Genomic DNA, 262,372 nt, shown 5'->3' with positions numbered 1-262,372 from the left:
CAAAAAAAAATAAAAAGATTAGGGAAAAATTTAACATAAAATATTCAAGACTCAGCAAATTTTAGAAGACCTGAATTTTAATATAAGCTGTACCACAATCATGGTCGGGAAAATTCAATCTTATTAAGATGTAGTTCTCACTAAATTCATTCATATATTCCACACAATCTCAATCATCACAGCAGCAGGCCTTTAAATTGTCATTGACAAGGTGATTCTAAAATGTATATGAAAATGCAAAACTTAGAGCAGAAAAAATAAGTCTGAAAAAGAACAAGATTGGAGAACTTACACAACCTAATATCAAGATTCAGTATATATAAAGCTAGAGTAGTCAAGACAGTATGGCCTTAGCGTAAAGATAGACAAATTGATCAACAGAATAGAATAGTGAGCAGAGAAATAGGCAGACCCACACTTAACACAGTCAACTGATTTTCAGTTAAAACACCAAAACGATTCAATGAAGAAGGAACAATCTTTATAACAAGTGATGCTGAAACTACTAGACATGAACTGAGGGAAAAGCAAGCCTTGACCTTGCCTTTATGCCACACACAAACATTTCTCCAAGATGGATAATAGAACTAAACCTAAAAACAAACTAAGAATAAAAGCTTCCAGAAGAAGCTCTGACCCAGCATAGGCAAACTTTCATAGACAAGACCTAGAAGTTGTTAGTCATAAAAGAGAAAAAAAGTGATGTTAGATTGTATTTAAATTCAGCCTTCTGTTTATCAAAATATCACAATAAAAAACGAATAAGCAACCTACATATTAGCAAAAAATATAACAGGAATACCTCAGAGATATTGCAGGTTCACTTGCAGACCCCCATAATATAGTGAATATTGCAACAAAGTGAGTTGTGAATTTGTTGGTTTCTCACATCACATAAAGGTAATGTTTACACTATACTGTAGGTTTTTAAGTGTGTAATAACATTGTGTCTAAAATAGCAGTACATATTGTAATTAAATATATTTTATTGCTAAAAATTTCTAATGATCATCTGAACCTTAAGTGAATCACAATCTTTTTGCTGGTAGAAGTGGTCTTGCCTCAATGTTAATGGCCACCGACTAATCAGGGTGATGGTTGTTGAAGGTTTAGGTAGCTGTGTCAATTTTTTAAAATAAAACGAAAATGAAGTTTTCCTCAATGTTTGACTCTTCCTATCATTAAAGAGTTCTCTGAAGCATGCAATGCTGTTTGATGGCATTTTACTCATAGTGGAACTTCTTTCAACATTATACAGAGGAGGAGGCTGGAGGACACGGTGTCAGTTTTGCATAGGGCAAGGGGATTGGTTTGACTAGGCATGAAATTCACGTAGCTTGCGAAAAAGCTGGCCCTCCCACCCTAGCCTTTTAATATGCAAATACAGGGCACCATGATGTTCCACACACGTAGGGATAAGTGGGGGCTGCCATGTTGCCAGGAACATGTGGGGCAAGGGCAAGAAGGCTGCGGGAATCGCCATGCTGGGTGGAACTACTTTCTAATGGCTGGCATTTGTATATTTATTATTGTATATTTAAGGTTGCCAGCCTGGCTCTAAGAGCTGGGGCTTTACAGGAAACTTTTCCAGAGACGTTTAAAAAAATGAAAACTTTCCCAGGATCCCTTTTCCTCTCTATCTGCCTAAAATAATTTCTTAATAACTCTTATCACATTCCCATCTGTGGAGATATCACACTAACTGCTGTTATGGGGGCTTGGACAATGACTCTTTCTAGCTACTTCCTGCTGAAAAGGGACGTTGAATGGGGAACACCAGCTAGAGCTCCTCAATCTAAGGGTCCTCAGAAGAATGGTATGTCCATTTGTGGTTCAGTTGGCAGCACCATTTGGAGTTTGATTGCTTCTAGGCAAGAAGAAACGATTTGAGTTAATAGTGTTGAGTATACAGGGTCCAAATATTAATACAAGACATATAAACAATAGAGGGCTTAATAAAGGGGTTAACCAATTCCATAAAGACTGGAATTCATCAAAGAGGGGCGGAAGCCGGCATTTTCCCTGAGCCTGTGAATAATTTTGATTTCATTGTTAAGATTTTTTAGCTTTTCCTTTGTAGATTTTCCTTTACTAGAGGTGTTAATCCAAAAGCACCATGTTTCACTTAAAAGTGCATTACTAAACCCAATAAAAAGTCCTAGCAGACTTAGTGATAGTAATGCTTTTATGCTTCCTTTTTGTCAGTAACTATTATCCCAGTTATAAGGATAATAACTAAGCAAAATACGAGAGCAATGGAAACTCTTTGTACAGTATTTTAGTTAGAAGGTGCTACCCTATTGCAAATAGTACCCTATTGCAAATAGTACAGTGAGTATAGTAATTTTCACAAGTGTGGTGTAGTAGATAATTTCCATTTAAAATTTTACTTGCTAAGATACAGAATTTTCCTTTGGGGATGTCTATGAACTTTCTTGGTTTTATTTTCCCAAACAAAGAAATCTTTGGGTTATGGGCACCCTATTCACTTTCATTACCTGGCAGAATTTGCAAGATAATTGCCCAGAACTAGCATATTTATTCACATTTTTATGTTACCCATCCCTTTTTCTTTTTTCCAAGCTGCAGAAGATTACTGCTTGATTCACAGGAATAAGCAGGGTTAGTCTAAAATGTAGGCAAAAAGCTTAAAAACAATTTGACTAGTATTTAATGACAAATGTATGATAAGCTTTGGAGCATGATTTTTCTCTCCAGTTCTCATTTTTGGTAAAAACAATTTATGAATAAACCTTAGTCCTGTACTTGGCTTGATTATTTGCATAAAGTTGAGCAAGCATGGTTATTTCTACATAGGCCTTTTGGATTGGGTTTGATGAAAGTCTGTTCCACAAGAAATTTCAGGTAAGAGTTTTAAAGCCAAGCCCAGCCATGGGTTTGTATCCTCAGATACTGTGAGTTGGGTGATCCTCTCCTCTTGAGGTCCCAAGATAAACTCGGAGCTTCCAGACCTGTTAGAAAGTGATTTTTTTTACTAATCACAGGTTAGGAACCCTGTGTGGGGACTGTGTAGACAAGGTATGAGGCCAGTTTTCCCCAAAGGGCTTTTATTGGCTCTGCCATGTCAAGCTTGATTCCTTAAAGGGAAACACACCATTTCAGTTAAAGCCTTGGTAAAATAACCAGTTTTTTAAATTGTATCCTGTTGACAAAGAAAAATGGATTCTTATTGCACTGATGCAAACAACTATATTACCATAAGTTAAGAGTACTTACAAGTAGTCTTCAAATTTTAGAGGAATCAGGCAGAGAAAAATAAACATGCACTGAATTTTGTCCACAGGACTATATCTTATCAATTATTAAAGACTGTAAATAGTTTAAAATAAGTTTCCTTGACTCTGAAGAATAAAACAAGGATCAGCAATATTCCAAGCAAAAATTAAAAAGATTGCTCAAAATTTCTGAGTGCAGTTCACTTAGTTAACTCTTGTTTTGCTTGATATTTGTGAACATTTCAGTTCATTATGAGTCCCATACATTCTTTTTCTATTCCAATGTCACAAATTTTAAAGCTATTAGAAACCTGCATTTGAGAACACCTGTTAAAGTCCTTAACATAACTTGATTATAAACTGTTTTTTGAGAAGGAAAAAAGCAAGATAACAACTGTCTGTGAATGACAAAATTTCCAGGATAGCTACAGTTAAAAATACAACTGACAAGTTTATTTATCTTCAGGGTTTACAATAACTTTACCCTTAATTAGGATTGATAGCTTATACTTAGACATTAGAATTTTAGAAATCCCATACAATTTTTGAACATGTATTAGTATTATTCACCAAAATGTAACTTAAAGAAGATCGGACATCATTTTGGCAATCTCACGTAACTAAAATTGTCAAATAATCCTGTATACCTCTTTTCTGAATGTTTCAGGGGGCCCTCTGAACCATTCAAAAAGCCAGGCCTTAGGAAGGACAATTTCCAGACTGTCATAAATTATTTTGCCAAAATGATGACTCAAAAGGCAAAAACCTTTTATTAACCTTGACTATGACATAAAAATCCTGTTCAAAGCCAAATTTTACCCTTGCATTAGTTTATTAATGTTAATCCCAATGTTTAAATGAAACCTTATAGATCATTTCATTTTAGCCAATTTGACCATAAGGTGAAATTTTTACTAACCTTTTATAACCCTTTTACTAAAGGGAAAATTAATGTCTTAAGACCTCCTTGCTACGCTTTCAATTTATGAAAAGACCATCTAGATGCTATGGGAGAAGAAGGTGGAGTGTTTCTGTGATGCAAATTATTACAAGGCAACCCAAAGTCAATTGGCTCATTTTGTAATTAGCCCATCCCTGATGGGCGTCTCATCTCCCACTGGGAGGTGGGGATGTTTGTTTATCTTCCAGGTGGCCAAGAACACGCTTCTCTGATTTATAACTACTATTAGCCATTCCTTAAAGTATATTTCCTACCTAGTTGTTACACACCAAAACTCTCTTATAACGTGAAGTAATTTCTGATACCCCCAAAACTTAAAACCGTTACATAACACAATGCAAAACAGAGCAGAGGTTTTGATTTTGAGAGGGATCTATCTGCTTTCAATTCTTGGAGTTTCATGAGGAAAAGAGAGTTTTTTCCCCAAAACAGGGTCTGTGGCACCTCCTCTGTTTTTTTCCCCAGGCATTACATGCTACCCGAAGTTATCTTAGGGCCTTTAAGGCATGCATCAAGAGTGGTAAGACAAAAAATGGAGAAAAATAATTCAGTTGACTGAGAAGAAAAGAGCCTTTATCCAGAAAAACAAGATTCGAGAAGAGAAAAGCATAAAGGTCTTTTAAATACACCTGTAACTTGAATATCCATTTTTAATTAAACTAAGCGCTGTTTAAGAAAATCTTTTTAAATCCCTTGTTACTTTAGCCACATCAAGCAGTTAAGACTTTCGGCTTTTGAACCTTACAACAAATAACCTCACAGGTGAAACCAAAGAGGCTTAATTAGGTTATGACTTAACCACTAGTGTGCAAAGTATTTTTAAAGGAGTGACAGGCAGCTTTTGAAATGGTAGCTGCAAAATTGTGACATTGCAAGAAGCACCCAATATTATCTACAGCTTAAGACCAACAAGTTCTTTTTCATTAATTATACATTTACAGAGAACATAAACGCTGATCCTTATTATCCCTTTTACCAGTTCGCGCAGGGAGAGAGAAGCCAGAGATTTAACCGGAAGAACTACATTGTTTCCAGCCCCCAAGCTGTCCTTGCGCATCCCTGGGCGGAGGCTGAACCAACTTTGGGAGGAGCCTGGTTTACAGTCTACAGTCTAAAACAAAGATGAAAACAGCTGCTTCCCAAGATAACTTCCCTCTTGCCTGGGGACCAGACCAAGAAACTAGCCACAGGATTAGAAACCATGGCCCAGGAGCCATGCAGCTGGAGGTTACAAGATTTTGACCCTCCCTAAACTGCTCTCAAGATTGGTGCTTAAGATATTTTGTAAACCATGCCCTTGATGATCAGTTGGCACCACCCAGATTGACAAACTGGCTTATCTGATTTAGCACCAGAAGACAGCCACTATTGTAAAATAGCAGAGACTAAAACAAAGTATTGCCATGCAGTTACAGATTATGTTCCCAAGGACATGAAACGAGATGGAGGCCTGTAGCCAATTTTGTTACTAACCGTTTTGTTGGGCTGGCTTGAACAGCAGGCTTTTGGGGTCCTGGGCCTGCATCCTAACCTAAGATACCCTTTCTTTGACAGAACCATAGAGAAAGATGTGCAAAGCACCCAAGATTGTCTACAGCTTAAGACCAACAAGTTCTTTTTCATTAATTATACATTTACAGAGAACATAAACGGTGATCCTTATTATCCCTTTTACCGGTTTGCACAGGGAGAGAGAAGCCAAAAGCCCAAATGGTAAGAAATATTTACCCTTTTGCCGGCCTATTAGGCTTCTGGGTTCCCTTCCCCCTAGCTCAACTCTATACCAAGCATTTCAAGATTTGGAAAATTAACTTTTCCCAGGTTGGAAGTACATTACAAAAGAGATAGAAGCCATTTTAAACCACAAAAGAAGGAAAACACCATTGAAAGGAGTTCCAATTAGGGTTGTTAAGAGGTAATACCTCTCTTCCTTTTAGGAATGTGGTTTCCCCTGTTTCTTTGCCTTCCCTATTTTCTCTTTTCCCTTCTGGCCTACACTATAGGAGACATATTGCTCATCTCCAAAATTTTCTTCTGCTTGCAGAGCTGCCTGTTTTAGCTGCAGTGAAGGTTTGTTTGACTCAGCAGCAACATAACATCCCTCCATGTGAGGTCACATACCTGAGCTAAATGTTGGAAAGGTTCTATATGCCTATCAGCGTTGTTAGAAAATCAGCCTCAGTTTCCCTTTACTTGCCTAAGGTCCCGCAACGAGAAGGAAACTTGAAAAGGGGCCCCAAATAAGAGGACCCTCAGATGACTTCCCTGGAAGTTACTTTTTTTAATTTTGGGGAACTATTTTCCCTAGGCCTGCCTGATATGGCTGCAAAAGAAAATAAGCCACTTTTTATTCCAAGTTTCAAGGTTGAAGGAGTCCCAGTGCTTCAAAATACACTCCAGGGGAGTGCATGTTGAAGATGATCTGTTACCCATCTAGAAAGGGAAGTGAGAATAAAAGCGTCCTTTTAGTCTCTTTCCTTTCGGTATGTGATCCAGGATGGAGATGAAAACAGTAGACGGTGTCCCCACAACTATTTTCTCTCCATCGTTCCTGGATTCCCCCTGCACCCATTTAAATGTGCCAGCCATGACTGCAGGCATGACCCTCCAAGCCATGGCACCAGAGGAACTGACTTTTGGGCCATAGTCACGCTGTCCCCAATCAATCAGTCCTCTACTTTTTATTTCCCTTTACCTCCTAGACTTGTGTGGCCTGTGTGCCCTCTGAAAAATGGATTTCAAGAAAAACCCTGTAATTGGGCAAGGCTGTTAAAGGGGGCAGGTGTGCTAGATTGAACTCCATATCCTGCGATTATAGCCCATGCTAAAGCATTTACCCATAAAAAAAATGGTTCTGGTTAACTTCTGGACTTAAAAAGCCCCTTATTAATTAAGTACTGTCTTAATAGAAGACAAAATCAACGCCTTAAAGGAACGTAGGAACCCGAACGGCCGTTTTTCTGCCAGTGGGGCAATATCGAGACTAAAATTTGGCTATGGAAGACATCTTATTCATGACTGTTAAAAGCAGAAACTTCCTGTTCCTAGAAGAGGTCTAGAGCCTGATTTCTACTAGGTGGCTTAGCAATACCATGTGCTTGCCAGAGAAACCTTAGAGAGAGCGAGCTATTGAGTTACTGCCTACGGCAATTTGAGATCTTTTCTAACATAACTGATCCCTGAACTGTAAAGATTCCTGCATATGGGTGGATCACGAGGTCAGCAGATCGAGACCACCCTGGCCAACTGGTGAAACCCCATCTCGACCAAAAATACAAAAAAATTAGCCAGGCATGGTGGCAAACGCCTGTAGTCCCAGCTACTTGGGAGGCTGAGGCAGGAGAATTGCTTGAACCTGGGAGGTGGAGGTTGCAGTGAGCCAAGATTGTGCCACTGCACTCCAGCCTGGGCAACAGAGCAAGACTCTGTCTCAAAAAAAAAAAAAAAAAGATCCTGCATATTAGACACACAGAGAGAGGGTAAAAGACAGCAAATAGAAAGGGAAAGAAAATTTGGTGACAGGATAGCTGGAAGAGAGCCTTGAGATTTAAGAGCAGATTTAAAGTTGAAATCTACTCCAAACTCACCAGTCTGATGATTGAATTTCCATTCCTGGCCAGTGCACCAAAATGATATGGCTCTAATGAGTGGAGGAACACCAGGGTTCTTGGTCCTCATGCCAATTTAGATAAAAGGACATGGACACAGGTGGAGTGGTTTTAAGGAGCGGAGAGTTTAACAGGCAAGAAGGAAGGGAGAACACCTGGTGTTCACGGTCTCTCTGGCTTCAGAGTGAAGCTGCAGACCTTGCGGTGAGTGTTACAGCCCATAAAAGCTGCACAGACCCAAAGAGCAAGCCACAGCAAGATTTACTGCGAAGAGCTGAAGAGCGAAATGACAAAGCTTCCACAGTGGAAGAGGACCTGAGTGGCTTGCCGCTGCTGGTGCCAGCGGCCAGCTTTTATTCCCTTATTTGGCCCCACCCACATCCTGCTGATTGGTTCATTTTACAGAGTGCTGATTGGTCCGTTTTACAGAGTGCTGATTGGTCCCTTTTGACAGAGAGCTGATTGGTGCATTTACAAACCTTTAGCTAGATGCAGAGTGCTGATTGGTGCATTTATAATCCTTTAGCAAGACAGAAATGTTCTCCAAGTTCCCACCCGACCCAGGAGCCCAGCTGGCTTCACTTCTCAATGACACTGGGATGTGTACATAATTAACTGAAAAGGGGGTTGAGGGAGCTTCCTGGAATGATGGAAATATTCTATATCTTGATTAAGTTGGTGGTTACATGGGTATACATAATGATAAAGTGTCATTAATATATACACATAGCATGTGTGAATTTTAATTTATGTAAATTTACCAAAATAAATTTATATTTTTAATTCATCCAAAGAGAAAAAAACATATTACGTAGAGGTACCAGCAGTACAAATGATTGCTGACTTCTTACTAGAAATCTTTAAAGTGCTAAAATTAAACAAAAGAAAGCATAATTGTCAACCTTGAATTCTATACCTCATAAAAATATCATTCAAAATTAGATAAAATATTTTCAGAAAGAAAAAATCTGACATAATTGATTTTCAGTTTACCCACACTATAAAAACTTTTTAAATGTTTAAACAAAATTATTCAGGCTGAAAATAAATTATATGGAATAAAACCCTTGATAAACAGGAAGGAATGAAGAACATGAGTATAGGTAAATATCCAGGTAAATATAAAATGAATTATATATAAAGTCGAAACCCTTTCCCCCCATTACTATTGGTTCTGATTCTCTGGAGAACATGACGAATACAGTAATCATTTAGTCATTGAAGACAAGATTTTAGACAGCAAAGTAAAGAGATGGCGGGAATTTTTCCATCTGCACTCTTGCTTACACTGTTAAACCATTAGTCATATTTCAATGGGTCCTGTTTTACCTCTAAATTTCTATTTATATGTAAATGAATAATTTTTTATTGTTTAATTCCATTTTTAGCAAATTTCTACTATGTGTACCCAAAGATATTATATTTGAAACAGTGAAAAATAAACATACAATTGTTAAATTAAGTAAATAATATAAGCATAATCTTGCAAATGAACTAAAAAATCAATTCTGAGGAATCTGAATGTCTCTGAGTTGTCTGGTGAGGCAATTCATTCAGCCAAAAGAAGCTTTCAGCTTTTTCTAGGACCCTCAGAGTCATGTAGATATATTTGTAAGAATATGTTTTTTCTGATAATTAAAAATGACTTTTTTTATTCTTCCTGGATTTATGTTTTAACGGTGACTAAAATAGCCTCAGATGCATCTTGAGTCAAACGGATGGAATTAAATTCCCATTTATTCTTCAAATCACCACTCTGATGTCATTGCCTCTGAGTAAACCTCTCTCACTACATCAATTCTGGATCTTTTCCATACACGCTGGCTTCTTTTCTTATATTTGTTACTATGTATTGTAAGTCTTTCTTTTTCCCCATTTGTCTATCACTCCACCAATGGATAGGCTACTTGAAAGATACATTCATGTTTTATACATCTTCATATTCACCACATCTGGCTTAGTGCCTGCTTGAGTAAATGTTTGTTGAATTACATTGAATCAAGTCAAATCCGATAAAATAAAATCAAATAAAGTTTATATATTAGTGATGATATTGATCTTTTTTCAAATCTACTATTAGAGTTTCTTGGACCTACATGTTTATGTGCATAGTAAATTATTTTTAATGAAAAGCAATAGAGAGTTTTCTCAAGCTACTTCAAATGAAGTGAATTTATTTTAAAAACATACATGTCAGTAAACAATTAACAAGTCTTAGAGGAACCCAAGAATATGTCCTGGAAGCCCCAAGAATGGAGTTATCTACTGCCATCTAGCAGAAGCGGGAGTTCAGGACCTTTACTTCGGTAATTTACTATTCATATGAGCTTACCACTTTTAATTAAAAATAGAGACTTAAAAAAAAATAAAGCACAGGACCAGGTGTGGTGGCTCACCCCTGTAGTTCCAGCTACTCCAGAGGCTGAGGAGGGAGGATTGCTTGAGCCCAGGAGGTCAAATTTGCAGTGAGGTATGATCTTACCATTGCACTATAGCTTGGGTGACAGAGTGAGACCCTGTCTCAAAAAAAAAAAAAAGAAGAAGAAAGAAGAAAGAAAGAAAGAGAGAGGGGGAGGAAGGAAGGAAGGAGAGAGAGAAAGAAAGAGGGAAAGAGAGAGGACGAAAGAAAGAAAAAGAAAGGAAGTAAAAAAGGAAGGAAGGAAGGAGAGAGAGAGAGAGAAAGAAAAGAAGGAAAGAGAAATCAAAGGACAAACAGGCTGTTTAAAAATACCCATGTACTCACCACCCAGAATTTACAACCGATAATCTTGTCATATTTGGTTAAAGACTTTTTTTCTAAGGGAAACAAAATGCTACAGATAAAGTTGAAACCCTTTGCCCCAATTCCCAGTTTAATTGCTCTTCCTCTTTTTGAGAAGCAATCATTGATACAAATTGGGAGTGTTTTGTTTTCTATATTTTTTACTTACAAACACACATACACAACATATATCCATAATTCACAAATGTTTCCTCTATTTTAAAATTGTTCAGAGGTATTATATTTTATATATTACTAACACAGTTGAACTTATTTTTACAAGAAAAATTTGTGTTTTCTCATTTTTTTTCTTCCAGCCTTTCCTGCCCTCTGTTGGATTGATAGAATTGTCTTTTTTGTCTGTACTGTCTATATTTTACCTCTTTTTTTTTTTTTTTTTTTTTAAGACGGAGTCTCGCTCTGTCGCCCAGGCTGGAGTGCAGTGGCATGATCTCGGCTCACTGGAACCTCCGCATCCCAGGTTCAAGCAATTCTCTGCCTCAGCCTCCCGAGTAGCTAGGATTACAGGTGCCCGCCACCACATCTGGGTAATTTTTGTATTTTTAGTACAGACAGGGTTTCACCATCTTGGCCAGGCTGATCTTGAACTCCTGACCTCATGATCCGCGCCCCCTTGGTCTCCCAAAGTGCTGGGACTACAGTTGTGAGCCACCACACCTGGCCTATTTTCTCTCTTTTCCTATTGCTTTTTAAGTTAAATATTTATGTTATTTTAGTGGTTTCTACTGTATTTTAATATACCTATTTGGTTGATATTTGTCTGATAAACTAAATAATGTTTCTATCATTCTCCCAAACAACAAAAAAACCTGAGTTTCACAACCATCTTAATTTCTCCCCTCTGGCCTTCCATATAATTATCTAGTATTTTCATTCCACAAATGCTAAATAATTATCATTTTTAAAATTTACATTGAATACTTAAGTTTGTTTTCAATACTTTTTATTTCTTTACTTATGTTTGCTTCTTACATATGATTCCTTCCTTCTAGCTTCACTTTCTTCCTTGATTAAGTATATTTCCTTTTTGTAAATTTCATGGATAGTGCTTTCACTCAGCGTTTGCTTTTTAGAAATGTCTTTATTTTATCGACTGATGTGAATTATAGTTTACCTGGGTATCTAATTTGGGGACAGGTTTTTTTCCCTCAACACCTCAACACTGGAATAATATTATTCCAGAAGCAGACTTGCTTCAATTTATGCTGGTAAGAAGTTCACTGATGGTCAAAGCTACTTACCTTTATATTATGATCCATTCTTTTTCTTTTTTATTGGTTTGGTTTCACTTTTGATTATTTTGAGCATTATAAACACATAAAAATACTTATCTCTCTCTTTCCTGCGGTTCCATGCATATGAATTTTCCCATTTGGAAAGTCTGTTGTTTGTCTGCTTTTGATATTTGTTAAGAACATCTTCAGGGGTCAGCTTCTTAGGGAGTCTTATGCAAATGCTGAATACCGTAAGTTTCTCCAAGGGAGCAGTTTTATAGTTGCCTCTGCCTAGGTCCTAAGGTGTTTGCTAGTTCTAATTTTTATGTCAGCTTTTTTTCCTTAGGATTTTTCCAAATATTTCAGATAGCGTAAACTTGAGCTCCACATAGGTAAAGGACGAGTATCTCATTATCGCTCTCTTTTTTTTGTAATTTTTAATTTTATTTATTTATTTTTAACTTTTATTTTAACTTCAGTGGTAGATGTACAGGTTTGTTATGTAGGTAACTCATGTCATGGAGGTTTGTTGTACATATTATTTTTTCACCCAGGTATTAAGCCTACTACTCATTAGTTATTTTTCCTGTAAGATCTCAGTCTATTACTGGTGACTTTGTTCATGCCTGTGACCTCAGGTTTTGTTGGTAAGCGGGCAGGGATTTTCAGAGATTTTAGGACCCCGTATATATACAAAGCAGCACTAAGTTTGGCTTCTCATTTGTACTTAAGAGCCCAGCTACAATCCTCTCTATATGTGGGAACTGAAGTTTTGGCTAGTTTTTGCATGTAGCATTAAATGTTTAAGCTACTAATGCATATACCCCTACTCTCCCAGAGGCAGTGTGGCCTCTTGCTCATTGCTGTTGCTCTGGGCTTATTTTTCATTTCTGGCCTCTGAATATTTCTCTTTCTTGCTTTATCTTTTTTTTTAATAGTTTTAATTTATGTTAAATATATTAGCCAGCAATGCTATGTGTCCAGCATAAGAACAAGGACTTCTGTTCTATTAAGTCTGGCATTTAACTCAGAGGTCTGGAATTCCTATTTGCTCAGTTTCTGATTCTTTTTAAGTGTCTTCTTTTTTATGCTTCTCCTGCCAAAAGCTATTTTTTTGTTCTATGTTTTCCTATTCAAATTCCAAAGGAAGATGATCTAATTGGCCTTTTCAACAGCCATTGCCCCTGTGAGCAGATATTTCATACTAGACTACTTTGTATGGTAGCAGCCAGTGAATGAATTTGCTGCTCTCGGACCAGTCCAAATTAGTGAACTCACTCAAAGAACAAACGACGTCAGCTTTTCTTAGTAGAGGTGGTAGGTTGGGATTTGAAAAGGTGTTAGGGGTGGTAGGCACTGTCATTAACATATCTAATATATCTTGTAATATAAGGTTTCAACTAATGGAATGAGTAATAGCTTAGATATCACTTAAGAAATAAGAGTATGTGTCACATAATAGATATGTAAAATTATTTGTTAAAAGAGTACATACATCGATGAATGAATTACCTGTGTTTTCATATGGGCTCTTCATTAATTTGATTTGAGCAAAGTTCTCTGTCCCTCAATTTCCCAAATATAAAATAGTGGGAATAATATCAGTTCTGCCTACCTCACAAGTTGTTATGAGAACAGAATCACAAGGAGGTAGACTATGTGGAAATATTTTGAAACTATAAAGTGTTATATAAATGTGATTTATTGCTATTGCTATTGCCATAACATAACATTTTAATTCAAAAGAGTTAAACAGACATTTTAACTCACAAGGCCATCTTGATAGTCTTATAATCTGTAATGACAAAATAATACAGCTTATTAATCATCAAACAGTTCTTGATCACATTTCATCATCACAGTATGTCAATGATATAAAATATAAACAACCACTTAAGAATCATGTTTATTTGAAATGTTATGAGGGAGTCTTATTTGTGTGGAAAATTTATTATTTTATTTTATTTGTGACGGAGTTTCCCTCTGTCGCCCGGGCTGGAGTGAAGTGGTGCGATCTTGGCTCACTACAACCTCCACCCTCCTGATTCAAGCGATTCTCCTGCCTCAGCTTCCCAAGTAGCTGGGATTACAGGCGTGCGCCACCGTGCCCGGTGAATTTTTGTATTTTTAGTAGAGATGGGGTTTTGCCATATTGGTCAGGCTGGTCTCGAACTCCTGACCTCATGTGATCCACCTGTCTTGGCCTCCCAAATTGCTAGGATTATAGGCGTGAGCCACCGCACCCAGCCTGTGTGGAAAATTTAGATGTTGAAGCCGGATTTATCTGGTTTTCAAATCCTGGTTCTGCCACTTGTTATCTGTTTTATCTTGAACAAGTTAGTTTTTCCGAATTTTGGTTTTCTCATCTATGAAATGGGGATAATTATCCTGCCTCTTGTTGTCTAAATGGTATAATGTATGTGAGTGAGAGTAGGTGGATCCTACTACTTTTCATTACCCTTTCTTTCTCCAGCCAGTCCCCTGCGGCCTCCCACACACAACACTTCATAGCAATTTCAAGGTCAGATAGATTGAAAAGGACTACCTAGTAGGAAGAAATATTTATTTTTAAAGGAAATCAATGTCCATAAACACAACTATTTATAAAGTACATAGTTGTGGCTTTTTTCATAGTTTTTATCAATTAAGCCATGTGAAATGTGCTCCAAGAGATGAGTCACTGTCTGCAGTTATTTAAACTTGATGGCCCGTCGCTACAGCCTGTCTCACGCAATTAATGTAATTCCCTGAATAGATCAATGTAATTTTTTGAATCAAATATCTAACCTAGAGTTTTCCAGATTAAGGTTTGCATAATAAAACAATATAGTCTGCTATGGACATGCTATTGAGTATGATTTTGTTATAATTCCAGAGGAAACGGTTGTGTTATCTTCATGACTTCTCTTTTAATTCTTCAAAAGACTGTATGTTTCACAAACATAGCTAATGGGATATGTTTTCAATTTGTTTTTCAAAATTTGAAAATAATTATGGGCCAGGAGCAGTGTCTCACGCCTGTAATCCAGAACTTTGAGAGGCCCAGGCAGGTGGATCACTTGAGGTCAGGAGTTTTGAGACCAGCCTGGCCAACATGGCAAAACCCCGTCTCTACTAAAAATACAAAAATTAGCTGGGCATGGTGGCTCATGCCTGTAATTCCAGCTACTCAGGAGGCTGAGGCACGAGAATCGCTTGAACCTGGGAGGCAGAGTTTGCAGTAAGCCAAGATTGTGCCACTGCACTCCAGCCTGGGCCACAGAGTGAGACTGTGTCTCAAAGAAAAAAAAAAAGGAAGTAATTATGCACTGTACTTGCAAAAGTTTTCTCTGTGCCTTTTGTGTGTAACATTTTACTATTCTGTTTTGGATTGTTGCTGAATTAATGATAATTGATTAATTAATTGATTTATAGCTCTGAATAAAAAAATTCAAATTCCTGAATAAAATATATTGAAAGCTCTTCCTAACGGTAATTGATTTGATAAAATATAATTGGAAGCAGACTTTCTTTGAAATATTTTGACTTTAAACTTTTCTTTGTTTCTCTCAAGGGCAGGTTTTGTCTTCAGGCTGTGTGACTTGTGTTGAATATAGGCACTGTCATAATTGAATGAACCTTTAATTGTAGACTTTGGGTGGCTTTCAAAAGGAAGAAAAATTTCTCCCTAATTATCTTGGACTAATTATCTCTGCATTAATGGTTTGACTGCTGTTATTCATTATATGGGAAGCATAAATAGAAGGTTAGAGCTAAGGAGAACAGTTGTAGGCAAGGTCTTTTCTCACTCTCTGAGACTTACTTTTCTGTGATGGATCCAAGAGGAGCTTGGGTTTTGATTATTGGACACTGAAATTCTGATTCCATGATCATATAAAGTGATTTTATTAGTTGTTATATATTTATATGATTCTATACTTTTCTTTTTCTGACCTTGCCTTCTCCCCTCCTAAGCACTACAACACTTTGACCCAGCCCTCTAGGACTTATGATCAGTCAAATAAAACTTTTGACATCCCCTATCTCTCCTCTGTAACTTTCCTTCTTTTCTTATTCTAATATAAACTGGTTTGCCCTTGAAGATACTGTTTCTCCTCTAGCTCTCTCAGGTAGCTACTGTTTTCTTCCCACACCCCTTCACAATTGATGTGGCAGTAAAATAAACATCGTGCTTTCCCATTCTCTTGCTAGACCATTGTCATTCCCTCCTCTACAAATTTTTCCAACTTTAAATTTGATATAAATCATCCATATTGCCACCTGAATGCAATCAGGAATTGCATCTCTGAATGCAAAAAAATCAGTCATCTGCTATCCCTGATCCCTTCTCCTTATTTCATGATTTGAAAACCTTGTTTACTGACATTATCTCATTAATGTTGCCTTAGTTGTTGGTGATTGAAATATTCACATAGGTTATACTTCTGATACTTTGGCATCTCAATTTCTTGATCTCCTCCCTTATAATGGTCCTGTTTTCAGTCTACCTCACTCCCTCACTGCCACTATCTTACACTTAATGTTACGATGCTAGAATTTCAACTTCTTCATGAGCTCAGTTTCCAGCATCACATTCACTCCATCAACTCACCTTCCTAGCACACTTGACCTAGTACTGTAACTCCAATAATCCTTTGACATGACCGGGCCTCCAATCTATTGTTATTACCATGTTTCACAATTTCTAAACTCTCTTACGTCCTCACTTTACTCTTATATGGCTTAAAGTCCGCAGCCAATCAACATAATCATGCCTTGGCATGCATTTTCAGTTCCCACCCTGGTTAAACCCACTTCTCCACCTACTTACCACCTGCATATGTGCAGACAAATGTGATGGAGAAAAACACAAAACCATTCAGACTGGTCTCATATCAATTATACGGCCACTGTTCTCATTTAGACTCTCATTATTCTTCAGAAATTGTAACACATTGCCCTAGAATACTCACTCTCTGAATTTTCTAGATGACTATTTCATACTTGTCTCATATCTGATATCCACCACATCATCTTTCATACCCACTCTAGTCTGATTATCTTGATGATTTTTTTAAATTTGGAAATCAACAGAAGAGACTGCATTCTATCATCTTTCAGTTTACTTCAGTAGCCTTTCAACTTTGTTTTGGTTTTTCTCTAGTTATTCTCCACAAAATAGACGCAGTTATCTTGCTAAACTATAAGGTAGGCCATGTTACAACTCTGCTCAGATCTCACCAAGAGATCCCAAAGCTGGATATCTTCTGTGTCCCCTAGATCCTTTTTATTCTTCTCTACCCTGTTTTATGTCATAGGACACTGCACTTTTTAGGTAGCATCTGTCAGACTTTTTGATCTCTGGATTATGGTTGGATTCAACAGTGAGGACACTAGCCAGAGATTGGTGGGCAGGAGAGTAAGACCTAGGTATTCCCCTTGCTTCTATCTGGCCAAATGTCGGCTGTATCCCTCTGTGGAAGACCACAGCTGATGCCCCATTGCCCACTCCATGAAGATATCCCTGTTTTCTTATAACTACTCCATCCTCTTGCCACTTTAGGCCTAGGGAATTGATGTTTCCAACTATACTATTACTGGGTACTATACTGTCTCATATTGGGTTTCCTAAACTTTGTCCACACATCTGAAAAGAAAATTATTAAACTATTCTTACATACATGGTATATGTATGCCATATGTTTACTTCTGGGGCTACAGAGATAGATTTGCCACTTCATGTGGAGCTAAATGAAAGGTCCTTACCGTGGCCTACAAGGACATACATTAGTGCCACCTCACTCTAATACCTCTGACTTCATTGCCTACTCTCCCACATGATCCATGTATACTAATCACAGGATTCCTTGCATTGGATTTTTGACATCTTACAGCTTTTACACTTGCTGTTAAGTCTGTTTCTTCTCCCCCATCCTTAAGATCTTCACTCAAAAGCCGCCTTTGGAGTGGGGCCTCCTAGGAATACGATTTGAAATTGACAGCCCTTTGCCAGCACTCTTCACTCCATGTCTCTTTTTTATCTATCATATAACAAGCTCTATATTTTACTTATTTAGTTTCTTTATTATCTGTCTCTTGCCACTAAAATGTAAGCTTGAATAGAGGAAGGAATTTGTCAGTTTTATTCACTGATGTGTTTTCCTGGTTTCTGTAATAGTTCTTGGCCTTGAGTAGGTACTCAATATTGTTGAATGAGTGAATGAATAAAAATACAGGAAAGGCCAGGTGCGGTGCCTCACACCTGTAATCCCAGAACTTTGGGAGACCGAGGCGGGTGGATCACCTGAGGTAAGGAGTCAAGACAAGCCTGACCAACGTGGAGAAACCCCGTCTCTACTAAAAATACAAAATTAGCCGGGTGTGGTGGCACATGCCTGTAATCCCAGCTACTTGGGAGGCTGAGGCAGGAGAATCACTGGAACCCAGGAGGCGGAGGTTGCAGTGAGCCGAGATCACACCATTGCACTCCAGCCTGGGCAACAAGAGCAAAACTCCATCTCAAAAAAGTAAAATAATAAAAATAATAATTAAAAAAACCAGGAAAAATGCTATAGGGGATTTAATAGGAAAGAAAATATTTTCTGCTGGAAGTATCAGAAAAATTGTGTTTGAACTGTACCTTGAGAGTGAACGTGTGAGATGAGTAGGAGGGTTTTCCCAGCAGTAACAGCTTGACCATGGCCACAGTGATGGAAATGTACTCAAGAAATGCCAAGTCATTTATTTGAATTGGGATGTTGAGCGCATATCTGGAAGCGCAAAGAACTAAGTTTTTGAAGATCGGCTAAGGCTAGAGAATGGAATGTCCTAAATTTGGACTAAAACAAACCAAAACAAATGTATCTTTTAGGAAGTAAGGGGACACAGTCTTTGAGAGTTAAAGTGTCACGGTCAGTGTGACCGTGACACCAAATCAAGAAAGATTGATTTGGTGATGGATGTACAGAGTTTGAAGGGGAAAGAATGGAGTGATTAAGGGAAACTGAAAGCTGTTTTGAGAGATTATGAGCCCTGAACTGCAGCAGTGGTGATGAGCCTGGGAAGAAGGGCTGCAGGTTGTGTCATTCTGCAGGAGTTTACTGACCCATAGAGGACAATATACACTATTCAAGGCATTTGGAAGAGCCGATCTCTTAATTACCGACTGTACCTAAATCAACACAGTACATTATTTTATTTTTGCCATATCATTTGTATTTTAAATAAAAAAAAGATTGCTTTTTTCTCTCGGAATTCATTAGCCAGAGACACTCTGTGGTACACTGTAGGTAGAGAGTATTTATCAGAGCTTAGTGTCCTGTCCTTTTGGGCCTATTTAATAGCAAGATCACAAACAGAACATCTGCCAATGAGCATGGTGCTGATTCTAGCATCAGCTGTTATGCAGATAGAGAAGAGCAGGGATGGAAGTCCTTAATGTGAGGGTAGCAGCCAGGCCAGGGACGGCACAGCTGGGGCTCTTTTCACCCCTACTCCGTCACAGACCATCTGTCCTGAAGTAATGCCAAGGGCCAAATTTAGTGGTGCTGGATGTGGTGTTGGAAGCCTCTGGATTCCAATATTGAAATTCATTTCATACAGTAATGAGCAAAAGACTAAAATGGTGCCTTTAATAAAACATTACATCTGTGATAGAGGGGAGATGAAACAAAGAAAGATGCAAGGTTTTATTACTTAGATCCTGATGAGAGTCGCCATGATAATTAATTTATTTAAGAAAACATTAATAGAAAAATTGCCACGTACTAATCACTATGCTAAGTGCTCAGATTAGAGATTCAATAAATAATATTTCTTCATGGGAGCTTACAGAACAGCAGGTAAAACAGATATGTAGCAATTTATAACTTAACACCAGAAGTCTTAGGAATAATACAAGGGTAAGAAACATCTAATTCTGCCTGGGAAACATTGGAAGGGTTTAAAAACATTTGGGCTGAACTTGAATCATTGTAAAAGTTCTATGTGGAGGGGAAAAGGAGCAGGCATTCCAAACAGAAGTAACTTTGACAAAGCATGTGGGCCATAAAAGTACTTGGCATTTTCTACGAACAGCGTGGTCGTGTACGTGTAGCTTATATTCTTGGGATTCTTGAGGAGAAGTAGGGGGAGAAAACTGTGACCTTTTGAGGAAGCAATTGACTCAGGAAGAGTAGAAAAGTGGGGGCATCTGAGATTTGGTTTGATTTTGTGCAACTCAACTAGCATTTTATGCACTTATAGGGAATTCCAGCCTCTTTAGATATCTGATTCTGCACTACCTGAAAGGGGTCATGGATTGTGCCTTGATACCCACAGAAACTTCACTATTTTTACACAGACTCCTAGAATACCAGAGACGGAAAGCCACATAGAGATCCTTGAATTATATTGATGGATAACTATGTCATATGCCTTGCTTGAGGTCCCATAAGAAAGGAATTATAAGTTGGATTAGAACTCAGGTCTCTTAACTCCTGAGATGTCACTGTTTATACACTAATTTCAAAACCAGCCCCTATTTATTTATTTATGTATTTATTTTTGGTATAATGAAATATATGGACATATATTACAATAGGAAGCTTGCTACAGTTTGTGTGAGTAAGAGATAAGGGCATAAAGCTGTTCAGAAGACAAAAGGTAACATTTCTTTTCATTCTAATTTACAAACTAGTTACCTTGGACCTTGAGATTCAAATTGGTTTAGAAAAATTGGAAGCACCAGAGTTAAACTATGAATAGATCTCCTGTAAACTTAATATATTTCCTCAGAGTTACTTGTTTCAGAGAGTGACAGAAAACAGATAAGGAAAAACAGAAGTTAGCTATTTAGCTTTACAAGTAAGAAATGCATGTAACAAGAGCTAGGTCTAACAGACAGGGGTATTTATGATTCCTTTCAGAAGCCTCTCACCTTTTAAATATTCTTCCCAGTATTACTCGATGCTGGTGCTGGTGTGTGTGTGTATATGGTGAGGGGAGGAGGTTATTTAAGCATTACTCAGTAAGTAAAAACTATATAGAATTATAACATCCTACAGAATTCCCAGTGCAACCCCATCCATTTGGGAGACTCAAAAGCCTGATGTACAGAGAGGAGAAATCACTCAATTATTAATAGATAACCATTTCAGTTCAGAGGTAAGACAAGAAACTGTATTTTTTTTTCAGATAAAGCAATTACCTTTCTTTGAAAGCTCATGCTTACTTTTGCAGTGGCTGCTTTTTAGAGTAAAACCGTTTTCAATCTCTCTAGAGATGAACCCATGATAAAAGTTCTATTTCGGTACACAGACCCCAGACCAGAACATGGCTAACAAGCCCCATCCGCCCTATCCTTCTCCAGCTTCAAGAGACCGCCTTTTATCTACAGCAGAGCAAAGGAGAGAGGAATTGAGAGAAACAGAGGAATGCCAGAAGTTTAGAGTATATAACTTCCCCCATTCTGTAGTCTTTCAACAGGCAAAAGAAATGACCTAATCAGAACGAAACAGCTCTCATTTCAGTTGTGGTACCACTGCAGGCAGTTGATTATCATGTTAAGAATGAAGTGAGGAACGGTAAGGGCCAGGTCCACTTTTCTGGACCTCAATTTATTCAACTGGAAAATAAATGTTTGTGTATGCTACTGAAGTGACTTTCAAACGTGTTAACACGTTCTTTGATGTTCCTCCATCCAAGAGGTGGAGCTGAATTCCCCAGCTCTTGAGAATGGCTTGGACTTAGAGAACCATTTCTAACAAATAGAATACTGCAGAAGTAATGATATATCACTTTTGAGGCTGGGTCATAAAAAGCATTTTGGCCTTGCCCTCTTGGCTCACTTGCTCTGGGGTAAGCCAGCTGATGTGTTATGTGGATACTAAAGCATCCCAATAAGGGAGGTTCATATGGCAAGCAACTGAGACTTCCTACCAGCTTCCATGTACCTGCCCTTGGAAGTGGAGCTGTCAGATGACCACAGCCCTGACCAACAATTTGACAGCCTCTTCAATTAGTAACTGAGGAAGAGCCATCCAGCTAAGCGTCTCCCAAATTTCTGATCCATATATACTGTGGGGTAATAAATATCTGCTGTTTTAAGCTTCTAAAGGGCAATTTATCAATAGCAATATGGAATAAATACAGCCCTTTTCATACTTCTTATTTTTCAGAGACTGTTTTTTTTGTAGTCTCCAACCCTTAGAGTAATATGAAACTATACTAAATCTTTCACACCTAAATTTTTAGTTGTGAAAGATTGGACCATGTGCTCTGAAAAGTAGTCCAGCATTTAATGGGTTAAGGAATTTCTCTAAGACCTCTTCATTTCCTCCACATTTCTCTTATAATAACTAACAACAATATAATACCACTACCAAGCATGTGCTTTACACGTTTTTGAGATTAACATTTATTACATAAGTTTACCCTTACAACAATCCAATGAGGTAGATATTATATTATTCCCATTTTATATATGAGGAAACTAAGAACTTGAGAGCAAAAGTATGCTATTGAAAGTCACACAGTCAGTACAACTAGTATTCCAATTCATACCTTCTGACTCCAATTTAATATATCAAGAGCATAATAGAAATGACCAATCAACTTTATTCCCTGACACTCACTGCACATTATAGCTATAATGGCCTGATATTAGAAAGTTTTTACACATCTCGCTGCCCCGTTACATTACTGATATTTGTAAATGAGTGAAAAACATTTTTCTATTCTCCCTTTTTTTTTTTTTTTGAAATGGAGTTTCGCTCTTGTCGCCCAGGTGTGCAGTGGCGCGATCTTGGCTCAGTGCAACCTCTGCCCCCCAGGTTCAAGCGATTCTCCTGCCTCAGCCTCCCGAGTAGCTGGGATTACAGGCACCCACCACCACGCCCAGCTAATTTTTGTATTTTTGGTAGGGATAGGGTTTCACCATGTTGGCCAGGCTGGTCTCGAACTCCTGACCTCAGTTGATCCACCTGCCTTGACCTCCCAAAGTGCTGGGATTACAGGTGTGAGCCACCGAGCCCGACCCCTTTTCTCTTTTGGTTGTTCTTATAAGTCATTTGTCTTTGCCCAAAACCATTTCATCATAAACACTTTGTCTTGTTTAAGATAACTGATGATATGGATGTCATACATACTGGAGTTATGGCCTCCTTTGGCTACCCAATTCAGTCACTACACTGATTATTTCTCTCATTTTATTATCTTTATTTTGTGTTCTCATATTTTATGTAATTTCATAGTAAGATATGAAAATAAATGATTCAATTCCAATATCTGGCAATGAGTTTTAAGTTTTGAATATTAAGAAGGATTATTTACAATATTAGGAGTTCTTTTGCCTTTTAAATATATATTTATAATATAACATCATTTATTTCTCATTGAAACATATGCAAACTTAAGACAGTTATCCTATATCAGAGCACATATCTAGATCAATATGGGAGATTTAGTAGACTGAGATGGACCCGAGGTATGTGTAATTTTTTAAAAGATGAAATTAAATTCTAGGTAAGAACCACTTGCCCAAGTTACTTCAAAACACAATGCCAAATGCTAAATTAATTGCAAGCATATGACACAGTTTTTGACAATAGAAAATTAATAAGTTATATATGTCTTTGAGTCTTAAATATACATTAGATTTTTTTCTTTTTAAAAAAATAAAGCAATGAAGTATTAAAATTCCAATTACCTGGGTGAGTTAAGTTAAAAACAGCTCATGATCTGATTTCAAAGTTTAGTTTGAATCTTTCTTCTTTCTTCCAATAAGCTCATTTCAAAGAGTCATTTTTTTCATTTAAATATTTTGAAATGATTAAACTGTTCAAGAGAGAAACTTTGTGAATTATTTTCTAAGGGATTTTGAATGTGTCAGTAATCTCCTTGCTACACTAAGAAATAATAGTTTTTTTTGTTCAACATTATAACTTAGTAACATAGACCAAGACTTATTAAGCACAAATCTTTGCCAAACCAAAGAGAGCCCTTCTTCATGATCGAATGATTCCATACACATTGGAGAAGTCATATAAAAATTCAAATCTTTAATACAAGCAGAGAATCCAAATGTAGAGAGAGCAGATGCACACACTTCATAATACACCAGTTTTTGTCTCTTCCTTCACTTGAGCTTTAGCATGTTCATTTTGAATCCCCTGTTTAGCTCTTCAGATAGATGGATCAAGGGATGCTTTCTAATGACTGTGTTACATGCTCTGCTGTGTTCTAGATGTCTTCACTTCTTCTGAGGCTCCTTTGATATCCAAAATGAAATGGCTCATTTACAGATAGTTTGAGCATCACATTCTTAGGGAACTAGCTAAAGCTACTGAATGGAAGGTAACCAAATACAGTAACTTTCAAATTTTTAAGCATGCTTTCTCTTAGCCAGAAGCTATGGTTATTATTATGCATTCCTTCAACAACTTTTCTTTGGGGAACACTTACAAACAAGGTGTACTTTTCTGCATGCTGTTTTATCTTGATACTTTGGCAAACTGAGGTGGAGTACTGGTAGCAAAGTCCCTTTTTTTTTTTTTCATTAGCAAAGTATGTGACATATCTCAGTTTGAAGATTTCTTACCTCTTCAGGCTTCCGTAATATGTTATTCTCATCATATTTGTAGACAAAGATGGTGGTATGTGTTCACCAAGTTCATTTCATTTTTCTCTTTCGAGACATAGGAAGACTATATTTTCTAGCCTTTTTTATGATTACAGCAGGACCTCAGAGCTAGTTCTGGCTAATGAATTGTAAGTGAAAGTAATGAGTGTCACATTTCAGCTAAAGCATAGCACAACAGGAAGCCACACATTTCAGATGGCAAAGCATAAAAAAAGTAAGCTCTGGGCCGGGTGCGGTGGCTCACGCCTGTAATCCCAGCACTTTGGGAGGCCGAGGCAGGCAGATCATGAGGTTAAGAGATCGAGACCATCCTGGCCAACATGGTGAAACCCCGTCTCTACTAAAAATACAAAAAATTATCTGGGTGTGGTGACGCGCACCTGTAGTCCCAGCTACTCGGGAGGCTGAGGCAGGAGGATCACTTGAACCCGAGAGGTGGAGGTTGCAGTGAGGTAAGATCACGCCACTGCACTCCAGCCTGGCAACAGAGTGAGACTCCGTCTCAAAAAAAAAAAAAAAATGTAAGCTCCTATGCTGGACGTGTAGCATAAACAAGAAATAGGTCTTGTTATATGAAGCTACTGAAATATTGGGGTTCTTTGTTAGCATGGCATAGCATATCTTATTCTGGTTAATACATATGATGACTACAGCGATCCCACCAGGTTCCAAATATCACTGATTGATATTTCATATATTATAAATACATTCTACTAATCATCTATTCAACTGTTTCCTTGTGCTGAGGCAACTTCGAGGGCTAAACATGCCCTACGTTTTCATCTATTGCCTGCAAACACCTTGTTAAGAGGATGATTTGTAGTCCTTGGCTGGAGAAAATCAGAGCCTACAAGGGTAAAAGAGGAGTTAAAGAGAGATAAAAATTAATGGTTCTTGTTTTTTTGTGTGCATTAGAATCACCTGGGAAAGTTATTCCACGTGCAGATCCGCCCTACATCAGGGATCCTCATTTAGTTAATCTTGGATGGAGTCAAATAACATGCATCTTAATATGAGCCCCAAATGGTTCCAATGTGGATACATTAAGGAATACATATCAAGAAGGCTTGGGCAAGCTCCTAATTGCGGCTCTTTTCCCTTACAACCTGAGCAATAATACAAAAAATATGGAAAGAGTTTGAAAGAGTTCTCATAGGTAGCAGTTTTTCAACATTGACCTATGAAATGCTCTATTTAATTATCAAGGACACAATATAAAAATACAGACTTCTAGACAATGTCCAGCACCTAATGAATTGGTCTCTCTGGGGAAGGGCCTGCCCTGGGACCTTCACTGTAACATGTCCCTCAAGTTACGTGCACGGAAGTTAGATGCACGAAAGTTTTAAACCAATGCCATATAAATTGCTTATCCTTCTGTGCATATCTTTATGATTAGTTCAATTTATTATTCATGACTTTTTCTGAACCAAAACATTAGTTTTCCCAGCCCCTTCAAATCTTCAATCTGGGAGTGAATACATTGTTACTAGAGTTCTTAATAGTTACAGGAGAAGGTAACTCTGAAATTCAGTTTTTATCGAGCTGCCAAAGAAAATTTGTTTTTCAAGGTAAATGGTGAATATATTTTTATTTTCCACCAAGAAAAATTCAAATAATTTATTTTGAAGGCAAAAAATATAGCATTATCATAGAGTCTAGAGGACATTAAAAAAATTCTATCTTTTAAATGCTTTAAGAAAGTTTATAATATTTTAAAATTAAGCCATGTAAAATAATAATATGACAAGGTCAGATGACATATCAGACCCTTAATATAACATTTAATTAGCTGTGTGTGGGTTTACATTAACTGCTTTTTTTACTTGAATGTTTTATGGCCCAGATTAAATAATTCCACTGAGGTAGCTTTGTAATAGAATTACTTCCCCTTCAATCTTACATGGATGGTTCTAGAATTGGCAGTGGATCAAGTGTCAGAGTCTGGATTGGAGACTCAACCCTATTGATAATTGGCTGAGTGTCACTAGGAAAGTCACTTAAGCTGGATAATATGGTCCTGTTCTATACTGCTTTTGGACATTTTACAAGAGTTTAAAAAAGGTGAGGCATATGAAATAAATGTATAATATATCATTTAATGCCATCAACATCCAATGAGGTTGATAATAGTATCTTTATTTTAGCTAGTAGGAAATTGAGGCTCAGAGAGACCATGTTCAAACAGATAGGAGAGAAGTAGGACTCACATCCATCTCTATTTGATTTAAAACTCATGCAACTAAGTAGACAATATTTCTTATGCAATGATATATCCATTTACCCTACAATCCTGTTATTTCTATTATGGATATGCATGGCCCATGAAAAAAATTTCTTTCTTATTATAATTTGCTTCATTGAAATGTATGGTACTGAACATCACATTCAATTTGGCATGTCAGGTCAAGAAATAATAATATAACCTCTGATCCTTTCTCCATACAGTAGAAGTATAGTCTATTATCTTTCTGACCGCTGTATAACTAATACTGAAAACTAAGACTTTTACTGCTTCCACTACACTTATATTGTCCAAGGAAATTGATACTTGCCAAAATGTAGTTTTGAGAGCACCAAAATTTTCTAGCTACTCATATAATATGAGCTCATATTTAATTTTCCATGACTCTGCCAATAGTTCTTTCATTTCTTTGTCTTCACTAAAACAGAAAATAATGTATAAATGAAAAATTTAATTTCTCATTTTCTTCCAAAGATATTTTACACTTTGAGATGCTGTGTTAATAAGGCATAACACTGATAGTGGGTCAGAGAATCTTCTCCCTCCTTGAGCTTCGGAGCCGCTTACATTACCCATTATTAATAGATTTGGAGAGAAACTGCTATCTGTCTTCCAACTGAAGGTTCTTGAATATACATCAAGGATGGATTATTCTTTACAAGAAGGGATTTAATAGAGGACAAGGCCTTTGGGTTGTGCTAAGTCATTTTCTACTGGATATTTAGTTAGGGTGGCCTGTCGTTTTCTGATTACAAGTTTCAGGGTGAGTTCACATTTACTCTAGGGGGCCCTTGTTCCCCCATCTTTGGAGTAGGAATCTTCTAGTTTTTTGTTTGTTTGTTTGTTTCGACAAAGAAAGGATCTTCTGAGAACATTTTCAAGAGGGGTAGTGAGATGAAACTGCTTTCTTTCTTTCCCCACTGCCCATTCACTGTTACTGACCGGGAGCCACTGACACTCATTGGGCCACAACTCACTAACAGCCACAGCTAATGTATTAAAGGTGACTTCTCATGTAAGGTGTGGTCTCTTGCTTTTTTGGTTCTGCTCATGTTCAGGAGTAGCAGACTTCGTTCTTCTTATTTTCTGACAGTAAGCAGGCAAGAAACCTCTAAAGAGTAAATGGAAGGCACCGAATTTTCCAGATTTTTCTTTTCTAATGGAGGGTTAGGTCAGATCAGCTCAATTGTAACAGCCCAGATGTCTTCAATTTGAGGAGAGGATAAACATGCTCCACTATGTCCTTAGAGCCAACCTGTGTCTTCCAGTTCTGGTATTATCAGGGACACTAAAATTCCATTTGGAGATATGTTCTTTGGCTGAATACTTTAGTTATGAAATTACAAACTAGTTGCCCTCAGGCTAACTATGTCCCACAGATATAATTTGTTTGGCTCTTTGTTTTTTCCTTCTTAACTTTAAGCCATCCCATAATTGACATTATACATAAAAATCTGAATTTTTTAGATTCTTTAGAAAAAAATGGACAATATGGCAACATTGGGGCTCAATTAGTGACAAAAATCAAATGGAACTGAGTAGAAGCTACCCATTTTTTTTTTTTTTTTTAAGATGGAGTCTTGCTCTGTCACCAAGTCTGGAGTGCAGTGGCACGATCTCGGCTCACTGCAACCTCCACCTCCTAGGTTCAAGAGTTTCTCCTGCCTCAGCCTCCTGAGTAGCTGGGATTACAGGTGCCCACCACCATACCTGGCTAATTTTGTATTTTTGTAGAGATGGGGTTTCACAATGTTGGCCAGGCTGCTCTTGAACAACTGACCTCAGTTGATCCACAAGTCTTGACTTCCCAAAGTGCTGGGATTATAGGCATGAGCCACCACACCCGGCCTGAAGCTGACCCTTTTTAAGAAATATGTGTTCTTCAGTTGCTTAGAGGGCCAATGATCTACCTGACTTGGAAATCAAATGCCATGTGCCTTATATGAGTTTATGAAAATGTTTACAGAGAAGAAATAACTATCTGTGCCTATGTCCCTATTCACATCAGTTCTAGATGGAGAGCATGTAAAATAAGCTGGTATCTGGCCATATTTTCTCTTTTCTCTTACCTTCTGATCCTTGTAGGCACTTGAATTTATTATCCCTTCTCAGAAGCCTGAATGGGACGAAGGCACCTATTTCTACGCTACATCACTTACAATACGGAATTTTTCATCTGTCAGTTCTAAAAATATGAGATTGTTGTAAACTTCCATTTCATTTAAGTCACATTCTCCCTCTCTTTTGGTTATTTTCCACATCTCTCCCATTACATATCAGAGAGAAACAAAAAAGGCATCTTAGTTTTTCTGGTACCTAAACCAAATCTCCATTTTCTGAAATGGAATACTCTCCAGATAAGAATACAACAATCATAGGAAGTAGAAGGGTGAGAGAGATGTAAAAATTTGTTAGTACAAATAAAATGACGTAAAAATAGAATTTTATTGATGCTAACAATGTTAGGCAGTTTAGAGAACACTAGTTTACAGTGAGACAGAGAACGCCATGTATCCCTGGGTGGGTATGTTTGGTTCTTTGAGGAAAAATGTGCTGTAGGTTTTCTGTTGAGCTTCGTCCTACAGCTTCCACCAGAACCAGCTCCTTTCCATGCTGCTCCCTGGGAATGCATACACCCTGTAAGCATCATAGCCCAAGTACACCTGACTGACTTATAATGTGAGGTTGATCAACTCACTGAAAAGAAACACATTTAAATTCTTAGCTCAGTTTTAAACCATTGGACAAGATAGAGGATCAGACTTTAGGCAACTTTCACATACTGACCTTCTAGGGCCCAAGAAGAGTGTGCTCTTCTGAGGCCTTTAGAGGCAATAATTCTGGATTCAGGTCCTTCAGGTCTTTTGTCTCCTAGAAATAAATAGTTTTTAAAAATCAATAAAGGGGACAGAAATCTGATAGTCCATTAGATGATAAAAATGTCAGATTTTCCCACAGGTTCATGACATACAGAGGGTTGGTAGAGATAGTAGCCACCACCCACCACACACAGTAATTATAGGATATAAAAGTCGTTGTTATTGGATAAGTCCGTGAAATGATGAAGAGCAAGGGCTGAGATCTGGGGAGCAGGGGGTTCCAATCTGGTGCCATTTTGTATCCATTGAGTTTCTGACTCTTGGGGAACAGGCTTACAGAGGTGTGTCTCCCACTGGGGCTGGTTATGAATCTCTGCCCGGCTCTTGTTCCTAAGGTGATTCTCTCCTTCACAGTAGGTGACACAACAGCGGCAGGTGGCGGAGGACTTCCCTCGGTGCTTGGACATTGTGCCTGGGGCTGGAGGGCTACCTGCAGCCCTCTCTGAGCTCTGAAGTTCTGGGGGCTCTTTCAAACGACTTCTCCTCCTTTGAACGTGATCCAGACTGATGTCAGACTGGGAAGAGCAGCTCTCATTCCAGCCAGAACTGGCACTCAGACTTCTCAGGGGAAGAGCCAACCGCAAAGCTTTCCAGAATTTAGAGCCAGAATGTTTGGACTTTTCTCCCTTCCAGCTCACAAAAGACACAGACTCTTTGAGCTGAAGAATGCCTGGGTGCGGGTGCTCAAGGGGACGGTACTCAACCACAATGAGCTTGGTGGCAATGGAGTTCTGGCACATGACACCCAGTTTAAACTCCAGCATGCTGATGCTCTTTTCTGTCACATAGTCAGGGCTCAGAACAACAATCATCCTTCTGCTTCTCTGAATGAAATCAAAAACTGCTTCCACTGTATCTATAGGAAAATGGAAATATAGGACAATGTATAGTGAAAACTTACATATATTCCAGTTCGTTATTGTCCATCCTCCAGAGGACAGGGAATGAACAAACACTTGAGATGACAGAATCTCAGTGCTGAATAATTTACCCAGTCAAAAAAATCTACACCACTCTTGTCAATGGTTGCTAAGAATTTACTGCCTTCAAGGATGGTATGGTAGTTGAGCTCAGTCTCTCTCTCCTACTGCAAAACCCTCATTGCAGTAGTCTCCTTCTTCAATAAGTCTTTCTTAAAACACACACACACACACACACACACACACACACACACACACACACACACGGTGGGCAATTGAGTAACTACCCTCAAAATATTAGCCACCATCAAAAGCAAGTCATTTCAGCTCTGTTTACAAATTATTTCTTGTTTTGAAATCTTCTTCCTCGCAAATGTTATCTGGTGGTCAGATCTTGAGTCTTTAAATGTTTAGAATATTTGAAAACCATTTTTATATCTTTGTAGTATTTTCTTCTTATGTCTGGATTAAATATTTTCAGGATATTTCTCTTATTCCATAAATGACATGGCCTCATGTCTCCTCTGCATGTTTACCATTTTCCTCTGGATAATGTTCAGTTTATAGATGTGTCTTCTAAGAGTAGTATTATGAACAGGAGTGAACATAATGCTCCTGACATAGTCTGATCAGCAAAGAGCAACAGGAATTATCACCTCCTAAGATTCTCAGTTATATCCTTTGATACTTAACATTTTTGGACACAACATCGGACAGTTCATAGTAGTTCATAGTATTTATCTTGTTATCAATTAAATTCTTTTTTCTGTGTGTGTGGTGCGTGTGTGTGTGCGTCTGTGTGTGAAGAATTGGAATTAAAGGGGCAAAAACAATGAAAATGGGTAAGAATTAGTCAAGTAGCTAAGACTTCTGGCAAACCATTCGATTCTAATGGTATCAAAGTGGATTTGGACAGATCCCAAGGGAAAGTTCTTCAAATAAATGTAATGCTTAACTCACTGTGAGATTTAGGAGCTTAGAACATGCCATATCCTGAAGGAAAAAGGTTCAAAATTGTAAATCCTAGCCATTTATAACTTTGAAAACATGTGCCAGAGTCACCGTGTGAGGGTGAACACCTCTGCTTTTGGTCCAGGGACGAAACAGTAACGGAGAGAGTTTTCAGCCTTGGAAGACAGACTGAAAGTTTGCATTGGTCATTGTGAACTTGACAGGGAATAAGGGAGCTGTGCTTCTTACAGATTATAGTTTTGTTTTTTTCAATCAGTGGATTTAACATGAATTTGAAGGGAAATTGGAGAGACACGTGCTCAAGTTTTGAGAACTTTTGATTGGTTTAAGCAGGAGTGCAAAAATGTTTTTAGAGACATTTTGTTTCATTCATTCTTAAGAGATAAATTTAAATTCTCGTTTATCATTAAAACCCTTCTGTGTGTACGAGTGTGTGCACATGTGCATGTGTTTTAGCAACTCCTCAGTCCCCTCTAGTCCTACTCAGAATCTTAAGAGGCTGCCTCTCATAAATCAGAGAATATGAAAGTGGGAAGTCTACTGCTTCTCCTGGCTCCTGAGAAATGTGAAATAACCTTAAGGCAACATGGCTAGCTTGTCAACAAAGAGAACTCATGCAAATTGTGTGTGTGTGTGTGTGTGTGTGTGTGTGTGTGTGTGTGATATGATGTTTCACTTCAAAACAGTCACCTTAGGAAAATGTATGTTTTTGCCAATAGGAATATTGTTGTTTAAAATACAACAAACACTGTTCCAGATCTTCTTAAAAAATGACTTTTGAGTCTGTTGCTCTTTAATTTTTTTATTGGTACTCCATCCAGAAAGTGAGGAAGTTTAGATTTGAAAGAGGACAATGCTAAATGCAGGTAAGAGTGGCGGAATTTTAGACGTTGAGAAACACATGTAGGAGATGCTTCTCAGAAAGGTCCTGGGCTATACCGAAGGATCTTCACTTAATACTGTAAAGGGAGTTGCATGCTTTATTGCATATTTTTAAAATACCTTCTATATTGCCAAAACTTCATATTTGAGGACAGGAGCTATTATTTTTAATGCTAAAGTTTACTTGGAGGAGTAGTAATTTAGCTCATTTATTCTGTTTGGCTCAAAAAATGAGGTATGGCCATATAATAATGAGATTTGTTTTCTTGTGTGGTACTAAATTGGCTTTGAAGTCATGTTGTATGACTGAGAACTCTTCAATACTCAAGAATACTCTTGCCTGTAAAAGTCATAACTTCCATGGAGTTCACTTAGAAGAAAACTAGGATGGTCATTTTTTTTTTTCTCCTCTGGATGAGTTATTAGTAGATAAAAGAACAGCAAACCTCTGTCTCTTTCATTTTCTCTATTAAAACTTGAAGTATAGAAAAAAGGAAATATTTAACTTGGAAGACGAATGTGGTTTCAAATATTGCTTTCTCCATTTATCCCTATTTGTATCTTAATATCTTTTGAGTCCTAGTTCATCCATCTATAAAATGCATATGATAAAGTAAACTCGTAGGGCTGATAAACAAATTAGATGCCTACATGTGAATTTCTAGCACACAGTACACATTGCATAAATCACTTTGATTAAATTACTGTTGCTCAACGTCTAGTGAACACAATAGTAAAATCATATATGGACTAATGTTTATTGAATCTGTATCAATTATTAATGCTAACTTTAAAATATCATCTTACTATGTGGATTTATAAGAGTAATAGTGTGTAAAAGTTCTGTCTATTCAGTTTTAAATAGATGTAGATTAAAATTACTACTAAAACACTCCATCTCCTAACTCATTACTAAGGTTACTTTATATTCCTTGAGTAGAAACAGAGAAATAAGATAGACTAGTTGCTAAACCCGTCTCTCATACCATACTGTGTATTTACTTGCGTTAAAGAGCTAGTGACATCAGTATATACTGGAAAAAAAAATCTTGAGAGTTTAAGGAAGGTTAATCACAGCCAGGTAGATCATATGCAAAATGCTGAAGTTGAATCTTCCAAAGAGTCACCAGTATGTTCTAGTAGGTCACTTAACACGTTCAGGGTTGGAAACAACTTCAGACTCAAAACCACTTATCCAGTGCAAAAAACTCATATACAAAATCTCAATGAAAATCTATCAAATAAATGCTTATATACCTCTGGTAATGGCAGGCCTAGTATTTCCAAAGATAGTGAATTCCATTAGTGTCGAACTCTGCTTTACAGCTATTTTCTAACTGAGCAGAAATCTGTTGCCTTGTAACTTCGATCCGTTGATCCTAAGCCTACACTTTTGGGGCTGGTTTGCAAAAGGAAAATTAATTCTTCAGTAGAAGAACCTTTACTAAGCTAACCAATTCTGAGCATGTTACAGGGCTCAGTAAAATGAACAAATAGGATTTTTTTTTTTTTTCTGAAGTCTCGCTCTGTCGCCAGGCTGGAGTCCAGTGGTGCAATCTCAGCTCACTGCAATCTCCGCCTCCCGGGTTCAAGCGATTCCCCTGCCTTAGCCTCCCGAGTAGCTGGGACTACAGGCGTGCACCACTATGCCCAGCTAATTTTTTGTATTTTAATAGAGACAGGGTTTCACCATGTTGGCCAGGATGGTCTCGATCTCCTGACCTCTTGATCCATCCGCTTCAGCCTCCCAAAGTGCTGGGATTACAGCGTGAGCCACCGCGCCTGGCCAGGGATTTTTTTTTTTAAAGCAAAAAGGCATCCCTGTCACTATGGACTTGTATTATTAACCGAAAATAAAATATGTTTCCAAATATTAATCACTGATTTATTCAAAATTTGTAACAGAAATGCATCTTTGATTCAAATGATCATCAATTAACTAAAGTCATGGCATTAGTTTTATCTATTTCCAAAGCAACTACCGTGTGGTTGCGTTAAAGCCTATTAGATGAAAAATATTCCTGTAAACGACCTAAGTTCCAAGTTGAGTAAAAAGGAATAAGCTTGTTTTCCTTTGTATTAAAATAATCTTTCTCTCCTTTTTCTCTGTCTCTCTGTATCTTTCCATCTTTTTGACAGTCTTTCTGTCTCTCTGCATACACACATACACATACACATACACATACACATACACACATAAACACATATACACCCATAAAATATGTCCTAGTATTCTGGAACAATTCATTTTACTTAAGTAACTTTTACTTCCATGTAAAGAAAATGTTCTTGATAAGAAGTTCCCATTTTACTCAGATTTATCTCAGAAAGACACTTAACTAATGTAACTTATTATATTTCTTTGTGAATATAATAAATTCTTTCTGTTTTCACTTATGACCAAATGTGAAATGACCAAATGACCAAATGACATAAAACACATGCACAAAATAAAATTCAAAGCTGAAAATAAATGGTTTATTTTTAACATAAGTAAATTTACAAATCAAATGAAAAATGAAAAATACAAAAGTTCATGAATGAAATAAAAAAGACACTCTCAAAATATTAAAACCTATGGAAAGAAAATAAGTAATTAATGAATGATGTTTTTGTTTCCAAATACAATGAAGTGATTTTTTATTAGAGTCCTTGGGAATCATCTAAGTTACAATACAGAAGAGAATTAAATAAATCGTATATGATTTTGTAATTAGACACTCTATATATCACAGTTCTTTGTTAACCTGGGCATGGAACGTCCCTATAGCATATATTTAAAACCATTAATTTTTTTTAAAAAAATTTGAGACATGGTTTGTTCTTGTTCTCTAAATTATGTTTCCCCATTTCCCTTGAATGTTCTCTATTGGCCATCTTCTGGAACATTAAAAAAAAATCTTGAAACAAATTCTCTTGCAATGATACGTATCACATAAACTTGATATGCTTTATATTACAGCATTTGTAAAATTAAGTACCAAAGGCAGGCATATAAATAGAAAAAACATCAAGGTATTTCTAGGGGTGCCCAACAGCATTTGGGATAAATATGGAATCCAAAAGTGCAAAAGGAATGCAGCATTGGCAAGAGAATGGTCCTTTGGTGACTAGACTATTCCCTGTTTGCCTAAAGTTTATGTAAGAATTGATATTCAAAGCTTATCTGGAATAAGTTCTTTTCTGGTCTAGTAAGTGAAGGGTTAATAGAGGGAGTAATTGTGGTTTCTAATAGGGAAAAATATTAATAAGGCTAAAAAAAAGTAGATCCAAGAATGACCTACTTTTCTACTTTTTTCATCCAAGTGAAACTTTTTTCAATTTAAAATAATCAATAACACTTATAGAGGGAAATGATTTATTATGGGTACTTAAATATAGGATATAATTTTACATTTGTTCATCAACATTCATGTTACCGGGATAAGGGCTTTCTTAAATTACGAATTATTCTGTTTCACAGGATACCAAGATTCATTTACAGTTATATTTGTTTCCTTTATCACTCAACAGTTCAAATAGTTGAGCACTGAGGTTAACATAGCTTAGTTTCTAAATGTGTCTGCTGGGAATATAGTAGGAAATCAATTAATGCCCGATGGCTGGCTACTGCTTAGCAGTGACCATGGAAGCTCTGTGCACAGCAGATGCCACTGCAACCTAGATAAACTGTAGCAATACTTAAGTTATTTATATAAACTTAGGGAAGGCAAGAACTATGACAACTATCACTCTGTGAGCTGTGAATTAACAAATAATATGTACAGAAAACACTGACACAAAAACATTCCAGTAAAAACATAATTTAAAAACTGGACAAGAGTTCCAGTGGTTTTTAATATTGTACCCATAGCTATTTAAAGTCATATACATACACATACACACACACAAATTATATATATATATATATTTCATGTGCATGTGGATTTATATACACAGATATATGTAATGTATGTGTGTGGATATGTATATATATAATTTGTGTTTGTGGAGATATAAGATATATATCTCATATACACGTGTGTATATATATGTATAATCTACATGTAACATAGATATTTACCACTCTGTAAACTCTGCACTTAGTTTTCCAAGTCTTAAAAACAGCAAAATATTACTGAAAACAAACAAAACAACTTTCATTGACAGTGACTTCTCATACTGACTTATTTGGAGCAAGTATATTTCCTGCACTAGTGAATAGGTGACAGGAAATACAGTTAATTCTCTTAGAATATTAATGCCAAAAGCAACTCTCAAGGCCACTAAGACTGACCTCCGCCCTTTACAATGGAGCAACAAAAACGAGTGAGAAAAAATCACTTTCCCAGTATTCACATTAGCAAGGTTAAGACTTAAAAGACAAATTGCCAAACATCCTTTTCTGTGCTCTTTTCATGAGTCAGAAAAATGCCCTAAAAGAGTCTTTCTGTTACCTCCCTCTCTATAGCACCATTAGGAGATTTCTTTCAGACTGAACCTAGTATGGAGCCTCCTGCAAACTCTAAATGAGCAATGCGATATAAGCAGATAGGGAGAAGGAATGAAAAAATGTGGGTTGACCTGTGGATAATCAGGAATTGACTGGAGCAAAAACAAAAATTAAGAAATATTTTTCAAGTTTACATAGATTTCATAAATTACCTGAGATGAGGACAAGGGTGGTATAGAAGACAAGTCCTTTAAATCAATTAAAAGAAACATTTTCAGTTACACTGCTTTGTATCATCCTAAGTGGATGTCAGTCTTGCTGTGGTTATGTATTATACAGCCGAATGAGGAAAAAAGTTCATTATCCTCAGCTAAAATGTAGGCCTTGATTATCTTTTCAACGGACGAGTAAAAATAAGATAAAAAGAAAACTATACTCGGAAACTCATGACCCTGTCAACAGTGACTTATTTTAAAGGCATATTTAAATTCATAGGAAAGGCTGCTCCATATGTTAAGATTTTAAAAAGAATGGAGACATATAAAAACAGGGATAGACAATGTAGAAGGGGAAATTCGCATTGAACAAGTCTTTGCCTGCAAAGAACATAGTGGCATCAGAGACTGGTGACAGAACGTTGATGATATCTTTCTAAACTTTAGTGTTGCCTGAGGAAGCAGAATAGTCAGCCACACAGTCACCCTAAATTTATCCCTATTGGGAGGCTTAGACCATTATTTTTGCCTATGAAACCATAAACTGCGAATGAAGACTGGGGGGACTCTTTCTTCCTGGAGCACCCCTTGTTCTTTTTACCCTTTTCATTATTCCTTTCATACATTTTTCAAAGATGAATACGAGAGGCCCTGCTCATCACTGCTAGACCGCCTGGGACTTTTCTTCACTGGCATGGCCACCTGCAGCTGCTTCCAGAACCTGCCCTGTGGATACTTGGATTTTTCCCCTTTCCATTTAATGACCGTGAGCACCGTCTTAGCCCTCTTCAGCTCTTTCACCTTCGTTTCCTTCACAGCTTTGTACTGTACTAAAATGACGTTGATGTTGCCCCGAGAGGCCATATTTTCTAGGCCAGCCTTGAGCTCCAGGAGGGCTTGGGTTCCCTGGAGCACGTAGTTGGGGCTTAGAACAACCAGGAGGCGTCTGCTTTTCTGAATGAAGCTCAAAGTCTCATCTGTGACAACTGGGAAAGAAAACAACCATGGGGATTAGTGTTGGCCAAAAACTCCCCAAAAGCATTGAGGCTTGAGGAGCAAATGTAGGGAACTTAGGGTACCAGCCTAAGAATTGAGGTGAAACATTTTACCAGCAAAAATGTGAACAACTTAATCCTTATACCTGCAAACTCTCTTTGTTAAATACCACTGTCTTCAGGGAAAACAGAAACTATATACACATATTTCTAAAAAGAATTCCAAACAGGCATGAAGCCAAAAGGTAGTATAGTGTTGTGACCTTGATCTTCAAAAACAACACTTGAGACACAAGGAGTAGACACATTATACTGAAAGCAGTTTCTTTAAAGTGTGTGGCATCTTATGGTCTAGCCACGTCAGCTCATGAGCCCTTTCTTCACCAAAGAAACCCATGCACCATGCATAAACTCTCTAGTACCAATGGACACTCAAAAAGGTATATGTTATATAATCAAAAAAATAGAATTTTATCTTTTGCTAGGACAGGACAACAAAGTTAGAGACCTTCATCTTCTGAAAGTCCCTCTCTATTGTTGGATACCTCTCTGACTCTAACATCACTATGTCCTTAGACTAGAAGCTTAACAAAATCTAGCCAACTGAATGGCATTTTGGCTGGTAACACATCCTCGGTGGGCTTTCTACTTCTTTCTCCCCTGGAGCCTAAATTAATCGCTGGATCTTTCTCCTCAAACTCCGACCATTACTATAAAGCTATGTGTTTCGGCAGCTGCTAGATGATGTGTCTACTTGCACTAACAGGCAAATGCTTTCTTCAACGAAAAAAGAAGAAAAAGCAGGAAAACTGGAAATGCCATGTAATTTTATTCTGCTGTCAAGGGCCCTGATTAGTTTCTGTCACTAAATTCTTGGAACCAATCCATCTCCTCACAGTTGCTTATCGAGGATTGCATAGTCCTTTACCTGTGTTTCAGATGGTTGCCAACTCTAGGTAACTTACTAGAATTGTGGAAACTTATATCATGTCTTGATATATTCCTTTATGAAGTCATTTTGCCCCTTAATCTTCACAGGTTCAGAAACAGTAGGGAAAGCCTTGTGATTAAAATCTAGCATGCACAGCCTGGGGGAGAATCCAGGAATGATTGTGTGTTCCAAGCAGTGGCACTGGAGGCTGAGCATGTGCAAGCATGGCAAGAGACCCAGAGTCAAAGAAGATTGGGTAAGAGCGGCAGGGAGAATAAAAAAGGAAGCAAAAGCTAACTAACAAATGCAAGATGCAAGAGTAATTATGCAGAATGTGAATTCTTCAAAGAATTATCAACCCCTATTGGAGGGTCTTACCCAGTTCCGTGGTAGATAAGTATTTATTGAATGGCTGTACGAACAAATAAATGGGTGAATAAATGACTGGGGAAATTAAGTATTAAAATGAGTGGAATTTATCCTTTAACTGTATAATTAAGTCATAACTTCCTGGAAAAATTATACTGAAAGAAACATCTTATGATGGACTTTTGGTTGATGATTGGGAAGATAAAATAACTGATCCAACTAAATCAAAATGAGAATAAAATTTCAAGTCTATCTCAATTATCCATGCAATATTTAAAAAAAAACTGTTAAATGATGAATGTAGACAGGATTTTAGAGGAGTAAAATTGGTTTGTCTTGCTTATGATTAGATATATTACAAGCATTTCAACAGGATAAAGTTTAACAGTGGGTTTGGGAATGTAACTTATATATTTATTAAAAAGACACCAATGAAAAATTACTTTGTGTGTTACTGTGCGGATCTAAAAAGGAGTTGTACTTTTATTTTAACACATTCAAGAATTTAGGCATTTCCTTTCTTTTTAAACCTTCTAGTTACACTGGCTATTATAAAATTTTAAAGTAACCCTCAAATGTATAAGCTGACAGGAAGAAGAAATAGACCCAAGGAAAAGGGGAATTTGAGTAGCACTATTTTGCTTGAAAAGAAAAGTGAGGGGGAAAAAAAAGAGCAAATGCCACAGGAAAATACTGTAATTATTATCAGTGAATCACATAAGGAAAAATTCTACCCACACTCTTCCGCCACTCACTTTTAGTAAAACCAAGTAAACCTCTGTCTTTCTAAAACCAAAATAAAACTGCTTTAAAAAAAAATTCTCAGTCTTGTAAAACAGTTCTAGACCAACCAGTGTAGATTAGCCTAAACCGAAAAATCTAAATGTGAATAAACAGGATGTTTACAGCTATGGCCCTTTAACAGAGCTCTAATCCACTGTGCCTCCATGCTTTTCTGACATGCATCTCTGAAAGATTGCAAGGGAAAATATTTTAATACCATAAACTGAGTTGAATAGTATACATTTCCAACGTAGTTTTATTTCTAGAGGAGTCTGTTACATCAAAGAGCATCGGACATTAAATATCCAAAGATGCTGTGCCATGACTCTCTCCCATAATGCAAAACTAATGATTCTGTCTGCCTTTCAAGGTAGCATCATTTGTACTCCTCTGAAATACCTACTTCCCCCAGGCAGACTGTCTCGGTCAAAGATGCACAGCTTGTATCCAAATTCATTCTCCAAAACTCCACGGAGGGTCAGTAATACAAATTCTTCTTCTTCCGCATTCCTTGCATAGGATACATAAATATCATACTCTTTTCCATCTAGCAAAAGGAACACAGATACAATGTAAATTAGGAAAGTTTCTCAATACCATTACATTTTTCTTAAATCTAACTTCTGCATATTAGACATTTTCATTATGTGACAGATTCCAGTGCGATTTTCTACTTGCAACAAGTCTCCACGCAAAACGACTATTTGAAGATGTAATTTTGAATGTTATCTGATATATCCTCAACTCTCATCTTACAGGTTGCTTTACAGTGGAAAAAGAGTGAGGTTTGTCCCATTCAACTGTAAATTAACAAAGCCAGAAGGTAAATCATAGGTACTGGCAATTAACACTGTAGAGAAAATTTCAACTTCCTGTCCAAGCCTATCACTCATTAATATCTTAAAATTACAAATTGAGTAAAACCTTGTGAAACTGCCTGAATTATTTATATCTGAAAAGAACTAAAATTAAAAATATAATTAGATTTAATGGACCAATCTTTCACGAAGTTGCTTAATTAGAAAAATCACATCTCATTAAAAACTATCGATTCCGTGTTTCTTCCATAAGCCTACTGAATTAAAATCTTTATGGGGTGGACCTATGAATTTGTATGTTTAAATGCTCTATTCTTTTCACTAAGCAAATTTGCACTAGAGCTGTGCTTTTCAGATGTTAACGTACACATGAATCACTTGGGAATATGGTTTAAATGTAGATTCTGAGTCAGTAGGGGCTAGGTCTAAGATTCTTCTTCTAATAAGCTACACGTGATATGTTGCTGCTGGTTCACAGATCTCTATCTGAGTACAAGGAGTGTGGATCAGCACTGTCCAATACAGCAGCCACGAGTCACGAGTCTATTGCTCACTCGAAATGTGGCTGGTTTGAATTGAGATGTGCTATAAGGATAAAGTAGAATACATTTTACATTTTGAACATTTTTAGTACCAAAGAAAACACTAAAATATCTCATTAGCTTTTTAATATTAATTGCATGCTAAAAAATAGTATTATAAATATATTTAGTCAATTCGTTATTTTTACTTGTTTCTTTTTACTTTTACTAATGTGGTCACTGGGAAATTTTAAGTAGGTAAGTGGCTCGCATTATATTTCTATTTGGAGGGTGTTAATTTAGACCGACTCACTAATTAATCCAAGAAAATAGAATAATAATCTTCGGAAAGATTTCTAATAGCAACGGTTGAAATTAAAGTTAATCTGCTTAAATCTTCCAGTTAATCTAGGTTTTTCAAATCAACATGTTTTCTTTTTTCTTTTTTTTACAACATATGTTCTAAAGATGACAGTAGAAGAGGTTTATGTCAAATTTCTGTTACTTACCTAAAATGGTTTCATCTGTTCCAAAATGAGCCCGGTAAAATAGGACCATCTCTAGCCAGTAAACATGGTAAACAACAATGAGAATCACCACTAGCAGGACTGTGGCTCCAAAACCACAAGCCAGTTCCACTGTGTATCTTGGAGCTGGCACTGGAATGAACAACAAAGAAACAGAATTGATTTCTGTGTGGTGACCACAGTGACCCACCATCCCGGCAAATAGCTGGATAAGCCAAGCAGCTTAGCTATGCACCTGCCTATGTATGAACAATCAGAGATAACATTGTAGAGTTTAGCACTATTTTAAAATACTAGACTGTGTTATGTTTATCTTTTTGTTTCCAGCACCTGGCATAGAAGGTGTTTTTTATTTGAATAGTCTTTGACAATATATAAATTAAAACAGAATCATAACATCAGGAAGGGCTTAGAAGGTCATCAAATTCAAGTCACAATTTGACACCTAAACCTCCTTACAAATATTTTTGAAAATTATCATTCCATCCTCGGTCCATATCTTGGGATGGAGTTCTCATTGCTACCTGAAGAAGTCCACGGTATTGGTAGAATTTTAATTGTTGATGCAGCTGATTTGAGTAAAAATCTCAATATTTTTCCACTATAGTTTCATTCTCTTGTCTAGTGTAGTATGAAAGGAATTTAATTGTCTTTCCTTTCTACTTGGAAATCGGCCTCAAAAACATTATTTTCACTGTGCAAAAGCAAAGGACATCCACCAGATGCTGAATATGCTTGGTTCTGGAAGTTATTTCCCATGTTCACAGTTCTTCAGTACATATTCTAGAGGTGAACTTGCAATATCTGATTGTGAACAGATTTCTGCATTATCTACTTATTTTTTATATTTTAGGCACCTTTGCAGTTTCTTTGGAAGTATCAGAAATAGAGTGAGGTAATTCTCCAGTACTTAAAAACCAGATCTTAACTCATTAGCCCTATAATCAAGGTCTGTCACAACCAAATTACTAACCACCTTCCTTCCTTTCTCATTTACCATTGCTTTTTCATCAAAAACATCAGGAAGATTTAATATGATGCCCGTTTCTCATGCTGTGACTTCTGGCTGGAAGTCCTTTCTCTTTTTAGTTTCCAAGTCTATGCTCGAATATCATTATTTTATATAAGCTTTTATAGAATAAAATTTTTATTGAAACCTGGCTCTCCCGTGTAGAAATTTTTACTCTTCCCTTTGTTTATCATTTGATTACAGCATTACTTATTATATTGTAATTTGTCTACAGGTCAGCTTCTTCACTCCCTCTCATTAACTATACCTTTACAGTCTTTCAGGTAGAGATTATGTCTTTTTCTTCCATGATATCCCTAGAATGCCTAGTATCTCAATGAACATTTCCACATATAAGATTTTACACTTCTGGGATATTTAGAAGTCTATTACTAAATTATGTTTCACAATTTTATTTAGTTGCTTTATTAGCTTGTGATAATGAAGTTTAAGTGTTTGAAGGAGGAACAGTATATTTACTGGGTCTGAAGCAGGAGTGGCTTAAATTGTGTATTAGTCAATTTGATTATTATCTATTGACATCTACCATTTGCCAGAAGCTTCTGGGGATACAATGGTGAATAAGACGGAAAGGGTCTCTGCCCTTTTGTGGCTAATATTCTAATTCAGGGCAGTAAATATGTAAAGAAATAAATCAGCTGGTTAATTTTAAATAGTGATTAGTGCTATAAGAGAAATAAACCATGGTAATGTGATAGAGGTGATTGAAGGGTGGGACTGGGGCAAGGGCGGTGTACTGCATAAGGTGGTGAGGGAAGGCTTCTGTAAGCACCTAGAACATTGTAGATGTTAAATGTTTGCTGAGACACAGCTTAGAAGAATCTCATTCCAAGCTGGAATTGCTGTAGAGGCTCCCTGACTCCAAAGTGCGGGGATCTTTGAACACCATCACGATGAAGCTCAATTATTGATCATACAACAGTTGAAATAGAATCACGTTTATGAACCTTGAGAGCTTGTTTGGAGGTTCTAGCAGGGGAGCACAGCTACTCCTATACCCTTGACAAAAGACCAGTCCCCCTCTATTGCAGATGGTCGTCCTCTTCCACTGAGTGCGCAGCTTCGGGAAGGAGTCACGTGAAACAGTGAGGGAGGAAGGGGACACCCGCTTAGCCAGCCAGATAAGCTGAATCTACCCTGGTGATCAATGGGGTGACAGATGTTGCAGGCAGATCAGCTTCACATCCAGGAAATCACTTTTTAAAAAGGCATCTATTCAAAGCAGAAAATGGTAAGCAGCCTGGAGCTGAACCTGAAGTTCTCTTATTAAAGGGTGAATCATAGAGTTTTGATTTTATTATCCTAAACTGGGGATATTAATCCTGCCACAGGTATAGCCTGGGACTTAGCAGTGCAAAATTATTACCAGGTACTCTTCTACTCCTTCCATGAATAATGGCACCTTAAAACAAGAAAACTCCATCATAAATTCCAGAAGCTGTGTTAGTGCAGTTGCTGAAAGTTTACTAAGATCTATTTGGATAGCTGGCATGAAAATCACTGTGTCCTTGGTATTTCTGAGTACGTTATGTTAACAGTACAACAGGGTAATTTCCACTGTTATTTTCATTATTTGCTCAGTTATTTTGGCTCTCTCTGGATGAACATTTTGTAATGGGGGTGGAGGTTGTTGCTGGCTGCACGTACCTGAAATGGATTTTTGTTAAATGCCAATAGAGAGCCTGCTTAATGACCGAGAGATCAATTACCCTCATAAATTTCCCCTGCCTCATTCATTTTACTACTGCCCATTTTATTTCTAATGGGGCATTTTAATTCTGTTTTGTGTCATACAGTCATTTGTCATATTTACAGACTGTATTTTGTAGAGCAATCTTGATAAAAAGGAGTCATTAATGCTACTTAACGTATCGAACTCTTAAATAATCTACTAGCTGGATTTTCTAAATAGCTTAAGTCACATGCAAGAGGTTCTCTACAGGGCTTTCAGGTAAAGCAGTGCTGGCTTACAGGGAAAGAGTGACCCTCAGACTACATTTGCTGACTGCCTAGCTGGACCCTCAGGTGTTTTGACAAAAAGATTTCACTCTGATGCAATGCCAGACTAAAGAATTTCCTATCAGAGGCCGGGCGCAGTGGCTCACGCCTGTAACCCCAACACTTTGGGAGGCCAAGACCGGTGGATCACCTGAGGTCGGGAGTTTGAGACCAGCCTGACCAACATGGAGAAACCCTGTCTCAACTAAAAATACAAAATTAGCCGGGTGTGGTGGCGCATGCCTGTAATCCCAGCTACTCGGGAGGCTGAGGCAGGAGAATCGCTTGAACCTGGGAGGCGGAGGTTGCAGTGAGCCAAGATTGCACCATTGCACTCCAGCCTTGGCAACAAGAGCAAAACTCTGTCTCAAAAAAATAAAAATAAAAATAAAAAAAGAATTTCCTATCAGAAAGACATGATGTAGTACGACCAAACTGGACTCCTAAACTTCTCTCATTGATTTTACTAATATTCTGATTCAGGATGTAGCCAGATTTAGCTCCTTGATGGTTGTTAGTCCTTAAATCAGTATTTTTTCCATCCCTTTTGTAGTTCAATGTAAATAACTGGCTTCAAAGCCCAAATTTCCAGGTAACCACCTTGGTTAGCTCTTGGCATTTTCCCTGTTTTGAGTTCTTGCTCTACAATCACGTTTCTCTAGGAAATCTGAGTGATTTCCGTCATCTTTATTATTGCAGTTGGAGCCTTGCCATCCACTGCATGTCCCAACTAAATGCCAGCTGCTTGCACCTCCAAGTGTTCCCTGCCACAGAACCCATGGCTACTCCGTTCTAAATTATTGGGACTGATGGATAATTTTTGGAACTGTGGTAATGACCATTCTCCTGAGTTGTAAACAAAGGGAATGCTTTATTAAAATTATGATAAATCAGAGACCTATGACTAAATTAACTCGCAGATGTTACTGATTTGGCTATTATAGTGTGTTAAAACATGTGCACTTTGGACTTCAGCTTCTGTTCTTAAAGGAGTAACTAGTCCTGGACTAGCCTTCCTTCCATATCTAAAATACAGTTTGTAAAAAGTTGGACAACTGGTAACACAGGAATGTGATCTGTGAGAGAAAAGACAAAAAAGAGGTAAATGCTACGATCACTCTGGCTTTTCGATTAAAGGCACCTTTTAAACTGTGGCACAGAGAAGGGAAAGCCAAAATGAGAAAGTGGTCACACTGAGCTAAAGAGATAGAAATGAGAGTTCAAGGCTGCTGTTGAGTCAGATTGCATTTATAGAGAAGAGAACTATTTAGAGATGGAACTCTAGAAATCTGCACAGGATTATCTCGAGTCTTCGGCCAAATACAAAGCTACACATATTTGGGGGAATACTTTAAAAGGTTAGGCAAAGAATAGCTGGGAACAGATCAACTCTAGGAGCACATGAAGGGCTGTGAGACAGTTGGGTACAGGCCACTCAGAGTGAAGAGACTGTGTTTAGCTCCCCAGTATTAATTAGAGACTTCAGGTATGACATGCTTTAGAAGTAGGTCCAATCTAACCTTACAGAAAAGGCTATTTTAGACCTGCTTTAACAAAGATAAGATGCTTTTTTAAAAGCAAGCAGTTATGCAAGTAATTTAATTACCCTCTAGAACAAAATTTAACACTGTCTTACGAAATTCAGAACTCAAAATTGTAACATCCATAATATCCAGCATATAATTTTTAAAAAGCTATATAAAAAAGCAAAAAAGTCTATATTAGCTAATAAAAAGATAGCTAATCAAAACAGAACAAAAATTGACAAAAGTGGTGGAATTATCAGATAAACACCTAAAAATGAGTATTCTATGTGTATTTGTTCAATTTTTTTAAAACCATGAACATTGTGAACAGCAAATAGAAAATATCAATAGGGACCTTTCAATGAAGATATGGAAATTCAAAAGCTAAAAGATACAATTCTGAAATAAAGAAAATGCTATCGATTAGACATCACAAAGAAAATGGCCAGCATACATTGGAAACTACACAAACACAGAGCAGGGAAAAGGATGAAAAAGGAAGAAATAAAAATAACGAGATCAGTGATCTGTGGGGCACTACTAATTGGATAGCAGTGGTCTATCCTAATTTCAGCTGGAGTACTAAAAGAAGAGAAAGAGTGAGGGGGAAAGCTAGACATATTTGAAAAGAAAATGGCTGAAAATTGTTCACAGTAAAGGAAAAATATAAACACATAGAACTGAGAAGTTTAATAAACTCTAAGTAAGAAACACACACACACAAAGGACACCACAGGCCATCATAATTTGATTTTCAAAATCAATAAAGAAAAGGTGATCTTAAAATCTGCCAAAGAAAAACATAACAAATACATAAAGGGCACAAAAATAAACAAGAACAACAGCAGCAACAAAAACTGCCCCGTTTGCATTTTAAATAATATTAGCCAGGAGACAATGGAATACCTTAAAGGGCTGAAAGAAAAGAAATAGATACACTTTCAACATATCCTGTGAAAATATTGACAAAGGCACCAGAGAAACATAATGAGAAAGTAAAAATCTTTCCAATTAATTGTGCTGGAACAACTGGATATCGGTATGAAAGGAAAACTGAACTTCAATTTCTACTACACACCATTCATGAAAAAAAAGAAAAGAGATGGACTATAGGCCTAAACAAAGGTGAACCTTCCTGACTATGGGTAAGCAAAGCTTTCTTAGAACACAGAAATTAATAATCATTAAAGAAGAAGTTAATAAATTACATCTCATAAAAAATGAGAACCTCTGCTCATTAAAACACTTCACGAAAAAACAAATTGTCATGCAACAGACTGGGGAAAAGTATTTGCAAAACATGTGTCTGACAAAGGACTGGTATCCAGGACAGATGAAGAACAGCTAAGATTCAATAATAAAATACAAACTATTTATAAAATGAACAAAATGTTTGAACAGTCACATCAAAAAATACATACAGATGGCCAATAAGCACATGAGGTGTAAGTGCTCAGTATTTTGAGACATCAGGGAAATGAAGAATTAAACTACAGTAAGATACCACCATACACTCACCTATAATTGCTAAAACAAAGAAGGCTGACAACACCAAATCCTTAAGATGTAAATATGTTGATGGTGGAATATGGAATGATACAGCCACTTGGGGAAAAAAAAAGGTCTAACAGTTTCTGATAAAACTAAGTCAGTAATTCCACTCATAGGTATTCATCTCAGAGAAGTAAAAGCGGTAGTCCATTAAGAAACTTGGATAAGAAAGTTCACAGAAGCTTTATTCAAAAGACCCCAAAACTGATAACAACCCAAATGTTCACCACCCAGAGAATGAATAAACAAATCATTCTGCATTCTTAAACAAAACAAAAACAAAACAAAACCACTCCATGGCAAACAAAAGGAGAAAATGCCTGATACACACAACAGCATGGGTGAATATCAAGAACATTTGCTGAGTGAAGGTACAGTTATACAGTAGCGCATTCTGTATGGGTCCACATACACAGAGTTCTAGAATATATAAAAAAAAAACTATTCTAAAAAAGGAAATAAAAACAGTTGTATTGTTTGGGGAGGTGGGGAAGGTGGGGGTAGAAAGGATTGACTGATAAGGGGAAGAATGTTACTTTCTGGTGATGGTAATATTCTATATCTTAATAGGATATTAGGTAATGCATATATATATGCATTTCTCAAAAATTATCAAATGGTACACTTGAATTATGCAATTTGTTACTTTATGCAAATTTTACCTAGAAAAGAAACCTACAAATAAATATTAAAACACTGATAATGATAAGGAGCTTAAATGTTTACTGATGTCTGCATCTACTTTGAAATGTATCAGAAAATAAGATGGATTGATATACTGGCAGAAGAATGAATAGACATGTGATAAAGCAAAGATAACCAATGTTAATGGTAGGATCTAGGTAGGCTGTATTACTGCTCACTGTGTAATTCCTTAAAATCTTCCATATATTTGAAAACTTTCTTAGTAAAGTTTTGAAATATAAAAATTAAAATGAAATAGGACATTTTCAGATTAAAACAAAGCTGAGAGAATTTGTCACCAGCAGATGTACCAGAAACATTAAATAGTTCTTCAGATTAAAATGTTACCAAGAATGGATAGTGTCAGAAATAAAAAATAAGCAAATAAATTTAAAAAAAGATCAGTTCTTAACTTAATAGAAGACAGTTATTTAAAGCCAAACTTTCACAATACATGTTGGTACACTGTAATTCATGCAAAACCAAAATGTATTATAGCACAACACAAAGGATGGGAGGGAAGAAATGGAAATACGCCATAGTAAGTTTCTCATAAAATATGTAAAGTGATTAATTCAAGATCAACTGATAAGTTTAGGAAAAATATTATAAACTCTAGAGGAAACAAAACAAAACAAGCCCCAAACAAAAAGGAAGAGCCAAAAGCTCAAAAAAGTGATAAAATAAAATACAATGAAAATACCAATTAGTCTAGAGGAGATAAAAATAAAGACAGGTGGACAACAAATAGCAAGATGGTAAACTTAAAGGCAGTCATATTAATAATTAAAGAAAAATGGATTAAACATTCAAGTTAAAAGCCAGAAATGATCAGATTGGATCCAATACCCAATAATATGCTGTAAATAAGATACATACATTAAGTATAAAGTATAAGTATAAAAGCATAAAGATGCTGATAGGTAAAATAAAATAATGGAAAAAACATATACTAATTATAAGAAAGCTGGCAGTGAGCTGAGATCGCACCACTGCACTCCAGCCTGGGCGACAGAGCAAGACTCCGTCCCTCTACCAAAAAAAAATTAATTAATTAAAAAAGTAAAAAAAAAGAAAGCTGGAATGGCTACATTCATATTAGACACAGAGTATTAACAGAGAAAAAACGGACATTTCACAATTTAAGAGTCAATTCATGAAAAAGACTTGTCAATCCTAAATAAGCATGTATTAAATATCACAGTTCCAAAATACATGAGACAAATACTGGCAGAACTGAAGAGAGAATTGGAAAAATCCATATTATATGTAAAGATTTCAACACCATTCTCTCTTTTAATAACTGAATAACAAAGTATATTGGAAAAATCAGAAGGATATTGAAGACATGAACAACACTGACACCAATTTTCTTAGTTGACATTTACTGGACACCACTCGAAACTACAAAATATATGTCTTTTTCAAATGCATATCAAACATTTACCAAGATAGGCAGTCTGCAAATACTTTTTTTTTAAGTACCAATAAGCTTAAAAAGAATAAAATCATGCAAAGTATGTTCTTTGGACACATCAGAATTAAATAAAAGATTAGAAATTAGAATCAAGTGTGCAGCACTGTGGCAAAGCTCTCATTCCCCATTCCCTCGGTTTTCACAGATACCCTGGAAATTGAACCTGAAGGATAAGAAAAGGAAGGCTTGTACTAGTTCATATACACAGCCAGCACTGAGTCCGGAACTTGAACCCAGGTCTATCTAGAACAAAAACCTATGTTTCTCCACTCCGTAATGTAGTTCTCTCAGGTAGTTCTAAGTTGGAGATACCTGCTCCCAGACTTTTTTTCTAATTTTTTACATTAGCTAAACTTAAATGACAATATGAAATGTTACAAATAACTATCAAGAGTGAACATAAAGCCAACTCTAAAATTCAAATGAATTTTCATATATAATGTAGTAAAACGATCTGGAAAATTCCAAGCATGTTTAAATTAAAAAACACACACTGAAATAACCCTTAGGTCAAAAAGAAATGAAAACAGAAATTAGAAAGTATTTTGAACTTAATAATAACAAAAACTCGACATTTCAACATTTGTTGGATTTAGTTAAACTAATCCTATGAGGAAAACACATAGCTCAGAATACTTATATTGGAAAAGAAGAATTACTTAAAAATCAGTGATACAGCTTACATTTTAGGATGACTGACAAAAAGAAAATGAAGTGCAAAGTATGCAAAAAGAGGAAAATAAGTATATGAATAAAGTAAATAAATATATAAACAACAGAGAAAAATCAATAAAAATATGTTCATTGAAAAAATTAGCAAAATTGAGAAACCCTTATCTTGACTGATGAAGGACAAAAAAAGGCAAAACACCAATTACTAATATCAGGAGTGACAGTGGAACATCACTAAAAATCCTGCAGACATTAAAAGGATAATAGGAAATAATCTAAAGAAAAGTATGCCAATAATGTGACAACTTAGATGAAATGGAAAAAAATGCCTTGAAAGCCAAAACTGCCACAAGAAGAAACAGAAAATCTCAATAACTAAAAAGGACACTGAATTCATAATTAAAAGCTTTCCCAAAAAGAAAACAACGGCCGGGCACGGTGGCTCACGCCTGTAATCCCAGCACTTTGGGAGGCCTAGGCGGGCGGATCACAAGGTCAGGAGATCGAGACCATCCTGGTTAACACAGTGAAACCCCGTCTCTACTGAAAATACAAAAAATTAGCCGGCCGTGGAGGCGGACGCCTGTAGTCCCAGCTACTCGGGAGGCTGAGGCAGGAGAATGGCGTGAACCCGGGAGGCCGAGCTTGCAGTGAGCCGAGATCGCGCCACTGCACTCCAGCCTGGGCGAAAGAGCGAGACTCCTTCTCAAAAAAAACAACAACAAAAAAAAAAACACAACAGGCCCAGATAGTTATATGAGTAATTCTTTTGAGCAAGAAATAATACCAGTTTTACCCATAGGCTTTCACATAATCACAAAAGAGGGAACATTACCCAGCTCATGTAATGAGACCAGCATAACCCTCACATTAGTCACAGCATTACAAGAAAAGAATACTACAAACCAAACAAACCAATATCCTTCATGAACAAAGATATGAACAAAATTTGGTGAAACCCAATCTCTACTGAAAAGAAAAAAAAAATTCGCTGGTATGGTGGCGGGTGCCTCTAATCCCAGCTACTCAGGAGGCTGAGGCAGGAGAATCATTTGAACCCAGGAGGTGGAGGTTGCACTGAGCCGAGATCGCGCCACTGTACTCCAGCCTGGGCAACAAGAGGGAAACTCTGTCTCAAAAAAAAAAAAAAAAAAATTCTTAACATGAACAAAAATCTGTGACAAAATATTAGTAAATCAAATCCAGTAATATATAAAAAGGACAATAAATCATGACAATATGAGGGTTTATTCTGGACATGCAAAATTGGATGAACATTTCAAAATCAGTAAGTATAAATCATCACACTGACAGATTAAAAATAAAAACATATAATTCTCTCAATAGATCCAGTTAAGTATTCAACAAAACTCAACATACTCACACAAAAAAATTCTCGGCAAACTGAAAATGAAAAAATTGCTCATGAAAATAAAGGTCATCTACAAAAAAATCCTGTATATAAAAACCTGAAGGCTTGCCCTCTAAATTTGGAAACAATGCAAAGATGGCTGCTCTCAAAACTTCTACAGAACATTGTACTGGAGGTCCAAAAGAGTGAAACGGACAGTAAAAAGTTATTAAAGTTATGAAATTTAGAAAGGAAGAAGTAAAAATCTGTTTGATGATGGGTGACACAATCAAGCATATGGAAAATCCTAACAAACTAAACAAACAAACCCCACCCTAAAGTTCAAAAGGTCAAGATCAATATATACAAATCAATTAATTGCATTTTCAATGAACAACTGGAAAATGAAAATTTAAAAAGTACTATTACAGGCCGGGCATGGTGGCTCACGACTATAATCCCAGCACTTTGGGAGGGAGGCTGAGGAGGGTGGATCATCTGAGGTCAGGAGTTTGAGACAAGCCTGGCCAACATGGAGAAACCCCGTCTCTACTAAAACTATAAAAATTAGCCGGGTATGGTAGTGGGGACCTGTAATCGCAGCTACTCTGGAGGCTGAGGCAGGAGAATTGCTTGAACTCAGGAGGTGGAGATTGCAGTGAGCCGAGATCACGCCACTGCACTGCAGCCTAAGTGACAGTGAGACTCTGTCTCAAAAATAAATTTAAATAAAAGTACTATTACAATAGCATCAAAAACAAAATATTTAGGCATACATTTAACAATATATATGCAAGGCCTGTACACTCAAATCTAAAAGAAAAAATGCTGAAAAAAGTTAAGATCTAAATAAATGGAGAGATATATTATATCCATGGACTGGAAAATACAGTATTGTTAAGATTTCAATTTTCTCCAGACTGATTTATAAATTAAATACAATCAAAATATCATCAGGCCTTTATGTAGAAATGGACAAACTGATACTATGATCTATACGAAAAAAAATATATGGTTCCTAAAATAGTTGAATCAATCTTCAAAAAGAAAAAAGGGGGAAGACATATAGTATGTGATTTCATGACTTACTTTAAATTTTAAAACTATGTTAACCAGGATAAAGTGGCATTGGACTAAAGATAGATAAACAGATGAACAGAGCAGGGAATGCAGAAATAGATCTATATTCATAGAATTAATTTTTTGGGCTCTTTTCTGAACAATTCAACAAACAAAGGAAAGATTTTTCAATATGATATGAGAACAACTGGTTATCTATGTGGAAAAACAAAACACTAAACATTAACCCAGTACCTCAGAGTATTAAAAAAATGGATCATAGGCCTAACTCTAAAAGAAAAATCTACCAGTCTTCCAGAAGAAAACACAGAAGGATACCTTTCTAACCTGAATACCTTTCTAACTTTAGGCAAAGATTGCTAATACTGAATTTAGAAACCACTAAGCATAGAATAAATTGATACAATAAATGCCATCAAAGTTTTAAAGATTCTGTTTAAAAGAAAATGAATTCACAAACTGGGTGATAATATTAACAATTCATATATCTGACACAGGACTTTTATTTGAGATATATATGCGTCTGTGTCTATATCCTAACATACATTAAATTTAAAAACAAATGACCAGTAACAAAAATGAGCTAAACATTTTAACAGATACTTCACAAAAAGATATATTAGCTAATGACAAATAAGGCTATGAAAAATTGTCCAACATCATTAGTATCCAATAAATGCAAATTTAAAGCACAATGTAATAAAACTATGCATCCATCAGTATGGCTAAAATTTGAAAGTTTGACAGCTCCAAAAATTGGTGAGGAAATAGAGCGCCTGGAATTTGTGAACATTGCTAGAGGACAGGTAAAATGGTACAATCTCTTTGGAAACAGGTTTGGCAGTTTCTCACAAAGTTAAACAGATACCTTGCCTTAGTCCTTTTCATGCTGTTATTATAAAACAATGAGCTGGGCGTGGTGGCTCACACCTGTAATCCCAGCACTTTGGGAGGCTGAGGCAGGAGGATCACCTGAGGTCAGGAGTTTGAGACCAGCCTGGCCAACATGGTGAAATCCTGTCTCTAGCAAAAATACAAAAATTAGCCAGGCGTGGTGGCACATGCCTGTGTAGTCCCAGCTACTTGGGAGGCTGAGGCAGGAGAATCACTTGAACCCAGGAGGCAGTGGTTGCAGTGAGCCGAGATCATGCCACTGCACTTCAGCCTAGGTGACAAGAGTAAAACTGTGTCTCAAAAATAAAAAATAAATAAAAATAAATACATAAAATATAAATAAAACAACTGCCTCCTCTTTAATACTTAGCTTTAACTGACTATAATGAAATTTTGCTGTCAATAAGACCTACACCAGTGTCTTTCTCTCATTCCAGGCCTTAGTCTTTTCTTGATGTCCTTTTGAGGAAGTTCATATAATGCTTTGCTAATAAATTTAGAGTAGTCCCATACATGTAATGTATGAATGTGAACTCAGATATAACCTCTGAATTTCAGCATTAGCTGGCCCAGAATAGAAGCCAAGTGAAGAAAACCACAACTCCTCTGGTACCACCGGAAATACACAGGTGTGACCAAACAGTGATTTTATATCAGCTTTCAGCACAGATCATCTAGTCTAGAGGATCCACCTGTCACTTCACATTCCTGACACTGTCCTTATTACACCATTTAGAGCAGGGGCTTCTGTAAAAGGGGAGCTACTCTGGTCGCTCTGGGAGGCAAACTTGTGCTTCACTCCTACATTACACCTTGCTTTGATTGTTCTGATCCTATTCATTTGACAATAAGTTATTAATTTATGTCACCTTCCATAATTATTCCCCAGGATACATCCCTCAGAAGATGATCCCCACAAAAAGCTCCATACTTAAGAAATCTGGAGTCAAATACATATGAAAACATCCTGCCACTATAATCCAACTTCCCGCAGATATTCCCATCAAATGTTCACATATTAAATACTTGAATGGGTCCTAACTAAAGTAACTTGATTGATTTTTTAAAATCCAGACATAAATGATACTTATTTGATGATAAAAGCCTTTGTCAAATAACACCTATGAAAATCTTAAGGAAATAATGAGTTCATATTTATTGAGCATTTCATATATAGGTATATATGCCAATAACTGTGCTGAGCACTTTAAAACAACCTTATAAGGTAGTGGTATTATTGTGTCTACTTTAAATATAAGGAAATTAAGGCTCAGAGAGATTTACTTTTCACAGAGTTAGGATGTGCAGAAACCAGAATTTCAACACAGGTGCTCTGATTCTAGAGTACAATAATGCATTGCAGGACAATACTGATTCTTAGTAGTGTTCCCGAGAACTCAATTTGGGAAACTGCCTTACATCATGTACTTCAGTCTTTCCTTTTCACACTGGCTTCTGAGGAGCAGAAGCAATGAATTACCCTGAACTGATTCACTAGTACTTCATACGCAGCATATACATTTCAGGCCTTTGCTATTTAGTTTTAAAGTTGTAATGAAAGTTTGAGGTGAATCCTGTTTTTCATCAGCTTTAAAAAAGCATTAAGTCTCTGTAAAATGTAACAATTATGTGCTATGTTATTCACTTTTGAAGAAATATTACACACTCTATAGACTAGGAGCCAGGAGGATTCTGAATGACCTGATTTCATGATTTCATGTGTGATAACTCATCATTACTTTTCTCAAGACCATTGAAAACATCCTTGAAGGGATTTTCTGGGATTCTGTGTTAGGTGAGAGACACAAAGAAAGTTTTAGACACAGTCTGATTTAGGAGCAGCACTTCTGACAAGAAGGCTTTATAATTTCCATTTATTGTAGAATAATATAGTACTATCAACATAGAAATCATGTTTATACCATTTAAAATCATAATTTAAATGATTTTCATTTTAGCAATTGTGGCTGCTGGTATATTATAAACCTGCTTAAATATTGATACATAGTGTTTAAAATAATATTATAATTATGCATTTTTGGAAAATAAACATTCAATACCTTAATTAGTTGCATACAATTGGATGGCTGCTATTAATAATGTTTTACAACTACAGATAATGCTTCTAATAATATTAAAAGGTATATAATTCCCTTTCTGTTATTTGTTCAGGAAAAATTCCGAAAGTCTTAGGTCAGATGATGCAATCTTTTTTATGACTCTTGAAGTCTACCATGAATGATTTTTAAAAGGGTCTTAATAATTCACCAACAATATGTGGCTCTACCAGTTTTTTCTATCTTTGGTAGCTTTGAATATTTTCTTTGTTTTTAATTTTTCATAATTGTACAGACACAAAATTGTGTCTCACTGTACTCACGTCGATTTTTTTAGCTACATTTGGGCATTACGGTACTAACAATATCAGAAACAATATTTTGAGTATCTTACATAGATGAAAACTTTCATATTTTTCATTTAAGTTTGATTCATTACTATGGGTTAGATGCCGTCGGGCTAGGTGCTGGAGCTCTCTTGTTCTCAATCTCTCCTTTTGTCCTTATTCACCACAATGTTAATTTGGAGCTGAGAGATTCATCACTGACCGCATCTATTACCTTTCTGCTTCACCTTGGCTGCTTTGGCAACTTCGCCTTTGGCACTTCTAGCATGACAGACATAGCTGCGCTTGAGATCCTCAGAGGTAACTTTCTTGATGCTCAAAATCTGAGTTCTTGTTTCATCTTCTGTTCTACTATGACTTATACTAGAAATAGAGAGAAGAAAATCAAAGCATTTGAGAGTGACTCAAGAGCTATGGACTGTGTAGGAATCAGACAAGTAAGCAACCACAGACCCCCACTACAGGTGAGGGCGAGGAAGGTTGATAAGCTGAGCCACCTATAATGCAGTGATTACAAAGTATTAATGGTAAGATTCTAACACTATACTATACCATCTACGCTACACACTATCCCATTGTCTAGACCAAATCCCAATACTGGCTTCTTTTTATAGATCTCTCTTCAAAACAAAATGTCTCTTTTGCTTAAACTTCTGAGCCAGGATGCTGTATCAGTTTAGAGAGAAGCTTCTGGGGCCAGGTCCTTTTGGGTTTTTATCCAGGATTTGTCAATTCCTGGCTATATACTTTGGGTGAGATAACTAATCTTTCCAGGTCTCAGGTTCCTCTTTTGGAAAAGAGGGAAGTCATAATGCCCACACAGTGCATTACATGCATTAATTTATTCAGGAATTCTGAGGACTGAATATGCTAAGGCATGAATATTAGAATAATGCTTAATAAATATTCATGTAGGTATTACTGTTATCCCATAGGAATAGCTGATGCATTTCAGTGATTCCCAAAGCATGGATTCTGAACACAGCTAGAATACTGTGGTCAGAAATCTGAAATCTCATGGTTAAATCCTAACATATAAAAAGAGAAAGCTGTTATGAACACGTAAACTTTGTAAAAATAAATATATCCAACTCTCAGTGAATCAGAGATCAAGTGTTTTGGGTCCAAGATCAGAATTTAAAATCCCTTTGAACTCCTTTACTTATCGCAGAGAAAAATCTCTCTGCTACAGCTGACTGCCATCTAGGTTCTCTTTTTAACTAGGCTTACTGTCAGGTATGAGAATTTGGTTAAGGGCTCTGATTGGTTTTGCTTAAGCTTAACGCCACTGCTATCCTATGAACACTGAGTACGTTTCAACAGCAGCAAGGTGGAACAACATGACTTTCCTTGTTATTTATTCATTATTATTATAAGGATGGGCTACAAAGTGTTAAAAATTCCTAAAAAAGATCAATAATTCTCCCTGTGAGCCTCCAGCTACATTACTTTGTCATATAGCTGACCAGCTGCAAATTTTTAATTGGTGCAGTGAGCCAACTGCTGTTCGGTAATGGTATGCTTCATTTGCAGTGGAACCTTCTGTCTTCAAGGACGCACACTTTCCACTTTGCCAACGCTTTAAAAAATCAGGTTTATTTAGGAATAAAATGTTATTTTATTTTAAAAGTGAGTTATATTACTACCCATCTACCTTTAAAATAAAATTTAAATTACACAAACGTATTTAGTTAATATTAAAAATTACTAATTATAAATGTAACTATAGGTTATATGAGATAAGAAAGAGGAGGAGAGAGAAAATGCATGCTCACTGCAATGCAAAAAAAAACAAAACACAATTACCTAAGGCACAAATACATAGGGCCAGACACTAGGATTGAGAAAAGGAAAAAACACAACTACACTGTAGGTTTCCACGTACCCACAACCCTTGATTGTGACCTTTTTATTCATGTAAGATATGTATTCTCTCTACTTCCATGTGGGTATCATAAATGTGTGAATCTTGCTGGGCTTAAGACAATAGGGTGCATGTCCTCTGGACAATCTGATGAAGATGCTCAGCCTCAGAACATTCTAATTCAGCTCTCCACTGGTCATCAGGCAGCATCTATTCCTTGCATTGCTAGCCCAGTAACCCTGGTTTGGGATGCAATCACCAAAGATTTGAAAATCTTGCCGATTTTTGTTAGTGATAGGGAAAAATGAGAATTTTTATTTTCATTGACTAGAACACACATCAGAGATCATTAAGTTGAGAAACAAAGGTTAATCACTCCCTTGCTGGCCCCCATGATACCTTTCGTTAATGGTGACATCAATAGTGATGTCATCAGGTTTTTTTCCATCAATGGTCCACCAAACCTCATTGCGAGAATCCATCAGAAAACTAAAATAGACCGTACAGGGAATGAGTAGCTCCTCTCCTGAAAAAAAAAACCAAAAAAACAAAAAAAACAAAAAACAAAACAAAACAAAACAAAACAAAACAAAAAACAAAGACAAAGTTAGCCCATTAGTGTTTATCCTTCACATGGCTATATTGGTTCTACTCTCTGGCTAATCAGAAGCTACGAGTTATGTGTACCTGAAACCCTGCTTATGAGTAATTCTCTAGTCGACTCCCATAAGGTAATGCACCATACTTCATTCCAAAACAAACAAGCGAAACCAAATAAAGAAGGCCATCAACTTTGTATAAAATTACCAGAGTGACCATTTTTAATGTAATCTAAATAAATTCTAAAATGATGATATTTGTTTAAAAAGTCTCTGACAAGGCTAGGCATAGTGGCTCACACCTGTAATCCCAGCACTTTGGGAGGCCGAGGCAGGTGGATCACTTGAGGTGAGGAGTTCAAGACCAGCCTGGCCAACATGGTGAAACCCCGTCTCTACTAAAAATACAAAAATTAGCCGGGCATGGTGGCACCGCCTGTAATCCCAGCTACTTGGGGGGCTGAGGTAGGAGAATTGCTTGAACTCAGGAGGTGGAGGTTGCAGTGAGCCAAGACTGTGCCACTGCACTCCAGCCTGGGCAACAGAGTGAGACTCCATCTCCAAAAAAAAAAAAAAAAAAAAAAAGGTCTCTGACAATATTCTTTTTAGCCCTAGACCTCCAGAGACTGCTCTTCTCCTTTGTTATTTTCCTCAAGAAGGGTGACTGAGGACAGGTTCTCCATATCTTCAGTCCTTGGCCAGGAAAGATGGGGAAATACCATCACAGAGAGATCTGGCTGAGGAGGCCCACCTTGAAATGCTCCACCTATCAGGGTGCATTCAATAAATTTTAAGATAACTTAAAAATAGAAAACTCTATGCTATCCCTCTGAGATGGAACATGAGGTTAGGGAGATCCCTAGGCAGAAAACAGTAGTAACAGCAGCAGTAGCAACATACTTACTAAGAACTTTGTACAAGTTATTATGCTAAATATTTATATTTATTAATGGTCTTATTTAATCTTACAAAAGCACCATAAGGTATTTTTTAAAATCTATGTTTCCCAAATGTAAAAGGTGAAGCTTAAGGATGCTAAATGATATTCCTAAGTTAAATCAGTAATAAGTGAAGGGCCAGGATTTGACCTAGACTGACCTTCCATCCCAGTTTGCCCAGAACAGTTCTGTTTTATGCCTGCTTTCCTGGTTACCTATATTAATAGGTAGTGGCTATGTTTACTCACAGAAAGTGTCCTGGTTTAGATGATAAATTATATCGTCACCCTAATTTGAACTTAGGCTTACCTGACTGCGTGGCCATACTCTATCTACCCTCCCATTGCAACGTCCTTAAGTCTTTTCCCTCCAGTTTTCCCTATCTGTATGTCACTAAGAAAGATAAAGGGAACACGGATTCAACAATCCTTCTGTCAGCATAGTTTGACAGGTAGACAAATATATTTATGTTATTAATAAGGGTTTACCCTGACAGCAGGAAGAGTATTCATATGACTATATAAAGCCATACCTAATTCTAGGAAATTCAGCCTCTTACCATGTTCTCTGTGTTTCACAAAGCAAGTCATATTTTCAAACTTATCTTGATTTTTTTTGGCATTGTTCTCCATCTATGTTGATCACTATTATCTTTTTTAGAGCAAAATCAAATTTCTCTGTCAACATACATAACATACAAGATCAATTGTATCTTTATTATTGTTTGTTGCTATAAATTTATTCATACCAGGAAAAATGTCATATTTAAAATTCTCAAAATAGTTTTGGCACAGGTCAAATCTCATTTTGTTAAGTCCCTGAACTCTTTTAATTGATTTATTTTTTTCATCAGCCTCTTCCCCAGTCACCCTAGCCCCCTCGCTCCAGAATGCTTTGCTGCCCGCCCTGATGCCACAGCCACTTTTACTCCTACTCATGTTAATTCTAGATAAACATTTAATGTTACAGCCTTTCTAGCCAATTGTGCTCTGCAGAAACCATGCAGCTTTTCTGCATGAAGACTTAGCATCCCTACCCCAAAGAGGACTCCATACAATTTTTCTGATGCTTATTGGCAAGAGGAACTAAATAGAAATAATAAGAAGGATGCACAAAATGCACCCTAAGATTGCCTATAATGGTCAGTGTTTTAAGGTCTATAAAGCTTTATGCCTCCGGTGCTCACCCAAACACTGGATGGCGAAGAGGTCCACATCTATGTTCCACATCCAGGTTAAACTTATTGGCAAACCAATGGTGCTTGTGCACAACCCAGTTCAAGTCGCCAGCTGCAAAAATGCACCGCGAGCACACGAGGACCCCGCTGCAGTGTGGGTAGGGAGCACCCTCGGAAACATCACCCTCAAGTTACTGCCACTTGACCCGCCTGGCAACTGCGTGCATGTCCGACAAGTTGTACTTATGGCTTAAGGAAAGTGAGCTGAAGACTTCAGGGACCCTTTAGATAGGGCCCAGAGATACGCATCAGGGCTGTATGTGTCTTGCACCCACTCCATAAACTTTTTAATTTTTTTCATTCTCTGATACATATCCTACATACTCCCCACTGACCACAAAACAGGCACTGCCTGAAACAAGAGGTGTGTCAAGTGGAGGATGCATTTTGACAGTTCCTGTGTTTGTCAGCTTTCCATGAACAACTACATACCTCTTTTTCCACCTTTTTTTTTTATTGAATGGCATCCTCTCCGTTGCTTTCACCCATTAACAACTGACTATTATCTTTAGCACATTTTAAACAGATGCTCTTTTATACCTCTGTGAAAGCTGTCAGAGTCAAAATGGAGTCACTCGTGTCACACTCCAAAGAAAAACAGTTGGGAGGTCATATAAAAAGGGCCCTCACACACACATGCCTATTATAAAAACTAGTACAAAGACTCTGAGCACCACTATCTTGCACAAAGGCCAGCGCGATTCTTAAACAAATAATATTTCTGTGAGGAGGTCTGACCACCAAATGCCAGTCAAGCCTGGACGGATGTTACCCTGTTATTGGTTCTTATAACCAAGGATAATTATTTCAGAACAACTTTATGTAATCTTCCTCACTTTGCCTTTCAAAACTGTTATGTTCCTATGCTTTCTGGGTATGGCTATGGTTCCCGCATGGGATGCCATAGCACTCATATTCCTGGATTGCTATCTGCAATTCATTCCTGAATAAATCCTTTTCTTTTTGGAGAGCTATTGTCTTTGTTGTTATTTAGGTTAACACCTCTCACTGGGTTTGGACTGGATGTATTGTAAGTGATACAACATAGAAAATGTTAAAATTTTCTATAGTTTCCTGTTCACTTAACTGTGGGAGGCTTTGAGTCAAAAGAGTAACATGTTATCCCGTATTTGGTCAGTTATCAATGATTTTTGGCTATAATGAAAAATTATGGAAACTAAAAGAAGAACCGAAGAGCCACAGTAAGCATTCAATAGTGTTCTGCGTCAATGTCTACTAGTTTTATCAGTTGTTAGCTATTATATTCACAGTCTTGCCTTCAAGATCCACCACTGACCTTTCATAATGGAGCAGGAGCTTGAAGGATGTCTAAATCTTGTGCCCATGTTGCAGCCTTGGCAAACCAAAGCCCTGTGCAAGCTAAAGTTTGCATCAAACAGAAATCACTCATCAGCAGAGGAAGACGGCTAGCAGAGGGAGAAGGGAGCAGATACCGAGAGTGAAGCAAAAAATTCTAGAGTTGCCCATGGGATCAGGGAAGTAACTGATCTCCACAGCTGCTTTGGTTTCTGACATTTCAGTTTCAATTCATGTGTTTCTCTACAACAGTCGTCTATTTTCTTGCATTAACTTAAATGACATTTTATTCCTTGTAATTAAGAGAATCTAAGTGAAATTCAGAGACATAGCTGTAATTACCTGGTTCTTTCTCATAGACCACATGATCATTAGGTGAATGGATCACAGGGGGCACTGCATTTTTTGGAGAGCCTGTGTTAGAGGAAATAAAAAAGGGAGATGATGTTAAATCAGGCAGCCTTATTAAAAATTCTGCTCTTCTCTGAATCTTGCCTAACTTCCTGGCATAGTTTGTCAGTTGTTTTAGAGAAGGCCTATAGTCCAAGATATACTCAATTACTGCACTTCAGTCATTTAAAACAAGCAAAGCATAAAATAAAGGAAATACAGGTTTGATGACTGCTCCCAGTTCCTGACATGGGCTCCTAAATCCCCTGTGATTTCCTGTGTGACAGGGGTAATAGGAGCATCTATTGTTTTAATATTGTTCTAGTCCCAAATTCCTAACACAACAGCTTCTAAGACCTTTGGAATCTCTGGAGTAACGAGTGGATTTTATATGCTAATGAAATGATTGGTGGCTAGGGTTCCTATATAGCTTCTGGATGAGCGCTAGTAGCCAGAAAGACCATAGATGATTAACACAATCTCCAGCCTCTCACCCATCCCTGGAAGTTTGGGAGTGTGGCTGAAATTTCCAGTCCTTTTACTCAATAATGCCTGTGTGACGGAACCTCCATAAAAACCCTAAACAATGAGGTTCGGAGAGCTTCTAGGTTGGTAAGGACATCCACAAGCTGAGAGGGTGGAGCTCTGAACTCAGGACCCTTCCAGAACTCCCCCTATGTATCTCTTCAGCTGGATGTTCATTTGAATCCTTTATAATATTTTCTATAATAACAAAGTAAGGGTAAGTAAAAGGTTTTCCTGAGTTTTGTGAGCAGTTATACCAAATCACAGAACCTGAGGAAGAAGTAGTAGGAATCTTAAGTTTGTAGCCAACTCAGGCAGAGTTGTGGGTAACGCGGGAACCTATTGCTTGTGACTGGAATCTAAAGTAGGGGGTGGGGCAGTCTTTTAGGAAGGAGTCCTTCACCTGTGGGGTCAGTGCTAACTCTGGATAACTGGTGTCAAATTGAATTAAACTTTAGGACATGCAGTTAATGTCCTCAGAAAAGGTGAGAATTACTTTGTATAGAAGAGCCACACATTTAGTGACAAAAGTGTTTTGAGCATAGAAAAAAATAGTTTTTGCTTTACAAAGAAAAAAATAAAACATACTAAATACCCTCCATGCTTAAGGTCGGATTGCTTAGCAAAGCTTTCCAAAGCTTACATGAGATAGATGTCTTATGTTGCATAATACCTAATTGCTTTCATGCCTTAGTCAGTTGTTTCTTCTCTCTGTATTTCTTCACAACATTACCGAAAGTGTCTAGTATGGAAGCTGGTTAAATAAGTATTACATTAATGAGTAAATCAATGGAAAATTCACAATCATGATGTTAAGGCCGGCACATTAGTCTACTTGATGACTAGTTACCAGTTGAATGTTTGTTTATGAGATTGCTGCTCTTTATAATATTCAGTACTCCTAATTTTTTAAAAATAATACATTGAGTAGAGTTTTTAGTATTGTCTTCAAAAGTATGAGCTCCAAAGATTTAATAACCAAGTTCTAATCCTGATTTGGCCATATATTAACCATATAAAAATGCAAAAGCAAAGTTACTTGGTTTTTCCTAATTTTTGAAAAGCTAATTTTTCATAACTCTAAAATGAGGATAATTAAAACTCATATCGCAGTTTCACTATGAGAAATAAACTAAGGAATATATATTAAGGATATGCTACTGGCATATAATAAATACTCAACACTTTGCAGCTTTAAAACAACAAACTTGTGTTGCTTGAAATTTGAGAAAGAAGCCCCCAGTGCCCAGATCTGTCTGTGAATTTTTAAATCTGTTAATCAGAGTGACAAAGTATGCTTATTCCCAACTTCCCCAAAATGCATACTTTTAAGCACATATATTAGAAACAACTGCTAAGATGAATATAAGGTTACATTATTCATTTGACTTTTAAAATTTAGTCTGTTTTTTTCTTATGAATTAATCCCCAACTCAGCATTATTTAGAAAGTAAGCAGAAAAAGAACAGAAGTGATTACGACATTGTTTGAATACTATTTGCACTATATGAAAGGCTGTTTGTAGCTAACTTATACTAAATCATGTCAGACCAGTAGAAAAAGCCCTGAGCAGAGACCTGGGATCTAGAATTACTTCTTCAAGTAACTCACTGAGTGTCTCTAAACAGGTTACTTCTTGTCAGTGAGCCTAATGTTTCCATCTATTAAAAGATGGGGTATGACAAAACAATACCCAGAGATGCTATCTTTTTTAATACACTGGACACAGTGGTATTTAGGGGTAATCCCCAAAAGCCATATATCCTGACACTACTTCTCTATTTCTGGGTTTGCTAGGAGTTTGTCAACTCTGTCTAAGAATTGCCTTTCCCACTTTCCTAGTTTCTCACCCCCTATTCTCTTAGTGCAAAATAATGGTTGAACATTATTGCCAGCAAATACCTTCAGCAATAGGTACAGCAGTTTCAGTATGTAGAAAAATAGAGTTTACTTAATCCAAGTAAAACATTCTTTTGACAAAAGTGTTGCACTGAGTCTCTATTGCTTGCCTGAAACTGCATTAATACAATATGAATATTTTTTTAAATATTCTCAATCAATTGCAGTTCCAGAGTACAGATAAAGACAGGGACCTTGTTCAACGTCATGTTTCTAATAAGTGGCAGTGACAGAATTTGAACACAGATCTGTCTGGTGCTCCTTTCCCTCCCCAAACTACCTTTACTTCATTCATTTATTCACATATTCATTCAGTTGACCAACAGTTACTGAATGCTTACGATGTGCATGGAATTGTTGAAGGCTCTAGAGACAGTACTGTAAACAAAAAACATGAATCACTTTTCTTATACAATTTACATACTAGTGTGTAATAAACTATTAAAAACCATAACAAGATGATCACATGCTTGTTGTGTGTACTGGACACTAATCATGCTTACCTACTACCTTTACAGTCAGAGTCCTGGTGAGATGAAACGTACGTCCATTTTCTGGATATGTAACAACACATGTGTAATTTCCATTATTTGAAATTAAGGCAATGAGGAAACTCAAGTTCATACCTTCGGGTATTACATTATTAAAATTCTGTATTTTATAACAGCCCTAGAAAAAGTAAAAAAAAAAAAAGTTTACTTTTTAGATACATGCATAGAAAACATACAAACACACGCACACTCACATCTAATTTTGCACAGAACACCGAAATATTCATGCTGCAGTTTTTATAAAACTATTTTGGTCAAGTATTTGACAAGATTTCTGCGAAGAATAAATGAAACACCTGTCATTATCTTTTCTGATCATGAGAAATTAAAATTCTAAACTAAAGTGTGACTTCAAAAACACAGGCTTCCTGTCTCAGGATCAAATTCTGGGCATCCTATGTTGATAGTAAAGCAAAGTTACAGTTTTGAAATAATGACTAAGGAAACTTGAGCAACTGCAAGACCTGCTATTTAGAAAGCAATTCTTTTTCTTTTTATAATATTTCTTCACTGATTATATTAATTTGGGACTCCAGTCACTCCGTCTGATAATCTAGGCCCCAATTTAGATGTCTGATTGGCATTTTTAATCACCCTGTTGTTTCCCTGTATCAGATATTTCCAAACTGTTTTGCATTTTTCTTTTATTACTTTTTTTTTTTTTTGAGATAGGGTCTCATCAGTCTGTGACCCAGGCTGGAGTGCAGTGGCGTGATCTCAGCTCATTGCAACCTCAGTCTTCTGGGTTCAAGCACTTCTCCTGCCTCAGTCTCCTGAGAAGCTGGGAGTACAGGTGCGCGCCACCATGCCTGGCTAATTTTTGTAATTTTGGTACAGATGGGGTTACACCATCCTGTCCAGGCTGGTCTTGAACTCCTGACCTCGTGATCCGCCTGCCTGGGCCTCCCAAAGTGTTAGCATTACAGGCATGAGCCACCAACTTTATCCCATTTTTATAACTGAGTATCACAGATTTCAGAAACTAAAAATAAAATATCTTCATGGGCCTGATCAAGATCTAGGAATGTATTTCTGCTCCTAATTCACATTTGCATATAACTGTTGACATTTAAAATTGAGAAATTGAACTATCTCAGTCCACAACTATCTCATTCAACATATCTAGAATCCTGTTTCAAATTCTCAGTCTCACTATTTGGCTAAATTATTACTTTTTGCTGTTTTTGAGAAAAAAAATCAATACACTATCTGTGACAAAAATATATGTTGAACATTTACTTTTAGAAAAGCTTTTGTTTTTCTTTTAAATATCAATAAGTCACCTATGACAAAAAGATTAGGTTATCTCTAAGGCTTTTTACATCTTTAAATTTCTGGGAGTCTACTACTAGCTTGTAACTTCAATTTTTTTTATTCACATATTTCATCTTTAATGTTTGTATGATTAAGGTTTTCTTCAATTCCTGGAGCATGTACTTTGAAATATGACAGTTACATTGAGGCACATTTTGTAATGCTTTGTCACAGGAAATGTGTATTTTAAGAACAGCATTGAACTTCCATTTCATGGAAAAGATCATCAAGAGGAAGCTACTATAAGCTTGGGTAACGTATTTTTTTCAACGCAGCTTCTCCTGTAAGATAAGCAATACTTGTAGACACTTGTCAGGTCAGCAAACGATTTCAATATCCTTAGGATATCACAAAGGATAAGGTCTCAAAGGCCTGTATTCTTATAAGTTTATGTCAGATTTGGTTTGAATTGAGTTTACAGTATCAATAGAACTATTTTATTTTTGTGGTACTTTTCATTTAAACAGTTCAAAGGTATTTCCCCCTCATTTGTTAGCTTAGCTATTCTGAAACTCCTGTGAAGTAGACAGATCAGACTAAATACGCTGTAATTTTATAGACGGAAAAAATGAGACAGAGATATTCTAGATAACACAGTAGAGAGCTGAAATTCAGTTTTCCAGAAAGCCGAATAACGGTCTTTCATCAGCTTCTTAACTAAGAATGAATACCTCTCCTCAGCAGTGAGTTGAGGCTATAAAAAATTATACTGAGACATGCACTTAACATATACTCTGTCTCGTCTGATCCTTATTCCAAACATGTAAAGTTTGTAATGCTTTTACCTCCGTTTTATAGATGAATGAACAAGGCCTAGAAACGTTAAGTAACTGTCAATGTCATACCACCAGACAGTGTTAAAGCTGGAATTTGAATTCAGATCTACTTGTTTCAAAGTCCTTGCTTTTAATTTCACCTGATAGTGTCTCTTCATTCCATATAGCAGCCCTGAACCTGTGCCATCCCTGGAGCCAGCCTGAGTGAAAAGCGTGATGTGGCTCTATCACTTAAAACAGGCTAATTCCTGCAATCAGTGGTAAACTGAGGAAGCACACTTTTGAGGATGAGAAGTCAATTATTTTTACTGAACTTGTCAACAGTATTTCCTTAAGAATGTGATGAAAGAAACTTTTTATAGCTGTTTCAAAGCTATTAGGCCTAAAACATTTTAGAAATAAAGGGAATATTTTACATTCTAATACGTGTGTGAGGGTAATTCAGGGCATTGTTACACTACAAATGTCTATGAACATTAACCTGCTGTGTGTCTGGTTAGCTCTCTCTTTCTTATCAGCAACTCTGTCTCTAGACCCTTCACAACACATGTACCTGAGACACATAGGATAATTTTAAACATAATAAACTGTTGATAAAAATAAAACCTGAAAATGTTATAATGATTTCAAAACCATTTATTTGGAATCCAGAAGAAAACAAACATAAAAAAAGATTTAGATTCTCCAAGAATAGGAAACTTGCTTTAAAATATAAGAAATGAGTGAACAGTAAGTGAATTTCCACAATAAAGCAAACACTTGTCTGACTAGAAGACAAACAATCCTAGTTGACCCATTAGTTCCTCATTCTGAATTCAAAAGAGAGAAGTTAAATAGAAGAGCGATTTTTCAACCATGCTATGGTTGCTGTGGCAACCGACCACAACATATAGGTAAAGAACAACACAAGAAATGACTTTGGGATCTTTCAACTGAAACGAATCATGTGGGGAGGGGAAGGGTGCAGTGGAGGAATGTCATGATGAAGTAAGAACAAGTGTTTCCATTCAAGAAACCAACAATGTGTAAAGAACTGTGTGAAGGCACCAAAATGGAAATGATACAATTCTAACTTATAGTTATTCATGGTCTAATGAAGGATTGCAACAAACACAATAAAAGGCATTTAGGGTCAAGGGAGTATGAAATAAAAACAAAACAACTTAGAAAAACTTAATGAAGAAAGATTTGGGCTGGTTCTTAAATGATAAGAATATTAACATCTGTTGAGGAAGAAGGTAGACATGGGAAGTAGACACTTCAGGCACAGGAAAAAGCGTGAAGAACTCACCTGTATTGTCTTAATTTTTTTCCCTGACTGTTAGTACTTAAACTACATTATTATAATGCTCTGTTTTCATGCAGAGTTCCTCCTTTGGAAAATTAACTTGTATGAGGGACAGTGGGGTTTTTAAGTTCCATATCTGCGTGGTCGGAAACTTGCTCAATACTTGGTGCTTGGTAAATGCTCGACACGTTAGTGTTGCCTGATCAAAGGTATGAATGAGAGAAGCCAAGACCCAAAAGGCATGGAGCTGAGGGCTCATCGAGTGTATAAGTGCTGATGAGTATTTGGAATATAAGACATTGGATGGTGGGTTGTAGGATGGAAAGGGAAAGTAGATGTAAAGATACAAAGAGTTTAATTGAGATACAAGGTTTGAACTGTTAGTAGTATCTACTGAAGTTTTTGCATTCAAGATAAAGTTGGTATAAAACACATACTTTGCTATGAAGTCTTAGAAGAGTTAGATAAACTAGTCACTTCCAATTAACAGAATTAAGTCATGCAATGATTACACAACAAATATTTACAAAGTCCCTCCTATGGGCCAGGCACTGGGTTAGGAGCTGGCTATACAATTGCCAGAAAAAAAAAAACCACAAATGGTGCTTATTCTCTGGAATTTTACAGGGCAGGCTAATTCATTCAATTATTTAATCAATTTCTAAGTACAATATAGTTAGCTCAGTTTTATGCTGTGTGCTTGGTATTGAAGGGAAAGAGAAAGAGACAGGAAAAGAGTGGTCACTACTTACTACAGAAAAAAGAGAAAATCTCTAGAATAATAAAGACAAGATATGAATGAAGTGCTATCGAAGTACAGAGTAGGTGATTTATATGGCCTGAAGTGGCTTCAAGACTTCATAGCTATTTGAATTTGGCTTTGTGTTTAAGTCATGAATCTTGAGTCCTCAGAGGCCCTAAACCTTACGTCAAATGTTATCTGTATATGCATATATGTACACATATAGAATTATATGTGTATAGCTCTGAAAGAAAATATGGTACATACTCTCTCACACTAAAGGTTGAAAATCCAATCACTATATAGGAAGTGTAGGTAAAGAAAAGAGTTAAAGAACCAATCTATGTTGTCAAATCAAATAGAAGCAGGCATTTAAAAAATAAGGCTTACTACACAGACCTTGAACTAACTTCTCAACAATATCTCTATGCCAACAAGAAGGCCAAGCCAGGCACGTTTTCAGAAATGTTCTTTCCTAATAGCACTTAGTCTGGAAGAGCAAATATTTTCCTATTTTCTAAGAGATAGTTATAAAAAATGCTTGACCACAATAAAAATGAAAAGTGGAGGTAATATATCAATTTTAGTAATCACTGTGGCTACAAGGAAAACTAGCTTTGTGGAAAGTTACAACCACAAAGATAATAGAAAAGTCATTATCTATTCTGATAAATAGCAGGTGAGAGTAGTTCAGCAGCTGTCATAAATGTAATCTACAAAACACCCAATAAAATGGTTCTTTTGATCCTCGGTGAGAAAATTGTCTATGCTTTTATAAGCATCTCTAAAAGATAAAGTTTTAAATATCAAACTATAAGGAAGAGAATTAATACAGTAATATGAAAGTTAGGATGGCCTGCCAAAGACTCTAAATTAATCTCATCAGTAACAAAAGCAACAACAAAAGGACTGCATTACCTGTGTCTTTACTTCTATATGTTTGGAGGTTCCTATGTGAATAAACAAGGCAGTCTCCCATTTATACACATGGTATATTTCAGAATTTGTTTTATAAGCCAGCTGTTTGAAATTCTGTAAATCACTTACAAACTATGGTTTGCTTTCCAGACTAGTTACAAAACCTGGCTTATTCAACAAATATTTGCTGAACATCAGTTTAACTCACAGGAGTTAAACTAGAATACCTAATGTTGAATTAGAGAATTGTGAATTCATGGCAGAATTTTTTTCCGCCATGCAGAAAAAAAAAAGAGGAGAAAGAGAAGGCATGTGGAGGAGGACAATCCAATCCTATCCCATTTCTTCAGCAATTCTGAAATGTAAACATTTGGTTTTCTGTTTCCTGTAATCTCAGTTTGTCTGAGATGCCTCCGATTTCTCAGGGCCCTCTATCCACAGGTTCACCTACGTCCCACGGTCCAGTCCACACCCCAGTATGTGTTCAAAGATCACCCTGCCCTTCCAAAATGTCCTAAGCTCCAAAAGTAAAGGCTGGACCACCCTCCTTACATCAGTTCTAGAGAGTAGAGTTTTTGTAATCACACAGAACTGGCCTGAAATCCCAGACTCTCCCATCAGTAGCTGCATTGTTTTGAGTAAATTATATATGAAAGTGTAAAAGTGTGGTTTCCTGACACATTACATTACATAGGTTAGAATCTTAGCTCCTAGTTCTGTGGCCTTGGAAATATTTCTCAACCACGCTATACCTTGGTTCCTCAACGATAACATGGGGAAAACATGACAGCCTATTTCATAAGGATGTTGACAGAATTAAGTAAAATCAAGCGTTTGGAACAATACGTGTGTTCAGTAAATGTTAGCTGTTATTGTTTATCTCTCTGAATCGCCATTTCCTAATCTGTCAAAATATGGTATCTCCCTTGCAGAGCTGGTGTTACATATGAACATAAAGCACACAGCACGCTGCCGTGTGATTACTGAAATGTAAGAAATATTAGTTTCCTCTTTCTTTCTTAAGATTAGCAGCTTTCATCTTTCAGATAACGGGAAAGCAAATTTCCTGAAACTTATTATTATGGATCTATCTTTTAATCCTCATAGACTTAGTTGCATTACTAAAAGAGAACATCTTTACCATGTCTCTTTTAGTAATGCAAATAAGTCTATGAGGATTAAAAGATAGATCCATAGAGGTAGGAACCAACAGATGTAGGAACCTCTGTTGGTAACAACTAAAAAAGAATTGCTGAAGAAGGACCAAGACATCCGGGTAGATGCTTGGGGATGATTGTAAAAGGCAGAAAATAGAAGGCAAAGTTAGCACTGCTGTACAGAGACAGGAGGATGCAGTGACCAAGAACCTTTGTTTTGTTTCCAAGATGGCAGAAGTCTTAGGATTAAAGGTGTCAGTTGATTACCCAAAGGTAGAGGAACAGGAAGCAATATATCAGAAATTATTAGCAATCTTCTTAATCAAATAAGAGAAAACATGACTGGTTGTTGTCTTTTTTTTTTTGAAATGGAGTCTCCCTCCATTGCCCAGGCTGGAGTGCAGTGGCACGATCTCAGCTCACTGCAACCTCCACCTTGTAGGTTCAAGCTATTCTCCTGCCTCAGCCTCCGGAGTAGCTGGGACTACAGGTGTGCGCCACCATGCCCGGCTAGTTTTTGTATTTTTAGTAGAGATGGGGGTTTCACCATATTGGCCATGTTGTTTGCCTTTTTTAGTCACCTGTGCATGGTTGGATATTGGCCATGGTAATTGTTTTACAGCTGTGACTTTTTCTGTCTCCTTCTCAGAATTTATGTCTCCATTTACCCATGAATAGTATCTCCAGAGTATGGCATTAGCTCAGTTCTCTTCTCACTTTATTTAGTCTTCTTAAGTGCTTCAACTATCACATGAATGCACCCAATTTTCTGTCTTTAGCTCTGATTTTTCTCCTAAGCTCCAGACTCATAATCACGTAACCACTACCTGCTAGTCACTGCCACCCGCCAGCTAGATGTCTCACAGACATCAGCAACTAACTTAATATGGCATTACCTAACCCATTACTTACTCCCTAAACCTGCTTCTCCTCTGTTACTTCATACCTTGGTTAATAGCACCATGTCATCCTTTCGTGAAAACCAGAAATCTGGAGATGCAGAGTAAGACATTACATAGCTTTGCCCTCAAGAAATATGCTGTCTTCTAGGATACATATCTCTCTCTCCTTAAAACCAACAGTATTTTCTCCTTGTCACTCTTATGAAACTTAGAAGTTTACATTTTGATAAGAGTAGAAATTCTTTGTATTTACAAAGTTATTTGTATTAAATTATGAGGTCATTTGGGACTACACAGCTCTGGGCATATATTTTATTCATTATGGTGTTCCCTCAACCCCCTGGCATATTGCACTGATCACAGTTAATCTTCAGCTAGTATACAGATATTCCTTAACTTATGATGAAAGTTACATACCAACAAACCTATCATAAGTCAAAAATATGGTTAAGTCAAAAATGCATTTAATTCTCACAACACAGCAGACGGTCCCCAACTTATGACGGTTTTATTTATGATTTTTCCACTTTATGATAATGTGAAAGTGATAAAAATTCAGTAGAAACCATAGCCCCATCATAAATCATAAGAAGCTACTTGACATACCATGAGGTTTTATCCCAATAAACCCATGATCAAGTTGAAAAATCTTAAGTCAAACCATAGTAAATCGAGGACTATCTGTAGTCATGAATGAATGACTAAAAAAATAAAGAAGTGAAAAATAATATTGAAACAGGTATAAATAAACAGGAATACATGAGAGAAATATGATTTCCAGCTGGAGGGAACAAGGAACAATTAATAAAGGTGGTACAATTTGGTCTGTTCTAAAGGGAGGACATTCTAGGCAGAGGAAATGCATGAGGAAAAAAGGAGATGAGAAAACGGCAGGATGTGTATGGGAACAAAACTAAAAAATCAAATAAGGTTCGAGATTAAAACCTAGATTGCACGGTAAATAAACTTTTTTTTTTAACTGGAAGGTATATTACACTTATTGATGTAAAACTGTTAATATTATTTTTTAACCATCTTTTAGGTTTTTTACCATGAAAAATTATAATCAGAGAGAGGACAACGAGCTCCTGTATCTTTACTAGCCTCAACAAGTATTAATTGAGACTATGTCTTATTTCATGCACAGCTACTCACTGCACCCCAAGATTATTTTGAGGCAAATCACAGACATCATATAATTTTATTTTAAACAATATTTGAGTATCTCCAAAAAAGAAAACTCCTTCTGCAAGCATAACTACAGTACCATTATCAAGTTTAAAAAGTAATAATTTATTAGTAACATTAGTATTGTATGTTCCAAATTCCCTGATCTTTTCATAATTTGCTTTATAGTTTTTTTCAAATGAAAAAGATCCAACTAAAGTTGATTCATTGCAATTGGTGGTTAAATCTCTTAAATCAGTCTCTGCATCTCTTTCTCTTCCTCACTCCTTTTCTACCTTTCTTCTCTCTCTCCCTCCATCCCTCTTAGTCATTTTATTGTAAAATAAAGCACATACAAAAAAACCATGCAAAACACATCTAAGAGTTAATGAGTTATTATAAAGCAAAGGCCTTTGTAACCATCAGTCAGGTCCAGGAACTTTGCCAGTCCCTCCTGAAGGCCTTCGTCACGGCCCATGTCAATCACACCTCCTTTACTACCCTCCAAAGTAGGCACTATCTATACTTTTATAGTAAAATCACTTCCTTGTTTTTATTTATATACTTTTCACCTATATATGCATGCTTAGATGCTACAGTGCTATCTACTTTTTAAATGTCTTATATGTTTCTTTTAATCTATACAGTCCCTCTTCATGACATTCCTTTTCTTACAATTTATCTTTTGAAAAACCCAGCACATCTGGCCCATAGAGTTTCACATAGTCTGGATTTTATGGATGACATATTCATGCTGCAGTTCAATGTATTTCTATGTTATTTATATATCTCCTGCAAAATGACAGTGGGATCCAAAGGCTTAATCCGACTCAGGTTTAATTAATTTGGTAATATGAATCAATATGTAATATTTTCTTCTTTTATCAGAAGAAACATGTCTGATGGTTTTTCCTCTTGTGATGTTAGCAGTCATTGATGCTTAGATGCCTAGATTTATTAATCTATTGAGAGTTGCAAGGTGATGATAATTCTAATTGGATCATTAAATTTTCATTTACTATTAGAAACACTTTACAAAACACACTTCTCTACAACACTTCATTACCCAATGTTACATGTCTTCTAGGAAAACCAGAATGAATACTTGATTATTCTCCTTTACCAGTTTTCAAGATAATAAACTGATTTCCTATCATCATCCAAATGTAACCCATTAAATTTTGTGAAATGTCATTATAAACTTATAAATTTAAACTGACTTCATAGGATTTAAACCATTGCAATTAGGTTCAAATTATTTCGGTTCAAATTGTTCATCTTTGGCCAACAGAAGACTCTTCAAGTTGACTCCCAAATTGTATCATTAACAACTTAAGCAGAGACAGAATTTAAAATGTTCAGCTTTTGAAATTTACAACAAATTGTGTTTGTGGAATTTTTTATTTCTCTCGGGAGTTCTGCCAAATTTTGCTGCATGTTTTTGAAGCATTGTTATTAAGCACACAAGCTTTTGTTATTTTTATGTTTCGCTGATAAAGTGATCCTTTTATTATTATGAAAGGTCATCTTTATCTCTGGTAATCCTCACTGTCTACTTTATCTGATATTCTTACAGCCATTCTAATTTTCTTATTGTATTTGTCATTTTTTTAATTTTAATTTTTTCTCCCTTTCACCTTCTACTAATCTTAAGGTATTATCTATTGTGTTTTTTATTCTGTGATCTTCCTCTTAGATTATCTTCATTTCTAAAATGATTTATTTTCTTCTAAGTTTGTATGGAGTTATATAATATATATAATTTTTGGATATTTCTAATTCTTATTATTCTTTCACAGCTTGTATCATTTTAAAATGTCATTTAGCTCACTTAGGAAATAGTAGTTTTTTCTGAATTTTAAAATAGAAAAGGATTTTCTAACTTCACCAAGATATCTTTTGAAAACAATGGTGTCTTGGTCTTAAGACGTCCTGGCTTTGTTCTCCTGATCCATTTTTCACCAGTCCTTCTCTTTCCTTCCTATATATTGTCCTCATCCAGTTTACTTTTGATTCTACTCACAGTAGCTTCTCCTCAACGTGGCTGGTCATATTTCAGAGTTGTGAGGAACTACAACTTTTCCCACCCCTTCAGAGCTTCTTCTTATAGGTCTCTTGCACTACCCCTTATTAGAGAGCAAAACCTCTCCCAATTTCAGCTCCTGGTCTCACGTTGGCTCATCACACTTTCCAGTGAGTACCTGTTGGCTCTTTTGGCGTTCTCCTGTTGTCAAGTCTGACAGACACCACGTTACTTCCATCTGCTTCCTTCCCCACAAACACTGATCCCATATGGGCTTAGGCTGTTGGTGGCTTGTCTCAGTTAACTTTATCAAAGGTGGTTCCTATGGATAACTAGTCACTGAGTTATGTTGCAAATTCTGGCCGTGGGGTTTCGGCTTTGGTGTATGTGGAGACTTGAAGTGATACAAAAGCTATGCTGCTGCTACAAGCGCTACCTTCCAACACTTTTATATTTTGATGAAACATTTTCCAAATCCCTTGGATGTGGAAAAGACCATAGATGGACAGTGCTCACAAATGAGGGCAAAGAAAAAAACACACATAAATAATAAAATGCAGTACTGATTAATCAAGGAATTGAAATTCACCACAAGAATTAACAGCTTATGACTTCACTAAGCAGGAACTAGAAGTGGGCAGCATTTCTTAAAATGTATTTCACATGAAGTTAACAGAAATAAGGTAGTTTTGGTATTCTAGTTAGAATAATTTCAGAAATAGTGGCCTGAGACAAAGTACTGTGCACCACTTCCTTTAAAATGGTACAAAATGAGGACGTGCTGAAATACTTCCATAAAGCTATTACGGAATAGATCAGATAATCTGAAGAGAAACACCTTTGCTTATAAATATAACTCAGCAAATAAGCATTATCATTTTATAAGCCATTAGAGAGAATAAAATGTAGTCTAATTTTCCTTACCATATACCAAGTGATAGTCGGTTTGACACTGGAAGGAAAATATCCATCTACATTTGGACAAGTGATCCTCTGAATGCCATATTCTATATACAGTTTATGCACTGGGAGTTTCATGGGGGAATTGAAACAGCTGTCTTTTTGAACAACTTCCAAGGGAAATGCAACTTTGCTGCAATATGTAGTGTTCCTGAAAAAAGAAATATACAATGAATGGGTAGTATTTGCATTTGATTTCATAGAGCAACCACATTCAAATGAACTAAGTGAAGCCAGGCTACATACGGAGACATCATTTATACATGTAAGTTCATGTAAGAGATAAAATGGTAGTGGAGGCATTTCCTACACGAATTGACATCACAGAATAAAAAAACAGGCACAATTAATTAACTACTATTAATGTACTAAAGTATATTTTCAGATGTGATCCTGTGTGTGTTTGTCAGTGTATATAAATAGTCATGTGTCACACGATGACATTTCAGTTAATGATGGATTACATATGTGATGGTGGTTTCATAAAATTTTAATAGAGCTCAAGAATTTCTATTGTTTATTGATGTAATCGTCATTGTAATGTCATAGGGCAACATATTATTCACGTTTTTGGTGATGCTGGTATAAACAAACCTATGCACCGTCAGACAAATAAAAGTGTATAGTAATGTCCTGGGCTTTCACATTCATTCACTGCTCACTCACCTACTCTCCCAGAACAACTTCCAGTCCTACAAGCTCTATCCATGATAAGTGCCCTACATAGGTGTACCGTTTTTATCATCTTTTATATTGTATGTTAACTGTGTCTTTTCTATATTTAGACAGATTAGGTACACAAATCCTTACCACTGTGTGATAATTGCCTACAGTATTCAGTACCACAACCTGCTATACAGGTTGGTAGCCTAGGAGTAACAGACTATACCATATAGCCTAGGTGTGTAGTAGGCTCTACCATCCAAGTTCATGTAACTATACTCTATGATGGTCATACAATGACAAAAATCAGCTAACAAATATTTCTCAGAACATATCCCCTGTTCTGCTGTTCAACACAGCAAAATATAACTGTGTATATATGTAACACCTAAAACATTCTCAATAATGCTCAGTGCTGGTAAGGCAGAGGCATGAATGGCATATTTATGCAGAGTCAATAATGGTATAAGCAACCTTTGGGAAAAACTATGTTTTCAGGATCATAAAACGCCTTTGTTTTTGCCCTAGCAATCCTATGTCTGGATATTTTGTCACATGATAGAACGATAGAAAAGGAGGAATAGAGACAGCAAATAGTCAAAATGGCCCATCCAGAGCCATATCGGCAAGGAAAACATTAAAATCAATAGAAGAAAATGTGACAAATGGAATATTATCAAGAAACCTGTGGTACAATCATTCCAAGTTGTTGTGAGAATGTATACAAACAATCAGGCATGAAGGAAAAAAACAAACACATAACAATTCCTTAGGATGACTGGGGAATTACATTGGTGCTATAATGTTCACACACGTTGTTCCGTCTGCCTGGAGGGCTTACTTCCCCCACCCCCTCCATTTCACATGCAGGCCTTCTCTGTTATCTTTTCCCACCTCATATCTAAATTTGATCTGTCATTTATTGAGCACCTTGGACATTTCCTTTATTAAATTTGTTATAGCTCAAAATTAGATTGTTATGTTATAGATACGTACGCTTATCCTCTGTAAAATATAAGTCCCACAACGCTATTTATGTTTTTTATTACATAAATTGCATCTAGTACAGTGTCTTAACTTTCAGTAACTGCTAAATAAATATTTGTTATTAAATAAATGGAATGGATGTAAAACTTGTGTCTAAATATAGGAAAACATGAAAAAGAACATACAATAATAAAAACAACTAATTTTTTACAGTGATGGGATAAGGAGTCTATGTGTAGCCATTTCTGTGATTTTTGTCTAAATAACATTTGGGAGGCATCACATAACACCTATTTGGCTTATCTGGTACCAAAATGACTTATGAATAAAGACTAAATATAGTGGAAGGGGTGGGGTATGCACTCTCAAAGAGGGAGGGAGGGGTGTTAAAGATGACTTGTGACAACGCTCAGAAGGTGGCAAGGGGGAGTGGTAGGCATGACCCCTACCTACAAATAACAAAACATCTGCCACGTGGAAGACAGATTCTATAGGTGGAAGTTATAGAAAGTAAATTTAAGTTTAAGGATATATTTTCTGATTTTAAAAAATATGAAGAACAGTGGTTCAACCGACTTTTTTTTAGCTCCCAAAGTTGAACAGTATTGGGGCAAGAATATAAATAAAATACTGAAAGACGAAACTAACTTTATGGCCTTAAAGACATTCAGGCCTATGGTTCTACATGTTTCAGTTTAAGGTCATTCTCAGATTCGACATTTCCTCAGTAAAACAGGAAACCTAGTAGTGCTCCTACCAGACAATTTCAATTCTAGATTTGCTTTAGGAACATGGAAGATAGAGAAGTAAACTGAAGAGGTGACAATCTGAAAGTTGATAAATAACATTAAAGGTATATGCAGGTCTTAATAGTCATGCAGCTCTACTCCTATAATGTAAAAGAAGATTAGAAAAGTTTGTGGAAGATCTACAGGCAAGTAGTAAGTAATTAAGGAAAAAGTAAAACTGATATTGAAGCACTAAGATACACAGTGGAGACCATAGTTAAACAGAAAGCTCCTGATGACTTCTTCCCGTTGGGAAATGTTAACAGATGAACAGTTATCAAAGAAAAAAAGGAGCTCATCAAGCATGTATGCCAACTCTCTTCCTATGTGGACGTAGATACCACAGCTCTCAGACATGGACAGGACTTGCCTAAGGTCACCAGCTAAGTAGTGGCAGAGTGGAAGTGATGGCCTGGTTTCTCTGTCTTCTCCTAATGCTCTTTCCACTATAATCTGCTTTAACTTCTACCAAGTTGTATTAGAACATAAATAATGACAACATGAGTATTTCAGGATCCTCAGAAACCCATATACCAGTCTAAAGTCCACTCCATTAAAATTCAAGTGTCCAATGAAAGCCTCAGAAGGACCTTCAGAGGCTACAGGGATCCCCCTTACCTGCAACCCCCAAGAACACAGTGATCCAAAGGCTTTTCTGTGATAGAAAAGAGATCTTTTTTCACATAATCATAACATAGCTTACATTTACCAAAGCATAGTCATAGTTTTCCATCAGGGAGTAGTTACTCTCCATGAGAGAAAAAACATTTGTGATTATTTATTGTTATGGACTGAGTTGTGTCACCCAACCCCAATTTATATGCTAAGGTCCTAATTCACAGTACATTAGAATGTGACTTTATTTGAAAACAGAACATTTAAAGACATAACTGAGCTCAAATGAGGTCATAAAGGGGGTCTTTAATCCCATATGACTAGCATCCTTATCAGAAGACGAGATTAAGACACAAACACACAGAGGAAGACCATGTAAAGACAAGGAGAGAAGATGGCCATATACAAGCCAAGGAGAGAGGCATCAAGAATGAAATCAACCCTGCCAACACCCTGATCTTGGACTTCCAGCCTCCAGAACTGTGAGAAGGTAATTTTGTTTGTTAAAGTCACCCACACTGTGGTATTTTGTCATTGCAGCCCTAGCAAAGCCACACACCGGTTAAATAGCAGGAAGTCGTTAAAAGAAAAAAAAATAACCCGGATGGGAGTTTAGAAAACAAAGGCAAGCCTGGCAGCTAAAAAGTGACTGTGAGTAAAAAGTAACCAAATAATTAACCCTGAAAAGGGCTATTCTGTGGAGAGGCCTCAGTTTTTAGAAGTTGTTTGTTTTGTTTTGTTTTGTTTTTTTGTTTTTTTCCCCAAAAACAACATTAATGCAGAAAAAAAAAAGAGGAATACTGAAGAGTAAAATATAAAATCTACAAAACTTTCAAGGGAAAAAAAAGTGGATTGAAAAGAAATTTTACAGTCATGGTAAATTGTTTGGATTATATCCTTAGATTGCCAGAGATATGGTATTCTCTTGCTTCTTAGGGGAAAGTTGGTAGAAGTTTAAAAAGCATTGTCATACATATATGTCATGCCTCCCAAAATAATATTTGGGAGAATATTATGACAGACAAAATTCTAAGGAGGAAATTGTAACTGAAAAGGCAAACCTTGGACAAATGGGAGAGAGGACTCCCAGTTCGTTCTAGGTCTTCTGATTTGGGGGCTAGATGTGCAGTGTCTGACAGAAATGATAATGCGAACCACATATGTAATTTTCGACATTTCAGTTGCCACACTCAAAAAGTAAAATAATATTTGGGAGGCATCACATCACACATATTTGGGAGGCATTGTGCATCACACAATGCACCTGAGTTTCTCTTCTGTGCCAAGTACTTTGAAAGATGCCAAGAAAAACAGATACAAATGGGCTCTATTCTCTGCCCTGTTCAATGTCTGGAGAAATGGATGTCTCCAGGTGGGGCATAAAGGCAGGCAGGAACCGGTGTGGTGAGAGGGGATTAATAACAAGGCTCCACTTTCGGACAACTTTGATATGTCTCAGGGTCTGGGAAGGAACTACCTCTGGAGAACATTCTAAGGGCCACAACCAATTTCTCTGCATACCTCCTTCAGACCCCTTCAGCTAAGCTGCAGACAATTACCTCACTAAACTCTATCTAAATGCTTCCGACTTCTCCCCAGCTTCCTAGCACACGGATCATCCGGAAAAGAGCCCAGAAACTAAAGGGAAAAGAGAAAGCCACTGCCAAGAATCAGGCTACCTTAACATGCAGGTATAGTTGCCAGTGTCATTGAGGAGAGTGGGCCGGAACCACAGCACATCTTTCTCCTTACTAATGCGGTTCTCGGGGAGGCGGAAGTTAATTGGCTCCTCAAGGTCCCGGTCCTGCCTAGTCCAATACCAGATCAGAGTAAGGCCAGCTGAATGGGCTGTGCTGTAGTTGAATTTCAAGAAGTGTTCAAAGAGTGGGCACTTGATGCGAGCTGGCTCATCTTCAAACACTTGGATTTGCCTCATGGTGTCTAGTCCCCAGTCATCGCAGCGTTCTGGAATAATCAAAAAAGAAAGAAAGGGGCAGATGAGTCATTTTACAACAAAGGCCTCAAAAGAACACACCTTCTCCTCAGTTCACCCGGTCTTTTCCAGAACCTCTTTCTCTGGTCATCTTCCAGCCTCCCTCTAATAATTGCATACAGTAGGCACCTTTGGTGTGAAGAAACTGCTGTTCCCCATTATTTATTATTTTCTGAGTATCTCTTGAATAATGATTTGATCTGATAGCTTGACCCTGTTAAGCCCTGCAAGGTATGGGAGAAAGTTTCACCTAAGAAAGACATCAAGTGTTTTTTCACTTTGTGGAACAGAGAATGGTTTAAGGAGGAAATTGTAACTGAAAAAGACAATCCTTGGGCAAATGGGAGAAAGGACTCCCAGTTTGCTCTAGATCTTCTGATTCATGGGCTAGATCTGCAATGTCCAATAGAAATTATAATGCAACACACATACGTGATTTTAGACATTTCAGTTACCACACTAAAAAAGTAAAACAAAGCAGACGAAATTAATTTTAATATTTTGTTAAACCCAATATATCCAAAATATAAAAAAATGAGCTATTTTACATTTACATTCTTTTTCTGTGGTACATCTTCAAAATTCAATGTATTTTTCACTTACATCTCAATCTGGACTAGCCACATATGTCTACTGTCTACTTTATTGGACAGCAGGACAGTAGACCTCAAGAAATCAAGAGATCTCAGTAATACTCCTTGGTGGAATACTCATTCAGAACTAAAGGTGCTACAGTTTCAATGACAGAGTCAAATAAAAAAGGAGCTTAGTTCTACAAGGTCACTCAATTCTTTAAATTCCTTCTGAGCTGCATACCCATTTTATATTTTTATCATCAAACATTATTTTTAACGATCACTTGAAAAGTCTGGAATACAGTCTGCAAAAACAGCCCTAGTTTTCTCTTTCCCCTGTATCCACATCCTCTGCAATTTGAAACTGTGAGTTTTCCAATCAAGAGTCTATCTTACCACCCCTCCAATCTGCACTGTCCTTGTGCGTAATGGCTTCTATAATTTATTCTTTATAATGAAAAGTAATCACTCATCTACTCAGAAAAAAAAACAAACTTCTTTTAAAGAATTTTTTCTTTATTTTAAGAAAACAAGAAAATATTTATTTTCTTTAGAGTGATATCTGAATGGAGGGCTCTAGAAGTCACCAGATGAAGAGTGAACAGAGGTCAGGGTGATGGAGTCCTGCGGACCACAAAACCATCACCTTAAAGTAGTTTTTTCCTCATGTCCCTAACATATGCACATACACATGCTTATGTATGTATTTTTTTAACTCTGTAATCTTCCCTACGTTTCCATTGACATCTAAAACTTCTCATGCCAAGTATAATTGGAAAGGATATATTTAGTGTCATAAGTAATGCCATTTTGAAAGAAAAGAGTTACATCATTCTTTTAATTACATCCAATGGAATAGTGATTTGCCATACACCAATATCCAACCTAAAAACATGTAAAAAAGCTTTCTTTAACCATTATAAATTCCATAGTTTCTTTTTTTCCTTGAACTTACATTAATTCCACTATCTCCACATGCAAATTTACTTTAATGGAATATATTCTTATGTTTGATAGTTTATGCTTTATTTTTCATCATTTTATTCTTTTGTGTAATATGTAAAGTGCTAAGTGTTAAAAGATTTTTGAAATGTCTTATAAATTTAAATAATATGTTTTCATTTTATAAGTAATTAATGATTATAAAATGTAAAGCTTGCATTGGAAATCATTTCTTAGTAATATAGAAGGGCTATTTTTGAATGAGAGTTTTTAGGTACTAGTTGAAAATTGTTTGCTTACACGTGAGAACTGGGAAAATTTGTTTACAGTAAGGAACTAAAGGAGCTTAGTTCCACAAGGTCACTCAATTCTTTAAATTCTTTCTGAGCTGTATACCCATTTTATATTTTTATCATCAAACATTATTTTTAACGATCATTTGAAAACTCTGGAATACAGAGTCAGCAAAAACAGCCCTAGTTTTCCCTTTCCCCTATCTCCACATCCTCTGCAATTTGAAACTGTAAGTTTTCCAATCAAGAGTCTATCTCACCAGCCATCAAATCTGGGCTGTCCTTGTGAGTTCTACTGGCAAACAAAATGCAGCAAAAGTGATTGTGTGGTGTGTGACGATCTAAACTTAAGAGTTAAAAGATTTTGCTTTTTCTCTTGGAACTCTGTTGTCACTATGAGAACAAGTCCACAAAAGCATATTAATAAATAAGAGACCACAGAGAGGACAGCTGAGACACCCCAGCTGGCAGCTGGCCCACCTCCAGAAGTATGGCTATCTGGCTTTCCACAACTGACCAAAGGTACAAGAGCAAGTCCGGCCTGGACGAGCTGAGCCGCACAAGATACAGACTCAGAAGCAAAAATACAAGTGAAATAAATAAAATGAAGTTTGGTCATTTAAATTTGTGCTTCTTTGCAAGGCACCGTTTTTGCAGCAGTGGATAACTGGCAAAACAACTCACTTGTCATTATTCTAATTTTGATAAAAGTGAAGAATCTGAAGCTTTCTGACTTGCAAAAGGATTTGTCAGGTAAGTAATAAAGCTCGGGGAAATTTAACAACTAGTTTTTCCAAGACTCAACAAATGACTATTTGTTGCTATGTTTTTAGTTAGAAGCAACTTTTAAAAAACATACAGAGAAATAATTGGAAAAATCAGTGTTGTTCACATCAATGCACACTTGTAACACAATGTATTTTATAAAGTATCACATTCTTTGAAAATATTTGCAAAGTTGCAGAGTTCGCTTATTCAGTTTATATAAAAGTATAACCAAAGTTTTGGCTGGGCATGGTGGCTCACGCCTGTAATTCCAACACTTTAGGAGGCCGAGGGGGCGGATCACCTGAGGTCAGGAGTTCGAGACCAGCCTGGCCAACATGGCGAAACTCCATCTCTACTAAAAATACAAAAATTAGCCAGGCATGGTGGCAGAGGCCTGTAATTCCAGCTGCTCGGAAAGCTGAGGCAGGAGACTTGCTTGAACCCGGGAGGCAGAGGTTGCAGTGAGCTGAGATCGTGCCACTGCACTCCAGCCTGGGTGAGAGAGCAAGACTCTGTTTCAAAAAAAGAAAAGAAAAGAAAATTAAAATAATGTTTAATACATAATCCCAAGTAACTGCAAGAGTAGGAGAAAAGACAATAGTGATACCAACATGGACAAGTGGTAACAGACTTAACACACCTAAAAAGACAAATCCTAAACCAGCAGCAGAGAACTGGAGAACAAACCAATCTGTAGTTCAGGGTGCTGAAAAGACCCAGGAATTATCAGCATCAAGATAAAGAGTCATTAGTGCTGTTCACCCACTATTTATGGGTTCTCCTCCGAGTATAAGATTGTACATTTCCACACCTCTGAAGTAAGGAGCGGCCATGTGACTTACTTTGACCAAGAAGATGTAGTCAGTCCTACTTGTGGATGTTTTGGATGGGGTATATTTTACAAAATTCCCTTTTCTTCTGCCTTGGCAAATATGAAAGCACAGAGACAGAGGCTCCCTTAGGTTGGGTACTTTGATGGATGGCATACCACACAACTTTGTTCTTTGAAGGCAGAGATGATTTGGATTTGCTTATTACCAATATCAATAATCTATCCTGGCACATGCAGTCAGGTATCTCAAAACCGAAGATATGGGAAGAATGGTAAAAGAAAGAAGACAGAATGACAGCTATATAAAAAAGTTACATGCTTTGTTCCAAGCCCACTCTTCTAGCACTGAACAGTTTTCTTCACTCAGCTCCAAGGATGAGGGCAGTCAGACATTTACTCTCCACAGAAGAGAAGGAAAGAATCTTCCGTGGAAAATCTGGCCAGTTTAAGAAGAAATATATGACAATCTTACTATCAGAAGCTCTTTAGAAAATTGTGCAGCCACATCATCCAACAGAAAAGCTCAAGTTTAACGAGCATCACGGCTTCACACTCACATTTAGAATTTCCAATCAGCTTCTTAATCACTTCTTCTTAAATCTGAGCAGATCATCTGAGAAAAACCTCTACCACAAAATGTAATGTCAGAAAAAAAAAAGTAAAAGGAACTTGGAGAAAATCAAATTATTCAAGGAAAAGTAAACATGTAAAAAATACTATCAACATTCTCAGAGCGATAAGGAACCTGTTTCATCCATGAAGCAGGAACAAATGCTATAACCAAGCAATATTCAGAGAACAAAAGCCCACTAAAACAAAAAACTTTAATAGATTTTTTTTTAGATGTTAAATTTAAAGATTTCCTAAAAAGCAGAGTAGAAAGAAAAAGAAATAGAAAATAGATAAGAAAGTTAGAAGCCCACTTCAGGAATCTCAATCACTCAATAAGAGAACTCTCTGCACCACACCTTTCAAAAAAAAAAAAAAACCCAAAATACCAAGAAAGTTCTCAATTAAATAATTCACAGAAAAAAAACAAAATCTGAGAACTGAAGTATACAACCTTCTAAGGACCTATCAATTGCCCCAGAATAATGGATAGAAATAGACTCACACCACATAAATATTTCAAAACAATTGCAGAGAAAGAGAGGATTCTGCAAACTGCCAAGGAGTAAGAAAGGAAAGGAAAAAAAAAAAGTCACTTTACGAAATATTAGGAATGAGAATGGTTTGGGAACTCCCAAACACAAGACTGGAAACTAGAAGATAATGAAGCGATGCATCTGAAGGAAAAGTATTTCCAACCTAGAACCTAAACATAATAAAACAATCAAGTGTGAAGGTGACAAATGCAGACACGTAAAGACTCCACAATTTATTTACCATGTCCTCCTTATCAGGGAGCTTCGGGGGATGTGTGCCACAAAAATGAGAGAATAAAACAATAATAGAGAAAACCTAGGATTGGGAATAGGGATTCTAATTCAAGAGAGGAAAGGGATCCTCAGAATGACAGTGAACGAGACCCAAGGATAAAATTTATGCACCAGGGCTTGGTAACGAACCAGTATAGGTAGTAGGGATTGGAAACCTCCAATAAGGGAAAAAATAATCACAACTGACAGATTATCTGATGTCATTAACAGTGTGAAAAATGTGAAAAATTATGCTGAAAGGCAATTGAAAGCTATAAAAATGGTTACAAAAACATACAAATTAAAATAAGCATATGAAAAGCAATGCAGTTAATAACTTCAAAAACTAAGAGACGTAATAGAATTATAGTTCATAAATATGTGAAAACATATTAATGAAATGATTATTGACTCGACCAAATATGAAATATAGAGAAGAATGGGTAGAAGGGATAGCAGTTTCAGTGAGATTATCCTCATTTACTATAATGAAAAAAGTGAAAAGATAATGCCTTGGGTTGACTACACAAAAGATAACAATGTATACAAATAGGTTAGCAAAATATAGATGGGAAATATTAGAAGAGATAAATAAGACATCCAAGTTGTTGTCTCTGAGAAGGGTAATTAGTAAAAGTGAGGATAGTTAAGGCAGAAAGTATATAATTATTTTGATTTTTTTTAATATATTGACCTTAAAAATCTGTGCATAATTTGCTTTCAAATTAATTAAAATAATAATTAGAATAAAAGGAAGAAAGGAAAGAAGGAAGAAAATATCCACTAGGTAATACAGTTGGCAAACCCATTCTATGTCAAACCATCCTTATCATAACTACTTTCTGTTAGAAAAATTTTTGATTTTATATTTTATTTCCAAAAATTGTGTTGTTATGTATTGGCTTGACAGTCATTTCACTTTGAATGATAAAGTATATAGAAAAAAAAAGAGGAAGAAAACAGTTGGATAGCAAATGGAGTCTGCAATTTCATTATACTGTTTGTTGTCTAGATAAAATAAGATGTCACTGCCATTGGTATTTCCTACAGATATTCTTCACGTGTTTTGCAAAAGCATCTCCCTGAAGACTGCACTTTTTGGACTGCAATTAGATGATGGTAGACGAAAGACTATTAAATGGAAATTAGTATCTTTCCTATAACCCACTCTACAATGTGTATCAATTCAGATCACTCCAACTTGGGCCACAGATCATATTCTGATGTCATGATTCACTCTTAATAGAAACATTGGTAAATTGGAGAGAAAAAGGAAGGCCTGCTGGGGTTTAACAGTGCCCTTATTAAGGAGACATTCTGACACCAATAAAATAAGTGTCATGTTAGACCCTGAAAATCTTTATAGCCCTGGGCAATAATTAATAGTAAGATAGATGATGAGCGACATGTAGATTTTTCTTTTGTAAAGTAGGAGAATGCCGATTGGGAAAGAGGAAATAAAAAAGGAGAGCTAACATAACATTTTAACGGCAAGCATATACTCAGACCAATTTAGGAGGAATTATAAAATGGATTTTTAGTGATCACGAGAACAGACTATGGTAGAGACTGTCTATATGCTCATTAATTCTGTTCTCCTTGACTCATGTGAAAACTACTTCTCTTTGGTAATTGGGTTGGGGCCATGTGAATTTCCTCTGGCCAGTGAAATGTGGGCAGAAATGCTGTAGAGCCTGAAATCCCCAGCATAATCTCTGATGCTCTCTTTCCCTGAAATGGAGGCCCTGAAGTCCAGAAACTGTTGAAAAGGTAGCATCACAGGATGGGAGGAATCTGGATTCCTGCCACTGCTCAGAGCAGAGCTGTTCAGGAATGCCACTTGACTTTCAAGCGGCTGTGACATGAGTGAAAAATAAATCTCTATTGTCTTAAGTCACTGAGATTTGTGATAGCAACTAGTACTGCCTATCTTGATTAACAAAAAAAGGAAGGTAGAATTTTCCTTTCATAACATAAGTTAATAAATCAAGACCAGACACTTTTTAAAAAAGCATTTGTTCCTTACATACTAAAATTTGAATACAAGTCAATCACCAAGATTTCTGGCCCAATCCATCGGCTTAATATGTCTTCAATTAAATTCAATACATTTTTAAAGGGAAAGGAAATAATTATACCTGCCATGTATCTCCCTTACATGATGTTTCATGGACCAAATGAATATGTGTGTAAAGTGAGTCAGCCTCCTGTACCACAGAGCCTGAAAATATATGTATTAGCATTCATAAACATTATTATTATTGAGCTTTTTCTTTGGGATATTTGCCCATTTGAAATTAGTTCTGTGAGTTTTTAAGTTCTCTAGACAGCCACCTGAGCGCATTTTGTCAGAGCTTTTTATATTATTCAATGAACAAATAAAAATAAAATCTATGGCAACAGGCTGGAGTGTCATGTAATACCAAATTAATTATATGATTCACTGCAGGCACCAGCCTCAGAAAAGACAGGAAAAGGCTGTTATGCAAATACATTTGTCTCTAATAACAGCAAAGGGAATTTAGCAAATTACTAGCACAAGAATTCCTTTTTTGTTTATAATGTCCCTTCTTATTCAGTTTACTCCACAGTGGAAGTCCTCTCTAAATTGGCCTCTCAACATGGGAGAACCACAAAGTCATCATTCCTCTCAGCCAAAAGGGTTTCTTAAGGCTGAGACTTGGTGGCACAGAGGACTAATGGAAATGTGCAAAGCTTTGCAAAGCCAAGTCACTGGAAGATCCAACCCACGCTCCTGACAGCAATTAGCATTTATATAGCAGGGTATACGTTTTAACTAATTAATCTCACAACACACTCTAGGGCTTTCATGCCCATTCCCACATTACATGCCAGGAAACGGAGACAGAGAGATTAATTGACTTACTTTTGCCTGAGTGGTAGCACAAAAAAAAAAAGCTGCCTGACTATAGAGCTAGGATGTTTGTCCCAAATGTATCCTCACACATTCAAAGCAGAATATTTTCCACAGAAAAGCTCTTCATATATTTGTATTCATTAAATATTTATTGAGAACCTGCTATGCGCAAAGCACTATGCTAGGTGCTGGGGTAGACAGACATATAAGTATAAAAAATCAGGAAACTCAGGTATAGAAAAGAAAGAGCAAAGATTTGAATTTTAGGAGACCTAAAGTGGAATTACTTTCCATAGTTAATTATTTTCCATGTGCCACTTAGTTGCCATATGGCCTTGGACAAAATGCTTCTCTTAAACTAGTCTCTGCATGTACACCCTGCCTATCTTACAGTGCTGTGTGAGAGTTAAAAGTCCTAGCATGCAAAACGAGCTCAGTACGTATTAGCTGAACCTGTATCAGAAAATTCCCATCAGAAAATTAACAATCTTCACAAAAGAAAGACATAGAAATAGAGTTAACTGAATGAAATCAACCAATTGTCATAACAGGTTTCTAAACAGAAGCATAATAATATTAAATGCTATTATATTATATTGTGCTACATTTTATATTAATTCTATTACTGTAAACAGGGCGGAGGGTGGAGGTGAGAGTCTTGAGATTTGGCTGAGACCAGAACCAGTCCCCTTTTACATTCCAAACTAGAAACCAATGCGGATCAGGCCACTTAGAAACTGTCCCATCTGCGTGTGCTAGTAGTCCTATCTAAGCCTGAGGCTAGAGACTAAGTCAAACAGGAACGCTGGTTTGACGTTAATTTTGGTAGTTTTGCTAAAGTTTGTTTTTCTAGTGGTATGCTTGGGTCCTCAGGAAATATTAACCTGGGACTGAGATAAAGAGAGAACTGAAGGTAAGAGCAAACTGGTTAAGTTGGCTAGCAACATTAAATGAATGTCACGAAGACAAGGAGGAAATCAATATGTTTAAGTGTGAGCACATTTCTGAGGCAAACACAGGAGTTCCAGAGTCTAAAACATTAGCAGAAGCCCTGATGGAGAAGGCGTATAGCATTAGGGTTGAAGATAACAGACATAATTCCAAGGCGGACTTTGATACCTAGTGGCATTATTCCTTCATTTAAAAAACTATGTACTGAGCATTCCGTCATGTGCCAAATACTAAATGGGTGCTTGGGATGCACTGGCAAACAAAACAAAGGTCTCACGGAGCTCACCTTCTAACACAAGGAGACTGACAATAAGCAATTGACATGCTAAATAAGAAAAATATATAGAATGTTGAAAGGTGATGAGTGAAGGGAACAAAGAACAATATAGAATCTGGTAAGAGGAATCAGGAATGAAGGAGGGAGAGAGAAGGGAGAGACAGGAATATGCAATTATAAAGAGAGTAGTAAGGGTAGGCTTTATGATCAATGAAGTCCCTCAACCATTTTGAACCTCAGTTTCCACAACCAAAAAAGAAGCTCATAATAGTGTAAAATAGTTATGAAAATGAAATAAGCCTATGACATAAAACAGCACCACACATAAACTGAGAATGTCCATACATGTACTGGTTATAATTAATCTATGAACTGTAATTTTTCTGTGATCTTTGGCAAACCACTTCTTGTGTCAGACATCCGCATCTGTGGCATGGACTGCTAGACATGCCCCATTTCCATGCCTCACACGCCCCTTCCCAATAGAGTGTGGGGACTTTCAGTTAGGCACATAGCCACTCAGTTTAAAAGTAACATTTCCCAGCTTGCCTCTCACCTGGATGTGGTCAGGTGACTAGGTTCTGGCTAATAGAAAAGGTTTGAAATTTGTCATATGGTAGATCCCAGAAATCTTCCTTGAGAGACACTGGCATGTTCCTATGGTTCCCATGCTCCTCCTACCATCCCATTTCTTCTGTCCTGCTGCGTGGGACATAGATAGATATGATAGCTGGCGCTACATAATGAACGGTAAGAATGAGGACCACACCCTAAAGATGGTGAAATCTGAAAGTGAAAGGAGGTGGGACCTTGAATAACTTGCGGAGTTGCCTTACCAGCCCTGAACTTTCCACCTCTACATTTTATGTGATAAATAAGCTTTTTATATCCTCATTACTTGGAGTCTGGTCCTCAACCCACCAGCATCATCAGTATTCCTTGCCACCTTGTCAGAACTGCAGATTTTCAGAACCCATCCTGATGTATTGAATCACGATCTGCATTTTAACAATCCCCAGGTAATCCCTATGCTCACTAAACTTGGAAAGGAATTAGTTTAAACAGCTGTTATTTTACATGTCTACTTATGGCTGATCATTGTCTTCACTGATAACAATGGTTTTATTTCCTCTGTTCAAATAAGTGGCTAGATGAACAATTCCTGAGATTTTAACCACCTTATGAGTCTATGTCTCTTTGACTTATATTCTTTTTGTTCCTCAATGACAAATTATTTTAAATATCTAGACATTTTTCTAGCAGTATCCTATAATATACCACTGGTTTCCAAAAATATCTGCAAACACCATTCACCTAGAGTATAATTTATATTATAGTGGAAGATATTTGATATGGTTTGACTGTGTCCCCACCCAAATCTCATCTTGAATTGTAGCTCCCATAATTCCCAAATGTCGTGGGAGGGACATGGTGGGAGGTAATTGAATCATGGGGGTGGGTCTTTCCTGTGCTGTTCTCATAATATGAATACGTCTCACGAGATCTGACGGTTTTATAAAGGAGAGTACCCCTGCACACAGTCTCTCTTGCCTGCTGACATGTAAGACGTGACTTTGCTCCTCATTTGCCTTCTGCCATGATTGTGAGGGCTCCCTAGCCATGTGGAACTGGAGTCAACTAAACCTCTTTCCTTTATAAATTGCCCAGTCTCAGTTATGTCTTTATTAGCAGTATGAGAGAAAACTAACACAATATTAAAACTTAGATATGTTTATTCAGGGTAGAGCTACCCAAACAAAGTCTAGAAAATGTTTCTGAAAATTCACATTCACTGACTAAGTCATCAAGAGGAGAGCAAGAAGTCAGGAGTGGAGGAGGGAGAGCTGGAGTGTCTGTGAGCATCCATCACGCATCCTCATGTTGCTGGCACTGCATACAAACCCGTGTTCATCACTGGGCAGATGGCTGCTTTCCAGGACCAGATAATTAGACATACCTTACTCCCACCAACAAAAGGAAGTTTTCTTGATTGAATAATTTGAAAAAAAAATGGAAAATAGCTCTGACAGATACAAGGGATGATAACATTTGTCAGATTAGGAAAGAATGCCAAATTCAAAAAAAAAAAGGGTTTGGTGAGGGAGAAATCCACAAGCCACGGTTTCAGTTTCATTAGAGTTTGCTCCTAGAATAATTTTTATTCCGAATAGTGTACTACTCCTGTTTATGGCACCAGGTATTTACACTGCCCTAAAGACTGTCATTTCATATCAATTTGAAGTGGCAGTTCCATCCAGTTAAAAAATAAAAAGTATGGACAAATCATTACAAAGTAAACCTGAACAAAGGAAAAAAGAAGAAAAGAAAGAGGTAAGAAAGGAAAGTGAACCCTGACGGATGAAAACAACCAATCCTACGAAGTTTAAATTCAGAATTATAATAGGCAATACTTAGAGTTATAAAATCAAATCTAAAAGAGCTGGGGTCTTTCAGAGTCTAGCATTATTAAAGGATGAATATTTTAGCACCTCCGAGCAGTTTGCAGTCAGTATCTGCCATGCTGGAGTTTCACTCTTAGTTTGTAAATACAAGCGTCACTTTCTACAAAGTTTTCCTTGTGGGAGAGCACCTGAATAAAAACCCTGGGTTTTCTAGATAATTTTAAAGCTTCCTGGTCTAACGAAGCTGCTGAAGGTCTCCAGGCTGTTTCCATATCTCAAATCATTTCATAACTGGGTTTTGGATTACCAGCAAAAAGACCCTGAATTATCATGTGTTTATGTCCCAGAAGGTTCCAGCAGCCACCCTTCCTGCTGTTGTGCAGAATAAGGAAGGTAATACAGTAACATCATCTAATAGCCACCTGTAACAAGCTCTGCTTCTCTCATCAAAGTGGCACCAGGGGATAGAAGCCCACATAATGAATTCTGGGCCAAGGCAGGACAGATCACCTGAGGTCGAGTTCGAGACCAGTCTGGCCAACATGGCGAAACCCTGTCTCTACTAAAAATAGAAACATTAGCTGGGTGTGGTGGCGCGTGCCTGTAATTCCAGCTACTTGGGAAGCTGAGGTAAGAGAATCACTTGACCCCGGGAGGCAGATGTTTCAGTGAGCCGAGATCGCACCACTGCACTCCAGCCTGGGAGACAGAGCGAGATTCCATCTCAAAACAAACAAACAAACCAAAAGAACGAATTCTGAGTATGCTTCTTCTGTACCATGGTTCATGGTTTTCTTTAAAAAAAATTACTGTAATGAGCAACCTCATGCTGCTGAAGGGAATGATTTTTTTTGCAGGGCTGTTGTGACAATAAATAAACAGGCTGTGTCAAGTGTGACACAGTACACTGGAGAAACGCTAAGCAGTCATTAGCTTGTTTTTGTGGGGGTTTTTTTCCCTCCAAGCTATCTTTTCTAATCCATGATTAAGATGTAAAAATTCAATGATTATTTTAATATAATAATCAAACAGCTTTTGCTCTCTTTATTCTTATTATTAGATAATATTTATTCAGGATCCTGTGAGTGCTAGGGGCTATGAAGAATATCTAGAAAATATACAGTCTCTGTGTTGAAATTTCCATTCAAGACTGACAGCGCATGAAATAAAGTTATTTCACATGTTATCATTAGAGTCCCAGAAAATACAGGCCTCAGGTCTAGTTGCAGCCCTGAATTCCAGTAAGATAGCTGAAAATACCCCCATTCCATACATGAAGTGAATGCAGTCGAGAGAGGACAAAAAACACGTCTGAGAGATGGGTAAACAATATATGATAGTGGTGGGGAGGGGCCAAACCAGGGCTCTAATGTCCCAAAACAACTGCTTTCCCTAGGGAGTATGCAATGGTAAGTCTCCAACAACCCCGTTCTAAACCTCGTTCTGCCACTTCCTATCCACGTGACTATGTGCAAATAAATTAAATATTCCCATGTGTAAACAAAAACTGGTTTGAAGATTAAATGAGGCAACACTGGTAATGTGTTTAGCGGAGAGCTGGTCACATAATCTTTGCTGTTGTTATGATTATATTTCTCTCTTTTTCACTTTCAAACTGAGTATAGCCCATTTCAAACTGAATTGTGCTCAACAAATGTTGTTGATGTTTAAGCTCTGGAGATTCACCTGTGACAAAGTGTCTGAGAGTGTTGGACGACAAGGGAGATTTTACAACATTTTAAAAAATTCTTCTCATTCTGCAAATGAGAAGATTTTACAAACTATACCCAGAAAGATAACTTGAGTAACACAAGAGTTTACTTGTAGCAAGTATAAAATCATTCCTCTCCAATCCAAATTCTGTGTTCTACTACATTGTCCCAGTGAAATATATATTCCAAATAAATATCTGCACAGACATTCCCACTTGGCACTTTGAATGTAAATAGTACAACAGTACACTCCTCTTCAAAACAGAGGATGAAGCAGGCTAAGAATCAAACCCAGGAAGACTGGAACAGACAACGTTAATACTGAGCCAAAAAAGATAACGCTGCATGTGTTCTATATGGTCAAGTCATAAAATTACTATTTTCACCCTTCCCATTTTACAAGTGAAAAAGCTGATATGTGGGTTTGTCCTTGAGGCTGAAAACAAGCTAAATGGCATCGCTGCCCATAAGTGTGGCACCTGGAAAGAAGAATCCTGGCCAGGCACGGTGGCTCACACCTTGTAATCCCAGCATTTTGGGAGGCCGAGGCGGGCAGATTGCCAGAGCTCAGGAGTTCGCGACCGGCTTGGGCAATATGGTGAAACCCCATCTCTACTAAAATACAAAAAATTAGCCGGGAATGTGGTGGGCACCTGTAGTCCCAGCTACTTGGGAGGGTGAGGCAGGAGAATTGCTTGAACCCGGGAGGTAGAGGTTGCAGTGAGCCAAGATGGTGCCACTGCGCTCCAGCCTGGGCAACAGAGCAAGACTCCGTCTCACCAAAAAAAAAAAAAGAAGAAGAAGAATCCTGTCCACAGTTGCCACATAGGTAACAGTACATGTCACAAATATATGTCACAAAATATGAAGTTAATCAGTGCCAATCCCATAGAGCTGTTGTTAGCGGTAAATAAGATGATACACGAAAATGCCACATGGACTCTGACACAGTAAGAACTTAATATGAATATGTTTTAGCTATCATGATGTGGATTATTACAGATGAGAAAATTGAGATCTGGAAAGAGAATCAGCAGAGAAAGGAATTATTATGTGTGTTTGATTTTGAGTTTTTATTGCCTTTTACCAGAGCCAAGGGCAGGAAACTCAAAGCTTGGATTTGAGTGGTAAAATGCAGAAGGCAGTCTGAGCATGAACTCTCTTCTTAATTACCAAGGATACGTCAGTGAACACCTTTCCACTCAACAGCATGATTGGAATTTAAAGCCCATCATGTATTTAATGGGTCTCTGTACCTTTCAACACCATGTCTTACACTTCCCAGTTGGGGGCTCAGAGAGACTCATTCCATAAAAGTACATCGGGGCCTTCAACTTTCAATTAGGAGCTTTCTAACTTCCCCGCCTCAAGATGTGCAGCCAATATTCCACGCAAAATTACAAAGTCAAAGGAAAGTGCATCTAGCAAACCTTGTCAGCAACCTCCCCAGCAATTCTCAGGAAACTGCCTGGAGTAAAAGAACATTTATGATCTTCATCACCTGCCAGAGGAAGAGACACAGGCGACAATCCTGCCACTGTGTTTAACAGAGGCATCACCTGCGAAACGCCGGTGCAGTCTCATTCTATCTTAATAATGTGTCAAGCGTGTAGATTTTTCTTGATGGCTGGTAGTGACAAGCAGAAAACAAAAGATTCTGAGAGAAAATTGGGTGAAGCAAGCAACAAAAGCTGAGAGCATGAGAAATGGGGTTTGGAGAAATGTCTGGCAGTGAATATGATGGGGTGACAGGAAGAATTCAAGAGGTGGGGGTGCTGAGTGGCTAGGTTTTTAGTGGTCACTCACCTAGAGAACAGTATCTCCTCCCAAGGAAAGAAGCAGGGTCTTGGGAAGAGTAAATGCTAAGATAAAATCCTGGTCTAAGTTTCTGAACACTGAAGTCCCCTATAATCCACCGTGCATCTTAGAAAACCACTGCATGTTAGAGCTGGAAGGTGGATTCAAAAATCATCCAGCCCCATGACACATTATACAGATCAGGCTCTGACACCAGAGGGGCTAGGGAATGCCTGAGGTGAAAGACTGGGTTAGTAGCAGAGGCAGGATAAAAGTCTCTCTGATAACCATATCATGAACATTACTTCTGCATATAAAACCAACTGCAAAAATAAGAGTTTATACTGGACTTATATCAATCTTTGTTTCTCTTTTCTCTTGGTATGTCAGGGGTTAAATTTTTATACGTACTTTTATGTTGAGCTTATTGACTTACTATAGTGCTAAGGTTGAGAACATTTGCCTCATACGTTTATTGGGAAAGAGAAAACTACAAACCAACTTCTCTAAAATCTAGAACAAAGGAAGCAAAACAAGAGAATGTACTTTTCATATGTGAAGAAAACAAACATTCTAGAAAAATCAAATTTAGAAAAATAGATGAAAGACCAGGAAAATAACTCACAGTCATTTGAAGAGGGCTTTTAGGAACTGCATGGTACAACTACAACTACACACACAAACATCTTGTGTGTGTGTGCATGTGTGTCCAGGTATATATTCCAGGACAACACTGTCAAGTCCAAGACACTCATCCCTGAGGACTTTTGGACTCCCAATGCTGCATGTGATTCCCTGCCTAGTGGAAAATGAATAATGAAGATGGTTGCTTAGAAAGATGTAGGCCGGGCATGGTGGCTCACGCCTGTAATCCCAGCACTTTGGGAGGCCCAGGCGGGCGGATCACGAGGTCAAGAGATCAAGACCAACCTGGCCAACATGGTGAAACTCCATCTCTACTAAAAATACAAAAATTAGCTGGGCGTGGTGGCGCATGCCTGTAGTCCCAGCTACTCAGGAGGCTGAGGCAGGAGAATCGCTTGAACCCAGGAGGCAGAGGTTGCAGTGAGCTGAGATTGCACCACTGCACTCCAGCCTGGCAACAGAGTGAGATGCCATCTCAAAAAAAGAAAGAAAGAAAAAAAGATGTAAGAGACCTTTTTATCTCCGTATGCTTTGAGGTAGGAAAATGTTTCAAATGCATCACTTAGAAATCATTGCCTTATTTCTTCCACCACATCCCACCAAAGACTGCAAATCCAACATTGTTGACATAATCCATAGTAATGTATAGTTTAGATGGAAGTTTTAGACATATTATATCCTTTGATCCCAGATATAGAGGATATTGCCCCATTTTGGGGTTTGAAAGAGAGGTTCAGAGAGTGAATTGGGAAGCTCACAGAGCTATTGGGCAGCAGTTTTTCTGATTCCAGAGTCAGTCCTCTATCCACTGACCTCAGGTTCTCAGGTCTTACTCAGCCCCTTGGTTTTTATTTTGGAGATTTTACATATAATTTCTTCCCTCAAACACTCCGCCCAATTTGATTCTTCATGTTGACAAACATCTCAAACCATGTTTTCTTTTCCTTCTGTGCTACAGCAAACTCGCTACTGATCCTTTCTTTGAATATAGGAATTCATCTTCAGACAGATCACTTTAAACTTCCTCATAGCTAAATATAGTTCCTGAGATACATCTTGTAGTATACCCTATGGAGAACAAAGACATAGGGTCAGAAGACCTGGTTTCTTGTCCTAATTCTGCCAGTGTGACCACCATTATAAAACTGCCACCACCATAGGAACTACCAGTACCATTCACTTAATTGTGAGTGTTTTCTATACGCCAGGTATTAAGTGTTTTACATTTATTATCATTTTCACTCTTCATAATGCCTCTTTCAGATAGCTTTATTATGGCCCTCATTTAACAAATGACGAGCATGAAGCATAGATAAGTTAAAAGATACCCACACAATTACACAGCAAGTCAGTAGGAGACGGGGATTCTAACGCAGATCTGTCACTCTCTAGAGTCTGAAATTTAATGCTGACTGTGACCAAGTCACTTTCCTGCTTTGGGATTCAGTTTTATCACGTATAAGAAGGTAAAACCAGATGATCTGTAACCCTGTCCATCTCTATAATATGATGGGTTTATAATCCATGCTAACTTCAAGAGTATTTTCTAGCCTGACTCTGAAAAATATAAATCAAGCCAGTTTTTCAGAGAAAAGAACGGAAGTGGGTGGGCACTCATTAATAGAAAGTAGAACAAAGTGAGTAAGCAAGTGAGACTCTTTCATGAAAAACATGACATCCTTGATTAGCACCTCCCAGCATCGGAAGGCACATATCACAGCCAAGAGGCAGCGGGGTAGATCACATCTGTCTAAATTAGAGAGTGTCACTATATAGTCCTGTTTCCAGTGGAGACTCCGAAGCTACCTTCATGCTTAACTTTCCCTCACAACACCCACTTTTAAAAAGCAGAGGAGTCAGAAATGTCAAGCTGTCCTCGAAGGCAGCTCCCTGGGGCATTAGCTGCCTCTGTCTTATTAAGTATAGTCAGGCATGACTCAGCTCCTCCATCAACTGTCTGGGAAGGAGAACATTTCATGCTGGTAGAAAATCACCTTAAGCAGAACAATGGAAGGCATTTAAGGTAGACAATTAGAGTCAGGTTGCTTATTGCTCAAAATCAAATCACCCTTTTCCTATTCTAGATAGGAGGGCATAATCACGGCCAATAGGGAAACAGGGCTGTCTTTGCTTAGAACACATCAGAGCCCCCTGTCACCTCCAGTTACAACTATCAGCCACTGAGACACCTCTTCTGTCTGGGTCACAAAGCAAGGTGAACTGTGGCTTATGGCATGTCCTTCAATCAATAAACCCTCAGTGAAAACTTACCACATGCAACAGTTTATGTTAGGCTCCAACGAGGGATAAAGATACAAGGAAGATATAGACTGTGCTCTCAAAGATCTCACTGTCAAGACTGGGTGGAGAGTCAGGCAAACAACCACAACACAAAGCAAAATGAAGCAAATGCTAAAAGGAAAAAATAAAGATGCAACGTGTCATAGGAGGGCAGAAGGCACTTTTAATTCGGACTTCAAGATGGGTGACACTCATCGGTGCCTTCACAGAAGAGATGGCATCTGATTTAAGTCTGGAAAAAATGCATAGAATGTGCACTGACTCCTCCTCCAAGGGGAGGAGTCCAGGCTGATGTGAGCCATGATGAGTTAGTCCATGAGTCAGCCGGGGTTAGATCACAGGGTGTGGGATGATTTCACAAAGCATGAGAATGGTAAAGGGTCAATGAGACTAGGGTCAATCAGGGTAAGAACAAACTTTATCCTTGTAGCAACTGAGAGTCACTAATGGTACTTAATGAATAAAGTGACTTTTTTTTCTTTTTTTCTTTTTTTTTGGAGTTGGAGTCTCACTCTGTCACCCAGGCTGGAGTGCAGTGATGCAATCTTGGCTCACTGCAACCTCAGCCTCCCGGGTTCAAGCAATTCTCCTACCTCACCCTCCCAAGTAGCTGGGACTGCAGGCACACACCACCATGCCCGGCTAATTTTTTGTATTTTAGTAGAGACAGGGTTTCACCCTGTTGCCCAGGCTGGTCTCAAACTCCTGAGGTCAGGCAATCCACCCGCCTCGGCCTCCCAAAGTGTTAGGATTGCAGGCGTGAGCCACCATGCCCAGCCTAAAGTGACACATGTTAATGATTAGTATGAGCAGAAGCAAAAGATAGGCTGGGCAGTATACTTGTGCCCTGAAGCTGTCTGATGGGTCACACACACATGCAACTCCACATGTGTCAAGCATGGAATTTCTTTACCCATTTGTTATTAAACGAAGTCAAATGGGACAATTACAGCAAACGGGCTGAGGGGGTGGGGAGATGCAGTGAGGCTAATGGCTTCTGATGTGGTCCTTTTGCTTGACAATGGTTAGAGTGGGCACTGTGACTGATCAAGTTGAGAAAGACTGCATTGCCTGGCACGGCCCCTTTTTCATCCCCTAATGCCCATCATCATCAAAGATAATACATGAGGCTGTAAAGAGGGAAGCCACTTTGTTACAGTTTGTAGGATGTAATCATCCACAGTCTTTATTGTTTCTCTCTTCGGGGCCTCAAAGTATTTTAGTAACCAGAAACCTCAATGAGTGACAACACTCTGCAGTATAGCACACCATCTATACATCCCTATGGCACTCGGGACATTATTTCGTGGGTTATAAATATTTGGATACCTGAATTCTCTTTCCAGCTACTCAAAAGCTCCTTGTTAACAGGGCAATGGTCATTTTCATCTTCCTAGATCCCCACTGTGTCTGAAAAAACCTAGAAGTTCTATAAACATACTGAGTAGACCTAAGAGACTATAGGAGATCCAGTGATGGGCCTGGGAGCAAGATTTTTAAAATAACAAGAAAATTAAAGGTTAGCAAAGACAAGCCACAAATCAGCTATTCAATGAAGAACTCATTTTCAGAATATATAGAGAACTCTCAAAAGTCAAAGAAAAATATCAGGAACTTAATTAAAAAGGGACAAAATATTTTAACAGACACTTCACCAAAGGAGATATACATATGACAAAATGGTCCAAATTATTAGTCATTATATAAATGTAAATTAAAAATCACACAAGATACTACTGTAAAACTATTAGAATGGTTAGCATTTTAAAAAATGGAAAATAGCAAGTGTTCATGAAATGTGCAGCAGCTGGACTCTCATTCATTGAAGACGGGAATACAGAATTGAGTATAGCTACTTTGGAAAAGAGTTTGGCAGCCTCTTATTAGGTTAAACATACCTAATGACCTTACCATATGACCTAGCAATATCAGTCCTAGGTAACAAAAACTTGTGTTGAGACAAAGCCTGTATATAGACGTTTACAGCAGCCTTAATCATAATAGCCAAAAACTTGAAGCAATCACATATCCTACAACTAATGAATGAATAAACAACAGTGGTATATCCATACAATGGAATGTTACTTGGTAACAAGGAATGGACTTCTCAAACATATGATAATATGGATGTACCTCAAATGTGTTATGCTAAGTGAAGGAAGCCAGACCAGTACAATTCTATCTATCTGATATTCTGGAAAAGGCAGAATTATAGGAGCAGAAAACGATCAGTGGTTGCTAGTGACTGGGTGTGGGGGGACGGCACAGTGGCAGCATGAGAGAAATTTGGGAGGATAATGGGACTTTCTGTACCTAAACTGTGGTGGTTTTTACATGGTTGTATGCATTTGTCAAAATTCACAGACTTCTTACACCAAAAAACTCAATTTGACCATATGTAAATAAGAGTGAATAAAAATAAAAATAAATTTTAAAAGGTTAAGTTCCTGCCTCTTGTTTAGAGACTTGGCTTTACTTGTAACAACCGGGCAGAGGCAATTATTTAATCATAGCTCCATTCTTCATTGCCATTTCTCACCTATCTCCAAGTAGTCACATCACACAAATTTTTTAAGGCCTAAATTGAACACTACACCTCTGGATATATAGATGGCTGCTCTCAGTTTGAAGCAATTTCTCTCAGTTTGAAACCACCATAGCTGTTTCTCTGAACCTCTCTTATGATACTAACCACTTCGTACCTTGCGTAACTGTTATTTGAGGCTAATTTGCTGCTAGATTGTGAGCTCAAAGAGAGAGCTTTAGTCCTGCTCATCCAGCTTAGTGCCCAGCACACAGAGTTTGGTGGATATTTGTTTCTAATGGGGTGGCATGAGTATTGTTTGCACTCACAGTAAAAACAGAGATCAGTAACTACATAGAAAGAAACGTCTATGCTTCTTCAGAACTCTCTGGCATATATACCTTGTTATCTCATACAAAATAATCTCATAGCTGATTTAAAGAATTAAGTGTTACCTATTTATTATATCCTTTCATTCATTCGCTGAGTATTTACTGAGCACCTACTAACTGCAAAGGCTTTGCTACACATAAAACATACAGAGGCAAATAAATCTGCCTGTTGTCATGGAGCTTTCATTCTAGAGAAGGTCACAGACATTAATTAAGTAGTTAAATAAATAATTACCCAATTAACAACAATTGCTATTGGAGTGATTATCATGAAAAAGACGTACAGCGTATAAAGTGGATATATTAACAGGGATCTTACTTAGCCTGAGAGGTCGCTGATTAGGGCAGGAGATGGGATGTTCCCTGAGAAATGGACTTTTGAGCTGAGTGAAATAGAATGAAGATGTGAGGGACAAAGTTGAGAGGAGAGTGTGTGAAGGAAGAACTTAGGTGAGAAAGGGAATAGTACATGTGAAGTTCCTGAAGAATCTCAGAAAACTTCACTGCCAGGGGCAAGGAAAACAGTGGAATATGAAGAAGCTGAAGCAACAGGTAGGAATTTGAACATATAAGAGCATATAGGCCGCTGTAAGGAACTTAAATTTAATTCTAAGAATAATGGGACATATTCCAGGGTTTTCCACAGAGGAGACACCTGATTTAATTTACAATTTGAAATAGGTAACACTGGTTACTGTGTGAAGAATGGACTGTAGAGAGTAAAAGTGAAGGAGAAACAGCTAATTATGAGGCTACTGCAGAAAAATTTAAGAATGTGCCAGGCAGGGTGGCTCAGCCTATAATCCCAGCACTTTGGGAGGCCGAGGCGGGTGGATCACCTGAGGTCAGGAGTTTGAGACCAGCCTGACCAACATGGTGAAACCTTATCTCTACTAAAAATACAAAATTAGCCTGGGTGGTGGCGCACGCGTGTAATCCCAGCCATGTGTGAGGCTGAGGCAGGAGACTTACTTGATCCCGGGAGGTGGAGGTTGCAGTGAGCCGAGATCGTGCCACTGAACTCCAGCCTGGGCAAAAACAGTGAAACTCCATCTCAAATGAAAAAAAAAAAAAAGAAAAGAAAAGTTCAAGAATGAGATGATGTGGCTTGGACTAGGATAATACTTAAGATGGAGAGGAGCAGATAAGAGCCACATGGAAAATGAGCAAAGATGGATTGATCAAAAATGTAAAGAAATAGAAAGGAAACTTGTTTCAGAGGCTCTTAAATCTCAAACTACAGAATGCTAGCTTGTTAGAGTCAAGAACTAAGCAAATTAACAGATGTGGAAACAGATTCTGAGAGGTTAAGTAGCTTGCCCAAATCACCCAGTAAATTAGCAACAGAACTGAACTGCAGCCTCAACATCTTTTATCCTCCTTATGTTATTCCTCATTTTTATTTTTTTTAGAACCTAACTTTGACCTCCACTTTGCTTTTCATTTTTAAAACACAGTATTGGTGCCATCTGTGAGTCACGGTGAATAGCAGGGACCCTGAAACAGTTAGACATATGAGACACAAACGAGCATGAAGAAAGGAACAGGGACTATTTGTTCTTCACCATATCCTAATGCCTATCAAATACCTGGCTCATGGAAATACCTCAAACAATGGCTGTTGAATGAATAAAGTTTCTTTTCCCATATTCTTTGGCAAATATATTGAAAAATACAATAGAAAAATAATACAAGTTTCAACTGATTTAGAGTCGTCAAAACCAGGGAAGGTGGCAGAGAATCATAGGACCATAAACTGGTTGTCAAGCAACTGATTTTGAAAAATATGCTACTATCTGCTTTTGAATTCTTAAACAATTGACACAAAACTCAACATCTGGATTTTGTGAAAACTCTGCTGGGCAAGGGTTTGCTCACATTTGGAAATACGGATTCTTGTCGGCAAGCACCCAGCTTCGAATGTAAAAGGTCTCAGTCCTAATCTCATAATACAGAGCACCAACTGGTGCTTACCTACCTGCCAAGTGTGTGGTTTCTAGGCTCATTTGACTGAGCTTCTGCTTCCTGATTTGCTTTTACTGGTTACAGAAAACTTTAGATTCATTCTCTCACTGGATCTCCAAAACAGCTCTGTGGGGTATGCAGGGCTGATACTATCAGCTTCATTTTATAGATAAGGACACTGAGAGTCATACGGAAACCAGGATTTGACTTGAGTCCAGGTTTTTCTTCTCTGCCTTATACACTGTGAATTACCCAGGGCATGTTCTGATCCAGAACACTTTCTGAGCTCCCATAGCACTGAGATTTATATTTGTTACACTAACAAAAAAGGAAACACTCGAATGCCACTTTACTGAATCAGAGATTAAAGGGCTGAGTCCTCTGAAGACCTCTGAATTCACAATGACCTCTTCTGCTGTTTCTTTTTTAAAAACCACTTTACTGAGGTATGATTGACATACAGAAAGCTGTATATATTTGATGTGCCTAAAGTGAGGAGTTTGGAGATATATACACGGGCAAGAAACCATCATCACAATCTATGCCATAAACATACACATAACCTCTAAAAGTTTCCTCCTGCCCTATTTATGTATTCATTTATGTATTAATTATTTTAGTGATAAGAACACTTTATGTAACATTTAATTTCCTAGCGAGTTCTTAAGTATACAATACAGAATTGTTAACCATAGGCACTAAGCTGTAGAGTAGATTTCTAGGACTTACCTTGCGTAACTGAAACTTTGCACCCTTTGATTAACACCTCTCCATTTCTCCCCCTTCTCAGCCTCTGGCAACCACCATTCTACTCCCAGCTTCTATGAGTTTGACTATTTTAGATTCCTCATGTAAATAGCATCATGTAGTGTCTGTCCTTCTGTGCCTGGCTTATTTAACTTAGCATAATGTCCTCCAGGTCTATGCATATGGCAGGATTTCCTCCTTTCTTAGGGCTGACTGACACTCAATTGTATGATATAATGCATTCTCTTTATCCATTCTGGAAAAACACTATGGAAGTTTTGCCAAATAATTAAAAATGAGAGTAGCATTTCATCCAGCAGTCCCACTTCTTGGTAGATATTCATTGGAGTTGAAATCAGTTGAGCATAAGAGTTGAACACGAGATACACAAGAGCTGAAATCAGTTGAACATGAGATACTCACAGGAGATGTTCTCAGTTGAATATGAGAGTGCAAATACCTCAAATAGGTATATACTTCAAAATACTTCAAAAAGACATTTACAATGGCACAGTTACGTTGGAACGTAGTTGGCAGTTCTTCAAAATGTTAAGCATAGAGTTACCTTGATCCAGTAATTCAACTTACAGCTATATACCCAAGAAAAATGAAAACATATGTCCACACAAAAACTTGTACACATATGTTCATAGTAGCATTATTCATGATAGTCAAAATTTGGAAATCACACACAGGTGCATCAGGGATGAAGAATATTTCTCAATTATGATTCAATGATGAATATTATTCATCACTAAAAAATGATGTAGTGATACATGCTATATCATAGCTGTACCTTGAAAACATTGCATTAAGTGAAAACTAAATCAATCACAATATGCCACATATAATATCATCCCACTTGTATGAAATATCCGGAATAGGCAAATCTATAGAGACAGGAAGTAGACTACTGGTTGCCTAGGGCTTGGGTGGGGGAGAATGGGTTGTGGATTGGCTGCTAATCCTCAGGGCTTCGTTTTGGGGTGATGAAATGTTCTAAAATTAGATTGTTGTGATGGCAGCACGACTAATGTGTCTGGTTTTATTGCTTGCAATAAAAGGAATCTTTAGAAAAAATATAAAATAAAAGATGTCCTCAGTAATAAAAAGGTAGGAATCCCTTGGGTCTGCCAGGAAAAAGAATAATGGGCTTGGGAACAGAGGACAAAACCTTGAGTCCTGGTTCTACTTCCTATATGCAAAACTACGTCTAAACCACCTAATCTCTCCGGGCCTCTATTTCCTTATTTGTGAAGTGACAATAATAATATATTTTACAATGCTATTCTAAGATCAAATAATATAACCATTTTAATACTGTAAATACTGTATGATATCATTCATCCCTGTAATGGTTAGTGAATATAATGATAATGTGAACTGTATCTAGCACACAGTGTAAGCCCAATACAACATATGTTTATTGCATAGAGAAATGAAGAAAGGCTGATGGTTGAAGGAAGAAGTATTAATTTAACACATGCATAACCATGCCTACAGATACGGAAATGTTGATAACTAGCTTACTATGTTCTGTAGTACTGAGCTTTTAAAAACAAAACCAAAAACAAACAAAACAGAAAGCTGCCTGTAACAAAGAGATATGTTTAAATGAGTAGATAAAGTTGGTAAGAATCAGGGTGTATAGATAGGTTTAGGGCTAAGTATCTGATATGGTTTGGCTGTGTCCCCACCCAAATATCATCTTGAATTGTAGCTCCCATACTCCCCACATACCATGGGAGGGACCTAGTGTGAGGTAATTGAATCACAGGTGCGGGTTTTTCCCATGCTGTTGTCATGATAGTCTCATGAGATCTGATGGTTTTATAAAGGGCAGTTCCCCTGCACACGCTCTCTGGCCTGCTGCCATGTAGGACATGCCTTTGCTCCTCCTTTTCTACCTTCCTCCATGATTTTGAGGCCTCCCCAACCATGTGGAGCTGTGAGTTCATTAAACCTCTCTTGCTTTATAAATGACCCAGTCTTGGGTATGTCTTTATTAGCAACTTGGGAACAGACTAATACAGTATCCAATATTAGTAGACTGATGGAGGAAAGTGGGGAGTTGCTAATTTCAAATTCCAAGTATTTGGGTAGCTAATGCTTATTTTCTTGACACAACATGCTAACAAATACACAAACACAAGCCATGGTTATAATGCAGGAAAATCTATGGTAATATCTATTTTCCATTACAAAGTTTCTAATTTAGTATTCTACTGAGGTCATTTCATGAATATTGAAGTTACCTCTGTGCTAGAGAAGTTATTAACATACCAATTTACAGACAGAAACAAAGAGCCAAGGCTTAAACTATCATACCTGTCACAATTGCCTCTTGCTTGCCATCCCGAGGAATACAACAGCTCAGATCTATATACTTTCTTACTTCTAAAAATTAAGTTACCCTTTACTTCCAATTATAAATTTAATTAGATTGAAATACAGTCAGACAATAAGTAATTTCATTTTTGAATTATTTTTCATTTCAACTTTCATTTTAGATATGGGGGTACATACGCAGGTTAGTAACATGGGAATATTGCATAATGCTGAAGTTTGGGGTATAGATACCCGATAGGTAGTTTTTCAACCTGTGTCCTCCTCCCACCTCCCTCTGGTAGTTCTCTGCAGAGTCTATTGTTCCCATGTTTATGCCCATGTGTGCCCAATGCTTAGCTCCCTTTGCAGAAACACCGATGCAGTTGGAGGCCATAATCCTAAATGAATTAATGTAGTAACAGAAAATAAAGTTATTTTAAAAGGGGCAGAAATAAACCCAAACATAATTCCACTTTTCAAAGATAATCACTGTTAAGGGTTGGGTGTAGGCTGGACATGGTGGCTCACACCTGTAATCCCAGTACTTTGGTAGGCCAACACAAGAAGATCACTCAGGAGGATCTCCTGAGGCCAGGAATTCAAGACCAACCTGGGCAACATAGCGAGACCCCATCTCCACAAAAAAATTAAAAAATTAGCTGAGCCTGGTGGCATGCCCCTATAGTCCCAGCTACTTGGAAGGCTGAGGCAAGAGAACCTCTTGAGCACAGGAATTTGAGGCTGCAGTGAGCACTCTAGCCTAGGTAACAGAGCAAGATCCTGCAGGGGGGAAAGAAAAGGCATGTATCTTCTGCCAGAAAGGTTTTCCACATGCTTACACATGCATGACCAGAGTGGCGTGCTGGTAAACAGCCGGGGGTTGATGATGACAAAGCTAATTTCTAGCATCGGTTTACCAATTTTCATGTGGTAAAAACTCTTACCAAAGCCAACTTCAAATGACTAATTTGACAAATGACTCAAAAGCTTCCTAAAAATTGAATAGTTGGTTCTTACAAGCCCATACCACCTAGCTCCGGCAAACAACTGCCACAGTTGGTAAAGGTTTCACACTAGTTCTGCTATATGGTATTTGTTTTTATACAGAAACATCTACCATAAATGAATCCATCATATTCCATTGTATTGATATACACATATATATATAGATTTAAGCTCCCTTTATCATGAATATTTATATTGTTTCCAATGTTACTTATTGTAACAATCCTTTTTTTTTTTTTTTTTTTTTGAGACGGAGTCTCGCTCTGTCGCCCAGGCGGGAGTGCGGTGGCGCGATCTCGGCTCCCTGCAAGCTCCGCCTCCCGGGTTCACGCCATTCTCCTGCCTCAGCCTCCCGAGTAGCTGGGACTACAGGCGCCCGCCACCGCGCCCGGCTAATTTTTTGTATTTTTAGTAGAGACGGGGTTTCACCGTGCTCTCGATCTCCTGACCTCGTGATCCGCCCACCTCAGCCTCCCAAAGTGCTGGGATTACAGGCGTGAGCCACCGCGCCCGGCCATTGTAACAATCCTATGAAAAATATAGTTTTTGAGCATGTCTTGATGCATTTCTCCGAGTATTTTCTTAGAATATAGCATGTATGGTTCATTACAAGATTAAAGGGAGGCATTTTGGTGGTATCTTTGAAACAAATAGCCCAGGTCCCCTCCACAAAGCCTATTCCAGGTGAGCTCTCAACCACTGTGTGTGAGAGACCAGCATACCTGGTTATTAGATCACCATATCCTGACCAATGCTAGGCTGGATTGTTCTTTAATCTCTGCCAGACTGATGAGTGAAAAAAAATGGCATCGCATGTTGGTTTAGTTTGAATCTATTTTGTCACTCGTTAACTTGAGCTTCTTTTTAGACTGATCAATTTGTGTTGATCTGTTTTTGACTGCCTGAACTGCTAGTTTCAAATCTTTGCCAATTTTTCCATTAAAATGTGCGTGTGTGTGTGTGTATATATATATAATAGCTCCTTGCATTCTGATGACATTAACCCTTTGCCATATGTTTTCCCAATTTTTCATTTGTCCTTTAACTTACAATATTCTGTGCTATACTAATTTTTAAAATCTTTATGTAGTCAATTATGTCAGACTTTCTTTGCTGACCCTTACCTTTGATGACATATCTACAAATGTATCCATCCCAACATTATAATAAATATTTGCATGTATTTTTTCTACTACTCTTAGGGTTTTTTACATTTAAATATTTAATTCAACTGCGATTTGTTTTGAGGTAAAGTACAAGGTAGGAATTTAACTATTTTTTTTTTCTAAAAATTATCCAAATGTCCTCGCATTTAAATATATCTCCTTCCTCTGACTCTGGATGTTACCCTGGGTAGCCGCCAGCTGCAGAGCTGGCTTCCTTTCTTTTCTGGATTCCTGTTTTCACTTCAATTTTGGCCTCTAAGGATTTCTTACCAACTCAGCAATTCATTTTAAATGACATTTATTTTTAAATGCAGCATTTCTAGCTGCTTTACAGCAAAAGGGGTGTTTAGAGGACCTTGTCCGCCATACTGGGAAAAACAGAAATCTTTTCCAATCTTATTCCTACATAGCAGCTCACAAGATCATTTAATACCTTAGCTGGATAATGTAACAGTCCTGCCCAAATCCTTTCAATGGCCTTTTACTGCAGTTCAAGTAAATGTAACAACACCCTCAGTATGTGCTGCACTCTGACCACGGCTTCCTCTTCGTCGCATGTTTCTTTCCCCATAGTTCTCAAAGCTCCTGCAACCCAAGGCCTACATCTCATGCCACTGCCTTTGAAGGTGGCTCTTTCTCATCCCTCAATTCTCAATTAAATAGCATATTCTTTAATAGATTTTCCTTAACTATGGGATAAGGAAAGGAATATCCCATTACTTTCCATCAATATAATGCCTTATTTATAACTATAGAGAACTTCTTATAAAAATTTGTTTACTTACGTTCTTCAAGTAAGAAAAGACTTGAAGCCATCCCCAAGACTGTGAATTTCATGAGGGCAAAGATAATTTTTGTTTTGGTTACCAATACAGGCAAGCACAGTGTCCAGCACATACACACTACAGATGAATGAATGAATGAATACACGCACAATGTCTTCATCTTTGCCTACCCTACGTACAAAGGTCTGCACATAACAGGTGCCCAGGAGACATATGCTGAACTGGGTTTCACATCTAATCATGAAGGACCAACCTCCCTAAATGTGGAGGTTATATAGATCTTTGACCAGTTTCTATTAAATCACAAAGGTACATATTTAAAATAGGAGGGCAATACTTATCATCCTTTTATGACAAAAATATTCCATGTTTTGAAATGAATAATCAGTCTGTTAAAAAAAAACTCATTTCCCTAGGACTGAAGAGGCTTTGTGTATTAAATCTGCTGGGATTTCAATTCTGGAGAGTTTGCAGTAAGTGGAATAGCTTACCTGTGTATGAATATGGATTGGTTAAAATGCCCCCAGCCCATACTTTTGTGTACTTGCTGAGCCCAAGTGACAGTTATTCTAGCTGTTTTGTTGCCATACACACAAAAAGTGATCGTTTCCGAGAAAGATAAAACATTCCAGCTCCACCAGAAATAAAATAGAACTTGGAGTGAGACCACAATCAAATTTCACAATTCACATTCAATCACTGCCAAAGACTAGCAGAAAAGAACTGGCATTTGTAAACTGAAAAGAACTTTCTAGAACTCTACACTGCTGGGTACCCAAAAAAATCTCTGAGGCACATGTAAACATCCTTGACTGAGTCCCTTAACACCTAAGTGGAGGGACAGAGCCTGCAGTCAGTCATTGGAAAAGGAGCAAAAGCTAGGGAGTTAGAGTTAGTATCTCTGAGTTAGCCACAGGGGAAGCCATATGAATAATGCCAAAGCAACCTTGCAGAATACTAAAGTTAACAGCTTCCCACTGCACTCAAACCCACTGCACCTGTACCAAGCCACCTTTCCTTCATTCATCTGCAATCTTCTTCCTGTATAGAACTGCTTTCCTTTGAGAAAATTTGTATAAACTTGGAAAGATGTATATTATCTAAATATACACAATTAAAATGTACTGTATATGTTTCAGGAAGACTGAAGCAAATCACCTTGAAATTTTATTTGCAACACGAAAAATCACATACTAGATTCTGTTTTGGTAACTGGTTAAACGTTTCTTTTCAAATATGTGTGTTCCGTATCATCAATTATTGACAGATTTGGTTGGCATGTTTTAAAATGAAGTTTTAATTATAAATAACTCAGTGGCAGCATGGTGTATTTTAAATGACAGTGCATCTTAAAGTCAAAGAGCAATACAAATTTTACCACTTACTTCTATAGTGATATTAGGTAAGTTCATTCAATTTTTTGAATTTGGAGTCCCTCACTTGTAACGATGGAAGAAAACATGTATTTCTGAATTATGAGGCTTTTCAGAAATGAATATAATATTATATGAATATAATCCTTGATTCAAAGAATGTGAGTTTCCTCACCTTCCTTCCTATTACATACCTACCCACCACTATATAGTAATTATCAATTTACAGAGAATTAAAATAAAATAGATTTAAAGCCATGTTTAGCTTAACATGGTCTTCTTTTAGTGATTAAAAACCCAATACTGTAAAATGCTTCATGGCTATTATTGTAGTCATCAATTATTACTGCATTATAAATGAGAGGAAGAATCCTTTTTAAGAACAGGATATTTAGAGTAATAAAGGTGAGAGAGCTAAAAGTTTGCCTTAATAAAACAACCAACCCCGTCTTCACTTTCTTCCTGAAATTCCCCTTAGCATTTCACTAAGAATACTGCATGCAGCGGGAGGGAGAAAGTCCTCCAACACTTCCGATTACTAATTACTCCATTCACAATTTCCATGATTTCAATCAACCTCCAAGTAAAGCTACACCCTCCTCTTAGACTTGAATATAGATTGGTTGGGTTTCTACTGTGCCTCAAGAAATACACTGCTACTAGCAAAAACATTTCACAGCTCAGTGTCAATTGCAAACAGCAGATTGTTTCTGCCTTAGAACGTATAAACTTGCAAAAGGGGGTCCAGAGTCTTACACTTTTGCCCGCCATCTCTTCTTCCTTCATTATCCTGAGGGGCATGCAAAGCTTTAAGTCTCCACCATCTCTGCTGTACACTTTTTTTCAGAATAAAAGTATCCTGATTAACAAAGCATTCTCACGCCTGTAATCCCAGAACTTTGGGAGGCCGAGGCGGGCGGATCACGAGGTCAGGAGATCGAGACCATCCCGGCTAAAACGGTGAAACCCCGTCTCTACTAAAAATACAAAAAATTAGCCGGGCGTGGTGGCGGGCGCCTGTAGTCCCAGCTACTCGGGAGGCTGAGGCAGGAGAATGGCGTGAACCCGGGAGGCGGAGCTTGCAGTGAGCCGAGATCCCGCCACTGCACTCCAGCCTGGGCGACAGAGCGAGACTCCGTCTCAAAAAAAAAAAAAAAAAAAAAACAAAGCATTAACCCTGGACATGCTGACCACTCTCATGGCTGTAGGGGCACTAGATGTAAGGAAACTTCTGGAATATTTAAGGTTTCTATTTTCTCTCACCATTTTAATATACTCGGAAGGAGGGAAAGAGTAAGAATGTAAAATAAACAAACAAAAAAACCTAGAAAACATTAACTGTTCAAAAAGGAAACCATTCAATGCAAAGCTCAGGAAAAAAAGGGGGGAGTATTTAAATGTGGTATTAAAAATGGTTTAGCTTCTTTGGTAATCTGAAAAAAGTATATAGCCGGGTTTACATCAGATCCAGGAAACCCGTGTAGGAATATTTTATCTCTATTTTTCTCTTTGCATTTTATGCCTCTCTCTCTCTTTTTCCTACTATCTCTCTTTTTCAAAAAAAGGTCTCTCTCTCTCTTCCTCTCTCCCTCATTATTCCTCTTTTCTCTCCTTCTTCTCTTTTTTCTTATTTGCCTTTACCTTGAGTGGACACCAGAAAATGACAAAAAGACATGTAGAATCAAGCTGTGAATGTCAAAATATCTGTCATATAAGAAATTCAGTTTTCTCTAGATGACCAGATAAATTTAAAAATTCAAAAAACATTGAAAATATAAGAATAAAATTAATGTTTTCACTCTAAAAATCAAACATCAGTCCATTAAGCAATTTTGGGATAGTCTGAAGTCCCAAACGCTAGAGAAGGATAGGGCATTCAGGTTAACTCAGGTGCATCAATTTAAAGCTAGTAGGTTTTTGCATCTGGTCATCAGATAAGTCTATGGCAAACAATTAAAGATTTCTCCCCCTTGAAAAAAAGGGCAAACAAAACTACAGTAAATAATAATTAATAATGGTTGGTATCCACTTGGGAACAATAATTTGTATATCTGTTTGCCTTAAAGCAGATGTGTCCAATCTTCCGGCTCTCCTGTGCCACTTTGGAAGAAGAAGAATTGTCTTGGGCCACACATAAAATAAGCTAACACTAACAATAACTGATGATCTAAAAATGAAAATCACAAAAAGTCCATAATGTTTTAAGAAAGTTTCAAAATTTGTGTTGGGCCATATTCAAGGCCGTTTTGGGCTTCATGTGGCCCGCGGGCCACGGGTTGGACAAGCTTGCTTTAAAGTGATAACAGTGAATCTAAAGTCTTCTCACTCCAAAAATGGTAACTATGTTAGGTAATACATATGTTAATTAGCTAGATTTAGTCATTCCACAATGTATAAATACTTCGAAATGTCATTTTACATATGATAAATACAATTTAATCTCTCATCTAGTAATAATAATAAAGGTCTATATTTCAACTATAGTTGTACTTTTTTTTGAGAAAGAGAGAGACAGGGTCTTGTTCTGTCGCCCAGGCTGGAGTGCAGTGGCGTGATCACAGCTCATTTTAGCCTTTACCGGCCAGTCTCAAGTGATCCTCCCACCTCAGCCTCCTGATTAGCTGGGACTACAGGTGTGCATCACCATACTCAGCTATTTTTTTAATTTTTTTTTTGTGGAGTCAGGGTCTTATTATTTTGTGCAGGCTGGTCTCAAACTTCTGGCCTCAAGCAATCTCCCCACCTCAGCCTCCCAAAGTACTGGCATTATAGGCATGAGCCAGTGTGCCTGGCCCATAGTTATACTTCTTATGCAAGGGTAAGTAATTAGGAAAAAATAAAACCCACCATAATAAATTAATAAAAAGCAATAGTTAACAGAAAAAATCACACATAAAAAAAATCATGATCGATGTGCCTGTTTTCTTTTTCTTTCCTCTTGAGTATCTACACGTATGCAGTAGGTCCTGGAGAAGGTTCCACTGAGGAAACGTAATTGGCAAATAGACTAAATTGGTCAGTCTTGGTAGCACTGGGTGGCAAGTCCAAATCTCAAAGAGACCATAACATTTTCTTACATAAGGGAAGGGGGAAACGCAAACACCAGTATCTTGGTGCACATATCAAAATGAACACTACTATAAACCTTAAAGAGCACTTTAAAAAAAATATGAAAGTAGCCTGCCATTCCAGCACTTTGGGAGGCTGAGGCAGGCAGATCACCTGAGGTCAGGAGTTCCAGACCAACCCGACCAACATGGAGAAACCCCATCTCTACAAAAAAATACAGAATTAGTTGGGCATGGTGGCAAATGCCTGTAATCCCAGCTACTAGGGAGGCTGAGGCAGGAGAATCACTTGAACTTGGGAGGTGGAGGTTGAGGTGAGCTGAGATCGCACCATTGCACTCCAGCCTGGCAACAAGAGCGAAGCTCCGTCTCAAAAAATAAATAAATAAATAAATAAATAAATATGAAAGTATCTCAGAAGTAAAAAAAAATGGGCTGATGGATAAGAGCCTTAAACTATTTCAGACCCTACAAACACTGCAGAAAAGTGCTATTTATTTCCCAGTAATGTATAGCTATACCAAGCATTTTGGTTCCTATGGTAGAAGGAGAAATGAATGTCATAAAACACAACAGAATATGGTCTAGGTTGCTGAGGAAGTGATTATTTTATTTATTTTCTCTCATTGTCGTAGTCATCTTGCATTTTCATTATTCCCACTATCTCTAAAACACGCAAAGGCAAAGCCAGAAAATTTTGTACATCAGCTTTTATAGGTTTGGATAGCAGGTAACTTGAAGGTGACTGAGGTTCCCAAATTATTTGTTAAATGTATCCATTTTCTCACTGTTCCTCAAAAATAAATGAGAGATGGCAGCACTCAGTGGATTTAAAAATAAAGCAATCATTGTGTTGTTATCCTGGGTGGGTATATATTTTATTTTCTAAAAAGTTAATCAGTTAAACAGAAAAGAAACTTTTTAAGTGGTGAAAGAAAAGTGGGTAGAAACTGGTCTTGGTAGTGAGTCACTGCTAAGGTGGCAATCTGGTCCCTAAAATATGGTAGAAATGAATATTCAGGGTTGGGGGAGTGAGGGAAAGGATAGCAAAAACAAAGGTAATTCAAAGGGTAGAATAAATTCTTGTAAAACAAACATTTTTTCCTACAACGGTATGCAGGAGTTCCTACAAAAATACTGGTTTCCTTTAACTAACACAGCCATGTGAAAAAGAACCAGGTCATTTTTCTAAACTTAGAATTATCACTGTGATACAAGAAGCTGTGTATTTGCAAACTCAGTATCAAGCCAATTATGTGGTACTTAAATTTCTTTTCAATCAGGCTACAGTAAATCCACCCTTGGGAAATATAAGTAACTAAAATATAAGTGTGCTTCAAGCTATAAACACAGCTAAAGAAAAAAAAAAAAGTGAAGAGATCTGCTTCCGAGAGGCATCATTTAAATGACAACAGGGTGAAATTCTGTAATTCCAATGACCTTTAGGACTAAGAATAAAATGAAACAGTATTCTTCATACATTTTCCAAATGTTTGGACTAAATTACATAGAAATGAAGAGTGTTCAGGATGACCAGCCATGGGCAACTGGGACAGGACACAATGTCACAAGTATATCTGAGCACGGAGTTATTAAAGCAAGGATATTCAAATAAAATGAGGCCACTGGGGCTGGTAACAAACTGAATTCTTACCAAAAGGTGAAAGAACCATCACATAGAATTAATAATAGTGTATGTCCTTGCAAAAATACGACAGAATTTAAAAAAAGGAAAAGAAACCTAGCCAACTATAACCAAAATACATTAAATGTGGACATTCTCTTTACCTGAAGTAATTCCCGTCCTGCATAATTTGTTCCCAACCTACCTTTCCAGCTTGGCTTCTAAATGCCTTTGCACTATCTTTTGAGTTGCCCTGAACTATTTCATTCCCAAATAAGAGATGCGTTTCTTCCTAGGAAGGAGCAATGATTAAGTCTTCCCCAATATCTCCTGATAGGATTGGTAACTTTCTCTGCTCTCACGGAATTCTATTTGGTAATTATTTCCTCTTCCTTCTCTCAAACTTTACTGTATTCCTCTTAAAATAAGAAATTCCTCTTACTAACCCTGGATTCTACAATCTAAAATGGTCAAACGCATGATCTTTAGAATAAAGTGAAATCATTGTTAACATTGTTATTAGAAAGAATTTAAGTAGCTAATAGGAGTATACCCTGTGTGTGTCCATGATGCATAGTGTTCCTTCATAAAAATCAAGAAACTGGAATTGACTGGGATCTGCTGCTATTGTTTGTTAATTGTTTGGTTGGTTGGCTTGGTTTATAAATAAGGATGCAATGACAAAAAGTGATGAAATGACCCCTTTACTGTCATCAAACAAGTCACAGAGTAAAACAGAACTTGAATCTCTCAATTACTAGGAAACCACAGTGTTTTTTACTATTTATTTATTTTGCATTGTATAATTCACTCCCAATCATTGGATAGATGATTTCCATTCTCTACCAATTTTGTAAAATATAATGGAAAAGGAATCAGAGGATCTTACTTCTAGTAGCAGAGCACAGTCCTAAAGAAAGGCAATTATAGTATGGAAAAATAAAAAAGAGCACTGTTTCTGGAGTCAAGGCAGCCTGGCTCTATCAGGCAAGCCAGGCTATCATGAGCACTTGGGCCACCTCCCTGGATCTTCATTTCCTAAACTATCAAACAGGTAGAAGAGTCTCCAGCCCCTACCCCTGTACAATGGTTCCTGCGAAGTTCCTGATAATGTGTGTGAAATCCAGCCCTGCACCTGGCACACAGTCAACTGTTGACTTTGAAATAAAATCTTTCTCAAAGATCCGTGTGTGTGCCTGCATTTTGGGGTGGCAGTGTACTCTCTTTTTCATGTGATTTGTCCAGCAAATAATTTTGATATGGTAATATTTTTTAAATTCACTATATTCTATATGGTGCTATTTTTATTACCTCCTCAACTTGGGATCACAGGTTCCAAAATTTATGTCTACTCCAAAGGCAGCTTTTAACAGTTCAGCTTCCTGACACACTGCCAATGAGGCACAGCAAAAGAGACGTGTATTGAGCTGAAGTTTCCATTTCGAAGTCTTACAAACAGAACTTCTTCGAGTTTATTAGTGAAAATATTTAATACTATAATAAGCAAAAAAAGGAATATTGGGTTTGAATTTTGTATTACAATCATTTTCCTCCTGAAGAAAATGTTTCAGTGCTGTGAGGGGGCAGGATAAGCGTGTAAGGATATACCTTACCTACAAAGCATAGAAACCTATCACAGAGTGGTTCTTCAACAGTTTGCAAAATGATTACCTGTGATCCCTTAGATCTTAATCTTTTTTCTTAGTAATTTATATTCTAATAGACCCCAACTGGAGCATATTTCGTAAAAATAATATGGATGTCAGGAATCCAGAAACTCGTTGAAGTCACAAGCATGCTAAGTATAGCTGTGTGACTTCGAGTAATACAATTAAATACTTTGATCCTAACTTGTCTTACCCAACAAAGGTAGTTACAACAGCTCTGACTACCCCATGGTTTGGGTGTGAGACTGACATTGAATATGTACAATGCAAACTGCTTTTTTAAGCAAAGGGAGCTTTATTATTATTACTATAACTAGCACATTATAATTATAGAATCGCTATTATAATTATCCAAGCTTTAATTCCTTAAAGGGAAATAAAGCTTTCTTAAAAAATCATTTGCTTTTATCATCACCTAAGATGAAAATGTTGCTCCCCCATTCCTGAGGGGATAAGGGGATCACAGTACTGCTACCAGAAAAATCATGATCGGAAGTCAGAATCGTATGACTTCACGGCCAGTTCACTGCGTGTGAAAACACATTGCATGGCGCTAAGTTCTTATGCTTTTATGGTTTCTTTTTTATATTTGAGGATTCTCTTAAAAGGCCCACATGGAAGGACTCAGAACAAAATAAATGTCTTACTAATATGATACGCATGTAGATTGCTTTAGGGTTTTCAGAACATTTCTGCTTTGTTCCTCACATCAACCTGTGTTTCCGTTGAGATGGGAACCTGAGCACAGGGAGAGCCTCATGAAAGACCAACAAATCTGTCAGCATCCACAGATGCCTTGTAAAAGGCAATACTTTCATGTGCAGAGAGGTTGGTTGATCCCTCAAGATGCGCAATGATTTCTTTCTTCCCCCACTAGCCCAGAGCCAGTTGCTCTTTTCGTTTTTGTCAACAACATGTCCTTTTTGTTCCTCTCCCTCCAACTAGGAAGTGGCATCACTGTCAGACACAATACACCTCTTCATAAGGAAGGCAAATGAGTACGTGCCAGATGGGCTGAGGGGATTACAACATGTTTCCTGCTCCCACGGTGACGCAATGTGGCTGGTATGAGAACTTATCTTATTCAAGAAGTTAGCTTCCCCTGGCAGAATTATGAGTCACAGTTCCTGGATAGAAAGCTCTCTTACCAACAGCACTTGAGGTGGGGGCTGGGGACTCCTTGGATGGATTACAGTAAAGGTCATTCAGAAAAGTAACATGGTCAGGACTGCTGGGAAGGCACCAGCACTCATTAGCTTCTGGAACCTCCATGATCCTTCAGCAATGGTAACACAGTCACCTGTCCCTCTTCCTTCAGGATGAGGGAGGACATAAAACCACATGATGAATTACTGGCATGAACCCAAACACGTTCCATTATAAAACTGGACAGTCTGGGGGCAGGGGAAAGGATGTAAAGGGACATGTATTCAACCATTTAACACCTATGTATTGAGCATCTGCTATGTGTCTATGTGTCAGTATTATTCTGAGTGTTTGGATAACAAACAAAAGTTCCTGAACAAGTTCCTGCCCTCAGGCAGCTTAAAATCCAAGACAGAGGGAGGGAAGGAGGAAGAAAAAGAGATGGAGAGAAAGGAAAGAAGGGAGGCAGAAAAGGAGGAAGGACAGGGAGTTCAGGAAGAAAAAAAGGAAGGAAAAGGAGGAGGAAACAAGAGAAGAGGAAGAGGGAGGAGGAGGAGAGAAGAGAAAGAAGGCTAATATAATATCAGGGAATGTGAGTGTTACAAAGAAAACTAAAACAGGATGGAGGGAGAGAGAGTGACTGGTAGGGATTTTTAGTTAAGATGGTCAAGGAAGCCTCTGTGAGCAGATAGCATTCAAACATAGAACTAAATCAAATAAGAACAAACTAAAATCAAGAATTATATTTAACATATTTGAAAATCAGGACATCAAGAAACTCACCTATCAAACGCGACACCTAACCAAGCAGGACAGATGCTGGACTAAACAGCCAAGGAGCTGTCTCCTAGCGCATCCCAGCCGAATAACATCTCCGGTTATCTACAGCCATTCCTCTGTGAAGCCCCAAAGGGCCAACAAGGCTAGAAGTTACTGCTAGTTTCAGCACTGAGCTGTACTCTGTCCTACTTATACCACTCCTTTAGTACTATTTTTGGTTTCTAATACAATGTTTTATGTGGCATAGAAAAGCTGAAACGCACCCAGAAAAGATGATCAGGATGGTAGGAGAGCTCAAATCCATGTCATATGAAAAACAGTTGAAGGCATATATTGCAGAACACTGAGGTCATGGTTATATGGTAGCTAACTTAACATTGCAGAAGCCCTCTCACAAAGAAAAGGAATTAAAGCAACGATATGTAAAGTATGGTTTATGGTGTTCAGGGGAATTTTACATGAAAAGCTTTATAAAATGAGGACCTCTAGGTTCCCTTCATTACAATTAGAGAACCATTGCATTAGGTTTTGGTTGTTTTGTTTGTTTGTTTGTTTGTTTCTTTTTTTTTTTTCAGTCCTACAGTTGAACCAAGTAAATGTTTGGAAAGAGACAAATTTCAGTTTTAGATACTAAAATCAAAGAGACAAATTTCAGTTTTATGTACTAAAAACTTTCTAAGAATTTGATTAGTCCAAAAACATAGGCTGAAATGTAATGATTAATAGTCAGAGATAGAGAGTGATTCTGGGCATAATTCTGGGAAGAAGAGGAGATCTGAAAAGATGGACTTTCAAATAGCAAGTCTCTTCCATATCTAATTTCACGTGATCCAGGCCCATGATGACTGAGTTTGGTTTTCAAACTCTATAAAGGTCTTAGCTGGTTCCTCTTATAAAGCAACATCCAGAGAAAGAATGAGTCTAAAGACAGATCCTTTCTTTTTCCTATATAGAAACAATATGACAAAAACTCATTATTTTATTTAACATCTCAATGGATTATTACCACTGATAACTTTTCCACCACTGGCTCAAATTTGAAAAACAGATTGTGCTATTATCACTCCCATTTTTCCCCCATAGGACCTGAGGTAAGGGAAAAAAGCAATATTCTAGTTGGCTGAGTGTGAAGGTAATGAAAAATACCTGTGTTTAAACACAGCGGCCCACTGCCCCCTGTGTACTCTATCCCATGAAGACTAGAGACAGCAATGGTTCTTTCCATCATCAAAATTCTATTATTCTGCTTTATGATTATTTGCTACCGCAGAAGACAATGGACATGAATAACATTATGTTTATTTAAATTCATTTTCAGGAAGAGTGGACTCATTACCCTACGCATGACTTGCATTTTAATACATTGTCAAAAGCCATTCACTTACCTGAGGCATCACTTTGCAGGATTCCATAAAAGTAGAGACTCACTACACACCACAGAAGTGTCATCCTGTAACCATAAATACAAAGGTAAGGGAAATCACTTACTACTTTCAAGGGCTTAAATAATAATAACTAGCATTCATGCCTGCTGACTATAGACTAGGGACTGTTCTAAGAATTTTACAATATTAACAAATTTCATTGTCAGAACCAACCAATAAGACAGGTTTTATTTTGTTTCTGTTTTTTTGTTGTTTGTTTTTCAATTCCCATATTACATGCAGATAAAGAAGTTTAATACACAGGTTTAAATAACATAACTAAGATCCTTTGGCTAGAGACAAGTTTCAATAACATCACCACGATCCTTTGGCTAGAGAGTGGTAGAGCTATGATCAAACTCCAGCTTTCTGGCTCCACAACTCTCTTTTTCACTGAACTATAACTGCCTACTTAAAAAATATTCATCTGGATTTTTTGACCAGGATTTACATTTCTGGCAGATAAATTCAACCTTCTTACCCCTCTTTGCATTCCCTTGGTCTATTTCTAGTTGGAATACTTTACAATCCAGGTACTTTTCCCTTTTAGTGACACATAGACACATAGAAAGTCTAGAAATCCTGGATTCAGACTTTGTCTGCAATCTACCATACTGTGAATTTATATTAAGGAAAATATATAAATCTAATTCCTGCTGTTCGTGCTCTCCTCTTCTCACTGGAAGACAGAAATGATGAGGGAGGAGTCAACTTTCTATGATCTTTCGCCTTCCTATTAATAACCAGCTGAAACAGCCAACTGCTGTGAACCATACCCTTACATTTGGTTGCATGATATTTAATGCTGAAGATGTGGAGATTTGACAGCTCTGTGAAGTATTTCTTTTTCTACTACCCAAGAAATATCTGGCCACTGGTAAAACCTCTGTGGGTTATAAATACTGAAACCTGAAGATGATGCAGAAATTCCATGCTCAAGAACTCTGCTTTCTGTGTCGAAGGTAACAGCCATATAAGAATGCTTGCAGAGGTCTTGATAACTTGTCCAGCTCATATTTCCAGTAAGTGACAAAGATGCTATTTATATCCACATTAGGCTAACTACAAAGATTATTATCTCAAATAGCCTATGCCACAAGTTTCACAACCACAGGTATGCAGCAGCTTAAACAGATCAAAGAGGTATTTGATAAATAAGATGACCATATAACATCATTTAAAATGGGCCAATTTTAAGAGCATTAAATTATAACAAAAGATATAAACTACACAAGGAATCCAAGAGGTGTGGCCACCCTAAAGGACTATGCAAGTTTCCAACTCCCGTCACCTCTCTTGACCACACCTCTCCAAAAATCTCTGGTTCATGCTTCCTTTTTTAGCCTGGTTGTACACAAATCACAGGTGAGCTCGTCATATCACAAGCTGTTGTTTCATCTGATAAATTAAATGATGTTTTCTTCCCAGCACCTCTTCCTTCCAGCTCTTATATTATGACCTTGGGGAAATCTTTTTCTCTCCATCAGTCTTTCATTTATTCAATAAAACATGTATTGAGCATTTTCTCCTTCTTTTCCAAATTTTTTAGTTTGTGTGTGTGTGTGGTTATGTAGCAGATGTGTGTGTGTGTGTGTGTGTGTGTGTGTGTGTGTGTGTGTGGACGAGATATGTTTTGATACAGGCAAGCAATGTGAAATAAGCACATCATGGAAAATGGAATATCCGTCCCCTCAAGGATTTATCCTTTGAGTTTCCAAGTTGCTATGATACAGCTACGAAGCCTCTCATGGGCAAAATGTAGGGTCTTCTCTAAAGGCACTTTTCCACAGTAAAGATGAACCCCCAGCAAGACACTTTAGTATCATCAACTATGTATAGAACACACATCTAGAGACACTTAAGAGATAAAAAGAGTTACCAGACAGAAATTCTAGCACTAGGCAGGGTCTAACAGAAACTTAAAATGTGCACCAAAAAAAAAACCCCCTGCAATATGAAGTAAAAAGTGATAAAAATAGAGAGGAACAGATAAGTGTTATTGAAGATTAGCAAAGGAAAGAGGTCACTCCAGCCAAGACAATAAAAGAAGACGAAACACAAGAGGTGACATTTGAACTGGTATGGATATTTAGACTTGAGACAGAAGGAACATGTGAGAAAAAGAAACTTTCAGTGGAGAATAATGCTCAAAGGTAGTGAAAGCATAGAACACAAATGGAAAATAGTATATAAAGAACTGAGTTTTGCTCAAGCACAAGGTTTTAGAAAAAGAACTACAGAAGATTTTGTTGGAAAGCAGACAGTGGTAGAATCATAATATGGCAAAGCCTTAAATAACAGGCCAAAGGCTTGGGATTTAAAGAGCAAATAGGGAGTCACCAAAGTTTTCTGAGTAGGGGAGCAACATGACCCTCAAATTGTACTTTATAGAGCACTGCCAGGCGCGTATTAGATAGATGGCTGCTAAATTCTGTCTTGAAGTCATTTTGGCTCCTGAATCTGTTATCACAATAATTGCTATCTTCCTAGCTTTGTGACATCTACAGACTTGATCAGCATGCAACCTATATCTTCATCCAAGTCATTAATAAATGTAATTAATAATTCTGCATTAAACTTGCCAGCAAAGAGCAACTAGAGATTTCACTGCATTCAGGGAACCGTAATTTCAGCCCCACTTCTCAGCTATGCTAAAGCAATACGCCCTCCCAAATTGCTGTCAGCTATTTAAAAACCCCCACATACCTCTAGATTTTCCCAGTTTGCCTGTTTATAAGCTGCTGAATTCCTAAGGCAACATTTATAAGACATTCTAATTAGTGTGATTGAGGGCCTTAATTGATATTCCCAAGAGTAACTGGATTATGCTGAAGGCAGCAAAGAGTCAGGTCACCAAGGCAAAGCTAATCTAAAGATAACCTGTCTGCGAACACACATCCAGGGCCAGTCCTGCCCTGTGATGAATTAGAATAAAGCAGACTGAAAAGGAAACGTGATTGAACAGGCTGGTTTTGACAGATTAAAGGTACCAATGTTATTGGGAGGCGCCTGGCTGATCTGAAACCTCTCAGAGAATGCTGGGTCATTTAGCATTGTCTTGTATTCAGCCTTAGAATTTTATTATCGTAAAGAGTAATACACTTTTGGTTGTTGCGTCTTAGAGTGAGAGGGTGCTGGGTCAGAGATGGAGGAACTGTCAGAAAGCAAAGGGACGTGGGTAATAAACACAGATTCTCAGTGTCTAAATTAGAGCTTAGCTTTAGATTATTGCAATGGGGCCTAACAGACCCTGCTGTTGCTTCAGATGATTCTAACCTACATATAATATCTTCCCAGCCTTTCCTGCATTATCCGTGTAATTTACTGCATGATAATCCTCATGCTCCCTCCCTTATCTTTTGGTACATCTCTCATATTTAATCCTATTGTTTCCCAGTATATCAACTTTAATGACTATATCATTTAGCAAGAAGATTTAAAATGTACTTAGTTCTCTGTAATCGACGACAATGTTAAAGATGGGTCTTCACGTGCTCAGCACCTTAACATCTACTTCCGCATATGAAACTTTTTATCGTCTGCATTCTCTAGACTTGGTAATCATTAGCATCTCCTTATCTGCATCACTCTGACCACTGAATTCTCTCACCTAGCCCGCAGGTGACAGGCTGAAACTAGGTTTGCTGTGCCAAGGGTGGGATTTGCCATGAATCACCATTTGTTCTGCCTGCCTTCCGCTCAGCAGCACTTCACCAGATCACAGGACTGGATTTGTCCCTCAGTTTCCTGATCCCATATATAGCTCTATACTCAGAAAACACCCACTTAGGCCTTCAGCCTGGTGCTCGTCAGCACCCTCTTCCAGGAGCCTACCTTATGTCCCTGTAAAGACTTGCAGTCAGCTAGATAAACCTCCTATAACCATGAAACTGCTAAACCTGCTTCATTCTGCCATGGTTGACTGACACCCTTTTCTATGACCTGCCCACTGAAAACTACGACCATTCGCACTTTTGAAAACTTGGCCATTCACGCCAAGGAATACACCCCAGAAGGCCATCCCCATAAAAGGTCAACCCTGTAGTCAAATCACTTCCTTGAGTCCCAATCCTGCCCTAATCCCATTCAGATCTTTCCTTTTATTTTCTCTAAGTTACTGCAAAAAGTCTGAGTAGGTCTGGCATTTCTGTGGTTACCTAAGATACAATGAACAAGCCTTTGAAGAAAACAGGAAAAGCTACTAATTATTCCATTCTACACAAAAGGGATAGCATTTAGTAAGACATGAGAGTTATTTTCATCATCAGTCTTTTGTGGAGTTTACAGGGCTTTTTTTGAAAATAGGATCCTTGTGCAGAATATTTCAAATCTAATATTTATCAGCAAATGAAAGTTTTGGCAAAGTGACATGGAAGACTCTGATTTGGGGTAAAATGAAGTAAATATTCTTCATCCTGTCTTTGCAGTTATAAAACGCGGGCATATTTGATGGAACAACTGTTTGAGGATTCTAAAAGTAAAAAATAAGGCATTCTTTTCAATAGGACATTCACCAGATACACCGTATCATGTATCATAAATCAAATTTTAACAAATTTAAAAGAATTCAAAGTATGTTCTCTCCCCATAGAATTAAACTAGAAATCAATAACAGAAAGATAATAGGAAAATCTCCAAACACTTCAAAATTAAAATACATGCCTTAAAATAAAGTATATATGGGTTGAAAAGAAAGTTGTAAGGGAAATTAGAAAATATTTCTAACTTGACAAAAATAAAATAAAACATACCAAGTGTGTGGGATGCAGCTAATGTAGTGATTAGAGGATAATTTGTAGCACTAAAGGCTTATCTTAGAAAAGAAGAAAGATAGCAAGCCCATAATCTAATCTTCCACTTTAAGAAACTACAGAAAGAAGAATAAATGAAACAAGCATAATAAAGGAAATTTTATAGAGTAGAAATCAAATAATTTCAAAACAGGAAATATATACATATAGAAAAATAAAGAAACCAAAAGTTAGTTCTTTGAAAAGAACAATAAAACATAAACCTCAAGCCAGGTGATACGTTAAGTAAGGAAAAAAGGTACTATCACTAAAAATAGAAATGAATGATGGGACATGACTAGTGATCACGGAGATATTCAAATGGTAATAAGGCAATATTACAAACTCCAGGCTCATACATTCCACAACTTAGATAAAATGGACTAACATCTCAAAAACTACAAACTACTAAAGCTCAGCTAAGATGAAACAGACGACCTGAATAGTCCAATAACTATTAAAGGAATAGAAATATATTCATCTCCAGAGTCACCAGAAAGGAACACAATACTGCTGACACCATCATTTCAGCCTTACGAAACCCTAAGCAGGGAACCAGCTAAGCCACATTGTTCTTGGCCTTCTGACCCACAGAAACTGTGCAACAATAAATGGGTGCTTTTTAAGCAACTAAGTTTTTGGTAATTTGTTAAAATGGTACTAGAAAATAATAGAAGAGACATACCATATTCATGAACTGAGAAACTCAACATAGAGAAGTCAATTTTCTCCAAGATGGCCTAAAGATTTAGTTAATTCCAATCAAAATCCCAGAAAGATTTTTTCTAGCTATAGAGAAACTGATTCTGATATTTATATGAAAATAGAAAGCCCTAAGACATTGAGAAAAATTTTGAAAAAGAAGAATAAAGTTGGAGGAATCATACAAGAAACAACTCAATTTTAAAATGTTTAAGTCATAAAGAAACACTTTACCAAAACGATATGCAAAAGTCAAATAAACACATGAAGAGTCATTCAATGTCATTAGCCATCAGGGAAATGCAAATTAAAACCACAAGGAGATACCACAATACACCTTTCAGAATGACTAAAATTAAAAAATAAATACTGACAATACCAAGTGATGAAGAGGATGCAAAGCAATTGGAACTCTCATACTGGTGGAATATGAAATGTCCATATACCCTCTCTGGAAAACAGCAGTTTCTTAATAAAGTTAAACATAAACTTGCCATACAACCCAGTAATCTCACTCTTGGATATTTGTCCAAGGGAAATGAAAACTTACTTTCATACAAAAAGCTATACCTGCATGTTTGTAGAAGCCCTATTATTAATTGCCTAAAGCTGGAAACAATTCAATTGTCATTCTACAAGTGAATGGATCAACAAATTCTGTGGCATCCAAAAAAATAGAATAATACTCAGCAATACTAAGCAATGAGCATTATATATGTTGATATAATAACTTGGATGAATCTCAAAGGCATTGTGCTGAATTAAATAAACCAACCTTAATAGGATGCCTATTGTATGATTCCATTTAAATAACACTCTCAAAAAGACAGAACTGGAGTGACCGAGAACAGATCAAGGGGTTAGGGATAATGGGAGAGTATGACTGCAAAAGAAGGGCACATGAGAGTTGTTTGGAGAAACAGAACAGTTTTGTATCCTGTTTGTCACAGTGGTTACTTGATTCGATACATGAGTTAATATTCAAAGAGCTGTACTCCCAAAAAAGTTAATGTTACAGTGCATTAATTAGAAATATATTTTAAGTGGTATGATTTTTCTTTTTAAAAACTCAACAAATGATTTATGGAGCCTTTTTGACAGTTTAAAGAAAGGTGTTTTAACCTAAATATGGTTTCTATTTTCAACATTTACTTTGAAAATAACACAGCCTTGTCATTAAGCACTGAATATTCCAGAAATGCCTAGCAGTGGAGGTACATGGAGAGATCAATGAAATGCCCCAACTTTCAGCTTACCAAGCCAGTACTGCTAACCTTTACTGATATAACAGCAGAGTCAAAGTTCATAAGAAAACATTAGCACACTCCTCTTAGATACTGCCTTCTCCCTTTTTAGGAAATAGCTTCAAAGTGCTCAGCACTCTGAGAGGACATATATACATAATATACCACCTGCCATCTTTAGAAGCTTGGAATAGAATGTGAGCAGATTGATTCCCTTTTGTGCTTTAATATTTTGAATAGCAACATGCTCTGTGGGGTGAGGTAAGAAATACCATCATGAAGTCCTGTCCCTCACAAGGGAGAACTAGAACTGGGTTTTCAGTGAGTGGAAGGTGAAAGAGCAATTTAAAAAGAGCACTGAACTTGCAGTTCCTAGTTTGTTTGACTGTGTGATACTGGAGAGCCTGAGAGAAGAGGTGAGGAATATTCATACTGACCTCTTAGGAAGATCTGTAACTAGCTCACTGTCTTGATGGTTAATTCAAGACTGATGTGCTAGGGGTTCATGGATCCTTCTAAACAAGGTAAGGAATTGTTCCATTGTACCCTCTCTCCAGAGGACAATTTGATGATTAAGTATTTCTCTACTTAGGGACACTGAGGCTGGGGAATGATAGAAACTAATACAACTACCTCACCATTTGTTGAGAGGAAAGTCTTAACAATTGCTGTAAAGTGCTTAGCACCATCCAGGAACACAAATTGCTCTCAGCAAATGCTGTTTATCATCAACTCTTATTAAGTGAGATAATAGATGTGAAATAATTGAGGAACTATGGAGTAGTAGACAATGTGAGCTACCACTAATATTATTTACAAAAAAGAGCCCAAATTACGTGGTTCAAGTTGACCATTGAGTATTTGGCAAAACTTGCCATGCCCTACACTTTGTGTGTACTAGGTCCAAGTTTAGTGCTCTATTGTCAAAATATTTCAAAGAAGATAGTTTTAGTTGTCAAGTCTGGCCTTGACAAATTACAGAAAAGCCAAGATTACTGTGATAGCCTCTATGATGAAATTGGAAATTGGAAAATCGTGGCTCAGGAGGTTTCCCTTCTCTAGGCCTCATATCCTCATTTTTAAAATAGCAGTAAAAATCCCTGTGCTGACTATCTGATAGGGTAGATGGAGAGGATCAAAGGATGTGACATGTGAAAACATACATATGTGTGTGTGTGTGTATACATACATATATATATATAAAAAATGCTATATATTATGACAATTAGTGTTTATTATGAAATAAGCTAAAGTTTTTGCTTGGTTTTGTTTAAATTTGAAAGAAACTGAAGGGGTAGAGAACTTAAAGTCGATAAGGAAATGTTTTATAAATTGCTTAATTTAAATCAGAAAATGAATTACCTTTGAGATATTAAAGGGAGGGGCAAGAGTGAGGCTTCTAGGGCCTGCTGATGTTCTAGTTCTTAGGTGATGATCACATGACGATGCCTATGTAAACAAAATGAAAAAGTTGAACACAATATTTATGTACTGTCAATATGTTGTGCTTCTGTAAAAAATGTGGAAAAACTTTTTCGTTGGTTAAAGCGTATTTAAGACAACAGGAAGAGGTTACAGAAAGATACAGAACTAACTATAGAAGATAGATAGATAGATAGATAGATAGATAGATAGATAGATAGATAGATAGACAGATCTCTATCTATCTATATATATAATTTTAAACCGAGGAAGCAAATTAAATCCAACACAGAATGTGACAGGGAACTTCAAGGCTGGAAGGAGGAGTAATTTATGATGAGATGGTCAAACACTACTTTTAATTCACTCAGCAAATATGTATCATGCTCTGGACAGTCTGGAGGAAGAGGGAGAGAAACTATCCCCTTCCTCATGAAGCTTGCAATTTTTGGAGGTATTCAAACCACATACTTTTAATTATAACAATGAAAAAACATTAGACAAACCCATAGGGGAACATTCTACAAAACAACTGCTGTGTAAATTTCAAAAGTATCAAGGTAGGAAGTTAATGCAAAATGGAAAGGCTGTTCCAGGCTGAAGGAAGCAAGGCAAGAGAACTAAATGCAATGCCTGATCGTGAAATGAATCTTTTGGCTATAAAAACATGTTTGGGATTATGGATCAGGAAAAAAATGCTCTTTCTGCTGTACTGTAACTTTTTCTGTATGTTTGAGATTATATGTTTCTCTTCTCATCCAAACCTCCCCCCACACAGTATAGAGAACAGTGCTGCAGCAGAGGCATTTCAAAGCACCTGAGAGTAGGGAGTAGAGAAGGAAGCGGAGTAGAGAGGAGGGAGGAAGGAGCACATCACTTGGGCAATGTGACGCCATTTGAAGTTCAAGTAGGGAATTAGGTGAAATTATCACCACCACAGGCCCAAAACAGACATATCACCTGTGGACTAAGATCCAGTCACCTCCAGGTTAGGAAATTAATTACTTTTCCCAGCATAGAAAAGTTTCTTAGCCATCTGAGGTTTTCTCCCCTTAAATTTCACTTAACGACATTGCCACTAATAACCTCTCTAATTCAAAAGGATGGTCTGAAGATCACGATCCTGTCTATGAGACTCTCGAGAGAAAGGCATTTTCTACAAGCTGTTAGAAAGGACAGAAGTAACAAAATTGTGGCTGAGTTTTCATAGATTTCTCTACAAAACCTGTAATTCCCTAGCTTCTGAATCTACAGCATCAAATTTGATTCAAATCAATGTATTTATTAAGCCCCTACTTTATACACTTTAATAGAAGTTGTGCAATATATAGAAATAAACACACTGTTCATTTATTTAATCAGGGATCTCACAGGTAGGGAGCAAAGTTAGAGACACACACACACACACACACACACACACACACACACTAAACAACAAGAAAGCAAATGGCCAAAAAGGATACAATTCCTCCAAAATCCGAGATGAAAATTATCATGTCCTGTGCTGAGCAATCTGCAAAAGGACTGCATGGCCAAAAAATAAATTTGAAAAGTAACATATCACGTATCTCTTGGAGATTCACAATACACACTGGCATTTTAAAGGTTTGGAGTAATCTGCCCAGTGAATACTGTGGTCCGCTTGGCTTAACACAACATTAAGCAAAGTTATTTTGAGACAGCCAAATATAAAGGGTCCCCAGGAGAACCTCCGGCTGGTCTGCACACTGGTTGAACGGGGTGGAGCCATGAAAGTTTGCACCATTTGCAGGGGGGAGGAGCCTGCCTCTCCTGTTCCTGGGTAGTAACCAGGGTTTCAATCTGTGAGGCGGGAAGCCTGCTAGCAGGACTCTCTCACTTTGCTGAGAGCCCGTTTCCTTTTTTTTTCCTTTTTGCCCAATAAATTCCATTTTTCTCACCCTTCTGTGTGTCTGTGAGCCTAATCTTTCCTGGTTGTGTAACAAGAATCCTAAGGAGAAAGTCCTACAACATCTTTGGTGCCCAGAACATGGGGTTTGAGAAAGGGTGAGTGAGATGCAAAACAAGAAATCTCTTTCCCTCTCATTTCTTTTTTTTTTTTTTTTTTTTTTTTTTTTGAGACGGAGTCTCGCTCTGTCGCCCAGGCTGGAGTGCAGTGGCGGGATCTCGGCTCACTGCAAGCTCCGCCTCCCGGGTTCACGCCATTCTCCTGCCTCAGCCTCCCGAGTAGCTGGGACTACAGGCGCCCGCCACTACGCCCGGCTAATTTTTTGTATTTTTAGTAGAGGCGGGGTTTCACCGTTTTTAGCCGGGATGGTCTCGATCTCCTGACCTCGTGATCCGCCCGCCTCGGCCTCCCAAAGTGCTGGGATTACAGGCGTGAGCCACCGCGCCCGGCCTTTCCCTCTCATTTCTAAACCTTCTCAACCTCAGACTTCTGAGGCTAGAGGAAACTGTGCCCCCACCACTGTCACGCTCAGGGGTCAGAAAAGACGGCCTCAGTCCAACCCAGCCTTTCCTTGGCCTTTTCCTTCTTTTTTCCGGATGGACGGGCAAACGGCAGCTCCCCGTTCCCCGTCCCATCCCGGCTGGGGCTGGGGAATGCTATGCATCCATGGCCTCTTCACCTCCCTTGGCCAAGGGGTTCAACCCCATTGGAGAGCAATTAAGTTTCTCTCCCCGGTGGAGGAACGCATTTGCATAAGAATAAGAGGTTCTTCCCAGGCATTAAAAAAAATTTTTTTCTTTCCTTTTCTCCATCAGGTCAGGAGTTGACTTTTAAGCGTGGTGGTTGTTTATTTATTTTTTGTTTGTGTTTTCCTTTTAGAAGACATTTTACTAGGCTAGGAATGATAAGGATCAATGTTTATATTCTCTGTAAAGTTTTAATTATGAAAAAGGATTTGTGAGGCTGGTCTTAAGTTGTAGCCAGTCTGGTGTGCTTTGCAGTCTTTCTGTATGGTCTGTAAAATACTTCCTTGCGGGCCTCCATCTTGTTGTACGTCCTCGGGGGCGTGGCATGTAACCACATGGCAAGGCTTTGTTTAGCTTACCTATGGCCGGGATTCAATCCTGGCTTAGGAAATGAGTTCTTCAGGGTTTGATATCTGTATGACTTTTTTGCTTTTGCTATTTGTTGATTCCCTTCCCCTCCACAAACTGCATTGGATTTTCCTTGCTCTGAGCCTTTAGTAAAATCTGAAAGCCAGAAATATTGGCCACTTGTCGAGTATTAAGGGAGTTAAAAGGATTTTCTTAAGGACCGCTCAGCTTAATTAAAAGTGGATATCCAAGTTATAGTTATATTTAAAAGGCCTTTATGTTTTCCTTTTCTTGGACCTTGTTTTTCTGGAAAAAGTGCTTTTTTCTTTTTTTCAGTCAACCAAATTATTTTTCTCCATTTTGCCTCACCACTTTTAATGCATGCATGAGAGGGGAAAGACCTCTGTTTTTCTCATGGAACCCCCAAAATTAAAGCACTCAGAGGCTAATAATCCAAATATGAGATTGCCAAATGAAGGATCTTGTGGGGACTGGGTGTAGTTGTATATGTGTTTTGTGTGTGATGTCTATAAAAAAAGCTCTAATTAATTGTCCTAAAGGAAGATAAGCACTTGGATCAAATGTTTTTAAAAGGGAAGACAAAAGCTGTGGTACCTTTCAGTTCACGTGACTTTAATCTTTGAGAAAAATGTAAATTCTTGCCCAGGATTAAAGAATTATTTTAAATTAGATAAGAAAGCTAAAACTTCAAACAAGCAGTAGAAGGAGTGTAAAAATTAATCTTGCAAAAATTCCCTGTGTGAACATATTGACTAAATTCAAAAAGGTATTATATGGTTTTTCTGTAAATTGAGGATTGAAATCAAAGCACAACAAGGGACTGTTAAGGCACTAATTTATTCTTTAGCAAAATTTGTAAAGGGCTATAAAAGGATTTTTGCTTGTTAAGTTCCTGAGTCATCATTTTTGTAAAATAATTTATCATAATCTGGAATTCTATTTCAGAACATCAAATGTTTTAAACTTCTTACATACTTATCAGGCTTCCCAAAATCAAACTTTAGTTACAAAATTGTCTTTCCTGACACCTGGCTTTTTGGATACTTCAAAGGGCCCCTGGAGTGTCCAGAAAAGAGAGGTAAACAGGATTATTTAACATGTTTAGGTACGTTGGATTGCCAAAATGATGTTCAATCTTCTTTAGGAAATATTTTGGTGAATAATGCTAATATATGTTCCAAAATTGTATGGAATTTCTAAAATTCTAATATCTGAGTATATGCTATCAATCATAACAAGCTTGTTATATTAAGTTATTGTAAACCACAGAGATAACCAAACTTTGTCAATTGTGTTTCTAACTGTAACTACCCTGGACATTTTGTTATTCACAGACAATTGTTGACTTGTTTTAATCCTTTTCAAAAGATTGTTTATAATGAGCTATAGAACTTTGACAGGGGCTCTTAAATACAGGTTTTTGATAACTTTGGAGATTGTAACAGTGGAATAAAAGAAAAATGTACAGGACTCAAAGAGCTGTAGTGTTCACAAATATCAAGCAAAACAAGAACTAAACAGACTGAACTGAGAAAACTGAAACAATCTTTCCAACTTTTACTTGGAATATTGCTGATCTTTGTTTTGTTTTTCAGAGTCAAAGAAACTTATTTTGAACTATTTACAGCCTTTAATAATTGAGTAAGTATCCTCCTGTGAAGAAAATTTGAAGCATGTTTGTTTCTCTCTGCCTGGTTCCTCTAGAATTTGGAAGCTATCTGTGAGTATTTTTAACTTACGGCAATATAGTCGTTTGCATCAGTACAATAAGCATCCATTTTTCTTTTGCAACAGGACACAATTGCAGAAACTGTTTGTTTTACCAAGGGTTTGACTGAAGAATATGCTCCCCTTTAAGGAGTCAAGCTCAACTTGCAGAGCCAATGAAAGCTCTGGGGAAAAAAACTGGCTTCATACTCTTGTCTACACAGTCCTTGTACAGGGTTCCTGACCTGTGGTCAGTAGAGAATGTCACTTTCTAACAGGCCCAAGAGCTCCAAATTTATCTTGGGACCTTAAGAGGAGAGGATCACCCAACTCATAGGTATTTGAAGATACAAACCCATGGTTAGGCTCAGCTTTAAAAGGTCTTATCTGAAATTCCTTGTGGAATAGAGTTCCACCAAAACCAATCTAAAAGGTGTATGTAGAAACAGATATTCTTGCTGTACTTTATGCAAATAATCAGGCCAAATATAAGACTAAAGTCTATTTTGCAAACAAGTCAGTCCTACCACGATTTTTCTTTTTAACAAAAATAAGGACTGGAGAGAAACTATGCTTGAAAACTTCTCACACCTTTGTCATTAAATTCTAAATTCATTAGTTATTTTTAAGTTTTTGCCTACATTTTAGACTAATCCTGCTTGTTCCTGTGAACCAACCAGCAATCTCTGGCTGCAGCTCAGAAAGAGCAAATGGGATGGGTAATGTAGAAATCTGGATCAATATTCTAGTTCTGAGCAATTATCGTGCAAATTCTGCCAGGTGATGGGAATAAATAGTATATCCATCAGCTGGAGGTTTCCTTTTTGGGAAAGTAAGACCAAGGGAGCTAACCAAAGCCAAGCGCCATGCACCCAAATCTTAGCAAGCATAACTATACCCACCAGTTATCTGGAAATGTCACAAGACATCATTTTCTCTCCCTTCTTGGAGGACGACTCAATTCCGCAGCTTTACCTCAGCATTTGGCTTATGATAAGGAGTCCATGCAATTCCCCATGAGACACATTATTGTCCCAAACTCAATTTCAAGCTTCAGGTCAAAGCCCTAGGAAAGAAAATTGGATCTAAGGGATCCAGAGGCCATGATAACAGAGGTTAAAAGGCACAGTTGAGGTGAGAATGGCTAATTCCTGCCAATTAAGCCAAGCCTCCCATTTCATGGATAAAGGTCATGCTAGTATCCCTGGCACAAATGAGGTCTAGGGAACTCCAAGGCTACTGACAGTAGGGGGAATAGAGGCATAGGTGAGAGAAGATACTTCCTATTCTCTAAGCCCCCCCTGTTTCATGGGTGCCTGCTTTGGCAACCATGGGCGGCACGTGCCAAGGCTGCCAGGACTCAGAGATGCAAGGATGGAAGAGGGAAAGAGGACACTCTTCCTTCTCTCCCTCACGCACCCCAGGTATTTGCTAGGAAGAGAAGGGAACCAGGGATGCCTGCTCCCCTCTTTCTAGATGAGTAGCCATCCATCTTCACTCCGTACCCCTTTAAATGCATCCTGAACCCCTGGAACTCCTTTGAAAAAAGCAGCTTATTTTTTCCTTTCTCCTCCTCTGCCCTCTCTTCACTGATAGGTAATTTTGTCTCTATACTACAGAACACTCCCCTTGGATGCAGGCTCCAAACTGGGAAAGTTAATTTCCCAAACCTTAAACCAGTTGACTTAGTATTGGGCTCGGGAGAAGGCAACCCAGAAGCCTGACATGATGGTAAAAGGGTAAAAGTTGTTTTACCAATCAGGCTTTTGGCCTCTCTCTGTGCAAACTGGTAAAAGGCCTCAGGATTTTTGAGCTGTCCTCACCCCCGACTTGTTTCATTTAAATACATGTTTTCTAATAACCCAGTCTGTCTCTTCTCACATTCAGGCCATCAAACTCCAAATGGTCTTGCAACCGGAGCTTTGGATGATGGCCCCTTCTGCTGGGGACCCTTACATAGGCCTCTGAGGGAGCTCTGACTGTCATTTTTCCCAAAACAGCACCCCCTGTCAGCAGGAAGCAGTTAAGATTGGTCTCCATCTTTATCCTTATCCTTATTCTAATGGCAGCTAGATGTACTTCTTTCAGGGGGAATGAGACAGTCAAGTGTAAAGGGGTCCCTAGAGAACCTCTGACCAGCCTGCGCACTGGGAGAATGGGGTGGAGCTACAGAGGTTCACACCGTTTGCAAGAGGGAGGAGCCTGGTTCCTCTTGTTCCTGGGTGGGAACCAGGGGTTCAATCTGTGAGGCGGGAAGCCTCCTAACAGGACTCTTGCTTTGTTGAGAGTCCCTGTTTCCCTTTTTTTCCTTTTTGCCAAATAAATCCCATTTTTCTCACCCTTCTACGTGTCTGTGAGCCTAATCTTTCCTAGTCACGTGAAAAGAACCCTAAGGAGAATGTCTCACAACAATTTGACCATGAACCTCTTTTTATGCAATATACCTATTAAGGTCTCATGGAAAATACTGCCATAGTGAAAACTCTAATTGCAGAAGGGGGAGCCCAAGCCATAATTCCCAAATCAATCCTCAATCCACAAGATACAGATGATTTTTAAAACTCCACTTGAGACCAAATTGTCTATCACTGAAAGGAAATAAGTCTTAACTTTCCCACAGCCTAATTCAAGACTCAGGTCCCTTCTGCAGCTTCTCCAGAGTCTCTCTCATCTTGCCTTTGTCTAAAAATAAACTATTCCTTTTCTAAAACCTCTGGGTAGATACCTACACCTGTCTTAGAGGCCTGAGAAACTTCTGCCCTGATCTGTTTTGTTTAGATTTTTTCTTACTACTCTCCTTTTTTGACTGGGAATCTAAGTTTGTGTCCACAGTGTATAGTCCAATTTTGTTATGCAATAAGTACATATAAATACAAGGCAATTTCTGGGTAGTAGGAATAACATTTCTCTAGGACACAGTCAACCTCTGTTCTAGTTTGCTGTTGATTACTTTTTAACTGTGTGGCCTTGGATAATGTACTTAACCCCTCTGAACCCTGGAATCCTTATCAATAAAATAAGGATTACCTCATAGGATGATATAAGGATCACAATAGATCATGTTTATGATAAAGCTTAATAAATGGTGAAATATGATACAAATATGAGACATTGATACTTTTATTTTACATATGGATTCACAGGCACGCTGCATTATCTAGTCAGGCCACAGGTCATCCTAAGAATGGAATATTCTCAAAAGGTTGGTTCAAACAGATGCCACCGTAAGTTCTGTGACAGCCATCAAGATCCACTGCCTCTGAAATGAACCTGTCTTCAGAAATTAGACTTGAATGGATCCAAGGCATCCTTGGCCTCACAAAACAGTCAGTTGTCCCTTCACAGAGCACTTCCTAGTATCATTCCCCCAATTCTTTCAGAAAAATGATTGGCTCAATAGAAAGCATCCAGCAGAAGAGGGCCTCAGTTCCCCTCCTGTTCAGGTGCCCAGAAGCCTCGGAGAGGCCCCCCTTACTCCATCAGACCCTGCAACACCCAGGGGCTCCTCATTCTCCATTACACAGAGAGATGGGCAGGACGAGCCCTCTCCTAGTTCTGACTCTGGCATTAACAAGTGCTATAACATTGGCCACATATTTCATTGTCCCTATGCCTCAGTTTCCACAACTAGTTTTATTAGGAAGAGTTAAAGTCAAGAGTTAAATTAGAACATTCACAGCAGACTTACAGTGCACCAGGCCAACACTTCGCCACCTGGGAGAAAGCACAGGGGCTTCAGTGCAGCCTTTACCTTCAGGTATTCTCAGCCTATAGGAGAAAACAGCCTATTATGCATCCTCACTGCTCCAATCCCCACTTTTGTCCCTGAAACACAAAGATAATATTCCAGGTTTTCCTGGGAACTCATATAAGCCAAAAAAGTAAGCCCTAAAGAAATATCATGTTTCTGTATCTAAAGTGTTAAAGAAAATCCCCTTATGAACTAACACTGAGGAGGTCTGTGTGAGTCTGTGTCCCTGTTGAGAAAATTCTATGGCTTCTTTCACTAATTTTTGGGCACCAGGATCATCCTGACAGATGGCAATGCGCACCCACCAGTCCCATAGTCTGGGCTGTGACCTCAGTCCACCAGATCACACTGGATGGGGGGAAGGGGCGGAGGACTATGGCCAGAGTTCTTTTCATATGCATTGACATTTGGTGACTTTATTGAAAATAAAGTAACACCATGCAATTCCCCTTTCATCAGAATGCGAATGAGCTGGAATGTTATAGTGCTATTATCTACTGATCCATAAACCACTAAAGACTCAAGTAACCCTAATTTCAACAAGTATGCCTTATCTTTACCACACAGCTACTTACAAAAAAACAGAACACTGGCCTCCCTCACAGAGAGGTGCTCAAGCAGTGCTTATGTGAGGTTTTAAAATGCTCTGACAAGCATATTGAGCAGGAATGCAGAACGTATACTAAAAACATATTGACAGAGGACAAGGGGGGCATTTTGTGGCCACATCCTAAGCTTTCAAGGGGCGATTTTCTCAATGCAAAGCTATTTCGTGTAACTGGATACCTACTATGCGGAGCCCTTACGCTAAATGTGAATAGATGACACAGATTTTCATTGCCTCAGACATCCAGGAACTCACAACCTATAGAAATCTCCAATTTGCATAGGGCTCATTGTAACCTCATAGTTTAAAAGCCTATTATTTTAATTACCAATTCCTGGCTCTGCCCCCATGGTACCCATGAAATATTGGGCCAGTTACTTAATCTCTTGGTGACTTACTTCTCCCATCTGCAAAATGGGGAGAATAATAATTTCTACTTCCTAGGATTGCTGAGGGGATTATATGAGTTAACATATATAAAATACCTAAAAGTGTATCTGCTCTTATTATTTCTTTAACTCTACAAAGCTATGTAGCTGTGTTTGCTCATGCTATTATTAAGTATACAAATCAGTCCAAGCAACATGCCAGCATGCTGTGGGGAAGGAATTACTTGCATTTTAATGTGGTAGAGAGTAGGAGTTGTGGGGAGAGAAAAGGGGTTTAGACTGAGGAGTGAGGGTGGAAAGATTCCTTGGAGCTGGCACTACAGCTGGTCTCTGAAGACAGGTAGCGTTCTGTGATGCAGCCACGCATAAGGGAGAAAGCCTCTTAGGGGAAAATTAAAACAAAACAAGCCATACTTTTTGCCACTGATCTATAGAACAGAGAGGAAAACTTAACTGAAAAAAATGCAAATCAGATGAATGTTATCTTGCAGGTTCGAAGTCCCTTAAAACCCTGGGCTGAGAACAGCAATAGGAAATAGGAATTTTATTCTGTGCATCATTTCAAGGATGTACACTGCATGCAGCTGCTAATCATACCGATGCATAGTCACTACATTCTGTGTGAGGTGACTACAGGCATCGATAGGTCATCACCCAAGCAGTGGGGCCACGAAAAGGATGTTCCATTATGACTACGCGGGGAATGAAAGCCATTCCCATTAGCACAAAAATATTTTTAAAACACTCTGTCACTCACAAAGTTTTTTTTCACACATGTATACATTAAAACTTCACAACCTCGTAGGGATTCACACATATATACATACCCTAGCAGGGATTTCACACATATATACATTTCATCTCACAACCTAAAGAGATCTCCAGATCCTCAAGCTGCCAAGAGTTTGTCATTTAATTTCAATCCCATTTTACAGAAGAACTATAGCTTCCTGGACACCAAATAGTGAAGCCAGTGTTCAAACTCAAATACCTTGACACCAAATCTCATAATATTTCCATTGTATGTTCTTGTCATTGCCTTAAAAGTTTGTGTTAGAGAGCCACTGCAACACTATTTTCTACTGGAATCTGAATGTCTATCTTCTGCTTAGCAACAATCTCAGCATTTGTCATGTCCTACAGAAAATCCCATGTTGCTTCATGTCATTGATCTGTAGCTGTCTCCGATAAAAGGATGCGAATGCCTGCTGTGGCCCTGGGAATTTTAAATAAGAAGTCAATGAGAGATGCTGGTAAGTGCTTCTGTAATTGTCTAGGGGCAGATAAAAACCTTGGTGGAATAATAATCATATCAGTATGCTGGCTACATGAATGATCCGGCAGTGAATTACAGCAGGGTACTTCAACTCCAAAGCCTAGGGTGGCAGATATGCATAATTAATCTCCCTCTGCAATAACCCTGCAGGGTCAGCAACATCGGCATTCTACAGCTGAAATTAATGTCTTATTATTTCAGTCCTCTTTGGTGTTTCTTCAGATTCCGGAAAATAATATCAGATGTAGCAGCTCTGTTAACACAGACAGGGTTTGAAAGGATCTCCAGGCTATGAAAAAATATTCACGTAAATCCTGGTAGGTAAATAGAGGATGGATACAATGCAGAGTCCTAATAAATGTACCTACTTAATTCGAGTCTCCTGATATTTTAAATTTCATTCTTAAATTATCTTAGACCCTCTGAAGGCCACATATTGAACCACATTGTTCAGCTTAGGCTTTTACAGAATGATTTTGAAAGGCTATGCTTTAGTAATTCACCCTCAGTTTAGAGAAACATTAGGTTATTAATATTAGGTGAAAGAGGTTCAAAAGTTATCTTTTCCCACAGGACTTCTTTCAGGGCCTTTCAGGATGCTAATGCATGTTGTGAAACTCAATTACTTAGTAATAATATACAGTGTTTCTCAAATCTAATTGACTTTAGTAATTCTTGTTTAGTAACATCTGCAATCATCAGGTTCCTTGCCACAGTTTGGAAATGCTGAATGAAGTTCTTTCAGAAAAACACGGTGGAGGTGGAGTTTGACTGTGTAAGGGCCCCCAAACAGTAGACCAAGCTTTGAGGAATTCCTAGGAATTCTCTCACTGGGTGTATTACTCCTACTGGAGGTAGTTTTAGAGTAAGGCTCATGAACTTTTAATTGGGAAAAAAGTAGGAAATTCAAATCAATTTTCTAATTTGCTAAACCACTCCTGTGGCAAGCTGATGGAGGAACAATGGCATAATGACTAGCTAAAATGAGATGTAAGACATGCTGGTGGATTTAAGTATGATAATGCTATGCTCCACCAGTGTAGCTAATTGGAGTTGATTATAATTTCACTACTTCCAGAATTCTGGATTCTTAAAGACTGTTGCCAAATCAGAACATAAGACACCATCCAGAAAAAGTCAGAAAACAGAGGGGAGCCTTTATTTTTCCAATGATAAAAGGAGTAAGCACCTATGAGACCCAGCAAATAACCCTTTCACCTGTGTGACCTTAATGTTAGAAAAATTAAAAGGGCTATTATTTTCAATTGTTCTGCTCTTTCTGAAAAAGGGAAGAAAATGCATGTATGTATTAGGGTGACCTAAAAACTGAGAGTTTTTGCATGCAAATGTTCTTTCCATTCTCTAATATATAAAAAACAGCCTGAAATCTCCTTCTCTAAATCCAAAGGAAGAGATATTTACCACACTGCAAACAAGAAGGCTGTAAAAGCCTCAGGTAAGGGTTGGGTGCCATGGGAACACCTGTAAAGGCCGACTGATGACAAAGCCCAAAGCAATTTGCTCACACATCATATCCTAGTGCTACTTCCCTGATGTCCGTCACTGACATTCTGAATCCTCCCACGATCTGGCAGCAAGCTCTCTTTCCAACCCTTTGCTGTACCACTACTTCTCACATATCAAGCACTCCCACCACAGGTACAAATAGAGATATTGCTACAGATCACCCCGTGCCTTCCTTCCCCTTTACTCATCTCTTCTGCCTGGGATGCCCTTCATTACCCTCTCCAAGTGTACACATACCACCTGTCCTTCAGGACATATTTCCGAAACCACTTCTTTCATGAAACCTCCCTGCTTCCCTCTGCCAGATGTAATTTCTACCTTCTTCCTAAAACGTTAGCTATGCTTCCCATATAGTCTCAGTAATGTGCTTTTTTATCTTGTACTATTAAATAAGTGTGTATGTCTTCTCTCTTAAGACGTTTGCAGACAGGGTCCACTTCTGATTCATTTTTGACTCCCAGGGTCTAGCATTGAAGCCTGGCATATAGAAAACGCTCTGGATTATTGAGTGAATGATTACATTCTTCTAAACAGAGTGATTCTACAGGCTGTTTCTCAATCCAGGAAAATACTATAATTCCTTTATGTGTTTTCTGCTCCTTCAGTCTCTCAACACTCATTTCTTTCTCAGATCATCATGGGTGGGGGTGATTTTTCCACTAAAACATGTCAGGCAAGGCATGTTCAACAGAATACCTTTGGATTGTCATCTGCCTTTGTCAGTGTAAGCCTTGGTTATGCTGCTTTATAATACATACATTTGCATTTATCATGTGTATGGTGACACTGAACAACAGAGTTGCTTAGTGAGCCCCCACCCAATGACCATCGAGGGAACAGCCTGGAATTACACCAAGAATTCTGTTTAATTTGGATTCACATGTCTGATTTAACATTATTGCAGCTCATCATTTTTTTTTGGCTAGGGTGAACTCCCCTGAGCCTGTTGATGCTAGCCAAAAAAAAAAAAAAAAAAAATTCCCTTAATCTTTGTGTATGTTACAGTGGATAACTCGAATGGCCATTTCTAACCCCCAAAAGCTTTCAGGAAGCAGTTCCATTTAGAAAGGAAGAGTTTTCTATGAAATAATATAACAGAAATTCCTTGAGCCCTTTCAAATCACTACCCAAACTCTGAGATCTGGAGTTTTTAAACTGGAAGCATAATTTGGGTAAGGAGAAGAAGATACAATCAGGAATCAGAGGAAAGCCAAGAGAGGGTAGGTTTTAAGCAAAGACAGGAGTATGTGTGTAGAAGAGAGAACCCTAGAAAAATTAACCTTGAGAATAACATCTGTTCATTCACTCAACAAGTATTTTCCAAATTTCTGCCATATGTTAAGTACATTACTCAGTTGAAATAATTCATGCTTTGACACTATACACAGTGCTTCTTTTCATGTCTTATTTTACTTCATATTCACACAACTTACTCAAAAAGGAATATAATTTTCCTGTCTTACAGATGATGAAATTAGGTGCAGAAAGGTGAAGTGTCTAACTCAAGCTATCACGACAATCAAATAGCAAAGCTTCATTTTAATTAAGGTTCTCTGACTGCAACAGATTGTCTGCCCTGATTCTTTCACATCATTCTCCTTCATATCCACGACAGTTTATAAAACAAAATATATGAAGTGTTCAATATTTCGTTTGCTGTGTCCAAAAGATCAATTAAGAAAGATAAAAATTCACTGGAGCAAGGGTTGTGAAAAATGCCAAATCTACAATAGTAAAATCCCTGAGTTACATGCAAAAAAATATTTCACTAGGAGGGTATTTTATTATCAGTTTGAAAGTAATGAAGTGGCACGAATGAGACATTTCTGGGGAACTGCACAGACTTAAGTTATTTATAATTAGTGTGGCATCACTTGTATAAATGGGTGCACCACATTCAAGGTTTTAAAGTTGTTTTTCTCAGTCAGTTTCCCAAGAAAACATCTTTATCTTTAAAATCCTGGGCAAACACAATTCTCCACTTCTCATCCAGAGACAGGATATTGAAATTTCATGGGCATTTCGAATAGGTTGGTTAAAGTGATAATGATGGTTGTTGCCAGGGGCTGAGGGGAGGACAGACTCAGAAGTTAATGTTTAAAGGCTACAGTTTGAGTACAAAATGTGAAAAATTCTGGGGATGAATGGTGGCAATAGTTGCACAATGAAAATGTACTTAACTCCACAAAACAGTAGACTTAAAAATGGTTAAAATGGTCAATTTTATTACAATAAAAATACAAATTAAAGAAATGCTAATGAATTGTCAAATCAGATTCCAACTTGGAGGCGTATAATTTGTTACCACAAGGCCAAAGACAAAAGTCAGCTGAATGTCAAACTCAGAAAAAGTAAAACTTTAATTCTGAACTGCTTAGTTAAACATAATGAAATAGGACCTATCTTCTGTCAGATTAAGTACAAATTAAAACTAAGAAGCATAATTCTTGTTGAAAATAAGGGAAAAGATTCTTCACCTTCTTTCTTTTTCTCAGAGCATTTACTTTGGCCAACTTGCAATTACTGAGTACTTTTTGTACTCTTTGAAATGTATATAAATCCTTTTGAAGGCTAAGCAAGGCCTTTTGTCAGCTTTGTGACCTAGAAATGCCTTTTACTAGGAAGACCTGGAGGCCATCTCTTTGAAAAGTGAACATCACAGGAGATAGCACCCCTATCTCCCAGTTTCTATGGGAGAGTTGGGCCCTAACTTTGGTAGATAGCACCCCTATCTCCCAGTTTCTATGGGAGAGTTGGACCCTAACTTTGGTAGGCAACTTGCACCAAGTTAAAAAACTACCTCCTGTCATAAAGATATGTGAAGTTTGTTTTTCCTCTGGCCAAAACCAATCAGCTAACATGGATGGTCACCTCAATTACCAGGTAAAGTTAGGATGAGCTATGTGTGACAAATGGTGCTGTCAAGCTTACTTGAGGACAAGTTATTGTTTATCTTGAAAACACGTATGTAATGGGCTGTTTGGCTTCATAAAAGAGTGAGAGTTCTTTCTGTCTTTGCCATCTCTTAGTGGATTACCTGTGATGTACATCACATTCTGATTTAATGCTTGTTTAAGAATAAAAAATAGATTTGTTTTCTTTCTCTCTTACTTTTATAGAGAGAATTTCTCAGTTGGGAGACTTTGGTTTTAAATTTTATTTCCCCAACAGCTCCTAAACCTGTAACCTCTATAATTTTCACTAAAGTAATATTAAAAAAATCAACACAGACACATGGAAAGACTAATTCCTGTTATTACAAACAGGTAGGAAAATCAGAAGAAAGAGCAAAATGAACTTCTTAGGAGGAAAAAAAAAAGAAAATACAAAGTTTAAAATAATGAATAAGTATTGGTATCCATGAGAACAAATAAATGGTTCATTGCACAGCCAGGACAGGAAGAAATTTCCCTATAGACAGGTTCATAAAAAGGATTTTGTAAAATGACTTCCAAAAAGAGAATTATCTGCCTTTGAGCCTTTGAGGCTTTCAGCTTCAAAATGGACATCTTACAAACATTCATCCACCAAAGAAAAAAACAGAAGGACAAAGGGAGGGAAAGGTAATAAGACACCTTGGGAAGGAGGGAGGAAGGCAGAGAGGACGGAAGAGAGAAGAGAGAGAGGGATATGTGAATGGGAAAAACAAGTAACGAGAATTCATCTAATCTGTCCCTCAATGTTCTACCAACCTTGTCATTTTTGCATATCCAAGATGTCCTAGATCTCTCTAAACAAAAACTCTATGACAGTGTTTTCTCTTTATGTGGTAACATCTTACCTCCTTCATTTCATTGTAAGCAACTTAAGGTTTTAAGATGAAACAAGTAGCATTATGTTTTGGTTCCTATAATTCATTTTTGTATCATTCAAATGCCAGAGGGAGAGCACGGAACCATAAAATATATTTTTTAAAAAAAATAGCCAATAAAAGTAGAAAGAAGTATTTAAACAATGTCTTAATCTTAATAATCTAAAAGAAATGGATGTAACGGGCATTACATATTCAAGATCTGCTTTAAAAACAGAAATAAAAATGGCAAGTCCCTACTAGGGTTGTTCTTATCTATGTCAAAAAAATCACCTGTTAGGTTATTTTTTACATTTTATCTTCATTTTATTTTATTTATAATTATATATTTCATTTTATTTTTATTTTTAATTTATCCTTATTTATTTTTACATATTTATACACACTGTAATTTTATTAATTATACACAACATTTTGTGAAGGATCAGGAATATCACCAGAGTTATATGATACAGATGTTTTAAGTATTGGAATACGAGTAGAATAACTAAGAAAACCGCAAAAGAAATATGTACAGATGAGAGGAGAAGGCAAAAGTGACACTAAGAAAAACAGCAATACCAGGGGAAGTGGGGAAGATGGAGATACTTGGAGAACAAATCTGAATATAAGTCTGTTACAATCTGTATCACAAGATAGAAAAGCATTTTTGAAATTATGAAGCTTTTCCTTGTCAAATTTTGCAAAAGGAAATATAATAAACTAAAACAATGTTATTTTCCTAAGTTCAGAGGCACCAAATTCTGATTCTGGATCTTACTCTGACCTTGTGATCAGGCTTCCAATTCTTGGACAAATATACAATCATCACAGATACACAGATATAGTCCTATTCATAAAATATTAATACAAAGTATTTCCCTATGCTTTAAATACAATCCCCTGGACAATGAACTCACCTGAGCTTCTTTCTGAAAGCTGTAATCCTCCACACCACTGTAACTCTTTCTCAAAGAGGTGAGAGGAGGAAAGAGATTTGATAAGGTGGTAAGTCTCTGTATTAGTCTATTCTTACACTGCTAACAAAGACATATCCAAAACTGGGTAATTTTTAAAGGAAAGATGTTTAATTGACTCACAAATCAGCATGGCTGGGGAGGCTTCAGGAAACTTACAATCATGGAGGAAGGGAAAGCAAACACGTCCTTCTTCACATGGTGGTAGGAATAAGTACTGAGCAAAACAGGGGAGAGCCCCTTATAAAGCCATCAGATCTCGTGAGAACTCACTTGCTATCACAAGAAAGGCATCATGGGGGTAACCGTCCCCATGATTCAATTACCTGCCACTGGGTCCCTCCCATGACACATAGGGATTATGGGAACTACAAGATGAAATTTAGGTGGGATACAGCCAAACCATATCAGTCCCTTTGTACTAGGGTCTATAAAACCCAACCACAGCAATGATGGAAACCAGACAATCTGAAAGACATCGTGCCGACAAGAATCATGGAAATACCCTGTATTTGTTTTTTCCCTCAAACACCCCTCTTCATTGAAAATGCAAGCTTTTATTCAACAACACACAGTTAAGAGCTCCTGCTGTGTGCAAAGCACTCCATCCTGCCTTGCAGATGAATGCTGAAGATACAGTCTGTGATCACAAGCCAGATTCTATCAGAACCCACTCACACAAAAGCAACCAAGTGAAGGCAAAGTTGGATATCTGCTCTAAGACAGTGCTTCTCAAATGGTAGCATGCATAAGGAGAATCTGGAAAACTGGGTAAAATGGAGATTCACACATTCCATAAGTCTAGGACAAGACTCAAGATTCTGCATTTCTAGTCAACCCCCAGAGGCTGCTATTGCTGCTGCTCCTTAGACCATACATTGAGAAGCAACAGTGTAAGGCATAAAGTGTAAATAAAGGGCTGTGGATGCCAAGTGAGCAGTGATTCTTGCTAGCTAATAGTGGTAGGGAGGGTTCATGGGGAAGATCTTGCATCTAAACAGGAAGAGGAACAGAGGTGTGTGCTTCTGTGTGGGTACTTAGGGACCAGAAAGAATCACAGAGACAGTGGAGAGCAAAGAGAAAAGAAGGGAAGAAAAGAGAAGGTATTCCAAAAAGCAAAAATAATCTGAGTAAAGTTCTCAAAACAGAAAAGTACATGAGATATTTAGAGGAAAACAAGAAATCTAGTAAGACTAGAATATAACCTGCAGGTGAGTAGGCAAGGAATTACAGAAAACAGGCCTAGAATGATATGCCATGGAGAAATCGTATACGTCTTATGTAGATTTAACCCTGTATTTTGGAGGGCAGGGGGTATCTGATCGCCAAAAAGATAGGCACATTTCAGCTGTAAAAATTAATTATGTAGAATAAAAGATCTTGAAATTCTGAAGTTATTCATATTCTACATTTTGATATGTATTACTAAATGCTCATTATTAGTCTTCAATATAATTGCCTTTCTGTAAATTATAGCCCATCTTCAAATGGATAACCTTCCTTCAAATGAGACTGTGTAAGATCAAAACAAAATATGGCCTGTTCCCACGCTCCTTAAAGTGTTCACCATTCAGCAGCCTAAAATTAAGCAGTGGCTTAGTGGAATCACAAATCATTCGTATTTACTGTCAAAAGCTGCTAATTTCCCAAAATGTTTCATAATGTAATATCTTGACAAAGGAAACCAGATGAGGCTATAAGAGTGCATAGGTTTTCGTACAGCTGCCTGCATGTAAAGGAATAGATCTGAGTCAATGCTGTGTGGCAAGAAACAGAGAGGACTCATGGGATGCCTAGGAAACTCAAGCAGGTTGCCAAACTCTAATGGGCAAGTTCACTGCCTCCCTGCCAACATTATTAATAATAAAAAAAAAGAAGAGAAAATGTATCTAAAGTAAAGCATCTAATAAATTCTCTATCACTTCTTGTTTCTGTTTCTGTCCAAATCAGCAAAATCTTTAAATATCACATTATCGCTCTTTGAGATAGGCTACGAGTCTCACTTAGTAAGAGGTTCCAAGTTAATTTTTTAAATAAGTAAATGTCTAAAAGTTAAAAAAAATATCTATATTAGGTAGGAAGTGTAAACACTGTGGCCCCTTCTCCTCTCCCTTTGGCATTCATCCAGTCTCTCTCTTAATATAACCATATATAACTACTAGACTCAGACTCTTTCATTTTTTCACATATAACTGTTTTTCTTTTTACAAAAATTGAATCATATGTGTATATAAAAGATGCTTATTTTATTTAGTAATGTGTCTTTCACATTTTTTCCAGATTAGCTTATGTAATTACATTTCTTTTTGTCTGTTTGTTTTTTAAATTATACTTTATTAGGCAAAGCATAGACCATGGTTGTCACCCTAATTCACACTTATGTAGCATTATGATCTATTATACATCATTTTTAATGGCTAAATATGATTACATTGTCTAGCTTATGATAGTGTATTTAACCATGTCCCTATGGATGGCATTTTGATTATTTGCAAAAAACTGTCATTTTCAACCACCTTTAGGCTTACGGTAATTTTCTTCAGGATTACTTAAAAATCATTAGGGTCCCTAGCATCTACCCAGAAGATCACAGTAAAAATACAAAACGAATCTATTGGCCAGTGAAAACATCCAAAGAAGAGAAAAGTGAGACCCACAGAATCAGAGGCATGCAGTCATACCTCAACAGCTGGTAACTCAATTACTAGACAGTGTCAATTATCAAGTAAATACCAGTAGCCAACAGCTAGACAAACCAGAGCTGCAAACGGTAACTAAGATGCATCAACTTAAAAAAAAATTAAAAAAAGAATCAACTTTATTTATAGTACAGATCTTCAGATAACAACTTGGTTATCTGAGTCCTTATGCCTAGGCAGAGAAGAAGTCACAAACTTGCATGAAGGACAAATGGCTTTTATAAGGAGGCATGTTGATGGCAGGTGTGAAAGTTGAGCTACTAACACCCAACAAGAAAAGAAACCCAACAAGCAAAAACTGGTAATATGGGGGTCTGGGGCCATTTCACGTTAGAGTCTTACGTATTTCAATAGGTTCTGGGAACATCATTATGCACAGTGAAAAATAATTCATGTTCAAAATCACAGCCCTGAATTGTTCATGAAAGTATAATTTCTCAGGATCTTTGCTATATGATAGCAGTGTAGCATGGAATACACCTGAGAAAGACAACCTATCAAAACAGTTAAAACACGATCCTTGACCATAGGAGACCTGAGGAAGACTGGGCCAAACACAGCACTTAATAGACAGAAAAACAAAAGGACAAAGGTAGCATGATTGATCCAACGTCAGTGGGTTTTTGGAAATAATCTGAGCTATTAAGCCAGGATACATGAATCTTATGCCACCGTGTTTGTGGCTGTTCCACAATTACAAAATTGGTCATTACAAACTGTAACTTGAGCTAGAAGACACTCATTGTTCAGCATTCTCAGAGAACTGAAGATTTACCTTAAGAAATATTGTGATCAGAAATGTGAATGTAAGTGGCCCTGGTGGGGAGCTGAGAGTGAGTTATAAGTCGTAGTTAATTGCTGTTGTTTGGAGGAGGTAGATCTTCTAAAACCCGAGAGAAAAAAAATAGCACTAATTGTTGGCCAGGAATAGAGCTGTACAAAGAACTTATGTTTAACACGTGGATAATAGGGAAACTAAGTCACACACATATGCAAAACTAGCAAATCTCCTTGCTTCTGTTTGGCTGACCACTAAACTCTATTGTTTTGAATCAACTAACTTTCAAAACATAGCTTGATGGTTTCTGTAAGCGTTCATCACTGCTAAATAAACTGAATAGGCAGTGTACTTGAAAGCACATTGCACAAGCAGGCAGGAGACTTGAGTTCAAGTTTCAGTGTACCTCCAGAACAAAGGCCGCAGGGTTGATATGTCAAATGAGTAAACTGAATGTGATAGCATCTTTAAGCTTCCTCAGGACTACTATTCATGTTTCTAGTCAGCTCTTAGCAAATAGAACTTAGGCAAATACAGGAAATCCATATACCCTGCAATACACAGTACAGACTAAGATTCCTATATTTGGGACCTTTGTTGCTACCAAGGCTCTCTGAGACATATTTTAAACAGAGGACTCTCATTTTCCTAAGCCCCACACTTCACTTTGCTGGTTTTCTTTTTTTTTTTTTTTTTTTTTAATTCTCTTACACTTTATCTTCTTATCCGGATGACATCTAGAAAATTAGACAGGACCTCAGAAGTCACTAATGTTATTTGGAACACTATTTGGGAAGTAAAGGCCCAGGGAGGAGAGGTGACTTTCATGAGGTCAATAACTCACTAGTGGAAATGTGAGAAGATGGCTTTTGATTCCCAGTTCAGGCCTGTCTACCAACTCTGAAAACTATTAAGAAATATAACTGCCCCCTAAAAATAACATACCATTTGTATCCAGGAAAAAGAGTCATGTCTGAACAGGCAATGGTCCTATATCAAAAGAAGACAGCTACTCGGGCCCAGAAGCAATGATCAGGCTGCAAAAGGAGCTGAAGTTGCTGTTCTTTTCCCACGACTTTGTGAAGATTTATGGTGTACATGGGAAATCTCGGCCCAAGGTCCTATAGGCAGCACTGGATCGGATCTCTAAGGAGTCCCTACAGCTATGAAGTTCTTAACATCTTTATTTCCTGGGAAGAGCTGGACTGACCTGACTTAAAATATCTGGTGAGTTTCTGAAGCTTTTCTACAAGGAATGAAACTTCCTAGTTTGAAATATCCAAACATGATAGATTTGAGCAAAGCATACCGAGCTGTAACATTACATTAAAAAAAAAAAATGAAGTGGGCTGGAGATTATGGAAGTCTCTGTAAATCCTGAGGGGAAAGATCATCTTATTTAAATACTGTCCATTCTTAGTTGCAGCACCGATCGGTAGGACCCACTGCCAGTTTTTGTATCTTTCTTTTTATTCTTTCAAATCAAAGCTGTTAATCAGCTGCTGGAGACTTCCTAGCATTGCAACACTCTTTCCTTCAAGAACCAGAGAACTGTCTCAATCCTGACATTAAATCAAAGGATTATCATATTTGACTAGCAGAGCTTTCAGATGAGTAGTAAGCCAATTAAAAGAAAAGAAAAAATAGAAGAAAAAAAAAAAGGAGTTTTTCACTCCTGACCTCCTGGCCTGCAAGCAGCTTTCCTTTGAAACGGCAAGAAGAAACGGCTCTCAAAGATACTTTCTCATATGCTGCCAACCGCAAAGGGAGTATTTTTCAGGGGATGCTTGTCTGGCCTGACTCGGACTTGTTTCAGGGTGTGTCATCATTCCTGTAAGAGGTTTGGCCTGGGCAAGACTGCATTCATTAGGAATTATTTCAAAAATCCAGAGCTGGCAGCCAGTGGGAGGTTTTTCTACACGGATGTGCACCTCCCACGTGCTCTGGTCACAGACACGACTGGGCTGGTAAGAGGGCCTGACGGAACCGTGCCAGGCCCAGACACAAGTCTTCCATTCTGACACGGAGTGCTGCCAAGTGGGAAGGAACCACATCCTTCCTCATCCTAAGTCCCCTTCTTAAATCGAGTAGTTGTTCAGACAGGGGAAGCACAGGGGGGAGGGAGGAGGAGACATCACTAGTTGGTGTTAATTATAACAAGGGGAAACCTTTATTCCCAATATAAAGTTTCTAAGTGAATTCAAGACAGAATCTCAAGGCCGGAAAGGCCTTTAAATGTCATTTTGATTCAAACTCCTTTTTCCAATATTCAAATCTCCCTGTGACATCCTTGCCAACTAGATGTCTAGGCCCTCTTTTAATATCTCTAGTGATGGTGAACTCATTACTAATGTAGTTTTCATATGGCCCTAATTGTAATAAATGTCTCTTTATGTTGAGCTGGACCCAAATCCCTTGTCATGTCAACCTACTTATCCTGGATGAAGTCTTTCGAGCCATGTTGGGCCTACGGTTCCCTCTTTCACAGACACCTATGGGCATTCAATACAGCAGTTCCAGTATTTCAAAGCAGCATTTCCATAACGTCATGGAACTTACTTTCAAAACTAGGAGACTAGGGGTTTTTGAAAGTATTTGTTCCCTTACTCCCCTCTCCAACCCTCAAAGTGAGAAAAACATACTGAGGAAATGAGAATGTCATTAAAACAGAAGGAACTATCATCAATTGATTAAGGCATCTCCCATGCTGCCTGAGCCGAAAAAGGAAATTGAAAAAGGAGAAAAGGAAGCAAGAAGAGGCCAGAAACGCAAATGGGCTGGCTCAGTCCAAGCTGAGCTTCTAGGGAACTGTCAGACACATCAGAGTACTAACTAAACGCCTGTTATAAGATGTTCAGCTGTACGTGCAAGCAAACTGGATAGGGGCCATGGGATGCACGGCACGCCTCAGCACAGGGAGGCAAAGCACGGGGTTTCATCATGAGCTTTACAGCCATATAGACCTGGGTTCAGGTCCTTCTCCACAGCTGTACAAGCTACTTAACCACATTGACTCTCAATTTCCTTATTGGTGGACAGGGTCAGTAAAGCACCTCACATGGAATTAGACAAGATGATTATCCCAGCACTTTGGGAGGCCGAGGCGGGCAGATCACGAGGTCAGGAGATCGAGAACATCCTGGCTAACACGGTGAAACCCCGTCTCTACTAAAAATACAAAAAATTAGCAGGGCGTGGTGGCGGGCACCTGTAGTCCCAGCTACTCGGGAGGCTGAGGCAGGAGAATGGCGTGAACCCAGGAGGCGAAGCTTGCAGTGAGCCGAGATGGTGCCACTGCACTCCAGCCTGGGCGACAGAGCAAGGCTCCATCTCAAAAAAAAAAAAAAAAAAAGAAAGATGATTATATGAGGTAATTTTGTAAAGCACCTGGCACACAGTAAGCACTTCAACTTGTTAGCTATTATCCTTTTTTCCCCTCATTACTAGAAGACTTGCCTTTGACTCTCTCAAACTAGAGCAATTAGGCCAAAACTCATGTGTGAGAACCAAGACAAGAGAAGCAGCATGATACCAGAAAGTGCACTATGCCAGAACTAGAAAGCCAGTTACAGGTAGGTTTGGCTGACTTTATAAACACAACATATTCCTCTGAGGCCTTTCTGCAAAGCCAGAGGTTTAGCCTCTTTGGCCCCAGCAATCTAGTATTCTTTGAGAACGATTACACGTATTCCATTTAATGGCTGCTGCGAAAGCTTGATTTCTATATGCCTCCTCCTGTTCCCCTAAGTCCATGTCTCAATATCATTAACTACAAAAACCCTAGATTCCCCACAGCAAGAAGCTGGGGTAGTCACCCGATTTCATGTGCCCTAGGGATCTCTTTAGGGGTGCAAAACCCTGCAAGGGTGCATTGAATGGAGGATATATTACGGTTTCTTAATTCACTTGCTGCTGGCTGTTGAAGTCTTAGGTGATACAGCACTGACTGTAAGTGTGTGTTTTACATAAGTCAAGACAAGTGAGTAAGTTCAGCTGTGTCTTGACAAGTAGGAAGCCAAGAGATATGGTTGGTTTTTAAACATTCAGGAGTATGTGCCGGGAAGTGCTGACAGGGAAGACTTATGGAATGCCCTAATTCAAAGATGTGTAGATTTCCTGAGGGTGTTAAGGTATCCACTCAGGTATGCTTTTGTAAAGAACCCTTTCCTCTTTACCCTGTGTTTGGTGTCCTGTGCTTTGAGGAAAGGCAGTAAAAATACTTCAGGAAAGTGAGGAAACAGAACAGCTGAAATTGTAACACCTGGGTTACAAAAAGCCTGTTCTTTGGGTGGAAAGAGATCTTTAAAGTGAGAATGTCCAAGAACTATGGGTGGATTTTTTTTAATTATTATTATTATTGTTACAGACAGGTTCTTGCTCTGTTGCTCAGGCTAGAGTACGGTGGCACAGTCCAGACTCACTGTAACCTCAAACTTCCAGGCTCAAGGGACCCTCCCACCTCAGTTCCCCAAAGTGCTAAGATCGCAGGTGTGAGCAACAGGGCCCAGCGATGAATGGATTTAGAACAAGGACACAGCATGAACAAAGATATGTCCCAAGATTATCAGGCAGTGGTGCATAGAGCGAAATGGAAAGTTGAGCAATAGAATGGTGCCCTTTGAATATATAGAACACCAATGAGCTCTTGAATCATCGGGGCTAAGTGGCCACTTGATGGTCATCACAACCTCTGAGCTTCAGTTTTTTCACTTGTAATAATTCAGATAAAACTGACCTTGCAGAGCTGTTATCAAATCAAATGAGATAATGAACATGTAAGTGGTCTGTAACTTGTTGGGCACTTGGATACACATAAGAGAATACTGTTGTTACCACTCAGTAAAGCCCCAAAGTCTTAATTTACTACGTAATAAGTATTTGTTTTTATAGGATCTCTCCTCTCAAAATGATACTGACATGATTGCATAAGCCAATTTCATTTAAGCCGATGTTCTAATTGTGTATACACTTCTCCTTGTTCTTCACCTACTAGAAGCAAACTTATCAGGGAGTTTTTAAGAAGAGTTATCTAGGCATACCATAAGGGCATCGGAGTTGACAATAGCAGCCATAGGTGAAATCACTTTGGCTTGTAATGTACACTAGCATTTTTAATTCCCAGAATGGTCCAGAACATCTTATGATGACTCTGGGTCACCTCCTTTAGTGAGAACAGAAGAAAGTTCTGGGAATGCAAATTTTCCACCTTGATTATTATAATAGAATCCTCATTAATTGCCCCACTTATTCCCTCTCTAAGCCAGATCTAAAATACAGATCTGATAATGCCCCTCCCTTACTCGAGAATATTCATTGTGTCTCCATGTCTTATAGGATTAAGTATGAATTTCTTAACAGAGCATTTAAGGTCCCCAAAAAATAGTGCCTCCTTGCATTCAATGATGATGTATTCACATATTATCTCCCGGTCAGACTGGGCTCTCTCCAGGGCAGGTTCCTGTTTCCCTCCTTCACTTTATGTTTTCATTATCTTCCCTTTCTCTAAGATAAAAGTCACTTCTGTTTCCTAACTGTGCAAAAATAGTTAAACTGGAATGATGTTTCCTAGAATTCCTTACTCTTTATGGTTCCAAGTTAGGGCTGCCCATAGAGAACTTTATTCAGAGGGTCTGTCTAGGCCTCTAGGTAGTACTGCAACTCACATACGTTGTTGCTGATCACTGGCTCACCTCCTAGATGGGGCAGCAGCCAGGCCCACTGCTCTTTCTTTTTCTTTTCTTTTTTTTTTTTTTTTTGAGTCAGAGTCTCGCTCTGTTGCCCACTCTGGAGTGCAGTGGCGCTGTGATCTTCGGCTCACTGCAACCTCCGCCTCCCGGATTCAAGCAATTCTCCTGCCTCAGCCTCCCGAGTAGCTGGGATTACAGGTGACTGCCACCACGCCCGGCTAAATTTTTTTTTTTTTTTTTCTTTTGAGACAGTCTAGCTCTGTCGCCAGGCTGGAGTGCAGTGGCGCGATCTCGGCTCACTGCAACCTCCGCCTCCCGGGTTCAAGTGATTCTCCTGCCTCAGCCTCCCAAGGAGCTGGGAGTACAGGCGTGCGTCACCACACCCAGCTAATTTTTGTATTTTTAGTAGAGATGGGGTTTCACCATGTTGGCCAGATGGTCTTGATCTCTTGACCTCGTGATCTGCCCGCCTCGGCCTCCCAAAGTGCTGGGATTACAGGCATGAGCCACCACGCCCGGCCATTTTTGTATTTTTAGTAGAGAAGGGGTTTCACCACGTTGGCCAGGCTGGTCTCTTGACCAGGCTGGTCTCGAACTCCTGACTTCATGATCCACCTGCCTCGGCCCTCCCAAAGTGCGGGGATTACAGGCTGAGCCACTGCGCCTGGCTGCCCACTGCTCTTTCAATTCCTGCCAGATCTTCCCTTTAAACTCCTCCGTCTGAAGCCAGGCAGATGTGAAATTCCGTGGCTAAGAGCACCAATCTCTTCTGCAGAACACCTATATCATCAAACTAGAGACTCAGGGGCTCCAATCTGTCCTTTTCCACGTCACATCCAGATTTCATTTCTGACTGTCTGCCTGCCACAGGCAGAGGCAACAGCCCTCAACAGACTTCCTAACCAGTGCCTTCTCAGGATTTCTTAACTGTTCTCTCATCTCCCAAATATCCTGCCCTAGGCCTTCAGTTGCCCAGTCTCTCCCACAATTGTAGCTCTCTCTGATAAATCGCACAATCCATATCATTCACTCACCCCGGTCAGACCATAATTCATTTACCACTTCTCCTTACCAATCTCTCTCTGTCCAACCTGTCCATCACTTCAAGACTCACTTTAAATACAACTTCCTTATAAAGCCCTTCCTGAGTTACACAATTGTCTTTCCTCTGAAATACAAAAATGTTTTATTACCTTATATATCTTTTCAAAGTACATTATGTATTCTCATGCTATTTGAAATACTGTATAAATTGTATTATAAACCCCTGTGTATGTTTTATCTTTCAGTTGTGTTTGTGTATTTGCTTTTTTAATTCTCTATATCTCACCAGTGTCTTGCCTACAGAAGTTTCTCAGAAAATGCTTATTGTCCAAAAGAGTAAATGAATTATCCCTACCAAGCCTCCCTTTTTATTAACGCAGGCAACTGAAACCCAGTGTTACTATGTGTGGTATCACCTTATATGAAGACTGTTTCTATAGCAGCCATAACTTTTAACTTCCTTACCTTGGAAAAGAGTCTCTCTAGTCCACATTCAAAGCTATGTATTCTTATTATATGCCCGGTCCAACAAATTCATTACCCAGCTTCCTAGTCTGCAGTAAAGTAGAAACTGTTAATTGTATGGGGAATGGAGAGCCAGACATGCCAAAAGCAATGAGAATTAGCAGACAATAAGAGAGAGAAAGGCCAGCAAATTTATGAAAATCAGACTACACAAATTTAACAGTATATCAGTCTGGGACCATTTAGTATACAAGTAAATGATCTCACCTCAATAAATTCCAAAGGAATTACAGTCCACTCCAATTAGCTGTGCTGCATAACTAAGATTAAGTAATGCTCCATATTTTAGAATAATCTCCTTCTGAAATTATTCTTAAAGCAAACATTTAAGAAGAAAGGTATATATTGAAACTTGCCATTTAAAAAAATCCTGCAGCAGTTCCCATTCTCAGAGAGAGAAAGATGAAAAAGGAAATGCATTTATTTTCTTATGTATTCATTCAGCAAATATATAGTGAGTGCCAATTATGAATCAGGCACCATTCTCGTGTGTGTGTGTGTGTGTGTGTGTGTGTGTGTGTGTGTGTGTGTAGACCTTTCCTTAAAATAATTTATCAAATAGTGTCAGGAATATCGAAACATCTGAACTTTACTTGGAAAATGTAGAAGGATAAAAGTTACACCTTTTAAACATCCCATAACAAGACCAAAAGCAAAAAAAAAAAAAAAAAAATGTAAACAAGCACCATATTGGTTCCCTACAAAGAAGCAAACAAATGTAATCCACAAAATAGAACTCAGCTCATTGGTACCAGCTTCTTCCAGGTCAAAGTAAACTGTCAACTGGAATGAAACTTCCTGCCTTCCACATGCAACCTTTGCCTCATTTCTCTGCCAAATGTGTCTTCACTGCAGGGGAGGTCCCTGGAGACTCCAGAGGTGTTGCAACGCTGCAAAATTTGCTTTCAAAGAAAAATGTGGCAAAACACAAGAAATATTTGATTTTATCACCACAGCCCTGCAAAACACACGTAGAGGCAAGCATGTCAAGCATGTCACTTTTTATTTTTATTTTTTAGTTGTAAATTTGGTTTACGACTAAAATTTGTACATGGCTGCAGTAAGGATTGAATGAGATAATGAAACTAAGACATTCAGCACAGCTCCTGGTACACAAGAGGCACAGGATCAATATTAGGTCCTAAACCTCCAGCAAGTTCTGTAAATTAACCTCATTAAGTGTTATCTGGGGCAAAACTTTAGTCTTCTGCTGTTTTTTCCTTGTCACCCAAAATGCTCTGGGATCATCGCTGGAATACAAAGTAACTTTCCAGCAAGGTAGATCCAGGCTAGGGAGATAGACAGGCAAGGTTGGAAGTGCTGCCTTTAGCTATGTCAGATGTATGGAGGAAAAAAGCGTGGTCACACAGCACCTTTTGCTCTCATGCTGTTCTCCAGAACTGGCCTTCCTTCCTATAAGAGGGCCTTTCAGAATCCACACTGCATGCCCTGCTGAGGGCAGGATGCCAGGATGAGCCCTGGAACAAAATTAACATCACTGATTATATGATTGAATCTTTGGCTTTGATTTTTAAAAGAAAGTTAATAAAACAAGCACAACTAAAAAACTGCCTGGTACATAATTGTAATCATGTTTGAGGAGGTTATTTTAGTTCAAAAAATAATAAAAACAGTTCAGATAGACTCAGCTCTAATTATGTTCCAGGAACTGTGCTAAGTGCTTTACATGCACACTTCATGTAATCCTCACAATGGCCCTACATTTGTGCCAACAACATAGATGAAGAAAGAGGTTTAGAGATGTTAGTAATTTTACCATATCACAGAGGTAGTGAGTACCTTCTGCTACCTAGGTTGCCTCAGTCTAAAACCCACGTTTTTATCACTATTTGCTAATGAAATGATACAACTTGAAAGAATAGGTCACAGATTAATTCACTGATTCAATACGCTTATTGAACTATTCCTTCATATAAGGCACCACAAAGTAAGTGGGACAAATAGAGGTGAATAAATGTGCAGGTTTACTTTTTACAATCAAAGAGCAGAATAGTATAATGATTAAGCTTGCTCAATTTCCAATATTGACACTACCACTGATCAACTCTGTGATTCCGGGTCTCAGTTTTGTCTTGTGTAAAATGGTGATTATAACTTCACCTGCCACATACGGTTATTCCGAGACTTCAAAAAGAAATTATTTATAGAAAATTTGAAATGGAGTCTGGCATATGTTATCAAGCTATTTTAAACTCATATTATGAAGAGGCATGTATGAGATTATATGTGCACGGGCCCAGTAAACACATCACGGAAGAGATGACCTGTAAGCTACTTCTTCAAGAGTTAGGTACCATTTAAATTTGTAGAGTCAGAAAGAAGAAATTGATCTTGTATGGAATTTAATTTGCCTTTCACATGCTTACTCTTCACTACGACAGATTTCAGAAACTGGTAGCTAAAGTTTCCTAAGGAAATAGCTCTAGGTTCAGTGTTTTGGGGAATTGATTACATAAAACACCTACACAAGAACTGTAAAATTTCCAGCTGAATTGAATTGAGCAATAGTGCATACATTTCCATCCATTACTTAATGCATTTGGAAATAAGAATGGTATCATTTGAGAAAAAGCAAAGCCACATCTAGAATATATAGGTTTTCCCTATTTTAGCTGGGTTTTTGTTTTCCCTTTTGAAATGTTCTAATGGGAACGAGAGCCTATGAATGAAACATCAATGAAACCAAATTGTCTTTCTCATCTGTTCATAACAGCCTACATGATGAAATCAGAGCAGTTGGTCTTCTCATCTTATAAATAAGTTCTTCCATTTTCCTTCACTCTCTGTTCAAGGCTCTAAACACCTTTGACCTGCTCATCATCCTGCTTCTGTCTGTTCAGTGACTTCCTGCTACACTTTGCGTAAAATCCAAACTCCTCACCATAGCCTGCAAGACCAGTCTGACCTAGGCCTTGCCTATCTTAGAACCTTATTTCCAGCTCTTCACTGTCTCTTACTTGGCCCACCACCTCAGTGACGACCTCAGGCCTATCGTGGGTCCTTCTCAGGCTTTTGTCTTAGTTCAAATGTCAGTTTCTCGGAGATCACTTCTCTGACTAGTCTACTTAAAAACTGTCCCTCTTCTATGTCCCTCCAATGTTGGTTGCTGTTTTAATCTTAGCCTTTCATTTCTTGTCCTGAAATCACTTCTATTTCTTCTGTTTGTCTGTTGTCTCTTGACTCATATGTACATATTTTCATCTTTCTTCCTATCACTATAGCAACCTAACAAGTAAACACTTCAACACCTCTGTTTCCTCAGGTAGCTTTGAAAAACTCCTAAATATATAGATAAATAGACACTTATTTTTACATACACATATATACATGTACACACATATATATATGTACATAGACATAAATTATTACTTCAATATTTAAATATATACTCAACACTCCAAAAATACACACATACACTTATATATACATATGTATATGTATGTGTGTAAATGTGTATATATATGTGTGTATATGCGCATATATGTATGTCAAATTTTATTTGAATATTACATGTATAATTTACTGTCTTATCCGGTTCTATCTCTTTCTACTTCTTGGGGACAAATAATCACACTAACATCTATCCATATACTTATTTATGTATCATTGCCTCCTTATTGGCCATTTGCTATTTGCTAGAAACTATTCTAGGCACTTGGGATACAGCAATAAGCAAATCAAGTGTCCCTGTCCTTGTGGACTTTATAATCTACTGGAGGTGAAATAAAAAATAAGAAATGAGGAAAGGATTTCCTATTCAATAAATAATGCTGGGGTAACTGGCTAGCCATATGAAGAAGATTGAAATTGAACCCCTTCCTTACATCATACGTAAAAATTAACTCAGGATGGATTAAAGACTTAAAACCCTGGAAGACAACCTAGGCAGTGCCATTCTGGACATAGGAATGGGCAAAGATTTTTCATAATGAAGACACGAAAAGCAGTTGCAACAAAAGCAAATATTGACAAATAGGATCTAATTAAAGAGCTTGTGCACAACAAAAGAAATGATCAACAGAGCAAAGAGAAAACCTACAGAATGGGAGAAAAATTTTGCAAACTATGCTTCTGACAAAGGTCTAATATCCAGCATCTAGAAGGAACCTAAACAAATTTACAAGAAAAAACAACCTATTTAGAAAAAATGAGCAAAGGACATGAACAGACCCTTTCCAAAGACATACATGAAACCAGCAAGCATATGAATAAAACATCACTAATCATTAGAGAAATTCAAATCAAAACTACAACGAGATACCATCTCACACCAGTCAGAATGGCTACTATTAAAAAGTCAGAAAATAACAGATGCTGGCAAGGTTGCAGAGAAAAAGGAACACTATACACTGTTGCTGGGAGTACAAATCAGTTCAACCATTGTGGAAGACAGTGTGGCAATTCCTCAAAGACCTACAAAAAGAAATACCACTCAACCCAGCAATCTCATTACTGGGTATACACCCAAAGGAATATAAATTATTCTATTATAAAGACATATGCATGTGTATGTTCACTGAGCACTATTCACAATAGCAAAGACATGAAATCAACCTAAATGCCCGTCATTGGTACACTGGATAAAGAAAATATGGTACATATACACCGTGGAATACTATGCAGCCATAAAAAGGAATGAGATTATGTCCTTTACCGAAACATGGATAGAGCTGGGGACCATTATCCTTAGCAAACTAAGAGAGGAACAGAAAACCTAATCCTGCATGTTCTCACTTAGAATTGGGAGCTAAATGAGAACACATGAACACATAAAGGAAAACAACACACACTGGGGCCCATTGGAGGGTGATAGGTGGGAGGAGGGAGAGAATCAGGAAAAATTACTAATGGGTGCTAGGCTTAATACCTGGGCAATGAAATAATCTGTATAACAAATCCCCACGACACAAGGTTACCTATGTAACAAACCTGCACATGTACCCCTGAATTTAAAATAAAAGTTAAATTTTAAAAATAGACTAAATAAAATAATAAAATAGTATGTGTAAGCTTATAAGGTACCAAATGCCACAGAATAAAGGAAAAATAAGAGTAGGGTAAGGGAGATCAGGATTTCAGAGAGCAAGCAGCCCTATTCCTGCTTCCCCTACCCCAACCCATGCAAATTCAAGCAATCCAAGTAGGCTTCCCTGAGGAGATATTGAAAAAGACTTTAAGCAAATGAAAGAGTTAGCCAAGTAGTTATCTAGGACATTTAGTTAGAGAGGAAATAAAATGTAAGTTAAACAAAGTCATGCAAGGTATTTCAAAGACTGGCTTATACAGTAAGTAAAACTGTGTTTTAGGCACTTCATATGTATCAAATTACTTACTTCTCCCCACAACCCAATGAGTAACATAGAAAAGTTAAATAACTTCCTTAGGTTTACACTGAGGGAGCAGAATTTGAATCCAAATTCAAACCCCTACAATATCCTGCCTCTGAGTACTGAAAATTCTAATCCAGTGATTCTTAGATTTCAGTGCAGATATCCTAGATATCTGCTCATTTCAGAAGGTATCCACATGATTCTGTTGTGAAAGATCCATGCACTGCAATTTATCACTGGTCTAATTCCTCCTACACATGAAAGATTCTGAGATATTTTAAGGTAAATATTACATTCATTTCCTATCCTTTGCCATCCCAATTGTTTGCCAAATTGTGGCACATTCTTAGACCAGCTGGGGCATCTACTTGATATACTCCCCCTCTCCATCTGAGATTCATCAAATGAGAGAGGCTTTGGGTAAACAGCAGCACTGAATGAAGAGGAAGGAATGAATATTTACTGAGTGCCTTCTAGGTGCCAGCTATTAAAAGCTAGAGGCTTAATATATTTTTTCTTACTTGAACCTTATTAATAAATAGAGATAGATAGATAGATAGATAGATAGATAGATAGATAGATAGATACATAGATACATAGATAGATACATAGAAAGATACATAGATAATAGGAAGGAAGGAAGAGGAACGAAGGGAGGGAGGGAGGAAGGAAGGAAGGAAGGAAGGAAGGAAGGAAGGAAGGAAGGAAGGAAGGAAGCAAAGGAAGGCAGGCATGTTTATTACCATTTTACAGGTGAGAAAACTAAGTCTGGACAGGCTAGGCATGCAGTATCTAGAATTCAAACCCAGCCTGATTCCGAAGCTCAGCCTACTTCTTACGATCTACTCTATTCATTCAATCTGCTGCCCCCACCACTGTCTCACTCTGTAATTGGGAAACTGAAGTATAATCTTCCAGAAAAGTGCTACTTAGTGTGTATTACCATTCTCAAGTCTCCATCATTTCTATAAACAGAAAGAACTCACATTTTAATGAGAGTCAAGCCTCTTCTGTGGGCACTAAGAGCTCAAAAGAAGAAAGCAGAAAATGTGTACTCAACGCTAGAATCCAAACTAAAGCAAAATATTTTCTCCTTTATTTTGTTGTAGAAAACTATGGAGATTAACGGTGATACAGAACTTGCTTTTTTTTTAAGAAAGGCTCTATTATCATTTCCCAAATATTAAATGTCCATGTGCCTAACCGAGTCATCTACTTTTTCTTCCCATCCCCAAACCTGGGTCCTGAAGGGGATGGGGCAGATGGGGAATGATCTGTAGGTCAGAGTAATGTGGCAGAATCACATCCTTAAGGACATAAAGGGTTCTTTATGGATCTGACTCTCCGTGCAGTACCCGGTTGTAATTCTCACCGAGGCCAATGAGATACCTCCTAAGACATTGTTCTACAGTCACAGATTTATAAAACACTCTACCTTAGACATAATATTTTCCAAATTGCTCATTTTCGGGGTGAAAGCAAGGAGTCTGGAGAAGGAAACGCAACTAACCAGGACCAGGGCTGATTGACTGAGGAAAAAAAAAAAAAATGACATAATCTTGGAGTTAGAAAACTAGGGTCCAAGTCCCAGTTCTACTATTTATTAGCTGCTTGGCTGTAGTAAATATGTAGCCCCTTTGAGACTCATGATGTAAAACATTAGCAACACCTGCCCTGATTACCTCAGAATTATTGCAAAAAAAAAATGTTACATGTGTATACATTTGCATATACAATAACAAGCATTTTGACGACTTAAAGTTCTATATTAAAAAAAAGCTGTTATTATTTCAACCTGGATCTTTCTTTTTCTAATTTAGTATCCATCTGGGCATGCAATGGAACAATTCTCATTGCTGTTGTTAATTGTAATAGAGGTTAAAATCCCTATGCATAAGCCTCTTGACAAATGTCATGGCATATGATTGACACTTACCAAAGGCCTGACAAGATGGGTTTTATTATCCCCATTTTACAGATCATAAAAATAAGGCAAAGATAGACCAAATAATTCGGCCAAAGTCAAACCCAGGCAGATCAGTTTGACATCAATGTCCACTATATTATGGAAACACAATTTTAAGTTGCCATAGCATCTAACCATACTGGCGTTAAGAAACTGCTATCAACGAAAGGAACATTTCCAGACATAATGCTTATAAAATGACTGCTTCTCATTTCTCTTGCCATTAGCATTGATTGGCAGAGGAGGAAGCCGTGTAATCATGAGGACTTTTGTGCCAGAAAGGTAGAAATCACAAGCATCTGCTGGATATAAACTAGACATAAAAGGTTACCTGTTCTCATGTTCAACAGAAAATAATAGTTGAAGTGATGTAAATTCTTCAATGCTTTTAGAAATCTTGAGATCGAAGCTCATTGCAGCTGCCCACTTCAATGGAAACTTCCTACTTTCTCTCTGGCAATTTATTTATGATACTTGACACTGGTCTTGCTGTCAATATATGCAAACGGGCACTTCAGCATCATCCTTCACCGTGTTTTCTGCAAAATGCCCTTTATTATTAGGACAGAAATGGGTTTTCCCATCATTGAGCTAGTAATGTCTAACTTTCTTGGAGCCTATGACTCCTTATCATTGTCTGATTTTGTGACCACAAAATTAAAGGAAATTAAAACTACTTTATTAGTCTGTAGAGGCAAACTTTGACACAACTAATACTATTGATAAAGCACGAGAAATCCAGAAAGTCAATTTTGGGCCCACTGACATAATATGAACCCATCATCCGTTCAATTTTGCCCTTCTTATGTATGAGTCACTGTGCTAGGCACAGGGCAGAATAAACCATATCCTCAGCAGATATTTTAAGGTAAATATCACATTCATTTCCTATCCTTTACCATCCCAATTGCTTGCCAAACTGTGGCACATTCTCTTAGACCAGCTGGGGCATCTACTCAATATACTCCCCCTCTCCATCTGAGATTCATTAAATGAGTAATGATTTGGGTAAACAGCAGTGCTGAATGATGAGGAAGGAATGAATATTTACCAAGTCCCTTCTAGGTGCCAACTATTAAGAGCCAGGGGCTTAATATGCTCTATCTTTCTTTAATTTCACTAATAAATAGAGCTAGATAGAAAGATGATTGACACACAGATTAGATAGAGACATTTGTAAGTCTCTCAGCTGATGGCATAGCTTATTCTGTCCTGTGCCCAATGGGGATGAACAAAAACAAAAGCACAAATTACAAATTCCAGGACCACAGTAAAAAAAATAATAATAATAACAATAGAGATAGAAGATGTTATATGCATTTAAAAGGGGTTTTGTGAGCTGGAGAGAATCAAGAAAGGATTGGAGCAGTATGTTTGGAAAGGAAAGAGTAGAAGAAGAGGAGAAGACAGAAGCTGAGGTAGTGTGATGTGAGGATACAGAGATGGGGCATTTACGAATCTGGTTATATGAGTTTCCAAATTTCATGGTGTGGTATCTAGTAAATATGCTGTAGTGGACCAAAAGGCTTTGCACTCAGGCACACGCAGGTTCCAATCTTTACTAATTAGGAAACCTTGGGCAAGTCTATAAGTCTCTCTGAGCCTCAGTTCTTTCATTTGTAAAAGGCAAATAATAATATATATCTGAGAGTTATTTTTATGTTTAAATGAAATGACAAAAGTACATGTGCCGATGAAATGCTGATTTCTCTTGCTCATCTTTGTTTGTTCAGAAAAATACATCTCCAGGGAATAAAACAATAAGAGTATTTTCTTTTTACTCCCCTTTCTCCATTTTAGCTTTAACTTTTGCAAATAGATGTGATTACAGAATCTCAAAGTTGAAAGGAATCTTAAAGATACACAATGCGTTATAGCAGAAGAAATTTAGAGATCATCTAGTTCAGCTCTCCCACATTTTAGGTCCAAAGGTAAAGATATTTCTCAGTCACAGGCAAGGTAGTACCGGGATGAGGATGTAGGATGATGATTGGGTAGGTCATTGGTCTTAGTCTAAGTCCTCAGTTCTAGTCCAGAGGTGGGACAATTGGAAGTTCTTCCTAACTCTAGAATAAAATGCGTAGATGAGTCTCAGCATCATGTCTTGCTTTGTGCTGTTACACAGGCTGATATGGTTTGGCTCTGTGTCCCCACCCAAATCTCATCTTGTAGCTCCCATAATTCCCACATGTTGTGGGAGGGACCCAGTGGGAGATGATTGAATCATGTGGGGTAGGTCTGTCCCATGCTATTCTCGTGATAGTGAATGGGTCTCACAAGATCAGATAGTTTTCAAAATGAGAGTTTCTCTGCACAAGTTCTCTTTTTTGGCCTGCTGCCATCCACGTAAGATGTGACTTGCTCCTCCTTGACTTCCGCCATGATTGTCAGGCCTCCCCAGCCATGTGGAACTATAAGTCCAATGAACCTCTTTCTTTTGCAAACTGCCCAGTCTTGGGTCTGTCTTTATCAGCAGCATGAACACAGACTAATACATAGGCCATGCTACGTAACTCTATGAGCCTCGGTTTCCTAAAAAAATATACAGGATTATTGTGAGGATTGAATGAGATGATATATTTAAGATACTCAGCACAAATAATGATGGAGACAAGTAAAGAGTACCTGTTAAATTATGATGATCGTAATTTAACAGACTAATACATTGAAGGAGTTGTTAGCAGAGGACAGAATCAGTGTTTATTAAATGTTTTCTATGAATAAGATGTTGAAATAAATAGGGACTTAAGCTTCTAAGCAGGCATCAGTGTCCCTATTTCCTAGCTGCAGAGCCAAAAGATCATCTCTATAGAATAACTTGCCTCAGATTTCAGCCAGACTCTCAAAATCCACACTACCACAGCTGCTACAGAGAGTTAGAATAAAGTCAGACCAAAGGGATGTCTCCTAACAACCCTATCAGTGTAAACCATGCATTATCATTTAAAAAAAAAAAAAAGGCAGCAAATGAATGGCTAACCTGAATTTATCCACCGAAATATCACTTACCAAATGTTCTGTAACCTTCCTATTCTTTGGTGTTTCTTTTTTCTTTTCTTCTTCTTTTTTTTCCATGCAGAACAATTTCCAAAATGGGCAAAGAGCACAGTAGGTGGCTCTCTTTAATATTTCATGGGCAAGGCAACAGTGACTCACCAGATCCTACATCTGTGTCACCAGCAAAAGCCTGATGAAGTTGAGCAACAAATGAAGCTGTGTATAGGCTGGAGATAATCTTTGTTTTTTTCTACGTCCTCTGATTTCCTCAAGCCACATTCTGCTTTCCTAACCGTGCCAGGTAAGATGATGCTAACTGCTTACCTATAGGAGCAAACATATGCTCCAAAATGCCAAAAGCAAGGAGCAAAATGTTCCTTCTACATCTGCGTTTGCAAGCCTGTGTGCTTGCTACAAAGAAGAGAAATCTAATGGCCTATGAGAAGTCTCAGCAGATGAACAGCCCCACTGCCTGGGCCAGAAACAGATCCCTTCATCTTCCAACATGAGCCTCCAGCCATCACTTTCCACAAGGAGGAGTGAAACTCCAGACAAGTAATCAGCACCACCAGGAAGCAGTGGTCTCTTTCTGCAAATGCCACCTTTGCACATTATTCTGTCTACTCTACTCAGTACCCACAAAATTGTCAAAAAAAAAAGTTGAATAATGCCATGGACACTCATAACATTTGTTGTTCAATCTTCTTCCCAGCCTTTGAACTAGCATGAGGATGGCAGAGGGAAGAAACCACTCACAACAGGAAGAAAAGAGTGATATAATTCTGTACTTTATGTCTTCTTAGTTAGTACCCTTTCTCTTAGGAATCAAAGGTGTATTACATCCAACACAGGAGAGTAGGAAGGTTGTCTTAGAGACCATTGCTTTAAATACCCTCTTATGACAGTTGGCTCCACTAAACTCTACAGAACTGTGCTTAAGGATTGTTCTCTTTGCAAGAAAATACCTGCTTTTCAACAAAAAGGATATCCTGAAATAACCAGACAAATAAGGTCAACTTTATAACTGAAGTAAATTGTTAAATATCTCATTGGCGAGGAAACAGAGTGTGATGGGAAATGCCCTAAACTAGACATGAAAAGGTGTGAACTGTATTCCCAGAGTTGAAACATACTAACACATGACCTCTAGCAACTTTTCATTTCTCTGAGTCTCATTCCAGTTATGTTCTAAATAAATTGAGACTAGCTAAGAAGAGATATCATTTAATGAGCACCTATTCACTACATGTACTTGACATTATTCTATTGAATTTATTCGTTATACAGATTTTTAAAGTAAGCATTTTTTTTTTCCATTTTAGAACTGGATAAAACAGAAACTTCAAATGATTAAATAAACTGCTCAATATCACCCAACTACTCAGGCATGAGAGCTGGAATTTGAAATCAAGTAGGTCTGACCACAAAACCTGGGCTCCTTCCTCTATTAATATTCTTGCCATGTCCTCCCAGGGCTATTGTGAGTAACAAGGAGTATCATATATACAGAATGCACTTTGGAAATTTTAAAGTTCTATACATATATATGGTTTTGGTAACAAGTAATAATCTGTATGAAGATATGGGTATAATTGACCAACCTTTCTTTGAAGAATCAGAACCAAAGGAATTAGCTTTTAATCTCCCTTCCATCCTCATGATCTGACCTTATTTTGAACATTTTCCTTTTCCCCCACAAGGCCCCTGTCTCTCAGGCACACATTCAGTCATATCCCAGCCAGCTCACCACAATGCATGTACATGGAACAAGCTGATAGAAGCAGGTGATCCCATCCTTTACTAATGCTTGGTGCGGGAGGTACTTAAGTGGGCACCACTGGGCTCTTATCTTCCATCAAGATGTATCACACTCTGTTCTCAAGCACTTACCAATACTGCATACAAATGCTATGGCCTGTGAAGGAGGCAGCCAACTACAAATGCTGGACACTCAATTTAAGGACGCATGGCAAAGCCAGTAGATAGTAGTAAATTATTGCATGAAGTTCATCAGAATAAAATCAATTGTCATGAGAAGGGTTAAGGGTGTGGGAGGGAATCCATTTAACTTTAAAATACCAATAATACAGGAAGACTAGTGTGGGCATGTGAATGTCTGTGTGTTCGTGTTTAAATAAGGCAAGTTTGTGTCCAGAAAGGTTTGCATTTAGCAGCATCTCTGTACAATCCAAAAGAAATATATGAGAATTTTGTTTGTTTTCTGATACTAGATGAAAAATGTAAGGTTGCTCGACTGACCTAAGAGAGCAAGGATAGAAGGCTTAGAATAATCTGTAACACAGCTGCAACTTCCAACTTTGTCTTCTTGTCTTTCTGCCTCTCACCCATTTCAAGACCCTCTTTGTCAATAAAGGATGTCTCAGATCAGGGCAGTTCACAGGCCTGAGGTTTGACCTAAAAACTAGTAGGAAATTCATATCACCGAGAAACATCAATTTTACATTTCGAGCTAAGCATCCATGATCCACATCACATATGGACAACATTCAGAAAATTCTTATTATAAAAGAGTTGCTCAAATTCAAAAGAAGAAAGACACCACATTTACAGATTTTTTTAAAATGCCTCTGTAAGATGGTATGAAATCACCTTTCTGAAAACCCACTGTCTGCAAGGTTACTATGTAACAATATTTACAATAGTTGCCATTGGTTTTGAACCAACCAGATGCCAGGCCAGGCACTGTGCTAAACATGCTACTTGAATGATCCCATTTCATCCTTCCAACTACCCAAAGGGCTCATTGTGACCATTATAAATCTCCATTTTTTGGCTGGAAAAAAAAAAAAGGAAGAAAGAAAGAAAAGAAAAACCCAGTATCGGAAAGGTGAGATAACTTGCCCAAGTTCACACTGCTAATACATGGAAGAGCTGGAGTCAAAACTCAAGTCCTCTTTCTCATCCAGTAGCTAAACCAGGGATCTGTACAGCAGAGCAGCAGAATGCTTCGCGTGGCGCCCTGGTTCACAATTTCACAACCAGAAGGTGGAGGGAAGACAGGCTGTGGGCTAGCTCTTAAAGGAAACAGCCGAAGTTTGCTTTTATGTTTGTGATTTTCTCTTTAACTCAGCTTCCTTGCTCCCTCTCAGTATTTAGAAGAGGGAAGGGGCTCTATGGTTCCATGAAGTCAGCTCTTCCCAAGTGAGGGGCACCCTGTGCCCCACAGGGCCACTAGCTCCGCTTCCTCCGGGGCTGGGAAGAAACAGTACCATAGGAGGTCACTGGCGCCCGGGCCTCGCTCCTCTCTCCCCGCGCTCCTCCAGAAGCTGGTCCGACACCCTCTGAAGGGGCATCTTTCTGAGAAAGCAGGTCAGGGGAAGAGGGAGTGAGGCTGCAAGCAGCATTTTCCCAGGCTGTCACAGCTCTGCGCTGAGAGCGACGTGATACCGAGTGGGCGTGCTGGGACACACCGCTTCCTTCTGTCCTCGGCGCTTCCAGCAGCGGTCTGGAGAAACCAAGGAGGAGATGGGGGCGGGGGGTGGTAGCGGGGAGGGGGCGGTGAGGAGGAAAACAAGGGTAGACCCCTCAAAGGGCTGAGGATGGGGGCGGCAACGAGCAGACGTCCCACAACCGCGTTACTTAAATCCCTGCAAAGCAAAGATGGGTCTCTGAACGTTTGGGTTCGAATCCGGGCTCCAGTCCTAACTAGCAGTATGACCTATCCCAGCCGCTGCCTCGTTCTGTGCCTCAGTTTCCTCTTCTGTAAAGTAGGAGGGTTTAACGATAGGATCTCTAAGAATCCGTCTACCCTGAGATTCTGCGGCTTGGTGACTTCTGAGCCCTCACGGCGGCGCGAGACTCACCTTTCTTGGGAAGCTGAGAGGGCGCAGCAAAAGCAGCCGGGATGGGTGCAGTGTCGCCGGGCACTGCTTCCTTCCGCGCCTCTGGCCAAAGCGGACCCCGGAGACCTGGATCCCGGCAGTCTTCCCCAGTGAGCCTCTTACTTTCCGCCGCACTTTCTTTTCCCCCTTTGGGGCTCCTCCCCCGGAGCGGCGCGATTGGCCACGGCCTCACGGCTCAGGCTCCACCCGCCGCCTTGGCTCGCGATCCACCGGCGCTCTGGGCTTCCAGGAGCTGCGGCCGCGGGGCGGCGTCCTGGACGGTCCCGCCCGCCGCCAGGAGGCGCGGCGCCGGGCCCGCCTGCGGACGGATGCAAGGCTGCGCTCGGCCCCTTCGGCTCCCTGCCACCGCCTGTGCGGGCTTGAGCGCGCGGGGAAAGGAGAGGGTTAGTCCTGCAGCGCAGCTCGGCACGCTGCCAGGCGCTGTGGGAAGCTACGCCCCTCACTACACACCGAGGCGCACACATGCGCTCATTGCAAGATCGTGCTCTCGCAGTTGAGATCGGTGCCACCCTGCCCTTTCTTCCTGTCTCGACGTATTTAGCAATCATGCTGCAAGGCCTTGAATCAATTCAGACTGCACGATTTTCGCAACCACCCTGTGCCGGCACAGAGCGCGGCAGGATGTAGATGCGATCTCCGCAGTCCTGAGCTCTTGCTGTCTTGAACTGACATTCATATGAGCAAGCAACAGGACATGACAGCAAGACTAAATCTGTATTGTCCACTGGTAATATACCCATTGCCTAGCACAGTGCCTGGCACAAAGTAGGCACTCAATACATGTATGGGGAACGAATAAAAGAACTAATAGGTTACATAGAAGGAAATAATCTCAAAACAAATATTTGCCTTCATTCATTTCCATTTCCCCAAGTTTTTGCAAGAGCCTTCCTTCAGCTGCCCTCTGCCACTGTAGATGGTAGTCTGTAATATATCCCGGGAAGCGTTATAAAGGCTTTCATTAAGTCATCTCTCTTGTTCAGGCACCTTCTGCTGTGTTCCTACTGCTAGTGCCTCATGATTTTTCCTGACTGGCAAGGCCCTTCATGACCTGTCCCCATTTCTGAAACCCCCTAACCAAAGCCACCTACCAGACTGACGAGTCTTCGCACATCTTCTTGCTCATCACATCTTCTTTTCTCCTCCTCCTACCTAACTGAATCCTACTAATTTATTTTCAAGAATCAAGATTCAGAGAAAGCATTTAAGGAAAAGGAGAAAAAAGATGTGAAATAAGAAAAGGGCCCAGGTGAGTGGGAAGGAAATGAAACCAGCAGGTGCCCGTGCTGCTAAAGGTGCACAGCAGTACGAAACTCAGAGGCTGCCCCTGCCCTGGCGGAGCTTCAGTTCCTAAGGTGAAATATCAGTGTAATTGGAGCCATAGAAATGTTCATGATACTTTACTTCTTGACATCACTTATGAAAATTAATTGCTCAAAATTTTTATTTATCTCAGGATACCTGGGACCCAGCACCTGCTCACAACATTGTCACTGAACCAAAGAGAAAATAATCCAAAAGAATTTAAAATGTTACCTGTATGAAGCAACAATAAAACATTTTCTGATTTATTATTCATTCCTTAAATATATTCTGGGCACAGACTTTTATATATATATAGTACACTGAAGCATTTACACAGTGCTTACAAAATAAAAAGGTGCAATCATAAGGACTTTGTGTATATTAATTCAGGTAACCCTCAATACAACCTGGAGGGTGCTATTATTATCTCCAGTTCATAAAGGAGATAAAGGGAATTTAAATAACTTGACCAAGGCTACAGGCCTACAAGTGGAGAATACAAAATGAGACTAGAGACACTCGACGTTCATGCTCTCAGCCGCTACTCAGTCTCATGTACTACCTAGAAGCCAAACAGATGCTAGTAATTCAGAATTGAACCAGATGTATATTCCCGGACATTGAAGGGCTACTCATAGCTTAAGGAAGATAACATTAAGATGAATAATCATATAGACAAATATTCATAGTATATTGTAGTTTGAACACAATATAAATGGTTGGAAATGAAAATGATTAGTTAACCAACGCTGTCTACGCACAGAATAAAATATTTGCATCATAACTATCATATTATGGAAATATGTCTACAAAGAAAAAGGCTTACAAAATAAGGTTGAGTAAAAGTTGTGGAGAGATGAACACCAATTGAAAGGAATGTGAAAAAATGTTGATATGTTAGGATTACAGAAATAGAAACATCTCTTTTTCCTTTTACATTTAAGTGAAATAAACCAAGCACAGAAAGACAAATTTTGCAAATTCTCACTCACACGTGGGAGCTAAAAATTAAACAAAGGAACTGAGATATGAGAGTAGAATGATGGTTACCAGAGGCTGGGAAGAGTAGCAGAGGCAAGGGAGTTGTGGGGAAGGGAGGATGGTTAACGGTTGCAAAAATATAATTAGCTGGAATGTATAAGACCCAGCACTTGATAGCACAACAGAGTGACTACAGTCAACAATAATTAATTATGCATTTTAAAATAAGTAAGAGTGAAATTGGAATGTTCCTCAAAGAAGTGACAAATGGTCAAGGTGATGACACCCTGTTGTCATTACCCTGATGTGATTATTACACATTGTATGCATGTATCAAAACATCACATGTCACCCATACATATATACACCTATTATGTACCCGTAATAATTAAAAATGAAAAAATGTTATGCTAACAATTGAGAAAAATATTTTAAAGCTATACCCATTAAATATCCATCACATACTAAACATTTGATGAATAATAGTTGCCTAAATGAATAAATGAAGCTACAAATTCATTGATGTCAGTGACTAATACTGCTGGATGTATAGAAGATGCACAATAAAATATTTTGCAATTGATTGATGTATTTGGAAAGGTATTATTATTCTCTTCTTCTCCCAGCTTTTACCCTCCACCTTTTTTTTAGGTTATCTTTAATTATCTTGCTGTAGCTGTAAGACGCATCAGGAGTTTGCTAGTCTCTTGAACCCAATCCATTCAGACATTTATCTCTACCACTCCACAGTCAGCATCTGTAATGATCTTCACTTTGCCAAATGTGGTGATCAATTCTCTGTCTTCATTGTACATGTATCAGCAGCATTAGACACAGATAATCTGTTGCTCTTTCACACTCTCTCGTACTTGACTCTTTGTTTTTCATGTATTTCATCTGCTGTTCCTTATCAGATTCTTATTGAATCCTCTACCTCTTCATGATCTCTGAAGGTTCCAGTGTCCTAGAGCTCAATCCTTGAAGTGGTTATATTCTCTACCTAGGGGAACTCAGACAGACACATGGCCTTCTAAAATATCAATATGATAATAACTTGCAAATCTAAATCTAAAGCCCAAACCAGACTTTGTATACCATATTACCTCCTTCATATCTCCTTCTTGGATGTTTTAAATACATCTCAAACTTTACATGTTCAAATTCAAACTTTATTTCTGCCCCACACCAAACCAGAGCTTTGTAAGCAACACTGTCTTTTACCCAGTTGCTCAGGTCAAAAAGTTGGAGTTATCACTCTCTCTCATTGCCTGTACACATTATATCCACAAACCTTCTGCTTCCTCTACATTCAAAACACATCTCAAATCCAACCACGCTATTCCTCTTCTCCATCACAACCACCATGGTTCAAGTCATTGCCATCTCTCCCCTCACTGGTGTCCCTGCTTAAACTCTTACCCAAAGAGTCTATTGCCCTTACTTCAGAGACCCTTATAAATGAAAATAGAATAAATACAGGCTAGTGATTGAGGTCAAGGAATCTGAAGCCCGACTACCTGGGATCAAGTTTACATAATGTGGTCAAGTTACTTAATTTCTTTTTTTCACAGTTTTATTCTCTGAAAAATATGAATAACAATGACAATAATATACATTATAGTGCTGTTTTTAAATTAAATGAGATTATATAAGTAAAACACTTGGCATGGGGATTGGCATGTAGAAATGCAATATAAATATTCATTATTCTTTTACAAGAAATATGTCATTCTCTGCTTTCAAATAGTGATTTCTTATCATGATCAGATAAATTTCCATAGTCATTTATGGCCTAAAAGTCCTTGTGTGGCCCTACATGATCCAGCACTGAGTTGCTTCTTTCAATCTCCCATAGCATGCTCCTTGCTGTCGACCAAACACACTAACATGTTCCCATACTAGGGTGTTTGCACCTGCTGTTCCCCCTTGCTGGACCGCTGTTCCCCTGTTGCTTGTTCTCTCCTCTTACTCACATCTTCATTAATGTCCCTGCTCCACTATAACCTTCCCAGCAAAGCTTTTCCTGACAACCAAGTCAAATAATACATTACGTAACATTTTAATTAATTTACTTATTGAATGCTGTTTTCACTAGAATGCTAACTCCGGGAGGGTAATATAATGTTTCCCTGGCAAACAGACAATATTTTGCACGTAGTACTCATTGAATAAACATTTGTTGAGTTACAATTCAGTCCAAAACTCTCATGGTTAAACTTTGATACAAAGATATTAAGTGACTTATATATCGCCCTCTTCCTTTGATTTACATTTTTTTGGGAGATCAGAATCATTGGAAGACAAAAACTAAAACAACAAATTATATATATATATATGTGTGTGTGTGTGTGTGTGTCTATATATATACGTATATATGTTTAATATATATACATATATATACGTATATATATATACACGTATATATATGTGTATATATTTGGCTGGGTACAGAGTAAAGAAAGCACATTATAGAGACATTTTATTTTGAGCTTTTGGAAGGAAGGTGAAGGGCAGGAGCCAAGAGAAAAGAAAAAAAAAGTGAAAAAAGGAAAAAGTAATTATATCACCTTCCAAACCCTTTTACGTTTCCACCTTTTATACCCCTCAGCTCTTTTCTCCTCCATCCCCAGCTGACCCTTGTACCTGTTCTCTGGGTGTTCACATTTCCCCTCGCAGCACTTAGTTATGCCTGCCCCCACTTCCTCTGTGGTGCCCTGGGTTTCCAAGTCAGGTATCCCTCTTCCTTTTTATTGCATCTGTTTCTGACAAAAGCCTCTCTTCCTTCAGTTTGATTCGGCTAGGTGTAGGGAAATAAGCAGATTAAACAGTAATGATAAGGTGTTGATTACTAAGAGCTCAACTCTACCTTGTTGAAGAGATATGCTAATTTGTTCAAACACATATACCCAACTATTGAAATTCAAGTCGTTTGGAAGAGGAAATTGGAAATTTGACTGTGCAGTGGGAGGCTTCACTCATTTCTTTTCTTTTCCTTTTTTGTTTTTTTTTAGACTGAGTCTCGCTCTGTCGCCCAGGCTAGAGTGCAGTGGTGTGATCTTGGCTCACTGCAACCTGCGCTTCCCAGGTTCAAGTGATTCTCCTCCCTCAGCCTCCAGAGTACCTGGGACTACAGGTGCCCACCACCACTCCCAGCTAATTTTTCTATTTTTAGTAGAGATGAGGTTTCACCATGTTGGCCAGGCTGGTCTCGAATTCCTGACATCAGGTGATCCACCCACCTCGGCCTCTCAAAGTGCTGGGATTACAGGCGTGAGCCACCGCGCCTAGCCAGCTTCACTCATTTCTATCCTTCAGACTCACTACCTGGGTTACATGCAGTCCTGAAAGACAAGAGGGGAAAGGGGAACTTCTGGAACCCTTCCAATCTCTATTTATCTGCATAGGGTTGAAGCTGACTCCCATCACAGGGCACTACTCCCACGTGGAGGTGTCAAAGAGAAACACTGCCTGACGTTAGTTAAAGCCATGAAAACAGATTTTATTTAGTAACTATTGATAGCAGAGGAAACAGCTGAGCTTCATTCCTATTTGTGTAGAGGTTGTTTGGCCTTTTAAATGGAGAATGAGGGAGGTAGCAGAGCAGGATCTCAGTAGAGCCTGAGAAGTGAAATATTACTAAGGGTTTGATCAGTGCAAATGACTAGCTGTGCTAACTGTGACTGCTGCCTGACACTTATTGAAGTTAGAATTCTATTCTCCCACAGAGATTGGGAGACAGAGGCCCCATCTTTCCTGGTTATTACATTTAAAGGAATGGTGCACAGGTCCCTGAGAGAGACACTACTGAGTTGTAAAATATAAGCATTCACAAAAGTAAGCATTTCTAAGTTGATTCTCTAAGAAGAGGAGGTCAAGAGCCTATAATCAGGTATTGGCTAGAGCAAACAGCAACCTCCTGGGAGAGTTGAGCTTTCTCAAGCAGGCGTTTTAATATGGAGCTGGGGTCGTCCTAGGGACATGACCTCATGCTGCTAGAAGCTATGCTAGAGTTTGGTCAAATCATTTAGTGCAGGGCTTTGGATAAAGTTAATATGTTCTTCCTGGCTAACACCGTGAAACCCCGTCTCTACTAAAAATACAAAAAATTAGCCGGGCGTGGTGGCGGGCGACTGTAGTCCCAGCTACTCGGGAGGCTGAGGCAGGAGAATGGCGTGAACCCGGGAGGCGGAGCTTGCAGTGAGCCTAGATCGCGCCACTGCACTCCAGCCTGGGCGACAGAGCCAGACTCCGTCTCAAAAAAAAAAAAAGTTAATATGTTCTGAGAGTTCTGCAGTTCTCAGAGGTCAGTAGATACTTGTAGTAGCAGAATCAGAATCCTATTGTCTGAGTTGCTTCTCCTTTAATGTCTGACTTCCTGGTGATGCTCCTCCAGTGCCACCACAGGGCAATATCAGTGAAGGTGACAGGCAAAGGCATGTTTTCCAAAAGACAGCCTGTCTTCCTGGCCTATGGCCTAAAGCTCCTGGAGGCTGTTAGAAAGGACCTACTTTTCTTTCCTCGTTTTTCTTCTTCCAAACAGAAGCTTTGAAGCAAAGGTCAGGATTTTAATAAAGTCTTGGAGGATGGTTATTATGCATTATTGACACTTTACTACATCAGGAAATTCAAAGGCAAGAACTTTGCATGCAAAAAGGGAAACTTGCCTTTATGGTTCTAACTTGGCCTTGTAAGTAGTTAAGACATTTATCAGCTTCTAGCCTCCAACATCTGATCTAAATGGAAAGAATGTTCTTCATAGAGATACTATCACCTGTATTATTCCATAAGCTAAACCACTACAGTATTTAAGGGCAGACCTAATCTAAATTGGTCACAATCTGGTGAATAACAGCCAATTGGTGCCAGTTAAAATTGTGCTAATATGTGCTTGTTCTCACAGCAGGATGAGTGAACTGTGCCATTCAGTTCTATTTTTTTTGTGCAGCAACAGGAAGACTGAATGATCCACTAGCAGAGAGGCACTTATATTATTCACCTTTGGAGAATAATTTTCAAGTACTCATATGAGATGCAGAGACTTTGTATGATATTCTTTCTCTGCCACCAACATTGAGAAATTTATTTTATCTTTTATTCATACATCTTTTCAAACGTGTTGAACATTTGCTCTACATGGACAGTGTGAGCATTGCTGAGATACAGTAGCCACGGTTCCTTCATTATAGGCCAGAAGAGGAGAGAAGAGAAGAAGATAAAATGTCTACATGGTTGTCAATACAAGGTTGAAATAATATTTCCTCTTCATTGAGCAATTGGCATTGAGCATGTGACAAGCCCTTTAAACATCAATTACTTCTAAACCTCACAATATCCTTAAAAAGTAGAAATTGTTTCTCTACTTTTAGCAATGAGAAAATGGAGTCAGAGAAGCTGATTTATCTAAGGCCACACCACTAGTTAATGTTAAAGCCAGGAGCAAATCCCAGGTCTAACAGAGTCTAAAGGCCATACTTTTCCTATGCTACACTAAGGTCAGTAAGAAAGTTAAAATATAGTAACATCGGGGTATTGAGGAAGGAGTATTCTTTTTTTTGAGGGAGTCTTGCTCTGTCGCCCAGGCTGGAGTGGAATGCCGTGATCTCGGCTCACTGCAACCTCCACCTCCTGGGTTCAAGCAATCCTCCTTCTTCAGCCTCCCTAGTAGGTGGGATTACAGGTGCCTGCCATCATGCCTGGCTAATTTTGTATTTTTAGGAGAGACGGGGTTCACCATGTTGGCCAGGCTGGTCTCTAACTCCTGACCTCAGGTGATTTGTCCAACTCGGCCTCCCAAAGTGCTGGGATTACAGCTGTGAGCCACCACGCCCGGCCAGAAGGAGTACTTCTATTTAGAGCGTATCAAGGAAAGAAAGAGAGAGGGTATCACTAGAAGAAATTAGAAGGAGAGATCGAATTAAGGTTTATGGTGACCAAGGAGGAAGGTGTGAGACGTAATGGGGCAGGGGAAGAGTATGCATCCATTCATCCACTCAGGTACTATTTGTTATAAAAATAAAATAACTGCAGAATAATGTGGTGAGTGCTTTATGAAAGATGGTATGGTACTCCATGTAAGCCCATTGGAAGGTGTTTCACACACCACTGAGAGGAGGGAAGAGTGAAGCAGGGTCAATTTTCCTACTCTAACCAGAGAACATGTGGCAGATGTTGGAAGAAATGGTTAGAAAACTATACTTGAATCAGGCATCGGAAGAAAAGGGGTGGGGTGAGGGAAGATATTACTTATGCTACTCAAAAAGCAAAACTGTAGCTTATCTATTTGCCTTTGTGTTCCAGAATGGTGTTTGACAGAAAGAATGCTTGAACAAACAAATGAGAACAAATAAATGAGTTACTGATTTCTGCTGAGAGACAGGTGCTTTTTAAGTCTGTGCTTTTTGTTTAACCAATATTATGTTATCACACCATAGGATCTTCATGAACTGAGTATTTATTTTTTCTATTTAGGAGATATAGAAAAATCTGAGGCTCCAGAAGGTAATATGGCTTGCCCAACATTGCAGAGCTAGGAATTCAGAAAACTGGATTTTAAAGTGTGACAACATTAAATTATTTGACGTGGTTGTCAGGTATAATTTCTTGTAATTACTTGCCACTCTCTGCCTTGTTCTAAATGACAAAGTAAGGCAGTGCTATGTTATTATTATTTTTTATTATATTAAATCAACATTTTATTGAGGTGTAACATGAATACATAAAACTGCACTAATCATATATGTAGAGCTTGATGCCTTTTAACAAAGGAAGTACAACCATGTAACTAGCATTCAGATCAAGAAAATCATACTGCTACAGGCTGCATACTTTTGACTTAATATAATAGTCAATATCTTTATTCCTGTTGGCATTAAATACTTCCCCTTGTAGCTTTTATTCATGCACGCACTATTCCTGGAAACTCATGAGCTATTGAGTCATAACTTGCCTAGAAAATGAGCTTGTTGGTGAATGATAGCTTCTCTTTGGGGAACATGTGTGCTCCCTCAACTGAGAGGTTGTCTTTATTAAGTAAGAGCACTTGAGGTAAACCTTGAGATTATTGGGCCTGAGGCAAATTTGGCTGACTGAATTCCAAGCAGCAAAAGAAAAGCAGCAGTGAGACTTCTGCATCGAATTTTTAAGATGATCTATAATTAACATACTAGTTTGTAATATATTTATAATTGTAACCTGTAAAAGTTAAAATAGCCATTCAGATAGCCCAGATATAGAACCCTGGAGATGGTAAATAGGGGTGGAGATATAGAGAACAAAGGGGTCTGTCTAACTGCTAATTCACCTAACTGCTGCTAGATGGCCTCAGTTCCAGTCTAGGTTTGGCTGCAGAATCCCTGTCTGTTCTCGACACAATCATTTCTGCTTTCTGAGCTTCTGCTTCCTAACCTTTAAAATGGTCTGAACTGCAGTATTGTCCTAGAACAGTAGTCATCAGCCGTTGCTAAACATCCAAGTCACCTCTGTTTTTCAAATTTCCTTTTATAGGTTTTTGTATGGTTAGTTTTGTATTTAATAATAGAGGTGCCCAATCCCTATCATGACTCTTAAAACTGAAATTTGATAGAGGGAATGACTAGACTTGCTGATTCCTTAGTGGTCTTCCAGGATGATATACTTTGAATATTTTTCCCCACCCAAATTTCATGTTGAATTTGTATTCCTCAATGCTGGAGGTCGGGTCTGATGGGAGGTGTTTGAATCATGGAGTCAGATCCCTCATAGCTTGGTGCTGTCTTTGTGATAGTGAGTTCTAGTGAGATCTGGTTATTCAAGAGTGTGTGGCACCTCCGTCCCCACTACCCCCTCCCCACTCTCTCCCTCTCCTGCTTTCACCCTGTGGGGTACCTGTTCCCCATTCACTTTCCTCCATGACTGTAAGCTTCCGGAGGTCCTCACCAGGAGCCAACCAGGTGCTGATGACATGCTTTTACAGCCTGCAGAACCATGATCCAATTAAACCTCTTTTCTTATAAATTACCCAGTCTCAGGTATTGCTTTACAACAATGCAAGAACGGCCTAATACACAGGACAATCTTTCTAAGATCAGTTGGGCACAGTGGCTCACGCCTGTAGTCCCAGCTACTTGGGTGCCTGAGGCTCAAGAATCGCTTGAACCCGGGAGGCAGAGGTTGGAGTAAGACAAGATCATGCCACTGCACTGTAGCCTGGGTAACAGAGTAAGACCTTGTCTCAAATAAATAAAGAAAGAAAATTTTAAAAATGTATTTATCAGAGAGAATAATGCCACAATTTTTGTCACAAGAGGTGATGAAATTTAAAATACATTTGATAAAACTTGCACATATATAGTTATTGAATATAACCAAAATCCCACAGGAAAGAACAATTAAGAGATGACTGTGTTTGTGTATACTTATTAGCCTCAAGCGAACTATATATTCCTTCCTTTTTCAGACCTGCTTTTACATTCAAATAGGCTACTATATGAAAATAAAGATTAAAACAATTCAGTTTTTAAAACAGTAAATGCAAAATCCTGTATTGTGTTCCGCAGGAAATGCAACGTACACTTAAAAAGATCAATTTCTAAAACGAAAGCTATGACAACTATAGACATTCACATTTATACTGTGGAATACAACACGATTTGCAGCTGAGAAATCAAGGAAAGGTTTCATGGAGTTGATATTTAGGATCAGTATCGAGAGACAGATAGGATTTTTCTAGAAGAGAGGAAGTTGTGAGTCACTTAGACAGTAGAAACAACAGGGGTATAGGCAAAGTGCATGAATTTGCACAGAAAGGGAACAGAAAATGGTCTAGTTTTTTTGACTGAATCTCAATTCCTGGGAGTAGGTATAGATAAGGTAGGAAAGACTGATTGCAGGCTAGTTATGAGGGGCCTGGCTATGTTAAAGAATTGTTTTGTTTTCTGAAACCATGAGAGGTTCTTGAAAGTTGATAAGGGAGAGTTGCTTAAGGTCACACGGGTAATAAGAACTAGAAGAGTTGGACTGGAAATCAGATTGTATAAAGTATAAAGTTCTTTGTATCTCCCCCAACAACCCAAACCTGGGTGGTAGGGTCATGGAAGAATACCCATGCCAAATACACCACACTTAAAGATCCTTAGACTTTTCTATAATAGCCTACATGTTTGGAAGTGGGATTCTTTAGAAGTAAAAGACAGAAATGACATTTATAATAAATTTTTCCCTCGTGGCTTCAAGGCCTCCTTCAGGCTAGAGGTCAACAGTTACCTATCAATGCAGAACAGCAGCATGCAGTAGGTTGGCATCGAGAAGCACAGAAGGGGACTGCATTAGAAACTGCGCAGGGAATTTTAAATTGGCCGAATGTAATTACCCATGTTGGAATTTGGCCAAGGTCTCAAGATTTAATATCACCACTCATTCTGGTCCCTGTAAAGACCCTTCATGGTCACAGACCTTAAGGTTATTATTCCTTTAAAATTCATGGGACAGCATTTCTCAGCCTTTCCCCCAACTGAAGCCAGGACCCTTTACTTTCTTTACTTGGCCATGTTGCTTCCAATATGGCTTTGATTGCTGCTGCTGACACCAAGACACTTTCACTGCCCCGAAGACCATTTTATTTATTGGTGCTATGTTTCCAAAAGATGCATTTTCCTCCGCCAATATGTTCAGCTGGCCACATAATAGCGTAGACTGACATTTTGGTGACCATTCAGGAGAGCAGCAGATTGTGTAAATTTCACAGCTCCCGTATGTCAATTCTGAGGTTCCTTGAAAAAGCTGTACAGGTTGACCTTGCTTTAAAAAAATGAATCATAGAAATACAGCAGGAGGAACAATCTAGTACCACACTTCAAAAGTTAGAAATATGTAATTAATGATTATGCACATGCACATATAGCTTTATGTGATAAAAACTAAAATATAACTAAAATTAAAAATATGCACAGAGGCAATATTGCAGTATATTTGTTATGTAATGAGACAAATATCCAAATTCTAATAATTAAATACACAAGTATGTGATCAAACCATGAATAAATAAGGGAAGGTCGTCACACCAAAAACACATGGAACAGTATTCAATTTTAAAATTGTGCCAGTAATCAAAGACATGCAAATGTAGATAAGGGAGGACATTTTTACATGTGTCATTGAAAAAAATTAAAATTAATTTCACTAATACAATTCTGGGATTACAGGTACACTGTTACATTTCCATAATGCTAAAGTTATTAGACACAATTCTTTGAAGAAGCAATTTGGCAAATAAGTCAAGATCTTCAAAACATATTTTTCAAACCAGAAATTACAATCCTGGCAATGTACTTAAAATAATAATTCAAACCAAGAGGAAAATGTATTAACATAGATATTCACTGCAAAAACAATGTTGACCAGGTGCCAATAACCAGATATATAAAAACTCCCATAACTCAACAGCACAAATACAAATAACTTGATTAAACAATGGGCAAAGGACTTGAACAGACTTAGTGTTTTCAAAAAAACCAACCAACCAAACAAACAAAAAAAACATGGCAATAGCCAATAAGCATGTGAAAAGAAGCTCAATATCATGAATCATTAAGGAAATGCAAATTAAAAACATAATGAGACACTACTTCATACTCAATACAATGGTTAATATTTGAAAAATAAAATAAAAAGAAATAAAATAACAAGTATTGTTGACAATGTGAAGAAATTGGAACTCTTGTGCACTGTTCATGGTACATAAAATGGTGTAGCCTCTAAGGAAAAGGGTATGGTAATTCCTCTAAAAATTGAAAATAGAATTACTATATGGTTCATCAGTTTTGGTTCTAAGGAAATACTCAAAAAATTGAAAGCAAGTTCTCAAAGAGATATCGGTACACCCATGTTCATAGCAGGACTATTTCCAATAGCCGAAATTAGAGACAACACAAGTGTTCATCAGCAGAAGAATGGATAAACAAATTGTGGTATACACATACAATGGAATATTATTCAACCTTTACAAGGGAGGAGATTCTGACACATGTTACAACACGGATGAACTTTGAAAACATCATACTAAATGAAATAAGCCACTCACAAAGAGACAAATATTGTTTGGTTCCAATTATATGAGGTACCTAGAGTACTGAAATTCATACAGACAGAAAATGGAATGGTGATTGCCAAGGGCTTGGGGAAGGGGGTAATGAGAAGTTATTGTCCAGTGGATAGGGTTGCAAGATGAAAAGAGTTCTAAAGATTGATTGTACAACAATGTGAACGTAGACAAGAAAGGATATTTTTACATGTATTATTGAAAAAACTTAAAATTAATTTAAACTTATTAAACCGTACACTTAAAAATGGTTAAGATAGCAAATTTTATTCTATGTGTATTTTACCACAATTTTAAAAAATCGTAATCTGATTTTGTGAGAAAGTAGAAAAATGATTTAGTCAATTTGGGACATCATGTGGTAGAGTATTATGCAACCATTAAAAATTATAATTATGCATATAAAAATTCTTATATTTAAATTTTAAAATAAAATTCAAGACCCTTATATTTATAGCCATGCAGCTGTATATAAAAATGATAAGGAGTAAAGTGTTAAGATGGTAGGATTGTATGTAAATTCTGTGATGTTTCATTTTTATATTATTCTACAATAATGTTATTTATAAAAGAAAGAAAATTGGCAGTACACCTCCATAAAGGGAGTTTGAATATCTTTTCTCTTATGGGAAAGCATTAAGTATAAATATTCTTTTTTCCATAGAAAACTGAAACAATAAGTAATTTGTTACGTATTTGAAAAGAAAAATCAAAACACAGTATTTAGTTTGGGATAAAAACAAAGCAATAAACTAAAAGCTAAACCATGAGCTATCAGTATAGGAAATCGCAAAGATAGAAAATGAAGGGTATCATTTATGATTTTCTGTTTTAGTATTTCTAACTTGTGATTTGTTTTTAATATTATTATTAATGCTATACTGATGAGTTTTTTCTTCTAGATGTGAGATTTTATGAGGTTAGTAATTTTCTTTTGTATGTGTTCATATCTAATGCTGCAAAAAGTATTTTCTGTTGGAATGTATCTCCAATTTTGTAATGGACATCAACAGAAAAATATGATTTGATATATATAGTCTTTGTAATAAGTAATTTTTAGAGAATATTAATACATGCTTTGAGTATTTATTCATTCAATAAATGCTCATTTATTTTTTCTTTGCTAAGTAATTTGTGATAACTGATACTTAAATCTGATCTTAACAAAATGTGTTATATGTTTCTGATATGTTATTTAACATCTCTCAATTTGTCAAACTGTAAAAATTATGAAAGAGCTCCCATTCCCTTTGTGATATCAAATATTCTATGAGGATAAATGAGCTCGTATGAAACCACCATCTACAAAGCAACATTTAAATGAAGAATTTATTGTGAAGCAAACTACTGGATAAAGAGAGAGAGGAAAGGAGGGGAGAAAACGATGGGGAGGGTGTGCTGGGGGGTTGGAGAGAGAGAGAGAGAGAGAGAGAAAGCAGAGTTGTGGAAGACGTGGAAGTGAAGCCACAGAAAACAGAAGAGGAAGGGATTGCTCCCATGAGGCCCTGCTATACTTAGACAGCCTTTCCCATCATTTGCTCATGCTCTGGCTTGGGTTGAATTTCCAACTTTCTGATTGATGAGCTGTGGGTTCTGGAATATGTTATTTCACTTCTCTCTATGGCTCAGTGTTCATACATGAAAAATGGAGATTTAAAAACCTCTATCTCAAAAGGTAAGTTATTATAAATGGAATAATACATTCAAAGCACATACATAGTGTTCAGTGCATTATATGGAAACAAAATGAAAGCTCCTGCCCCACCTCCTCAAATCAACATGAATTTCTAACTTGTCTCCTGTACTTGAAAAACCACAGTCACTTTAAGGGACTGGTAGAAAATACTAATTCTTAGTCTCTACAAAATCAAACACAATTTTTAACATGTGATAGGTATTTGATATATATTTATTGGTTAACACAGGCACTCAACAAACTTTTTGATCGATCAACATTGCAGCAGAGAATATATGTTTTTAAAATGCTTTCCTGATTTATTGTGAGAAGTCTGAGGAACCAGGTGAAGAGAAGCTAAGGAGTCGGCTTCTACATTAATATTTAAGAATAGGGAAAGGTTTGTTCATGAAGTTGTTGTAATAATTACAATTCTTTATGTTGATGTACTTCAATATGCCTTACAAAGCATTATCACCTGTAATATGACCCTTAAAACTACTATGTAAGAAAGGTAAAAAGGCAGAAATTATTATTCTCATTTTAAGATGAAGCTCAGATTGAGTGATGTGACTTTCCCGGAGGGCAAATACATATAGCAATTGTCAGCAATGGAAGCTGAATCCAGGAGTGCCACACTAGGTTCTCATCATGATGTTGCTTCAGTGTAGTCTTGTTCTGTCACAAGCCTGCATGTAGCCTTGCAGTTTTGGCTTTGTTATTTGCTTATATACATGTAATACAGAGATAGTCAGTATCTTTATTACTAGACTTCAAAATGTTAACTCTGAGCCTCTACCTAATATTGCATTAAGGTTTAATTAAACAAGTTGACTTCCCCTCGAGAAAGACAAAAAAAGACAATTTTATTTAAATTACTGTAATCATTTTTTCACGTGGGTTATGCCACTAATGCTTTTCATACTCCATTTATGTTAAATAATCAACACTTTTTAAAGCTAGTTACCTTTGAAGACCCAGAACTCAAAGCTGAGGCTTTGAAAAGAGCCTCAGTGTATAAAACGATTCGGTGAAATTGCCTTGTCTGAAAGCTAATTAAATGGAGTTGGCATCTCAAGAGGGAGACTGCCAGCATCTTTCACAGGAATGTTGACAGCAGCTGCCTGACATGAGCATGAACACCATGTGACTTGGTTCCATCAGGCCAGCCCTCCTAATACAATGAGCCAATGTCTTTTCACCTAAGAAACCCTTATGCATTTGGCAACATTAAATCATGTGTCTGTCTTTCTCATCCCATTGGCATGTCTTCCTTTAAGAACTAGGGACGAAATTGATTCTCTGAAACTGATTGACAGCACTATGCAGGGATACAGAAATCACTCATTATAAATTCATGAACCCTTAAAAATATATGTATGTATACATAATTAATATATAAAACATAATGTGTCTTGCAACCTTTGTCATGCCTGCAGCCAATCAATCCTCACTTACCGGACACCTACTATGTATAAAGTGCTGTGAAAGGCATAATGAAGAAGAACGTTCTGAATCAGACCCACTCTCTGCCCGTGATAAATTTTTGAAATCTCACAGGAGGTAAGAGCTCATAAATAGATATCACAGAAGGAAGATGGGACAAGAGCCATTGACAGAGTGCAAAGAAGTTTAGAGAAGCTTTAAAAAAAAATCACTCCATTGGTTCAATCTGGCAAATTGTCTTCTTTATCTATATTCCCTGGTTTTAAACAATTCTGTTAAAACCTAAAATACCATACTGTTCTTTTGTATCTTATGTTGGTTCTTTATTAAAAAAAAAAAATAAAGGTCTCTTTTTGACTCTTCCATCCATCCTCTTTGCTTTAGGGAGAAGGAGGCTAGTTCTGCTTATTAAGTTACTTTAAGTAATGTTATTTAAGTTACGTTTTATTTTTTGCTTATGGAAGTCTTGCATGCATATAGCTCAATTTGCAAAGGGGATTTTAAAAAGAAGTAGTTGTCCAATTGTCTGGACACAAGCTCATGACTTCTGACTTAGGACCATCTCTTACAAAGGACATTGGAAGAGAGACAACATCCAAAAGAAAAACGTGCAGCCCATTACTAAGACTTTTTAAGGTCAGACTGCAAGTGACCTGCTTTTATATGTGAATTTCACAATGACTAAAGAACAAATGTTCTGAAGAGATTAGCTGGGTAAAATGACTATTATAAACTCACCATTTCTGTATGTCAGGACAAATGGAGCACTGTAATAGCATTTTTTTCTGAATTTCTTTGAGGTATGACAGAGAAAATTAATTTGAGACTAGAGAATAGGAAGGGAGAGTTATAAATTTGGAATTTGACAAATAAGGCATGCTTATACAATGTGCCAAGTCTGAAATAAAAAATGAACGTGTTAGAAAATCTCAAGTCTTTGTGAGAAAGTCTCTTCTCTTAAAAATTTTGCCAGTAAAGCCTTTATTTATTTTTTGTTGTTGTTGTTCCTTCTGTTTTTATTGTTTCCAAAATCTTTAGCCATGTTTAGATTATTGCCACTATCATCATCATGAGAAATATATATATAAAGCATGTATAAGTTTTTGAGTTATGTACAAGCAGGCTATAAACACTTTAAGCTTCACAGTCACAGGGGATAAAATTTAAGGAACCTACTAAAATTACACAATAGCATTTATATGCATATATTTACATATACGTGATATGCATATAGGACAACTATAAATTTATGGTGCTGATTTTTCATATGCATACACACACACCAGTCAGTATGCTTACTATATACAAACACACATGTACAACACTTCATAAAGCACTTTGTCCATCTGTTTAAGAAATTTTCATTATAGTCCCTTCAATTGGAGTTAAATCTGAGTGTGTGTTTCCCATTCAGGATACAAATGAATCTATCTTTTTACTTCTGCCCAGCACATAGGATATAGTGCCCAAAACACAGAAGGAAGTTAATAAATATTGTTTGAGTTAAATTGGATTGAACGAAGAACACCACGAATAATTAATTGAATCAACACAATGTTGACAGGATGTGTAACAAAAGCACAATGAAACTTGATTTAAAATCTATAAGCAGAATTGTTCAAGACTTGGAGTTTTGAAATACTGTAGGGTAGTAAAGGCAACATATCCAGGCATGGGAGTCATAGAGCCTATGAGTAAATTTCTGCTCTGTCACAAAATAGCTGTGTGACGGGGCAGGGTGGGGGTGGATGGTGGGGGCGTGGGGGCGGGGATTTGTTTCACATCCCAAAACTCATTTAGTTTCAAAACCTTAAGTTGATAACATGTAAGTGCAACTTGTACATTGCAAGTACTTGATATATGTTGTTTTCTTTTCCCTGTTCTATTCTGATTAAATGTTAGCTGTTTATTATTTTGAAATAATAGCTTTGTCTTTTATAGATTTTAAATATGCAGTTCCTCTTCCACTTAAAAGAATATTAAATGCTTTAAAATTATTCAACCTTTGAATTAGTTCTGTTACAGTATCCATTCTTTTATTCAACAAACATGTATTTTTCCACATAAAAGTTAACTATGAAGTATCCATTTGCATGCAAATGTATTAATATTCATGGAGCCCTGTTGGTAGACAGCAGTGAGGCTGACATCTAAACTTAGTCCTGTGTGACCATGAACAGATTATGTTACTCCTTGGGCCACAACTTCTCTCTCTTTAAAATGAAGGAGTTAAACCATACTTTAGGAATATTTTAAGAGTTTTATGATTCTGCATTCAGAAAGAGACTGTTGTTTCCTAGAATTTATGGAAAACAACACAAATAAGTGGGGGAGAGAAGGTAGTTATTTAGCATTAGTTGAAGAACGAATTCATTTTTAAGAATTTTTTCTGACTCTTAAGTGTTCAAAATTGAAGCACACTCTTTTTCAGGCAATTGTTCTATAGTTTAAAAGCTTAGATCTTTGATTATGCTTGCAGTGGAATTTGAATTATTATTGCCTCAATGACAGTTAATATTATTCTCATATTTGCTCTTTGTGCTACTCATCATTTTATCCACTTGCTGAGCACTTCCTGTGTGTCAGCTCCCTTGGGTGCTTTGGGCACTAAACAAAATAAGACATGATTCTTTTCAAGCTATTCAAAGCCTAATGAGAGACAGCAAGAGGCAGACAACTAAGGATAAAAAAAATACATATTTAAGTAGGGAATGAGAAAATGGAAAGTATTGAGTAGACAGTGATTGATTCTGGCTAAACAAGCAAAGCTTATAATTTTAAAGTAAACAAATTGTGAGTTTTCATACACTTTTCTTGGGATGATTGCTCCCCAAATAGTAACATTTGAGAGGGAAGCAAATTCAGGTCCTGCAATAGTGCCCATGAAACGTTTTATCCTGAAGTACTGGATCCCACTTGCCATGATGAGAGGAAAGTCAGATACGGGGAGGGACTTTTGACACTAACTGCCCTATCCATTGCCTTTGCTTCCAATTTATTAACTTATCCATTCAACAAATATTTATGGAATAACTCTGTTATGCCAGGTAATGTTCTGGGTGCTGGAGACATAGAAATAATTTGATTGACAAAGATTCACTGCTACCTTAGAAAAATGGCTGATTTTAGGACTGGGGCAGGAAATACAATGAGCCTGGAACATCTTGCAACACCAGAAAGTTAGAAAACACTAAAAAAAAGAAAAGAAAAGAAAAGAAAAACTAATGGAGATGTATTAAATGGGTATAAGGGCAACTGAAAGTGCTCCTAATGGCCAAAGTTGGAACAATTAGAGCCACAAAATATAATAGTATTGGATTATTACCAAAATAAATATCCATGAGTTTATACTGATAAAAAATTGAATAAATTGACAAATAGGTGAGAAGAGACAAATCTCCATGGAGTAGAATTTCAAATAATTTACATAGATACTGTTCCTTCCAGGAATTAGAGCTTCTTAAGTGGGAGCTGTGCATAGTGACTTCCTCTTCCTAAGAACACAGTAAGAAAAAGAGTGGGGAAAGGAACATTGCAGTGGAGAAATCTGACAAACACTATCTCAGCCAGGTGATCACAGTCAGCATCATCAGTCATAATTTATACTGATAGTAAGACTCTTGATGTAACAAAAATGGCGCTTTCCCTCCGTGAACTTTGTCTCCCAAACCTATAACCTCAGTCTAATCACAAGAAAAACATCGGAAAATGTCCAACAGAGCAGCATCCTGCAATACCTCTGATGAGTGCTCCTCCAGGTTGTCAAGGTCAATAAAAACAGGAAAAAGTCAGAGAAATTGTCATAGCCAAGAGGAGCCTAAAGGAGACACTACAACTTAATTGAATGAATATTCTGGAAGGAATCCTGGATTAGAAAAGAGACATTAGACAAAAACTAAATAAATCTGAATAAACAATGGATTTTAGCTTGTAATAATGTATCAATATGGGTTCCTTAATTATGACAAATGTATCATGCTAAAGTAAAATATTAATAATAAGAGAAACTGGATGTCAGGTATGGAGGAATGCTCTGTGCTATCTCCTCAATTTTTCCGAAAATATCAAGCTGTTCTAAAAATTAAAGTGTATTGAAAGAATTTCACCATTCAAGGGAGCTTACTAAAACTCTATTTTCCACATTTATGTAAAATAAATTATAGAATATATAGTATGTCAGATGCAATAAGTTTTATTGAGAAGAATAAGGTAAAAAAAAAAGAGAAAGTGCTGGGGATAGTGCAATTTTGTATATGGTCAGAGAAGGTCTACTTCAGAAGGTGACATTTGAACAAAGACTTAAATTAGGCAAGACAGTAAATCATGCAGTTAACTGGAGAAAGAGATTCCAGAAAGATAAAACAGCAACTGCAAGTGTCCTGAGGTAGGAGCAAACTCTTCCTGTTTGAGGAACAGCAAAGACGTCAGTGTGGCTGAAACGGAATGGACAAGGGGAGGAGGAGGAGTCGGTGAAGTGAGAGATACAGTGGTTGGCCAGAGATACAAAAGGTTGGCCTTTTAAGGTATTTTTTCTCATGCCTAAAGTGGGATAGGAAACTGCTGGAGGAATTTGGGCTGGGGATTACCGTAATCTGATCCATTTTTAATGGATCTCTTTGAGTGTTTGGGGAATCATTGACTGCAGGCAGAAAGGCAGAGCAGGGGACCAGTCACAAAGCCATTGCAACAATCTGGATGAGAAATGATGGTGGCTTGGGCTAAGGATTTAGAAGTAAAGTTTGCAAGGAACTCTTGACACTGGATGTATTTTAATTGTAGAGGCAATGGACTGCCCACCTATTACTTCTCACAGCCCCCCACACTCACCCCAGCCTCACCCAAACATTTTCAGGAACTGATGCTTCTGCCTGACTCCTTCCAGGTCTTTGCATGTAGGCCTCAGATAGCCTTCCTCTTTGTAACCTACTTAAAATAAACTCCCTTTCTCTTTGCTATTCTTTCTTAGCAACATGTTTATTTCTTATCACTATTTGTCATTTTGGCACTTCTGTTTTTTTTGTCTGTCTTTCCATCTACTCTATAGGCAGTATGAAATCAGGGACCAAATTTGTTTAGTCCAATAATTTACTCCAATTGCCTAATGCAGTACCTTAAACATAGTAGGTGCTCAACCAATACTTGATGTCTGTATTTATGAGTTTTTCCAATCATTATATCAATACCTACCTTGGGCAGGCCCTTGGTCTAAATTTCACACTCTTGCCCCAGATGCCTTGCTATGGATTCCACAGAGAAACACTGATAAATTTTTAACCTGTAGTAGCTGTTTCATCACTAGTCTCAATGATAGAAGCTCATTGAGTGGGTCTCTATTCTGCTCAACTGGAGTAAAAATAGGCACTGCTTAGCAACCAGCATTTTGTACTGTGCTTTCTCCTCTGAGAAAGGCAGAGCAATGCTAGGAAAGTCAGAGCAATGCTAGGACTCAAACAGTGAAGGGATTTAGGAATGGGTAAGTATATTAAAAAATTGGATAAAAGTGTTTTTGAGAAAAAGCTCCAAATGGTTGCTCCAGAAAGGGTGAGAACATAACATGCTAATGATGAAAGGATCCCCTCGGACAGAAAACCTTTGCATTTCCCAAATTAGATAGTGCACTCGGGTCATAGCACAGAAGGTTCTTAACATAAACCAAAATGGACTAATTGCGCACAAATGATTAAGCTTGATTCATTGTTCTTATAGCTATACTCACCAGTTGTGGAAATAAAGTTAAAACAAAACTAGAAAGTGGCTTTGTGTGTTAGTCTGTGGCTTTGGTTTTGATTTTTAATCCTAACCTGCCAGCCATTGTATCCAAACCTCAATTTTGTTTCTGCCACTCTCACTACACCTTTGTACAAATGTGGGAAAGTCCCTTTTGCTCAAGACTCACTTTTCTCAACTGTCAAGGAAGGTGATTCAGTGACCTCCAAAGCCACCTACAGATCTAAAAATAACCACCTGTCCAGACTGTCTGGATAAGCCCAAGTGGCCAGTAGCCTGGAGAGTCATGTGCCCAGCGTGGCTTTATCTGCAAGCTTGTTCCCATCCTCTGTCAGTACCAGGACACTGAATACACGGCTTCAACGCAGGTTGCCAATCACCTACAGCTTACCTGCTCCCTAGAGAGTTGCCTATTGTTTGCCCTGTAACTGCAGACCAGCTCTGGCCATCTTTGCTAACCTATGACAGAGGTCTGAATGCCTTCCAATTTTATCCCTTCTTTGGTACTCCCTCCACCCTAGAGTACCATACTTTCCCTATATCTGATAGTTACTCTTTTGTCATCATTAATAATTCTTTATATTCAGCTTCCTCTGTTTAACCAACTAAGTGTTTCCTATCTATCTTCTGATTAAACCTAGACTATTGGATCATTTGAATTAAGTTTGTAATACATTTCAACGGAGTTATTTATTAGAGAAAGGGTGAATCTCAATCATGGGGAAAAAGTAGCATCTTAGAGAATATTATACTTTGGAGAAGATAATTTTTAATAATCATTGATCTCAGACTCCTCCTAATTGACTTAATGAAGCAAGAAAGGAAAACTGACAAAGGCATAGCAACTAACTTTAAGGAGGAATTACGTAGCAACTTGAGTCGCTGAAAAGTGCGTATTCAATTTTGGTTTGAAATTCTGTCCCTTCTCCCCCTGTTTTGAATATTATGAATCCACTTGGAATTAAAATAGAAGAGTAGGAAATGTCAATACAATAGAGAGTAAAATTGTCCTGTTACGATCCTTAGGAAGTAATTGTCTGGAGAGGTCTATCCCTTAGGAGCTTGTATATTATCCATCTCAACTTGGAGGGAAGTCTCTGACGGGCGAGACAGGATTTTGTTTTATGCATAATTTGATTCAATGTTTTTGCTACTGGGTAAAAACAAATGAGATGATTTATAGCTACATAGTAAAGAACCACAAGATCTGTATAGGATTGAAGCTAAAGGCTGTAGTTTAACGGAACTAAATGAAAGTTGGGTCTTCAGTAGATTTATATTTCAAGACAAGTTCCTAAAATTTTACAGCTCTCCCCAAAGGAGAGAAGGTTTACTATTTTCTTAGCAAAAGTTATGTGTATTGCTTGTCTCTGCTGATTTCTCTTGGTGAAAGTAGAATCCTTAATGAATTTTCAGAGAGATTAATAAATACAGAGGATTTGTTTTCTTAATCTTGCTTTTTCCTAACAGCGCCTAAGGATCTGCCATGAGCTGTGCCTACAAAAAGCCATAAATCTGGTCAATTCATCTTGAAAAGATGAATCAAGTCAAGTGAGTGAGAAATAAATTAAAAAGGATGTTAGCTATAAAACAGCTTCCTGCATGATTCAATTTATCAGTTTGCAAATGTCAATAAGTGTCTTATACAGTATTATAAATAACCACAGACAATGTGACATGAGTTTACAAAAGCTATAAGCATATATTATCATCAGCACATAATCAAAAATAAGCTACCATATTAATATATATAATATATACACATATGCACATGTCTTAAATTCACTTTAAAAGATTTACAATAAACAATTACAGTATAATAGTAAAAGTATCTAATAATTATTGAGAGCATTCTACTTGTGAAGTACTGTAGTATTTTACTTATATTAGAGATTAAGTAACTCGTTTCAGGTCATACAGCTAAGAAAATTGGAATTGTTATATTGGAATCCTGCTGTGTCTGACTCCAGAACCATTTTTATGCACAACCAAGGCTGAAAGGAGACTGGAGATCATTTAGTGTACACCCTGTGTTGTTGGGTAAAAAGGACTGAGAATAGAAATGACTTGTAAAAAATGGACCCACACGATCAAACCTCAAACCTATACTTTCTGGTTCCTTGTCGGTTGTTTTCCATTGCATGAAGCCCATAGGAATATTAAATTGTACCTGGTGCTGTGAGTAAGTGTTTCTGACTCTGACTGTGTGAAAGGAGGTGGAAGGAGCAGTAGTTTAATTAGTTTAAGGCTGAGGGTATGGGATTTGCAATGTTCCAGTGTAAATAATCAGTTCAATACCTATTTATCGATGCTTGCTATGGAAGAGTTACTATACCCGGTGCTATGGGAGAACAATAAATCAATCACATATAATTCTTCGCTTCAAAAACTCATAGTATAGTTGGGGAAATGTATAAGTCTGTAAAGTAGTTTAATACATGGCAGCCCTGTTTAAATCCATATAAGATTTTTTTAAAGGAGTAATGGCTTGGGTAATTAACTGCTGTGTCTTCACCAGATTATAATTTCCATGGTACATTGGTTAAGAGCTCGGTCTTTGAATTTACACTCCCTCTTGAGTCTGAATCTGAGATACACTGTTAGTTAATTGGATGACATTGGGCAGATTGCTAATTTGCCTGAGCTTCATTCAACCTGTATTTAAATGGGCATGGGACAATAAAAGCAGTCACCTGCTAGGGTAAGATCAAATTAGATCAGGGGGAAGGAAGGAAGAAAAGAAGGAAGGAAGAGAGGAAGGAAGGAAGGAAGAGAGGAAGGATGGAAGGAAGGAAGGAACGAAGGGGGGAGGGGGGAGGGAAGGAAGGAAGAGAGGAAGGAAGGGAGGGAGCGCTGTCAGATATAGAGGAGATATCAATTAATTTCATTAAGTGAAGTAGTTTTTGGCTCCATGAAAGTCACAGAAGGTATCTGAGCTAAGCTTTGAAGACTGTAGAGTTTCAGTATGGAATAGGATAATTTATCCAACTTCAAATTCTGTCTTATTTTCAGAGTTGTAAGAAATTTATAAAAATGAAAAGCTATTTTAAAACCTTCTTCTTTACCTCCGTTTTCACCATTCTTGATGGATAAGCAAGACTTTGTATCCTAAAGTCTAAGACAGGGGTTGTGAACTTGCAGCCTGCGGGCCAAATTTAGCCATAGACATGTTTTGACTCACTCGTGAAGGTTTTTTTAGACATTTAATATTGTTTACCAACCTTTAAGAAAATTGTATAAAAGTGGCATTTCCTTTATCTTCAGGACTGGTGGGAGCAGCCATGAATAAGTAAGATTGAGAAACTATTTTCCAAGGTTTCTGGGCTCTGCAAGCCCTCCAGTTTCCTGCATGACTCAGAAGGAGCGGGGAGACCCCTTTTCCTCTTCATGATGGCTGAGATCAGGCAAATCTACATATATTTGATGCAGGGTAACAAAAAATGTGAGTTTTTTGCATATAAACAACATGTATCATTTTCACAAATATGGTTATATGGGGAAAAAAGGAATTCTAGGTTGAGAGAAAAGGCAAAAAACAAAGTATTCTCAGGGAAGGTAAAAGGTGAAGAAATAGTTGTGTGGGGTGGAGTGAGGTGGTAATGAAGAGAGGAATAAAGTGGGAAATGTAAAAAGGGAGATGTAGTCAGATCATAGAAAGTCTTGAATGCCAAACTAGGGAGTACCTCTTAAGCTCTTTCCTCATTCCTATTTCCCTTTGAAAAAGTTTTAAAACTCTTAAACACATATACCAACCTAAATAAAAATTAAAATGAAAGAAAAAATATTCAACCATAATCCCACTCAATTGCAGTAGCTTTTTTCCCCGTATTCCTCTTGAGTTCTTGTTAATTATTTATTACATTCCTTAAATATTTCCTAAAACATAGTTATAAGAGGGATGCAATGTGAATAAATGATTTGGTCCCATAACCACCTCTCAGTCCAATAGTGCTTTAATGCTTGGTTTTACCATGTGCTTCGATACATATTATTATTCAAATCCCACAACAACTCTAAAAGTGGCTGAAATGATATTGAATTATGTGGAACAACCCTAGATGTGGCCGCTCCAGTAGCGGATGGCCTGAATATCAAGTCACAACACCAACAGGTGAAGCTAAAACAGCAAGCTGGGGCACATTAGCTGCCAGGGCCCGTAGAGTTGCCTTAGATGAGGATCCATTCTTAAAACGCTAAGTTCCAGCTAGCAGATGGGGATCACCAACCTCTACTACCTAGAATAGGAGACTGAGAGAGCACAGCTTGACCTACCTCCCCAGGCACTGTTTGATGATGGTGGTGATGAAGAAGACTCCCAATTCAGCAAGCCAGAACTCCTCAGAGATCCACAAGCCATGCAGAACCATTCTGAAGTAATAATTTCATAGACCTATACTTTCCAATCGGGCTCTCAAATCTTTGCAGAAAATTTGAAGTTCATCGTTTCAGACCCTGCCTGGGTCAGTGGGAAATAATAACTACTAGATTTTTATTGTTTTAAAACCGGCAGTAAATTTGGAAGCAGAGCTCAGCTTCTGTAGCCTGCCCAAGAGAGCTGAAAATAGGACTTGCTGGCAGAGAATGTCATCTGCTGTGTTAGAGATTAAAACAAAAGCCAGATGGGCTCCAAAGACAGAAGAAGAGATGGGGCAGATGGGAAATGCCCACCATGGGCTATATAAAGTACAGAATGAAAAACTGGTTTGTTTTTTACCCTTTTGAACCAAAAACATGTTAGGGAAGAATTCACCTGGAGATGAAGTTGGAAGCTGTCTAAGAAGCATGCTATTGAGGCTGCTGAGAAGTTCCTGAATGGCTCCACTTCTGAGAAATTCTGGAGCTTAAAACATATGCTTACAGGGTTAGCTCTTTGATATGATGCAATCATAGCACGAAGGATATTATTTAAAAGAAAAACACATAATCATCTCTTATAATAAGAGTGAAGTAAACCCATAAAAGATTAGTGCTGAAAGGACTTAAAGAGTTAAACTAGATAGCCCCATCCTCACCATTCCCAGTTCAGGTCCATTTCATAAATGTGAGAAAGCAATTAAAGAAAGATAAGTGTCCTTCCCAAGAGAGACATGCTAAAAGTTAAGGAAAGGGTCAGATATGTTTTAGTCAAAAAAAAAAAAAAAAGTTGCTAAAGCAATGTGGGATTTGAATTTACAAATGCTGGGGATTCTCCTCTTCTAAATAGAGTGGCTTCCAAAGTCTCCTCACACCCACATCCATGCCTATTCTTATGCAGCATCCATAGGCTCAGGTGTAGTGGGAGGCAGTAAGTCCCCAGTGCCATCTGTGCTGCTAGGATGCCCTGGTATTTACACCCTCCACCCCCTACAACTTATCTCCACCGCTATGTTGTTTTTCCTTTAGAAAAATCTGTAATAAATGAAGAGAACTGTTTGATCTCATTCTTCTCCCTCTTTCCACTGCCCCCACACCCGGCCCCTCCCCTCAGAAACACATTTATCCCTTGAGTCAGTTTGTCAAACCTTTTGTTATTTACCCTTTAGAGTTACAAATAAGTCTGGTCTTGCCAACATTAACCACATTGCGGTATTATTTATATAGCAGCAATTGCTTCCTGCATCTGTGATTATAACCTAGGGAAAGAACTAGAGCACCGGCTGGTCTCTCAAGTGTTTCCTTTCTGCTTAAGTCATTAACGTTCCAACATTCGGTGCAGGTCCTCTGCCTGCCACTAAACTAATGTTACATTAAAGTGATAAATGATGCTACAAAAATGAGGAACCCCAGCTGAGGGATTAATGTGAGGTGCCCTTTAAAAAGGATTTAGATTGTGTGTTTTGAATGTATTTGTTATGGGATTCCTTGAGCATTTTAGTAATACACCAGCATTAAACCCCTGCATTCTGATGTTGCCTGTTTAAACAATGTCAGATCATCTCTCTCTACATAGGCACCAAAGATAAATCTTCTTATTAAATGAAGCTTCTTTGGTCCTATCCAGATAGAAGCCCATGGCAGACAAATGATTAAGCGGCTCCTCTGAACTCATTACCATTCATTTGGTCCACTGCCTTCTTCCTCCTGATCCCTTCCTTTCTTTTCACCTTCACAAGAATCACTCTGCTTTTTCACACCAAAAGGGTGAAGCCCTGCTCTGACATCCTACCATACAAAGGCTGTTTGGCAGTGGATAAAATCTTCACTACTAAGAACTATGCTACTGAGACTTCTCCCTAAAACAAGGACGGTTTTATGTGATCATTCAGTTGTTCCAGGCCACTTAGGAATACATTAAGGAAAAGCTCAAACATTTTCCCGGGTGTATATATGTAGATTTAGTTTATTTTACTTTTTACTTTTGTGGAAAGCTTTACAACTGAAACTCTTTCTCAACCAGTCATGCAAGTACCAGCTTTTAAAAGTCATTGCCTCATAAGACATATGTGCTAATATTTGCTATGAAGATAATTACCTTTCAATTGACTAGAATACTGACATTAAATTATTCCTTAATGTTACCTTTAGTAACTAGATTTTTTTTTCCCATCATGTCTTTAATCTTATGTCACTATTCTATCTCCTTTACTAACACTGAAAAACACTTTTGATAAAGGGTGACGTAAGTTTAAGAGGTGTCATCGGCAAAGAGAAGAAGCTATAATTATTCTGCGTGCTATCAAGACAAGCAGTTTGGCTTTGCCGGCAGTTACGTTCTTTTTTCTTTTTCTTTTCTTTCTTTCTTTATTTTAAGAGTGTAATTCCTTTTCAAGTGAAGGCAATTAGAAGTCTGTGCAGATTGGCCATTACATGGTGCCTTCAAAAGCACATCTGAGCACAGTTATTCTGCTTCTTATTTGCAATAGAAATAATACAGATTGGTGTAAAGGAAAGTGGGAAACTAAGGGAATTATATTGCTAATTCAAACCAAAATGCTTTGGGGGATTCCTATGTGCCTTTTATTTTATCATGAAATTCCTGACTAAATAACTGGAAGTCTTAAACTTATCAAGTCTTCTTATTTCTCTAGTTCTCTTTCTTCACTTTTCAAGAATTAATTCACAACTTGATAGATTTTGTATCTTTGGGCACATTCAGAGACACAGAGAAATGGTTTCTGGTTCTTAAAATCAAAACCCCAAAGTAAATCATAGTGATAATTCAAATATCACTTTCTGTTGATGGCTAATAAGCAAAATCAGTTTCCTATTTTAAAGGCCCCAAACCAAAAACTCATTTAATATGTAAGAATGCAGTAGAAATACTGGAGTCTGGGCTTTACTTCACCCAGGCCACCATTTTCAACTCCCTGTCACTCATAGGTTGCCAAAGTCATGTGTTAGTTTCTTGCTATTTAAAATAAAAAAAGATTTCTATTATAGGTAAATCTTCATTATAAAATTACTTGTGCCTGGTTCATACATTTCTTATTGCATCTTTTTTTAGGATTTGTTTATCAGAAACTTGTAGGGTGCCTTTATGAATATCTATGTGGCACATCCAACATAGATGATATGATGGGTGAAAATGTTATGTATTGCTTGCTATTTTTATAACTCCAAGGGTATTGGTTCTAATAAGGGTATTATCAATATTTTGAATGTTTGCACAAATGCAAATATTTAACCAATACATCTTTGTTCATCATATACAAGTTTAAAATGTATGTATTACCACCTCCATTTTACCCTCCTTGTCTATTTTCTACCATATAATAGTTTTAAGTCACACTTAATGATATAAATGATCTCTTAGCTTTAAGATATATCCCTCTATATTATCATATCTTCTTCATTCTGGCTAAACCTATATAGTCTTTCAGGAGTTTCTTAGCAATCTCCTAAACTAATTTTGGTCAAATGAAGTAATCCTCAGATCCATCTTGAGAAATATGCTCAATTGCATTGGAATCGACAAGCCACAGATAGAAAATAATGGAGAAAGGTAAGCAAATACAGATGAGAAACTAAGATGGTATATGTAGTTTTAATTGTAATAGAGAAATATTATTAAAGGTTATTTGTTTTATCAACAGATAGGTTTTCTTCCCACAATTACTTATCTCGCATCTATAATATTTTAATAAGTTACTTCTTGGTCTCTCTCCTTCTTTGCATCATTGCCCTGATTCTATCTTGCAGTTTTTCTCCATATATTCTCTTCTAGTTGTATCTTCCACTGAAACATTGTACATCTGAGTTTTAACAATCAAGAGTGTGATTAGCCTTTTTTTTGCCAAGCCAACATATAGGTTTTAGGCCAGCCTGTGAAGTAGCTGACTTCTAATACAATGAAGGACACTTGGAGACAAGGACACGTGGTCATAATCACCTCTATCTAAGAGAAGGCCATGAGTGAGGGCTGGACGCATGAGTGGTCTCAAAGAAGAGGCTTTGTATAGGGCAAGCACTGCAATCAGTAAGCCAACTGCACCTCCACCTTCTCCCCCTCACGCTAAATATACACAGCCGGCATAATTGTCTTTCCTAAAAACCATTCTAGACTTTCCTATTTCTCTGCCTTTGTGTGTATATTTCAATCTGAAATGGCCTACTTTCCTCATCTATGTTTGAAGTCTTATGATTCCTTCAAGATCCTTTCTCAGTTTCATGAGATTTCCTGAGCTACCTAAATAGAATTAAATTCTTTGTAATCTATTTTCTCAATGCTTCTTTTAAAAGGTCTTCATTTATATGTATGTATGTTTTTTCCTGTAAAGTCTATAGTGTTTGTCTATACCTAATGTCCCTTTGATACTGGAATCACCAGAGGTTGGAAATCTTGTTAAATTCATTTTATTGCTCCTCTAGATGGTTAGGCACAGTACCTATAAGAATTAAGCATCAAAGCAGTGGTTTTGAATTTTATTTAATGACGTGACTAATATAAAATTATAAATTTTGAATCATTATTTTTGACTTTGGATGTGATTTAACGTAGTATTATATTCAGTATGGTTGAATCTTATATAATGTTAAAATTTAGATGTTAGTTGAAAGGAAAGAGTACACAAAACAATACTGTATTAGTCTATTCTCATGCTGCTATGAAGAACTACCAGAGACTGGGTAATTTATAAAGAAAAGAGGTTTATTGAGTCACAGTTTCACATGGCTGGGGAGGCCTCAGGAAACTTGCCACCATGGAAGAAGGCACCTCTTCACAGGGTGGCAGGAGAGAGAATGAGTGCAAGCAGGGGAAAAGCCAGACGCTTATAAAACCATTAGATCTCATGAGAACTCACTCATTATGACAAGAACAGCATAGGAGAAACCAGCCCCATGATCCAACCACTTCCCACCAAGTCCCTCCCATGACACCTGGGGATTATAGAAACTACAATTCAAGATGAGATTTGGGTGGGGATACAGCCAAACCCTATCAAATACCTATGTGTTCCTTCATAAAACAAGGAGATTCCAAGATGTATTGTATGTTTTATGGTTTATCTGATGATAAATAAATCAACATTAAAAATATCAACGCTTATTACGTTAGCTTCTCTGGGCCTTACTTTCTCATGAAAAAATAAAAGAGTTGGTCTAAATGGTCTGGATGCTCTATAAAATAACTTTGACTTCTGACATCCTGTAATCTTAGGGGATTTTTGTGCCATTACCAATATCATTCACCCTTCCTGTCACTCTTCTCTTTATTTCCCAACCATGAAAAATTTTTGCCCTATTTTTCCTTCGTCATCTTTAAAGATACAAATTAGGCATTTAAATCGATTGAATTTGCATTAGTCAGACTTAACTTGCTCACCACCTTGGGTTTATAATGGGCTTTTCACACTGACCCTGTTTCTTCTATTTGAAGCTGTATTGAAAGAAATGCTCTACGTCTCCTATTTTTTGTAGTTTAATTTCCTGGAATCTAACTTAATTAAGATGTTTAGAATATTTTGTGTAACTACACAACCTAATTGTCATGACAAAATGCATAGGGAGTTTCAGGAAGTTTGTTGGAGCACATGCGCTGGGGATTCTCTCTGCTCCTGTCTCTGCTCAGGGAGCCCCAGCTGGTGAGTCAGGGCTATGCTGGCAGAACTTGTGGAAGATCCTGGAAAATAAGATTCTGTAGAAAAGCAGATTATTCTTCTCTGTGGAAAATGCCAGGTTGTAAAAACAGAGGCTGAATGACTTAATTTACAGTGATAATTATCTCAGAATGATAATTAACTTTTTTTCTTCAAGTTTTCAGAGAACTAAATGCCACCTACATTGCTATAACTGTGTCTGTTTTAGTTAGAGTGTGTTTGTGTCTTCTTTTTGGATTACAGAGAATGATTGCTAATTTGTTTTTCTTTTCCCTTTTAGGGTATTTTACACTCATCCCCCCACTTAGTCTCACGGTCTATGATAAAAATTGCTTTGGTGTAGATATTTCTTTCCAATTAAAATGATCATGAATGAATATACAAATTTTTAGACATTAACATCAACATATTTTTAACATATTGTAATAGTTAACATCTCAACCTACTTGGCAATAGATAATTTGGGGTCTAGTTTGGTTTTTAATACACAGTGTTGTGCCAAGGATGGGATGATGGGAGAAGTGTACCCCAGGTGCAAGCAATAAGAAGGTACATTGTTGGTCGATAATTCATGAACAAGAATAAAACTAACTAAAAATCTGATTTTTATTATCCTTGTGTGTAGGCACTTCTAAGAAATATCAGTAATAAAATGTTCCTTCTTGAGAAAAAAATTTTTTGGTCTACGTTCTAAACCAGTGGTTTTCAAAATGTGACCTCTAGACCACTGGGAGTCTTAGAGACCCTTTCAGAGGGGCCATGAGGTCAAAACTATTTTTATAATAGTACTAAAATGTGATTTACCCTTTTAAAAATATTCTCTCATGAGTGTATGGTGAAGTTCCAAAATCTGAATGAAGTGATAGTATGACACTTTGGATACAGAAGCAAACAGACATATTCTATATTAGTCAAAATATAGAGAAATACTTCAAGCTAATTTTACATACAGTGCAGTTTTTTATTAGAAATAAATTTAGCATGTAATATCTTCATTATTGTTATTCTAAAATGTATGATAAATATGTATTTTTTCATTCTAATTTCTAATGTGGTAAATATCACCAGATATAAGGCACAAAAACAAAAGATGTTTGAGATTCTCAATGACTTTTAATACTTTATGGGGTCCTGAAACTAGAAAGTTTGAAAACCACTCTTCTAACAGTTGCTGGGGTTAATTTTCTTTTTGATTGTTGCATAGTATTTCTCTGAAGGGATGGACTATAATATATTTAACAAATTAATTTACTGATGGGCATTATTTCTAATCTTTCCTATTATAAGCAGTGCCACAATTAATATCCTCACATAGAATTACTTTCATCATTACTTATAAAGTGTCTATATAATATATCATCTAAATGAGGGCATCTGGTGAGATGAAAGAGTAGAAGTATTAGTAATTATGTTAGACAGGCAAGTGTAAACAAGGACTATATCCCAAGACAAAGGGGATGCATGACCACTCTACTTCTATAGCACTTATTATGTGCTAAGCATTTTACATACGATATCTTGTTTAATATTTATGGTAACCTTATGAGATACTTGCTATTATTATGCCCGTCTTATGGATTAGAAAACTCTGGAATAAGAGATGTTAAACAATTTTTCCCAGTACCACATCATTAGTAAATGCAGAACGAGAATTCAAACCCACACATGTGACTCCAGCATCTATGGTTTTAAAAATACATTAAATTTCATTTTTAATCATTTTTTAAAATGCCATTCTGAAATATGAAAATAATATCTCTATGTATTTGCCTTCTATTACGACTGTAATTGAATATATTTTTATATGTTTGAAAGTTACATATTCTTCCATTTCTATTTGTAATTGTTACACTTCTTCAGTTCTGTTGTTTATCTTTGGCTTATTGATTTGTGGAGACACTTTATGTATAATGGAAATCAGGCCTATTGTCTGTCACATATGTTACAAATATCATCCCTCTTCACTGTGTTAATATTACTTCGCCATGAAGATTTTTTTAAATTATAGAATGGAATTCAACAATTTTTTATTTCATGGCTTCTGAATTTTCTTATTGATGCATAATAGATGTACATAGTTTCAGGGCACATGATAATTTAATACATTTACATAAGTTGTTAAGATCAATCAGTGTACTTGGAATATCTATTAAATTAAATACTTGTTTTCTTATTAATGCTAGAACCATTCACATTCTTATCTTCCAGCCATTATGAAATATACAATAGATTATTGTAAAATATAGGTAATCTACTGATCTAACGCTAGATCTTATTTCTTCTATGAAATTGTATATTTTTATCCATTAATCACCTTCTCTTCATCCTACCCGCTACCCTTCCAGGCCTCTTGTAACCACCATTCTACCTTCTATCTTCATGAGATCCACTATTTTAGTTCTCACATGTGAGTGAGAACATGAAATAATTGCCTTTAGTGCTTGGCTTACTTCACTTAATATAATGACCTCCAGTTCCATCCACGTTGCTACAAATAACAGGATTTTATTCTTTTTAAAGGATGAATCACATTACATTATGTGTATATATCACATTTTCTTTATCCATTCATTCACAAATGGGAACTTAGGTTGATTCCATATTTTGGTTATTGTGAATAGTGCTGCAATGAACATGGAAGTGTAAATGTCTTTTTAATATATTGATTTACTTCCTTTTGGGTATATGCCCAGAAGTAAAATTACTAGATCACATGGGAGTTCTACTTTCAGTTTTTTGAGAAATCTCCATTCAGTTTTCCATAGTGGCTGCACTGATTTACATTCCCACCAGCAGTGTATGAGTGTTCCCTTTTTCTGCATCCTTGCTAGATCTGTTATTACCTGTCTTTTTGATAAAAGCCATTTTATCTGGCATGAGATATCTCACTGTAGTTTTGATTTGCATTTCTCTGATGATTAGTGATGTTGAGCATTTTTTTCATATATTGGTTGGCCATTTGTATGTCTTCTTTTGAGAAATGTCTATTCAGAACTTTTGCCCATTTTTAAATGGAATGATTTGTCTTTTTTGCTGTGGAGTTGTGTGAGCTCTTTAAATATTCTGGTTATTAATCTTTTGTCAAGTAGTTAGTTTGAAAATATTTTCTGCTATTCTGTATGCTATCTCTTCACTTTGTTGATAGTTTCCTTTGCTGTGCAAAAGCTTTTTAGCTTGATGTAATCCCATTTGTCTATTTTTGTTTTTGTTGCCTGTGCTTTTATGATCTTACACACACAAAAAATCTTTGCTCCGAACAATGCCTTGGGGAATTTCTCCAATGTTTTCTTCTCATAGTTTCATAGTTTGAGGTCTTAGATTTAAGTTTTTAAGCCATTTGATTGCGTTTTTGTATATCGTAAGAGATAGAGGTCCAGTTTCATTCTTCAAGGAGTTATTCGGTTTTCCCAACACCATTTATTGAAGAGACTCTTTTCCCTGTTGTATGTTCTTGGTGCCTTCGTCAAAGACTAGTTGGCAGTAAATGGATGGATTTATTTCTGGGATCTCCATTTTGTTGCATTGGTCTTTGTCTTTTCTTATGCCCGTATCATCCTAATTTTGTTACTGTAGTTTTGTGTGAATTTTGGAGTCAGGTAGTGTGACGCCTCCAGCTTTGTTCTTTTTGCTCAGGATTGCTCTGGCTCTTCAGGGTCCCTTGTGGTTTCATATAAAATTTAGAATTATTTTTTCTATTTCTGTGAAGAACATTATTGATATTTTGGTGGATTGAGTTGAGTCTGTAAATTGCTTTGGGTAGTATTGTCATTTCAATGATATTAACTTTTCCAATCCATGAGCATGGAATATCTTTTTTTAATGTGTTCTCTTCAGTTTCTTTTATCAGTATTTTACAGTTTTCCTTGTATAGATCTTTCATTTCTTTGGGTAAATTGATTCCTAGGTATTTTATATTCCTTATACCTCTTGTAGATGGGATTACTTTGTGATTTCTTTTGCAGATTGTTTGCTGTTCATGTATATAAATGCTACTAATTTTCATATGTTTATTTTGTATCCTGCAACTTTACTGAATCTATTTATCAGGTGTAACAGGTTTTTTCTGGGGGGGAGGGTGGGGGAAGTCTTTAGGCTTTTCCAAATGTAAGATCATATCATCTACAAACAAGGATAATTTGACTTCTTTCTTTCAGTTTGGATGTCCTTTATTTTTTTCTCTTGTTTGATTGTTTCAGCTAGGCCTTCAAACACTATTAGGTTGCTGCAAAAGTGACTATGGTTTTTGCCATTTTTTAATGGCAAAAACCACAGTTACGTTGCAGCAGCCTAATATGTTGATAACAGTGGTGAAAGTGGACATCTTTGTCATGTTCCAGATCTTAGAGGAAAGACTTTCAGTTTTCCCTATTCAGTATGATAATGGCTATGGGTCTGCCATATAGGGCTTTTATTATGTTTAGGTATGTTCCCTCTATCTCAGTTTTTGAGGGTTTTTATCATGAAGGAATGTTGAATTTCACCAAATGTTTTTTCAGCATCAATTGAAAGGATCACATGGATTTTGTCCTTCATTCTGTTGATATAATGTATCACATTGATTGATTTGTATATATTAAATCATCCTTGTATCCCTGGGATGAATCCCACTTGATCGTGGTGAATATCTTTTTACATGTTCTTGAATTCAGTTTCTTAGTATTTTGTTGAGAATTTTTGCATTTATGCTCCTCTATGATATTGGCCTGTAGTTTTCTTTTTTTTGTTTTGTACTTATCTGGTTTTAGTATCAAGATAATGCTTGTCTTGTAGTATGAGTTTGCAAGTATTCCCTCCTGTGTTATTCAGTTTTTGCATTACTATGAAAGAAAATCTGAGACTGGGTAATTTATAAAGAAAAGGTGTTTAATTGGCTCATGATTCTGCAGGGGGTACATGCATTGCATCAACATTTGCTTAGTTTCTGCTGAGGGCCTTAGAAAGTTGACAGTCATGGTGGAAGGTAAAGAGGGAGCAGGCACATCCCATAGCAAGAGCAGAAGAAGAAGATGGGGAGGTGCCACATACTTTTAAACAACCAAATCTCACATGAACTAACTGGGTGACAACTCACTTAACACCATGGGGATGATGCCAAGCTATTCGTGGGGGATCCATCCACATGATTCAAGCACTTGCTACCAGGCCCTGCCTCCAGTAATGGGAATTACATTTTAACAATAAACATCCAAACCATATCACCTTCTCTCTGTTTTTTTTTTTTTTTTTTTTGGAAAAATTTGGCTAGAATTGGTATTACTTCTTTTAAATGTTTGGCATAATTTAGCATTGAATCCATAAGGTCCTGGATTTTCTGTAATGGGCAAATTTGTATTATGGCTTCAATCTTGTGACTCATCATTGGGTTACTAAGGTTTGCTGGTTTTTCATTGTTTGATCTTGGTAAGTTGTATGTTTCCAGGAATTTATCCATTTTTTCAAGATTTTCCAATTTGCTGGTCCATAGTTGTTTATAATAGTCTCTAATAATTCTTTGTATTCCTGTGGTCTGAATTATGTCTTCTTTTTTATTTCTGATATTATTTATTTAGGTCTCTTTTTTTTCTTAGTTTAGCCAAAGGTTTGTCAATTTTCTTTATCTTTTCAAAAACCCAACTTTTTGTTTTGTTGGTCTTCTGTGCTCTTTTTAGTCACAATTTATCTCTGCTCTGATATTTATTATTTATTTTCTTCTACTAATTTTGTGTTTGGTTTGTTCTTGCTTTTCTAGTTCCTTGGAGCACATTATTAAGTTGCTTATTCGAAGGCTTTCTATTTTACAATTTAGGTATTTCTCAGTATAAACTTCTCTTTCAGCACTGCTTTTGGTGCATCCATAGATTTTGGTATGTTGTACTTCCCTTTTCATTTTTATCAAAAAAATTTAAAATTGTGTTCGTAGTTTCATCATTGACCCATTAGTTATTCAGAATCTTATTTTTTTCTCTCCATGTGCTTGTGAAATTTGTAAAGTTTCTCTTGTTATTGATTTCTACTTTTCTTCCGTTGTGGTAAAAAAATGTACTTGATAAAATTTCTAATTTTTAAATTTGTTTAGACTTTTTGTGGACTAATTTGTGTTCTGTTCTGGAAAGCATTCCACATGCCAATGAAAAGAATGTGCATATGGATTAAATATTCTGTAAATATTAGTTAGGCCTCTTAGGCCTAATGTGTAGTTTAACACCAATGTTTCTCAGTCTTTTTTTCTGTCTGGATGATCTGCCCATTATTGAGAGTAGAGTGTTAAAGTTCTCTATGATTATTGTATTGTCGTATATCTTACCCTTTAAATTTATTAAAGTTTGCTTTATGTACTTGGAAGCTATGATGTTGGGCACATAGACATGTAAAATTGTTATGTTCTTTTGCTGATTTAACACCTTTATAATTATATAGTAACCTTATTTGTCTCTTTTTACAGTCTTTGATTTATAGACTATTTTATCTGGTATAAATATAGTTGTACCTACTTTATTTTGGTTTCCAGTTACATGGAATATCATCTGACATCCTTTCACTAACACTCTCTATGTACCTTTATAGGTGAAGGTCATTTCTTGTAGGCAGTGTGTAGTTGGGTCTTGTTTCTTTAACCATTCAGCCACTCTATGCCTTTTAATTGAATAATTGAGTTAATGTATAGCCATTATTACTATTGACACGTACAGACTTATATTGCCATTTTGTTAGTTTTAAAAAATTTGTTTTATAACTCTGCCTTTCTTCCTGTCTTCCCTTGTGGCTAAGTAATTTTCCCTGGTAGTGTGTTTTACTTTGTTGCTTTTTTTTTTTTTTTTTAACTTCTTAAATGCACAAATTTATTTTTTCTCAACACACATCTTAATGCCTTTACAACTTTTATCTCCCCAAATATATCTTGCTTTTCTTTATACATGCTGTATACAGAGTTGTTTTCCTTATATTTAGTAGTTATTGCTTTTTTGTGCCCTTTTGGGTCCTGAATTTACACATCAGGCATAGAGCTTGGGACAGGAAAGAGCTGTGAAGCAAATTCCTGGAAGATCAAACCCCTTCCAGCATGGCCAGGTAGCACAGCTGAGCCAGGGATGATGGGGCCATATTGGGTTTGGCTCTGCCTTGCAGCTGGCAGTCCAAACACTGAGGACATGCATATTTCTGCAGGACTCACTATGGTCATCTGTCCAAACCCCAGAATCCAGAGACTCAAAACGAAATACAGTCATACAGTAAGATATGTGCAAGGTTTCAGGGAGCCCAGCAGCCAGACCTTACAGCTTTAGCTCAATTTAGACAAATCAAGCAAGTTTAAGAAATATTCCAGAAGTAGCAGTTTTATGACCTTAAAACATGTAATAGGCTGGGCACGGTGGCCCATGCCTGTAATCCCAGCACTTTGGGAGGCCAAGGTGGGCAGATCACTTGAGGTCAGGAGTTTGAGACCAGCCTGGCCAACATGGTGAAATCCTGTTTCTACTACAAATACAAAAATTAGCCAAGTATGGTGGCATACACCTGTAGTTTAGCTATTCGGAAGGCTGAGGCAGGAGAATCACTTGAACCTGGGAGACGGAAGTTGTGGTGAGCTGAGATCTCACCACTGCACTCCAGCCTGGGCAATGAGAGCAAAACTCCAGCTCAAAAACAAAAAACAAATTAAAAAAAAAAAAAAAGTAATAGAGGCAATGTAAACCTGTCTGTCAGTAGACCGAGGCAAAAACAATTATATTTAACTGACAATCCTGAAGCCTTTCCAATTTTCTTTTCTTTCTTTTTTTTTTTTTTATTGATCATTCTTGGGTGTTTCTCGCAGAGGGGGATTTGGCAGGGTCACAGGACAATAGTGGAGGGAAGGTCAGCAGATAAGTGAACAAAGGTCTCTGGTTTTCCTAGGCAAAGGACCCTGCGGCCTTCCGCAGTGTTTGTGTCCCTGGGTACTTGAGATTAGGGAGTGGTGATGACTCTTAACGAGCATGCTGCCTTCAAGCATCTGTTTAACAAAGCACATCTTGCACCACCCTTAATCCATTCAACCCTGAGTGGACACAGCACATGTTTCAGAGAGCACAGGGTTGGGGGTAAGGTCACAGATCAACAGGATCCCAAGGCAGAAGAATTTTTCTTAGTACAGAACAAAATGAAAAGTCTCCCATGTCTACCTCTTTCTACACAGACATGGCAACCATCCAATTTCTCAATCTTTTCCCCACCTTTCCCTGCTTTCTATTCCACAAAACCGCCATTGTCATCATGGCCCGTTCTCAATGAGCTGTTGAGTACACCTCCCAGACGGGGTGGTGGCCGGGCAGAGGGGCTCCTCTCTTCCCAGTAGGGGCGTCCGGGCAGAGGCACCCCTCACCTCCCGGATGGGGCAGCTGGCCGGGCGGGGGGCTGACCCCCCCACCTCCCTCCCGGACGGGGCGGCTGGCCGGGCAGAGGGGCTCCTCTCTTCCCAGTAGGGGCGGCTGGGCAGAGGCGCCCCTCACCTCCCGGACGGGGTGGCTGGCTGGGCAGGGGGCTGACCCCCACCTCCCTCCCAGACAGGGTGGCTGCCGGGCGGAGACGCTCCTCACTTCCCAGACGGAGTGGCTGCCGGGTGGAGGGGCTCCTCACTTCTCAGACGGGACGGTTGCCAGGCAGACGGTCTCCTCACTTCTCAGATGGGGCGGCCGGGCAGAGACGCTCCTCACATCCCAGACGGGGTGGCAGGGCAGAGGCGCTCCCCACATCTCAGACGATGGGCGGCCGGGCAGAGACGCTCCTCACTTTCCAGACTGGGCAGCCAGGCAGAGAGGCTCCTCACATCCCAGATGATGGGCGGCCAGGCAGAGACGCTCCTCACTTCCCAGACGGGGTGGCGGCCAGGCAGAGGCTGCAATCTTGGCACTTTGGGGGGCCAAGGCAGGCAGCTGGGAGGTGGAGGTTGTAGCGAGCCGAGATCACGCCACTGCACTCCAGCCTGGCCACCATTGAGCACTGAGTGAACCAGACTCCGTCTGCAATCCCGGCACCTCGGGAGGCCGAGGCTGGCGGATCACTCGTGGTTAGGAGCTGGAGACTAGCCTGGCCAACACAGCAAAACCCCGTCTCCACCAAAAAAATACGAAAACCAGTCAGGCGTGGCGGCGCGCGCCTGCAATCGCAGGCACTCGGCAGGCTGAGGCAGGAGAATCAGGCAGGGAGGTTGCAGTGAGCCGAGATGGCAGCAGTACAGTCCAGCTTTGGCTCGGCATCAGGGGGAGACCATGGAAAGAGAGGGAGAGGGAGACTGTGGGGAGAGGGAGAGGGAGAGGGAGAGGAGGGAGAGGGAGAGGAGGACTACTTTGTTGCTTTTTATTGTTAGTAAATTCGTTATAGATTTTTGTGTTATGGTTACTATGAGGCTTATAAAAACACTTCATGGATATTACAACTTATTTTAAGGAGATAACAACTAATCTTAGATCACAAAGCTTATAAACGATCAAAAAGAAAAAGAAAACCCTCTACACTGTAACTGTAACCTCCACAACTTTTGACTTTTAGTTATCTCGATTCATGATTTTTATATTACCCATCTTGTATCACATTGCTGTGTCTATTACTATTGTTGACAGATTTGCCTTTAGCGCTTTACATTAGATCTATGAATAGATTTTGCACCACAACTTCAATTGTTAGAGTATTGTCGATTGTCTGTGTACTTAATTTTACCAGTGGGTTTTACACTTTCTTTATACCTTCACATTTTTGTTGTTGTTTATTTCAGATTGAAGAATTTCCTTTAGCATTTCTTGTAATATGTGTCTGCTTGTGGTGAATTCTCTCAGCTTTTGCATAAGAAAAGGTTTATCTGTCATTCATCTGTGAAAGATAAGCTTATTGGATACAATTTTCTTGGATGGCAGTTTTTTTTCTTTCAGCACTTTGAAAATATAAAGTTATTGAACTCTATCCTGGCCTGTATGGTTTCTGTTGAGAAGTCTGTTGCCAGAAAAATTGGAGCTCCTTTATATGTTATCTGATTCTTTTCTCTTCCTGTTTTAGGATTCTCTCCTTGTCCTTGACCTTTGAGAGTTTGATTATTATATGTCTTGGGGTAATCTTCATTGGTCAGATCTGTTTGGTGTTCTTTGAGCTGTCTGTTCCTGGATTTTTATATCTTTCTCAAGTTTTGGAAAGTTTTCTGTTATTATTTCTTTGAAATAATCTTTCTACCACTTGCTCTTGCCCAATTCCCACTGGAACATCAGTAATTCATAGGGTTGGCCTTTGGAGGTGATCTTCTATATCTTCCAGAAAAATCTGCATTGCGTTTCATTCTTTTTTCTTCTCTATGCATTTTTTAAGTAGCTTGTTTTTGAGTTCACTGGTTCTTACTGTGCTTGATTCTTTCGGCAGTTGAGAGCCTCTAATTAATTTTTCAGTTCAGAAAATGTATTTCTTAGTTTCAAATTTTCAGTTTTTTATTATTTAAATCTCTTTGTTAAATTTCTCTGATAAATTTCTAATATCCTTTTATTTGTTATCTTGTAGATCATTGAGTTTCATTAAAATTACCATTTTGAATTCTTAGAGAACTCACATATTGCCATCTCTTTAGGGTCAGTGACTGGTTTCTTGCTTTGTTCATTTAGGGAGATCATGGTTCTCTGTTTTTTGTTGTTCATTGTGGATGGATGCCTATGTCTTTGCATTGAAGGATTATTTATTTATTCCAGTCTCCTCTGCCTGGTTTGTTTTGGTTTTTATTGAATACATTTGTTTAGAATAACCCATATATTAAGTTTTTTACCACTAGGTCACTGCCTCCTTTTCAGCTGTAGGTAATACCTTAAGCCAGGTTTGTCTTAGCTCTTGTAAATGATGAAAACTGCTGTCCTTCTTGAATGAAAAAATGAAAGAGGCTCCAAAGAAGATATCCCAGCAGTGTGGGAAGGCTAGACAAAGGTTTATGCTCAGGAGGCCTGTGGGATATACCTCTGACAGTATGGTGCTGCTGAACAGCTATTCTGATTTGATATCTCCTTTGGCCAATTACACAGCAGAGTTCTCTGGGCTGGGGATGGTGGTCCCACCTCCCTGCTTTGTCTCTGCCTGTTCTCAAAGATATTTCTTTCTTTGTTTATTAGCAATGCTTCCCGTGGGTTAAGGCAGAAATGGCTCTTTTGCCGAGAAACCCAAGAGGGTGAGGAAGCTGGTTGTGCACCTCCATCTTACTTTTACTTGTGTAGAAACAGTGATTTAGGGGGAAAACTTTCCACGTGTTTGGTTTCAGGCAGAATTGGGGATGGGGTGCTGCAGATATGGAAGTCCAATTCTCTTGCCATCTGCTTGAAGTTTTTTTCACTTCTCCATAGTCCCAGGAACCACTGTCTCATCTTCATATTTGAGTTCTGAGATATTTCTAATGATTATCTTGGTACTGTAATTTTGTTTTTTTGTTGTTTTTTTTTGGGGGGGGAAAATAGAGAGTGAAGCCAACTTGTTTCTATACCACCATTTTGGAGCCATAAATTCACCCCTGTTTCTGAGTTTTGTTTTATACCCAGAAAAAACAGCCTCACTTCATTTATGGATGCCTGTGTTTCTGCATGTGCATGTGTATAACTCTAATGATAATCTTTTTGGTTCTTTTGTGGCTTAATTTTTATATTCTAACCTCTAAATTATTTGTTTTTTTAATATAGAAAGTCGGGTAGGTAGTCACTTTAATTTTATTTTCTAATATATATTTTAGATTATTATATTGTCATAATAAGCTTTATATTTAGTAGTACTAGTCATCTCTTATTTCTCTACCTTTTCAAAGTTTCCTGAATATTCTTTCTCATATAATTTTCTATATGAATATTAGAATCAGTTAATCTAGTTATTAAGGCAAAATTATATTCATATCTTTTAAAATAAAGGAGTAGAACAAAATAAATAAGCAAAGTATATTACTCTGTTTTCACACTGCTATAAATATACTACCTGAGACTGGGTAATTTATAAAGGAAAGAGGCTTAATTGACTCACAGTTCTGCATGGCTGGAGAGGCCTCAGGAAACTTACAATCGTGGTGGAAGGTGAAGGGGAAAGAAGCACCTTCTTCACAAGGTGGCAGGAGAGATAAGAGAACGCGAAGGGAGAAGAGCCCCTTATAAAACCATCAGATCTCATGAGAACTCACTCACTATCATGAGAACAGCATGGGGGAAACCACTCCAATGATTCAGTCTCCACCTACCAGGTCCCTCCCTGACACATGGGGATTATGAAGATTACAATTCAAGATGATATTTGAATGGGTAAACAGCCAAACCATATCACAAAAGTTACGTCCAGAGGCAGGTAAAGACTAATGTTCCAAATCAAGGCAGTCAAACACGAGGAGCTAACACTGATAATTAAAAATAAAGCTAAAGAAAACTTCACAGAAAAACAATAATCAAAGCCCTCAGAGAGATTAGAGAAAATATTTCATAAAGAAAATAAAAACAAAATGCTATGGAAAAGGTAAAATGAGTACAAGACAGAGCTCTTGGGGTTTAAAAATAATTGCTGAAATATACAATTCAAGGCAAGTTTCGAAAGATAAATTTTAAAATCTCCTATTTTTATGCAAATCTAATATAATTCTTCATTTTGGAAGGAAATAATTTTGTTAGCATTAATGTAGACACTACAGTTTTAGTGTGTTTTGATTTACTTTATGAAATCTCCTTAGTTCCTCCAGACCAAATAAAACACACTTTCAAAGTAGTTTGTGATGTGTAGAAAGAGGGTGTTCATTGTTTGTTTTTCACTGATTCTGATAGTTAACTTTATGTGTCAACTTGATCGAATCACAGGATGATCAGACATTCGGTCAAACAATATTCTGAGCATGACCATGACAGCGTTTCTGGATGAGATTAACATTTGAATCCCTAGAATAAGGAAAGCAGATTGCCCTCACTGATGTGGATGGACCTCATTCAATCAATTGAAGACATGAGTAGCCCAAAAGTCTGAGCAAAAGGGAACTCCTCCTGTTGACTGTCTTGAGTTGGAACGTTAGTCTTTACCTGCCCCTGGATGTAAACTCAAACATTAGCTCTTACTGGGCCTTCAGTCTGCAGCTATTTAGAACAGATCTACACCATTGGCTCTCTTGCGTCTCTGTCTTACTGACGACAGATTTTGGGATTGTTGGCCTACACAATTACATAAGCCAACTCTTTATAATAATGCTCTGCGTAAACACGCACACACACACACACACACACACACACACACACACAAATACACAAAATATTGGTTCTGTTTCTCTGGAGAACAGAATTTGGTAAAACGTAACATAATTTGATAAGACCCTTGAACAATGAAGGTTGAAGAAGGGCAATGGGTTATAATGGAAATAAATAGACAGAAGCCTGAGTTCCAATTTAGGCTCTGCGAGGAACTCTCTGAGACACTGTCAATAACTTTACCTATCTAGAACTCAATTTCCATTGTCTATAAAATTTGGAGTTTAAGTAGATGAACCCCAAGGTAATTTTCTGCTTTACATTTCTATGAGTTTTTGAATTATTTTTCTTTCTTCAAATTCTAATTCACTGCCATTTCTTAGGTAAAGCTTTCTCCTCTAAGCCAAATTAGTCTCCATTTATTTTGGCTTCTTTTTGCATAATTTTATTCTCACATTTTTGTTTAAGTATGTACTGTAGTGTACTATAAATTATCCATTTATACATTTCTCTCACTCTTACACTAGAAATTTGAAGAGGATAAAGACTACCTGTTTATGCTTTTTAACACAAATTCTAAGGAAAGTACATAGCACACAAGACATAGTGGTCACTAAGGATTGCTGTTGAATGAAAATTCAGTTAAACAAATGCTGATTTACTGTGTAGCAAACACAGTGCTGCATATTCTACATATGGAATCCAAGATGAGTAAGACACAATCCAAGATGCTTATAATATAACTAAAAGGAAAGAAGCTAAAAATTCCAAAAAAACATATTATACACAAAAGCAGAATTTCTCATTCTTAACCATATCACTGTTGACATTTTGGGCCAGATAGTTCTTTGTTGTGGAGACTCTCCTGTGCATTGTAGGATATTTAGCATCATCTCTGGCCTCCACTTATCGTAAAATCCCCCAATTTGTGACAACCAAAAATATCTCTAGACGCTAACAGATGTCTCCTGGTGGGCATAATCATCCCTGGTTGAGACCTCTGAGTTTAAGTAAGGAGATTGCTAAACTAGCAAAAAGAAAGTGATTTAGGGGTTCAAAATAGGGAGAGACACACCTAAGTGAAAAGATCAGGAAAGTTTTTATGGAAAAGATGTTTGAGAGGGGCCATCCTTAGCACTATGTCTAAAGCACATTTGAAATTCTGGCTAAAATGTTTATCTCTGGAGCTCCAAGCAAGCTTAATTTGTTAGTTTTCAGCATGAGCATCAGCAAAAGAAATTTATAAAGCTAGAGAAAAACTATGCTGTTAATATTTTCTAGTATATAAATACGAACAAGAGAATATTATTATTTAGTAAGTTCTTTTTATATTTTCCAAATAAATCTTTTGATTTATAAATTTTTGCTATCATTTTGAAAACACAATTTGCTAGCCTTAACTACATTCTTGATAAATTGTTCCAATTTTCAACATTTAATAACCCTCTTAATTCTTAATAATACATTTTGCCTTAATGTCTTTTGCCTATTATTAATGTAGATAAACTAAGCATCCTTTGGTTAGAGGTTGTTTTGTATTTTTTCCCCTTTCTATACTTTTATAAATATTTTTATTATTATTTCTTTTTTTGTAAATAGCATATTTTGTTGCTACTTTTTAAAAGTCCATTCAGAAAGTCTTTTAAAAGATAACTTTATACTTTTATATTTAATAGGCAAATTTAGCTGTTTTACATTTATTATTATCACTGATATAGTTAGACTTACTTCATCATGTTAATTTTGTATATAGAAAATTTATAGTGGTAAAAGATAGGACTCTAAAACCAGACTCACTGAGTTTACCACTTACCAGATGTGTGAATTTGGGCAAACTATTTAATCATTTGCATGTCAATTTCCTCATCTTAAAAATTAAATAATTATATTTCTTATTTGACATCATTATAAAAATTCAATGAGAGCACATCTAACACAATTATAATACTGCCTAATTTTACTGTATGCACTCAATAACTTTATAGCATAGAAACTACGATGCATGTCCCCAGGGCACCTGAGGCTGCCCTGTAAGCAGACATGACCAGGCTAAGGCCCTTGGAGAGGCCAGCAGACTAAGGGGTGGTCAGATCAGATTGGCTCCTTCTGGTGGGCAAAACGGTTCTATAGAGTTCAGATCCAACAGTTCCCCTAGGGCTAAAGCCTGCAATGGGAGGAAGTTGAGTTTAGTGGGATGGCTGTCCCTGGTCATGCTCTGCTACAGACACACCTGCACCAAACCCTCTGGGCTCCATATCAGCTGGCTTGCTGCCCTTACCACTTCTCTAAGTAGCTCTTCCTGCCAATTCCAATGTCCGTGGTGGTTGAGGGGTCTCCTCCTGCTGTGATTCCAGAGGCCTATGGCCACAGCAGGGTGCTCCTTGCTAGTTCAACTCACCTATTCTTCCAAAGTCACTGGGGGCCAGAAAAAAGTCCCAGTGAACAGTAGCCCTGTGCAGGGTTTCCAGATTCCTCCCCTGTGAGTCCAGCTCCCATGTCTTCCCTCTATCCACTCTCTATCCTTCCCTCTGAAGATCTGTTAGGAGTGTACCAGTCATCTGGTCCCTTGGTGGTAGCTGTTTCACCAGTCTGTGTCTAATTGGCCATTTTGCTCCATATATATTTATTTAATTTTCTCATACCATTCTTTCTCCTTTGCTATTTTTCTATATTTTCATTAGATTAACTTTAGTGTAATATAATATATCACCTTTTTTTGGAAAAGGATACTTTACTTTTTTTTGACACTATCTAGGTAAGTTTTCAAAATTGACAAGTCTTCACTACAGGGACAGACACTTTTAATATCCTTCCACTTGGATTGGTATCTAAGAGGAATCTATCTCCTTTTTTTGCCACTACTAATTTTAAACTTTTACATTTTCATTTACATATATTTTTGTGCTTAAATTTAACTTCAGATTGATGTAAACTTCAAACAGTAACTTTACCTTTCAAACAAAGAACATGAAAATAATAAGAATGCTTCAATGTTTATATTTTCTCACACATTTCTTAATATTTTGCTCACCATTGCTTCTTATATTCCATTTATTTCAGGAGGTAAAACCCTTCTTCCTGAATACAAGCCCTGCTAGGGAAAAGCCTCTCAGTCTTTATCTGAAATTTTCTTTATGACCCTTACTCTTTATAGATTAGCTGGATAGAGAATTATAGGTTAGCAGTTATTTTGTCTTCAAACTGAAGGTGTTTCAAAATCTCGACCTTCATTGTTTTCATTGCATTATCTATAGTCTAACTGCAGTACTTTAAATGCATAATCTATATTTTCTATTTAGTTGTATTTTGCATATCTCTTTGATTTGACATTCTGAAGTTTCACTAAAATGTGTCTAAGTGTAGACTTATTTATTCTTTATATAACTTTTAAATGTTATATAAAAAGTATGTAGAATTTTAATTGGAATATGTAGCTTTTGAATACGTAGAATTTTAGTTCTGAAAAAGTTCAACCATGGTCTCTTAAACTGTAGACTCCCTCATTTTCCATTTTGTGTTCTGGAACTCTTGTCAAATATATGTTGGGCATTCCTGTTCTATCCTCCCTGTCTCAGAACCTGTCTTCCACTTTTTATCTCATTGTCTCTGCTGAATTATAGATAATGTCATTTAATTTATTTTTTAATTCTCTAATTCATCTTTTAGTTCTTACTAATTTCTGGTAATCTACTTTTATTGTGATATTTTTCAAAAGGCCTTCTTCTGTAATATTTCCTTGTGACCTGAATTGTAGAATGTCTCTTGAGGGTTATTTTGTATTTGTTTTTGTTAGGCACACACTGGTTTGTGATCAATATTTATCTTAATGATTGAGACAAGGATTTCTGTATCTTGCAGTTTTGGGCAATTTAGACTCTAATATTCGGACTTGAGTTCAGATTTACAGATTCTTCTATTTTTTTGTTTCGATACAGAATCTAGATGGATAGAAACATCATTCTTTTCTGTCTGCTTCCAATGTCAATGTGTAGATTTTATTTGTTTACCCTTTCACTGAGGTTTCAACCCTCTTAGGGCCCAAGCCCTAGGCGTCAATCACTTTTACAACTTTTTTCTTGAGCAAGCTAAATTTACATCATTAAAATCCAAGTGCTAGATAGACTGAGTCTGCTACTCAACTGTTCTATTTACTCTATTCCATGGTTTCCAGAGATTCAGCCCATGAATATATTACTCTTCATTTCTGGCACTTAGAGATTCTTTTCCAACCTGTTAGTTCAGCTATACCCTTTCTGTATTCTATTAAATCAAGCATCTTTAGTTGTCCATATGGGGAGGAATTTTATACTGCTTAGCTCACCATTTAACCCAAATAAGATAAGCTGTAACTTTTTATCAACATCAATAACTTATATATCAAGATATCAGCATGCACAAGAAATCATGGGAGAATGAAATGACACTTTTCAAAGAGTTTTATTTCAAACTTCTGTTGTGGTAATGGAACAAGATTTCTCTCTTTAGAAGTGGTTGGTAAGCAAGGGGTTACTTGGTTTATCAAAAAAATCATTCAACAAAACTCAGAGAAGACACCCAGAAACAACTTCTAGCTTTACTTCTAGGGTCTACCTATACATCACACAATTTGAAAGAGCAGAAAGAAATATTCAGGACATCACAACACAACAAACCATTATCGTAGTTCCAGAGATTTTACTTATGAAAGAATTATAGGAAAAAATAGAGACTGAAATTATGTTAAAGTGAGAATTATGGACAAGTTCTTTGAAAATCTAAAATGAAAAAGAAAATAAATTATTCACAGTCATTAAAATTCTGAGGTTCTCAACAATCATTTTTGTTATTTATCAGGCTGCATTCAAATATACTACCCAAATGTAAAATTTCAAATACAGTATTCATGAACTAGCTGATAAAATACCTTTAAGCAGAATATATTTCAGTATTCATTGCTAAATGGTTTTGCCAAGGAAATTGACTTGATAATGCTTCATGAAAAGTGCTGGTTATTATCATATAATTTCAAAGTCCAGTCTAAAACTATATCAATCTATCAAAAGGGAATAAAAGTTACAGCTTTTATATTTTCAAAAGTTATTTGCTTTCCTTCTGTCCTTTCCTTAACAAGATTAAATGAAATTTAAGACTTGAAATCTCAAATAACTTATTTTTGTCAGAGGTTTTTTATCTGTATGCCAGTTACAAGTAACATCTGGATACAAATTCTAATAAACAAATGGGCATGCTATGGAAGGCAGAAATAAAAGTAACTGGATGAAGGATCAAATGTAATTTAAAAATTATTCCTTATCTCTTTACTGAAGACTAAAAAGCTTATTAAGATAAAAATTATAGTCACGGTGGTTTTCATCTTAAATCTTTAAGTTTCAGTTGTATTTTATTGCGTAGCTATTCTTCTAAGTGATGAGGACCATAAAGAGCTTTCAAACAGTGTATTTTTCTGGGTTCATCATATTTTTAATTGCCTTCATTAAAAATGAAACAGACCTATAAGTTAATAATCAGATAAGATAATTTCTAATTTAGATCCTTAATTCCAAGACTGCCTGAAATCTTGGCAAAGAAAAATATGCTTAGAGCATGATAGATCAGCAGATGATGATTACTTTAGCTTTAACTGTGGGGGTGGCAACAATGTAGATAAAAAACTAATTCCTATATGCTTCTTAGTTTCCTCTTTTAGCTTTTCAAAATGGATGCATTCATGCTACAGTGCTTCATAATAATCAGAAATAGTAAGTAAAATCTGTTGAGATAACTGTTCAGGATTGTGAGTGTAATAATCCTGTATTTTCTATAAAAGTCTGGAGTTCATAAAGATTTTCCACAGTAGGTCTGATAATATAACCCCAAGTAAATTGAGGTGGTCAGAAGCAAAATCCCTTTTCCAAGTACAAACAACTAAATAACTTCAACTTCGACTGAAACTCAGACTTTCCTTCCCCTGTACTTTGAACCTCGTCATGTACTAGAAGTGTAGGATAAATAATTGAATACAACTTCTTTTGTCACAATGCTTTCTCCTTTCCTATAATCCAAAATGTAATATCTTATGGAACATATGACCAAAAAAGAAAACAGTGCAAGTTCCAGCTCTAGTATTGTGTGAGCTCCTAATAGTCCCACTCTCCTACTGATAACAACTATAAATGCTACACAAAATAAGACAACTACATTTTGCTCAGTCAGGATAGTAAACCAAAATAAATAGACTATGGAATGGAGTCAAAATGTGGAGAAGAAACAAGAATGGGGATGGGTCATCAGGTTTTGTTTTTCCTTTGGTGATACTTGAAAATGAACCACAGCTACAGAGTAGCACCATGTTATCAGCCAAGGCTCCAACAACCCAGGGTTTTTTTGTGGCCACAGGAAACAAGGAAAGGAACTGAGATGGAGTAGGATTGTGGCTGGAGGGAAGCGAGCAAGAAAAATAACCGTTAATTATGGGAATGAACCCACAGAAGTCTAAGTCTAACTACCTATACCAGACTGACCCAGAATTATAGCCAGAACCCAAAGTATAGAACAAAAAGTTGGAGAAAGGGTGAATTATGTCTTTCTTTTGGAGCTGGGACTTTCATCTCCTCTCCTTTTACATTGGAGCTTTCCTGGTTCTCATGGCTTTGGACTCTGGGGCTTATACCAGCATCTTCCTACCTCCTTCCCAGGCTCTCAGGCCTTTGGGCTCAGATTAAGAATTACATTATTTGCTCCCTTAGGTCTCAGTCCTTCTGGCACCAACTGAATTACACTACTGGCTTTCCTGGTTCTCCAGTTTGCAGATGGCATATTGTGGGACTTCTTAGTCTCCATAATTGCAAGAACTATTTCCCATAAGAAATCCTCTCTTATATATCTGTATACAGATGGTCCCCGACTTACAATGGTTCAATTTACAATTTTTCAATTTTATGATAGTGTGAAAGTAATATGCATTCAATAGAAACTGTACTTTGAGTATCTTTGTGATTATCTGGTTTTTCACTTTCTGTGTAGCATTCAACAAATTATATGAGGTATATATTTTTATAAACATTTTGTTATAAAATAGGTTTTGTTTTGTGTTGTGTTAGATGATTTTGGCCAACTATAGGCTAATGTTAGTTTTTAAAGCTTGTTTAAGATAGGCTAGGCTAAGCTATGATGTTGTATAGGTTACATGTATGAAGTGCATTTTCAACTATTCATATTTTCAACTTACAATTGGTGTATCAAGAAGTAACCCCATTGTAAGTCAGGGAACATCTGTATATCCTATTCATTCTGCTTCTCTGGAGAACCGTAACTAGTATACCACCAAGTGTCATACAGACATTAAAAAGATAATGAGAAAATATAAGAACATCTTGATGCCAACAAATTGGACAATTAGACAAAATTTGCAGGAAAAAATACAATAACAAAACCTGACTCAAAAGAACAAAAAAAAATCTTTATATCACTTATATAAATTAAACTGATAGTTAAAACATTTTCTTAAAAGAATCCCAGGCCCATGAGGCTCATAAAATTTGAGGATTTATTGGTAAATTCTGTCAAATCTTCAAGTCAGATTTATCATGAGTTTTACACATAATTTTGCAAAGAAAAAAGTAAATATCCAAAGAAGATACATGAATGGCCAATAAGAACAAGAAAAGTTGCTAAGATCATTAGTTATCAGGAACATGTTAATCAAAACCACAATAAGATTCAACTTTATACCTACACCTAGACTGGCTATAATTTTAGAACATCAATAATAAGTATTAACAATGATGTGGAGAAGTCAGAACCATGACACAATCCTGCTGGAAGTGTAAATTGGTACAGTTGCTTTGGACAAGAGTCTGGAATTTCCTCAAAAAAACTAAATATAAAGTTACCATTTGACTCAGCAATTTGAATTATTTATATACATATATGAGATATGTAATTGTTTCATAAACAAATATATTTATGTCTTTGACTCTACATATGATATATATCTATATGATCTATATATAGACAGAAATAAACATTTGTCCACACAAGAACTTGTACATCAATGGTCATAATATTATTCATAAAAGTTAAAAGGTGAAAACAACCCAAATGTCCATCAGCTGATGAGCACAGAAACATAATGTGGCAAATCCATACAATGGAATATTATTTAACAACAAAAAGGAGTGAAGTGATAATACATGACACAGTATGGATGAACCTTGAACACATCATGTGAAGCAAAAGAAGGCTTTAAGTAGAATATATTTTAGTATTCATTGCTAAATGGTTTTGCAAAGATTTTCCTATTTTGCATATATAACACAAATGAAATCATACAATATGCGATCCCAGAGATCACATATTGTATGAATTCATTTGCGTTATATATGCAAAACAGGAAAATCTATGGTGATAGAAAGTAGTTTAGTAGCATTTAGGGATGGGGAGGATAGACAGTTGGGAGGGCGGATGATAGCTAAAGGGTACAGGGTTTCTTTTGGGGATGATAAAAATATTCCAAAATGATGATGTAGCACAGCTCTGAGAATATATTAAAATCATTGAATTGTACACTTTAAATGGTAACTAGTATGATACCTGAATTATATACATCTCCGTAAAGTTGTTACTAAAAATAAGATCGTATGTTAAGACCAATTCCTATCTTAAGAAAGCAAGGAGGTAGAATTTGTGTGTTGTGGGGATGAGAGCAGGCAATGAGAATGATGGTCTAAAGGGGTAACCATGTTTCTTCTTTGAGTGATGGGTGGATAGAGATGATGTATTCAAGTTGAGGATAGATTTAGCTGGAAGGATATGTGAAACTTCCAAGTAGCTATGTCTGTGAGACAGTTAAATACACAGGTCTTCAGTTCAAAACTTTTTTTTATCTAGAGATATAAATCTAGAAACATTTAGCATACTAACAGTAGCTGAAGATAAAGGGCAGAATGAAGTCATCTAGTGTATCTTTAGAGAACATGGCAAAAGGATAAGCTACTGGGAACATCGATGGTAAAGGGGTTGGTTAGTAAAAGAAAAAGAATCAAAAGAAAATGAAAGAAAATCTGAGATGCAGGAAGAAAACCAGAAGACAGAAATGTCTCAGAAACTCGAAGAGGAGAAAATTGAAAAGATGAAATAGCCAACATTTTCAAATGTCAATTTGGGATGACCACATTTTAGGTGTAGCAACTAAAGTGTTTAATCCAGAGAAGTGAAGATGATAGGATAGAAGCAGAAATAAGTGCAGAGTTTGTTACCTGATATCTGAAGACTAATCATATATAAACTGGAATAGATTTGTCTTTTTGTGGCTCTAAATGCCAGAAACAACATATCCATTTCCTCAGTCGCTCCTTGTTTCTTTGTGGTGAAAACACTTAAAATCCATTATTTTAGCTATTTTGAAATATACAATACTTTATTAGCTGTACACCTCATATGGTGTAACAAATTACCAGAGCCCATTTCTCCTTTGTACCCTTCGCCAACATCTCCCCTTTCTTCATCCATGTCCCCAACCACAATTTCACTTGATAATTCCAAATTAAATAAGACAACATTTATTAAAAATACTTTAAAAATCCAGAATTAAAACCAATGTGTGGGAAAAAATTCAGTTCCATTAAGGAAGAAAAGTTATGTATTTTGTGAGAATTACCCAAAGATAAAATCAACTGCTCCAGTGGGTTTTTCGTACTAGAGTGATAAAAGTGTCCATGTTCAAAGATATGATATATCTATCATCATCATCTAGAAGTCCTTAATAAATAGCAGGTTGAATCATATATAATTGAGAGTATTAAATCATTTTAACCAACAAAATATAATTTTATATGGTTCAATCTAATAATTACTGAATGAACAAAGGAATAAATGAATATTAAATTAGGAAGTCCTTTTAATTTTCAGTAGATAAAAATATAACTCCTTTAAAAAACAGTTTTAGCAGGACAAAAAAAAATAAAAACACAAATTTACTACAGCGCTTGCCAGAAAAAAATAACCTTTTCTTTCACTGTGTGCTAAACATTTTTGAAGAGGTCTAAAGCAGTTAGTTAAGTATTGCGTGTACATTTATTTACTCGAGTAGATTTACTCAGAAACATTATATTGAAAATCCATTGTGCCTTTTATATACTGATAAGCAAAATTGTTATTTTACTATTTATTATTATTATGAATAATGCCAAAAATGAAAAAAGCTACCTAAAAAAGTGACAGAAAATGTAATAGCAAGATATTTTTTCATTTAAAAGGAAAAGGCCTTATCCTTTAATTCAGCTTATATAACTTATATGATTCAATATTTGTTGTTTTTTGTCATCTTTGCAAAAGAATCTTAAGCTTCACAGAAAGAAAGGAGTGGCTAGTTTAAAAATTTTTTCAAGATTCCAAGTTACTCTGAATATAATTTTCTTATGTTGTTGTCAGGGAGGCATGAATGTCACCACAAGTGCAATTTTTTGTTCTTATTTTGATTTCCATTAACTAAGTTTTCCCTTTTCAGCCACTTAGTGTCACCCTATCACAACCGAAATTACAGCCTAAATTACAGAGACAAAGTGCTCCTGTCCTCAGCCATAGTGGAATGCAGACTCCACGGAGCAGAAATTCTCCCTAGGGCATTCACTGGTCAATCTTTCCTTTTCCTTTACATTCCTCATTCAAGGGAATTGCTGGCAAAATTATGTGATGGGAAAATGAATATTTGGTTTCCTTGACATTTTGGTACATTTACAGCCTAAATTACTTTCATCATACTGTTAAAAATCTGATCAATTATTAACATGTTTAACACCTAAATAAAAACTAAGTAAAGACATGATTAATTATTAATAATATGCTGAAGTACATGCAACCATTTTTTGGTTTAGATGTTAATAGTAGCAAGCACGTCACTTGACATTTTCTCCAGCCAGAACGATCTCTCAATGAGATACTAATCATGGTGTCACCTTGCTTAAAAATCCTCGAAGCAATTTCGTTTCCTGAAGGGAAAGAGTTGTGCAGTCTCCTTATTCCGATAATCAAACCTCCACGGTATGTCCCTGCATTCCTGTTTCTAGCTTCATTGAACTCCCCTGTTGCCATACCCCAAGGATACCTTACACATTCTTGACTCTGTACCTTTGCTCATCTGTTATCTGCCGTCTAAGATGCTCATAACATTCACTTTTCTTTTATGCATACTTAATGATTTATCTCTAATAATGTCTCCTCCATGAAACTTGCTATGAAATAGACACAAGGTTATAACACAAAGAATTCAGAGTCAGAAAGTTTCCTCATCCTCCAGTTAATATTTTATAAGTGTGGAGAAATGTTTCTATAATCCAAATTCCCCATGGTATAAATTTCTTCTCGTGTCTCATTATCTAACACTGGACACACCTAAACTAATACCATGCCGAAACTAATTGTTAACAAAGTGAATGAATGTATAACACAAATGGTTGAGCCTTCCATGGGGATAAAACCTACGCTACATGGAAGAGGAGTAAATAGTTCAATAAAACCACTGCTATAAGAAAAGAGGAATCGATTTTGATTAGGCAGTCATTATTGGTTTTAGCGCTTTCCAATGCAAAACTAATTGCTATCTCCTTAAATCCAAATTGCATTTTCTTTACACTGTTATTAAAGAAATCATATTCCAGTCTCCTGTGTGTCTGACATGAGAAACAGACTTGAGACTTCATCTCTGTATCCTCAGTATCGGGCACACAGTGAATACCAACAAAGGTCTGTGGAAGCAAATGCCATCAGGTGTATTCCTGAATAACAGAATGATGACTCTGTATGTACTTCATGTCTAGACAGCAATACATTGAAGTTAAAGGGAGAAGAGGAGCATTTGTGTACACATGCTGCTGGCAGGCATGGTAGTTTCTTTTTCCAATTCCTCTTCTCTCACTTCCTAGCTATATGAATGTTGGCAAGGTACACAAGTTCTATTGTTTTACCATCTCCATCTGTAAAATGGAATGACTTTACATGAAAATAAGTTATGGTAAGGCTTAAGCAATCACTAATTGTAGATTGCTTAGCCCAGTGTCAGAGACTTGGTAAATAGTATCTACAGTTAGTACAATCTGCTTAGATCAGAAAATTCTGGCTATTTTGGTCAGTGTGATATGTGGAAATAAAAGAAGCTTCCAGGAGCTTGTATTCTCTCCACAAACCAAACAGAGCCAATTTTCATAGTGATGGATAGGCCTAACAAGTCACATTTGTCCTTTACTAACTGTCATGGAAACAGCAAAATTGATAAATTCTGAATTCTCTCATCACTTCTTCTGGATTTAAAACAACAAAGCGAACAGCTCAAAAAGCATTCTTGATTATTATTTTTAATATAATACTGACTCTAATATTTATGTACAAACTGAGAAAACTTGGCAGCCCAAAATGAAAGTAGGAAGGGAGGTATGTAAAGTGAGATATAAAAGAAGAACTAAGAGTATTTATTCTTCATGCATTCACAAAGGTTTGGGTAATACTTTGCATAACCAATTTTGAAAGTTAGAATTCTAAACTTTTAATATTTTACAATGAAGAAAAATCCGGTAAAATGTGTGAAAGGAACTATGGAATAGAGTTTAATATCTGCCACACTGTATTTAGTAGACCGGTAAATTCACCTATTAAACAACTGCAATGTTTATTCAATGATTTTAAAAGCAAACCAGAATTTGCAATTTATCAGGAATTCGATAATGTTGTCAGTTAATAAAACAACTCCTACCCTTACACACATCTAACCTAAGCATGGTTTGTCAATTATTACCATAAACAGTGCCACTTATAGCAAATGTTTAACTCCAAGTTATGTCAAAGCACTTTTCAGAGTGATATAATTTGTGTTAAATTTGCAAAGGACTACATTTAATGGTCCATTTCAGACATGGCCTCTTAGTTGCTGGTACAATCTAGTAATGAATGTAGAACAAACCAATGTCAAGTTTTCTGTTCAAAATGCTGTAGAGATACTATTTCCCCAACCTGGCCTTAGATTCATCTACCGACTGAGCCTATGTAGCAACATTGATTCTCTTCTCTCCCCTTCATATTTTTCTGGTTGACAGTTTCTTATATTCACATGACATTAGCTTAATCAGTAAAATTCTAGCAAAAGTGACCTAAGCAGCTTACTTTCTAGTTAGCCAACTGTTATGATGATTTTTAACCAGCCTCTAGGCCAGGTCATTTAAACGTTACTTAGTTAATCAACTAGTTCATCCATTCATCAAATATTTATTGAGGACGTAGTATGTGAAAGGTTCTATTTTAGGTATTGGAGATACACAGTGAATAAAAGAGGCAAAATTCCCTTTCTTCATGAAGTTTACATTCCAAATGATGGGGAAATCAATAAATAAATATTGTATATGTAGTATTACAAACGAGCATTTTCCAAAATTTTTTTGAAAGCATAAATTACAAACGTAGGATAGAGAGTGTTGGCTGGGGAGGAGATTGTTGTGATATCTATTATAGCAGCTGAGGAAAACATCAATGAGAATGTGGCATTTCAGCAAACACCTTAAGGAACTGAGGAGGTAAGCCATATGGAAAATGTGACAGGTGCATTTCAGACAAAGGGAAGATCATAGGAAGCCCCCGAGGCAGGAGAATGCCTAGGAAGTTTGTAGAAAAGCAAGAAGGCCAGAGTGCCCAGAACAGACTGAGTTGAGAGGAGATTAGCAGGCCAGAAACAGAAGGGAGATCAGACCTCGTGAGGCCTTCTAAGCCATTATAAAAACATCTTCGTTTCACTTTGTGGTAATTAAGAAGTTACTTGAGAGTTTTGTATGGAGAAGTGACAAGATCTGACATAGTTAAGAACATCATGGCTGGGCACGACTGTAATCCCAGTGCTTTGGAGGCTGAAGCATGTGGATCACCTGAGGTCAGGAGTTCGAGACCAGCCTGGCCATCTTGGTGAAACCCAGTCTCTACTAATAATACAAAAATTAGCCAGACATGGTGGTGGGCACCTATAATCCCAGCTACTTGGGAGGCTGAGGCAGGAGAATCACTTGAACCTGGAAGGTGGAGGTTGCAGTGAGCCAAGATTATACCACTGCATTCTCCAGCCTGGGTGACAGAGGGAGACTCTGTCTCAAAAAAAAAAAAATCATTCCAGTTGCTATATTGAGGGTATATTGCAGATGGGCAAGTGGAAAAACAGAAGTACCTGCTAAGAACCTACTGGCAGTAATTTTGGTAACATATGAAGGTGGTTGGTGAGTAAGTTAGGTAAAAAGTTGTTAGTCAAGGTAGTAGAAAGTGCTGGGGGTCTGTATATATTTTGAAATTTGAGACTACAGGATTTACTGATACATTAGGTATGGCATATGAAAGAGAGAACTAAAAAATATTTATAAGATTTTTGGTCTGAAAAAACAAAAAGAAAAGGCTTTAACTTACTGATCTAGGAAATATTTGGAGAAAACACAAAGGATAGAGAAGAGATAAGCAAAATGAGAAGCTAGGTTTGGGTTAAGTTTACTTTGCAGAAGTCTAATATATCCAATGATGATATGGACATTATGTGACATGTGATGTTTTCCTCAGCTGCCATCACAACAATCTCCTCCCCAGCCAACTGAGAGTCTCCGCTCAACTCCGTCTGTTCTAGGCACACTCTGCCTTCTTGCTTTTCCACACACTTCCCAGGCATTCTTCTGTCTCAGGGAGCTTTGCATTTGATCTTTCCTTTGTCTGAAATGCACCTCCCACATTTTCCACGTGGCTTACTTCCTCACTTCCTTAAGGTCATTGCTGAAATGCCACATTCTCAGTAATGTTTTCCTCAGCTGCTATATTAAATATCGTAACAATCTCCTCCCCAGCCAACTGACATGGAGTTGACAGTTAATCTCATGAGTTCAGGGGAAATATCTGGATTGAAGATACAAATCTCAGAGTTGTCACTTTATGGATGATAATCTGTAAAACTGACTGAGATTCTTGAGAAAGTGGATATATACAGAAGAGAAAGAGGTCTGAGAACTGAGTCTTAGGGAATTCCTAACATGGCAGGTCTAGAGAATTGAATAGAAATGGTCAGCAAACTGGGAGGCAAATCAAAAACGATATCATTCTGGAAGCCAAGTGAGGAAGGTAAAGGAGCAAGAAGTGATTAACTGTGTCAAATGTTGTCCATTACTTAAAGTAAGATGACTAAAAGTTCACCATGGATTTGGCAATGTAATCAATATTTCCTTTCACTAGGGAGAAGAAGCAAATGGAGAAACTAGAGACTCCGACAGCTTGCTGCCTCATTTTATGTCCTCCTTATATTACTTCAACTCCTATTGTTTCCATGGATCTCTGAATTAATTTTGAAATTCTCGTTTATTTTATTGTATTTTGTTGTGTTTTATGCTCCAGTAATCAACATCTTACATCTGTGCTATATCTGATTTCATGTTGATATTTTCAATGTGATCTTTAATGAAATTATTAGAGAAAGATAATTCAATATTATTATCATTATTTTAGAAAATGCAGTTTTTATAAATAACTGTTTATTGTCATACTGCTGATTATTAGTGACCAAGGCTTCCTAACTCCTAGAACCTTAACTTGTGCCTTTAATTTTGATAAAGAGAGTAGCTGGTGATCCCTTGCTTGCTCTTTGGACCTTCCTTTATGCATGCCCACTTTTATTCATACCTTTTATTTATTCTCGCTTAATTCCTTGAATTTTGGTCCTCAATCCTTTCGAAGAGCTGCATGCCATGACCTTTAAAGACAAATATTGATATGACTTCAGAGCTTCAGGGAATTTTGACTTATGTCAGGCTCCAAATCCAGAGGATAGTTTTCATATTTCCTGAACTCCAGCCATTTCGGAAGGATTAATCTCTTCTCACAAAGAAAAGAGATAGGTGAATAACCAGAATTGTGAAGTTGAATATATGTGTGTCCATTCTTTTGTAACAAAGATGTAGATAAAAGGTCCACCATCCAAGTACTGGGTGAATTTTATACACTATCACAGTGCATGTCCTCTTTCTTCTTCTACAGATTCTTTTCAAGTTTTGCCTACTTCTATTTTTATAATCAAACATAAAAAGTCCCTAGAATCTTAGTGATCTAAGAGACCATATTGCTATGTATAGCAGTCAACCATCTTCAGCTTGACTTTCCAGTGATGACAATTCACTACCACAAGTTCATGCACATAAGGATGTAGTTGGACTTACAAAATTGATCACACATTTTAAGTGATAAAATATCACATGTACCCTATAAATATGAACGACTGTTATGTACATATAAATTTTTTTAAAATCATGCCGATGGTGGATTGCCTCCATGTCAATTTTCTGGTTGTGATAATGTATAACAGTTATGTAAGATGCTACCACTGGGGTAAGCTAAATGAAGAGTATATGGGATCTCTGTAGTAGTTCTTAAGACTGCCTGTGAATTTAAATTTATCACAAAATAAGCTATTTTAATTTTAAGTATCTATTAAAAAAATTTTGCAGGTAAAATTGCACTCATGGTCAGATTTTGTATTCCACAACCACCAAACTCTCATGATGCTAGGAAGGAAATGTACTAGAAAAACTACTGTCTTAGAAACTGTTATGCTGGACGTTGGAAGTGGCATGGGAAAGTCACAGAAGTAAATGGATAAATGGCAAGGTGGAAATGAATATAAATTTTGATTTTAGCACCAAATATAATTGCTGTGTTTGCATTACTATTGTGACTATAGACTCCATCTCCATTCAGCTGCCATACTCCTAATCAGGCAGCTGCTGCAGAATCATGCATTTTTTTTGACAATAATTACTTAATCCATGTATGTAGTTGGTCATTATTGCAGTTTCTGAGGCAAAACCAAATATGCTGCCCTTATTTCCATTCTGTCTCTTCTCTAGTCATCTGGCCTCTTCCTTTCCCAGAAATTCTTAAGATCATTGACTCCACCGACGGAAGTCAGGCTTCTGACTGCCTAATAAATAAGTTCACCAGTGAAAAGCCTATTTTTCATTCTGTTTAATTACAGGCTTCAGAGACACTCAAAATGGAGCGTATCTGGGGGATAAATAATACTGTAGGTTTGGTTTACTTTTCTCCTATTGGCATTGGCACCAAGCCTTCCTCTGCTTTGAAATTCATGGCTGCGACCGTGGCTGCATACTAAACAGAGCGTAGTCACCACACAGACGGCTTCACCCATCCAGATGCAGCTCAACTAGTCCATATACCGCGATGGCCAACTCTGTGCAGTAGTTTAGATACCTAATACTGCTGGTTTGTTTCTAGAGCAATCTATGTGTGTGATTGTAAATGGGTTCATACATTACAATTTGAATTGGATGTGGTGAACTACACTGGAGCTTGAATTACGATATTCTCATTCTGCATTGTGGATCATTGCCTTCAAAATTGGCTCTTAGAAGTGAATATATGTAAAAAATAATTAGATGACATATAGACATTGTAAAAAATATCAAAAATACAAGGAAGTAACAGTGAAAAGTAAATTTCCTTCCCACTCTGGTCTTCTTAGTTTGCAATTTCCCTTTCACAGAGCAACCACTGTTAGCAGTTTCATGCAGAGACATCCTATGCATATATAAGTATATATGCATAAGTTTTGTGTACGGAGAGAATACTATAGCTCTACCTTCCTATTTTTGCATACAAATGTGACATGATGTACACAAAGTTCTGTGATTTTTGTTCCTTTTATTCAATAACTATTACAGACCTCTCTATATCAGCATCTGTGATCTGTCTCCACCTTTTAAAACAGATTCCTAGTATTCTGTTGAATTTATATAACCATTTTGTACTTAGTCTGTCACATTTTCATGAATATTTGCTGTTTCCAATATTTTGTTAACACCAACAATGCTTCGATGAACATCATTGCATATAGTAATTTGTGCCATGTGTAAGGGGTACATTCATGTATCTTGCAAGGAGAATTCTTGCTCTAAGGGCATATTTATTTTTTATGTTGATGTATATTGCCTACTTGTTTTCCAAATAAGCTGTACAGTTTTCCCAACCGTATATGAGAGTATTTGTTTCCCAGTATTTATCCCTCTTCCCTATATTATCAATTTTTTGAACTTGCCAATCTGATTATAATTCTAAGGTATGTTTATCTAATTATGACTGAGGTTAAGCATCTTAACAATCATTTGTTACATTCTTTCCACATAACCATTTAGCTCTTCATTATACCCTGAAAGATATCCATCTTCTCTCCACTAGTTTCAAATGGAAGCTTAAATAAATTTGTTTATTTGAGTCTAAACTCTCCATTTCTAAACTCTCTACTCTTTTACATTTACCTTATTATTTACACATATCAGTACTAATTTTTGTAAAATGCATAGATTAAGACATCTTAATGTACAATAGGTTAGTGCCTTTTCTTTTTCTCAGAATTTCCCTAGATATTCTTGCTTTATTTTTCAGTGGTAGTGATGGAGTTGTTTCATAAAATAAACATTGAAATATACCTTGTTTAAAAGAGGGGTATTATCACAATAAAACAAGGAAAGCTTTATGCCTAAGTTTGGGTTAGACCTGGAACTGAAAATGGTGTGTAGGAGAACAAAGAGTACCAACAAAGGGAAGAAAATTGAATAAATGTTCCAAATATGAAATACTATTAGAAACCCAGAAGTTCCCTGGAATAAAACATGCACTTGAATGTGGAAAGTTATTAAGTAGCCAGCTAGCTCTGTAGGTCAGCATTTATAACCCCTACTTTTAAAGGCCTTGACAAACAGTGCTAAAGTTCTCACCTTAAACTTAAATTCCTTGGGCTCTTAGTACCTGTAAACATGTACCCAACATTCCTTCCCCTAGCATGCACTTTACGAGTCACAAGGAGCCATTATTAATGCATGTCCTGGTAGGAAGCATAACTTATAGAGAAGCTAGTAAGTTCTGAGAAAGAAGGAAATAAACACAGGCACCAAACCACTATCCTAAGTTGACTGTCCTTTAAATATGTCAAGATCCAGACTTTTCAGTGTCACCTCAGCGATCTCAACGATAGGGATCTTGTGTTTGCCGCTATTCCAGGTAACTATCTCTCTTTCTGGGTTAAGGTTTTCAGAGGTACTCTGAGGTACTCTGAGGACTTGATTTGCTATAGATTTATATGTGAGCAACTTAACTGCTTCTACATTTAAAAGATTTCCTTCAAGCTTTACTAGCATCTTATGATTTCTTGTATTCACTGGTCAGAGGGACAAAACAAAATGTCCAAGGCATTAGTCTTATTTCTCCTTCAATTAGTTCTATTGCTACTGAAATAACGTGATTGCAAATTTAACCTTTGTTTAACTTTGCTATGCTGTAATTTTTTAAATTCAAAATGCTATTGACACAGAACAAAATGCTATGGCTAGATTAATTTAAGACATGTTTACTATTGCCTACAACCATACTTGATGCTTGACAGTTTTTCAATGCTGACTGATGTAGACAGAACCATTTTAGGATTTATTTCAGTTCCTCTGCTCCAGCATCCCCTTCTGACTAACACGTGCATCTCTAGATCTGTGTGACTTCAATGCAAGGTATCTGAAAGATTTAGATCTAAAGTAAATTATAGCTTTCCTTACCTCTTCATAATAACTGGAAGTTTGACAGCTAATGTGTTGGCAGTGAGGTGCTAATAATTTAATACTGTGTACTATTGCTAGGGTACAACACACAGAAAAAACACGGAAGTGACTTGAAAGTGAAATACTGGTTTTATTTGTTTATCTGTTAAGCTGGATCCCAAACGATTTCATCTACTCATAAATAAACTTTCTTTATGGACAAAATGTGAATGTTCATTTTCCTTTCACTTAGTATGCAAATCTATTTGCAGCATTCTAGCAAAAAAGAATGCAACTCATTTTCTGTGCTTATAAATTGTTCATTACCATGCTCTCTGATGGCCAATTCATGGCTCCATCTGCAACTCCACAAATCTCTTTGCCCAGATAAACTTGGTGGAGTAAATACAAGGTGCTGAAGAAGATGCTTTTGGGATTAAGGGGGGAAAAGACACATCTCACACAGAACTCCCAAGTCTATCACTTTAAATTTTGTAACTTCTTACTTGTACTTTTATTTGCGTGTTATAGTCCAGGAAAATAAATACTTCAACTGACTTCATCAACTAAGTGTTCAGAGCTACACATAAATGCCGTTTAAAGACTTTCTCCTTGTACAAGGAAGGAGTCCTGGTTCAAAGGGTCAAGCAAGCAAATAGATAATAAGATCTTTAGAAAGAAGTGCCTTTTTCCTTGTGATTTAGTATATGAGATGTTGTAACCTATGACACTCAGTGCAGATAACTAAGAGCATTATTTTAGAATGCTTATAGTATTGGACTTTTCAAACAAAGCAACAAAGATGATTACTTTTTTTCTCTTCTCTGATAAAGAGAAGACTGTAAATCTCAACTGGAATGTCATGTGATCTTAAATGGACCTTACCCTTAGAGCAGGTTAAAGTCGCCCTTTCATGAATATATATTTAATGCCCATTAATGCTAATAGGCTTGACTTCTGTTTCCATGTATGTACTTGGAACTTGTTTTTTTTTGCGTGAAAATAATACTCACTAATAATGAACCTCTGACCTCTAGCTACAACATGAAAACAAAAAATGCAAAGTGCACAAAAGCTCTTTAGAGCAAGCAAAATCTGCATATAGAAAAAACAAAAATTGTCGTAAAATCCATTTATATTGGTATGTAGAAATGGAATCTGGTTCACAATATATATCTTCTGCCACTGCTGAGCTTAAGAATCCACCCAGAGATTTTTTCAATTAAAATTCTGTGTACCAACAATAAACTCTGCTATAGAGCTTTTAATTAAAAAAGCAAACGAAATGATATAAACCCACATTGTCTCTAGGCGCTGCTTGTATTAAAGGATTAGACTGATGAGATGTTTGGATTTTATTGTTCTAAACATGTGTTTCAGTTGGTGCTCTCGGACCTACCATGCGAAGAAGATGAAATGTAAGTAAACAGCGAAAAACTCCATGTTTTTATTTCGCATTTAAAAAATTCAAAGTATAAAAAAGGCTCAAGCCATTAGAAAAAGCCCAGTTGAGTTTCAAATGATCATTATAATCAGAAGAAAAGTAAATGGTTTGTAAATGCAGATGGCTCCATTTTTTTTTCTGAAAACAGGAAAGATAATTTTCATTACGATCAGCTTTGTTAAATAAATAAGAGGCCTAGTTGATTTCTAGATATTTTTGCACACTGAATTTATCTTCCTTAAGGTTTCAAGGGTACTTTAAGTTCATAAAAGAATCATGATGTCATCTATGGCTTCATCCACACTCAAAAATCACAGTGACCAAGGGAGGCAGTTTTCTGTATAACTCAGTTTAAAATACAAGCAAACTGACCAAAATTCTAACCTGTACTGTGTGTCTATTTCAAAGTGCTTGTGATATGAATTATGTGAACAATTGACTCAATTTTTTCACTTTTTGTGCGATAGACTTAATGGTTCTCAGAATTCTATTCAGGAGATGAAGAGAAGGTGCCATTAATAATGATACTGATAATTAATATCTGTAATTCATTGTGATTTAGTATCAGAAAAGCACTTCCACCCAGCACTATCTTCTCCTGCTTGCAGCCCTTACTGTTAGCAGCTGTTTTCAGTCTTCATTGCCTGTTACACTCAAAGCCATGCTCTCTGTATAGCAGGAGGCTATGACTGTATTTCACAGCAGAAATTGGGACCATTCACCTGCTTCTGGTGGATCTTCTTATTGTTAACAATCTGCTTATTAAATTTGTGCTGCTCTTTCAGCTTTTGCATGGCTCTCGATTGCTATTTCTTTACGTTAATTTTGGAACTGCTTTTTCACTCTGTCTTATGCTGTTTGTGATGTAACAGAGTATTTGATTGTTTGCATGCTTATCTGACTCAGGATTTCCTGGCTGCCCTTATCTTATCTCCTCATCTTCTGCCTTTGACCCAGACTAACAAAATAAAGAAGTTCAGAATTGGAAAGGATCTTAAATGTTGAATCTAACTCTAATCAACGTGACAGAAACATACGGTATTAAGAAAGTTTTTATGCTGACTTTAGCGGTAGCTGAGGCTACCGCTCTCCCTTTTAGGTGAAGGGATTGAAACCTAAGAGAAATAGTAAATGAGTAGTAGGGCTTCAACTGGTACTTAGGCATCACATTCTCTGGCTACATCATTTTGCAACTAAGTGTCTGTAATGGTTATCATTATTCAATACAATTGCTTTTGAGTAAAAACAAAAAAAAATTAACCCTCAAATGAAATGTAAATTGGCAGAAAATAAACACAAAAAAGAGAGTGGCTGGGAATGTAGGGTGGTCATATAAGGTAAGTAAATGTATTGAAGACGTGCACAATATCTCAAATCTTTTGTTATCGCAAGACAGTGTCAGCGGAATGAATCTGTAAGGAAAGTCATGCTGTTTTCTGAGGGAGTAAAAAGTCCCCTCCAAGAAAAATCCTCTTTCTCTAACTATATTTATACAAGAGATTTCAGTTTCAAATCACTTCTTTGATCTGAGACATTATCTCCTGATAAAATACACTACCCAGCCAAGAGACCATATTCATCCATTTACCAGCACTGCTATAAGAGAGTAACACACAAACATGGCAGATTACAGTGAAAAGGACCGTAAAGATGGCCTACTCCAAATGTCTTTTAAAAAATGAGAAACACAAAAGGACAGTAGCTTGTCCAAAGTTCACATGCAAAATGGACACAGAAAAGGGAGACTTGGATTGGAATGCAAGGGAGCATCAAAGTAAAAACATGAAACATGGATCGCCTAGGTAGAGGCCATGGTGGAGGAGGTGCTGATTAGCTAGAAATAAAAACATATGTATTAATCAACTTCTATGTTCCAAGAATTGTGCGAAACAATTTGCATATATTTTCCATTAAAACAAACAAACAAACAAAACTGGTCGACCGGGCGCAGTGGCTAACCCTGTAATCCTAGCACTTTGGGATGCCAAAGTGGGTGGATCACCTGAGGTGGGGAGTTCGAGACCAGCCTGGCCAACATGGTGAAACCCCATCTCTACTGAAAATACAAAAATTAGCCGGGCATGGTGGCACGCACCTGTAATCCCAGCTACTCAAGAGGCTGAGGCAGGAGTATCGCTTGAACCTGGGAGGTGGCGGTTGCAGTGAGCCGAGATCGCACCACTGCACTCCAGCCTGGGTAACAGAGCGAGACTCCGTCTCAAATAACAACAACACTGGTCTATTTTATTATTCCCTATTTAAATTTGTTTTCAACACCAGGGTACGTTTTTCTGATCCAATCCAATTATTTTACTTTTCTAACTGTATTTTTAACATGAACAAAGCTTTGCTGTGCTGTCTTTGTATAAAATTTAAATGCTATAAGTAATTTATTTTATGAAATAAAGCATGACAGAGCCCCTCTTATCATACTTCTGACTTAGTCCTCTTCTGATAAATAGCCAAGGACACTGATGTGCATGAATGAACAAAAATAGATTGATTTATGAAATATAAATATGACTATACATATAAAAGATTCTGTAAATTAATTGCATTGATAGATTTTCTAATGATATACCACATCTTGCTTGGCTTGATAAAGTGAAATATCTTACTCAAGAGTAGGAAAGCAAGTTAAAAGGCAGAGCTTGGACTTGGACCTGGGACAGACTCCTGAGCCCAGAATTTCAACCACAAAGTTATATTGTATATCCAACATTTAATCAATTATACATCTGGTGAAATACCTGAGATATGCATAGTCCATTCATTCTTTGAGATACTATACAATTTACTACCAGTTTCTGGGTAATATGATTTGTGACTCATCCATCCCTCAAATTACTGTAGCTGAATTGCACTTTGGCCTATGTTGAGGAATGACTTTTTAAAAATAAAAAAAAATTCATGCAATTTGTTACTGAATTTATTCTGAGAATACTATGGAAAACATTGTTCTTATGTTAACAGTGTTCTCTTTATGAGGCCTCATAGCTTGAATTTTTCTCTGGTTTCGATGCCAGGAATAGTTGTACATCTGGTGAGTAATGCTGTTCATTTTGTTAATTTTAGAGGACACTATATAACCAATATTCTCTCTCATTATGCTAGCTGCTAGGAAGCTTAAGTCAGATCTACAGTTCAATTCAAATTTTATATACGGTATTTACTATATTCGGTTTACAAACTGATCTCACTATTGGCCTATTCTCTGTCTGATCCTCACCAGGCTCTCATTTCTATTTTTTTTTTTTTTAATTTTCAGTATTTCCTTAAAGCATTTGGAACACGGGATACTGGATTCATTCAGGCAATACTCCACATGGTACTATGAGGTTAGAGCTGGCTATTACTGTCCCAGTCGCACCACGACATGGTGATAAGAGACATGAACTCTGCAGACAGAGCATTTGGGTTGAAAACCTACTTCTACCACTTCCAGCTATGCTAACTTGCGCAAGTTACTTAATGGCTCTGTGACTGAGTTCTCTCAGTTGTAAAAGGAGAATTATAATAGTATGACCCTACTGTATAGTGGTGTAAGTTTGAGAGTCCGTTATTTCACATGAAGTTACGCATCTGGTTTTAGAAGAGTGTCTGCCCTAGAAAATGCTGAGTGATGTAACAGAGAAACCAATGAAGCAACTCTGCATATTTCTTCCTGAATTTATCAAATTCATAAATGTGTAATCTAAGGTCCACAGATTCTCAGCACAGAGAAGAAGAATAAAGATCAACTCATCTAACCATTCGTATTGCACAGAAATCATCTCCATGACATCAAAGTAACAAAAGGAAATCGTTCTGATAAGGACAGAAATTATCTCCCTCAACAATTAATTCTAGATAATTCTTATTCCAAATGTCTTTCTTACGCATTATAGTCAGCTCTCACTTCCCCCCGATGATTTTCTTTTTACCATAATCATACCAATTTGACCAATCCCTGAGGAATAATTTCATTTTCAAAAATATAACCTTTCCTATACTGAATATCTTGGAAGTAATATTTGAGTAATTAGAATACTCTTACTTTTTTAGGAACTCAAAAAGTTTCTGTTTACAACTTGAATTTAAGAGAGAAATGGAAATAATGATTCGAGGAGGGGAGCATATGGAGCCAAAAGACACATGTTCCAGTGTAGTTCTCTGACTACGTAGTGAATTCCCCTCTTCCTCTCTCCACCTTAAGTCTCAGTGGTACACTGTGCAAAATCCTAAAGGTCAATAAATGATCTCAAAGATGCCTGCGATTTGGAGCTTACATGATTACTGCACTTCTCCAGCTAACTGCTTCCTAGCCATGTTATTTCTTATCAGAAACTCCACCAGAGGGTGCACCAGCTCAGAAAAAAAAGTGAAATAAAGTTGGTTTGGAAAATTGTTAGCCCAGGAAGAAAAAAAAATAGAGGGCCTTAAAAATTAGATTTAAGAAACACAATGAGGTGGTTAATATTTAGAATTGAGTTTAACGATAAGTAAAGGGGCTATTTTCAAACAGAAAAAAAGTAAAGGAAGAGGAGGAAGATGAAATAATCCATACTCCTGACCATGAGCTTAGATGTCACAATTCAAAAAAGAAAAACAAAACAAAACAAAACAAAAAAAAAAAAAAGCTTTTTTAATTGTGTCAGGACACCAAGAGAATTTCCCCACATCTGTCTCTTAAAAAATGTATATTTTTAAGGTTTTAATTTTTTAATACAATATTTTAAAGTTCTTTTTACTACAAAGTGATTCGTGTACATTACAATAATTCAAACAATATGAAAGGGATAGAGTTTTTCATAATGCCATCTTCAAGAGAAGTGGGCACTTCAGTAGTCTGGTGTAAATTTATGTCTGGTAGTAATTTTGGCGAAATCATTGTACTTGTAGAAAATAATATATACAAAGTAAGATTGAAGTCTCTATACTATTTTATGTAGCAAGACTTATTTATAAACATGTTTACATTATTTTTGATGATTGAATAATATTCCCTTGTAAGTATGTCCCATTAATTATTTTTCACATCTTTTATTCATGGCCATTTGTCTTAGGATGCTTTTCAAAGTCACACTTCAGTTGCCATTTTTTTTTTTCCAGCCATACCTGTGAATTTTGCTAAACACTCTGGGCGCTCAAAAGAACAAAGAGCAAATAAACAGAAAACAGACAAAAGAAAAAGACGCAGAGATTTATATGTGGAGGGGAATGAAATCATCTGTAGGCTGGGTGATTGGTTTTTGTCTTAAATGTTTGTGATAGAATTTTTAAATTGACACTTCACATATGTTAAAAGTCATTTCTGACTGGTATGATGATGGGATGACACACTGCCTCCTCAGGGAAGCTAGATGCAATAAATTAACTGACATTTATGAATGTCTTCAAACTGCAATGAACTGAGTTATTTTAACAATGGCTGAAGAAGATATGATTAAGTATAGTGTCTTCTCAGAAGTGTATCTGACTGTGAATAACAGATTTCCACTGTTCAAGCTCAGTTCAGAATACCTTAAAAGTAGCTTGTATATTGAGGTATGAAAAAAGTCCATCAGCCCACATACATTTAGTGTGCCATGTTAGGCATAGTGAGGGACTCTACACCTACGGAGTTATACCTCCCAAAAATCACTCTGTGAACTTTGTCTGTCTGCGATATTTTAAAACTTCTCTCAAGAAAGATTGAATTGTGGCTAGACACACACAGGAGGGTCAACTTCCTGACTGAAGGAGTCAACTTCTAACTCCTTGGTAAATGGTAGGTATGGCCACGTTCATTCATTTTCCTCCTAGCCTAATTTCTTTCCTCACCAATTGTATAACAAGAGGGCAAACAGTTGTCCAATGCCTCCTATTCTCTACCAAGATATTCTTCCCTGGAGAATTTGAGTTTTACATGACTGTAGGTCTCTAGATGAACAGAATATAGCTATAATGGTTATCTACCTAATACCAAACACCTACGATTTGTTGTCCCTGAAGAGTTAAGTCACTGCCTTCTCAATGCTTAACAGTATTTGTAACTCTAGAATCAAACCCATTATAATGCATTTATCTGTTTATGTATCAGTCTGATAATTTCACATTTACTTGTATTCTCAGTGCCTTGAATTGAGTGGGCATAAACATTTGCATAATTGTGCTGGGTGCGGGACGATATGGGCTGGTATGGGAATATGTAGGTGACTGTTCTGGAGAAACAAGTGTGATCAGTACCAATTTTATTGGGTGAAAGAAATAGGCTTTGGCTATCCTGAGTTCCAGGACTAACGCTCTCCCTTTATCACCAGGTGTGTAAATTATAATGACCAACACCCTAATGGCTGGTATATCTGGTAAGGATATCTTCCATTTGTTTTATATGACAGTTGGTGGTATATACAGTCTTTGTCCTAAATAATTTGAGATGGTACATGAAATCATACAGCTTAAGGAAAGATTAGGGGTCATGCAAATGAATATAGAAACATCACTTTCAGATCGTTGGCCAATGTTTACTTAAACACTTCTTGTGACAAAAGGACTCACTATTTTAAAAAATAAGCTTATTCTAGAGTTGAAAATCTTTAACAGCAAAATAATTGTTATTTGTCTTGAAATCTCCCTAAATGACCCTCCACTGATATTAGTTCTGGCCTTAAAAGGCATTCCAAATGACCACTGTCTCTTCTATGAGATAATCCTTCAGATTTTTTTTTTTCTCTGAGACACAGTTTTGCTCTGTCGCCCAGGCTGCAGTGCAGTGGCGCCATCTCGGCTCAATGCAAGCTCCGCCTCCCGGGTTCCCGCCATTCTCCAGCCTCAGCCTCCGGAGTAGCTGGGATTACAGGCGCCCGCCATCACGCCCAGCTAATTTTTTGTATTTTTTAGTAGAGACGGGGTTTCACCGTGTTAGCCAGGATGTTCTCGATCTCCTGACCTCGTGATCCGCCCGCCTCGGCCTCCCAAAGTGCTGGGATTACAGGCTTGAGCCACCGCGCCCGGCCCCTCTGCCTACTTTTGAATTCCTATCCCCAATATCTAAAGTGTGTGTAGTTGCTTAAATACTAACTGAATGGATGGATGGATGAATGGCTGGATGGATGTCTGAAAGGAAGAATGGATGAATGAATTAAGACTCTGTCTTTTAGAATAACCCTCCAATTTCTAAGGAGAAAATGATTATTACCACCTGGAAAGATCAACCCTTTCTGAGGCCAAAGAATATTTTCAGTTCAGTGGAAATGTATGGGTGGTGGTAGGAAATTGCTTAAGGAATTCAGTGTCCCACATTGCTTGCGGCCAGTCTAGCTGAGTCTTCACCCCACTTCTAGGTAGTGATGGAAGCTCTTAACTTCCCTGCATACTCTACCTCATTCTTTTCTCGGTTACTTTTGGAGTCAGGATCCTCCTGCTGCTGGTTTTGGTGGCAGCTCTTCTCTGTGGAGCTGTGGTCCTCTGCCTCCAGTGCTGGCTGAGGAGACCCCGAATTGATTCTCACAGGCGCACCATGGCAGTTTTTGCTGTTGGAGACTTGGACTCTATTTATGGTGAGTTGTCTGCACGCTTCTGGACTCTTTTTTGATACTTTGTGGTTTTGCGGTTAATTGAAAAACTGTTCTCCCAAAAGCAGATCTGGGAACTTAGAAAAAGATGTGGCTTATTGGAGACACCAAGGCCTGCACTGAGGAGAGTTTAAGGGAGAAAATTTCATAAGAAAGACAATCCCAGAAGAAAGAAAATGTGTCTTGGGAACTGACCCACAGTTAAGTATAAGGAAAGCAACTAAATATTTTGTTGTTCAATAAGCAGAAGAGAAGAAGTATGCAGGGCTGGGCAGTCCAGGTGAATGGTAGGGTTTAGGGTACTGCAAAGCATCTCTGAGCTTTTATTATCAACCTGTCTTAACTTGTATTTATAAATTCATTTACTGAGCTTTCTATGCTTTACTGAACTCATCTGAAGTAACATTGAACGACACTTTCCAGATGTCTGCGGTCAATGCAGAATCTGAAATTCCATGGAATAGTCAGGGGAATGTCAATTTTCATGCCCTTTCATCTCAGCGTCCTGATCCTGTCAGCTCCCAACTTCCCCTCCCAAAACCATGCCCTTCCCTTCATTTTCCAGTTTGCATAAGGAAGTAAAGAACAGAGGAAATTCAGGGCTTAGAGTTATTTGCAGCTGCCAGCCTTAGCTGTGAGTAGAAAAAAACAACTTACTGATTTCTGGGAAGCCATAATTGATAGCTATTTCTTCATCTTAAGTATTGGCTCAAGCAGGGACTGTTGTGAGACTTTATTCTAAGTTACTGCATTACACACTACAGTTACCTCGGGAGCGCTTAACAGAGATAATAGCTAAAGCCGTCTTTCAGAAACTGGGCCACCATGAAATTTACAATAGATGGAGCAGGGTGTGCCCTGGGGAAAACTAACAGCAAGATGAAAAGTGGGGTAAAAATAAACAAAAATTTGTTAACATCAAACTTAGTTTTCCAAGATAATGATTATATTGACCTCCAGCTTTTTTTTTTTCCTTCAAAGGTTATTACTTAACAGAGGCAATGCATTATCAGTTTGGGAAATGGTTCTTTTTTTTTTTTTTTTTTTTTTTTGAGACGGAGTCTCGCTCTGTCGCCCAGGCGGGAGTGCCGTGGCGCGATCTCCGCTCACTGCAAGCTCCCCCTCCCGGGTTCACGCCATTCTCCTGCCTCAGCCTCCCGAGTAGCTGGGACTACAGGCGCCCGCCACCACGCCCGGCTAATTTTTTGTATTTTTAGTAGAGACGGGGTTTCACCGTGGTCTCGATCTCCTGACCTCGTGATCCGCCCGCCTCGGCCTCCCAAAGTGCTGGGATTACAGGCGTGAGCCACCGCGCCCGGCGGGAAATGGTTCTTTTAGGAAGGATAATTAAAGTCTCCAAAACAATAGTTCTTCCTCCTAAAATCAAAAGCACCTTCCACAGGGCATAGAGGGAAACAGGGTTATTGATATTTTAACAAAATATGTTAGTCAAAGGAGTCAACATGCTAACATTGGACTATTTTTCTTTATTTACCTCCAGGTATTTAATAAGTAAATGCAATTATGCTTCTTTTATCTGAACTTAAGTTTCTAAAAAGAAAAATGCAGCCTAGTATTTTCAGCTCTTCTCTCACTTCAAGAAAGACCTTTTCCTCGACTATCTTGAATCTTAAAAGAATTTTCGTTTTAATTTTAAGTATATTATTAAGCTAGACAGTTATACTGTTAAACATTTTTAAAGCAGCTTATGTGCCATGGTTATACCCTTCTTTATCTAATGTTTTTATATTTCTTGCATGGCAGATTCCATATGTGCTCTTGAACTTGCCTGAATGTCATGAGTGTGAAGGAAGGGTCAAGGCTGATATACTGCTTTAGCAATCTGCATGTGCTAGCACTGAGTGACGGGCAATAGACTCACATTCTCTATGTTACTCTGAAATCATTCAGAACAGGCAAAAAAAAAAAGAAAAAAAAACCAAACAACCTTGGGGATAAATTGCTTTTTTTTAATTATTATTATTATACTTTAAGTTTTAGGGTACATGTGCACAATGTGCAGGGTAGTTACATATGTATACATGTGCCATGCTGGTGTGCTACACCCATTAACTCGCCATTTTGCATTAGGTATATCTCCTAATGCTATCCCTCCCCCCTCCCCCCACCCCACAACAGTCCCAAGTGTGATGTTCCCCTTCCTGTGTCCATGTGTTCTCATTGTTCAATTCCCACCTATGAGTGAGAACACACGGTGTTTGGTTTTTTGTCCTTGCGATAGTTTACTGAGAATGATGATTTCCAATTTCATCCATGTCCCTACAAGGGACATGAACTCATCATTTTTTATGGCTGCATAGTATTCCATGGTGTATATGTGCCACATTTTCTTAATCCAGTCTATCATTGTTGGACATTTGGGTTGGTTCCAAGTCTTTGCTATTGTGAATAGTGCCGCAATAAACATACGTGTGCATGTGTCTTTATAGCAGCATGATTTATAGTCCTTTGGGTATACACCCAGTAATGAGATGGCTGGGTCAAATGGTATTTCTAGTTCTAGATCCCTGAGGAATCGCCACACTGACTTACACAATGGTTGAACTAGTTTACAGTCCCACCAACAGTGTAAAAGTGTTCCTATTTCTCCACATCCTCTCCAGCACCTGTTGTTTCCTGACTTTTTAATGATTGCCATTCTAACTGGTGTGAGATGGTATCTCATTGTGGTTTATATGGTCACAATTTGTTTTACGTCTGTCAAATGCTAAGCAGTAATTTGCGGATTTTCAGATATTATCTCTAATTCCTAAATATCAACTTGGAAAAGTGACTGTTATTTATCTTAGAGGATGTTATGTACTTCTCTCACTCTCAAAGGGACACATACATGCATAGATGTTTACTGCACGTCAACTAATCGAGTTTAAAGTGTCCAGAATTGGGGCTAGGGAACCAGTGAAAATATGGGCTGGTCACTCACAGCCCAGCCCATCCCTGGACACTAAGTAGAGCCTCACTATTTGAACACCTAGACTTTTCTATAGAGCAGCTTTTCAGTAGCAGGGCTTGTGCTCCAGGATCTTCATGCCCATCCTCACTCTATTCTTTCACCCCAATTCCACTGGTTTAACTTCTGGATCTTATTTTGCTCAAGAAACATTTAAACTCTTCCATCCTGAGTTGCACTGCAAATCTCTCTACTATTGATTCCCATTAGTTACTCTGTCCTATTTATCTTTTTTTGTGTGTGTGCCTATGCTGAATTCATTGTTAGGTTGTTCCACCCACTGCCGATGTTCCATCTTGTCCCAGGAATGCTCAGGATGGCAGGATAGGCAGGGAACAGCCATTCATACAGTCTTTGATGTGGATAAGATGCCCAGAGCTGTGCTTTTTGGCATTTCTGTTTCTCTTCTCCAAAACAAAATACAAAAGAGTAATTTAGGAAGTGGTGATCTCCCATCTCTAGTGACTTCTTACCTAGTAACTTCTGGAAGCAAATTTCAGGCAGTCAATATTTTAAGACAATTTGAAACCTGGACCCATGCTAGATTTACATTCCTCACTGGATCTTCATGATACCTTCACTTCTCCATACAAATCATTCTTCCTACCTAATATTTCTATAAAAAGAAGCTGCTCTCCAAAAGGGAAGTTAAAGAACCACTTGCTTTTGTGGCTACAGAAGGAGGTGAGGGTCAAAACCACAGCATCTACCTCCACAGCTCCCACAGAGTATGTGCTCACAGCGGAGAACTGAGTCCAGCTGCCACAGGATTCATACGCCCACACCAAGGTTATGGGACTGTGCTTCTGAATTTCCCTCACAGTCCCTGTTCAGAAGAGAAAGAGAAAAATGAGAAATCTCTGGAATGACACTGGTGACATGTTAGAATACAAAATAAGGTTTCTGGACTCCCTGCCATTTCTTGAGCACAAAGGAGAAGATGGGATGTTCCCCACTGAATACAGAATGTGGGAAATGGGTAATTTATTTGAAACATTTTAATGGAGAGACTAGATTTGATATATTAACCTTGGGTTCCTCCCAAAACTTAATTTTTTAAATTTTTACCAAAACTTATTTTACTTAATTATCACCATTTATTGAATATATTAATTGAAATAGCTCGGCTCTTCTGACATGTAGGGCAAAGGTTGGACTCTCAGGATCTCCTGGAAGCTGCCCTCAACTGAGCAGAACTCAGAGGAAACTTTTGACTGAGAAACTGAGGTGGACAAATTGTGCTAATGTTAAAATACATAAAATAGAGAATTTCTTTCAATCAGAACTACTGATACTATTACATGGTGCAGGTTGCCAGTTATTCTGATTAGAAATACTAAACAGAAAAAAGAAAACACTTGGCTTGGATCCTTATAAAGGTATGTAAGGAGGGTGTTGCCAGCACAGCCCATCCCAATGTCTGGTGGAATTTCCTGTCTGGGAGAGGTCCGTGGGTTCTCACCCAAACACCACAGACCACAGTAGTGTTTCCCGGGCTAATGTTCCTGTCTTTTCACAGTACTCTGCTGATTCAGTCTTTAGATAACTGGTCTTCCTTCCTCTTCATAGGATCTATACCCCTGAAGTGTGGATCCTAAACTGAGGGGCTTCTCGAAAGTCTTTGGATTCTGTAGAAGAGACCCTGGCACTTACTGTGCGCTCAAAGATCACTCTCCATGTCCACAATATGTTAGGAAGATCTTTACCCTTCAGAAAGGGAAAAATATTCCCTCTGATGCCCCCTGTTGTGGGTTGAACTGTGTCCCACCCAATTTCATGTGTTCAAATTCTAACCCCAGTATCTCAGAATATGACTATATTTGAAGATAGGGCCTTTAAAAAGACAAAGGCAATGAAATTAAAATGAGGTAATTGGGATGAACCTTAATTCAATATGACCAGCATTCTTATAAGAAGATATTAGCACACAGACAGGCACAAAGTAAAGACCATGATGTAGAGACACAAGGAGAAGGGTGGCCATCTGCAATCCAAGGAGAGAGGCCTCAGAAGAAACCTACCCTGCCGAAACCTTGGTCGTGGATGTCTAGACTCCACAATCGTGAGAAAATGAATTTATGTTATTTAAGTGATCCAGTCTGTGGTACTTTGTTATGACAGCCCTAGTAAACTAATACAGCTGCTCTCTTGGGGAGTGAGGAGGAAGAAGAGGGGCTGTCAGAGAACGAAGAAGAGGAGAAGATCAGAAGAAAGTCAAGAAGGCAGAGAAGGAGAAGATGCAGAGCAAGAGGAAGAAGAGAAGAAACAGTTTAAAATCAGAGATATTTTAAGGACTAAAATTTAAACCTACTTATTTTATACAGATTCTAAATTCTTCTTTTTTTCTTCAGCCCCACTTCCTCTTCCTGGTCCCAGCTCCAGAATCTCCTCCTCTTTCTTCTCCCTTTACTATGTTCCCCTGAACTTCACTCATCTTCTGGATCCGGTTCTCCTTCACCATCTCTGCTACAACCCAGAGAGCGTCCGCTCAATGACCTCATGTCTTCTCAAATGGCATCATCCATGCCGTAGCTTCTGAGACCTTCTTAGTTCCTTCTCTAAATCGTCAAAGATGAATAATTCTAGTATTATGTGGGTATGTTTTGTTCAGTATCTGTGTTGAGGTAATTTTTTTTCATTCTTTTTGATGTTTTCTTTTCTTAGTGTATTAGTCCATTTTCAAGCTGCTGATAAAGACATAACTGAAACTGAGCGATTTACAAAATAAATAGGTTTAATTGGACTTACAGTTCCATGTGGCTGGGGAAGCCTCACTATCACGGTAGAAAGCAAGGAGGAGCAAGTCACATCTTAGATGGATGGCAGCAGGCAAAGAGAGAGTAAGGAAGATGCAAAAGTGGAAACCCCTGATAAAACCATTAGATCTTATGAGACCTATTCACTACCACAAGAACAATATGGAGGAAACCACCCCACCACTCAATTGTCTTCCATCAGATCCCTCCCACAACACACGGGAATTATGGGAGTACAGGTCAAGATGAGATTTGGGTGGGGACACAGTCAAAGCATATCACTCAGTATCTTACCTAATTTAATAATGCCTTCAGAATATCTCCTAAGTGATAATACAACTGAAAACACAGAAGACTTCCTGTGTTAGTCCATTCTCACATTACTATAAATAAATACCAGACTGGGTAATTTATGAAAAAAAAGTTTAAATTGGCTCATGGTTCTGCAGGCTGTACAGGAAGCATGATGCTGACATCTGCTTGGCTTCTGGGGAGGCCTCAGGGAACTTAAATCATGGCAGAAGGCAAAGAGGGAGCAAGCACTTCACATGGCTGGGCCAGGAGGAAGAGAGTGGGAGGCGGGTGGTGTTACACACTTTTAAACAATCAGATCTCGTGAGAACTCACTATCATGAGAACAGCACCAAGGTTATGGTGCTAAGTCATTCATGAGAAGCCATTCCCATGATCCAGTCAACTCCCACCGGGCCCCGTCTTCAACACTGGGGATTACAATTCAACACTGGTTTTGGGTGGGGACACAGATCCAAATCATATCAATCTGCAAAACCAGTTTTCTCCCCCCTCTCAAATGTGGAAATGGGAAGTGAAAACACACATTGAGCCACAGACAGTGATTTTTTCAAAGGAATGTATGCAAATTTTTAGTAAAGGTTGAGAAAAAAGAAGAGAAAAATCCTCAAAATCTTCACATGACCATCTGTATCCCAAATCTCTACTGTTTGTGGTCATCGCTCAGCAGTTCATAAATCCAAGGACTATAATTATGATAGGGTAAAATAAATATTAAAAATAGTTTTTTTAAAAAAAGATAAGGATTTTGGTTTTGTTGATTAGGTTAATTGTTTTGTTTTATTTTTTAAATTTGTATATTAAAAGTAGGCAATGTCAAAGGAATTTTGGAGTTTATTAAAAATGAAAGGTTGTTTTTATTTTAATTTACTAAAAATAAGGATGACAATAAGGTTTTATTAAAAATAAAGTTGTGATGCTGAATAAAAGCCCATCTTAATGAGGAAGCAAGATATTTAAAGATAATTAATGGAAAATGGAGTTTTGGAGGTGAGAAAAGGACAAATAGAGCTTGAGGCAGAAAAACAATTGACTAGGCATTAGAAAAGAGAGAATTTGAGAGCATAGGAGAGGGACCCCCACAATTGTTTGTCCATGTTTTTAATAAAACATAATCAATTACATAACATTTAAATAAGGGTCCCTTTGCCTTTATGCCATGAAGTGTGTGGATTGGAGCTGGGTTCCCTCAGGCTTGACAAGGCTTCCTAATGAGGTTCCCTGCCTTTCCTGAGCTGATTGCAAGGTGAAGCCCGAGGTGACACCCCTCCTAGGGACACTCATCTTGGCTTAGCTTCTCCCTGGGGCTGATCGCTTGATAATGCTGCCCTTCAACTATACAATCTCTCTGATCCCATTTCTTCTGCAGTTTCAGGGATAATCTTCCCTCTTTCTTATTTCTGGGAAAATAGAAATACTGGCATTCCAGCAGTGATTATGTATGAGTGCTCTGAGCTGGGGAGAAATAGGAGGGCTGCAGAGAGGTGAACAAGAAGCAGGGTCTTACAGGCTCTGCTCTCTTCTCCCTCCAGTCTCCCAGGATTCTTTTATTTTATGATTTTTCAGAAATGCCATTTCCCTATGTTTCATGTTCTAAGTGTAAATATTCTGTGACTTATTTTCAGTAATAAAAAAGGAAGTATTTCATTCACAGATTTTCATGGAAAGACATGATAATAGTAATGACTCATTCATTGAGCATTTCCCAGGAGCCATGCTCTGTGCTAACACTTGACATCCTTAATCTCATTTATTCTTCCTTACCACTCTATGAAGGTTCACTATCATTCTGACCACTCTACCAATGAGGGAACAAAGGCACTTAGAGATTAAGCAACATAGTAAGTAGATGGCAGAACTGTGACTCAAATTCAGTCCTTCTGGCCACTCCCATAGAAGAGAAAGGAATGAGGTAAAGGAAAGAGAAGAAACAGGTAGAAAGAACATGTAGAAAGAGGTGAAGTCTATTTGAGTGATTCTTAAAAACATAGGAAATCTCAACTCTGGCTATAAAAACTAAGCAGTAAGTGTATTGGTTTTACAAAATTAAACAGTAAACTCTGATATCTTAGAGAGCAGTTCTGTAAAAACTATAGGATTTTTGCTGGCATTTTTAATTCAGTTCTCTCAGCTTCTTAATTTGTCAAAAGATAAAAATGCCTGTCCTCCCCAGCATCCAATCACTTGATATTATATGTAAACATGCTTTGAAAAAAATTGAAAACTGATATAACACATATTTGGTTTTCAAAACTTCCTGAACACATTGGCTTAATTATGTTTACCAAATGCCTTGTGGTTTTAATAACAAGTTTAAGATCAACAGCAAAATTTGTAGGAAGAAGATAATGAGTTTTCTACGAAAGCAACTGTGAAGACTCTATTACTGGGAGCACAATATAGACAGTGGCAATCGTACAAATAAATTGGAGCTAGTACAAATAATAGATGTGTCAAGTCAGTTTGGTTGACCATTTCTAGGCAGAAAGATAGTTACCTTTGACTTTGTACTGAATACACTAGGGGCAGTTCACCAAGAAAATAGCCATCATTCATTACAAGTATTCACAATGGAGGAAATTCCTAGGGTAACTGTATTTTACCAATTTTAACTCTGATTGATCAAGTCCCGCAGACTTATCTGACATCAACCCAAACTTATAAACTGCAAAGGGCTCTAACTCCATGATACTTTTCATTTAATAACTTCTATATTATAATTAATAATAATAATGTTTAAATCATTATTTAACTATGAAAAGAGGATGGATTGAAAAATAATATTGTAAATAAAAGTAGATGCATGCATGTTCCTATCATTAGTACAGCTCTTGACATATTGTAATAATAATAGTAAACCTTGATGCATAATTCCTGTGCCAGGCCTTGTTTTAAGTACTTTATGCTCATTTAGCCTTGCTTTTATAGAGGTAGACACGAGTATTATACCCTTATTGCCTAAGAGAAAACTGAGGTAAAGAAATATTATGTAATAGCCCAAAAGTAGACTATTTAATTAAATAGATAACTCTAAGAAAAGTGCTAAACCAGAAGGTGAGACATATATACTAAACACAGCTCCACCCTTTACATACTTGACTTATTAGTCTTTGCTCTGGTACCAGTGAGATAAGAAATAAGACAAACACAACTGTATGAAAATCCATTATTCTAAATTAACATTATCTGCTTCAAAGTAATCATTTTGAGTAATCTCCGTATGGATCCTAGTGAAGCAACTAATGCCTAATATGCAACTAGTCTTTGAATTCTTTTGATCATTGTGGCATATTCTTTGGAATATTCCTAATGGCATCAAATCTTACTCCTTTAAGGAAGGTCAGCAAACTTTTTCCATTAAAGACAGGTATAAAATATTTTTGGCTTTGCAAAATATATGGTCTAGGTGGGGACTACTCACCTCTGCCATGGTAGTGCAACAGCAGCCATAGACAATATGTAAGTGTATAAATAAGATTGTGTTTCATAAATTCAATACACAAAATCAGAGGCCCGATTTAGTTCACGGGACTAGTTTCTTTTTAAAGATGAATTTTTGATGGTTGCTATTGTTTTGGCAGAAAGCAGTCAAAATCATTCAAAGGTAAGTAAAGATCCAGGTGAATACATATTCTTTACATATAAGCATTTATACATATATATATATATAAAACCATCTTTATATATATAGTCATATATTAATATAAAGATGGTTATAAAATAGCACTATTATTTTTTTGTGTTACCCAAACACAGTCTTTCAAGGAAATACTAACAGACAATTTCCAAAAGAGCCATTAGAGTAAGTGCATAGTCTTTCAAGGTTACCAGTTAGTGGAAGAAAAGGCCAGTTTGTAATAGTTAATGGCCTATATTATGCCTAATCTAGAAGTCAAGAACTTTGATTTCCAAGTTTTTTTTTAAATTTTAGAATATATTCTCTTTATTGTGTGTGTATACTTTAAATGCGTGCTTTCATCACCGAGCTTAACATTTTTACTGTTTACTAAAGAGAAATAATTATTTATATTAGTTGAAGTTTGCAACCATACATGTAAAATAATACAATTTAGAAAGTGATATTTTAATTTTTCTAATGCAATTTACATTTCCCATGTTGGCAGCATTAGCTGAAATGCCATTAGTGTTGAGGAATCCTGTTCTGTGATCTACAAAAGAAGATATTCCTTCTAGTTTCAGCTCCTAAATTGTAAATGCTTCTTGATGGGTTAGACAATGATGATTTCATCAGTTCAGGCAAGCAATTTTTTTTTTCCCCCCTGTGGTGACTAAACCTTCACTGCAAAGAGCAAGATAGTTGTAATTTTTTTCTCATAGATACAAATAATTTTCTGTTGCTTCAGCGATCCAAGCAATGCCAGATTTTATCGGGCAGTTCATGTACTTATGTTTTATGCTCACTAGAAAGATTACAAGTCTTCATCTTTCTCTTTCCAGGGACAGAAGCAGCTGTGAGTCCAACTGTTGGAATTCACCTTCAAACTCAAACCCCTGACCTATATCCTGTTCCTGCTCCATGTTTTGGCCCTTTAGGCTCCCCACCTCCATATGAAGAAATTGTAAAAACAACCTGATTTTAGGTGTGGATTATCAATTTAAAGTATTAACGACATCTGTAATTCCAAAACATCAAATTTAGGAATAGTTATTTCAGTTGTTGGAAATGTCCAGAGATCTATTCATATAGTCTGAGGAAGGACAATTCGACAAAAGAATGGATGTTGGAAAAAATTTTGGTCATGGAGATGTTTAAATAGTAAAGTAGCAGGCTTTTGATGTGTCACTGCTGTATCATACTTTTATGCTACACAACCAAATTAATGCTTCTCCACTAGTATCCAAACAGGCAACAATTAGGTGCTGGAAGTAGTTTCCATCACATTTAGGACTCCACTGCAGTATACAGCACACCATTTTCTGCTTTAAACTCTTTCCTAGCATGGGGTCCATAAAAATTATTATAATTTAACAATAGCCCAAGCCGAGAATCCAACATGTCCAGAACCAGAACCAGAAAGATAGTATTTGAATGAAGGTGAGGGGAGAGAGTAGGAAAAAGAAAAGTTTGGAGTTGAAGGGTAAAGGATAAATGAAGAGGAAAAGGAAAAGATTACAAGTCTCAGCAAAAACAAGAGGTTTTATGCCCCAACCTGAAGAGGAAGAAATTGTAGATAGAAGGTGAAGGAGATTGCTGAAGATATAGAGCACATATAATGCCAACACGGGGAGAAAAGAAAAGTTCCCCTTTTACAGTAATGAATGTGGCCTCCATAGTCCATAGTGTTTCTCTGGAGCCTCAGGGCTTGGCATTTATTGCAGCATCATGCTAAGAACCTTCGGCATAGGTATCTGTTCCCATGAGGACTGCAGAAGTAGCAATGAGACATCTTCAAGTGGCATTTTGGCAGTGGCCATCAGCAGGGGGACAGACAAAAACATCCATCACAGATGACATATGATCTTCAGCTGACAAATTTGTTGAACAAAACAATAAACATCAATAGATATCTAAAATTTAGTTTGACCAAACTTATTTCCTAATCTTCTTTTTCCAAATCTGTTTTATCCAAACCTTCCCCATCTCAGTTAACTGCAACTGTTGCTCAGGCCAAAAAATACTTGGAGCCATAGAAGCTAGGGTAATCCTTTTTAATAAACTAGTTTTAGAGCAGTTTTAGGTCCACAGGAATATTGAGCAGAAGGTAGAGAGATTTATTGTATACACCCTGCTTTGACACTTACATAACCTCCCCCATTACCAACATTTCTCACCAGAGTGATACACTTCTTACAATTGATGTGCCTATACTGACATCATGATCATCCAAAGTCCATAGTTTATATTATGATTTACTCTTGGTGTTGTACATTCTGTAGGTCTGACAAATTTAGAATGACATGTACCTACCATTATAGTGTCACACAAAGTAATTTCAACGCCCCTGAAAGTCCTCTGTGCTCTGCCTATCTATCCATTCTTCCCTCCCTTCTAAATCCAAACAACCATTGATCTTTTTATTTTCTCCACAGCTTTGCATTTTTAGAATGCCCTATAGTTGGAATCATACAGTATGTAGCCTTTTCAGGTTAGCACGTAAGTTTCCTCTATGTCTTTTCATGGCTTGATAGTTCATTTCTTTTCAGGGCTAAATAAAATCCATTGTCTGGTTTACCAGAGTTTATGTATGCCTTCACCTGCTGAAGGATATCTTGGATGCTTCCAAGTTTTGGCAATTACGCATAAAGCTACTGTCAATATCCATATGCAAGATTTTGTGGAGACATAAGTTTGTAACTTATGTTTGTTGGGTTGTATGTTTAGTTTTGCAACAAAACCACTAACCCATCTTTCAAAGTGTCTGTACCATTTTGGAGTTCTAGCAGCAATGAACGAGAGTTCCCATTGCTCCACATCCTCACCAGCATTTGGTGTTGTCAGTATTCTGAATTTTGGCCATTCTAATAAGTGTGCTGTGGTATTCCATTGTTGTTTTAATTTGCAATTCCCTAATGACATGTGATGTAAAGAAACTTTTGATATGTGGAGTAATCTTTTTACAATGTAAGGAGCATCATTTACTTTAACTAAACTCTAACTGAGGCACTCCACCTCAGTCAAGGAAAATGTCAAATTCCTTGACACATGGCTCTATATGATCTGTACTCCTTCCCCATCTCCATTCTTGTGACTTTCCCTTTTATTCATTTGTTCCAGAAACATTGTCCTCAAACCTGTCAGGTACTAGCCTACACCCATTTTGCAGTTATTTTTGTCCACAACATTCTTCCCCCAGATATCAGCATTGCTTCACCAACTCACCTACTTGAATTCTTTGTTGGAAAGTCACCTTCTCAATTAGGCCCAACCTTTCTATTCTACTTTAAATCGCAGCCTCTCCCAACCCTGACACTCTCAACCTCCTTATACTAGAAACACTTTTCACTTTTCCGTAGCACTTATCATCTTCTACTATGCTATACAGCTGAATTCTACTGGTAGTCTGGTATGTTTCTTCCAGGGCTAGAATATAAATCCACAAGTGAAGGAAATCATTGCCTGATACTAAAACTAAGTTATAAAGTAATGTTTCCTAGTTCTGGAAATTCCCAAAAAACTGGATGAGGGTTTAATGGGGGTAAGACCTTACGAAAGTGAGGGTGAGTAAAAGCCAGAGACAGCTGACTTAGTGCTGTTAACATAATCTCACTTGTATCCGCTGATGAAAAAGATCTGAAGAAGCATGTGTTTATGTACTGCAATAATCCCTGGTGTGTGTGTAGGGCTTTATAGTGAACAAACTGCTTTCATATACGCTATCAGATTTTATTCTAATGACAATTTTGTGAACCGGCTATTCCTAACTTCAAGTTGAACATGGTAGAATGAAGACATCTACTCTCTTCAGAAACCTACTAAGATTATAGGAAAGAAATTAAACTGTTTTTAATTCACAGAGACAGAAGTAAGATGACAGTAAGAAGAAAGTTAATCAGAAGATTTTAGTACTTGGAAAGATGAATGAGATGGACACAGATGGTTGTCATGATTCACTGAGATTTTGAGTTTCTCTGCTTTGCTAAGCGTCAGGGAAGAAATAGAATGATTAAGCTAATATTTGCTACGGCAATCCAGAAATGTCCTAGAATTAGAGGCAAAAGAAGTGAAGAGAATTCTGAAAATGATAGTGAAGCTAATCTATAGGAAGACAGCATTGCAGCAGCCCGAAGAAGAGCCAGTTCCAATCAGAACATAACAGCAATGAGCTACAGGAAATAGGAGGAATGATTAAAGAAAAATATATATGTAGCTTTAATGTTAAATTAGTAGTAAGTGGAAAACAGGGGAAGTGAAAAAAACAAGGCATTTATTAAATCCATGAAAAACAAAAATTGGATTAACTATAAAATGGTTAAGCTATGAAAATTAAAAATAATTAGTACTGTTATAAATGGTTAAGCTATGAATAATGTAAATAATTAATACTTAAATTGATTAAAATGTTTAAATTAATATTTTAAATATATATTATTTATATTAACAATATAGGCAAAGGGAAAAGGTTTGTGAAGGAAGGTGGCAGGATACAGTAAGAAACCTAAATGCTAATCTCAGATTGTGAAAATTTAATTATTATTATTTATTAATAATTTATTATTTATTAATTTATTAAATAAATAAAGTATTAATAAATTAAAACCAAATGGTGCCAAAACACATCATTTTAGAATTGGATAATAAATATTTGTAACAAAATACTTAAAGAGTTGAAAATTGTTGTCTCAAGAAATTGGACTCGGAGATAATGTGTGGCTTAGGTATGACAGAAAAGTACTGATTTCTATTTCGATTTTATAGTACTACTTGACTTTTAAAATTAAGTTCATTTATTACTTAAATAGAAAGAAATATAAAATTAAACAAGTACATGATTTGGCAGTGTTATAGCTTGTAATTCCAAGCCAACAAAGGAAGTCATACTATAAAGAAGTAAAAAATGTAAAACATATCTTCACGTAATGGGGCTACAGATGATTTTATTTTTTATGTTTCTTGATTTTCTAATGTTCAATTAGACTTCAAAAGTATATATATACTTTTATAGTTGAAAAGCTCACAAATTCTGTTTTAAAAAGTAGACAAAAAGGTATCTATCTATCTATCTATCTATCATCTATCTATCTATCTACCTATCTATGCATGTGTGTCTGCTTTCATTTAATAGATGAGAAAGTGTGGACCCTGGAAGACGATTTGACTTGCCCAAGTTGTATAGCTAATTAGTGTAAGAAACAAAACTAGAGACTAGGTATTGACATCTTTCAGTTCCTATTTCAGGCATTTTTCCACTATGATCTTCTAACTTTAAAAGTGACTATAATAAGTAAACATCAGAGAATGATCAATATAACTATATTGATCTCAAATGAGTGACTCTAAGAAAAAGTTTTTGTTTGTATCCTATGAGCTACGTATGTTACACCCCATTCCATTTACAGAGCAGGCAGTGGTTATAATTAACCCATAGAAAAGCGTAAGCACATCTAGAAACAGAGCTAATGATTTATCAGCTAATTTGCCTAAGACAGTAGTGAAAGTCGGAGTTGAAGTAATTGGAATTTATTTTAAAGTTAATTGCGTTTATGAGTCAGTACACTTCAAACAAAATACCTGTTTGGTGTTGGTTGGTTGATTGGTTTATTTCTGTGTTTGTAATAGGATTGAATTTTTTTTCTTCCCATGTTAAAGAATGTTATTTATTTATTTATTTTCGGAGACAGAGTCTCACTCTGTCGCCCAGGCTGCAGTGCACTGCAACCTCCACCTTCCAGGTAGGTTGAAGCAATTCGCCTCCCTCAGACTCTGCACCCGCCACAACGTCTGGCTAACTTTTTTTTTTTGGTATTTTTAGTAGAGATGGGGTTTCGCCATGTTGGCCAGGTTGGTCTCGAACTCCTGACCTCAGGTCATCCGCCCACATCGGCCTCCCTGGTATTACAGGCAGAGCCACCGCGCCAGGCTGAGAATGTTTGTTTTTTAAAATGAGGGTTGTTTTTTTTTCTTTTTACTAATGATTGTAGCAATTTCTTTGAGCATCCACCAGAGGGCATGAAAGCCAATCTATGATTCCAGCCCATTAGCTAGCTTGGATTTAATGGCTAGAAGAAACTATGAAGCTGAGTTACTACTGATATCAAATTTTTGACAGACCCTAGCAGAATGAAATAATAATGAGGTTCACATTTGCAAAAAGGTATCTAGTTTCTTTCACAAGAAAGCTGAGCATCAGGTGAGATGCCTGGCATCAGAATGTAGAAAATTTGAAATAGAAACCATCTTTCTGAGGATGAGGCCTATGAGTTTGAGGTGTCTACAAAGGTAGGCTAATTTGTGCATATAATGCCCACGTGGTACGCAATATCTACAACACTGGCCTTATAGATCTAACCTATATCATTTTTACCTGACTGCAAGTTCCTTTTTAATTTTCAGTTTTGTAGTTCCAAATTTGTTTCATTTACATTAGCACCACAACTTTATAAGAGACAACTTTAAAATTCAATATCTTTCACAAAAATGAAATAGAGCTGGGATAGAGTTAAAATAGCATTCATGTGGACAATAAAATGAAACTCTCCCAGAATATTATATTTAAGGCAAAATGTGAAATTCTTCAAAATTGTGTAAGAGAAAATGAAATAATGAAAATGTGTTGGCTATAAAACCACTCTGTTGAGAGTGATCTAAAAAAAAAAAAAAAGAAGAAAAGAAATA

The 262,372-nt window shown here is 37.5% G+C and overlaps 2 protein-coding genes and 2 pseudogenes across 19 annotated transcripts, besides 11 other annotated features; 1 reads left to right on the top strand and 3 right to left on the bottom strand.

The window, feature by feature from the left end:
* IL1RAP (interleukin 1 receptor accessory protein) lies at nucleotides 26,518-172,183 on the bottom strand. Of its 18 annotated transcripts, XM_047448082.1 has the most exons (15): nucleotides 172,049-172,183; nucleotides 165,559-165,766; nucleotides 138,549-164,790; nucleotides 135,763-135,926; nucleotides 130,052-130,138; nucleotides 121,915-121,979; nucleotides 81,855-82,140; nucleotides 77,087-77,273; nucleotides 65,828-65,993; nucleotides 62,853-62,924; nucleotides 58,819-58,945; nucleotides 56,770-56,918; nucleotides 41,871-42,020; nucleotides 40,426-40,569; nucleotides 34,754-37,930 (listed from the first exon to the last, which is right to left on the bottom strand). In XM_047448082.1, exons 6-15 carry the CDS (start codon nucleotides 121,976-121,978, stop codon nucleotides 37,563-37,565), a joined length of 1,713 nt encoding a protein of 570 aa, XP_047304038.1. In that variant the 5' UTR covers nucleotide 121,979; nucleotides 130,052-130,138; nucleotides 135,763-135,926; nucleotides 138,549-164,790; nucleotides 165,559-165,766; nucleotides 172,049-172,183; the 3' UTR covers nucleotides 34,754-37,562. The 18 variants fall into 18 exon arrangements, 16 of the variants coding, with proteins under 16 accessions (NP_001161403.1, NP_001351808.1, XP_047304038.1 ...); XM_047448081.1 differs by having other exon boundaries at nucleotides 138,549-165,766; XM_047448084.1 differs by lacking the exon at nucleotides 130,052-130,138 and having other exon boundaries at nucleotides 138,549-165,766.
* Nucleotides 39,833-40,405: an enhancer, noted in NCBI's record as "NANOG hESC enhancer chr3:190363652-190364224 (GRCh37/hg19 assembly coordinates)". NCBI's record gives its function as "activates a minimal SCP1, AML or CMV promoter by ChIP-STARR-seq in naive H9 embryonic stem cells {active_cell/tissue: H9 hESC(naive)}" and the evidence as "EXISTENCE:reporter gene assay evidence [ECO:0000049][PMID:30033119]".
* On the bottom strand, nucleotides 43,860-44,105 carry RN7SKP296 (RN7SK pseudogene 296; annotated as a pseudogene).
* GCNT1P3 (glucosaminyl (N-acetyl) transferase 1 pseudogene 3) lies at nucleotides 61,102-61,669 on the bottom strand (annotated as a pseudogene).
* Nucleotides 100,261-100,794: an enhancer, noted in NCBI's record as "NANOG-H3K27ac-H3K4me1 hESC enhancer chr3:190303263-190303796 (GRCh37/hg19 assembly coordinates)". NCBI's record gives its function as "activates a minimal SCP1, AML or CMV promoter by ChIP-STARR-seq in naive H9 embryonic stem cells {active_cell/tissue: H9 hESC(naive)}" and the evidence as "EXISTENCE:reporter gene assay evidence [ECO:0000049][PMID:30033119]".
* Nucleotides 100,795-101,328: an enhancer, noted in NCBI's record as "NANOG-H3K27ac-H3K4me1 hESC enhancer chr3:190302729-190303262 (GRCh37/hg19 assembly coordinates)". NCBI's record gives its function as "activates a minimal SCP1, AML or CMV promoter by ChIP-STARR-seq in naive H9 embryonic stem cells {active_cell/tissue: H9 hESC(naive)}" and the evidence as "EXISTENCE:reporter gene assay evidence [ECO:0000049][PMID:30033119]".
* Nucleotides 119,212-120,411: an enhancer, noted in NCBI's record as "P300/CBP strongly-dependent group 1 enhancer chr3:190283646-190284845 (GRCh37/hg19 assembly coordinates)". NCBI's record gives its function as "activates an origin of replication core promoter dependent on BRD2, BRD4, P300/CBP, MED14 and CDK7 cofactors, with strong dependence on P300/CBP, by STARR-seq in HCT116 cells {active_cell/tissue: HCT116}" and the evidence as "EXISTENCE:reporter gene assay evidence [ECO:0000049][PMID:35650434]".
* Nucleotides 144,560-145,442: an enhancer, noted in NCBI's record as "OCT4-NANOG hESC enhancer chr3:190258615-190259497 (GRCh37/hg19 assembly coordinates)". NCBI's record gives its function as "activates a minimal SCP1, AML or CMV promoter by ChIP-STARR-seq in naive H9 embryonic stem cells {active_cell/tissue: H9 hESC(naive)}" and the evidence as "EXISTENCE:reporter gene assay evidence [ECO:0000049][PMID:30033119]".
* Nucleotides 170,993-171,492: an enhancer, noted in NCBI's record as "H3K4me1 hESC enhancer chr3:190232565-190233064 (GRCh37/hg19 assembly coordinates)". NCBI's record gives its function as "activates a minimal SCP1, AML or CMV promoter by ChIP-STARR-seq in primed H9 embryonic stem cells {active_cell/tissue: H9 hESC(primed)}" and the evidence as "EXISTENCE:reporter gene assay evidence [ECO:0000049][PMID:30033119]".
* Nucleotides 171,493-171,994: an enhancer, noted in NCBI's record as "H3K4me1 hESC enhancer chr3:190232063-190232564 (GRCh37/hg19 assembly coordinates)". NCBI's record gives its function as "activates a minimal SCP1, AML or CMV promoter by ChIP-STARR-seq in primed H9 embryonic stem cells {active_cell/tissue: H9 hESC(primed)}" and the evidence as "EXISTENCE:reporter gene assay evidence [ECO:0000049][PMID:30033119]".
* Nucleotides 172,247-172,596: a silencer, noted in NCBI's record as "silent region_15002". NCBI's record gives its function as "represses an Ori minimal core promoter by ATAC-STARR-seq in GM12878 lymphoblastoid cells {active_cell/tissue: GM12878}" and the evidence as "EXISTENCE:reporter gene assay evidence [ECO:0000049][PMID:35858748]".
* Nucleotides 172,747-172,836: an enhancer, noted in NCBI's record as "active region_20986". NCBI's record gives its function as "activates an Ori minimal core promoter by ATAC-STARR-seq in GM12878 lymphoblastoid cells {active_cell/tissue: GM12878}" and the evidence as "EXISTENCE:reporter gene assay evidence [ECO:0000049][PMID:35858748]".
* Nucleotides 181,134-181,428: a silencer, noted in NCBI's record as "tiled region #15127; HepG2 Repressive non-DNase unmatched - State 7:EnhWF". NCBI's record gives its function as "represses a minimal TATA promoter and a strong SV40 promoter by Sharpr-MPRA in HepG2 cells {active_cell/tissue: HepG2}" and the evidence as "EXISTENCE:reporter gene assay evidence [ECO:0000049][PMID:27701403]".
* Nucleotides 236,367-257,613, top strand: TMEM207 (transmembrane protein 207). The gene is made up of 5 exons (NM_207316.3): nucleotides 236,367-236,533; nucleotides 238,441-238,478; nucleotides 244,786-244,830; nucleotides 245,879-246,024; nucleotides 256,537-257,613. Exons 1-5 carry the CDS (start codon nucleotides 236,459-236,461, stop codon nucleotides 256,671-256,673), a joined length of 441 nt encoding a protein of 146 aa, NP_997199.1. The 5' UTR covers nucleotides 236,367-236,458; the 3' UTR covers nucleotides 256,674-257,613.
* Nucleotides 245,244-245,419: a silencer, noted in NCBI's record as "fragment chr3:190158638-190158813 (GRCh37/hg19 assembly coordinates)". NCBI's record gives its function as "represses an EF-1alpha promoter that drives an FKBP-Casp9 reporter gene in an ReSE screen in K562 erythroleukemia cells {active_cell/tissue: K562}" and the evidence as "EXISTENCE:reporter gene assay evidence [ECO:0000049][PMID:32094911]".
* Nucleotides 257,614-262,372: the final 4,759 nt, after the last annotated feature.

This window comes from Homo sapiens, chromosome 3 (genome assembly GCF_000001405.40).
Source record: "Homo sapiens chromosome 3, GRCh38.p14 Primary Assembly".
Classification (NCBI taxonomy): domain Eukaryota; kingdom Metazoa; phylum Chordata; class Mammalia; order Primates; family Hominidae; genus Homo; species Homo sapiens.
The sequence above is the reverse complement of the archived record's forward strand: the minus strand, read 5'-3'. Positions and strand labels throughout refer to the sequence as shown.

Bases quoted from the DNA above. Each gene is read 5' to 3' on its own strand.
- TMEM207 (NM_207316.3), top strand. From the start codon at position 236,459: ATGTCAAGATCCAGACTTTTCAGTGTCACCTCAGCGATCTCAACGATA. The intron at 244,831-245,878 runs GTAAGGATATCT...TTTTGGAGTCAG, and splicing joins CCTAATGGCTGGTATATCTG to GATCCTCCTGCTGCTGGTTT. The intron at 246,025-256,536 runs GTGAGTTGTCTG...TTCTCTTTCCAG, and splicing joins AGACTTGGACTCTATTTATG to GGACAGAAGCAGCTGTGAGT.
- IL1RAP (NM_001167931.2), bottom strand. From the start codon at position 121,978: ATGACACTTCTGTGGTGTGTAGTGAGTCTCTACTTTTATGGAATCCTG. The intron at 65,994-77,086 runs GTAAGGAAAATT...TACTTTTTCTAG, and splicing joins CGACTATCACTTGGTATATG to GGCTGTTATAAAATACAGAA. The intron at 42,021-56,769 runs GTAATAGATGCG...TGTTCATTCCAG, and splicing joins AGCCAAGGTGAAGCAGAAAG to TGCCAGCTCCAAGATACACA.